This window comes from Numida meleagris, chromosome 14 (genome assembly GCF_002078875.1).
Source record: "Numida meleagris isolate 19003 breed g44 Domestic line chromosome 14, NumMel1.0, whole genome shotgun sequence".
Lineage (NCBI taxonomy): Eukaryota > Metazoa > Chordata > Aves > Galliformes > Numididae > Numida > Numida meleagris.
Window position 1 is genome coordinate 4786261 of NC_034422.1, and position 281394 is coordinate 5067654.

At 51.7% G+C, this 281394-nt stretch overlaps 3 protein-coding genes and 1 long non-coding RNA gene across 20 annotated transcripts in view; 2 read left to right on the forward strand and 2 right to left on the reverse strand.

The window, feature by feature from the left end:
• Positions 12200–180389, forward strand: NCOR2 (nuclear receptor corepressor 2). Of its 17 annotated transcripts, none has more exons than XM_021412549.1 (47): positions 12200–12425; positions 59518–59729; positions 70276–70403; positions 76686–76866; positions 90757–90936; positions 94253–94366; positions 103380–103436; positions 106451–106503; positions 113758–113824; positions 116086–116273; positions 118415–118511; positions 119401–119579; positions 120819–120873; positions 122331–122429; positions 130910–131034; positions 131978–132150; positions 134296–134358; positions 140061–140203; positions 143778–143925; positions 145920–146478; positions 149406–149526; positions 150294–150510; positions 154159–154314; positions 154828–154967; positions 155039–155144; positions 155772–155876; positions 156450–156553; positions 158318–158468; positions 161167–161319; positions 161670–161756; positions 162172–162449; positions 163398–163761; positions 165748–165975; positions 166139–166384; positions 166492–166641; positions 167086–167220; positions 167328–167490; positions 168002–168435; positions 169776–169919; positions 170027–170175; positions 170504–170697; positions 172230–172379; positions 173202–173347; positions 174457–174510; positions 176498–176725; positions 178009–178188; positions 178272–180389. In XM_021412549.1, the coding sequence occupies exons 2-47, from the start codon at positions 59625–59627 to the stop codon at positions 178445–178447; spliced, it is 7473 nt and encodes a 2490-aa protein (XP_021268224.1). In that variant the 5' UTR covers positions 12200–12425; positions 59518–59624; the 3' UTR covers positions 178448–180389. The 17 variants fall into 17 exon arrangements, with proteins under 17 accessions (XP_021268224.1, XP_021268231.1, XP_021268234.1 ...); XM_021412556.1 differs by having other exon boundaries at positions 178012–178188; XM_021412559.1 differs by having other exon boundaries at positions 176498–176584.
• Positions 178641–183356, reverse strand: LOC110406314. The gene is made up of 3 exons (XR_002443413.1): positions 182807–183356; positions 181728–181846; positions 178641–178710 (listed from the first exon to the last, which is right to left on the reverse strand). It is a non-coding gene; the product is annotated as an uncharacterized LOC110406314 (long non-coding RNA).
• Positions 189630–206999, reverse strand: LOC110406304 (refilin-A-like). Its single transcript, XM_021412636.1, has 3 exons — positions 204687–206999; positions 195970–196079; positions 189630–194395 (listed from the first exon to the last, which is right to left on the reverse strand). The coding sequence occupies exons 1-3, from the start codon at positions 204879–204881 to the stop codon at positions 194062–194064; spliced, it is 639 nt and encodes a 212-aa protein (XP_021268311.1). The 5' UTR covers positions 204882–206999; the 3' UTR covers positions 189630–194061.
• The window catches only part of CCDC92 (coiled-coil domain containing 92), a 102105-nt gene continuing 32489 nt past the window's right edge, over positions 211779–281394 (forward strand). The window contains exons 1-11 of the mRNA XM_021412622.1: positions 211779–211941; positions 213198–213329; positions 221833–221913; positions 223165–223369; positions 236712–236874; positions 242825–242929; positions 250392–255337; positions 256707–256911; positions 259305–259430; positions 262606–264999; positions 266805–266868. The gene's annotated coding sequence lies outside the window, so the exon portion shown is untranslated. The remainder of the gene's footprint in view (positions 211942–213197; positions 213330–221832; positions 221914–223164; positions 223370–236711; positions 236875–242824; positions 242930–250391; positions 255338–256706; positions 256912–259304; positions 259431–262605; positions 265000–266804; positions 266869–281394) is intronic.

Sequence of the window (281394 nt, forward strand, 5' to 3'; positions counted from 1 at the left end):
GCACGGCGTGGAGGGATGGTAATTGTATGTTGAGTGCTCTCTGGTTGATTAAGAACATATTTATTGAAGTTTATCTACTGTAATATGTATGAGTCTCTTATTAGATAATTGCCAAACCTCAAACACCTGTTTAACAGATCATATATATAACCCATTACATAGTTGTTAAACCACACTGGTTTTAATTCCTCAAACGCGGATGTGGAATCCATTCCCAATTAAATGCATTTCAAGGTGCTCCTCCACAGGGACCTTCCCCCTTCCCATGTGAGGGGACACGAGCACGGCTGGTGACAGCACTGTCCCCAGGGTGGTCTTTCCCAACCCCAGTGATTTGATGACTCCATTGGTCCGGGGGATGCGGTCGGTGGGCGGGTGGGCATGGCTTCGTGGTTGGACTGGATGACCTCAGAGGTCTTTGCCAGCCTTAACAGTTCTATCGTTCTATGGAGGAAGAGTGGTAAGCTGCTTATTCTCACTCTGGTTCTGCAAAAATCTTGCCCAAATTGTTCTCCGTGTGCTGGAGCAACGCACTGGGGTGTGAAGCACAAATCTGGCAGCTGGCAGCTTGCTCCTTCTGTCTCTCTCTGGTTATTTTCTGTTCATGATAAAACAACGCGGAAAGGAAGCATGAAAGCCAAGGGGAGGGTGAGAAGAAACACGATCTCTTATCTAATGCATGCCTGACCTGCTCAAATGTTCCCGTATCAGCAATTATTTTGCCTGGCTCTGGGTTTTCTAAAGCACTTGAGCCCTGAGAATGTGATCTGAGATCACGCTGGCGAACTGCAGGCCCCAGTTCTTTGCTTCTCTCTGCGATGCGCTCTGCACAGGGCACTGCTCAGCCCAAGGGTTAAGCTTTAAACCTCTTCCTAAGTGGTAAGGAAAGAGAAAGAGTGCCTCACTGTTAATAGGAAAGGAATAATATCTCTTTATCTACGTCTGCAACTGCTCTTGAAGTCATGTGTATATGCTATATTTCAAGCGAAGCAATATGCAGCTCTCAGAAAGGCAATATCCCTAAGCTCTGCTCTCGTTCCCGTGTTGATTTTGATATTTTTAATATCGCATCCAGACAACGGAGCCTGTCAAACGCGATGCGGAGCATTCGTTTAACTAAGCCAATTTCAAATGTGTAACAATTGTAAAGAGATGGGTTCAGATGAGTCAATTTGTCTCGAGTGTTTTCTAGCTGAACTTAATAATATTGGAGAAGTGAGAGAAATTGGAAAAAAAAATCACCCTCTGCTTTCAATCCTTTTGAGAAGCCGAGATACCTAATTCGCTCTGGCAAATGATAAATGTTCCTCCCCTCTCCTAATTACATCTTGCCTTAGTCACAGCGGTGTCTACTAAATCTCCTTTTGTGCCTGCACGCACCGCACAGTGCTCTTCTTTGCAAAGGAGGAAGAGCAGAGTAGTTCTTGATGAGATTTAATTGAAGCGCGATTCATCCCGCGCACGTGGGAGCGGCCGTGGGCTCTGGCTGTGGGTGCGGGACACGCGGGCACTCCTTCCTCTTCGTCCTGCTTCCATTTCCTACGCCTCAGATCTAACTAAAGAGAACAAAGCGGTGCCCAATGGAAGGCGTTGGGCTGGGGACTCTACAGGGAGCTGAGGCTTCCAGAGCAGTGAGGGAAATGAGAGCAAGCGTGCGCCCCGTGCGGCACGGACTGGTGGGGATCTAACCACGGGTTGAATGAGCACGGGGTCCCACCACCATGGCACCGCACACGGAGCCCCAGCAGAGCTCTCCCTCCAGGAGCTGCAGCTCTGTTTGGGCCGTTTGTCTTGCTGGGTCTAATTACACCAAGACAGCAATTATAATGTTACGCTCTTCGGATTATCATTCTTGCTCAGGGCACCGCAATTAGCGTATGGTTTGTAGCTTAATGATTCTGAGTGCAGTTGGTGCAAACTCCCCAGCTGCAGATCAGCCATCTCTGCCCAGTTATGTACTGTGTGCTGGGCTGCCCCGAGCTCGGGGACAGACAGCCGCCGTCGGCCGGTGACATATTGCTCAGGCCAGCTCAGGAGCTCCCAGGAGAGTTTCACAATCTCTTTTCCACTGGAAAATTTCATTAATTCATTACAAAATTGTTAACATCATCAGAGGCTCCAGTTTTAACCAAAGGATATTCTCATGATAAATGCCACGGCGCTCCTTGGGTACGAGTCCAGGAGAAGGTTAAAGAGCAGTGAGCACAAGCCAAAGCCCATAGCCTGCAGCACTGAGCATCTCTCGCTGCTCACAGTCGGTTCCCACCAAGTTTTCCCATTGCAGAGGCTGGCAGCCAACCGCAGAACGCCGGGGCCATTAAATTTTCATGACATTTTTGCAGGGATGTCTTAAAAACAAAGCGCTGTCACAAACAGGGAGGGCAATGCAGGAAGGAGAGGTGGCTTGCTGGGCTGCCAGGGCTCCAGTTCAGGGTTTGCTGGTGGCCCTGGTGGCACTCACACAGCATCTCCTCAAGGCATGTTTTGCTCCCGCAGCTGCCCATGGCTGCAGCAGTTTCCCCCTCCAACTGCATCTTGCTGAAGCTCAGCACCACGCCAAGCGTTGCAGGCACTGCTGTCTTTCATTCCAGCGGTGGCTGCATTTCAGGAAGCTAATGAAGTGATGATTTGCCTTAATTGGCCCCTTGGATCTGCCGATCACTCCTAGGGCTCTCAGGTCGAGCAGAGAGCTGGTGCCTGTTGTTACTGGCAGGACAGGAGGGCTGCGCTTCGTGGCCAGGAGGGTTTGGTGTGTGAGCAGCGCTGGGTGCCGTGGTACCCACTGCCATGGGGTGCCCCTGGGTGTGCCAGTGGCAGATGTGCAGCATGTCCCAGCACCACGGCCTTCTCCATCTTAATCACAAGCTCTTAGGGAGGGACAGATATCCAAAAACAGATTCTGGACATTCTGGACATCCTCCCTGAGAAGCCATAATCTGCATGGGACCTGCCCTGAGCCACGGGGCAATGGTAGGAGGAGGGATGGCACCATGGAATCGCAGGGGGCGGATTTGGGGTGGGATGTCTCAGTTATTGCAATAGGAATAAATATTTTGCAGGAGAGCCAGGTCCACAGCTGATGGCCTGATGTGGGCTAGGCTCCAGCTGTGTGATGAGCAGGGAGGAACCAGCTGAGGCAGCACAGAGAGAGGGGATCTCAGCAGTCTGCATCTTCTTTGGGTGATTTGGGCAGCATCATTGGGGACGCAACAGAACGATGTGCACAGCAAAGTGCTGGGCTGGGTTTCCTGCTCTGCTGGTGTTGTGTTCACAGCCAGAGCCCATCATGGAAAGTGAGATGTGGGAGGAATCTGGGGCTGGTGGGGGAGCGGCGGAGCACTGGCGGCGGGGGAGCAGCTGGAGCCTAGCCGAAGCCACAGCTGCAGGGAGTTGAGTTACTCAGCTTCCAAATTCACATTTTTCTGCGGTTCCCTCATTTGAATGTGGAATAATGCAGGAATTGTGAGCGGGGCCGGGCAGGAACACCCAGCCTGCAGCCGGTGCATGGGGCTGTCTGCAGGGTACCGACCCGAACCCCTCACAGCATCCCCCAGTTATGCAATGGGGAGCACCAGAAGGTGCAATAAAGGCTGCTGATGTGCACTTAGTCTCTGTGCAGCCTCCACTCGTGGCCATGCCAACTCTCTGCACTGTGCTGTGCCCGCAGTTCCCAACCTGCACCCAGCAGCCCCACGTGCTGACAGCGTGAACGCGGCCACGGGAGCTCCAGCCCTGCTGGCATTCCTCAGATGCCTGCAAGGGTTTGGGCCGGCCAAAAGGGAGCCCTGGCAGGGAAGGCAACACACACAAATACTTCTCATTCCAGATCCTAACCCAACCGGGCTTGATTTAACCATTCCACACTTGTTTTCTTCCCCCTCCCTTCCTAGAGCCTCACAGAGGTCCTGGGTTGTGCTCAGTGACATGGAGCAGTGGGGATGTTCCTGTGGGAGCATCCTTTGCTGTCCCATCAGCAGCGGACACAGGGCTCTGTGGGGATTCCTGATGCCTCCTGTCGTCCCAGTGTCTTCTTGTTTAACAGCATATTCACTCCCCCCAGTCTGTGGGTGTTACTCCCAAAGTCTGCACTGATGGGTCGGCGGTTGGACTGGACTCACTGGACTCAGTGGTCTTTTCCAACCTCTATGATTCTACTGAGTGCATTTCCCAAGTGTTTGTGCTTTACTCCGTGCTGCAGCCAATAAACGCGCTCACTAATTGGTGGTAAGTAATGAGGTGAGCCTGGCCCGACCCACGGGACTGGCACTAAGGGGCAAGGCAGCAGGGCTGTGCCATTTGGATACACATACGGCTTCAGTGTCCTCACCAGGCACAGAGACATGGGGAGGGTCTGGTCCCACCGCGGAGCGAGCGCTGCGACTCCAAAATTAAACACAGTTGCCATAGAAATATTAATTGGGAACAAAATCTTAGAGATGACACTTCAGCAGAAGATGGAGCGTTAGGGAGAGATGAGGACAGGGATGAAAATAGAACAGTTAAAAGGGAAAGCCTTCAAAGGAAGCGTGGTGTAGGTGAGCACAGAACGCACCGCAGTGGGTCACCGCGTTGGTGATGGTGGAGTTGTAGGGCTGTGGTGGGGAGGTGCGAGCTGCAGGGCAGAGGGCAGCTGTAGGGTGGGTCTGAGCATGGAACGTGCAGCAGCACCAGGGGGATTTAGATTGGATATAAGGAAGAAGTTCTATAACTGCTCGTGCTTGCTGGGAAGTGAGAGCCAGGTGACCAACGCACAACCCAAAAGCCAAAGAGGTGTCACATTCTGGATTTTCTGCCTTCAGGTAGAGGCTGGAAGGAGGCTCCCAGCACTGGGTCTGTGCTTCTGCCCCAAAGGAACATTTGCATGGAGAGCAGGGAGAAGCACCCAGCCCTGTCAGGCAATGCAGGGGAACCAGCTCTTACAGGTCTCTCTTGCCCTCAAACTACTGCTCAGCCTGGGCTTTTGGGATCAGGGCTGAAAAGGAGGGCTTTTTGAGGTGAAGCGGGGCTGATGCAAGGCAGAGGGGTGTTGAAGTGGTGCAGAAGTCCTGCTGGGGCTGAGGTGTAGATGGGTATGGGTACTGGGGTGAGAATGAGAATAGGGATGAAGATGGAGACAGTGACGGGGTTGGGGGTGAGGATGGAGATGGGGATAGGGTCTGGGAATGGGGATGATGATGGGAATGGGGATGAGAAGGGGGAAGGAAATGGAGACAGGAGACAGAGATGGGGACAGGCATTGGGCAGACAGCCTGGGGGAGGCAAGGGGCTGCGACCTGGCAGAGCGGTGGCTGCCTGGTGCCCCCATCTTCTGCGATCTTTCCACTTAAGAGGCAGAAGGATTACCATGAAGTCATAGTTTTTCCATGAACCACCTCCCACTGTGTTATGCTCTGAAGTTAATTGCAAATGAGGAGATGGAAATAGCTTATTTTGACTTTCCTTAAACAGTGCTTCATTGATTTTTCTTTGCCTTATTTTTTTTCTGTCTCGAGAGGCAGGCCTGTATCTATTGGAAAATAGCAATTATTTCTGTAATTCCCTAGAATTAGTGGAATTAGTTGAATGGGTAAAATCTGAAGCAAAATTCTGGTTAGGAATACACTGAGGTTGGAGGCGCGACGTGGTCGTGCATCACTGGGTGCTCCGCGTGCACCCCTGTGTCAGCTCCAGCAAGTGTCTGTGGCACCGAGGGACGCGGTGGGGATGGGCTGGTGGTTGGGCCAGATGACCCCAGTTGTCGTTTCCAACCTGAATTATTCCATGAGCCCCAGAAAAAGAAAAAGAGGGAAAAAACCCCAGGCTGCTCTTCTGACACAGCCCCAGGCCGGAGAGCACCTGGGCTGCTCGTGCTGCGCGCAGGGCAGTGCCGGCCCATGCTCTGTGCTCCTGGCTGTGCCGAGGGCTGGGAGCTCGTGGTGCTGCATCACAACCCAACACAAAAGCGGTCCTGTGGTATTTCTAATAACCTGCCGGTTTAACTCAATGATGAGAGCGTAATTAACTCGCTGAGATGAAACGCAAGATAAACCTTTGATTTCTTTTTCTCGAAGGATGCTGCAGATAGATTTTGAACTTTGCGTTCAATTACTTAAAAGAGAAAAAAAATTAGCAGGTTTCTGATGAGAAAAGCACACTGCCTCCTTCATAAGGAGAGATTTATGAGGGACAGCGAGCGAGCGCACCTCAGGGCTCGATCACTGCTGGTTTTTTTCAGGGGGTGATTCAATTACTTTAAGATGCGTCGCCTAAAAGAACAGATTGGGCTCTGTTCCTGGGCAGATTAATCAGGTTCCTCGGGTGGTTTCTCGGGGTTAGTAATTTCGGTGAGGCCTTCAGTTCCCAGCCGAGAGAGCACTCTGAGGACAGGGAGCAGGGAGAAGTGGCTGTCTGTGTGCCGGCACCGCGCGGAGCACGATGGGGAGAGCTCCTCCGAAACCCGCTCGCTCGGAGCGGCTGCGAAAGCAGCAACTGGTTGGGAGAGCTGTAAAAGCGACGTGTGAAGGGTAATATTTTCAGTGCGCCAAAAGGCCATTTGGGTTTGTTGTCATCCGTGAAGGGCTGTGGATTTGATTCGTAATTACCGTGAGTGATGTTCGCTGGATAGCGCGAGCGAATCCTGGAAATGTCACCCATTTTTAACACTTTTTTTTTTTTTTTCCTCTCTCTCTTGAATATTCATAGCTCTGCTGTGTGGTGCAGACGGATGGGGAGCAGCACGGGGAGCGACGTGGGCAACGCCTGATCCCAGTGAGGTGGTCTCCACCGCGTTGTGCTGAGTGAATACTTACCCTCCTTATTCTCATGACCAGTGAGTGGCTCTGCGTAGCAGAACAGCGAGGTCAGGATCTGAAGGTGAAAGGGGCTTCTATGCCCTGAGCAGCCCCACAGTGGGAAGATGGCATGAGGCGGTGCTTGGGTGCCATCCTGCCCACATACTGGGTCTCATGGCTACTCTGCTTTTTGGGAACACTCATGGAAACACAGCTGGTGCCCCATTAGCCCTAATGAGGCAGCTTCATTAGGGGTGGATGGGAGCACCTCAATGCCTGCCCAAGGATGCTGAGGCTTCAATGCTGCCCCTTTCTGCACTCCAGCACCATGTTCCCCCATCACTCAGGGCTGGGATGTGGCTGCTGGGGGATTTGTCGCTGGAGCAATGCAGCGCTCGTGCTTAGGAAAGTAGGGCATCTGCTTGGCAGCTCTAGAAATACTGGGAGATTGGTTTAATTATTCTACAGAAACGCTCAGATTGTGCAGATGCCGAACGTAGGTTTAATATAATTAAGACAACTCGTGTCTATAAACATGTCTGGGATGGCCGGGGGTGGCAGAGTGGTGCTCCCTGCCGGTGCTTTCCCTCCCAGCCACAAGCTGGAGCTCCTGGTGCAGCAGCATGGGATGTGGCCGTACCACGGTGCCAGAGCAGTTTGGCACTCTGGCTGAACCCAACATCTTCTCCATGGGATTGCAAGGTGAGCACGCCCCAGGCACTGCACCTCAGGCTTTTCTTAGGCACCCAGTATCCCAAATATTACCTTGTTCTTCTCCATCCCACCCTCTGCTCCTTCCTGCCCCGTGCTCCTCAAAGCCCCTTGTGCAGCACCAGCCCCAGGCACCACCCACCCATCCCACCCCACAGCTGTCCGGGCCATGCTGTTACCCATCCCAACCCCAACTTCACCCCCAGGTAGATGGGAGACCCACACATGGCTGCAGAGTAATTAGAGCGAACACACACACACACACACACTCAGCGGTGCTGATTTATACATTAGCATGATAATGAGTGTTCTCACTAGAACCTTGTAATTATGTTTCCTCTTTTTTTCCCCCTCCCCTTGAAAGTATAATTAATTATGAATAGAGCCAGAGTTTGACGCTAACGCATATATTTTTTTTAAATCCCTTTTGGCTCCATTTCTGCCCTATTAAAAATTTATGAAGGAACCAGAGGTAAAGTCATTTTCCCAGGCAGTTGCTCCTATAAATTCAATGGGAATCATATTAAAAATAATACTAACAGGAGAAGGCAGGAGGGCACTTTGCAGATGGTTTCTCCCTTCTTCGTAGGGCCTTCTCCTGGGCAGGACATGGGGTTCTCCAGTCAAAATAAAAGAGAATCCAGCCTGGGAGAGGGCGGTGGGTGAGGGGTTACAGCCAGGCATGGGCTAGGCACTAAAGCCTGGTGGTGGCATGGCTGCTGAGTGGGTTCATTGTGGGATAGGAGACGCTGGCCCTGCAGGTGCCATCCCTGGAGGTGTCACCCCTGGGGGGTTTGGGACAATGGGGTGACGGTGCCACACACGGAGCAGAGCCTCCCAGCCCTCCTCCTCCGCCAGCTGTCATTCACGCAGCCTTCCCTCGCTGTAGGTGGGAACTGTTTTTCTTCCTAAATTGCATTTATTCTAACAAATGTCTCATGCAAACACAATTGCAGGTTTGCTGGAGGGAGATGCTATTTGCAGGCAGCCTGGCACGGAGGCAGATTTATTCTCCTTCCTTTCATTCATTTGAAGCTAAAGTAATAGCTCTAACTACATCTGACTTCTAATAAGCGCGTTACTGGGAACAAACCTGAGTTCTGCATGTATTTCCCTCTTTGTCAGCTCTATCCAGGCACTTTTTCTCCCTCTCTTTTTACAATAACAGAATCAGAGCCTTGTCAGCTGGCAGTAAATACACCCTATTTATAACACTGCTGCACTCGTGTCCTGGCATTTGGAGCTCCTCACCCTCTGCTCACGGAGCGGAGCTGCGTGTGCCCTGGTTCAAATACCTGAAGCACGCTGTGTGCCACGAGCTTTGCTCGTTAGCAGCAGGTCCTTGAACTCGGGGTTGCTGTAGAGGAATGGGCATTCTGCTGGGCAGCGCCTGCAGGTTTGTTCCTTGCACTGATGAGCTGAAGCCCATCGGTTCTGACTTCTGCGTGAGGGCGGGGCACCAAACCTGGCTGCAATTCGGCACCCACCTGATGGCTTAATTAACGAGCTGCGTTAATTACGGGCTCAGCGCCACTACAATGGAGAGGTGGTACAGTGCAGGGCACACGGCTCTGCCACTGCTGCCTTTCCCACACGGATTTCTGCTTGCTGAAGTCGGCTCTTCTGTTAAATATAGCTGATGAGCTGTTCCTGAATTGCACCTAATTACGGCTCCTCTCCAGCACTTCCTGCCGGCTCGCAGCACCAGCAGCGGGGAGACTCGAGCTCCTCCACTATCCTACACCTTGTGCTCAGAAGGAAGGAAATGAAAAGTGGAATTCTCTGAGAAGAGAGGGGCAAATAATCCTGGTGAGGCTCCTGCTGAGCTCTCTGCCCGTGGAGATGTCAGAAGTCGGGTGCCCTGCACTGAGCAGGGCTGCAGTGGTCACGGTGCGGAGCATCCACAGCTATGCAATGGTTCTGCCTCATTTTCACAGCTCGTCCGTGGGACCTTTGGTGAAGATGTTTTGCACCACATCCCAAAGCGGGGCTCCTGCTGGAGCTGAAGGGCGTTTTCCCAGCTGGCACTGTGGGCCACTGCCCTGTGTGGGTGCACACTGGGCACTGCCTGCCCAGCTCGGCTCAGACACCAGAGTACTTCCATGGAGGAGGAGAGCCAGCAAGACCGAAAATATGCAGATCTGCTTTCTGGTTAGAAGCGGCCCGGCTACCAGTTTCAGTCTCAGGCACTTGGCTTTGCTGTGGGAAGCCCTCATCATTTTCTGCTGTTTTACTCATAGCCAAAATATGATGAAACCAGAACTGAACGTGTTTTTTTTTCCGTTTCATTACAGTAAGCATCATAAATTATTCAGCCATGAGACTCGACCGCATTTCTTACTCCAAAGGAGTTTCCTTTTGTCTCCAGACGCCGGGACCTGGGGCTGGGCAGAGCCCTGCTGGTAGCTTGGCGGTGGCTGGCATGTCCCCTGCCCCTGCCTGGCACAGGGATGGCACCGCCGGCCGTACCCGCTGTCCCTGCAGTGCTGGGGACATATCCCAGGGTAAGGTGGGGGACGGACCCAGGGTTGGGGTCACCACCTCCTCCAGCACCACGTGTCCTAGGACAATGTCAGCCTAATCAGCGCCTTCCTCGTTAGCAGGGCCCTATAATTAGAAGCAGCAGCCAGCCATCTGCTTGTATCTTGTCACATTGCACAGTGCATCCCTGCTGCCCTTTATGACCGGCCATCGCTTTAGATCAACATTTCCGCTCCGAACCCCCCAGCCATGTCTTATCCCACGTTCGTTATTGCTAATGACTGACACCAGTGATGCTCCAGCACGAAGGGCAGCAGGCAGTACTGAAAGCGATCCCGTGTCTGACACCTTCCTGCCTGCTTTCCCCCTGTTCCTGCTCGTTGTCCCTAAGATGTCACATTTTTGGGGTCCCAGCATTGCCACGGACCTTCCTGAAATACGGAAGCATGGAGAAAATGGAGCTGCACTCCCATCTTCTGAGGTTTCTCAACCTGTAAAATGCTTGCTCACGTTTATCCTCGCATCCCACCCTGCACCGAGTGCCATCAGCCAGTGTCAGTGGCCAAGGACAGGCAGGGGTAGGGGGCACAGGCCCCCTGTGATGGAGCTCTGGCAGTGGCACCCGGAGAAAAGCATAAGGCGTATAAATGGATTAACAGCCATGGTTTATTAGCGCTCCTTAATTCACTTCACAGGGCTGAGGGAAAAGTTATTAGCAGATGTATGGCCAGTAATAAGCTAATTATAACCCTGTCAGATCAGAGATTTGAAGAGGTGGGGAGTTTTGCGTGCGAGATAACCACAATTGGGCGCTGAAGCTTAGGAATTAATATTGATGTCATCAGGCAGTGGTGATCCCGTGCTGGGGGTCCTCTCTGTGCAGGCTGCCCCGAGCTGCTCGCCCTCTTGCCCACCCCACAGCCCTCCAGGCCCCACTGGGCCCATCTACCCACTGTCCCCACACAACATCTGCGCTAATGCAATGGCAGCGTTCACCCGAGCAGGGCAGTCCCCACGTGGGACGCTTTGGGGTTGGTTTGGGACCTGCGGGTCACACGTTCGTGGCCCCCCCCCCTCGGTGCGCTTTTCATGCACATCGCTCCCCGCGGGCCGACGTTCCGATGAAGGCAATTACAGGCTGACTTCGCTTCGAGGCCCCGGCTCGCAGCAGACTTAATTACTTTCCCCGAAGCTTTCCATGGGAGGGCGGTTTCAGGGCGCGGGCTGTGCTGCTTTGCATCCCGCTGCTTTTCCTGGAGGAGCTCAGGTGAACCCGAGCGAGAAAACGCCCCGATTTCTGCATTCGGGGACGGGGCGGGGTTACCCCGGCAGCACGCGGCGCGGCTCCGGCTTTCCGCCGAGCTCCGAAATCCCCTTTTTGCCGTCGCGTCTCAGCAGCGCTGCGTCTGCGGAGCGGGAAACCCGCGCGAGCCGGGCCCGCACCGCGCTGAGATCCACGCGGTCCGGCCCCGGCTGTGAGGGGACGCGGCCGGCACCGGGACCGGCCCCGCGTGCCCCGCTGGGATCGGCACAGAGCGCTGTCCCCGTGTCCCCTCCCTGGGGGGCACCCAGACTCAGCCCCGCGTTCCCTGCCGAGCACCTCTTGGCCCACGAGCTCCCGTGTGCTTTCCCTGGAAAAAAAAAAAAAAAAAAAAAAAAAAAAAAAAAAAAAAAAGCCGCTCTCTGCTTCCAGTCACCCGTGGGAAGTTTGGAAATGCCGCTCGGGGAGGGCCGGAACGAGGGCTGTGAGCTAAAGTGTAACGAGGGCCGCGGAGCTCCGGGCAGCCCGGCTGGGGCAGGGGCACGGCGGCGGCCGCGGTTCAGCAGTGCCGCTGCGGTACCAACGTGCTGCCTTCGGGTCTGCGGCCCTCCAGATCTCAGAAATAAGGGCAGAACACCCATCTGCGGGGCACTCGCTTTTGCCGCACAGCGCGTTCAACCCTGAATTTGAATAGATTTGCTTATAACGTTGCCCTAAGGCCCCTGCAACCGAAACCCCTGGCTGCAGGGAAACGAACGCCTGACAGCCCGAGCGCGAAAACTCCCCGAAAGAAGCGAGGCGGGCCGGGTACCCCGCTGTACCTCCCCCTCACCGACACAGCCCCGGCGCACGGCAGCGCCGCAGGAGGGACGCGGCCCCTTTAAGGCGCGCGGGCGGCACAACCCCGCCCCGTCCCGCCCCGCCCGGCCCCGGGCCGCTGTGGGGCGGCCGTGAGGAGCGGCGCCCGCCCCCCCCCCGCCTCCCGCCGGGCACGGGCAGGGCCGGGTCAGCGCGGCGCGGCGGCCTCGGTTGAGCTCGGCGAGCGGCACGGCGCGGCCCCATGGCTCTGGATTTATAACCGCGGCGCGGATGGAGGGGCCGAGCCCCCGCGCCTCTCGCTGCCCCGCCGGGCGCTGAGGCGGCCCCGCGACGGGAGGAGGAGCGCGGCGGCCATGGGGGGCGGCGGTCGGCGGAAGGCGTAGGTAGGGACGGATGGAGGGAGGGCCCCGCGCGGGGCGAGCGGGCGCGGGGGGGGGGGGGGGGAGCCGATGTTACGTAAAGCGGAGCGGGGCCCGTCCGTCCCGCACCGGTCGGAGCGCGCGGCGGGGCCGCCGCTCCGTGCGGGGCTGTGGGGCCGCACCTCCGTGTCCGCGCGGCCCCGAGCTCCCGGCGGAGCCCCGGCTGCGAGCCGAGCCCCGGGCCTGGGGCCGCGCTCCGCCTCCGTGGTTCCGTGGGCGCGCGGCAACAAGTGGCCGCCGCTCCGCGCCCCGCTGCGGCTGTGAGCCCCGCGCTGCCCGCGCCCGGGGGGCGGCGACCCGGACCCTCCGCTCTGCGGCTGGCTGTCGGGGCGGCCCGGCCGTGCTCTGGGGCGGCTCGGATCCCCGCAGCCCGCGCGTGGGGAGTTTCCTCCGCCGCTTTCTGCGGTTCGGGCTCTCGGCGCGACGCCTGGATCCTCGCGAAGCCAAGTGCGTGGCCAGCTCGTCGCGCCGAGTGCGGGGTTTGGGAGGGGGTGTCCCTTGGGTTGGGACGACGCGGTCGGCGCTTCCATCCGTTCTGAAAGCGGCGGCGAAACCGGACGGCTGCGGGGAGGCTGTCCCGGAGCTCTGGGCTTCGCTGCTGACTCACCCCGGGGCAGCGCCGGGCTCGGTGCGGCCGCCCGCAGCCTGCAGGGCCGGGCCTCGTGCTGCGAGCGGAGCCCGGCCGCCATGGCGGGGCAGGGGGGGAAGCCGTGTGTGCGATGGTGATTTATAACGTCAGTGTTAGATGGGACTGAGTTTCGGTATGAGCGATAACTCTTGCAAAATGCATTCCGTGTATTGAAAGCGCTCCAGCTCTGGTTTGTTGTTGCTAAAAGGGAAGAAAAGTAGAAGCTATTTTTGGTGTGAGAGAGGAGATGGGGCATGCATGCGTCTGGGGCAGGAAAACAGTGGTACTTTGTTCTTCGGGCTGTCTGTGGGTGGTGGTTTCTGTTTGTAGCTGCGTACTGCCAGGCTGCATGGCGTACCTGCCTCTGCCAGAACGCTGTGCTGGAACGCCGCCCCCCAGCCCTGCGCTGGGTAGGGACAGTGCTGTGCCCTCGCCCCCCCCTCCGTGGGTGTTTCTTCCCAGCAAGATCTGGACTGAAATCATGAACTTGCTCCCTGCAAGCTGCCGAGCACTGCTGCTTGGCAGTGCCTCCCGTTTGCCAACGGCTGCGGTTGGATCAGACCCAAGTTGCCTGGAGTGGGGGTTGTGCCCATCCCCACGGCCATCCTGCATCAGATCCAAAGTGGGTTTGGTTCAGCTGTGCTCACCTCCTGAAGTTGCAAGCTGGGGAAGGCGGTTGTGCTGTGATTGCTGTGTGTGCAGCTGCGCTGATTGCAGTGCATGGTGAGGGTGGAGCTGCCCTGCTCGTGCCCATGGCAGCTCTGGCTGGGACTGCTCTGAGGAGATACCCCTGTGATTTGTGACATACCCGTGTGGTGTTTGTCCCCCTGGCACCTCCTGCTGGGTTGGCTGTTGTGGACCCGGAGTTGTCCCTATGCTGATACACGTGCTGGGAGGAGCCTGCCCAGAGCTGGCCGTGGTTTGGTGCTGGCTGTCATCTTGCAGCTCTTGGGCTGTGATCTCCCCAGGTTTGGGTGAGCGGGGAGGAAAGCAGGAGTTAATGGGTCACTTTCCAGAAGTGGGTTTCGGGCAGCTAACTGGTGGCAGAGGGATGGTGGAGGGGTTTGGGAAGAGCTGTTCCCTGACACGGTGCCTCACTCTGACCGCATCTCCAGAAACATTGGAACATCGAGGCCAAAGGGGTGATGTGAAGTGCTGTGTGTTGGAGGGCTGCAGCTGAGGGGCTGGGGAAGAGGAGTCACTTCCCCACAGGTTCCTCAGAGCTGATTCGCACCTGGGCTCACTGCCTGCCAGCAGCCGCCTGCAGTTGCAGACCCTGGGCTGTGCGTGTGCGGGTCCATCGGGATGGAAACCCAAAATCCAGGGCAGCGTGTGCCTCAAGGACTGCTGTCATTGCGTGAGCTGCAGCTGGCTTTGGTCTTTGTGGAGAGATTTCAGCAGAAGCAGGGTCAGTGCTGATAGAGCTGGCGGTGAGTGCAGCAGCACCCACAGCCTCTGGTCACTGCTTCTGGGGTTTGGGCGTTGCGAGGGACACAGTTCCATGTCTGCTGGGTGGCACGGTGCTGGTAACAGCACTCGCAAACGCTTTATAGCGCCAGGGCACTGAGTGAACATTAATGAATGTAAAGGATAGCAGCACAGTCTGCTTACAGAGAAGGGAAGTTAACTCCAAATTAACTTTATGATCCGTGAAACTGAAGGTTATTTAAAAAAATAATAACGCAAATGAAAATGCTGAAGTTTCCCAGAGTCACTGAGCGCACTGCTTGTTGTTTAATGCCTCCCATTTTTTTTTTCCACTCTCAGTCTGTGCTTTTGGCTTGGGAACAAATTACAAGCAATATCAGCTTACGCTTGGATTTGAACCCGCATTACTCTTAGTCAGCTGAAATATTGCCCCTTATCGCCGCTCCCATAATGTTTGCTTTAGAGTGGATAGCATCGCCGCCTTTCTGCTGGCTGCGGGGAAGAGCCGGCTCTGACACAGCCCAACAGCTCAGAAAGAAGTGATCTCGAAGCTTGCTTCAATTTCTGAATGAGATAGAGCTTCATTTTCCATGGAGAGCTTTATGCAAGGCTGTGTCCCAGAGCCGTTCTCCGCATTGGAAGCCCAGGAGGCAGCAGATGGATGAATTGCTGACAGATTTAAAATCGCATGACGAACATCAAGTGCTCGGCCTGGAGGCCAAGGCTGGATGGAGGCTGGGGGGGAGGCGGAGGCAGAAGGGTTGAGTAAGTTGTTCTGGGCAGCGGTGCAGAGCCCAGCAGGTCGGGCTGCAGGGGAAGGGAAGGGCCCATCTTCAGGGGAAGGGATGTGGCGAGGAGCGCGTTCTCTCTGGGCAGCGGGCCCTGCGTGTCCTCCTCCTCTGAGGAGGAAAGCTTCAGACCCAGGCTGTGCTGCACAGGGCTCGGGATGGGCGCAGCTCTGGGAGGAGGCGATGCGCTGGGGCCGTGGCCCATCTGCAGCATCACAGTGCGTGTGGTGAGGGAGGAGAGCCGACAGGATTTCCTCTCCGCAGCGCTGGCTCCTGGGTTAATAGCTAACCGGGCAGCTGAGGTTTGTCCTTTCATTGTGGAAGGGAATTGTTTACATAATGGCACTCGGCGTAGCCTTTATTTAGCATTGTTTCTCCAGAGTGACACTGGCGGTGGCGGTGCCCAGAAGTGCCATTCCGGCTAAATGGAAGTTAACCCTTACGCCTGGGGATTGCTCAGGGGTGCTTTGCCCCACGCACGTGGGGTCTGGTGCGGCTGGAGGAGCACTGGGTGATGTGTCCTTCTGCCCTGCACTTGTGGGGACCTTGGTGATTTCTAAGCCCTGCTTTCTGCTGGCTCCGGGCTGGTGCTCTGCCATCCACGTGCGTTTCCCTGGCTCCTGAAGCAAGGCAGCTAAGGTTTATTCTGTGTGTGTTTGGGCAAAAGAGTATTGTGATCGTTCGTTTTGCTGTGTCTTTACATTAAAGAAGGCAAAACGAAGGAAATGTGTCAGCCCGTGGGTGGAGGATGACAGCAACGTTTGGGCTGCTGGTGCAGATCATCCCATCTCCTGCCGTCAGTCCCAAGGACCGGCTTTTCCGGGGCTTTGTCTTCCTCAGGATGCGGCGTTGTCCTGGGAGAGCGCAGTGCAGGGGGCTGGGGGTGGCTGCTGGGGCTGCGATTTTCTGGGCTGGAGGTTGGCATGTGCTGCCCTCTCTGCCAGCCCCGCTGGAGCGGTGCATGTCAGCTCCGTGCTGGCAGTGCAAACGCTACCTGCTCAAGCCTGCAACTTGCTGTGACAGAGCTCATCGTTAACACCTCCTTAAGCCGATTGTAACCGGCAGGGTGAGGTCGTGTAGGATCTGTGCTGGGTGACTGCAGCGTTCCTGCTCTGCTGCTTGCAGCCCTAAAGCTTTGTCTACTGACTCGTCAAGCCCTTGCCATCACCATCATGTGTTTCATGATCTCATGTGGTATGTAAATCCTGGGTGTGTAGCTGTGCTGGAGTTTACTATCAGAGCTGTGTGCTTGGGAAGTTTCTCTGGTTGTTTGCTGGAGATGTTTTTCCTGCACTGGGGCCTTAAATAACAGCATCCCCTTTTCTTTGGCACAAGGCTTCCTTCTGTTTGCAGGGGATGATTTTCCTCTTGGAAAGATCTCCTCAATCAAGTGTTGTCCTTGTTTTGCTTTAGGTCCCATGCCCTACAGTTTCATTCATAAGCTTTTCAAGCTCCATCTTGAAAGCAGCTATGCTGCTTCTTGCCTTTTGCTGCAGAATTTCAGGCTTATGCCAGAGTCTCAGCTTGGTTTCTAGGTCACCCATCTGCCCTTTCATTTCCCCTCGTGCTGGAGCTGGCCGCCTTGTTTTGATTTGGTGAGAGGCGAGGTGGTGTCCGCAGACACAAACAGGCAGGCAGTGGAATTTGTGTTCCCTGCAGCCTTGTTCCTGTTGTGTGCGTGAATAATAATTTCCAAATGCCGGACCAGTGGTGATTAAAAGCCATCAAAGGAATAAAACGCAGCAAAGTCTGCATTATAGTCTGTGTGTCCAGTGTTCTGGGAAAACTCTCTGAACTGGCAGTGAAGAAAAGCCTTCAGTATTCTTTAAGGCTTTTTAATCTTAAATAACTCACTTGGGAAGATGCTGAGGAAGCTGTGTGACTGCACCCAGGCTGGGCAGGGCTGGCTGTGTTGGGGCTCAGCCGTTCTGAGCTGCAGATGCTGTCACACAGCATTTGTTGTTAGCTCTGAGCAGGTATCGCTGGTTGGTTTTTCACTGAGCATCCACTGCCCTGCAGCTCCAGTGTTGGGGCCATGGAGCAGTTGTCAGATGCACTGACCGAGCAGCTAACCACGTCTTCATTTTTGGAGTAAGTAATCCTGCTGACAGCGTGTAGAGGAGGTGTCAGCCAGCCCTGAGCTCTCCCTCCCTTTTCTTTTCCTTCATTTGTAGGTTTTTGTCTTTGCTTTGTTTTGATAGAGTAGCTGCTGAAAATTTGTGTTGTATTTTTCTTGAGTTTTGGTGTCTGCATGACTCAAGATGCCATGCTGAGAGATGTGGTTTGGTCTAGCACCCAGCCAGCTGCCTGCAGCCTTCCCCGGGGCTGTGCACCGCTGGGCTGAAATGCTGCAGGATTTTGGGTCTTCTCCATTGCTATGAAATCAAGCAGAGAGATGTGAGCGCATACCTTAAGGCGTGTGTTTTTGTGGTAGCTCTCCCCGTGGAAAGCTGAGGTTTGCATCCTCTCTGTTGAGACTGGTGTTCACGCAATCTCAACTACTGCTGTGTATGACCTGAAGCTCTGCTGGCAGCAGGGGAAGGCTGAGGAATCATAGAACTGTTTGAGCTGGAGGGGACCTTTAATGGCCATCTGGTCCCACTGCCTGCAGTGCACAGGGACACCCTCAGCTCCATCAGGTGCTCAGAGCCCCATCCTGGCGATGGGTGTCTCTAGGGATGGGCACCACCACCTCCCTGGGTACCCTGTCCAGGGCTCCAGAGCAGTGCTCTTCTGGCCCCAGTTCCCCGCTGTATGCGGAAGCGCCCTGAGCCTGGCGGGGCTGCTTGGGAGCAACGTGCCTGTGCACGAAGCAGCATTGACTCTCCAGGCGTGGGATGTGCCTGGCCCAGGAATGTGGCTAACCTGGGGCCTGATCCTTCCCTCAGTCACTTCAGTTTCCGCATAGATCTGATGAAGATGCCTGTGCTGCCTTGCTTGGAGGACTGGATCACAGCATTCCCCACGGAGCCTCTAGGCCCACGGAAGAAACTTCCAAATAAATACAGCAACCTCGCCTTGCAGCCTTGCCAACTCTGTGCCGTGTGTACACTGGGTAGTCAGAACAATTACTTACGGAGACAAACGGGTCCTCTGCGCTCCATGCTCCCTCACACAGGCTGTGATTAGCATAGCAGTGAGATCTGCATTAAGCAGCCAATTAAGGCATCTGCAAAAGGAGGAGGAAAAAAAAGTAGCAGCTTAACACAAACCTGCTGAGAAAGGTGGCACTGAGTGGTACCTCCTAACGAGTTTGGGGCTGTCTCTCCAACAGGGCTGAGCTCTGGGGCCTTTTGCTGCCTGTAGCTGACTCCAGGCCATACCTGGGATGTGGCAGCCTGGGCTGCAGTGCTGGCTGAAGAAGTTCTCTTCTTCTGGAGAAGCTGTGTTGAATTGCAAATTGCCAATTCTCTCCCACTTCTCTAAATCTGCTATTCCACTCTTCTGGGAGAAGTGGAAGTTAGTGTTGCTCGTGCTCAGTGCGTGGATAGATGTGTGCAGCAAAGGAGAGTCATGAGTGGCTGAAATGTTAATCATAAATGGGCAGAGTGTCAGCAATGACACTCAAAGCATTTGCTTGTTTGGGAAGTGCTGTTGCTCAGTGGTCTTCTTGCAGGCACTGGAGCAGCGTGCCGAGACGTGGCTGTGCTCAGCGCAGTGGGTGGAGAGGCAGACAGCTTTGTGCCGCTTCTGACAGCGGGTTCTGCATTTCTAAGAGAGCACAGCATCTTCTTCCTACATAGACAGGGCTGGGGGCAGATCTCACATGCGTTCTGTTTGTTGCTGTGTGTGAGTGCATCCTCTGGCTGTGCTGTGAAGCTTTTTGCTCCCTTGTGTTGTTCCAGTATGACCTGTGGCTGGGGAGCGCTCCCCATCGCGAGCAGGGAGAGCTCTGTAAGTCCTGCTGCTGTGCTCATGGTAACCGCCTTGCTTACATCAAACTTCACTAATTAACTTAATGAAGAGCAGCTTCCAGGCTGAGTCTCTCCCACTGGATCTCAGGACAGGACTGGTGCTTTCTGATCCACCAGTGCTGGCTATCTCAGCCCGTTTCTGCTTTCCACAGCCCCTGAAGCCTCCAGGCTGGTCAGAACTTTAGGTGAATTACTAAATACTGTCAACCTCTTATCGTCAGAAATCACAAGATTTTTTTTTTTAATGCTGCCTCCGGCATGTTTGAACTTAAAGGATTTGCATACCCACGTCTCTTTAGCTTTAATTGTGAGGGCTGGGAACTTCCTCGCTCGCAGTTTCATCATTCTGTGTTTGTTCCAGCAGAGCCAAAGTTACCTGCCAGCTGATGACCCCTCTGCTCTGTGTGTCTGACCCTGCAAACAAATGTGCTGAGAGAGGAGCACATGAGCCCTGCGCTTGGTCACTCATTGACCAGGACTCTTGTTTGCCTTCCTTTGAAGCTCTGCTCATCGCTGCGAGGGTACCGGGGCTGCTGGCCCTGTGTGACTTGTGAGATAGCACGGGGATGTAGGAGAGCTGCAATCAGTTTGAACTGGGGAGGAGATTGTCACTGATATCCCTGGGCTCTGACGTCTGTATGACTACACGGGCCAAGCTCTATTTCAGTTAGTTCCCCTTGGAATGGGGCATAGAGTATCCCAGGGCTGTGGGTCTTCAGTGGGAGTTCTGTCTGTAGGATGGAAGCTGATGCCAATGAGGGCAAATCTCAGTGTAGCAGCAGCTGAATGGAGATAGGGCCCCCGATGCCACCTGGCTCTGAGGTCTCATTGTTCTGTTTTCCATCCGTACTTCCCTTAATACCTCTGGGTGACCCCACATGCTCAGGAGATGCTGCAGAGCTTGATGCAGCTGAACTTGTGCAGGAGGAGTGAAAATCGCTTATTTTCCTTGGGGAATAGCACCTCATTTCAGATGCTGGCCATCTTTTCAGCTTGTGGTTCGGTGAATGGGAGCAAGCTGCCAGGGAGGGCTGAGAGGCATGCGGAGAAGCGAGGCCCTGCCTGTCTGTGGGCCTTGTGCAATGAACTTGCTTGTCCCTTGGATGTTTGCTGTCGTGCCACTGGAACTGAATTTTATTGGAAAAAATGTGGTTTGAATGGCTATTTGAGTTCACGCTCTCCAGCTTGCATGCATTGGCCCCGGCAAGCAGTGTGTTGCTCAGACAGCAGTGCTTTGGGGCAGCTCTGAAATCATTTTCCGCTGGTAGATAGCTTCCCCCCTGTCCCCCCGCCCCAAAACAAAAGGGCAGATGAAAGGGTTCATTAGGAATTACTCACTCAGCTCTGCCGCCTGTCTGAGGTCTGGCTGCCCGCTTTCATCCCCCAGCTCGGGAGGGGTCAGGGGGCATCTCCCTGGGGAGAGTTTGCTGTTGACTGAATTGCACTCTGTCATTATCCTCTGGGATAACGAATGCAGTGGCCTCATTGGCACCGGCTTCAGAAAAAGAGGGGTCATCTGCTCACGGCCTTGAGGCGAGGGGTGAGAGCGCCGGGAGGGGGACGCAGAAATCCCATCCCATGGGGAAGGCATGGCATGGGGCTGAGCAGCTGCGGGAAGTGGGGGGCACAGCAAGGGTTTGGAGGGCCAGAGCCCTCCTGGTGGGGTGGAGCTGGTTAGGTGTGCTCTTCTTTGCCTTGGTGGAAAACATTGCATGCTTGCGACATGTTTTGAAACCTTTTAATGAGATTTAAAACAGTTCTTTTTTTTGTTTTGCCTTCAAATAGGCCTCCTGAAAGAAAAACCTAGAAATCCCCCAGAGCTAATTGCGATGTGATTTGAATTCAGCTGCTATCTTGGAAGAGTTTTTCCGGCAGCTGATTTAAAAGGCACCCTTTTCACAATATCGTGGGTTGTCAGCCAGCATCCGATGGTCCTGAAAGTGCTGGTGGGGAGGGGAGGCGTTGAGTTTGTGCTGCACCCTTGAGTCAGGTTATACAGCACTTGTGGCAGTGGAGGGATCGTAGAGTCATTAGGATTGGAAGAGACCTCTGAGCTCAAGTCCAGCTGTCAGCTCATCGCTGCTATGTCCTGGCAATGAAGTGTGGCCCAGCAGGGGATGGGCCTGGGGAGTTTTAAATCTTAACATGTGAAGCAGGGTAATAGTTGTTTGAAATCACTGTAATTCTGCTGCCAGCATTAGATGAGCTAAAATTACCCTGTGCTGCAATAAAAAGAAAAATTAAAATACAGAAGCCTGGAAAACTCTTGTTGGTGTCATCCGGAAGAAAATGTGTGGGTCTGGTCGTGAATCGTATTGATTGCTTCTTTGAATCCGATCCTCCAGGTCCTTATTGTTGCAAGAAATCCTGCTCGGAAGGGTGGTTTTCTTTGGACCGTGTCTAACCGCGCGGTGCATGACCAAGCAGCGGCTTGTAGCATTTAGGAACTAGGACAGAAGTAGATGCCTCTATTCAGCAGACTCACATAAGCCTTTCATATTCTATCCTGGGCCCCAATTTGCCTATGTTATAAATAAGTCTGTGGCTGCATGCTTGTGTGTGTTTCTTTTTTAAGCTGAAGGCAACCCCTTAAGCTCTTTTCTGCAGGTCTGTTCAAGCTGGGGCATGGGGAATTCCTAAGAGGATTATCATGGTTTACTTGATACAGAACTTGAACTTGAGCAATGGCTTATCTTATCAGTGATAAAAGACATGGAAATGAAGTTTACGTAACTGAGGAGGCCTTGAACATGGCTTATTTTTTCCCTCCTGGAACGACAGATCTGCCGAGCTCCTTCCCTGCTAGCAGTCGCGGTGCTGTCTGGCACGTACTTCCCAGGTGCTGGGGACTGGTGCAGGTTGTGCCTATCTCTGTGCATTCACTCACAGGATGGCCCTACCCCAGTGCCGTGGCTCACGCAGTGGGTGCTGTGGGGGCTCAGCCTCCTCTCCCTCTCTGCTAGATTTGGGAGGATGTGATTGCTTGGGTGTCCGACTCCTGCCTTGTCTGCAGTGCGTGGGAGGAATTTAATTTTGGAGCTCTTGCTGTTGCAGATGGTGACAGTGGCACTGAGGCCTGGGCAGAGTGGTGCTTCCCACAGCAGGACTCGGCAGCCTGAGGCTGGCAGGCTGACAGCCCTTATTAGAGGTAACCTTCAGGAAATGCCACACACAGCCCTTGCTGAGCTCCCTGGCTCTGGGTGCGTACGGTATTTACACCACGCTGCTTGAGCTTCCCTGAGGCTCAGCCTGCAGCTGCCTCTGCTCTGCCACCTGCCCACGTCCTCGTGGTCCGGTGCCCGGGGTGGGCCTGGTTCCTGCAGCAGCACCCTGCTGGGCTCTGCTCACCCTGGGCTGAGGCCATCTCCTTTGTCCTCCTGGCCCCGGTGCAGTCACAAGTTAAGCTCTTTCTGTGTGGGCATGGGGAGGTTTGTGCTTCCTGTTCTTCAGCTCTCAGGATCCAGGATGAGGTGGTGGGTAGGGGCAGCTGCCTTTGTTCTCGCTTCTGCTGGTGTGAATAAACAGAACATGTCTTCTGAGCTGTTCCTCTGCTGTTTTTGCTGTGGCCAAATTTACTTAACAAAAGGAAAATATTGATCTTCCTTCACTAGATGTCATAAAAACTGACCTTGGTAGGAAGCTTGCAACCCACTGCTCTCGCCTGTGAGTCTCACCAGTGGTGAGTGCTCATACTGGCCCTGGAGCATCAGCTGGCTTGGCGTGCAGCCCACAGCTCCCCAGGACCCAGCTCTCTTGGCTGTGCCATGGGATAACCTTTGCTGCTTGAGCAACACGGATCAAAGGGGCCACTTGCTTTGTGTGCTGTGAATGAAGTTTGGGATCTGGGGTGATGCCTGGGCTCTTGCTCTCATGTCTGGATGCATCAGCACGCTCCCTTCAAAGGTGAAGGAAAGCTGCTGCTGTTTGCTTTACGAAGGGGCCTACAGAGATGGGTTGCCAGGGGCTGCACCTGAGGCTTGTGATGGAGCAGTGCATACACTGCAGAGCCGCAAGCTTTCTGCCCAGCGTATAGAATGAAGGCTGGTATCTGTGGGGCTCTTCTCACCTTGATTTCCAAATGCCTTCCAGGATGGTTGGAGGGACATGGATTCCGCAGCCGAAGCTGTTTGGTCAGGGGTGTGGGTGCGTTTTGTTCCTCGTTTGCAGTGCTATGTCTGTCATTTTGTTGATGCAGAGACCCGCTGCCTCCAGCAGGGTGGAAAGTCCCTGCAGCATGCTGAGAACTCATTTGTCTTTTGTGGCTCAGCCTGTCCAGCTCCTCCTGCAGCCCCCAGCTGCCCTCGGGGCTGTTAATGGCCTGGTGGCCCGTAAACCATCCCGGCACCCGGCAGAGGGACTGCTCTGCGCGTCATGGCTCTGCTGGAGGGCAGCCCGGCCAAGTGCTCTGAGCTCGTGGTGCTGCACGGTGCTGAAATACCCAAGAAATCTGCTATCTCTGCTGTCTTGTGGAATAATTCATGTGTCTCTTGACTCCAAGCTCATACCAATCAATAACTTTCCTTGTTTTTTATTTTCAGTAGCAGCTTGGTTAAACTTTTCCATTCTGCTGGTGTTGGGAGACATTGACTTGCGCAGTACTGATCTCAGCCATGCTTTTGCAGCAGAATTGATCCAGGCTTTCACATGGAGCTTGCTGCCCCTCCCCAGGACCCACAGCTTGGGCTTCTGCAGGCAAGAAGCAGCCTCCTTGTGTCCTTCCCAAGGGTCTTGTATCTGCCCTGTGCTTTCCGGTCTCTGGGCTGGGACTGGTAAAGCTCCTTCTCCGAGGCAGGGCTGGAAGCGTGCTGCTGTGCCATTCCAGCACTGGAAGAGCTGATGGGAGTGAGTGGCAGTAGCAGGAGGCTGGCTCCTGCCAGCAGATGCACAGCCCCTGCAGCCCAGTCACTGGAATATGGATATGTTAATTTATTCCTGCAATTTCTGGGCCTGTCTCCGAGTGCTGAAGTGCTCTGATGATCTTTGCTCCCTGTCAGACTCAGAGATGAAGCCTGAAATGTACCAGTAACAGCTGTGCCCTTTGTGTTGGGTTATTATCCCTTCAGAATTTAATAACGTGACACCCCTTCTCACTGGATAGCTTGTCCTTCCTTCCAGGAACAGATCAATAACAGACCTTGTATCTGTGATTTGGATGTAATTGCAGGTGTCAGCTGATGTCTGGTGCCACGTCTCCAGCCAGCCCTGGAAGCACATGGCTGGGGGCATCCAGGATTTCTTTCCAGCCTCTACACCCCGTCCGCAAGCTGGGAGAGCACGGATCATGTTAGAGGTTTCCCTGCTCCCTTCCCTTGGGCCTTGTGATCTGTGGGCTGCGTGGGAGGGAGAGAAGGAATGAGTAGGCGAGAGGGCTCTCCATTGCAAACAATTATTCCGCTGGAGTCTTTAGGGTAATTGAAGAGGGTAATTGCTGTACTTCCATGCTTGTAATCTACAGGTTGCCTGGAGAGGAAGGAGGAAATGGTTCAAGTGTGGGTGCAGGTAGTGGGAAGAGGAGGGCTGCGGCAGGGCTGCTTGCTCCCTGCTTGCTCTGCTGTCCTCATTGCTCAGGTTTCCATCTAATTGGTAATTAGAGGAATGCAGAACAGTTGGGCTGGAGAGTGATTTGAGGACTGTTGTTCAAGGGAGTATTATGTTTTTAATAAGCGGAGTTGGAGGATTTTGTGCATGAAGACACGGGAATATTGCAACTATAAAAAGTCTGCAGCGTCTAGAACTGAAAAAGTATAAATATTTCCTAGCAGTGAGGCTCGCCTGTGTAATCCCACAAGGGAAGAGAAGTGGTGTGATTAATGGCTGGCTCCATCCTGGTTGATCCCCAGACACAGATTGCTGCACTACACCCAGCTGTCCCTGGTATCGCCGTGCAGGGCAGCACAGCGTTCGGTTACGGTGCGTGTAGCGGTGGGACATGCCGTGACTTTCCTGCCTTGCTCATTCTGAGGCACAGCTCCATAGATGGAGTCAAGGCCGGGCCCTTGCTGTGCATGTTTAATGGCCCTGTCCCCAGAGAGGAGAGCTGCTGGGAAGCACAGGCCTGTTTCATTAAGAATACTCCATGCCCGTCTTCCTCGCTGGAAGCTGTGTGCCATTGTGGGCATGGCTTTGTTTCTTTATAACACCTGCACTTAGAGTGCTGCTGGGGATAGGATGGGCTCCTACAGCCGAGATGGGGGGGGGGGGGGAGGAAATGCAGCACCTGCCCCATGCAGCTGTGTGCTGGGACGGAGCCGTGACCCACTGTGCTGCACCCCTTCCCCTTTTTTGTGTTTTGTCTATTTCCTCTATTTCTGTCCCCAATTAAATAGCGGAGGTGGAGGGGAGGGAGAGCGGAACAAGACAGATGGATATAATGGGGCTAAATCCTGCCCAGCTGTTTTCTCAGCAGCCATCTCCCTTACGATCCCGAGGAAATAAATGCTCCTCTGGAGGGTCCTGATGGTTAATGATGATGTGAAGAGTGCACACAAACATCCCCGCAGATGCAGCCCGCCTGCGCTGTTCCGGCCATGCAGAGAACCCTGGGAGCCCGCTTCTCCCGCAGCCGGCGCAGTGATAAATCATTCATAGCCCAGCAAATGCAGTGCTCCTCCTCGCTCTGCACATCAGCAGCCCCAGACCCTGTGTCTGTGGTCCTCTGAGGCCGTGCGGGCGCTGTGACAGCTGCGAGCGTCTGAAATGGAAGAACGGGGAAGGCTCCGGGTGCGCGGTTGTAGGAACAGCTCTGTATGGTTTTCTTGTTTGTTTTGTAGCGGTCCCAGGGTAGCGAAAGGGGAACAGGGATGTGCTGTTCATGGACTGACAAATCAAAATTATTGCTTGTTTTGTAAAGATCTGGCGCTTCCTTCCGCTTGTGCATGGGCTGGTTGGCGTTCCAGCTCTAATCCCTGCGAGCCCCAGATGGGAGAGGTGCCCTTTGGGATGAGACACTGCCAGGCCCAGCCAGCACGTGTGAGAGAGGAGGGTCACTGGGCTGGAATAATTCACTCTTGCTGTTTCAAGGAGAAATTCAACCCATAGATCTCCCTCCTCTCTGTGACCAAAGTCATTTGGGTTTCGGGTTATGAGTGTCATGCGGTGAGGTACTACAAGGAAAGGGAAAAACACACATGCACCTACACACGCTCTAGAAATACGTCAGAGTCGAGTTGCTGAGAAATTCAGGCCTAAGCCTGACCTACTTTAACACTGTTACAGTCTGCTGGGGAATGCCCTCTGGATCAGGTCAGCAGATCCTATTGATGTGTGCTTTGGGCTGGAGGAAGCAGCAGCTGAGTTGCTTATTTTTCCCCCTTTGCACATGAAGTGAAGAAAGATGCTATTTTTTTTGCTGAAGCTCTCATACCTGAGAGCAGAGGAGGTGTGCTTAGTGAGCAGTGCTGGGATCCCTGTTAGCCTGTGCTGGGTGAGGGTGGGCAGCAGGGCCTGGGCTGTGCTGGAGGTGCCCCTGGGTGCTAGAAGGAGTCTTGGCCCATTTACTCAACACCTGTTTGAGGTTCAGCTCTTTGGGTCTGTTTGCTTGGATTTGTTCTTGTCTGATCTGCTGTACCCCAAGAGACAACTGAACAAAATGTGAGATGCAGGCCTACCCAGTCTCTTTCCCTTCTTTCTTAGTTTGTGGAGGAACTAAGATCTTTCTTTATTTTTTCCCAACTAACCTATTACTTCCTGAGCTCAGTAAGGACATGCATGTCTGTGGTGAGAAGGAAAATCAGGCAGGCTGTATTTCATGTCAGTGTCCCCCAGAAACAGGTGACCTAGCAATTGCCAAGGAAACATTTTTTGGAAGAGAGGTGTGCCGCGCTTGGTTTTTCAGGAGGTTTTCTGAAAGCGAAGAAGCTGGGAAGGAATAAAAGCTTGTTGCGTTGAAGAACTGGGAGTTCAGAGGTGGCTGAGCCTTGGGTGATTCTGGGGGTTTTCAAAGAGGCCTTCCCCTCCAGTACCCGGTAAGAGAAAAGGGGTGCGAGGGATGTTCCATCCACTGGTGTGAATTGTTCTGCCAGACTTGAAAGAGATGTGGAAATACCTCATCTGTCACTTTCAAAGGGAGGAATAAAATATTCTGATAGATTCTAAATGGAATTGCATCAGCGGTGCTTCTTCCACTGCTGCCTTTGAGCTGTTCACTGATCTTTCTGATTGGGGTAATGCGGTGAGGAGGATACGCTATTCCCTCGAGGGGAACAGCTTGTGAACATTACAGCTCAGTCAGCCTGAAAAGCTCCATTACAGGCAGATTGAGACCTGTCTTTGTGCACCGAGAGGCACAGCAGCAGGCTTTGTCTGCAGGACAGGTGCACTCTGGGCCCAATGTTATATGGCCTTTCTGTATCCCGGTGCACCCATTTCAGCTGCCACCTTGGGGGATGCCCCAAGGGGTTAGGGCTGATGGTGCCTGCTGCCTTTGCTCTCTTGTGTATTTCTCTGTCCTAACCCTTGAGTTTCTGTCCCAAGAGCGGGATTGTGGTGTCACGCAGTGGGTGCTGCGCTTGGGAGGAAGTCCAGGAGGTCTTGGTGCCATTGGGAGCTGCTGAAGATGAGCGGAGGAGACGAGTCAGGTGGATAAACCAGCAGGCTCATCCGGCATGCTGTGAGCGTCTGCAAGGTTCTTTCTGTGTTTCCCAAGCTTTGCAATAGCTTGTGCTGATCTAGAGGGGATGTCATGTAGGAGTTTTTTGGAACACCATGAATATGGAAAAGAGAGGATTTCCTGAAAACATAGTACAGCTTGTTCCTGATGTCTCTCAGCCATGCTGGCGCATTGGGGAAATGCGGCTTTTATCTCCTTCGCTGCGCTCTTCGTGTCAGGCCCTGGAGGAGTTTCTGCAGTTTCAGTGAGATCACGCTATCCTCACGGGGGTCGGCCCTTCTTGTTCCCTTTGGGCTGTGTCTCGGGTGTGATTCAGGTATTGTGCCTTCTGACTGTCCTGGGGGGGACACTGGCCCCCTGTCCTTGTGGGAGCATCTCAGCGCCTGGAATGCACGTGTTCCTGTGGCTGCAGCCTGTCCTGTAAGGGCTGCACTGCTGCCCATGGAGGACAGGGGTGGGACCTCATGGATGTGCTTTTCCATCACACCCACTGGGGATGGGGTGGATGCTGACTTGGAGGCAGCTTCCCAGCTGTGGTGAGCCTTGCTCTCACAGCACAGGGAGCACGGGGAGATGTCCAAGCTTGGTCAAGTTGCTGTCCCGGAGCACGGCGTGCAGCTCTGTGCAGCAGCCTGCCAGATCCGGCTTAGCGTGGCCGCAGCTGTCGGCTCAGCTGCCAGCGGGGCGATGCAGGAGGAGCAGAGGAAGGAGAAGCACCCTTTGAAAAATGGCAGCGGCGGCAGGAGAGCAGTGAGGGTGAGGCCTACTGATTACACGCTTATCTCTGCTTCTTTTGTGCCCACGTCCAAAGGCACACTGTGGACAAAGGAGCCCTGTGTGGTGGCTGGGGAGGAGAGGAGTGGAGTCGGGTCTGAGAACAGAAGCAGCAACATTGTTGGACTTAACCAGGCTTCCCAAGTGAGGGTTTCCTGCAGGCAGCAGAATGTCCCAGATGGGACGGGCTTCCTGGAGGAGAGTGCTGGCTCTCACTGTGGTGTCTGAACTATCTAGTGAAGAGAACTAGCATGTGGGCTTGCTGAGTAACTCTGAAATCTTGAGGATATCTTTGTGTGTTGTCCATAGAAGTCCTATTCACGCAGCTGGCATTAGGAAACATAAAGGACCGCTTCTGCAGGGAACTTGTCTAGCCTCCAGAAAGAGCTGGCTCAGCAGCTGCATGCAGCCCATGTGCCTTGCTGCATGGCCTAGGGTTTATCCTGCATTTAAAGCATCTCTCCAGCCCTGAAATGCTTTTCCCAAAGCCACTTGTGCAGTGTTCTGATTTCAGCATGTTCCGTTATGTTTCATCTCTGCTTTCCCGGTGCAGTACAGATCAGCAGCGGAGCACGAGGAGCATGCCCTCCGCCTGCGGACGTGGGGCAGTGCGTGGAGCACGGTGGCTGCCTCTGCCCCTCTCCCGGCACGGCACCTCTCAGAGCTGGCTGTGTCCTTTGCGTGTCGCTGACCGAGTGACACACTTGTTTTGTTGATTTGGAGTGGGAAAACATAGTGGGAGTGCACATGGCAGATGCCTGTTTGCTTTCAGAAAGCCTGGGGATAGTAAAGACCTAATTAACATTCTTGTGAAGGCAAGTCGTAGGGAGACTCCAGCATTTAGTTCTGCAAGGAGGGACTTTGCGTTGGTGAAAACAACAGCTTGCTGGAAATGTGCGAGCAAAGTATTTTGTGCTCTGGTGGAGGAGGGAAGGTGGCACGCAGGGTGCTGGGAACAGGTATGTGCTACAAGGCCACCGATTTCCCTCGACCCCCATGGAGGGTTGGCTGCAGCCAGCACCCTGTTAGTGCCTGGTGCTGCCCATGGGGAGCCCTGTGCTGGTGCGGGGCAGGGAGGAGCTGCCTACAGTTTTCTGTCTCTGGGGAAAGGCCTTGAATGTCACCAGCCCACGGTAGTGCCCGGCTCCTGATGGCTGGCACAGCAGCTAGGGGCTGGTTACTTCATCTCTGCAGTCCCATTTCATTTGCTGTTCTGGAAGGCTTGATTTGGAGGTGATCCAGGGATAAATTCCTTGTGTGAAGCAAATGATTTCCAAAAGTGCATGACTGGTTTTTTTGTTGTTTTTTTTTTCCTTCCCCCCCCCTCCCTGTCCTTTTGTCTCTGGAAGGAGACTGTACATCTGCTTATGTTGGCTGGGAGAAATGCTCTTGGAGAATACAAATTAATGTTTAAGACATTGAACCTCCGGTGTACATCTAATCACAGTATTTCTGCCTTTGCAGTATGTTCAGCGGGCGTCATTTATCATGATGAGGTTTAGCTGTGCACGGCTCTTTGCTGGTCTTCCAGTCCTCTGCCTCAGGCACATATGCTTCCATTAATTTTCTGTTATTATCCACTCAGGTGTCCTGTGTGATCCAACATGCTTAATTTCATTCTACTGAGCACCAGCTCTTCCGATCTGAAGTTAGCGGTGTGATTTGCAAGCATCACACGGAAATGAATCTTTCTTTTCTGGAGATAACTGCTTCCTGAATTTCTGTTCTATTTGTAATGCGCTAATAAGCTCCATCCACCAAATCCTGCTCCACTGGAGATCCTGTTTGTGTCCCTTGGGCTTCTGTTGAACCGGAGCATTCCTCGTTGTGTTGTAGCTGCATTCAGAGCCTGCCAAGGGCTGACTGCACGGGGTGCTGCTGCGAGCAGGAGCTGGTGGTGCTTCGGTACCATGCAAGCTCTCCAAGGCATGGTGCAGTCTGTGGCTGCAGCCTTGAGAAAAGGGCGAATGGCCCCGTTTAATAGGCTGAGCACAGAGACCCAGGGAGCCTGCTGCTGGGCGTGGTGGAAACCTCTCATGCAGAATAAAGATGATTATATGGAAGCTGACTTTAAACGGGCCAGGTTTCAGAGCTGGCCTCTCTACAAAGCATGACCAGGGGCAGAGTCTCCTTGGCTGATGAGGAAGCTCTGAGAGCTGGGCTGTGGCTCCACAGCTGTTGGCTGCATGCAAAGCGTGCCTTCCACGGCAGTGCCTGGGCTCCGTGCCTGAGTGCAGAGCCCGGGGTCCCTCTGGGCTCACACCCGTGGTGCCGTGGAGCATTCCCCGTGGCTGTGCCCATCCTCAGGTGCTGCGGAGGTGCTGGCGGTGCGACATCTCCTCCAGGAGCCTTGCTCTGCTGGGGCTGGGGGCATTTTGGAAACGCCTGGCTCTCAGGCCCTGGAGCTTGACAAAAAATGCAGAAAACCTGTGGGCTGAGCACACATCTCCTGCAGCAGATGGTTTGTGCAGAGGAGTGAGTTTGAAAAACAGAAGGAAACATGCAGTGGCTAACGGAGAGGGCGAGGCAGGGAAAAACGCTGAGACACATTTGTCTGCCCTGGGATCCATTTCTTTCTTGGCTGCTCTCAGGATTTAATGCTGACGCTCCAGAACCTGGCAGCGTTTTGGAGGATGCCGGTTCCAGCCCCCAGCCGGTGCAGTGTGCCTGAGCCCAAGTGGTTGGTGATGGCTTCTGCCTGCGCTGATGCTCAGGGGTCTGCTGGGGGTCTCCACTTCTGGCCGTGCCTTTGGCACACCGGTGTGGGCTCAGAGCCCATGGGCCTGCAAGGCAGCAGCAGGAGGCTTGTGTAAGGACGGACCCGAATATTTCATTAGCGAATGATCTTCAGTAATGTAATTAAAAGAGTCTTAGAATACTTAGGCAACAGGAGGGATCTCTGCTCCCTTCGAGCCTACTGCTGATACATGCTTTGGTTTGCATTCATCCTGTAAGGTGCATTTCTGTCGGGTCTTCAGGGAAGTCTGCTCCCTTTCAAATGGAATGAAGACAACCAGGGACACCTGAGCCCTTCATGGGCGTAATCTGTAATCCTGCACATGAGGGAAGTTCTGTCTGAGGCTCGGTTTAACGTTTCAGTGGTGCAGTACATGGCTGACTGCCCTTAGATTGCCTTGCGTACGTGATGAATTCCCCCCCCCGCGATAGTTTCTGTGTAGTGATAATGCAGTGCTCTGAACACCGCACCGATGTGGCTATGTGTGAGTAAATGTACGAGTCATGGTGTAAATGACAGAGGTGACGATAACGCTGCGCCGAGCACTAACAGCACAGCGCTGCAGAGGGCTCCTGCTCTGAGCAGTTCGTGGCCTGAGCCCCGTGATAACGAGCACAGTGTGTGTTACATGCAGGAAATCTTTCTTACGGGTGTTTTCCATTCGGCCCTTGCAGCGGCGAAGTTTTGTTTGCTGTCTTTTTCATAGCTGGAGAAATTGAGGTTTGGAGATGTGAGTGACGCGTTGCCGTGTGTGTAGGCAGGCGGGGTCAGAGCCAGGAGCGCGGGTGCTGGGTGGCTTTCCACTCGTGCTGCAGGCACAAACACCAGCTCTCCTTCAGGGCACAGAAGTGCCGGCTGCCCCGGGGAGAGCCCGGCTGCGGGCAGGAGGCTTCTTGCAGCAGAGGAGCCCCTCGGTGGAAAGGGCACCGCGTGTAATTGGGCTGAGCTGTGTCAGCTGTTTCCTGCTTGTATGGCATTTGATCTGCAGCGGAGATCAAGCCCTGGTGACACAGCCCATTGATGCCTTTGCTGCTGTTGTTCCAAGGGAAGCCTGCATGACTTATTCATGCGGCTTTCAGAAGTTGTCCCACAAGAATACGTTTGAGGGTCGCCTTGTTTTTGTTGTTCCTTCTGTACATGCTTCCAGCCTTTTAGACGTCCTCTGTGCCCGTCGCTCTCCAGGACCAAATATTTTTGGCGTTCTTGGTAGTTTGTTTAAAGAAGAGCTGAAAACCAACAGAAAGACTTCTGTTTTGCATGTGTTTATTTCTTTGTGTGCAGGGTTTTCATTGCTCAGTTCTAAATGGTTGAATTATTAAACTTGAAAAGCATCTGCTCTTTAGAAAGCATTCACATGTACTGTAAACATGATGGATAACGAGGCAGAGCCTAATCTAATTGACACAGCTCTGTTGATGTTGTAATGCAGGCTTGTGTGAAGCTTTATTTTCAAGCCGTGGCTCTTACTGGTGCTGGGGGTGCTGGTGGCTGGGCTTCTGAAGCTGCTGTGGGTGCCCTGGGCAGCCTGAGCTGGGGGGGGCAGCCAGCCCATGGCAGGGGGTGGGGCTGGGTGGGCTTTTTGTTCCTTCCCACCCAGGCGTTGTACGATGCTGTGATCTCCCTCCCATAGGGCTGTGTGGGGATGCTTGGGATGGCTCCGTTCTGCTGTTGGCTGGCTCTGCTAGCTGCTGTAAGCTGGGCCGTGCTGTGTCCGTAGCCAGCCCAGCTCCTCGACCCCTTGGTGAGGATTTGCACTGTGGTGTTCCCAACGAGAGAGGCCAGGCCGGTGCTGAAAACTTTCCCACATGAAATGCTGTGGCTGTGCCAGCAGAGATGAGGGCAGGAGGAGGTGGCTGTGCTGTGCCAAAGCGCTCTTTCATCTTCTGTCAGCTCTACCCATTAGGGGTCCTGGCTCTCAGCACATTAGATGCCTTGTGCAGATGTCTTGGCTGGGAGAGAAGAAATGGCCCCTTCTCCCTCCCAAGCAGAGAGATATAAGAAAGCTATTGATTTGCTTGTAGTGAAAGTGAGCCAGGCTCCGCAGTGCTTTATTGAGTCTGGGTTAGGGCTTTGTTACTGGGGAGAAGGAGGGGAAAATAAGTGCTCGAGGTTTTGCCTGTGCTGGTAAGCAAATCGCTGGCTGTTCACATTGGGACTGACCAGCAGGTAGGTGAGGATTCGGGATGGACTGAGTGCCAAGCAAAGCCCCCCTTCCTGCCCCATCCCCGGCCCCGCTGCGCCGCGTGGCAGTGCTCCAGCGCTCGGTGGGCAGGTGCCTCCTGCTGCTGGGAACGGCGGCCGGCTGCCTCGCTGTGCCGCAGGGTGCCAGGCAGCAGCTGGGCTGAGCTCCCAGCCCCACGTGCCCGCTGCTCCTGGCCCTTCCCAGCCGCTCCATTTTACTGCTGCTGGAGGAGGAACAGAGCAAGTGGCCGCTGGGCCTCCTAATCTGCTCTTCTTGCTGAACAGTAAATTCCGCCTTGAAGGCATTTCCCTCTGGCAAACAGATACTGTAGAGAAAAATGAATTTTGGGAGCAGCGTGATTTATTTACTTGGTGCTCTGCTGGAGAAGTCCTTCATCTCTGCTGTGGTCGCGGATGCTGCTGGAGCTGCAGGTAGCATGGGTTGGCATTGAGGTCCTGCTGTCTGAGTGTGTTGGGTTGTAGCTGTAATTGTGTGGAGGGCACAAGCAGCCGAGCACACTCAGTGCTTCTGTTGAAACCTCATTTGTGGGGTCTCCTCTGCAGATATTTGGAACCTCCCTGGATGCTTTCCTGTGCATCTTGAGAATGAGCTTCGACAGGAGTGTTGGACTGGGGGGGTCTCAGGGAGCAGTGAGGCCCTGGCACACATTGCCCAATGAAGTTGTGGCTGTGTTTCTGAGGCCGCTGTTGGTGCCCATCCCTGTAGGTGCTCACAGCCAGGTTGGATGGGGCCCTGGGCCCTGATCTGGAGGGAGGGCAAGCAGCCCACGGCCGGGGGTTGGAACTGGATGACCTGGTCCCTTCTAACCTAAGCCATTCTGTGATTCTTTGATTCTGTGATCTCTAGAGGCCCCTTCCAGCGGTTCTGCAGTGCTGTGATTTAGTGCACGTGGCACAGTTGCGTTTGCTTTGCTGCATGATGCGGGGAGGTTGGCCCCATTGGTGTCTCCCCCTTGTGCAAATAGCCCTGCCTAACTCACCCGGTAGTATTTTACTTTGAGGAGCGGGTGGTGTTTCATGGAGCAAGGAGCCCATGAACCTCATGGGGATGCTCTCAGTGTGGGGCTGTCTGCTGCCATAGCACCCTCCCTCTGCTCACGATGGAAAAAACATTCCTTGTACCCAGGAGGGAACAGGGGCTTTGCTGAATGTCATCACTTACTAGAGAGCTGTAGAGATCTTTAATCTCTAGCTGCAAATTGTCGTTGCAGCATTTTCCTGGGGAAAAGCAGCCTGGAGAGGAAATGGAGCTATGTGTGAGCCTGGCTGCGCGCTTGCAGGCAGTGCTGTCCCTGCTGGCGCTGGGCCATGCTCCCCAGGCAGCCTGGCAGAGCTCTGTGCCCCTGGCCGGGGCCCTGGCGGTGCTGCTTGGCAATGCTGTGATGGGTGGGAGTGTGCGCCGGTGTTGTGCAGCTTACCTGCAGGCTTCGAAAATCTAACCTTGTAATTTTAACAGCTGGCTCAGCTCTGCCTCTGAGCTGATAGGCTCGTTAAAATAAATAAACAAGAATACCGGCCTGCGTTTCCTGCACGTGTCAATATTGGAATAATTTTAAATGGTGTGTTTTCCCCTGGTCACTGACCTATAGTTTATTCCATTATTGACTGCTGGGTTAGTGGCTCTTTGTGCGCTGCTGTGGTTAAGTGAACTGTAAGGCTGAAATCATTTGGCGGGGATGGTGTTGCTGGGCAGGAACTTGCGTCTGGCTGACTCAGATTGGGGTGAAAGTGTGCCCTCTGGCAACGTGAGTGCTCCCTTATCTCCCCTCCCCCTGATAAACGGGTTAGGCAGCATAGTGGAGTATTGATCCCACTCTCAGCTGGCGGCCCCAGGCTGCAGCAGCCACCTTTGTGCCGCATTCCTGCTGCTTTCCCAAGGATGAGGTATGCGCTGCCTTCCCCTGGGCTCCCTCCCTCGAGCCTTTGGATGGTGGTGATGAGGGGCTGTTCCTCGGGCTCTGCTCTGGGAGCTGTTGGTGTGAGGTAGGGGAGCTGGGCCTGAAACAGCCCTGCTCTGTTCTCTCGGGGCTGTTACAAAGGCGTGCTGCTGCCCTGCTTCCCACAGCATGCATCCCACATCTTCAGAAGTGGGGAGAGGGATGATCTGTACATCTAGGGGTTTTTGAAGCAACTGGTATTTGGCATCCAAATAAACAGGTGTTCTGGCACAGGAGAAGAGGAATACTTACCTCGGAGCTCTTGTTTCTGATGGCAGCGAGGCTCTCCAGGGAGTTTCTATCAAAGAGCTAGGTTAGTAGTTCTGTAATTTATTTGTTTCTGCCAAGAGATTGGTGTGTCTGTGGCAGAGCAGGCTGGTCCAGGAGGTAAATGCCTCTGGAATGCAGCCACAGATTTCCTTAGATAGTTAAACTCTGGAAGTAAAGCACACATCTGCTCTGCAAACCTGTTGGCTTTGCCACGGAGATGCCTGGGGCTTGGCTGGTCCTGGTGCTGCGTGCTGCACCCCAGGGCCGTGCTTGCTGTTTGGGTGGGATGCTGGGGGTGACCCTTGGGCCTCTGGGGCAGCCAGGTTGGAAAAGTTTTGGAGAGCAGGAATTCTTTGGTGCCCAGCACTTGGACACGTGGGAGGAAATGCTGCCCAAAGAGCGTATTTGCCCATCATGTTGCATTTCATGTGGAGGTCTCTCCAGGGCCTGATGTCCTAGGTTAAGGGCCCAGCCTTGGAACTTTGGTTGCTTAGTGTAGGGCAAGTTGGTATGGATGGTATGCAAAAAGCTTCCAAAGTCAGTCCTTTCTCTCCTGAGCCCCATCAGGTATGCGTGCAAGAAGTGGGCTAAGTCCTCTGCAAAACTCAGGCAGCAAACCCTGTGCTTAAGAGCACTGATCACTCTAAGTTGGTGTCTTGGCTCCCAAGCCCATGCAAACCCTGTGGTGGTGTGATCACGGGCCCTTGCTGCCACCCATGTGTGCCTGTCTGTTACCCTGCCTGGGCTGTGGGTCAGGTTTCTTTGAGCCCAGGCACCAAAAATGCAGAGCCGAAGGGCCAGTGGGGTCACGGCAACCTCTGCCTTGGTGGTTGGGGCAGGGACCAGGGGCAGGCTGCAGGGAGGTCACCCAGGTGGGAGCAAAGGCACAGGGTTGTGCACGGCCCTCTGCCTTGAGCTGCTAATGGGCCTCATAATGCTCATCTCTCTGTACTGGTTTGTTTGTCTGCTTGTCCCCAGGGCACTTTTACATGCTCTGAGGTGCCTCAAAGGCAGGAGGCACCCAGGCGGCTGTGCACAGGGTCATTGCTGCAGCAGGGCATGCTTGGCTTGTTTTGTTCTTAAATAAAGCAGCTCCCGAGCAGATGGAAACATCAGCGTTAGAGAGCTGTGTGCCTTTGTGTTGTAATGCTGTCTGCCCAGCAGCTAGCAGACGCATTAGGAAGCTCTGGCTGCTAGAGCACTTTGCCAGGCACAGCGTCAGGAGAACTGCTTGCCCCTCGGTGCTGCGTGCTGTGGGGGCTGTCTGTGGGATTCACTGCAGCTCCTGGATACAGGAAAATCCAGATGTGAGCTGTGTGAGCACAACAGCATAGCTGGCCGGGAAACGATGCTGCTCGGCTCTAAAGCTCTATGTAGGAAAGAAAGAACCAGAAGTAGCAAACACTGGATTTCCTTGGGAGCAACGTGAGTTTGCTTTTTATCGTAAGCCACCCGCAGTACTTGTCACCCAGTGTGATCTCCGTGCAGACCCCTGCCTGTCCCACGCTCTGCACATAGGGCTCATGAGTGCTCATCTCATCCAGCCCTGTGCGCCTCGGTGCTGTGCTGGCTGTCCTCTTGTCCTCTCTTCCCTGGTGTGTGTGTGTGTGCGTGCTGCTCCCTCGCTGCTTTCTGGCACCAAGGGGAGGTAAAAACAGTGTTTAAAACTTAAAGGATTCCAGATGCGGTCATGCTTTGGACACTGCTGGTGGAGGAGAAATGTGTAACCCACGCAGGTGTTTACATTATGGCACAGCCACATGCTATGTGTGGATAAACACATCCCAGATAAAGTTGCTTGCTTTTGTAGGTTTGTTTCCTCTCCCTTTTAAACTGTAATTTGAAATCCACACCCCGGGGAGCATGCAACTGTATACCTGTTAGCTTCATTCCCTTCTGCCGTGTCCACTTGGTGGCTGGGGCTTCACATGCGTAAATGTGAGTGATTAGGTGCGAGCAGTCCCCCTCTTCCTGCTGGAGGAGGTTGGAAGAGGCCCCTGGGAGCTGTTTGCTGAAGGAAATGGGAATTGCCAGGATCTCCTCCTTCCTACGGAGTCTCCGTGCTCTCTTCACCTCTTGGCGGCTGGAATAATTCTGGCAGTGCCACGCAGCCCCTTGCCTGGCCGGGTGGCCGAGGCAGGTCTCTCTTGTGATGCACTGCTGTGCAAATCACCTGGTGACTTGTGAGGAACAGACAAGTGGTTCGTGTTGCTCCTGGGGTCATCGCTCCTGCTGGGGCTGGTTCTTTTTGGAAGTCTGCAGTGGTCGTTGCTGGTGGCTCTGTGTTGGCGTTGTGCGGTTGTCAGCTCCTGTGGCAGTGTCTGCAGTCCTTCTGTTTACCAGGAAACCTCAAAATAAAGGGCACTGCCTGTGGCTCTGTGTGCTTCTGCTGACGTAGGAGATCCCAGTGCACCCCGGTGGGGAATGGTCTGCTCATAATGGTCTGCTCATAAGGCTGCTCCTCTCGATTCCGATGCTTTGTGCTGTCCAGCTCTTAGTTCTTGGTGCTGGTGGGTGCTCGCAGTGCTTATGGCAGTTTGGTTCAAAGAAGAAATGTTGAACTGAAGATGGAATTAAAAAAAAAATAAAAAATCCCAGCAGAGGATTACCTAATTTCAAGTTAGCGTCTATAGCATTTCACACTTTCCCCTGTCCATCATGCCTCTTTTTATACGCATGAATTTGCTGAGACAGACCTTGCTGCTGAAGCCTGAGGGATCTGACGACCTACTGCAGGCTATTCTGGGGATCTGCTGGAGGTGTGTGCCTGCCTCCTCTCCGCTTCTCAGCCATGGTGCTGCTTCCTTTCTGGTCAGGGAGGAACCAAGGCTTCTGACTTCAGTCCTCCTCCGAGGCTGCTGGATTGGGCTGGGTAACCGCTGTCCTGCTGGAGCACCTGGTGAGTGATAAATCTGTTTGGGTTTTTGGTTGGTTTTGTCTTTTTTTTCCCCCTGTAGAACAACAAAGACATAAAACTTATGATCCGAGAAGTGGTAAATGGCTCTGTCCCAGGGGAGGTGAGCGTGCGGCTGTGGCTCCAGCTTCCCCACTGCACTTCCCACCGAGGTGGGCCTGGAGCGGTGAGCTGAGATTGTAGGAACATAAATTGAATGAGCAGTCCGGTTAAATAAGTAATGAAGTTAGCAGGGTGCCTAATTAAATTAAATTCAAAATTATGTATGGATGATGCCTTTCTAATAATTGCTGTAGGTTTGTCATTGAGGTACTCCACACTGCCCTCTTGGAAGAAGTTCCCACTTTCTCAGATAAACACACATTGGCACCCCAGGGGGATGTATTTTACGCTTCAGTTTGGTTTGGCTCCTTCCTCATTCCCTTGTGAACGTAGCAGTGTTGTTCTGCTTTACTGAGTTGTATGGAGGGGGTTTGTGTGGTTTCAGTCTCTGCTGCTTAAAGTTGCTTGTCTCTTCCTGCAAAGGGTTTCTGCTTTGCTCCTGCTCTCCCAGACCAGCCCTGGGGCTATCAGGATTCAGGCAGCTCCTTTAGAGCCAGGCTGGTGCTTTCCCCGGGTCTCTGTGCCACACTGATGTCTCATGGACTGTCCCTGTCCTAACAGCCCCTCTTCCTGAGACACATTCCTGGGTTGCTCATGCAGCTGGGAGAGCGCATGGCAGCCGTGCTGATGGCTGGGGTCAGGCGTGGGGACGTGGCTGGGCAGGATGACTTAACCCATCACTTCACTTGAAAATAATCACTCGATTTTCATGTTCCCAAGCTTCTTTCAAGCAGCAGCCCTGGGAGGGTGCATGTCAGCCTGTCTCGGTGCAAGCATTAAGCTGAGGTGGAAGGACTATTTTGAAGCGAAAGAAAGCTGCTGAAATTAAAGACACATGAGAAGACACAGCCATTGCAGCTGCCAAAGGAAATTCTCCCCTTGCCAAACAGCACATTAACAGCAGGCTCTCCTGCTATCCTGGGCACAGCCGTGCGGTCAGGCTCTCAGTGCGTCGCGAAGATGGGCTGACAAGGCCAGAGCTGTCTGCGGCTTGCAATTACTGACCTTTGAGGTAATGCGTCCTTAATAGAAGGATGTGAGTACATGGGAGAGAGGGAATTATCATCGTCAGAGCCATCTTTTTCACCTCTTTGGAGGAGGACAATTCTGTTAAAGAATCTTTGCTCTGGCTGAACTGGTTCTGCTCCTCCGGGAAATGGAGGTGAGAGTAGATGCAGGGAGGGGAAGGAGCCCAGGTGGCCGCAGAGCTTTGCTGCTGGCTTCTTAACAATTTTTCCCCTGCTCTGCTGTTAATTTTGCAATAGAGCTTGTGGATAAGGTCTGAGACATGGTCTTCAGCCTTCATCCGAGCTTGTCTGGACCTGAGGATCCCCGTCTGACAGGACGTGTCAGGGAGGGGGAGCTGTTGGGGTGATTCAACATGTTGGTTGCAGAGAGGCCTCTGGGACTGCAGCTCCAGTGATGAATAATGAGCGTGCTCGTCATGTTTGGGCAGTCTGACTCTGATATCTCCCTGGGGAAGGGGGCCTCCAGGTGATGAGCACGAGGCTCTTACACGTGGTTGATTTTCTCCAGGAAAAGCAAATGCTGTGCAGCGAGTTGCTGTGTGCTGCTTTATCAGGGGATCTGAAGGCCCTTTGCAAACCTTTAATTAGTCTTTGATTTGCCTTGGCACCTCGGTGTCTGCTGCCCTGTGACGGAGCGGCAGGACTGGTGAGCCTGGTTACCCCGTGGCTCTGGAGTGGGGATGTGGCAGCAGGAGGTTGTGGCTGGAGCCCTCCCGGAGCTGGTGAAGTTCAGAAAGGCAGAAGGTGACTGACAGCACTGAGTGACTTGCGTGGGTGCAGTGACCGGAGCAGGCTCTGCACATTTCATGCACAGTTGCTTTAAAGGGATGCTGATCGCTTTCAGCATGACCTGCTAATTATTAGAGCAGATGAAAGACTTTTTTTTTCCCTGTAAATCCTCCTCCCACTGCATGTTCTCTTCTCCCTCCTCCTTTCCTAAGCCTTTATCTAAGTTAATCAGCACAATACAAACAGCCTAAAAAGCAGTATTGTTGTAACAGCTATTAACGGGGAAGGAGACAGCAGGCATCTGGAGCCTCTCAGGAAGGACTTGCCCGGTATAACACATTATTTTTAACAGCCAAAGAGAGCTGTAGAGTCAAAACAGAAAAGGTTTAACCTTTCTTTTGAGATTCTAATACTCAGTGACCTGTACCCTATGATGCAGATTTCTTAAGAAGACCAAAGCGTGGAAATTCTGTAGCGATGAGTCTTTCCAAATGTCTGATACATCCACGCTAAAGATAAATATCTTTATCTTTTGCTAGTGAGTGTTGAGACACTCAAGACATAGGGCTGGGTCCTGTGGGGAGAGGCTTTCCATCCCACATAACCACTTAATGTCAATACAGCGACCCTAAGCAGCAGCAGGCAGAACTTGAGAAGTTGATGTTAATTTGCCATCGTCATTTCTGTGGTTGGATCAAGTTGGAGGCACTGATTTGAAGATTTTCATTCTCTAGGGCTATGGGAAGGCTTTTCCAGAATCTTTTGCTCTGTTTTAAATAATCATTTTAAAGTTGTGTTGATGTGATAATGGAGACAGGCTCAGGTAGAGGATGAAGCTGCCTCACAAATGTTAGCTGTGGCAGTGCCTTGGAAGGAAGCTGAGCAAATGGACATCGTGTTTAAATACTGTGTCCTGAATTGCTTTCATTTGGTTCTTGTTTTGTAAGGCATTGGCTGGGTTTTCTGTCCTCTCAGAAATCAGCAGCTTCTTATGAAATATGGAGCTGTTTAAAAACAGACAGCAGCTGCTCCATCCTTGCGTCAGCGAGGGCTCGGCAGAAGGAAGGGGAATGGGAGACGGTGGTTCAGTGTGATATTCTTCCCTTCATTGCCGTTGTCATATTGTGTTAACAGAAGGTCTGATCAAATGTACACCGGGAAAGTAAGACTTAATGTTTCTTTGTTCTCCTGAAACAGTGCTGGGAGGGAAGGGGGGAGCGTTTGAATGAGACTTTTATTTATGTGGTTCAGAGAGCTTGGTGTTGCCTGTGTCGGTAGATGTGTTTTTCTGCTCTTTTTTTTTCTTAGGCTATTCACAGTATTTTTAGCTGGGAAAAGACTTTATTTGTTGTTTGTGGAAAACCTCTGCTGTGTGATACAAAAACCTCTTGGGGGGTAAATATCTAGCGGAGAGAGTATGCTCCATTGGTACGGACTTCCTAACTCGTTTTAAATTCTTTTTAAAAATCTCAGCCAGATTATTTAAGAAAAGAAAAAATGAGGAACGTGGTTGCACAAGAACTGGAAGGAAACCAAATAGTTTGCTTACTGTTACAATTGCGACATGACTGAAAACATTTGGTAAAGAAAAATTAATTGCGTGGTGTATTTGTGGTTTCCTGTTGAATCTCAATTTCCAGTGGAGGCTGAAAAAACCCGTGGATGTTTCCTCAGATTACTAGATAGCACCACACCTTGTGTGCATGATGAAAGACCTTCAGCAAAATGTGCCGGATCACCACGGGTTGGTGTACGTGGGCTCTTCCATCTTGAGCGTGGCTGATTTCTCCTTACAGAGGATGAGCAGAGGTGATGAAACTTAGCCTAGTCCAGTTCCTCTTCACTGAATGGAGTCTGAATGTAGATGTTGGCTTGAGGACCATCCTGCTTGGACTTCAGTGACTGCTAGGGATGTGGTTTCCGAGGAACTCCTTATGCCTCCATCATTCTGGTAGCGACCTGGTGATGGCTTTCGTCCAGTCAAACGTCACCTGAAGAAGAACAATCATGGTTAACACCTAGATTTGTCTTCTCATGGGCTTTAAAGCAATGGACAGGGCTGTTTTTTAAGGGAGGTGGGGGCTGAGCAGTCGATCAGCAGAGAAAGGAACTGGTCCCCAGCCTAGCTGCAGCCCGAGGTGCCAGGCCTGCCCAGTCACGCAGGAGATGTTTGTGTCCAGCCTGGCACGTGGCTTCAGGTCGTGAGATCTTTGAGGCTCTTCTGGGCATTCCTGTGGGAATGGAAGAGGTATCCCTCGCATGGCTTCTGTGTGGAAATCGTTCATCTCATTAAACACCAGGGCTGGTTCTATAAAGCGGAGTCAGGGCTGTGGGGGGAGCGTGGTTAACCGTACAGGCTGGAGACGGGCAAAAACTCGTAAAGGAAGAATGCATGTAGGAGTTTACAGCTGTGTATGAGCGTATTAAAGCTTTAATTGGAGATCATTTACTGAGATCAAAATGAGCTTCCACGCAGCTATGCTGCTTTCAGGGTGCTGGAAGCAGCTTTTGAGAGAGATTAGAGCCCCATAGCTGCGGGCACTGGGTGCTTGGGAACATGCATAGTTGCTTAGTATCTACTGCTCATGACACTAGAAAACTGTGTTTTTTTGGTGTCAGTTTCAATAATGAGAAACGTATTTAAACACTCGTCCAATCCTCTGGCTTTCTGCAAGTTTCCCATCGAGTTTTCAATGTTTGCTCCTGGGACGCTGGGGTTAGATTTTCATCTTGACTCGACAGTGGAAACTGGCTTCATTTATCACATCCCAGTTTAGCTCCTGTATTAAAATTATAGCAAGGCTGGGGTTTATTTTTGTCTTGTGTACGTTTACCTCCTGTGTATCCTTGCGTCTATTATTAGAGCCCTGCTCTGTTGCTAAATGGATTGGCCGAGCTCCTGGGGACAAAATATGGAAGCATATGACTAGTCTGCAATACCCCACGGCCGTCCTGCGTTTGGAGTATTCGCAGTGACCGGGTTTAGCCTGACTTTGTCACAGCTTTCTTAATTTAAACACTGAGGATGAAGTGGGCAGAGTGAGTAGAGGGGAATGGCACATTGGTTTGTGACTGGAAGGAGTTAGAGGTAAACAGAAAGTAGTGGTGTGCTTGGAAAGCGCACAAATGGCATGGCCAGGAACTGCACTGTCCTTGCTTCGATGCTTTCTTTGTTGTTGATGGGATATTTCCCTTTCAGACTGCGAATAAGGCAAGACCGAGTCCCCTGAAAGAGGTTGCAGGCTACGGGCTCGCCATTTCCTGAATTAGGAAATTGTTTGGAAAGTTTCTATGGATTTCAGCCTTGTTTCAAAATCCTTGTGACAACCAGATGTGCTGGTTGGCAGCTGGGCCCGTGTCCTCCAATCTGTACCTAGCCTTACGGCTTGCACAAGAGCGATGTTTGTACTTCTGATCTTACTTGCCTCCTGTTTCCATATCCAGCCTGAGCTAGTGGCGTGATTTTTTTTTTCCTTGGATTTGATGTGTTTTGTAACTGGCTGTTGACCATACAACTGTGTTCTTGCTTTGCTTGCAGGAACTGTTAGGTCATGCTTGTTCAGGTGGCCTCTTGCACCTTCTGCAGCTCTGTCCCAGCTCTTAGGAAGTACATAAGGGTCTGTAGTGGTATGCCACTCAGGGGAGTAGTTCTTGATGCCTTTTCATTATTTTTTAAAATAGCTTGGGCAGTGCCTTTGGCAAGGGCAGAACCCAGAACTTGCTGAAACAACTGAGAAGAGTTTGTGTTGTAGCGCAGCTTTGGATCATATTCATGGTTTTGTTTTTCTTTCCTTCTAATTCACTGCTCTAAAAAGGCATGATGAAATGCTTCCCCTGCTCCCCTCTGTTTTTCCCTTCTCCTTTTAAGCTATCTCACTCGTGGATTTTCTCCCTCTGTGGCACTTTGCCATGTGCCAGCTCTGGGTGTGTGTATGCTCGGTTCCGCTCTGCTGACGCGGGCTCATTAACCACACGTTTTGCTGCGGAGTCTCTTGATCCAGCGAGAGGAAGGCTGCCTGGGAATGCCAACTCTCACATAAATACTGGATGAGTCGTCCTTCCATCTCCTCCCCTCTTTGTGTTCCCCATCCAGCATCTTTCAGTTCCTACGTACTTGTCATGTGCTTCCTTGTTTTGCCCGTGCAAGCAGTGCTTCCTGACGTCAGGATGGGTTCCTGGAGTCGCAGCTTGGCCCATGCCAAGCTTTCTCCCTGCTAGCAGGGGCTGGTCCGCTGGGCTGGGTGTGCTCTGAAGGCTTTGTCTTGTGGAGTGAAGGCTGGTTAGCCCTTTCCCTTCGCCTGTGGCCATGCCTTCGGACTGGTTGCCAAAGGGTTTGCTGCCGTGCCATAGAATGACTTGGCAGGGAGAGGTGATCGACCAGAGCTGCTTCCACTAATTGTCAGGCTTTTGTATTTGTTTTTGTGATTATTTTCTTCTAATAATTTTATGAACTTTAAAGCATGCATGACTGAGCGGTTTAATTAGCTGTGGGAACTGCTTGAAATAACTTCCTGGGGCTTTCTGCTGGCCTTGCTGCCTTTCCATGTCTTCAGCACAGCAGTCGCCATGGGCATCTTCTGCTTCTGAAACTGCACTCCGGTTTGTTAAGCTTTGGGTCTTCTCTTCCACCTGCCACCCCAAGGTGTGTGTGGGGCTGTGGAACTGCTGACAGGAGGAATACCAGCAGCGTCGTTGAAGCTATACGGGCTTCGTGGAAACGTGAGGCTTGTCAGCAGGGCCGTGCCTGCCAGCACATGTTAGAAGCTGCTAACAAGTAATGTTGTTGGAGACCAGCATTGGAGCCTTGCTCACTGGCACTGGGTTTGCATGTGGTCCTGGCCAAAGGGACCTAGAGAAACAGCGACCTGCCTTGCTTAGGTGGTGCTAATCATAACAAGGTTCTGCCTTGTGGTTCTGTACTGCTGTTAGCAATGACCAGAGCTGGCTTTTTGATATATTTTTCTTGTGCTCATGGTGATTTTCTGTGGTCAGATCTGCTTGTTTCTTGTGTTCTCCCTAAGCATGAATAGATTGTATTTGGGGCTGGCCTCCATGCTACGAAGCCTGCTTTGTCCTGCTACATTCAACCTGCACCTGGGCGCATCCTGGTCCTGCAGAATGTCTAGAAGCTGTACATGATGAGTGTTTTCAGTTAGTTTTGTATTGTTAAAGGTCATGGATATTATGGCAGAAGGTTCCTTTGGAGAAAAAAATGCATCCTGTAAAAGGTGCTGTTGGTCATTTTCCTTATATCCTTAGATTTGGGGTTTGAGAGGAAAAATCATTAAATGGTGTCTTAAAGCCGAGTAAAGAAGTCAGTGCTGAATGTTTTAATGTCTTACAGATGCAGTGGGCTTGCAGGATTTTATTTTAAATTTAACAATGGGAGTTGGAGTGGCTCCAGCACTGTAAAGAATAGCCTCTTTAATTAGGGCCTGAGCGGAGCAGCATGTGCTGGGGTGCCATTTTGAAGTTGAAGCAGGGTTTGCAGTTGTTCCTGATTTTGGATCACACATCTGAGTGCCTGGGGTTGATGTGAGGATGCTCCCTGCCCGGAGCAGGAGGGCCGGGCTGTTCGAGAGCAGCGAGGTTTCTCCTGAGTTATTCCTTATTAGCTCTGAGCTCACTTCTCCCTTTCCTGTGGCCTGCTGCAGCTGCAGGCACGTGCGTGGGATACGTCAGAGCCAGGAGGAAACATCGCCTTTGTTTTTCAGCTTCAGCTCACCCCAGCGCACAGCACGGCACCGTTCCCCATGTGTGGCTTCCCCGGCACTGCGTGCCTCCCGTTACCCGAGCAGTGACCGCTGCTGCTGGCCGGCACGGGGGTTCGCTGTGAGAAAACCATTCTGCCAGGGTTTGCAGGTCCTGGTTTGTGCCCAGAGGTAGAAAAGAACTGCTGGACTTCCCCCCCCCCCCCCCCCCCCTTCTGTTAGTTTCTGTGCAAACAACTTTTCTTTGGCATAGGGAAATGCAGCTTTGTAGCAAGGAGTGAGCCTGCCAGGCCGGGTACCGAGGAACCTTTGTGTTCTGCATTAGTGTGTCCCAGCGTGTTTATCCCTGTCAAATGATCAGTGCAACCAAAGCTCCAAGCAATGTTATCACCTTGGCACCTGAGAAAAATCAGTTTTAAATCAGGTTTTAAATCTCCTGTTTAACGAGACTTAGAAAGCCGTGTTGCTTTTTGTTTGCCTTCTGGTGTCCGGGTGCTGCCGGCTCCCAAAGGCTGTGTGCCCAGCCCTTCCCATGCGAGCGCTGCCTGCTTTTGGGGCCTGCCCGTGCCATCACCTGCACCCCCAGGGCCCTTGGGGCTTCCAGGGCCGCGTTGTGAGCACTGTGACGCCGTGCTGAGCGCACCCGAGAGCTCGCTGTATTTTTGTGGTGGCCTTGGCTCTGCTATTTTTTAATTTTCTCTTTAGTTTCTCTTGTTTTCCTTGCTTATTTGCTAACTTGCAAAATTCAGCAGAGGATCCCCCAGCCCTGGGGTGAGCATTCTGGGGAGGCGCAGCAAGGAGTTCCCGCCCCGGGTGGGTCTGTGCTGCCCTTGGGGCGGCTGGGGTCTGTGCACTGGGGCTGTTTTTGAAGACAGACATCGCCATGCCACTGCCATGAGGCACGGGGAGGTTCTCCAGCTCTTCCCACAGCTCCAGGAAGGTGGAGGAGCTCCGCGGGACGTGGGAAGCATCGTGCTTCCCTGCAGCCCTCAGCCCGCGAGCCCCAGCCCCGCTCCCATGAGACAGCACTGCACGCACAAGTGTTGTTTTGCTGTCTGGCTGCTCTCTCTCCAGCTCAGCAAACTCGAGAGGAGTGCCTCATGCGCAGCTCGCCCGGCGGCGTAGCGTACCTGCTGAGCGGCGGGCTCAGCTACGGGAGCAAAGACGCAGCCCTCGCTCAGCCCGCGGCGCTGACTGCAGATGCTGTGCTGCAGTCCCTCCTGGCTGGGATTTCGGCGCGTGGTGAGAAGTCAACAAACCCATTAAATCGGAAACGTTGCCGATGTGTGAAAGCAGCGCCGTGGCTGGGGGGGAGCAGCCCCTTCGCGCCGCCCGCCTCCGCGCCGTGGGGAGGAGATGGTTAACGCGGGGCTGTCGGGCCGGGTTGGCCAGGAGATAGCTAATATTTTAGAGGGTTTCAGAGCGAAGCTATAAAAAGGCCTCGCAGTATTTCAGCTCCCCCATTGTCTGCTGGAAGCCAGCCAGCGTCACCATGGCTACGAGGAATTATTACTGGCTGCCAGAGCTGGAGGAAAAGCTCATACTTTTGGCTTCAAAACAGGAGGGGTGGACTTATGTAATCCACTGTGTTTATAGGCTGAGACTGGCAGGAGCATTGAGAAATAATTACAGGCTTTCCATTTCATTTCCAGCTCGGTTCTAAGGCTGTGTGGCCTCTCTTATTTATTTATTTTGCAGCCGCGACGCTGGCCGCTCAGGATGCGGGAGGGCTGCGGGGATGCTGCTGGGTGAGTGCCCCGGGCCGCTCTCCTTTCGGAGGCGTTTTGTCTGCAGCGAGCCGAAGTAGGCCACGGCAGAAAGAAGTTCCTTTGAGAAACTGGGACTTGGCCCTGCGACACAGGAGCACTGCTGGGGCCGCAGGCCGGGAGCAGCCTCTTGCTGGAGGGGATGAGCTGCGTGTCCCTGTGCCGGGCTGCTTCCTGTGGGGATCCCATCCCCATGGATTTTTGGGGAGGTGGGGGATGAGGGGAAAGTTTGTATGTTTTCTTCTCTTGCTTTCTCTCCTCTGGACGTCTTGGTCTCACTCATTGCCGTGCCGGCTGGAGACAGATTTGTCAGTGCAATCAAAGCAGTTGTGCTGATGTTTGGTGCTCTGGAGAGGTGAATTGCGAAGTTAGCCTGTAATTAATGTGGGTTTGTTCGTCCCTGGAACAGTCAGCAGACGACGCTGTAATTTGGGTTTGCCTGAAAAGCAGCACACCGTGTGTTTTGACTTCGGTCAGGCCAGTGGGAGTTTGCAGCTGCTGTTTTTGTGCTGGCTGTTGCATAAAGGCAGGGATTGCTGGCCAACTGCGCTCGCAGAACTCTGAGGTCGGGCTCCCTGAGGGCGGGGGCACTGGGGAGGTGCTCCTGGTGCTGGTGTCCCCTGCCCTGTCCCGCAGGGATCGCGGGATCCTGCTGGAGAGCCGTGGCTTGGTGTGGGGTGGTGGGGCTGGGAGGCGTGGGCTGAGCTGTTCCTCGTGTCCTTCCGCTCATTTCTCCTTCAGTACGTGAGCATAACGTTCCAACTGTGTCTTGTTAAATCCCACTGACGCCGGGTATAAAACTAAGCAGCCTGTTTGTGGAGGGATACGGAGAAGAATGCTTTGATACGCCACAGACTCGCTGTAGCGGTTAAAAAGCGTATCAAAGCTGTGGATTGCTGTGATTCTGACATCTTCCTTCCCTGCGTGGGGACCTGCTGCGGAGTTACGCTCTTGGTGTGGGGCTGTCATTGCCGTCGGGGTGCGGTGTGAAGGTGGGATGTCTCCTCACAGCAGCGCACAGCTCTGCGCTGTTTGGGTGCAATCCCGGCCCATGCTGCTGTGTTGGGCCCCGGCTTGAAGCACACGGAAGGTGTGGGACTGTTGTCGGCGAGGCTTTGTCCAGTGAGCTCCACAGAGATAAACGGTGTTTGGTGGTGGTTCCTGTGGCTGCTGTGTGTGTTCAGGATGGCAGAAGCTTGGGAGCCTGGGGCAGCACTGCGGGGGCAATGGAAGCCAAAGCCCCTTGGAGGAGCAGGCACGGCTCGTGTTGGTGGGGACACGTGGTGTTGGACCAAATAATTCAGTAACTTAATGATCCTTAATGCTGTTTTAACTCCTACCGCAGATGCTGTTGGACTCGATTTGAGTTAGATTTGTTACTGCAAGGTTTTTGTGTTTTTTTTTTCTCCTTCCTCCGGGCTTCGTGCCAGGATGAACTGTATGTTCTGTTCTTAACAGTTATGAGTAATGTATGCGTGAATCTGTAACATAAGTAATACGAGGATATAAAATGTGTGAGTGTGCAGAATTCATGTGTCCCATGTCTGCACACATGCTGTGTGTGTGTTCGGCACGGCGGAGCACCGCACGCCTGGGCAGAGCCATTGGCATGCCTGGAGCCGCGCTCGGCGCAGCGCTGCCCGAGGGTTGTGGCTGCAGGGACTTGCAGGCTCTGCTCACCCGCTCTGGGTGCTGCACTCCAGCTTGTTCCAAGAGGAATGTGTTTTTTTTTTTCTTTTTTTAGCCTGGTAAAATGGGCTTTCTCCCGTGAATTATTATTTGTTTTTAATGTGAAAAACGAGGAGATGGCACGTCGCCAGCTCCCCCGCCTCCCTCTTCCCAGCTCCGATGAGGTCATTGCCTCTTAAAGTTTGTGCCGTGCATTGTGAGCCGTGGCAGGAGGGGCGAGAAGGCAGCCGGCGTCCCTCCGCCGTGCCAAGAGCCCCGGGGCACGGCTGGGCAGTAAGCAGCACCTGAAGGAGGGGCTGTGTGGGCTGGGACTGTGTGAGACGCAGCTCTGGGGGGGGGGGAGAATGGGGCCGTGGGTGCCAGGGCCGCGTGCGTGGGGCTCGGCGTGTCTGTAGGCCCTCGGCACGGTTCTGGCACTCCTCAGCTGAGCTCGCTCTTGCGTTGATGTACTTTTCTTTGGGAATTTCCTCAGCGCTGTTTTTGAAGCAGGCTGCTCAGCAGGGTGCAAGAGTTCATGACCCCGCGGAGGATCTCTCCGGAACCTTTGTGTCCCCGGCCGAGCGGCTGCTGCGGGGAGAAATTGTTTATTTTCTTGAAGACCATGTGGAGCTGCTCGCGAATTCCTGAGCTGTTGTTTTCTCCCTGGCTGCCCCTGGCCCTCTACCCGCTGCCCCGAGTTCTTGGCTTGGTGCTGTGAGCACTGCGGGAACACCCAGCCCATGGAGACTCCCTGGCTGCGGGGTTGGGGACCTGCTTCTTGGTGCTGGGCTGCGTGTGGTGTAGTTTTAATAGGGATGTGGATAAATTGGCATAGGTCTGGAAGCTCGGTTACATAGGCGTTGTATGAATGGCTCCTCTCTCGGAGCATACTTACTGTCTCGTGCTTTTGCTGTGGGTCTCAGTTGGGCTGGTTTGCGATGTGGTGCGCAGCACGAGGATCCTGGGTGCACCTCTGGCTCTTACTGTCCTGCCCCACTGCTGCTCTTGGGAGTGCAGTGGGCTGCGTCAGTTCTGTGTGATGGCACAGGTGCTGCCCAGAAATCAAAGCTCTGCTGCCTCAGAAGGAGGAGCGGTGGGTGACGGAAGGTGTGCGAGTAGTTGAAGGCGTGAGAAGTAGAGTCGCTTCTGGGAAAGTAGCTGTGTGATGCCCCTGGGAGCAAGCAAGCGGTGGTTTGCTCCTCCAGGTTCATTCCCTGGGGCTGCACGGCACAGCTGCTTCTACCTGGGTTGCACCAGGGGAATGCAGAGAGGGCGGGAGGAGGATGGGAAGAGGCAGTTGGGTCATCTGCAGCTTTGGAGGCTTTTTGATAAGAGAGTAAATACCAAGGCCAGTGGATCAGCCGGCATCTGCAGTGCTTTGGGAAGGCCTGGAAGGAAGGCCTGGGGAGGCACTTCCATTTGCTGACACCAAGAAATAAAGCTGTTTTTAGAAGGCAAACCAGTAGGTAGCTGCTCTGAGCGTGCCAGACTGGGAGCTGGGGCTGGGTGGTCTTTGAGGTGCCCTCCAGCCCGAGCCATTCTATGACCAGAGAGGCCCAGCTGTGGGCTCCATATCCTGGTACCGTGTCGCAGAGGTGCAGTGCTGCTCATCCACAGCAAAGTGCTGTGGGAGATAGCAAGGGGGGTCCAGCACGCTGATGTGCTTCTGGGCAGGGAAAGCATGCTGTTCCATCACAGCCACTCTATTTTCTGGAAACCATGTAAGCATCCCACAGCTGCTCCTGTGCGGCTGCACCCCAGCACCATCCCTGTTCAGTTCCTCTTTGTCTCTGCGCTGCTGCTTTGCAGCCTCGTTGATTTTTTCCTGGCCACACGACACAGTGGCTCCTTGTTAGCCCGTCCTGCTCTTTCCTCTTTCAAGGAAGGGAAGGAGCAGGGGAACCAGATCTGATAATTCCAGCGAGTAGAACTGTTCCCCTGAGCCCTTTATGAAGAAATAAAAGGCTCTCCTTCTCTCCGCTTCTCTTTGAGCACGAGCACTTTACCCTCTTGGATTCCCTGCAGGCTCCTCACACTGCTAAAATTGAAACATCAAGATGTCTGAGGCAGCAGGAATTACCATCAGTGTTTTGACACCTGGAGGTACAATTTCTATTAGCTTTTATATGAAAACAACACCGGTTTTGCCAACGGAGTTCTTGTTAAATAATGCACGAAGACCCTGCTTCTGACGGTGGGTATTTCTCTTTCACCTTCTCGGACTCTCGGCTAATGGCTTAATTTTTGTGACCACTCAGGAAAAATACGCATAGGCTCGCAGACAGCAATAGGGTTGTGGGCACACACATGCTGAACTCCCAGGCGCACTGTCAATTATCCTGTTTGCTAATTAGTGTGGAGAAGGGGGGAAAGCAGTTTAAGGTTGGTCTGTTGGATTATTGGTTTGGGTTTTTTTCAGAAGCAGGAGAATGCCATCTTCCTGAGATGTCTGATGGTCATACGGCTTCACCTGTGTGTGGCGTGGGGTGGAGATGAGCGCTGGGTCAATGGGGACGGAAAGCAGATGACTTGTTCTGGTGTCGATGGTGCTCAGCATCGAGCATATGCTCTGTGCCCGCGTTTGGGGGAAGCGAAGGGAAACAGAAGGGCGCAGCATGTGGATGTGACTGCTAATAGTTAGAATCAAAGTGCAGTTTTGACATTTCTAACCTAATAAGTGGTGCTGCGTGTGAGCGCCTGCTTATTTTCCTTTTTCACCATGAGATGCTTTGACAGAGGAGTAAAGTCCCATTTTGACGTTTCTGTCGTTTTAACTAGAGAGAGATTACAGTAAATTGGATTAAGTGAAAATCTTCTTCGGATGTTTGTGGTTTGGGCTGATCTATGGATAGATGTCATTTGAACGTCATTCTGCATTCTTTAAGCATCTGCTTGATGGCTGCTCCAACGCTGCTGCTGCCAAGGGTCCCCGCAGCGGAGGTGGCAGTGGGGACTCTCCCCATCCAATTTGCCAGCGATGTCATGGACGAAGGAGTCGGCTGCTGGGGTGCTCGGCTGAGCTGCAGTCTTTGTGTGAGTGGGCATGGGAAGCCCGCGTCTCTAAGCTGTGTCATTTGCACGTATAGCTCTTGATTTCCAGCACAGTTTTGAGAAATACTTCTGATCCAACCGCAAAACCATGAGGTTTGAGTCCAGGCGTAGAGGCGTGTGGATTTCAGTTGTGGTCTCTGGAAGCTAATTGGCAAGTTTCGTGCTGGTTTAAAGCATTGTACCTGCCCCGTGAGTTCGAACGATCGTGTTCTGCCCGCTTAACTCCTTGAGCCACTGCTGCTCTATGCCAGGTAGAGAACAGGAGTGTAAAATCCCTTCTCCCCTCTGAAGGTACTGGATGCCTTATGCTGTGGCCGCATCAGTTCTGAAGGTGCTGCCAGGAGCCGGAGCACGGCCCGGCCCAGCTCCCTGCTGGGCATCCCCCGTTGCTGCGTGGCACCCAGCCTGCCCTCGTGCCTCCTGTTGGCACTGCGCTTGTTCTGCTTGCTTCGTGCACCTGTGCTCCCCGTGCCAAAACTGACGGGGGAGCACACGTGTTGCCCTCATGTTTAGAAGAAGAGATTTTGATTTCTGTCGTGTAGGTGCTTTGTCCTTTCCTGGCAATTTGAAGTCCGGTTCTTTAAAAACATTCTGCGTTATTTCCCATGATATGATTATTTGTGGAAGATCACACTACTGTGGGAAGATAAATTTGTAATCCTGCTTAGCGGCCGATCTTATCCCCCTGAGTGGCTGCGGTTGCATAAGGCACAGTGACCTGAACTCCACTTCATAGGGCTGCGGGCAGGAGATGCTGTTCCCTTCTCCCACTGGGGCCGCACGGTGGAACCCCCGCTGCCCCTGCAGCTCCCCCAGGCCCGTGGGGCTGCCTGAGGCCCCAGCTGCTCCCACAGATGGGCTGTTCTCCTCTCTGCCATGGGTGAATTGGAGCTGTCTGTGATGGATCCTCACTGCGACAGGCTCTAAGTGGGAACTCTCGGGGGAAATTAGCCTGCAGCTTTTGGCTTTATTAAATATTCTCCAGTGCCATCCCAAAGGACTGCTTTTTAGTGCTCGGCGATGTTTCGTCTGTATTTTTAACATCACCTGCAGGAAATGTGACCGTGAATAGCCTGTATTGACATTAAAGTCTACGTAGAAGTGGTGGAGAGCTGGCAGACAGCACGCTTGGTTCTGCAGGGCTGCGTGCTGGGGTGTCCCACGGCAGAGGGAAGGACCCGGCTGGAGGTGCTGCAGGTGATTCTGGAGCCAGTAGCTCCCTTAGAGCTGCAGCCCACAGCAGTTGATGGGCCTTTTATTAAAACAACCACCTATCTAATGGTTGGTTGAGTGTTTATAAGCTATTTGTAACTTTTAAAATGTGACTGAATGCATGGTAGCTCTGTTAGCATCTAGCTCATAAAATACACCGAGGGCCTGCAATGCCTGTTAGGTTGATGGAAACTGTATTTTCTACCTTTGTGTATGAAAGCATTTTTTCCACGAGCTGTTCAGCTTTCCATCTGCCCAAGCTGCACGGAGCTGGCCGTGGGGATCAGCTGTGTAATGGGATATCTGAGTTGGAGGAGGAACCCGCTCTGGCTCCAGCAGTCCTGATTTGAAAGCACATTCAGCCAAAGCAGCGCAGACCCGCGCAAGGAGAAATGAGAATTGCTCTGTCTGATGGGTGCTGAGGTCGGGAGCTGCTGCCAAGGGATGCTCAAGTGGGCAAAGAGCAAAAGCTGCCAAGTGCAGCTGGTGGCTGCCCCTGCTCCTGGGACGCACTGGAGCTGGAGGAGGCAGGGTGGTTTCATTTGTTTGATGCAGTGAAGGAAGTGAAGGTTGGTTTGCCTTTTCTGACTGCTTGAGTATTATTTTCTTGACTTTATGCCTGCAGAGCATATAAGCCCGGCCTCAGAGTTAAATCATGGGAGACGCTGATTAATTGTGAGGGGGGAAGAGCAGCGAATTCCCCGTTGGGTAAGAGTTTACCAGTGGAGCTGTGACCTTGTTAAAACACGTTAACTCAATAAAAGCCTAAGTGTTTAAAGACAAGTGACTTCTTCCTACCTCGAGGGGCATAATTAAGCCATTCCACACCCCTGAAAGCAGAAATGTGGGAGGACTGAGGAACTCCCATCCTGCGCACATAAGTCACAACCCATGGGGTTAGGTCAGCTCTGCGAGCAGCACCCATGGAGCTGGGGTTTTTGCTAGTGATAATTATTAATAATTATGAGATGAGAGATCACAAAGCAGGGTGGGCTGAAAGAGAGTGCCCAGGGAGGAGGTGGAGGCTCGGTCCCTGGAGGCCTTTAAGAAAAGGGTAGATGTGGTGTTGAGGGACGCGGCTCTGTGGGCATGGCGGGGATGGGTTGGTGATCCTGCTGCACGCTGCCCATCCTGCGAGCTGCTGTGTGTTGGGTGCAAATGTTGAAAGTGTTCTGGTGCCTCTGGAGAGGCTTTGACCTTCTGTTCAGAAGCTGTTAATTACCCAGAGCAGGGAAGCAGAACGTGCCCAATTAATGGCTCCCACCTCAGCCTTGGCTCTGCCATGAACTAACGAGCTGCTCCTTGCTCTGGGCCACTGGAGCTGGAACTCTTTGCTTTTGTGGGGGGGGGGAAGAAAGCAGCAGATGTGTGCAGGAGCAAATGGCTGGGTTCAGTCTTTAACCAGCGTGAGGATTGACTCATGGCCCTGTAATCGCTCTGGGATGTTAGCAGCAGGGCCCTGTGCAGGGTTCAGAGCTGGCATGAGCCCCGCTGGGTTGGCATGAGGGTGATGTGGGATGTGCTGGGTGAGGGCTGGTCTGAGAGCCCCAACAGCTCTGCCAGTTACCAATTCATGGCACAGCCGCGCAGCGTCGTCATACGGTCCTGAGTACCTTAGTTTACAGGTCATTTAATTTATTTGCAGGCTTTGTTTCAGTTCCCCAGGGTAATTTTGCTCCTTTGCACATCTTCCTGTGGAGGCATTAAATAGTGCAGTTTGTCACAACAGTTCAGCTTTTATGCTGGCAGCCAGAGCTCTTCAAAGATGCTCGTGTGAAGTCGAGACTCCTGAATCATTAGAGGATCATGAAAGAAAAAGAATAATTTAGAACACGGAGATGTTTTGTCATCTTTGAAATTGGGAACGTGTGAAAGGAGAAAATGTTTAGCAGCACGATCCGCCTCAAAGAACTTATCTTAGGGAATCCAGAAAATGAATTTCCCCTCTTTATGCAGGATGTAAATAATCAAAAGTGTCACTCCTGAGCCGAGTAATTTGTTCAACAAAAGGATGCGGAGGAGATGACTCCCGAGCGCTCACAGCGCCCCAGACATCAGAGGCCCCGTCTTGGCAGCGGTGGAAGTGAAGTGTTTGAAACCCAAATGAGCAGCGCGTGCTGCGCCGTGGATGCAGGAGGCTGGCAGGTGCGCTGTGCTGGCTCCTGGGAGCCCTGACGACCGCGGTGCTGCTGTGTTGTTCCAGCCGTGGTTGTTAATGTGCTGTTTAGTGTACTTGGGAGCGTGGCTGAAGTAGTCATCGTTATCGCACGATGGTGAGGAGCTGCTTTTTTTTTTTACCTCCCCTCTTGATTTTAAGTTGCGTGTGCGTGTTTATGAGGCTGCGACCCGCGGCGTGGACGTGCCGTGCTGTGCGAGCACACATTGCTGGGGCAGCAGAGCTGTGTCCATCCCCGCTGTGCTGCCCTGCGCTTTGCTCCTTGCTGGCCCTGCTCTGCTGCTCAGCCATCGCTGCCTTCCTCCCTCTCCTCCTCCAGTCCCGTTTCCCTTCGCAGTCCCAGTGCCTGAGTGGTTGTGTATGTTTGTTTTGTTGGTTTTTTTAAATTTCCTTTTCGGGCATTTCCATTTGTCTTTGCAGATCATCTTCAACAAAGGCCTCACGTGGTCCGTTTGTTTTCTGTTTCCAGCCTACACTTAAAAATAACTCCTTTGTTTCATGAATGGCCTGTGCCTGGATGCAGATCCCCCTTTCTCCGCGGGTTTCTTTCTCTTTGCTGTTGGCTGTCAGTACCTTTACTGGGAGCGTCCCATCAAGGCAGCTTGCCCAGACCTGCCCTGCGGAGCCGTGAGCCCTGTGTACCAGCTCTGCTTGCGAGCGCTGGCAGAGGTCACCTCAGGGCAGAGCTGAACGCGGTCCCAAGCCCAAAATAGCTTGGGAAGATTGGGAACACAAGTCCCGAATCCTGCTTTATGGCTCTTGGTGCTGGCAGGGGTGGAGCAGAGTCCCCTGGTGCTGGGCTCAGTGCTGGGGCTGCGTGAAGCCGCAGTGGGAGTTAGCAGCTCCCAGCAAGGAAGACCTGTTGTGGTTGTACCCACACCTGCACGGAGAGGAGAGAGGAGGGTTGCTGTGAGCAGCCCAACCTGCAGCAGCTGCAGGAAGGAGCCGGGAGCAGGGCAGTGCTGGGCCCTTGCGCTCATTGAGCTGCGCCGGCCAACCCTGCGAGTTGTGGTTCTCCAAAGCCAGCACATCCTGTGCAGGTGAGGGCTTTGAGCCCAGGGCTGGAGTAACCTCTCGTCCACACCGTGCAGCTCAGGGTGTGCCTGATCTTTCCTGTTGACCCTGTGCTGCTATTTTAATTTAAAAACCTCTGTACCCTGCTGCGATTGAATGCTACTGTGGATTGCTAAGCTGCAGACACTGACGTTGTTTGCTTTGTTATTCTGAATAGAGCCCTAAATTTATGGCAGGCAGCCGGCTTGCCTATTGAAAGGCCTTAACAGATACAGCACATACAAATATTTGTGTCTAATGTCAGCTGTCTTCCAAGAAAATTTCATGCACGTACTGGTTAGACAAACCCATTATCATTGCACGGTGGTGCGTTTCTTAGGAATGTCCCTCAAATAATTTTCATTACATCTTAATGATTTTTTTTGCTTCCACCTGTCCTTTAAGGAACACGTGGGTAAGGCTCTGAGTGCTGTGCCCGTGCCTGGGCCGGGGGTGCTTGTGTGATCATAGCCTTGTTAACAGGGCTTTTTGCAGTCATGCTGTGGGCTACCTTCTAACGTCTTCTGCAGACCATCCGTGATCCGTAGACCACAAGTTGAGTAACATTAATTTGGGCTTAAGAAACAGAAAATTCTGTTAAGCTTATTTCAGCATGTCCTTGCTTTTTTTTTTTAATGTTTATTTTAAATTCCAGAAGTCTTCTCTCATTGGGATCTTTATGGCTTCTATAAGGATGGATAAAGGGATACTTTCTGTGAACTGGGAGTGCCTTGTCCTCACCTTCAGGCAGAGGAACCAAGGCAGGGGGAACTGCAGCCCCTCACCCACATTGCACTGTGTCAGTGGCAAGCCAAGGATTCAGCTCAGGAATCCTGCCCTGCTTTGGAGCGGGTCCTTGGGGTGTTCCTTGGCAGGGACAGGCGCGGAGGTGTCGGGTGTGGATCCAGGAGTCTCCTAGGTGGGAGGAAGCAGGTGAGCTTGGAAGCCCACAGCTCTGCATTGCCGTCCTGGGGCCAGGTTGGCCAGCAACCTCTTGCTTTCTCCTGTTTCTAATCAGATTGTAAATCTCATACCTAGCACTGTAATGGCTAATGCAGGTCTGTGGATAAAACATTCCCCCATCAAGACTGCAACCAGGGGGGAGAAATACTTTTCCGGTGAGACAACGTCTGTTCCTCATCAAAATCAGTTGAGAAGAGCAGTAACCAAACAGTCCAGATCTGAAGAGCCTGGCTGGGCTATTTCTGTTTTCTTTTCTTTTCTATTAATCTGTTCCTATTGTTTGCATTCCTCTCCTACAAACAGTTCATTAACAATGGGTCCCCAGGGCAAGGAGCGCTCCTGGAGCGGCTGCACGCTGCGGTCCTGGTGTGCCCCGTAAACACCAACGGGACGAGTGCTGTGGCACTTGCGGAGCTGGCCTGCTGCTGTGCTGGGCTCCCTGGGCACGCTTCCGTAGGAGCGTCGAGATACCTCCGTGTTTCTGCTGTCCATGTTTCTGTAGCCTTGGTGGGAATTGGCTGTTGGTATATTTTTAAGCTTGGCCCCTCTGTGAGCGATCTCCTCGTGCCGCGTGTCGCTGCTGGGGCCGTTGTTGTGTTGTGATTCGGTTTCTGGCTGCGTGGACGTGGGCAAACCAACGAGGCAGCCCCGTGCCTGCCTGGCACAGATAGCGAGCGCTCCATCAGTGAGGGCTGATCTGTGGTCTCGCAGGGAAATAAAGTCTTCCTCTTTTTTTCCCTTTCCGACCCATTGTTGGTTTTTGCACACGCCAACTGCTGTTTCGGTTGAACTGCACTGGCTTGGGTTCGCTGCGTTCCCTGTGGAGCGGAGCTGGGCGGTTGCAGCCCCGTTGGCTCCCTGCAGCTCCCTCCAGGCCGAGAGGAGTTCTCCCACTGGTTTCCCAACTGTGCCGCAGCTGCAGAAGGAATTGCAACACGTGATAAGCCACCACGCGTGTGGGCGACAAGTTTGTGAGAATATCCCCTGGGCCGTGGTGTCTTCTGTGGCACTTGATCCTAATCAGAGGGGCTGATTCAGTATTGATGTGGCACTGGAGACGTGTGACACGCTTCAGTCCCGAGTTATGGTGCGGCCCCGTGTGGGGCTGCTGGGCAGCACAGTGCCCGGCTCCTGCTGGCAATGGAGGCTGCCTCGTGTGGGTGCAGGACCTGCTGGGATTGGGAAGGAGAGCACCGTGCTATGGGCGCAGGGAGGTGTGAGCAGGAAGGGGGGGGCTGGAGGAGGGACCTCGGGGTGTGGTGTGGGGGGAGCGTGCAGGAAGCAGGGCTGGTGGAGAACTATGAGAGCGGTCAGGTTTTGGGGGTCATCCAAGCCTCAGTGCTGGTTGTTTTGTGGTTGACTGAGTTTTAACCTGCTGCTTTCCTCTTTGCTCGCAGTTGTTGCACGACGAGGAAAGCATGCTCACGATGAAGAGGAGCTCTTGGTTCTCCTAATCCTCCGTTGGTGATTTGGAAGCAGCCACCGCCACGTCTGCTCTTCCGACATGTCTGGATCTACTCAGCCCGTGACGCAGAGCTGGCGTGCCGCTGAGCCGCGCTACCCCCCGCACGCCATGTCCTACCCGGTGCAGATCGCCCGGCCGCACGCGGTAAGACGGGAGTCCCCTTCCCTTGGTGCCCTTGGCGCTGGGCAGTGGTTCCTGTGCTGGTCTCAGTCCGATTTTTGTGCAACAGCCACCTCTGTTTCCGTGCCCGTGATATGGGATTTCACCCTTCTTTTCTCATGTCATTGTCTACATGGTGCTTTCAGCTCTTCCCCTCTCTAGCCCTTACTCTGGTGCTGTTCGCGCACACTGGCTCACCACCTGTGAGTGCTGAGGGCTATTTGTCCTCCCGAGAGTGCAGCTGGTTTGGTGGGGAGAGGGGAATGTGGTTCAGCCCCAGTGGGAGCCAGAGCACAGTGCAGTGATGTCCTAGGGGCACGGGTGAACCTGCTGCTGCCTTTGGGTCAGGAGAGCAGCCCTGCTCTGCGTGCCTGGTGGCAGTCCTGTGGGGTAAGGAGGAAAGCTCCTGCTGATTTTTAACATTTTGTCTTTCCCCATGTTTTTCCCCTCCCTCCTCTTTGACCTGTGGACTTGTCTCCTGTAGGACCAAGCCATGCATTGAGATGAGGGCTGGCTGCGTTTTGCTGAATGCACTGGGTTAATTCACCCAGATCCAGCCTCTCCCTGTGCCCTGTCACTCACATCCCTGCTTGCTCATCCTGGATGTTTGAATGCTTTAGGTTTAAGCCCTTAACAGAAAAAAACCTCTCCTTAGTGGAGCAGCTTTAGTCAGCTCAGGCTGCTTAAATGAATCTTATTAGGTGCTGGAGTGTGGTGTGTGCTCTCCTTGGTGAGCTGCAGCATGGTGACTGCAGCCGGTGTGGTGGATGTAATGCAAGTTAGCGAGGTGACCTTGTCTCAGGGTTACATTGCTGATGGTGAAGGCTATTGAACTGTGAAACTCCTGCCGTGATGCATTCAGGATTTGACTTGAAAGCCTGGAAATCCAAGAAATGTCAACGAAGAGGTGAAATTTCCTTGTCTGCCCTCTTTGTTGGACTTCAACAGAGCAGCATGTATTGCAGAAATGGAGTTTGGAATGGCTTTGAAATAGGAACATACAGAGGGTGCAGGACAAGCTTTTGGCTGAGTTAACTGGCTCGTCTAGCTTGCTTGGGGTCTGCATGCTTCTGCACAAAGAGGCTTTTCATCCAGGCTATGAGACAGGCTGACCTGGTTTGATCTAGGGGAGTTTTGCTCCACTGGTATGAGCGTGTTTATTTGGGCGGTGGGTGGAATGAGAATGTTTGTCTCAACAAGAAAATCCCTGTTCTGTTTTTATCAGAAATTTGAGCAGGAGGATGTGACCAGGTGAGCAGGGTCTGCTGTTGTTGCGAAGCTTTGACTTAAAAACAACCCCCTAAACCTCAGAGCTCAGGGTGGAGGGAGATTTTAGTTGAGGGCAGATGGTTTCTGGCTTTGGGGTTGAGGTCTCCTCCCTTGCCAACCCGCATTGCTCCCTTAGTGTCGCATCAGCAGAATGACCCGAATGGGGCAGTTGTTTGCAAGGCAGGCTGAGCTTTGGGTTTCTCTGACCTGTCCTGCTCTCTGGCTAGAGTGAATACTGTTTTTATTCTATCCTATTAATGTTGGAAGAAGTTGCTGGCTTTTGCTTTTAGAAGCTATTTTTACAGCCGCGTGTAATCTTCCGAAGTTACGCGATACCTTGTAGGCGTCTGGGTGCAGGAGAGGTTGAGGTTTTCAGCTGGAAGGCCAAGCAGATCCTCTCACCCCTGGGTGGAAGCGTGCCAGCCCCACGCACGCTGAGCACACCTTGCTGTGCTATGGGGGGCAGGCAGCCCCCGTGCCATCGCCGTGCTGGGAGCTGGCCGGGCCGTGGCTCTGGGGATGGGGGCTGCTCTCCGCTGGGGTTACTCGGGAGAGCTCCGTTGCTTTGAAGCAGCTGTGCCGCTTAACATTAAAAGTCAGTGGTATTTGCTTGCATGTCTTGGCCGGGTCGGTTTTGTCATGGGGTGTGTTTGCACAGTGAGAGCTTGTTTGGAAGAAAGCAATGGAGGCCAAAACCAACCCGGCGCTGGCGTGCCTCACATCTCATTAGGTCTCGGTTCTGGGTTGCTGCATTCCACGACATCCTTTCATGCGAGCTGGGAACTTGTCGGCCCTGGGCTCCTTCCCCGGCTGCGGAAGCGGCCTGGTCACCTCCTCCCGGGCACGTGGGGCTGCGCACAGCGGGACTGCAAATGCCATGAGAACAGAAATAAATAATTGCAGTCCAACTGTGACAGGCACACCCAGGGAAACACGGTGCGGCAGGAATACCGAGCTCTGAAATGAGCCGTGACATTATTTTAGGCTTGGAGACACTTTATGAAAAGTGATTTAAAGGATTGCAGCTGTTGGATTTCACAGATGAGGCAAGTGGGAGTGGGCGTTGTGAAGGGGCAGGAGGCAGGGGAAGCAGGCGGGGCGTTTTTCTGCTCCCTGCTCACAAAACCTGAGGGAACATCCAACAAATCGGGGGAAAAAAGATGCATTTCAAATCAACTCACAGAAATGTGCTTGGTGCGTATGGGCACCGGCTCCCAGCAGCGAGATCCAGGAGCTGCTGCTGAGCCAGGGGCTGGTGGAGGAGATGCAGTACTGGGTGAGCAGGGGCTTTGTGTGCTGGCTTCACCTGCAGGTGCCAGCCCTGGGGAGGGCGGGGGGCCCGTGGGGCTGGCCCTGAGCCCGGCGTGGTGCAGCCAGCAGCCTTCTGCAGGGTGGGCTGCTCCCACTGCCCTGGGCCTCCCTCTGTTTCCTCCTCTTCCTCTCTGATTCAGTGGCAGCTGCTGCCCAGGAGGCAGGACAAGTGTGGTGTCTTATAACGACCTGAGATTTAATTCCATCTTATTAAAAAATTACTTACAAAACAACTTTGTTAAGTGTGCATGCTTTTAGAAGGAAGAAGTTTTGGTAGAAAGGTTCTGTTCTGTTTAACTTCTACTTGAAAAAATAATCACCAGTAATGAACAGTTTTTCTTTTTTCTTAGGAGAATTACGGGGTTCTTGGCCAAACTATAGGGAAGCATGTTAGTTTTCTGTATTAATTAGCTGTAATACTGGGGTGTTCAGCTATCTTGTTCTTCTTGGGAACAGAAGAATTGTTTGAATGCTTTGTGACCTTTAGCTAAAGGTGAAAAAACACATTACTTACACTGTTAACCTTCTAATGTGTCCGAAGTTCATGCTCTCTGAAAGCAAACCTTGGCATGACAGATATTCCTTTTCAAGCAACCTGCAGATATTTTCTGTCAACAGATCGATGTCCCCACGTAGTGCACGTCCCCTTTCCTCCTGGAGCCCCTCCGTGCTCGCTGTTCCCTGGGGCAGCAGGATTCCTCGCTGCATGCCTAGCGAGGGCCATGCTGTGCCATGTCAGCTGGGCGCAGGCTGCCATTGCCAGGAGCTGGCTGTCCCCACGCTGGAGCAGCCTCTGTTTTGGGAGTGCTTGCAGTACTTCGTTACTTACTGGAGGTATTACTCAGGATTGGAGAACGGTTGGGATGTATACACGTGCTCCATCGTCTTTGGAATGGCGGTCGTGGTGCGGTGTCCCCTTCTGACAAAGCCCCGTTCCCCACACAGTGGGATGGAAACATGAGCTTCCTCCTTAACCCCTGAGCTCCAGCTCCTGTAGGCCTTTGTGCTTTCTCCCTCCTGTCTGGGAGCAGCTCCTGGTAAGCTGCTGTAGTTCCTTCACTAACACCTTACAAAGCAGCTCCTGTGCAGGAGCAACTGCTCACTTTTTGGCCAGCTACTTCCTCATCGGCCTGAACCAGAGGCACGAGGTTGCTGCAGAGTGGTGTGCTGATGTGATGTCCTGGCCAGGTGATGGCCTGGGTGGGAGCGTGGCCTTCCCTGCGTGGGCTCCTCCCAGCAGCTGCAGCAGAGCAGGTTGCCATGCACGGACGGACAGGAGCTGGAGCGTCTCTGCGACGAGGCGATGAGCGGCAGCGTGACGGCGGGTAAGTGTGGGGAGGGATGGAGTGCCCTGCGTTACAAGCACAAGGTGCCTCTGCTGCCGTGGTGGGTTTTTTTTTCAGAATGGTTATTCACACTTTTATCTCCAGCAAGCAAAATGCCAGTCTGTGTCAGCGCTCCAGGAGCTTGCAGAACGGAAGGGCTTACGGTGCCAAATGCTAAAATCCCCCAGGCTGCAGAGAGCCTCCTCCAACCACCTCCAGGAGCGAGAAGAAGCTGCCTGCTCCCAGCTGTGCAGCCGGGGGGGGGAGATCGCTGCCAGCTCTGCAGCCTCCAGCAAACAGCCCAGGGAAAGGCTTGAGCAGCAAAAGCCTACCTTGGAATTTACCCACTGTGGCTGGTTCTGTCGTGAGAACTCAGAATGATTCCTCTTGAATTAACTTGAGATTTGCAGCACAATATTACATGAGATCGGTGCAGCTGAGTGGTGGTTTTTGGGAAATTGGCTGTGTGATTTAGGATCAGGAGAGATGCAAGTGAAGGAACAGAACACCTAATTCCCTGCCCTGGGGTCTCTCTCTCCGTGCCAGGAACAAGGAGCTGGCTAACAGTAGCTGCTGTGAGCAGGGCTCATTTTCCCTAGGATACAGCACTTATACAGAACAGCTCTTTTTCTTCAAGTAGAATTTTACGGCTGTTTCCTAATCTACTTTTTGGACGTGAGTTAATGCAGAGGAGACTTCTTTGCTTTTTGTTGATTTCAGAGTTGTAAATCCACAGGGGAAGAAAAAACTTGCTGCATATGTGGTTTGGCAAAGGTAGAGCTCCACTAATGCCGCTTTTGGGGATGTAAAGCGGTCGCCTGTGCTGCCAGCATGACTCTGTCCGCGATGCTCCACCAACCCCTGCGGTGGAAATGCCTTCTGCAGGATGGGGGTTCTGCTACTTGTCACTGATAGTCAGTTATACAAAACTGTGAGTGGGTCAGGCCCCTTGGCCTGAAGAGTTTGCTGTGGAGTTGTGAGGAAGTGTAGCTGAATGGGGACGTGGGAAAGCAGCAGGTAGGTGATGTACGGTGGTGGGGGACTGCTGCGGAAGAGATGCAATGATGAACAAAGTGACATGGTGCTTTAAACGTGGATGTTTGGGATTTGGCATGTTGCTCACCCCCCGCAAGGCTGGTAGCCAGGAGCGGCTGCAGGAAGCAGAGTGCCCGGCGTGGGGACCGGGGGAAGGGCTCCCTGCTGGCTCAGCGGTGCCTGGACGTGACTGGGACAAAAGAAGGAGCCAAAAGTCTTGTGATGGAGAGAAATTCAAATGCATCCCTGTGATGAATGTGCTGCTGTTCTGCGTGCAGCCCTGGCTGCGGGGACAGGGCTGGCTGCTGGCCTGGCACCAGGCGCTGGTCAGATGACTGGGAAGCCAGAGGAGCTGCCCCCACCACGCCGTCACTTCTTGTCCGTGAATGGCACATTCAGACGGGACAGCTACACATCGCTGACAGCCATGGTTTGTGCGGGGGGAGGGGGACGAGGCGTCAGGAAGGATGCATTACTGTGCAGCTGCTCCAGACGCTGATGGTGCTGGCAGCAGCCGTGGCCTCCGTGCAGGGACGGCAGCAGCAATCGATGCCTTCCAAGAAGAGGCCACGGGCGGCATGGTCACCTCCTGAAACAAAAGGCCAAGTCAGCAGCGTCTGTGAGGTGGATGGCAAAGAGGCTGTGCCAGAACAATGAGGGCACTTGTCTTTTCAGCACATGTTGCATCCCTTTAGGCAAGACAAAAATGCGTGCATTCAGCCAGGTTTTTATTACCGACCTTATCTCCAACAGTATAGCTAATTGTGAAGCAGTGGGTATTTGTTTTTATTTTTTTGAATCCTCAAAGAGCTTGAGCCAGGCTTTTGGGAAGGATGTGGGACAGACAGCAAAGTGCCTGGGGACAGCCTGCTTCGATCAATAAGAGCGGTGATGCTCTGCGGAGGTTTTCTCTTGCTTCCTGGGTTGATGCTGCTCCGTTGTGGCTCTGTCACCATGCAGCTTCCTCCCAAACCACCTCCTACCTGAGTCGGCTTTGGGCAAAAAATTTCTCCAGGCAGTGGCTCAAAAGTGCATTTCTCGGTCTGATGAGCAACTGCTGCCAGAGCCAAGGGGTGTCCAGGCACCAGAGAGCTTTTCCTTTTGTTGCTGAAATAGGTCGCTCTTGTTGCTGGCAGTCTGAGATTTAAAGCAACTTCTTTTTTTGCTAAGTTCAGGGTGTACTGAGTGGAGTGGAGATGTCTCTCGTCCGTTGGCGAGGTGCTGGAGGATGGGTATTAGGAGCAGGTTCTGCAGGGTGGGCATGGAACAGGCTGCCTGGGGCAGTGGGCACAGCACAGAGCTGCTGGAGCTCAAGGAGCATCTGGGCAGTGCTCTCAGAAGCAGGGTTTGGGTTCGGGTGGTTCTGTGTGGAACCAGGAGTTGGACTCAGTGGTCCTTGTGGGTCTCCTCCTGCTCGGGATGTTCTGTCATTCTGTGAGAAGTCAGCCCAGCTGGTGGATGGCATGGGGGATCCCTGGTCCACTCCTGCTGGGTGTCAATGCAAAAGGAGAATGGTGGTTTTAAACGAACTGGTCTTATTTTGCATTGAAAGTCGGTAGGAGCTCATGGTTACTTTCTCGAGCGGAGATGTGAGCAGCAGGGTCAGGCCTCGTGCAGGCAGCTCGAGCTGAGCTGCAGGTGCTCTCCTCAACGTGCTGGCCATCCTGCGGGCTCATTCCAGCTACAAGCCCTGGGTGTTTACACTTGTTTTTCTGCTGGTAGGAGGAAGAGAGGAGCAGCAGCTCGCTTATTTTACTGCAAGAGCAGCTCCGGGCTTCCTCTCCCTGGGGCCTCACCCTCAGGGCCCGACTGGGACGGGTGGAGCAGGCAGCGGTGCCGTGGCTGCGCTCGCGGTCAGGCTGCAGCACTGCCTGGTCCTTGTGCCGCACAGAGCCCAGCTTCGCCCCCAGCCTCCCCTGGCTCAGCTCAGGCAGCTGCGAGCCGGGGGGAAGAACGAAGCGCAGCGGCGAGCACACGCGTTCAAAACAGAAAGTGAGAGAGGCAGGCAGCCTGCGAGCTGCACGCGGCCATTGGTTCGGTGCCTGGGTCGTCCCGAGGTCAGAGGGCGCAGGGAGGATTTCGCTGGAGGTGTTGCAGTAGGTAAGGCAGCGCACAGAGCTCTCACCGGGCAGCTTTCTATTTTCATGAGGCTGCCTGCGTTTCTGTGCCGCTGAAAGCTTTTCTGCAGCGCTGCATTCGGTCTCCTGGCTTTAGACAGTTTGATTATGGTATCTAAATGAGCCCGATAGAGCAGGGTTATGTAGGGTGAAAGGATCTACCAGGAAGAGGAGGGAGACGGCGCTCTGAGCACTGCGGCGTTGGGGAAGAACACAACCAAGTCCTTGAGGCTGAGCGCCATCAGCTCCCCTCCCAGCAGCCCCGGGCAGGGGAGGTGCAGCGCATCACGCTCCCCCCTGGCAGTGAAGGCCGGCTTGCTGGGAGCCTGCCGGGGCACCTTCTCCGTCTGCCGCATGAAGAAGTGTATTTTAATGAGGCTGCTTTTGGCTTGTTAGCGTTTTATTTATCTAAACGTTGGCCTTGCTCTGTATTGCTCTGTCGTGGTGATTTATGGCACCATAGGCACGCCGTGTCTGTCCGGTTCGGGCCATGCTGCTGTTCTTGCTGGCTCAGCCCAGCCAGCTGTTCCAGGAGCTGTGCAGAGGGACCTGCTGCAGCCAGCCTGCACTGGGGCAGGTTCCTGCCTGTAAGGGAGTGAATCCGAGCGCTCCGTAGAGGCCAAGGGGTTTGCAGCATCTGTTTCTGACATTGCATGGGATGCTGAAGGCTGCCCGTGGCTCCAGCTGGATGCTGAATTGCTGTGTAGGCTATGCTGTGGGCTCAAGCCCGCTGTGAGGTGCTGCGGTGCTGGTGGTGGTTGCGGCGCTGTCCCTGTGCTCTGTGCCCCACAGCCCCGCACTGCTCCTTGTCCTTGGGGAAAGATGCCACGCTGCTGCAGCGTGAGCCGAGCCCTGGGCTGCTCTCTGCTGGGTTTCTTCGAGGTGGTTTGTTCCGGTGCTGCTGCAGGTGCACGGTTTGAAAGTGGATAACATTGGTTTTCCTTGTCGTTTTTTCTAATTTTACTTAGCTGGCTTTGCCCTAAGCTTTGGAGATACGGCGTGCTGCTTTTCATGCGTCTGTTCCTTGCACACAAGATGAATTGGCCTGGGCCAGGGCAGCGCTCCAGCACGGCGCAGTGCCAGGTGGCTGGTGAAGGACGAAGAGCAGTGCGTTTCTGGGCCTGGGAGGCACAGACAGCTTGGCCTTTTGCTGCATTTCGGTGTCACGCTGTTCCCAGCGCAGGGATCCGACCTTCCTCTCCTGCCTGGTGACTCCTGTAGGTTTCCAGGTCTGCTCCCGGCCTGGGAGCTGTCTCCCAGTGGGTCTCCAAAACACTGCTGAGCAGCACCGAGGTCTCTTCTGGAGGCAGCTCATAAACCTTTGTGGCGTTTGTGTCTGAAAAGCACGCTCCTAGCTCACAGTGTAACATACTGTAGTAACTTTCTGAGCAATTAATCCACCTACGTCCTGCCAGGTCTCCCTCGGTTCCTTTGACAGTTCATCACAGGGCACAGAAACCTGTCAGTTTTAATTCCCCTCGCTCATTTCTCAGGTTATGTTTTCTTCCGCTAGCACTGAGCGCCGATGTGAGTGAAGCAGAGCGGTCAGACAGCGGTGCCCGGCGTGGGGATGCAGGATGCAGTCCTGACCCCAGCATCGAGCCTCACCTGCTGCCTCTGGCTGTGCCGGGAGCCTCTGAGCTCCAGGAGCTGTTTTCTGGAGGGTGTCAGAGGAGGAGAAGGCAAGGCTGTATGTGGGTAGGGGGAGGGGGAGGACAGATGGCTGTTGGGACAAACAGGAGCCCTTTTTTCCTCTCAAGGGCACAGCCTTCCAGTCTCCCAGCCAGGTAATTCTTGTTTGTATGTCCACTGCAGGTGAGTGCCCTGGCTGTAGGCCTGCTGGTGTGCCTTCCCAGCTGGCATGTGTTTGTTGTGTACATTGACGGTAGGAGCTGCATCGCTCAGGTGTTGGTTTTCTTCTAAAAACAGGACGAGTACAGACAGGAGAAGCTTGTTATAGGCAGCAGCTCTGCCCTGGCCAGGCTGTGAGGTCTCACTGCTCCTGTACCTCGGTGTCTGAGCTTCTCCCACTGGTGTGGGATCATGGTGTGCTCTGACCCACAGTTCCACAAGGCCTCGTGGGTGGGGGCCTTCTTCCTGTAGGGCTTGTATGTACAGCAGGGCTGGAACGTCCCTGCTAGATGGGTAGATGGAGCCCTGCCTGAAGTGCAGGTGTTCCAGAGGTGCCAGGGGCTGCAGGTGCCCTAGGCTTCTGGTTTTGCTTTCCTTGGTTCCCGCCCTTTCCATGATCTGTCAGAGCAGAAGAACAGCAGCAACACACTATTGCTAGATGCTGGGAAAAGATGAACCTGCTCCCCAGCATTCACCTCCTGGTGTGCCTTACAGAACCGCCATTCTCCTTCCTCCTCCGTTTGTGTTTGACCTTCGCAGCTGCTGTGAGAGAGGGGCAGAACTGGAGCAGGGGTCTGGTTTTCTTGGCTCCCCCCTACTAAGTGTTTAGAACTGGTTTTTCTCCCTGGATTTCCACTAAGGGAAGGTGCAGGCTGGTGCAGCGTAAGCTCCAAAATCTGCTCTGTGCCCGCCCCTCACCGTGCTGAGGCTCTTTGCTGTGCACTGGGGTTTATCAGCCCTCGTTACATCTGATCAAATAACGCCTGTGCAGCTGTTTGGGCTGAGAGGTTTTCCCCTCCCAACTGCAAGTACTTGGCGTTATATTTGGTGGGTGGTGGTTTGCTTTGTTTTTTTTTGTTGCTGTTGTTTTTGACCCTGACATTTCTTCTTCTGTGTGAGGCAATCGGAGCTTTTGTTTGGTGTCATTCTGGGTGAGGGCTGTTTGAAATAGACTCCCAGGTGGGATTGGTTCTAATGTAAATAAGCGTCGGTGTTAGCACGGATATTCTGTGGCAGGGTTTTCTGTGCCATTGCTGAAGGTCTCCGTTAATTAGATGATTAGTCTTCTTTTCTGGTCAAGTATCTCTCTGCAAATAAAAAATAGTGATTGAAATGTAGGTGCTGAAATGCTGTTGCTGGAATCAGTCTGTGGCACAGAGCAGGAGGGCTTCTTATTTAATTAAAATCGGGAACATACTGTACTGTACTCTCCGAGGGTCAAGGAACAAAAGGGACGTGCACATAATAAGTAGCAAACTATCCTTTCGAGCCCCTTCAGCTCTGCCCAGGGGAGCTGCGTTTAAAGGAACAACGTTTGTGATCCTTCCTCTCTTCTTTATTTCTCTCTCCACGCCACAGTGTGGGTTACTGAAGCTGAAAGCATCCTGTGACGTTTCGTGTTCTCTCACCTGGCTCTGAAGCCATCACCAGAACAGTGTGGGTGCCAGAAGCCCCCGTGCGCCCCACGAGCGGCCTGGGCCGGGGGGCTGTGCTCCTGCAGGGCTGGGGGAGGCACCCTGTGCTTCAGAGGAAGAGCGCTGACACAGTCTGCTCTGAGCTGTCGGGGCTCGCTGCGTTCCTGAAAGCTGCCGTCAGCCTAACGAGCTCTGTCTGTTTCCGCAGGACGTCGCGCTGCTGGAGTACCAGCACCATTCCAGGGACTACGCTTCGCACCTCCCGCCCGGGTCTATCATGCAGCCGCAGCGGAGGAGGCCGTCCCTGCTGTCCGAGTTCCAGCCGGGCAATGAAAGGTACCTCGGGCTGCTCCCGGGGCTGGGGGGCATCCAACTATGGCAGCAAGTGTTTGCGCAGCGCTGGGCTGCACGGTGGGGCTCTGCACAACCCGCATTGCGTGGGGTTGGGTATTGCTACCGACTGTACCTTAGCTAATGCAAGCAGCGCCTTCTGGTTTCTTCTGTCATGCTGTCATGCGCTTCGTAGACGTGCTAAAAAAGCAAACACTGTGCACACTCCATCTATGAAGCTGCATTGCTGGTTTTGGCGTGTGGCTGCCCGTGCTGAAGGGAGGAGCGCAAATAGCTCGCTGCCACTATTCTTCCCCACTTCCTCTTGGGTTGCTCTTCCTCCACGCTCTCGCTGTTATTGTTTCTCTTTCTGTGCTCCTCTCACAACTTTCCCCGAGGTGCTGTGCTCCCTCCTGCTGCCCTTGTGGCTCTCCCAGTGTCACCAGTGATGGCTTTCATTGCCTCTCACCTGAGGTCGTGGTGTTCGGGTGCCACTCGGGCGGGCGCCGTGGGGCTGCAGCTGCACGAACCGCAGGAGCTGCTCTGTTGTAAAGGCCATCGCTCTGGCTCTCTGTTTCATCACAAAATGCTGCTCCCTCACAGTTTCTCTTCTGCATTTGATGCTTTAGTGGTTCTGCAAAAAAAAAAAAAAGTTGCCTGGAAGTGAAATAACCTTGTAGCAGTAGATGTATGCAAAGTGGGTTTTTTTGATGCTTGTTCCTTAGGCTAAGAATACAAGTAGTGCAGAGTCACTGAGCCGCTGCTTGTGGCCAGCCAGAAATGAGTCTGCTTCTCTAAAACCGTAATTGTTAGGGGAGAGGAGAAAGAGCTCAGGGTGGTGGTTGCTGAAGGGCACAGAGCAACTGGAGCACTGGGTATTTGGCTAGAAATGCAGCCAGGACTCTCTTTCTGGTTGGCTGAATTTGGCTTGGTGCTCAGCAGGAGGAAAAAAAAAAAGCCCTGTGGTAACCTGGAGGCAAAGCACAACCTCTAAAGCTCTGCCCTCCTGGATGGGCTCTGCTGGTTGTGCCCAGCACAACTCTCCAGACTTACTTGTGAGCTGATAATCAAGTGAATGTGGGTAAATGAGTAGAACTCATGGACTCGGACTAAGTGGAGCTGAGGTCGGAGAGGTGCTCATCCCTTTGGCAAAGCCGTCTCCTGTTTCTCTGCATCTTTAAGCGCTCCACGTTAAAAGCTCTCCCACAGACTTTGCTTTTCCGTCTTTGTGGCGTGAGGACCTGCCCCAAACCAGAGCCTGCTGTGCTGTAAATGGGCCCTTTGGGTGTGTGGTTGCTCACTCGAGAGCTCCAAGGCCCCGCAGCTCCCGGAGCGGGGCAGATTGGGTGTTGGCATTCACCCCTAAACCCAGCGCTGATTCTGGCCCAGGGAGGCGGTGGAAGCAGCTGAGTCCCCTTGGCAGGCTGATGCCAGGAGCATCTGTAAGCACTTTGGCTCTGTTCCTGCACTGGGGTTGCTGGGTTTGAGCTGAGGCAGCTGGCTCTCAGCACGAGGGCTGGGAGGAGGGAGCAATGGGAAACAAATAACGTCTGCAGAGTGGGCATGGGGGGATGAATGCAGAGGGGCACGGGGCGTGCTGTCTGCAAGCAGGAGTCTCATCTCGCTCCAGCCCTGCGCTCCCTGCCTGGCACCAGCCAGCGGGCATCAGGTTACGGATTTCCAGACTGCTTTTCTGCCTTCCTCCTAATGTTGAAGCAAATGTGAACTGGGGGGAACTCTTCCAACCTGCTGGAAGGAAAGGGGCTGAGGTGGTCCCAGGTTTGGGTAAATCCCAAATGAATCAGCCTTGAGCTGTCATCTCTCCTCAGTGGATGGGCAGAACTCCATCTGTAGCAATTCTGGCTTGAGAGAAGGAAGGAAAACTTGAAGCATTCCGAACATGTTGCTATAGGGAAAGTTGGCCCCGCCTTTCCCTGCAGGGACGTGCTGTTTTCTTTGATGGCTTTTTGGTAGCAGCCTTTTTCTTGGAAGGACCCACGGTCTTCCCCTCATCTTGTTCAGCCGGCGCTGCCAGCAGGGCTGTGGGAGCGAGGAGAAGTGCTTCGGGGTCTGCTGCTGGTACACATCGTACCGGCAATGCCTGCAGGGAATGTGCTGGCAGGGCGACAGGGGTTAGGGTTTTTCTCTTCTGCATGTATCTCAATCTGCAAAGGAAATGAGAAGAGCTGAGGTGAGCACTAAATGGCAGGTGCCAGTGGGTGAGGGAGCTGGAAGATCCAAGAACCAGACTTCTCTGGAGCAGAATTCCGTATTAACGCAGGAATGCTGGGGTGGATGATGGCTTCACCAGCAAAAGATGTGGCTGTAAATAAGTGATATGCATATTAACGCAGATATTCTGCCTTCATCCAGAACGAGATGAGTCACTGTTTTCATAGGAGATTGCTTTACCAGTTCATGAGACCGTGCCCTTTATTCGGAGCCGTTCTGCTTAGCAGTCGTAAGCACTTTGCAGAGTTTCCCAGCGTTCCTCTGAAGTGTGATATTTTGGATACGTTGAGCAGCTGCCACGTCTCTGCAGCCATCCGAGATAGCTGTGTGCAGTACAGCATGAGAGCAGGCCTAATTACTGCGCTCGTTGGACGTGATTAATCCTCCGGCTGGGGAGCGCGGGGCCGCTGGAAATAATGGGCACTTCTCAGCCCTCATCTGTGCCGGGCCAAATGGCACCAACTGTTCCAGAGCGAGCTGCGCGACCAATCGCCTCTTATTTATGGTCTTTAATTAAAGTTTCCCTCTTTAAAGGTGACCCTTTTCTCAGCAGTGCGGCTGCAATCCCCTGCAACCCCGGAGCTTCGTGTCTTTTCCCACTCAACGCCGAACCAGGAGGTGGATTTTTTTTTCTGTCCTCCTTAAATGAACGTGGGAAAATAGAGGCTGCAGAGGGCGGTTCTGGCGCGTGGGCACACGGGGCCATGGCGAGCCTGCTCCTGAGCACCCACTGCTCTGTGGATGAGCAAGGAGATGTGGAAGCAGCAGGTGGAACAGGTCAGTGTGCCCTGTGGGGCACCTGGGCTCTGCATTCCTGCCGATGGAGGGATAACAGTGAATGGAGCAACTTTCCCACGCCCGGTCCCGAACTGGAGTTATTTCTAGGGAGAGCAGGTGATCTCGTGATGCATGCTGCAGCCTGGCCAGCACGGGCCATCCCTGGAGCCATTGGGCAGGGAGTGCTCTGGTGACTCGGTGCTGCTGGGAGGGTTCTCCTGCGAGGCTCCGGGTCTGGGGAGCGAGGAGCACGTCGGGAGCTTGTGGAGATGCTGGGACCTGGCTGGCACAGCCCAGCTGCTGCAGGATGAGGGCACCCAGCTTCCCCACCCAGACAGACGGGCTGCTTCTCCCCTCCCTCTCCAGCTGTGTGATGAGGGAATGTATGGGCCGGCCCAATGTGTGTTTTTCTAGCTGCCTGGTGGCAGTTTGCCCCCACAAACCCTCTGCTTTCTCTCTTTAACAGGTCTCAATTTGCCCGGTCTCATGCTCTGGATAACATTGGCTATAAAGAGGTTGCTGAAACCTCTTGCAAATCTTAGCGTTGGCTATAAATAATTCACGTCAGCACTGGTAGTTTTCTGTGGTACTCACTATTTTCTTGTCTGTCTATACCTGTGGGGGCTGGAGATATTTTTTCGGCTTATTTTTGGAGACCGTTTCCCACCGAAGCGTCTCAGCCGGAGGAAATAAACAGCTGCACCGAGGCTGTCGCTTACCTTGCTTCTCCTTCCAACAGTCGGCTCGAGCCAGCTCCCCACCTGCCCGTGTTTGTCCCCATGGTACGGGGAGCGATATGCATGGATGGAAGCAAAGCTCCAAGCGTCTCCTTGCTGGGAGCTGCCTGGGCAGCTGGTGGGGCTGCAGAATTGCTGCTTCTCTGCTGCTGCTCAGCTCAGCTGGTGGGGTAAGGAAGGGGTATGCTGCTCTGGAGCGCTCCTCTGTTGGGATGGGGGCTGGGAAGCTCCTCTTTGACCTCAGGAGGAGTTTGTACTTGCCCATTTCCCTGTGATTTCACTTCTGCCGAGTTAGGAAGATAAAGGTAAGATCCATTTAGATCTAATCAAGGCTGCTCCTACAAACTCCCTGAGGGTGGCTCGAGGTGTCTGGTTGGAGCCTCTCTCCCAGGAGGTGGCTGTTCTCAGCTTCCCTTATACCCGGCTACCAGCCAGCCCCTTTTTAACCCGTTTTGTGCTCAGGTGGTTCTGGTTTGGGTATTAGGTAGCAGGCAGTGTTGCATCAGGTCTCAATGCCCAGCAAGTAGAGGAGCTTCCGGCCACATGTTCCATGAGTTTGCTGGGGAAAGGGCTGTGGTGTGTGAGTAATTGCAGCTGGCAGTGTGCAATTAATCATTTAGCTCAGCAGCAAACCAAAGGTCCAATCTTAGGTCATCTTGGTCTTCCAGCCTCGGACCTACCCCAGATGAAGCTGCTGTGTGCAGCACTGTGCTTGTGACAAGGGGCTCCGGGGGGGGGTTCCCGTGCCATTAGTAACACTCTTACCCTTCAGCAGAGTCAGATCTCTGGAATAAAGCAGCCAGGTGAGAACCGTTTGGAAAGTGCAGCAAAACCCCATGCTCGGTGTAACAGGAGGGTTTTCGGGGAGGGCTCTTCTTACGCCGGTGGCAAAGTCAGGGCTGTATAAAAGGCTGTTGTGAGGAGCTGGCTGCAGGTGTGGGTGCACGGGGGAGGTGTGAAGCTGCGAGCGGAGCGTTTCTGTTGGCGCCGGGCGGTGCTGGGCACAGTCATCCCGGGAGCGGCTGGAAATTCCAGGGCTCGGAGTCAACGGCAGTTCCCGTGGATGTGGAAATGGAAATAGAATAGCACCCTGTAACATCGCAGCTGCTTTCCCCAGCACGGCCCCTGCCTCTCTGTAAGTAACTGCCTCGGCAAAGCTGCGTGCTGCTCTTATGTTACAAGCGGCGCTTTCTGAGCGCGGTCCTGACCACCGCAGCGCTCTGCGGCAATTAGCAGCTTCTGGGTAACGCAGCCTTAAAAAAAAAAAAAGAAAAGAAAAAAAGGAAGAAGTGAGAATAAACACATCAGATTTTTAATTGCTGTGCTACGGCAAAGCCACGGGTGTTGGAATATTTTAACACCTGCCCAGCTCAACAGTTGCCGATTGTGGCTGGGTATGTAGCAGAGCTGGAACGTCGGCGTGCAGCTGCGGGCTGGCTGTGCAGCAGGGGCTGGGGCAGGCTGCTGGGAAACGTGAGGAGTGCCCGGGTGCTGCTGTGCGTGGCTCAGTGCGAAGTGTGGACGGGTGAGCTGTGCTTCAGGCCAAACAAAAGGGCTGTCCTGCTCCAAACAGCTCGCTGCCCTGGCCTGCGCGTGCTTTGGGACTGGTGCTGGAGAAAGAAAAAAGAAAGGGGGGGGGGGGGGAGGGAGAAGCTGTGGTTCACTTGCACAGAGCTGGGCTTGGGTCGCACTGCAGGGAAGGTGATTTCCACCTGGCACCTCCCTCCTCTGGATCAGGTCCAGAGCTGTTACAGCCGTTGGAAGGGCTCCCACTGCCTCCAGAGGGCTCTGGGCCCGTCCCTTCCTGCCCTGCTCCCAGAAGCTGAGTTAGCAAGGTGAGCCCGGCCACCAGCAGCCCCAGGTTGGAGGGGCACGCCGTACAGCCCCCTGCCCTTGGAGCTTGCTCTTGACATCCCTGTGATGTGCTTGCTTTGCCCCATCTCCATGGGCAGATTCCAGCCTGCTCCCTTTGTTGCTGCTGGGGGTGCACTGGCACTGCGCCGCACGGCTCAGGAGAACTCAAACAGTCTCGCTTAAAGGAGAAAGGAAAAATATAAGCTGTGTTTCTTCCAAGTTTTGAATCCCTTGTGTTTTGTTGTAATTTTTAAGAGGCACATCTGCCTGAAGTGTTAAAAACACCTTTAGAGCTGCTGCAACAAAGCTGATCTTTGGGTGTAGTAAAAGGTTCAGTGTTTTTTTTTTTTGTAGGAACCCTTTACAATTCCCACAGGAGAATCCCACTAGGAAAAATAGAGCTGCAAAAAGTTTTTATACTGGCTTAAACAAAAGCAAAACTAAAGCCAATTTCCAGGTATTACCAACTGCTGCGTATGTAACAGGTGAAGAGATCTCAGGCTGATGTGCAGGAGAGGCAGGGTGCCATGGGTCTGTGCAGGCTGAGATGTTTGAGCTGGAGCCGTGTTTTCTCCCTTGGTCCATCCTTGGGAACAGCGGGGCAGGGAGCCCTGTGTCCTGCCTGCAGTCTCGGAGCAGAGGGAGCAGAGCCGACTCGTTTTCTGAAATCTCCTTTCTTTGTCTCCAGATCTCAGGAGCTGCACCTGAGGACCGAGGCGCATTCCTATCTCTCTGACCTGACCAAGCCATCAGATTTGGAGTTCATCGAAACGAAGCGGCCACGCCTGGACCTGCTGCAGGACCCGCTGCTGCGGCACTCGCCCCTCCTGAGCCAGGGCCAGCAGGCGGGCAGCGAGGAGCTGCCCAAGGTGAGGGCTGCAGCCGGGTCCCCTTGGCTTGTGCAGAGCTCCCTGTGGGGCTCTGTGCCCCCACTGCGTCACACAGAGCTTGGTGCTCTTGGATGGCACGCACTGAGATGGGGTGACTTCTTCAGAGAAAGAAAAGGGTGTAGGGTTCTCTCCTAAACTGTTCTGGTTGTGGGCTTGTATTTATGGACTTGTATTTACTGGCTGTTTGCTGCACTAGAGCATTTGGGAAGTTCCTGTAGGCTGGGCTAGGGTTGGTCGTGTCTGGCTTTTCTGGATACTGTGCCTTAATTTGATTTTTACTTGACCTTTCTTATTTATCACATCTCCTTATTTAATATCGGTGTTTGAAGGGCTGGAATTGGCTGCTGGTGGTTCCTTAATGTAATCTTCCCCAGGAAAGCCTCCCTTGTCTTAGTCTCCTGGAACAGAGCAGATTGTTTACTTGCAATTACCTCCTCTGCCTGCGTGATAAATGTTACAAAGAACAACCCCTTGCTTGTGTGCCTGTTCAGATTGAGCCGCGTGCTCTATTGGGATGGACAGCGTTTGACTTCAGCGTGAGCTTGGATTTATTCCTGGTGGGGCTCACACGAGATCCCGCTGGCTGTCCTTGGGGAGAGGAACATATAACTTGGAATGGGGCAAACGAGGGCAGTTCAGGTGGTTGGGGCTCCAGGAGAGGCCTGGCCAGAGCTGGAGGTTGGGAGGTGCTGCCAGGAGCAGTGGGGACCCTGCAGTGTGGGGGCTCTGGCCACAGCAGTGATCCCTGTGTGCGCTGGCCCGGGTGGCTGTGGGGAAAAGAAGCTGTTAGCCACGAAACCAAAGATGTCCTCTCTCCATAGACATTAGGAAACCAGGACAGTTTTCTGCCTGCACATTGTTTCCATCAGCCGTTCTGTTCTGCTTCTCGCCGGAAAACCACACATTGTCTCAGCTATTTGTTTCTAATAGGCAAAGCCACTCTTGAGGCGTTAGTTGCTGAGATAGGGGCTGCATTTGCTTCTTGGTCTGTGACACATCTCCAAGAATTACATGCATTTTATGGGGCTTAAAACATTTCTTAATGAAAGAGAGAGAGAAAGCTGAGATGCATAGCATTCAGCAGGACAAGATTATGCTTTTAGTGGAGCCATTTGTAATTTTGCAGTCTGGAAAGAGAGAAAAATGTCTGGGGAGCACCTGAGTGGGCTGGGTTGGCTGCTGTGAGCTGCAGGGCTGCTCCCAGAGCAGGGCTGGCTGAGGTGCTGCGGGTGCTGCTCTTCCTGACGGCTTTACAGATTGTGGCAAGTCCTGGTAACAGGCTCTGAAGCTTTTCCTGTTAACACCCCCAGGAAAAAAGTGACTCTTGGATGGCTTTTATCCATCTTTCCCAAGTAGGGGATGAGCTGGGCCCCTTTCCCCGTTCTGGATCACAGCAGCCTCGCTTCAAGTGAGTATGAGCATGCAACACAAGGGCAACAGCTCTTACTGGCTCAGTTTATTGTGGCTGCAGAATACAGACTTGTGTTGGGGCAGTGTTCCTTACAAAAGCAGCAGCTTTACAGCCATGTCTCAGTCCATCCAGCAATAGGAGATTACCTTTTTGCATGAACCTTGCGTTACTCATACCCTTCAGCACCAGTACGTCTCTTCAAGCTGGGGAACAGAAGGCTGTTTCCCTGCCTGTTCTCCCTACTTGAGCATGGACCTTCAGTGTGTGACAGTGGATCAGAGCAATGCAGAGCGGGCCAGTCGTGTGCCTGCATGATCCCTGTCCCCCCGCAGCTGTGGGTGCTGGTGCCGCATGCTGTGCCCGGCCACCCGGCACCTGCCGCAGAGCTGGAGCTCGGTCCTCCTGCTCCCCTTCCCTTCCAGCTCTACTTATTCCTCTTGTGCTTCCACTTGTTCCCATTTCTGAGGCCGCTTTTCCACCACATATGTGGTTCGCTGCTCTCCCTATAGGATGTGAGTCAGTCGTGATCTGCATTTAGTCCCCCCGCCGGGGCTGGCTGCTGCAGTCGCAGCCTTTTGCTCCAGCAGGATCACACTGCGGGAGCCCCACAACCCTGCTGTGGGGCTGGGGCAGGCTCAGGAAACCTGAACCTCGCTGCCATCTGCCCCAGCAGGCCGCTGGCCGCCGGTAAGTCTCTTCCCCTTTCTGTGTCTCAGATTTCCCCGTCGGTAACAGGGACAATGCCACTTCCCTCTTTTGTAAAGGAGTTAGCAGCTTTTGATGGAAAAGGGCTATTAAAAAGCAATGCGTTGTGAGTGCATGGACTCTGCTTTGCATTGTTGAAGGGTTTAATTTCTTCCCTTTCTGCGTGAATGTTTTTGTTGTGCTATGAACAAAAAACTGCGGTATGAAAGGAGAAGGTGGGACTCTGGGGAAAGGCAGCGCTAAGGCCAGGATATATATGTGGCAAAGCAGAAATTAGGGCAAAGGGCACAATGCTTTGATGCACACTAATGCAGCTTTAAAAGCCATTAATTGAAAAAGGATGAATTAACATGTTTAAAATGCATTTTTAATGACGCATTGAAGCCAGCACCACGCGTGCCAAATTTCACACCAGCTGCCCATTCCAGAGCCCAACATTGACCAAACTCCTGCAAAACAGACGGGGCGGTGGGAGGGCTCCTGGCCAGCCCTGAGCTCCTGCCCAGCTGCAGCCTGGCAGCACCCCGAGGAGCTGGAGGGTCTTGGGGAGCCCCGTCCCTGCTGGCAAGGGCTGGCCCGGGGAGGGGGCATTGCTGGCTGGGACCCTGCTTGTGAGCAAGGGAAGCGCCCCAATCCCAGCACAGTGCTGGTAAATCACCAGCCTGCTCTCTGCTCCGTGGTTTTCTGCATGGCTTTGTTATGGGAACATTGATCTGTTGCTGGGATTAACCTCTCAGAGTTTCCAGTGGGCTGGTCTCACAGTTATTAATGAAACTGGCTGGAACTCGTGTTGACCTTGGCAGAGGCCCCAGTTGGCTACGAGGGAACTGGCAAACGCATAATCTCTAATTGAGTAATCCAGCGCAGGGGGAAGGGAGCGAGGGGGTGGAAGCAGCAGCGCTTTGAACTCGGAGAGCCGCGGTGCTCCGGCAGGATGCGTGGGAGCAGCTCCGAAACCTGCTGAGCACGGCACAGGGCCCCCTCGGATGGACCGGTGCTGGGTCCCGGTGCCTCCCCACACTTATGGCCAGGTACCAGGTGATTGGGTGATAAAGTGACGCTGCAAGCCCCAGGCATGTGTCCCCTGCTCTGTGTTTCCAGGGCTGGTGGCTGGGGGCCCAGCAGCAGCACGTGGAGCAGCAAAGGGTCCCACCGTGATGCGTTCCCTCCCACCTCTCCCTCCACCACGCTGTTGCTCTCGTTGTTGGCTGATAGAAATCCGACTGCAGGAACGATCCCATGGGGTGGGGGAGGACTCTGCGTTAGGACAGCAGAGATTCAAGGCTATTTCTGGGAAGATGAGGGAGATGTTGGCGTTCTCTGTTATTCCAAACATAATTAAAAGCTGAAATATTTGCATTGTTCCCACTGTCACACTGCAAACGTTTCTGGCTGGGTTCCTCTCTGCCCTCCTTTCCCCTTGTTCCCCAGAAGATCATCTGACCATCTTCCACCAGGGCAGCACGTGGCAGCCCCTGCTCGCTGTGCTGCCTCGTGCACAGCCTGGTGCTGCTCTGCATCGAAGGGCAGAGCTGCCAGGCCGCGGGGCAGGGTGCTGCAGGCAGGGAGCTCTGACCCAACAGCTGATGGTGTTTGATTTTGTCAGTTCTGATGGCTGGAGAACCACAGCCAGCACTGTGCTTGCAGCAGGGCAGCGCTGCCTGGCTCTGCAGCAGTCCTCCTTTTCTGTCTTTGAAGTGTTTGTGCATCTGTTACAGAGTAAAATGCTTTTGAAGGCCATTCTTTCTTTAGCAGCAAGAATTGCTACGCGTCCTGCTGTTACTTCCTGGAAAGGAGAGGCAGGGCTTCTGTGCTGCCCAGCTCTGATTGGGGATCCTGCACTTGTGGCCCTCTGGCAGGGAGTTAGTTGCTGTTAGACCTGGAGCATTGCTGCGGGATGGGGTGTGCGGTGCTTCCCATTTCTGTGTGTTCTGCACAGTGTGTGCAGACAGCAAGATGCAGGAGGTTACTGCCAGCTCACCAACGTGCACAGCTATTGCAGAACAGCCTGGGCTCCCTCCATCCCCCTCTGTGGGGGCCTGGGGGGTCACTGGCACAGGGCGAAGGGTTCAGGAGGCACCTGGGGCAGCCTCCATGAGTGTACAGCTCGGTGCATCCACGCTGCTGTACTTTTCCATCATTATGAAATGCTGTAAATCCACAGCAGTGACTCACGCACCAAAAGCTGCGAGTTGTGACACCAATCAGCTGAGTGCTGTGTGTGAGGAGGAGGGCATGCTCATCCTCGCGCCGTGCGGGTGCTGCGCAGTGTTGTCGACGGGGCTGGGGGTGTGGGAGTGACTCCGGGGCTGGGTTTGGCAGAGGAGCTGCTGCTCTTGGCTGTGGTGTGGGAGCTGTCATAGCACTGAACGTGGCAGCAGTCCTCGCTGGAGCTCAGGAGCTTCACCTCCATGCATTGTGGAGCCTCATCTCCCAACAACACCCTCAGCGTCAGTGGGTGCCAAGGGGCCCTGCTGTAATCACGCTCTGAGAACCTCCTCTCTTTTTGGACCCAAACCTGCTGTTCAAATGTAACACTTTCTCTGTGTTTTGGCAGAGCACGTCGGAGGGTTTCTGGCTCGCTGCATGACAAAGCGCGCTGCAGCTCCGTGCTGATGGACACTTGCGTGCAGCAGGAATGCTGGCTGCGCGCAGAGGGGTTGTTCTAGGACAAGCTGACAGGCCCTTGGCTTGTTCTGCCGCTCTCAAAAAATGTAATTCTAATTCTTGGCACCTTCCTTGAAGAGGATAAAGAGTGGGAACGCGGTGGAACCTGTTCTCTCTGCCCTTGGAAGCGTGCTGTTACCCACAGCGAGCTGTCGTGGGGCAGGACACTGTGCTCCATCCTCCCCCAGGATCTGGTGAGGGTATGGCAGAAATTTACACGGGAAACGGTCCAAGGCACCTCCTGTATTGCATTGGTGTTTTCTTTGGTCAGTGCTGCGTGAACATCCTCTGCCTACGTGAGCATGCAGCCCCACTTCCGTGTGCCTGCGTCCTGGGGGAGCTGCCAGCTGCTCTCTGGGCAGCGCCAGGTCCGCGCTTCGTGGGGCGGCATCCACCAGGGCAGCCCAAGAAAGAGCCCGTGCAGAGCAGCCGCCCCACAGGGTTACGGAGCAGGGCGAGCACGGGCTTTGATTTCAGCCTGTTTTTCAGGTCTGCGCTGTTTTATCTCCTGCCAGCAATGCGGGCGTGACGTGGGGCACACAGCCCCCGGCAGCCGATGGCTCCTGTCCCAGCAGCAGGGCCAGCAGAGATGCGTGCAGGGCTCTGAGCCTTTCCGACACTAAAAGCTACCAAAGAATATGCAGGTTTGTGGACGTAAATATATCGTGTATTCTCTTAATGGCTTTCAGTGTCTTTGGAGGGGGGTGTATCGGTTATACATCCATAAACATTTCATGCATATATGCTTTCCACAGTTTAATTGAAAAACCTGCATTTTTATGTATGTCATATATGCATACGCACATACATGCTGCCTTACACTTGTAAGCTGTGTTTTCAAAGGCTTCTTAGAGCTGTGCTATCAGTGATCCGGGCAAAGCAAGGCTCACAGTCACGAGCAAAGCTAAATATTGATTTGAGCTGATCTGGGCGCACTTGGAGACATCACTAGTGTGCATGAATACAGCATAATCTCTGATTGGAGTGGGGAAATTTCATCATAAAGCCCCAAAAGGGAGGTTTGTTATTGCTTTCTTCCAAATGCCTGAATTTTATTAGCTTCAGTCATTCTTGGCAGGGCGCTGGAATGGGATTTTATAGTTAGCAAAGGAAAAGTAAACACAGTAATCATTTCATAGGCCGGTGCCTGCCAAACCGAGATGGAAATTCCAGCCTTGGTGGGAAGCTGGTGCTTTGCTAACAGATAATAACAAATTCACTGTGGGCTCATTCTTGCTATGGGAGCTGAGATATTGGGTTTTTTCTTTAACATCCTGGCCTGGAAGGGCAGGGGTGCTTCATGCTGTTCTGCAGACAGGGCCTAGGCAGGAGTTTGCAGTTTGGGCAGCTTGTGCAGCAGCTGCAGCTGGAAGTGGTTCTGCTCTCCGAGTCCTCCAGAGCAGTTTGGTCCTGCGTTTGCTCTTCCTCTGGTTGGTCTTGTTGTGATCACGGTGCTCTGATACTTGAGACCTGATGGTTCTTAAACCCTGAGACCATCTCTACCTGCAAAAAAAAAAAAAATTCCTCCAAATAGGTCCAGAAGTGTCTTTGACATATTTTCTTGGCATGTTTTTCTGGACACGTTGGGCTGGTGGGGCTGGCACGGCACCCGAGCACGCTCCCGCTGCCCCACTGCTGGTGTCACACTGGGGGCTGCGGTTCTGCAACCCCAGCCGGGCTCAGGCTGTGGCCTCCCAATGGAAAGCAGGCAGGAAATGGCTGCTCAGACAAGCAGGCAGTGTCGAGGCAGCCCTTCCACGTGTCAGCACAATTGTTAGAACAACATGGCACTGGATGCAGGCGGTGACCGCCCGTGATGGATTGGGCAGCTGCCGGCTGCCCTGTACCACCCACACGTGCTGGGGACACGCAGTGCTGGGCTGGCAGTGCTGCAGCTCCAAATGCAGCGCTGGGGACCCACGAGGCTGCTCAGAGCTCCATTAAAAAGCCCCGAGAAGCTGTCTGAAGGGAAGGGCTTTTTTTCCCCCCTCCGAGCCTATTTGTGTTGGTTATTTCTTTTTCTTTTCCAAAGCCTCCAAGTAACTGTGAGCCTGTTTCACACTTACACAAGTTTCCCAGCACAGCCACCTCTGAGTGGAAGCCAGCCCAGCTTGGATTCCTGATCAGAAAGTTCCTTGTTTTTTCACTTGTTATCTCAGCTGGGGAAGTTCAGAGGTCACATCCAGCAGCGACCCGTGTCTGTGCCCGGGCTGTCCAGTTTGGGCCTCTTGTTGTGCGTGCTTGCGTGCGTGTGCTCCACGCTGTTCTGATGGGAGTGACAGGGTCTTGCTTTTGAGATATAGCTAGATTTTGGGGAAAACAGGGCCTTGGAGTACTGCCTTTAAGTCCGATTTTCTTGCAGTGTTGGAACTGCGGATTTTTACAGATATGGGGTGCGGGCTCAGCTTGCCACTTGGTGAACGGGCAGTAGGATCAGAAACCCCTGGGGCGTTGTCCTGGCACGTGGTGGGAGAGCATCCATTAAATGACCCTGCAGATGCTAGAGCAAGGAAGGGCAGCGTGTGGTTTGCGAGGGGAGCTCGGGGCAGCTGTGGGAGCAGCAGCTCCTGGTGTTCCCCAGAGCCCGCATGGTTTGAGGAGCAGCTGCCAGAAGTGAGGGCCCCAGTGCTGCAGCCCCCAGCCCATTCCTGGTCACCTCCAGGGGCATCGCTGTTGGGCCTGGCTCGGTGCTATGGCAGACAGGAGGAGAACAGGGCTGGTCTACAGCACGCCTCAGGTGCTGCGGGTACCATCAGAGGTCTCTCTTGAGTATCCTTCTCCATCTTAAGTGGAGTGGTTGGGTTGGAAGGGACCTTAAAAATCACCCAACCCAAGCCCTGTGGTGGGCCGGGTGCCCCCAGCTCAGGCTGCCCAGGGCCCATCCATGGCCTCGGGCACCTCCAGGGACGGGGCGGTGCAGCTCCTCTGCACGAGCTTCCAAGCTCCTCAGCAGCGTGGTCTCCTGCATTTGGGGAAAGACAGCTTGGGCGGTCGGTGCGCTGGAAAGAGCGGAGGAAAGGAGCGCGAGCCGGGCAGCCTTGAAGTGTATCTCACTTGCGGTGATTAAATAGAGCTGTCTTCATTCGCTCGTTCCCGTCTCTCTAAATCGGGTGCCCTTCAGGGCAGCCTCCCGACGGCAGCGCCGTGTGCCGCCCCGATGAACTCCCCGACAAATCCCTGCACCGCCGCCTGCTGCTGCCTGAATGGACCCCGCAGGAATTTGCATGGCTGAGGAGTCCCTGCTCGCTCTTCTGCGTCCTTCCTCCTCCCCGGCAATAGGAGGAAATTTAAATGTTTCTGAAGAGCGACATTTCCATTTCAAAAGCTGTTCTCTCAAGTGCGTCTGGAGTGGGATTTCTCTCCCCCCCACTCCTCTCTGAATGGGAGCTTTAGAAGTCTCATTTCCTCTGCTTGATAACACCAGGCTGAGAAGGGCTTTTGTCTTCTCATTTCCCCTCGATTTTTTATTTTTCAATAAGCGATGTTTCCAGAAGCTGGCACCGTGGGTTTGCCATCCCTGGGCTGGAGGCTGCACCTGGTGGGCCCGCTGCCCTCGGAGCCGGGCGGGAGGAGGAAGAGCGGAGCCGTGCCCACGGCCCTTAGCGTCCCAGCTCCTGCAGGCAGTGTGGGCACACTGAGCCTGGCCCAGGATCCGGCCCCGTGCTGCGGCACACGGCCCCACGCGGCCTTCAGCGTGTTGCCTGCCTGCTCTGTGGCTGGAGCCGCCGTGCCCGGTGGCACGAGGTGTGTGTGTTCTGTTCAGTGCCTTCTGGAGGACAGTTTTAAGGGAATGCGGTTGCCTGGCAGGAGTGGTGCTCAGCAATACACTTGTGGGAAGGCATCCATGGTGAGCGGAGGATTGTAATAGCAGGGAATTTAGCAGAACCCTTCTTATAAGAGGCGAGCTCTGGTGTGGCGTGTGGGGCTTGAGGGCTTCTCTTAGCATCCTGAGGACAGGGCAGGCTGCCAGGGGGCTATACCAGCACCCCCAAAGCTGCGTCAGGGGGAACGCGCCCGCAGGGATTGAAGCTGACCCCAGTGGCTGCGTGCTGGGTGCTCAGCCCCGGCTGTGTGTGCTGTGCTGCTTGTGGCGGTGCGGTGAGGATGGCTGCTGCTGCAAAAACGAGCAGGAGGTGCGTCTTCCCCTGCCTTGTCCTCCGGGTGACGGTCACACGGGGCTGTGTCACCGCGTCCCGCTTCCGAGGAAGTCTGTGGCAGGCGTGTGCCGAGCGGTTCCTGTGAAGCCGGTTCCGTGGAAGCGGGGCGGCGGTGAGCCCAGCTGCGGGTGCTGGGCGCGATGGGAGGCGGTTTCACAGCTCGCGGTGCTGCAGGAGCCGCCCAGGGCACACGCATCCCCTCGTGTTTCCGTTCGCAGCCGCTGCCATGCCTCGGTGTGCTGGGGCTGCCGCTCCTTTGCCCTCACAACCTGACGCGTGCTCGCCAGGCCCAGGCTCTGTGTATGCAGGAGGGGGGGGTTGCTCTGGATTTCCACAGCGGGTTTTCTATTGCCGCGAGGCTTCGTCCATGGGACGTTTCCTGCATGGGTTTGCATTGGTGCTGGATGTTGGAAAGCGAGGAGCAAAACCCTGCCTTGTCCCCCTGACTGGGCAGGCTCCGCTTCTTGAAATCATCCCCAACATTTCTTCTCGGCGTTCCTCGGCCCATGCTTTTTGTTTCGCTCCCCTGTTGGGTGCCCGGCTCAGTCCAGCCCCTCGAGCTGCGCGTGTTCCGCTGCGTTACTTCGCCGTCCTCTTGGCAGTGAGAGGTGCGGCTGGCACGGTGCTGCTTGCAGCCACGCTGCACGGTGCTGCACTGGTGGAGCTGCTCAGACAAGGGGCTTCCAGAAGTTTTCTCAGTGTTGCCGAGAGGCATGTTTTCCTCTGAACTTGTTCTAGGAAAAGGCAGAGTTGTTTTGGCTGAAATTTACTGTCGGGGGGGGGGGGGGGGGGGAAGCCTGAAGAGAATATTCAGCATGGAAAATTTCAGTCCAGACAGCAAATGTCTTAACAAACTTATCACCCATTGAAAACCAGCGTCTTCAAATGGGAGGCATTAGGCAGTCCTGAATGAGAGGCAGATGAACATCCGAGTTCAGTGCAGTTATTATCCACTGATGGGGACATGGCAGGCGGCGATGGAAGGCGCAGCATCCATCTGTCGGTGTAACGCCTCACGCTTCGGTTGGACCTGGCGGAGTGAGGCTTGCCAGATCTGCCCCGTTCCTCACAGCCTCTCCATAGCCTCTCCATGCACAAGGTGCACTTGCTGCTGCTTCTGTCATGTCCTGTGATCCTGCAGACTGGAGGTGGTATCTGTTGCGTGTCCTGCTGCAGAATGACTTTTTTTAAGCTCCAGCAAGTTTTGCAAGACCAGATACTGTGCTTTGGTTAGTGCATGTAACTGTAACACCCACTGGAGAGGTTTTACGCCCTCCAAAATCTGCTGGAGGGGCGGGGAGGGAGGGCCAGCATTTGTTCTTGCTTTTGCAACTCAATTGCTTCAAGCTGTTGAAACACTGGGGAAGTTTTTTGACCTACTTTCGTGAGAGCTACAAAATCGCTGGGATATTTTCTGCCCTGGCTCGGTGGAATTCAGCTGGGTTACAGGCGAAAGGAATTCTGTACGCCTTCTCATAAAGTCACTTTTATTGAAAAAGAAAAAAACCAAAACAGATCATTAAAAAAAAAAAATAGACGGACTTTGTCTTCAGACAGCTCCTTCGTCTCCAGCACCCTGAATTCCCATGAGCACGTGCTGGGCTGCAGCCAGGGAAGGCCGTTCTTTCTTTGGGAGTCTGCCCCGCTGCGTCGGAACAGGGGGAGCCGAGCCCGCTCCCTGGCTTGGGGCGCTGCTGGTGCCAGGGTGGGCTGGGACGGAGCCGGGAGCCGCATGCCCATCCCCATCGTGCCTCGCCGTGGGGCAGCCCCGCGAGCTGGAAGCCAGAAGTGTTTGGGAAGGAGAACTCCCCTGAAGGGGTTGGGCTGCGGAAGGAGCTGTTGAGTGCAGCAGATGGCTGCAAACAAGAGGGTTGTGGTAACACAATGTGCTTTTTGCTGCTTGGGCTCTCTGGCACCGTACTGGTGCTTCTCCTTGGGATGATGGGCTGTTAGGTTTTAACCCCTCTGATGCTGTTTGACCTGCAGCCTGTGAGGATGCGAGCTATGCAAGCGGGCAGCAATCAGAGGAAACGTGTGCAGGGGGGAGGAACTGCTGCCAGGTGCTCGTTTGGAGTTGAACATCCCACACTGCTGTGCTGTGCTTCTGGGAGCACTGGCAATGGGCTGGTTTGGAAAGGCAGAGACACCAGCACTGAAAGGGACACTCAGAGCAAACACGGCCATGCTGTGCTGGGGACCTGGGGTGCCACCTTCCTTCCCTGTTTTGGGAGGCGGCATTTGGGCTGGTTAGAACCACGGAATTGTTACAGTTGGAGAAGGCGGCTAAGCCGTGCCTACTGACTGTGTCCCTCAGTGCCACATTCCCTCGGTTATTGACCGTCTCCGGGTACAGTGACCACACCACCTCCCTGGGCAGCCTGTGCCAGTGCTGAGCGCTCTTCCTGAGTGTCTGAGTTTAGGCTCTCAGCTCCACACCAGCTGCATGTCTCCAACCTTCTGCACGGAGCGGGCCAGGAGTAAAAGTGTGCAGCCTGGCACTGCTGCCTGGGAGCCTCTTAGTGATGGTTTTTTTCAGTGCTAGATCTCCTCCTGCAGCGGTGCCTGCCCCCCGCTCGCCCACCCTTGTTATCATACAAATCACATAATAATAAGGCCAGGGATAAACAGGAACTACAGTAGCTGTTAGCCATGTATAAAAACAAATCACGTGGAAACAGTATAATTACTGAGAAAATATCAACGTGAGTAATGCAGTAATTGCTTTCTTCCCTCCAGCAGATCTATTCCAGCTCTCGCGGCTCGTGCTGGTTTCGAAGTCTGTGACTTCATGTTAATAAGAAGAATTTTATGTTTCACACTGCGCATGTTTAGAGCGTGGGTGCGATGCTGTCTGAAGCGCTGGCATTAGCTGAAAACAGAGCTCCAGCAGCAGTGCGAGCACAGCCAGCCCTGTCCACTGTCCTGGCTTGTCCCAGAATCTGTGTCACTGTGCCCTGGGGGAGAGGTACCCTCCTTGGGAGGAGCCCCACATGGTGCCACGTGCTGGGACCTGGCCTGCTCTCAGAGCCTGGTGCAGGGCTGGGCTAGACCCTGCTCCTCGCAAACCTCTCCTCTGACAGTTCTGTGATGCAGAAGCAGGGCTTCTCCAGGCCATGTGCGAGTCACAGCTCTGCGCTTTGGGCTCTGCAATTGTATGGGTGAGTTCTTTTTCCTGCAGTTTTGTGTTTTCCTTTCTCTTGCTGCTCCTCGCTTCCTTTATTTGGAGAGGTGCTTGTGAAGTGACGGTGACCAGTTCCTTGAGGCCTGGGGACATTGCCTCTGTTTACTGCTGTCGTCATCTCATAATGAGTGATGATGATGGGTTCTGTGCTGTAACTTGGAGCACAGAAAGCAGGTTTCTGAGAGGGTTATGCCAAGCAGCAGTGCGAAGATGCCCTCTCTTGCACATTGGCAGAGATGAGAGAGCACCTTTTGTTTGCTGTGCACAGTGAGAAGCCTTTCTCTCTGTTTTTGGCAGACAGCCTTCTGTCCTTTAGAAAAATGCATCCAGTTCCAAGCCACGGCTGCTTTCTGTTCCTATTCCCCAATTTGAACTAAATTATACAAGCAGCTCATTTGTCTTTTGCTTCTTGTGGTTGTCTTTCTGGTGTTGACTTAAAATGGAACAGAACAACCGACAACCCACCTGTGGAAAAGGCCCTGAGCTTCACCTTCCTGCTGCAGCAGAGTGACCAAGTTTGCTGTCTGATCCTAGGGAACAAACAGAATCTGCTCTGTAGGGCTCCAGCGAGTCAGCTGGAGAGCACGCAGGGGTCTGTGCCGTCCTGGTGTCACCGAGGGCATTGTGACACCTGGCTGCACAAGAGCGGGCCGGGCCGGGTGCGCAGCCTGCAGCCGTGGTCAGGAGGTGCAGAACAATGTGGGCTTTGTCCCTGTGCTGGGACTGAGGTAGTGAGGCTGCGCAAACTTCTTCACTTGTTTGCTTTCCCCATCCCTCCCCTCGGAGCAGCTGCAGGGTGCTGTGTGCAGCCTGATCGCGGTTTAAGGTTACGGACCCAACTGCAGCTCCTTTTCCCCACTTCCTGCCTCCCAGGGGAAAAAATCCCTCTGCTCACTAAGCAAATGAACAGATAAACCTCTAATTGAGGCACTGGGCAGCTGCCAGCTGGGAGCGCGGTGCCGTGGGTCAGGGTGTGCCAGGGTCCCCTTGGGCCTTGCGTTCATCAGTGCTGCGTGAGCCCGTCTGAGCATGCAGCTTGTGTTTGCAGGAGCTGGGCTTCTGGATAACTGGGAGTTTGAGGAATGAAGGGTGATGCGCAGGGAAGGCATTGTGGCTCTGGGATGCTCATAGGGCGCTGGTACGGTGGTGTCAGCAAGGGTGTCACTTTGCTGGAGCGGGGGCTGAATGCTCCTGTGTTTGCTATGAGCTGGGAGCAAAGGGAAATGAGAGCTGCCCCCTGCGATGGCCACAGGTTTTGCCGATCCATCTGCTCTTATTGAGCTGAGAGCTTCTTTACTCAGAATCTGTAAAAAGCCGTTTTCCATCAGTTCTATTTATCTGAGCTGACCTCACCTATCCCCGTGGTCTCCATCTCGCATGGAAGGCTGCATTTGTCACCTGCCACTTAAGGCTCCCCCGCTCTGCCAAGCGTTTAACGGTGTGCAGGAGGAGCTGAAGGGGTCCCTGGTTTGGTTCTGTGGGGATGTGGGCTCCCTGAAGGTGCCGTGAGTGGGACATGCTGCTGCAGGGTCTTCAGGAGAGTAATCTGGTGCTCCCTTGGGATGCCGAAGGTCACAGCACAGGGCACTGGTGTCATCTGGTAGCCGGTGCTGCTTAGCCCTGCAGGTTCTCTGGGGGCTGCGTGCGTCTTAGAGGGCTGGGAATGGGCCAGGGAGCTCACATGGGAGGCTGAGAGGAGGATCCCGAGCCTCCTGGCACAGCTGACCTGCAGCTTTTGTGCTCCCCAGGACCGCGGCCTGCCTGGCAAGCTGGAGCCCGTATCTCCCGTCAGCCCCGCGCACCCCGAGGCCGAGCTGGACCTGCTGCCGGCCCGGCTGTCCAAGGAGGAGCTCATCCAGAACATGGACCGCGTGGACCGCGAGATCACCATGGTGGAGCAGCAGATCTCCAAGCTGAAGAAGAAGCAGGTATGAGGCTGGGCTCTGCAGGGCAGTTCGTGTCTGTGCTTCTGTTTGCTGGCTGGCGCCCTGTCCTTTCTCACGCGTGTCTGCAGAGGGGAAGTGGCCGTGCCTGTGCCACCAGCGTGGGCTGCAGCCGTGCTCCTTGTCCTGGTGTGGGGACACGGCTGCTGTGCTGGCAGTCTTGTGCGGTCGGCCTTCCCCTGTGTGAGAGCATGCCCCAGCTGAAGGATCACCTGCCTTATTGGAGCTGCGTATACAATTACCATAAACCCATTAAGAGATTAATATGACAAAACCTTGGGGGATGCCTGTGAAAAACCCATGGACTTAAAAGCTTTCACTTTCTAAAGCAGATCACTTCTGTGTCTCTCTTGCCAGTGGTTTTTCCCTTTGCTTGTGGCAAATTTCTGATCTCCTGATGGCTGCTAATCCCGAACTGCCTCTCCAGAGGTGCGCGTGTCAAGAATTTGTGAATGGAGCAAATGTGTGCTCGAGCTGTCACTCTGTGTGGGAAATGGGGACGAGTCCAGCGTTTCTTGAGGCTGTGCATGCAGTTGACCTTCCTCCCTATCTGCACTGCTGGAGCAGGAAAGGGAAAAATGAGCACAGCGTGATGGCCTGAGAGGCTCCGTGTGCTTCCCGCACTTGTAAACCTGGGGCAGTGGGAGCAGAGGGGACAGTGGTGTGTGTTTTCAAGTCACATTGAGGAAGGAGGTGCAAATCAGTCATTTCCCATTGCTGGTGACACGAGGCGCTTCCAGGCAGGGGAGCATGCCCGGTGTGGTGGCAGCCCGAGGGCAGGGAGCTGGAGGTCCTCAGCTGGCTTCTTTTGGAGATGCTGAGGAGCTGCTGTTGATGTTGACGGGAGCAGCGTATGCTCCTTCCCATTAAAATCAAACTGTCCTTCCGTAAGGAAATAGATTTTTTTTATTGTTGGCTGCTTGCTTGGTTGATTTCTTCCCTCTGAACGAGTTTTACGATTCTTTCTCCCCACAAAAACGCTCTGATGAGTGGGGAAGAAGGTGAAAGTGGTTGCTGGCAGTCATCCCCTCCACTTTTTTTATTTTGGCACGTGGTAGCAAACCCATTTGGTACACCCATTGCAAATGCCTGCTCAGTGTGGCTGCTGTCCACTCCCCAGGATTGCACGGTGCCAGGTGGGGGGAGGCGTCTGCGGGGCAGGGGGGTCCTGCCTGAGGTTCTGCAGGATCGCTTTGTCCGTCTGCACGTCTGAGCTGTCAGCGCTGGAGGAAGGCGAGGGAGGGGAAGCGATCAGCCCGTAACAGATCCCGCTCCTCCCGGAGCAAGCGGCGGAGCAGGGAAGAAATTGTGCACAGCCGTAATTTCCTAATGCGTTTCCCCTCTGTCTTTGGGAGGCCTTCTCAGGGTAATTAAATGCACTTGTAAGGAAAGGCAGCGCAGAAAAAAAAATACAGCACTGCACCATTCCTCTCTGCTCGGTTGTTCCAAAAATGGCAGGGAAGGCTCTGCCCGGCGTTGCTAGCAGGAGGGGTTTTGAGAAGGACAAGGCCTGAGCAAGCTGAGAAACCTTCCCCAAATCCTGTGCACCCCCAGCAGAAGGCTGCTCTGCTCAGCCATCCCCTGCTCATTCATGTGCCATATGTGCTTCAATCTCTCATTGAGTTTGTTCTCCCCTTCTTTCTGACAGGGAAGGATAATCTCTATGCATTTATTCCTGGCAGCGGTACTGGGGATCTTAACGAGAAATAAACTGCTGGGCTTTTCTTCGCAGCGGTGCCTGCAGCTCCCTGGTGCCGAGCTCGGCAGAGGGCTCCTGGAGTACAACACTCCCACCTGGTGATGGAGGTGCAGCCGAGCCCTGCAGCCCCGCTGGGTCGGGGAGCTCAGGGGCTTCTGTGCCCTGCGGGGTTCCCACCAGTTCTCCCCTGGGCTCTTTGGAAGTAGTTTGCAGTAACGTGGTGGCTGGAAGCCCTCTCCTCTCTGCTGGGCTAGGGAAGTATCACAGTGCCCACCTCTGCTCGCCATGCTGGGCGCACGTTTGTGCTCGACTCATGATGACGTTTTGTGTCCCTTTGTTATCGCTGCTCTGGCTTTTGGGGAGAGGAGACGACTTCGGGGCAGGGGAGGCAGAGAGTGTGGAGCCGTCAGGTCTCATCTCGCTTCTCTCCCTGTAAAGGTCACAGTCCCAGCCTAGCTTTTGTGGCAGACCTTTAAGAAATCCATTTTGTTCGTGTCTGAGAACCTTGACCTATTTCGCTTTGCCATTTCCCACAGCTCCCAGGGGTAGCTGTCATGGGCTGGACCTGCTGAGGTCAGGTTTGCCATTGCAGTGGGCGCTGGTGCCCGCAGACTGCCCACATCCATAGCCTCCAGCATCTGGCCCTTTAATAACTGTACCATGTTACACCGCGGAGAGCAGTCTAATTCTCTACTGTATTTCAGCTATAATTAGATTTGTATTTTTTCCCTTAACGAGCTGCTTTTAATGAGCCTCCACTTACTGGCAAACTTTCATTTCCTGATACGCCATCAAATCCTCTTGTCTGAAATCAATTACAGCAGACCCAACCACTTTGCAGGATTTTTGTGGGTTTCCAGAACAATGCAGCCAAGTTTTGGGCACTTTTTACCCAAATATTTTCCCCCAGAGGAGCGGAGGATTGATGGATGCCTCTTTGGAATCCCTTCCGAGTGCTCTGAGCTCCCGGTTTGGGAGCGTGGTGTGGTGGGATGCCCTCACCAACCTGAGAGCGCTGTGGTGCAGGAGGAGCAAAGGCGCAGGGGCTGCCTGGGGGGCTGATGCTGTTGGCAGCGTTGAGCTGCAGCTCAAGTGTTTGCTTGGACTGTGTCCTACGGCCCAAGCGTTGCTCTGAGCTGGGGCAAAGCTCTGGATGGGTAGTCTATAGGGACCGGTCATCCCGGGGCATCTCCTCCAGGCACAGCACCAGAAGATAAAACTGGTGGTGGAGAGCAGCCTTGCTACCTCCCTCGCTCTTCCGCTGCTCCCGGTGCAGGCGGCAGCTCCAAAGGCAGGCAGGAGCTGTGGTTCCCCCCTAGGGTTTCTAAGAAAGCCATTATTCCTAGCTACAAGGCTCTCCAGGAGGCCTGCTCAAGGCTGGTCATATTGTCCATGGTCGGGGACAGGCTGCTTGGGGTGGGACAGCGTTGTGCTTCTGTTGGCAGCTCTCCTCCCTCTCCCTGCCTCCGTGGCCTAAAGCTGCCTATGGTGGCTCCCAGGAAGCTTTCTGCATTGGTCACGGCACCGCAGAGAATCTCGTGTGGACGGGGATGGCAGCGTTTCTTGCTGTGACTCACTCTCCTCCCCCCTATCCTTCCACAGCAACAGTTGGAGGAAGAAGCAGCCAAACCACCAGAGCCTGAAAAACCCATCTCCCCCCCTCCTATCGAATCCAAACATCGCAGCTTGGTGCAGATCATCTACGACGAGAACAGGGTGAGTCTGGAAACGATGGAAATTCAAATGTGCGGTTGTGCTGTGTCATCCTGACCTGGGCTGGGAGGGTCTGGTGTGGGGCGAATGGGGATTGCCCTGGATGAGTTTCTCGGTGAAGGCTGTGGGCAGATGTGACGGATGGAGCTCCGTCGGGAGCAGTGACGATGGAGGGCTGAGCCCTGGGGTGCTCTCTGCGCTGTGTGGATTAAGTGCAAATGTCTTGTGAGCCATGTGAGAACCTGCTTTTGTAGGGTTTCCTGCGATAAGTGTTAGATTGGAAGCACTGGAGCCCTGCCTGTTAAACAGCTTGCTTTATCCTCTCCCCTGGAGTGAACCTGGTGGAAAATTGCCTTTAACAATGGGCTTTGGCTTGGTGGGCTGCACAGGTGGAGAGGGATGTCTGTGCTGCGCCAGTACTGGCAGCCAGCTGTGAACCCTCCTGGCTGCCCCCGGGCCATGGGGCTGGCACAGAAAGGATGTGCGTTTGTGGGTATTTGGTGCTGTAAATGGCATTAGTAAAGGTCATGCTGGCATCGCTGCCTTTGGATCTCTGCCTTGACCGCTCGTTTGTTGCACTCAGCCGTCGCCTGCAATAGCAGCCTGAGGAGATGGGAATTTTGCTGTGTGCTTTGGAGAGATGCTGGAAAATTGGGCCCTTTGGAAGATAATCAAGCACATTCATTTTCATTTAGGTGTTGGATAAAAAGGATGATTTTGCATAAAAGGAAAACTACCAGTCGCTAATTATTTTGAATTGCGAAGCCTGAGATTTCACTGGGAGCTGCAGAAACCCAGGTGCCTGATGCTAAAAGAAAAAAATAAATCACATACTCTGTGCTCACAGGCAGTGCCATTTCCCTGGTTGTACTTTTCCCATCTGCCTCTCTCCCTTAGCAGTAGGAAGCGGGTGAAGGCTGAGGGCAGCACGATTGAGGTGTGAGCACACAGCAGATGAGGGAGGCCCTGCAGAGCCGGGGCTCGGAGCCCTTCTGCCCCACAGCGTGGCCAGGTGACCTGCCCAGCAGCCTTGGGCTAGGTGGCTTCTGCCTGCCGTGCAAGGGTTGGGTTCACAAAAGGAGACCTGAGATGTTTTCATCTCATTCCGTTGACCCCATCCTCCCTGGATGCTGTCAAGGACCTGGTCCACATGATGTGGGGAAGCAACGGGTGATGTCTGGCTCAGGGCGCGGTCCCGCTGGGCCCTTGTCTTAGTGTGTCCCCTCTGCCAGGTCCTGCCCAGCAGCAGGGCTGCATTTGCCCTCTTGTCTCCCTGAATCCCCTCCACCTCCCCGTGTGGTCTCTGGGTGAAGATTCCTCCCACTGAGAGCAGCGTGTCAGCAAGCTGTTTGCGGGCAGCGGGCTCAGGCCAAGCAGCCCTTCCCTTCTGCATGGCAGAAACCGCAGCGGGCAGCAACGGAGTTCCTCCTTTGGGGAAGACCCAGTCTGTTCACGGGCTGCAGAGCAGGCAGAGGCCCCACTGTATCCTTGTCCTGCCTGCGGCTCACAGTGCGGGCTGGAGGGCGGCTGTGCCGAGCGGTGTGGGCAGCACGGCTCATGGCAACGCCGCAGGACTCGGGTATTGCTGTGCTCCCCAGGGCAGCCTCAGCTCTCAGCCGGGCAGCTCTCTTCTTGGTCAGAGCAGCAGAAGGGCCCTGGCTCCCCACCTTTGGAGCAGCGGTGCTGCCCGGTGCGGGGTGCCGGCCCGTTCCCAGCCCTGTGCTGAGCACAGCGTGAAGGAGGGAGCGAGAGCCGTGCACGGGGGAGACGAGGTTATGTGAGGACAGAGCAGCTAGGAATGCCGGAAAATCGAGTTAGCCAGCCGTTCTGTGACCTACTTTCCTTTTGGCGATAGCTGTGGCTTTTCAGGGGTGAATGGTTTCTAATTTTAGCCCTGGTTCATCGGGGAGGTCTGTACGTTTCCTCCCCGCCGTGCTGGGACGGCTGAGCGCTGGGCCACAGCCTGGCACTGCCCTGTGCTGCTGCTGTCCCGGTGAGAACCGCACCGTGCTGCCTGTCCCGCCTGCCACCCGCTGACTGTGTGACTGCAGATATTCCCCAGCATCGGAGAGCGTCACTGGAGAGCCTGACCTGCAGTCCCCTCTTGCTGCACTCTGCTGGGCAAGTAGTTGATTTCCAGAAAATAGTAAGTTGACTGTACAGATTGTGCTAGGGAGGGAGAGAGAAAAGCTTTGGTGACCGCGATGGAGCACTGCGTTGTGAGGATGGTGCTGAGCTCCTGGAGGCCCCGGATTGAGCTGGGCGTCCCAGGTGCTGCCGGGGGCTGGCAGCAGCGCACAGTGAAATTAAACTGTGCTGGCGACCTTTAGAGCCATCCGTGTGGGAGAGGAGCTGATTCCTGCAGGGTCTGCCACCTCTGTGCTGCTAGCTGTGGTACAGGCACTTCATGGGCTTTAATTTGCTCCCCCGGGATGCATGATGATATCGAGAGAATTTATCTTCCTTCCATGTCAAATCCGCGTGACCAGGGCACGTCCTCTGTCTATATTTTTAGCTGTGGTTTTATCCTGTGGAGTTGTTGATGGGATTCCTCACATCTCTCTTCCCTTGAAATTGATTTAGCGTACCTGGCCTTGGAGGCGTTTCTGCGCCCGGGGTTCCAATTAGCAGGTCCCTCGTTAGGCGTGCAGGAGGGCTGCGATGCTCCAAGCTGTACCAGCGTGACTGGAGCAGCCTTTGTGTTGATCTGCCCTAACGGCCCCTGGGTACCCTGGCTCCCCATGAGCTCCCCGGCACGCAGAGTGCTTTCTGCCACTCTGTTCTCACGGAGAGGGGAGGTCACCTGAGGACACGGTGTGACTTGTCCCCACGTCGGCACGGGGACGCTGGGCGCTGCGACCCACAGCAGCGCTGCACCTGCGTGCTGTGGGGCTGCACTGCCCTTCCCTGCTCTGCTGTCAGCTCTGTGAAATACCAGGTTTGATGCAGTGCAGGCAGGGGAAGCAGGCAGCACTGTCTGTCTCGCTCTGGGGATTGAGTTGGTGGAAATCAATAAGATTAAATTTTAATTCGTTTTCTGTCTCGGTGCATGTTCCTTCAAAAGGGCACAGCTATCTATCTATAAATTCAGCATTATGCTGTAAAATTGGAATTCAAAGGGTTGGTTTGAACTTTTTCCACCCCCTGCTGCTGTTGTGTCTGTGCGGAGCGTATTCCTGGCTATCCGCTTACCCTCATCGGCGCGCTCATAAAGCATTAATGCCCCATCTATAAATAAGGGAATAAATAAATGAGCGCTTTCAGCATTGCAAAGTACAATCTAGCCACTGACTGCTCGGAGGCACGGAGCGTGACTCAGATCCCATGGCGATTTTGTGTCAGTATAACTGATTTTCTATGAACTCCTGATTTACATGAGAAAGGGAAGAGTCGGGCCTGCATCGTCAGCACCGAGCTGGTGCAGTGCACGGAGCCTTATCAGTGAAACGCCTTTGGAACATTAAATCTGCGGTTTTTTCTTCCAGTCCTGGTTGACGTGGGTAGGCAGGGCAGGGCAGGCTGTGTTTGGCTGCTGGAAGAGCCTTGTTTGTTTTGCTTTTGTTCCTGCTGATAGTTAGCCTGGCATTGCCTCACCGCAGCTCGGTGGTGCACGAGGAGCTTCCCAGGAGTCCCAGGGAAAACGGAGAGGTCAGAGGTCGGGTGCTGTTAACACTCCTGCATCACAGCAAGGTTGCCAAAAAGCTGAGGTTCAAACCCTCAGCCTGGAGCCGTTCAGAATCCTTCCACTTCTCCTCACACGTCAAAGAAAATAGCCTGATCCAAGCTAGACACCGTGGTGGCCTGCATCTTCGGGTCCTGGAAATACAGCCCAGGAGCGCACGGAACTTGGGTACAACGTGGGAGAGGAGCGTAAGCCCCGTGGCACGGTGCCTGCTCCTCAGATGGGGTGACCAGACTTCTCCCAGCACAGCCTCGGTCCCTTTGAACCTCTCCTGCCTGGGCATGGCACCTTGGCCCTGTGGATGGCAGCGTGGTGCCGTGCTTGTGTGCGACGGCGTGCAAACCCAGCCCGTGGGTTCTGCCCTCAGCGGTGGGCAGAGTGTTGGAGCAGCGCCCACAGAACAGCGGCAGCCCCAGGCGGAGGTGGGGGCAGGGCCGCTGCACCGCGGCTTGTCACGCTGTGCACAGGATGCCGGCCCCGCTGCTAGCACGTGGACCCTTCCCTCGGTTGTCGTGTTAGTTGTGATGAGTCATTTGTCACCTCCGTGGCACGCAGCTGTGGTGGGGAGTCCCTGGAGGTGGCACTGCGACCGCTCTACAGTGGGAGGGACGGGGAGGGGCACAAGGGGAGAGCTCGGGAGCAGGATCATCCCACGTGGGGCAGCACACTGCTGGGGATTGGCTCTGGGAGGGGGGAAAGAGCTTGGTACCCCTGGTCCTAGGAAGGAAATCCTTCTCCATGGAATCATTAAGGTTGGAAAAGACCACTAAGAGCATCTAGTCCAACCACTGGCCCGCTGCCCCATGCTCACTGACCGTGTCCCTCAGTGCCACATCCCCACGGCTCTGGAACACCTCCATGGACAGTGAGCTCCCCAGCTCCCTGGGCAACCCGTGCAGTGCTGACAGCTCTTCCTGAGAAGAAATGCTTTTCAGTATCCAGCCTGAACCTCCCCATGGCCATCACCTCTCTACTACGAAGCCAGCACTGTGAGGTCGCACTCTGCTCCCAGCAGGTCAGCACATGAATTTTCCTTTTAAATCCTCCAGACCGTTTGCCTTTCCGCACCCTGCAGAGCACCGGGGGCGTGGTGTCTCGCCTGAGGTTTTTCTGCTGGTTTCAGTGACACCACTTCTGAATCCTGTCCCAAACCAGCTCCATCCCAGCCTGCCTGCTTGCCACGCCAGCCTGGCCGCTCCCCAGGACGTGGTGCAGAGCTGCTGGCCGACTCGGTGCTGCTCCCCGCACTGCTGCCCGTGGTGCAGGGTGCGCGGGATCCCCAATAGGAGCGCTCACGTCCCCCAGCACGCCGGCTGGCTGCATCCCACGGGGTGCTATAAATAACGCTGGGAGCACGGTTCAGCGGCGCAGAGCGCTATGGAATGATGGCTGGAACAATTCCAAGAAAGTGCCGCCTCCTAATTTCAGATCCGCTTTCTCAAAATAACCCCGTGTTTCCTTAGCTTCCATTTTTAAACTTCGCTTTAAGAAGAGCCCCCGTGAGATCCCGGCCCCTCCCTGGATCTGGGTGCTGCAGTGCACTGCGGGCCGGGGGGCTGCTCTCCTGTGCGCTTCCCACTCCTCGTTCTGTTCTGCTGGAGCAGAGGGCCTGGCCTTTCCTTACAAGGAAGCCGAACGCTTCTGAGGCTGATGGACGTTTGTGGTTCAGCTGCACTTCTTGTGACACCTCCATCCCTCTGAACAGCACGCAGAATTGCGGTGCCGGCGGCTTCACCTGTGAGCGCAGATGTGCCCCAGAGGCTGTGCCTGTGCCCGGGACATGCGTGTGCCACTGTTGTGCTGCTGGAGAGGAGCCACTCCTCCGATGTAAATGGGAGCAAAATTCAGCCCTGGGGCTTTGGTTGTGCTGCGAGCACTCTGTGCCGAGTGCTGTAGCAGTATTTCAGGACTCCACACCATATCTGGAAAAGGGGTCATTAGCTGCTTGCTGGGGAGCAGCAGAGGGGCTATAAAACCGGTGGGGATCTTCTTGCACCTCACCGGAATAATGGCTACGTTTGCTTCCCGCTCCTTTCCCTTCTGTTAAATGACAGGGCTTGCAGGTACGGCTGGCCGGCCGCGTTGTTCAGCTGCTGTAGGGTGAACCCTCCGGTTCCCTTCCGTGGTGTCACCCAGTAAGCACACTGCTCATGGCAGGGCAGCAGAACCGAGCCGTGCTGGCCGTGCCTGCGGGGAAGGGTCCAGCAGGGATCGTGGTACAGGAGGAGCAGGGCTGTGCTGGCACCGCCTGCCGTCAGGTTGGGCTGAGCGCCCCGAGCCGGGCCGTGGGGCAGCATGTTTTCCATCTGTCTGTCCTCGGGCACAGGGGGACCCTCCTCCAGGTGATGTCTGTCACTCTGGCTCTGCCACCAGCTCCTGCTGGCTCGGGGTGGCCGCTCCGTGCGGTTCTCTGCTGATCGGATAAAGGCAGCGAGGAGCATCAGCGATTACCGCGTGTGTCAAGTGCTAATTGGGCAGCCTTCATGGCAGAGGCGTTTCTTTGTGTACATACAGAGATGCGACGTGCTCAGAATAGCTTTCCCTCCTGATCTTTCGTTCTGGAGACGTGTACATTACAGTCAGTTAACGCAAGACAAATTATGTCATTCTTCTTGATTCGCCACATGTTCTGCCTATGGTGATTTGCCTCTGGCTTGTCTCATTAAGTTGTCTAAACGTGGCAAACTCAGCAGCTGAATCTATGCAGGTTTTTCTTGCAGTTAATCACGTTGCACACACAGACCTCCAGCACCATCGACTCGTGGCTGCGGTTCTAATGCCCTCGTCCTTCCCTGCCTCAAATTTTAGCCTGGTTGTAATGGTGTGAGGCTTCCTGGTGCCTCTGTGCAGGTGTTCTCCGAGGTCGGCAGGTGTTATTGCTCTTAGACACCAAAATACTGAGCTCTGGCTGCGAGCACCCTGTGGCATGATGAGAGGGTTGATGGCTGGACTCAATGATCTTAGTGGTCCGTTTCAACCTGAATAATTCTACGGAGCTTTGAGTGTTTCAGGCTGGCAGCTCCCAGAGCAGACTTCACTTCTTCCTGCTAATGAAGTCCGAAGTGCTGCAGGGCAAACATTCAGTGTTCTGCAGCGCCTTCTGGGGAGCATTGGATGGGTTCTCTGGGTTTCTTACCTGAGCTGGGTTCGATAGTATTGATACTTTCTATTTCCCTTTATTTCTCCACGTGAGGTCGAGCAGAGCAGCTCACTGAATAGCTGAGGCACGAGTGAGTGTTGAAGCCTGTGCACAAGTCTGCTTGATTTGGTCTCCCCAGGAGGAGAATTCAGGATTCAAGCTGGAGCTATGCATGAACCTGTGACTGCTTGGAGCTCCCTTGGTGACAGCGGAGCTGGAACCTGTGCGAGCTGGGATCTGTTTGAATGTGTCCTGCGTGCTTGGGGGAGTTTGAGGTAGCTTATTACCCCGTGGAAAATAAAGCAGCTCTAAATCCAGGGCTGCAGGGAAAGCCAGCCAGCGAGCCATGTGTTTTCCAGTGCTCATCTCTGCTTTTTCCCTAGCCTGGCTCCTGGATTTTGCCTGGGGATGTCCCATGTTCTCCCTGCTTTCTGCCACCAGGCCGGCCCCACTGTCCCCATGTGTACCCTGGCAGCCAGCACGGGGCTGCATGCAGGCAATGCAGGCTGAGGCCGCTGGGTGGCTGCGCCGCGTTGCAGCCCGGGCTCTGTGCTGCATAGCGCGCCCTGGGCTGGCTGCTCCGGTGTCGAGCCCAAAGTTGCTCACTGCTGGGAGGACGGCAGCAAGGAGTGGGGCAGAACATGGGGCTGAGCCGTGCTCCTGGCTCTGCTGCTGTGTGCATGCGTGGTCCCATCAGGGAGCTGCTCACAGCGCTGGTGACATCTGGGAGTCTCTGTGAGCTGCACAAGAGCCCCGCAACTGGGCAAAGGGCACTGATAACAGCGCTGCTGTGCAGCGGGTGGGTGCATGGGGGAAGTGCCGAACTCGTGGTTACGTCTCCTGCAGCATCCTTGAAGTCACTTCAGGATTGCAGAAAGCGCTGCGTCCTGCCGGGCGTGCAGTAAGGGAGGAGCTGGCGGCTCGTCCCAGCGCCACCTGGGCTCTGCAGCCGCCGGGGACCTGCAGTTGGCTGCGGGCACAGTGACTCATCCCTCTGGTCCCGTGGCCAGGTTTGCAAAAGTACATGCTTGCAGCTCAGACTGTGTGGGTGCGCAAAGCCCCAGCAAGGAGCTCGCAGTGCCGCCGGCTGCAGCAGTGCGGGGTTGGTGGGGCATCTCCTGGCACCCTGCAGGATGGAGTGGCCGTGAGCTGGGGCTGGTGTGCCAGAGAGCAGCGCGAGTGACAGCCCGTCCCCTGCTCGCTGCAGCCCCTGTCAGGAGCCAGGCTGCACCTCGTGCCAGCTGAAATCCCAGCTCTCAGAGCCTGCAGAGCTGTAGTGCTGACTGGGTTAAAGCTCTGAATGCGCTTCAAAAAAGGTTGGTTTTTTTTTTTTATCCTCTTCCCTCTCCCCTCCCCGCGGGTGAATCCTGCGAAGCTCAGCTGCCCACGCTGCTCCTGCAGCCTCTTGGAGGCAGCCTGGATTTCCTCTCCCCCTACCCCACGTGAAAAAGAAGCTATGTGGTGGAACAAATGCCTCTGAAAATCCATCTCCTCGGCCCCTTGCCGCCAGGTATCCGGCCGTACTGCATCGGCCCCAAAGCGTTGTGGATTTATCGGACTGTTAGTAACAGCAATTGAAAAGCCTGGCTTCATGAGGAAGTGCTGTTTACTGAAAACGTCACCTTTTATTTAGCCTCCCGCCGCGGAGAACCCACGTCTCTTTTCAGGCCTGTTTAATTAGGAAGCGCCGCACAGCCCACCACGTGTTGCTGTTCTCTCTAATACATGTGGGGGTGGGGGGGGAGCAGGGATGGGGCAGAGCAGAGCTCTGCAGGGGGGGAGTGGCAGTGATGAGGAGCCCAGGGCAGCTCCAACATAATGATCACATGCTCGCCGAGCGGTGGATCCTAGAAAGGGCATCTCTGTGTGCGTGCCGTCTCGCTCGTGCTGCGACTGTGCCAAGGTAACCTGCACGGTGCTGCGACTCCGGAGCCGGGCTGGGAGAGAACGGGGGTTTCTCCTGCGGCTCCCGGGGGTTGCAGTTGGGGTGGCTTTCCCAGCGCCAGGAGGGGCTCAGGAGCTGTGCATTGGATGTGCGATACCTTGCTGCCCGCAGGGCTTTCCTGCGGTCCCCTCGTGCTTTCAGGTGCGGGTGGGTTTGGTTGGGAAGGGGTTTGGGCTCTGGGGCAGAGGGCTGTAGGTCAGCGGTAGAAATAACTTCTCTTCTTTCTCCTTCTTCCCTTTCTTCCATGCAGAAGAAGGCAGAAGCTGCCCACCGCATCCTGGAAGGGCTGGGTCCGCAGGTGGAGCTGGTGAGTGTTCCCCGCGGCCGTGGGCGTTGCGGAGGTCCCCGGGAGTGTGGGGCTGAGCCGCGAGGAGGAAGCGCTGCGGGCCAGGACATCTTGCTGTCACGGCACCAGGACAGGAAGCGAAGTGGCTGAGCTGAGCGCTGAAACACACACACAGCCTCCTCGGAGAGCATTAACCCTTCAGCTCCTCTGCCTTGCGCTGCAGTGGGGCAGAGCGATGCTCCAGCACAGCCTGCAGCAGGATGCTGCACCTGGGGCGAGTGCAGGAGGCGCTGGGGAAGGGGCTCGGGGAGCGCGCACCAATCATAGCCTGCGGGTATCGGGATCTGCACGGATTCTATTTCTGTCTCTCGTGCACAAGGAAAATGAGAAAAACGCGTTCAATAAATTGTCATTGTGGGGCTACTCCCTCATCCAGCAAATTGCAGCTGTAAGTCAAGCAGTTGGATGCTGGAGGATGGCTGCAACTAGCCCCCGAGGGGCTGTGAACTGAAGAAAGGTGCTGGAAAAATAAGCATCAGTGGTGATGCTGTAGGAGGAAAGCAGCTGGAAAGGTCAGAGAGGGCCAGGCTTGGGTCCAGCAGCATCTCTTGCATTGGCTGTGGGGTGCAGCAGAGGGAGCCCTGGCTGCTGGGTGAGCACGCAGCACGACTGTGCTCATCAGCTGTAATTAGGACTGGCCTTGCGGAGGTGGTACGAATCACTGTCCTCCCCAAGTGCGGAAGGGAGAGGTCACAGAGGAATTAGTGGTCAGCACTGCGTGCTGGAGCCACTTCCTTGCCCGGGGAGGTAGGGTGCATTATTCTTCCTTTGAGTCACCGGGGTCAAACCCTTTGGCTTCTTTCTGCTCTGAAGGCAGTGCCTGCAATGGTGCTTCCTCATCTAAACCGCGTTGCGTTTCCTTTGATTCCTCCACACACCTTTTTTTTTTCCCCCTTTTCTTTTGATTTGTCAATGCTTTGCCTTTGGGTGCTGTTGCTCCAGAGCCAGCCTTGTGCGGTGGAGAAAGAAATCTTCCAGCACTCCTGCTCGCCTGCAGCGTCAGATGGAAGAAGTTTTGACAGGGATCCAGTGTAGCTCGAGTGGGGACTTACCCAGCAGTTTGGGTCTGTGTCATGGGTTTCCCCTCAAGTTGGAAACTGCTGGCTGATGGCCCAGCTCTAGTAGGAAACTCAGACTTCAGTCTTTCCAGCAGCCCGTGGGCTCACCAGCACCGCGTTGTGGGAGCTGAGCGTCTCAAGGAAGCAGCTCCTTCTCTGTTCCCAGCTTCCTGCTGCTTTGACCTCACACGATCTGGCCCTGTGTTTTTTACCTGAAGGGTTTTGCTCTGTGCCTGAATCTCTCTGGAGAAGCCCCGTTCCTGTGCTCCTGAGAACTGGAACATGTGGATTTGTACCCCAGTCCCTCGGCCCATTACTGCTGTCTTTCTCACCTGTCTGGGGGCAGCCCTGATGTGTGGGCCCTTTGCCTCGTGTTAAAGCCCAGCTGTGCCTTTGGCAGGAGTTCTCTTGTTCCGCTGCAAAGAGCAGTTTGCTGGGTTATCCCTGCAGCGTATTTGGGACCCTTTAAACTGACCCCGTGTATTCCCCAGGGAGAAATTTCATGGGGATTTGTGCTCTGAGCATAGCAGTGACCAGAAAGCAGTTGATGGCTTTCATTGTGTTTAATTTTTAAAGACCTTTCAGTAAATCCAAGGTTTTTCCAGTAATGGCTTGCATTGCAGTTTTGTTTTTCTTAAATGTCATCCCCTAGAGGAATGCATTACACGTCCCTTACGAGGAGAGATGCTGTGAATGCTGCCAGCACGTCCCTGGCCATCTGACCTGTCAGGTTTACTCATTTAGCTCGTCGTTGTTCTGTGCAGGCTGTGGACAGCTCTGAGGAAGGACAGTGGTTCTCAGCCCCTGCCCCGGTGAGAATGAAGTTTTAGTGTTTGGCTGTGGGGTAGGTGAGCGTCTCTCCTGGGCTGGCAGTGCTGCCTGGGCTGAGCTGAGTGACAGGGCTGTCTGCACAGTCCCCTCCAGATGCTTTGTTGTCGTGGTTTTGGTTTGGGTCCCTGAGTTTTGTAGTTCAGAACGCTCGGGCTTTTCTCTGTCAGCGATGCTCGCAGCGGTTGTCCGTTAGCACTTAGGTTTGCTAACTAAGAATGTAAGTGGGCACTTCTATCACAGATCAGTAAGAGTGGAAATGAATCAGCAGCCCTCGGTGAGCTGAGCAGCATCAGGGCGTCTGTGACGATGAGAAGCCTCTAACCTAGGCACAAAGCGTTCCTCCCGCCCCCTCCTCTGAGAGGAAGACACTTGTGCCTCGTCACATGCCAGCTTGTTTGCTTTGGTTTTTATGAGCACGGAGGGAAGGAAGGCGCTTCTATTTACCAGCATTTCCAATTCCTGCAGTCCTTTCCCAAGAAGCAGCTGGGCAGTGCAGCGTTGTGGATGCTGTGAGCATTCCCAGCTTACCTCCTCTTGAGCTTCACCCAGGCCGGGCACCAGCTAACGTGCAACCCCTGCCGTGCCCCAGCCCGGGGGGGTCCTTGTGCCCAGGGGCAGCCCCTTTATGCTGCCGGGCGCCGCCAGGGCGAAGGCTCCTCCTGCACTTGGCTCCTCGCAGAGCTGCGGCGGCTTTCGTAGCGTAGACATAACAATTTGCAGCACGCGGGCTGTCTCTTCCCGCTCCCCGAGCCCCCCTTTCCCCTCGCCTCCCCCGTGTCGTATGTTCCAAAGCGCGCTGCGTTTGCAAGAAGCGCATAACAACCACGTACTCTGCCGCGCCGCGTCGGTGGGGATTGCGTAGCAAAGGAGTCGCTGCGAGCAGCTCGCTGCCTGCCTCCCCCGGGCAGCACAGCGCCGGCAGCCAGCGCCCTGCAGTACGTGCGGGGACGCGGGGACCGGGCTGCGCGCTGCTGCGGGAGCGTGGCTGGAGGGGGACGGGAGCCTGCAGCGGCGCTTCTGACAGGTTGAAGTTTCTAAATGTCAGACCGTACCCATTTATGCCTTCATTTTTCTTATTTATTTCAGCCGTTATACAACCAGCCTTCAGACACCAGGCAATACCATGAAAACATTAAAATGTAAGTATGTGGCAATAAAGGCTATTTGAAATGTCAGATTGCGCATTAGGCTGCGGCACGGGATGCTGGCTTGCTCCCGGTCCCCGTTTCCTAGCGCGGTTCCCCACCGGAGCTGTGGGGCCGGGGCTCTGTGTGCTGCTGCTGGGCTGCTCCGCTTCCCTGGGGGGCCGCCAGCACCCGGGGGTGCGTGGGCGTGCGGGGCTTTGTTGGGTGCGTTTCACACGTGCCCACGTACAAAACCAGCTGTCAGCGTGTGTGTTTGCATGCAGGGAGCAGGAGGGAAGTGGAAAGTCACAATTACCATTAGATTTTTGTGAAGCACCTCTTGAATGTCTGACAGCAATTGGTTGTTTCAGAGATACTTACGAGTCTCATTAATCATCTCGTTTATGGCTTATCACCTCGATCCATGATTTAATCATCAGCTTGCATTTAATAAGCACAGTGACTTCCTGAACGTAGGAGAAATAAAATAGGCAGTGAGAACAGTGGTAACTGTGATCATTGTTGGAAATGGGAATGGTCAGACCTGATCTGAAACTCCTGTCTGGCCGGAGGGAGCCAATGGCGGCTCGAGTCTGTTTTGATACGGGCTCGGTCAGCTGCTGATAATCATCTTTAATAATCTATTAACCGAAGTTAATAATCTTTTGCTTTTCAGCAGTCTGTTAATTGATGCCGGGGGAATTAGAGGGGAAGAGTTAACGGGCTCCTGCTGTTCTGCATGTTGCCGGGGCCGCGTGCGGGGGCTGCGGGGTCCCCAGTGCCCCTCTGCGTGCTGCTGGTGGGCTGGGGGGGGCCCTTCTGAGCAGATGGGAGCTTTGTCCTTGAGAGCACGAGTTAAAGGAGCTCCTGGTACTTCACCCGCTCGCTCTTCCCCTGCCAGTATTTGTAGTTGGGCGATCACGTTTTCCTGTGATTGGAGTCATTTCCTGTGCTTTGTTCCTGCGTGGGAGATGGGTGCACAGGAGGGCGCTGGGAAGGAGCCGCGGGGACCGGAGCTGAGCCCCAGGGTGAGGGGTCTGCCCCGACCCCCCCAGAGGTAATCCAAGGGGAGGCTGAGGCAGGCGGTCCTGCTGATTAATGCTGCAAAATATGGGAAGGAAACCACATATTTTCATGAAAAGCCGCCATCTCCTCCTGGCAGAACCCTTGCAATTAGCTGTGCTCAGCTCGTTATCGATGCCAGCTGGGTGCATTTACCGATGTAGGTCAGGGAAAGGCCCTGCAGCTCTCTGGGCTCCAGATGCTGCTGCTTCTGCCTGAGAGCCTGTCCCAGGGGTCCTGGGTCCATGCAGTGTTGTGCCACCTGTGGGGACGCATAGTTACAGTGCCTTCTGTTCTCCTGCCTCGTGTCCATGCTGTGTAGGAGCCTTGTACCTGGGTACAGAAAGGTGGTCGGGCTCTTTCTATTCACAGATGCCTTTTTTCTTTTTTTTTTTTTCCCAACTTTTCCTATGTTGGATTTTTTTTTTCTCAGTTTGCACATCGGTGGGAGGGCATTTGAATATCACAGTGCCAGGATTCCTCGATTTCTCTGCGGTGACACTCTGCCTTGCAACACTGCTTTAATCCCTCCTGCTTGTTTGCTTTGCCTTCAGCTGGAATGAGTCACTTGTGCTGATAGAGCTGACTGGGGAGTTACGGGAAGATTTCCTGCTCTTCCGAAAATGTTCCCACTCTCTTATTTTCATGGAGCTTTATGGCCTGTCTCCTATTCAGTACAGTTAGAATTAATTTCATGCCCCAGTTCATTCTAGTGTTTGCAGTTTCCAAAGGCTTTTAAGTCCCATTTAACGGCCTCGCTGTGCTCTGCTGCCCGGCTGCTCGGGTCCCCTCGGTTCACCTAGGAGCGCAGGCTCCAAGCAGACGTGGTTAATGTTGTATGCCACAGCTGCTGCGGGATGGAAGGCACGGCCAAGCAGTTTGTGGCAAGGAGCTGACCTCCCTGGGGCGGGCTGTCCTGCGTGTGCTGCTGGGGAAGGGCTCTGCTGCTCCATCAGCACCAGGCAGGGAGCTTCCACTGATGGGGACAGGTGAGTTTGTGCCCAGAGCGAGCTTGGCCCTGGGCAGCCTGAGCTGGTGGTGGGCAGCCAGCCCACGGCAGGGGGTGAGACTGGGCGATCTTTAAGGTCCCTTCCAACTTAAGCCATCCTATGATTCTCTGAAATGCAGCAACAAATACAGAGGGCACCAAATCCTGCCCTAGTTGAGCAGGATCTGTTCTGTCTCTATTGCGGTGCTGTACCAGGTGAGAGCTGCGCTCCCCACCTCAGCGGGGATCCTGCACGTTCTCCTGCCACCGAAGGCATTAACCATCTCTCTGCGAGGTGTTTGAGCAGTGACACGATGCTGCTCGCAGAGCAGGATCCATTACCTGCTGCCTACCTGGACAGGATTCTCGGAGGGGGCCTTTGCTTCAGCTGCGGCAGATTCCTGCCCGCTCAGCCGTGAAGAACGGCCCCAGAGGACTCTCCTCCCCTCCATAAAGCAGTCGTGTTGAAATCTGTCTTTGGGATTTGGGTTTGAAAGCAAAATAGGAACTTCTCAGCCTTGAAAAAGCACGCTTTTCTGGGGAAGGAAAGCCTGCCTATGCAGACCTAAATCTTTGGGTTTTCAGAGAGGTTTAGGGGCTTCTGAACCCATTTTTGTGTTGAATTGCCTCTCCCCCTTTTCCCAAAAGAGCAGAACAGCTTTCTTCTGAAAATCTGCTGCTAACTACAGCTTTCCAAATCACTGTCACTTTGGCAAATTTTAGTCCTCTTTTCATTACTGACTGTTTAGGGGGTTTAGTAGCATTGGATTGCCTCTGAATTCATAGTAGAAGCCTGACATGTAGCACAAATGCTCCTCCAAACCCTGTCATTACTAATGCATTCTCTTTCAGGTCTTTTTATTAGAGCTTGTAGACATTTTCCTCATTAGAAATTCACCTAGCAGCTCCCTGCTCATCCCATTCAAGGTTCCTCATCTCTTTTATTCTCTATTTGCACACGCTAGGGCAGAAGTAATGCCTTGTGATGAATTCCTAAGCGATGGAGACACACCGCAACCTTCTGCTTGTTTCTCTAACCAGGACCAGAGGCTGGTTTTGCTGGGATGGCGGTGAGGTGCTTGGGCTCGCAGCATCAGCTGCAGCCCCCAGGGGATTCAGAGGCTGTAGCCCGACCGACGGCCAGAAGTGCTTCTGCACTTAATGTATTTGTCTCGCGGTGCTCCTAAGCTTATAGGTGATGAAGAGGATGGGTACCCATTCCCAACCCAATGTTACAAACCCTGGTTGTGGGTGTAGCTGCTGCCAGGAGGCAGGGAGCACCTCAGTGGCAGGCGGATGGGCACGCTGTGCTCCAGCCCCACCGGCAGCCCCGTGTTTGGTTCCAGCTGCCAGGAGGCTCCTCCATTCCATTCCCTTCCCTACGCTATAAATCTCACCCTACAATGGGTTTGCCAGCTGCTGGTGGCCTCCTCCCCAGCGCTCTTTGCAGGCTTGATCCCTGCTTTGTTTGCTCTGGCTGTTTGATGAAAGACGTTCCTGTGTAATTAAATACCCGTGATTAGTTGTGATCAAACAGCAAACTTCCTTTCATCTCGTCCTGCGCTGGCCCGAGGTCTCCGCGGGCGAGCGGGGCCAGGTGTGCTGCAGAGCATTGGCCCTTTGTGTCCTCGGGAGCCTTATCCCAGCCCTTGGCAGCGCCCGCACCTACGTACGCACCGCACCGGCACGCATGCATGCATCCTTACTGCAGGAGGCTCGCAGCCAAGCAATTCATGGGGAGCACAGCCAAGTATCTCAAAAGTCAAAGTTACAGCTTCTCTCCTTGACCGGCTGCATTGTGAAAGGCAACAACCAGCGGCAGCCTTGCGCCAAGGAGGTTAAGGTGGAAGCGGTGGCGGCCCTTCGCTTTGCTCAGGGTGGGAGGTGATTTTGCTTTGGTGCTCGGTGGTTTGGAGATGGCGCTGAGAGCCGTGCTCAGGTGTGGGACCTACGAGCAAGGTCAGTGGGGTGAGGATGAGGTATGCGAGGACGTGCAGTCCTTGCAGTCACACCCTAAATTACAGATACTTGGATCCTGCTTCCTGCTGGCAGGTGACGCTCAGACCTCTGGGTTGGTTTAACTTGTTGAGCTTCTGCTTGCTTCTGCCTGTTGCTGCTCATGGGGCAGCGCTGGGGGGGCTACCCCAGGGACCCCCTTGGTACCCCCTGAGGTTGGGCTCGCCCAATTCCAGGTCAGGGTGCTGGGGACCAGCTGCACTCATCCTCGCAGCCCCGAAGTGGGCGATGCACCTCCAGAGAGCTGCTGCCACCCTGGGTACCCAAAGACACGGGCCCCAGGATAAAGAACCCCCCACCCCACCCCTAGCTTCCAGCAGCCACATGTCCATCCATCCCAGCTCTGCTTATCCCACGTGTGGCACTGCCAATAACCAGGACCTGATGCTGCAGCCCGACCCGTGTGTGACGTGAGCGTCTCCTGCAGCACAGCAGTACTTGAAACTGCCCCCGAGAGTCACTGTTGCTTTATGTAAGGAGCCTCCTTCCTCTGCCTGCGGGTCGCTTGGCTTCTCCGAGCCAGCCAGGTCTCCAGATGGGATGCTTTTCTGTGTGCCCAGGTGGGGAGATGAAGGAAGCAGGCAGCTGGATCAGCTCCCGATAGGCTGCTGGAGGACGGCTGGCACCTTGCCGCAGCGACCTTTCCATCACGCTGCTCCGCGCTGGGTGCCCGTGCAGGACAGCAGCAGGCAGCCCCTGCCTTCCCAGCGGCACCGCAGGAATTCCATGTCACCGCTTGATGTGCCCGGGGAGCACAGCGTGTGCTTCTGAGACAGCAGCCCGAATTAACCTCTCTGCAAATGGTTTCTAAGTAACAGCAGCACATGGAGCAAGATAAACTGTGAAGCCTATTTATGTTTACCAGGATTTTCTTAACCTTTGAAAGGTTGACCTTATGCAAAAAAAACAACAAGATAGTGGGAAAAACATTGAGGGTACTTAGCAGGGGGTTGTTGTTGTTTGTAATCCTTTCACTCTTTGATTACTTCAGCCTTCGCAGTGGTAAACACACACAGGCTTTCAAGGCGTTCCTGATACTTGCAGCTGCAGAGCCATTAAATCTTTGCCTGTGTTTGCGCTTTCAAGGTCAGCCATGATGCAGAACTCAAGGCAATGCATCAGCTGTGTAAGGGCTTCTTGTTTTCTTCCCTTGCTCTCCCCTCTGCTGATGAGTTTTGTGCCAAAGCCCCGCATCACTCCTGGGTGGACAGGTATTGATTGAGCTGAGCTGCCCCTTGCAGGGCCAAATCCTTCTGCAGGAGTGCTCCCACTGATGGATTCCGGCTGAACCACGTCAGCCAAAGTGCACCCATCTGGGCTGTGCTGGAGTTACCACTGTTAGCGTTGCTCCAGCAGAGTTTCCATCTGAACTGGGGTAAACAAGCAGACAGTGGGAACGTGTCTTTTGGGCACAGCCGTCTGTTGGAGTTCATTTGCACAGAACCAAAGCCCTGGAATGCAATCCTTGGGATGGAAGGAGGGCTGCTTGCTGCAGCATCCTGCAGCGCTGGAGCTGGAGAGCGCTCACCGGGCACAGTGGGTCACGAGGACCCAGGGCTAAGCCTGGAGCAGAGCCCTCAGGTGGGCTCAGGAGTGGGCAATGGGTGCTGCTGGGCCGTCCATGGGTGCTGGGGGCGCGCTGGGCACAGCACCCAGCCCCGCTTCCCCTGCCCTCCCTCACAGGCTGCAGCTCCTGCCTCAGTGCCCCTGGTTGTCATGGGCTGTTTGCTCGGAGCTGAGCGGTGAAGTCGGCTCAGCCTGCCAAGCTGCTCTGCGGCTCCTCGGTGGATGTGCCACACGGACAGAGACGAAAGAGCAGCATTGTGTGATCCAGCAGGGAGAGAAGCCTTTGGCAGTGATATTTGTTAATGAGACAGCTTCTGATCTTTGCAGTGCAGCCCAGAACAACAGTGGGTCCTTTGTAAACACACCGACAAAAAAAAGAGCAAAGGCTGCATGTGCCCCACGCATGGATTTATTCGTTCCCCTGCGATGATCAGTGCCCCTTTGATTTCTGAAATGGAATCAAAGGACAAGGTCTGATCTCCAAGCCCTTGCTCAGAGCCTCATTGTGGATCCCGGTGTCTGATCTGCAGGGCCCAGGAGCACACCTGTGGGGTCTGCAATGCTGTTGCTGCTGGTAACCTGGAGAGCCTGGGGTGCTGCGTGCCCCCACCCTTGAGCTGGGCAGCCCAGAGCCTGTTCCAGCCACGAATGGGTGTTCTCCATTGCAGGAGGAAACCTGAACCCACTTACTAGCCCTACCTGGCAAACAAGGTCTGCTTGTGCATCAGAGTCAAAGGGAATGGAGGTGCAGCGCAGTGTGCAGAGACTCCACGTGTGATTGATACCTCTGGTGGCTAAGGGGGAAGTAGAAGGTTTTCAGGTCTGAGCAACGTTACCAGGACAGAGAATTGAAGCGAAAAGGTTGAATGCTTCCTGTGACGTTCTGCATTCCTGTATTAAGCTGGCAGCTCTGCCAGGGGAGCTGCACCCACTGCCCCGTTTGGGGCCGCGTGGGGCTGGGGGCCTGTGGGGGAGGAGGCTGTATTTGCAGGGGATGTGAAGCAGCGGATCTGAGGATGCAGTGAGGGAATGTTTCCATTTTGCTAAATCCCGCAGAAGGTGCCTGCACGGTACTGCCCTGCAGGACACCGCTGAGCGGCTGGTCGGTAATTACACTCTGCGGCTCGGTCGCTAATCAGGATAAAGGGCTTAAGGAAACTCCCTCGTCCCTGGCCTCTACCTTTCACCTAGAAACTTGCTTGCTGTAACAGGAACGCCCGCAGCCATCAGGCTCTCGGGCTCACGCAGAGCTGCGCAGCCTTCCCAGCATCCTGCTGCTTTCTCTTCTGAAAGGTTATGTCGTGCTTTCTTGAAAAAGTCGAAAGAAGAAGAAGCTGAGTGGCCGGGCAGGGCGTGCTGGCTGTGGTTCTGGGGCTGGTTTCTCTCCTCGGGACCCGTTCTGCACGCGGCTGTGCTTTCCCGGCTGGTTCCCTTGCAGCTCTGGTAGGCGCAGGGGTCAGGAGATGGAGCCCTGCCGCAGCCCTGCTGCTGCTCAGCGCCCACAGCCGAGGTGCTGGGGTTGCTGCGGCTCCAGGTTAAGGCGGCAGCTGCTCTGCAAACCCCTCTGTGCTCCGGGGCAGCCAAGCGCTGAGTTTTAGCTGGCTCCTTAATGGGATCTCGTCTTTTTTCTTTTACAGAAACCAGGCAATGCGGAAGAAGTTAATTTTGTACTTCAAGAGGAGAAATCATGCTCGCAAGCAGTGGGTAAGTGATTCCCCTGTACCTTATTCTGAAAATATAAAGCAGCCTAATTTATTATGTCAGAAAGAAAAGGAAGTTGTCCCGCAGAGACCTGCCCAGTGCTTTGCCTGGTGCACTGCCTTTCCCTTTCCGTATCTCCCCTGGATGTAAAGCAGAGATCTCTGGTCCTGCTGCCTGCACTGATCTCAACATCCTGTGGTTTGTAGGAGCCAGAAGGGATCCAAAGGGGAACTGTTTTCTGCTGGAAGCGACCGGTTACTGTGCTAAACCCAGGATGAGTTGCTCTGTTGCGCATATCAAGGAGCTGGGGGAAAAGGTTCAACTAGGCTGCAAGGGCACGGGTCCTAAAATATGGCTCGCAGTAAAGTTGCCTGTCATGCAAAATAGGTGAATTTCTGCCAGCTACTTGATTCAGTGCCCTTGAAAGGGGATTTTTCAGTTTAGGGAAGCGTTTTGCCTGTTCTACAAAATAGGCGACAGAAGGTTGCTGATTTTGCAAAGTGAATGCATTTGCTGATTCTGTTTGCAAAATGGGTCTGCTTAGCTATTTTTCTGCCTGTTTTGTAGCAGCCCCTATTTTTAGCAGAGCCTGTCTCCGTGCCAGCCCTCCTTCCTGGCTCCTGCCCTCTGTGCCCTGGGCAGGGCTGGGGCAGCCCCACAAGTTCCGCTCCCCCCGAGGAGCCTGCAGGAATCCCTCGTGCTGCACCAGCCTGCCCGGCAGCAGCTTCCATTTGCCGTCAAAGGGGTGACACCGCAGGGAGAGGAGAGTACCAAGGGAGCGGTTCTGGCTGTGAAAGGTTTATCTCCATCAAGCAGGGGAACAGAACAGTGGGGTTGCACAAGGGTTGGACTGGCTCCTACTGTTGCCATCTCCTCCCCACCAAGCTGCTGCTCTGTTCCCAGAGCTGCGGGAGCGTGGGCTGTGGGAGGGCCGGGGCTCAGCACCGCCTGCGAGCTGCTTCAGCGCTACGGCGGCGTTACTACTGCGCTGCTTTTAGCTGCACATGTAAGCTCCCATTCGGCTCGTCGTAAGTTCTGGTGTGATGGAGGGGCTGGTGGCAGAAGGAGCCAAGCTGGGAAGTCACCATCCTGCTGCGGTGGCTGACACGCCAGCGGAGAGCTGCCCGCTGCCGAAACCAACCCAGCCTCAGAGCAGCACTGCGAGGTGCGTGGGGCAGCCCGGGGTTTGCCACTGATTGTTTTGCAGGGCGCCATCTGCTTTCACTTCCTGCTTTGGGGCCTGGAAGGCATTGGCTTCACTCAGAGTGAAACCTTAAAATCCCCTCTTGTTGCCGGCTGTATTTGCGCGAAGGCTGAGCGGGATCTCTCGTGTCACTGAGCTGTGCTGTGTCTCTGTGTGCAGCGACACCAGGGATTTAGCATTAATCTGTTTTGGAAGCGCTTAATTACTTTCCTCAACCTCATTCCCCAAAGAACTGAGGGTCCCATGCAGGTGGGATCTGTCCCTCGCCGCTCCTTGCCCTGCACCGCAGCGCCTTGGATGTTTTGAGGGCTCCAGCCCACCTGCAGTGTTTTGTTTTAAGTGTTCGGAAGTGATGCTAACGTGGAAAGCATCCTGAGAGCTCTGATAATGGCAATAATGATAGGGCCGTGCGGAGCACGTGCTGCATCCCAGCAACGCTGTTGGTAATAGCATGAAACCGCACATTAGCATCTGAGAGCTAATCCTTCAGGGCCGTGGAATCTCATTGTCTCCCTGCCTGCGGCAGGCGGGTTCTGCACTCATTTGAAAGCTTTTCCTTCCTAAAGCTCCATTCCGTGGGGTTGAGCCTGAGTGCAGTGTCCCTGGGAGTGAATCCCCGCGTGTGGCTGCGCTCAGGGCTTTGGTAACAGCAGGCTGCGGTGTGTCCGAGCTCCCCGTGCACCTGCTGAGGTGTGCTTGGAGCTCTGCTCCTGTTACTGGGGCAGCAACCCGTGGTTGTAGCTGCAGAGAAGTTTCTCTGGTCCTTTGGATGTTGGAGGATGGCAGAAGGGAGGAGGGTGGGCACTGCTATGCTGGGCGGCAGTCCTTGTTGTACTTGTGGTGTTGGGTTGGAAGAGAAAAGCCCAAGGGCACCCAGTGGGTTGTACTGAGTATTTACCCTTGGGTTGGTCTCAGACCCCGCAGCGTGCCCGTGCCCTAACAAACCGTGTTTCTGGAAGGGCTGTGACTCACGCTCGGCGCAGCCAGCCGTCGGGAAGGGCTTCGGGGAGCTGCCCTGCCCAGGCACAGCGCTGAGCTCCCTCTCGCTCTGCCCTTCCAGGAACAGAAGTTCTGCCAGCGCTATGACCAGCTGATGGAGGCCTGGGAGAAGAAAGTGGAGCGCATCGAAAATAACCCCCGGCGCCGTGCCAAGGAGAGCAAAGTGCGGGAGTACTATGAGAAGCAATTCCCTGAGATCCGGAAGCAGAGGGAACTGCAAGAGCGCATGCAGAGGTTAGAGGAGAAGCGGTAGGACGGGGCTGAGCCGGTAGCGGACAGCCTTTCTCTTTTGTTTGTTGGTGGGCGTGGGGTTGGTCGGGGGGAGGAACGGGCCGGGACGGCCATCAGTCCCATCTCTCCCCTTCGGGTTGGATAACCAGCAGGCGCACCGAGTGCAGGAGCCAGCAGTTCCTGGCTGCTTTCCGCTCTGGGCGGCCCAGCTCAGCTCCATCAGAGGAGGAAAAATGTCAGGAATGTGGCTGCCTGCTCCTCTGCTGCTGAATTCCTGGGGCAGCTCCCTCGTTCTGGCCACCTGAGTGGGAGGGCACTAATTGGCTCCTCATTGCTGGGCTCGAGTGGAGACGTACAAGGTGTGCGGATGGATTTTGTCATGTCAGTGACTTAAAACACACCCGTGCTCTGATGGAGCATGGGCAGAGGGAAGGAACATCTGCAGAGGTTGTAGGACGGGCTGCAGGCACCGAAAGGAGCAGTGTCTCGCTGACAGGGGTGTCTCCTATCTGCCACCCCCATCTGCTTTCTGCTTTGTATTTAAAGCACATCGGAGGTCACGTCGTTTCCTGCCAGGAGGAGATGCGATGTTGTGATCCTGATATGGGCTGGTTTAGCAGTAGGGATCAGTATATCAGTTGAAGGACTCAAAAGGAATCAACGAGCGCTAGTTCTAAAACTTTCTGGTTTACCTTTCCTCCATGTGTGAACAGCCTTGTTTTTCTCAGCAATCCTGCTTCACAGGAGCACTGGAGTCACAGTAGACTACTTTTATCTTTGCATCCACCAGGTGCAAGGAGTTTTTCCTCGGATTTCACATATATTGTTTTGGGTTATGGTGCACTTAGAAAGAAAGTTGCTCATTATGGCGTAACAAGCAATGGAAATCTGTCAAATAGGGTAAAAACAGCCAAAGGTCTGCCAAAAGTCACTGTGATGAAGCTGATGATGGAAAAATCAGGAGAAAGTTAAGTGGTCTAAGACCACCAAAGGCTCCTACCATGCATGCCCAGAAGGATATTAGCATGTATTAATGAGATCTTGGAAAAAAAAAAGAATATGTTTGCCAGTGTGTTGCATGTGTATGTCTTAACCATTTAAGTGTAGAACTTGAACTGTGAGGGCCCACGCTTGATTTGTCCAGTCGCCCAGTACGTATCACGAGGAATAAAGGAGTGCCACTTTCTAACACCACACTGGGGTTAGAGAGTTGTCTTCCCAGATTTTGGATGACAATTCCCACCCTTCTTGCTGAAAATTCACCATCCTTCTCATCTCAGCCCAGGGACACTCGGTGTGCGCGGAATCATAGAGCTGTTTGAGTTGGAAGGGACTCCCAAAGGCCACTTGGTCCCACTGCCTGCAGCACACAGGGACACCCACAGCTCCATCAGTGCTCACAGCCCCGTGCCCTGACCTTGGGTGTCTGCAGGGATGGGGCACCACCACCTCTCTGGGCACCCTGTGCCAGTGCCTCACTGCCCTCAATGTAAAAACTTCTTCCTTATATCCAATCTAAATCTCCCCTCTTTAGTTTGTAACCATTTCCCCTTGTCCTATCACAACAGACTCTGCTGAAGAGTCTGTCCCCTTCTTTCCTAAAGGGGGGTATAGAGAAGGGAGCAGACTCACAGCAATCTCTGTCCTGTCTTGTGTCTGTCATCCCTGACTAGTGCCCTGCAAGCAGCTGGATGTGTGAAATGTTCCTCTTGGGTGGCTTTATTTTACCATGAAGAGAAGGGGAGAAATGGAACTGACAAATGTTTTAAACTTGTACCTGCTCAATAAGGAAAGTTTGAAGTCCCTGGGATGTGTGGCTGTGATGTGGGATGATGCTGGAGGGAGGGATAGATGCCCATGGGTGATTTTTATTTAAGTGTTCCTAGAGCACTTGCACGCCAGATGCGATGGCACAGCACTGACTGCTCAGTGCTGACACAGACACGTTCATGCCGTTGCCATTGTGTGATGAAGTGAGCATGAGAAAGTATGGTGGGAGGGGATGGTTGGGTGTGAAGTGTCCTTGTGTTGCAGCGACGCAGAGGTGGCTGCCACCGCAGGTAAGGAGCGAGGGACAGTGAGAGCTAGCGGTCACAAACGTGCTTTTAGTCATGGAGTGTGGAGCATCAGTTTCTGAGTGTCCCATTGCCCTTTCCCAGCAGGGTAGGACAGAGGGGCAGCGGAGGGCTCTCCATGTCGGCTGCACGCAGTGAGCACGAGGTGTCAGAGATCATCGACGGGCTCTCAGAGCAAGAGGTGAGACCAGGTTCTCCTTCCTCCTCCTCTTCACCCCTCGTTCTGCTCCAAAGAAGCCAAGAGAGTGGGAAGCGAAGAGGGCTGGTGCCCTGGCTGGCGTGTGGAGAGGTTTTTCTGTTTCACTTTGTTTTGAATGGGCTGTGCAGCCTGACACTGGGGAATCCTATGGAATGAATGGTTTGTACGTGAGCCAGTTGGCCCACATCTTCTGGGAGTGCTCCATTCATCTTGAAACATCCCCATGACCTTGGCTTCAGTTGGATCTGGTTTCACAAGGGTTCCACTCTCTTGGCACGGAGGCGAGCTGCAGTGAATGGCTTTGCTTGGGAGGGGAGAGCCGCCGTCACCCAGCCGTGGCCGAGAACATCAGCTTTCAGCCAGGGCTTTCTGCGTTCGTCAGAGTCAATGCCTTGGCCCTGAGCTGTGCCTCTGTCCTCCCACGACGAGATAACTCCCCCCAGGGCATCCAGAGCAGCCAGGTGCTACATGGGAGGTGTCCTTGTCCCCCTTCCAGAAGGCTTTCAGCACTGACCCTGGCAGTTAGAGGGGACCGGGCCTCCACGTGGCCCTGGGTTGGAGGGCTGCTCCCCATGCCTCCGCTGCTTTGACTCCTCTCCCATTGTGGGCAGGAGCTATTTTCCTGAAGTCAGGCATTTCCACGCAGTATCTTAAAGCCTTTTATTTCAAAATGTAAGATTAATTGCTTCCTGGCTGATGGCGATAGCCTCTTTCAGCGTTTCATTTACAATTACCCTAGCAATAAAGCTGCCTAGTGCTTGCTTTTCAATTCTCCTGTTCCTCCACCTGTCCTTTCCTCTCGAACATCTGTCCCTGTGGGTCCCCATGGGCCCGTGCTGCTGACCAACTGTTCTCTCTGCTTTCCCTGCAGAACATAGAGAAGCAGATGCGCCAGCTCGCCGTCATCCCGCCCATGCTCTACGATGCTGACCAGCAGCGCATTAAATTCATCAACATGAACGGCCTCATGGACGACCCCATGAAGGTCTACAAGGACCGGCAGGTGATGAACATGTGGAGCGAGCAGGAGAAGGAGACCTTCCGGGAAAAGTGAGTGCAGCCCACAAACGTCTCTCAGTAGAGCCCCTGGGAGCTGTGAGATATGACCCGTGTGATGCAGCTTGCTGAGCTGAGGCTCCGTGTGATGGTTGCAGAAAGCTGAGATCCCGAGGTCTCAGTGCTGGGGTGTAGTTCAGGTGCTCACCTGCACGGCTCCCAGAGGAGCCCAGGGAGCCCTCCAGGTGAACAAGGGCAGTGCTCACACTCAGGATCTCCCCTTCCCTCTCCTGCTCACAGCAGCTCCTGCTTGCAGCTGATTGCCAAGACGGACCAAAAAAGAACATATAAACAAACCAACTCCAAGCCTATTGTAGAGGAGAGCCCTTATTGCTAATTAGCCTTAAAATGCGGCACTCCAAACAGCCCAGGCTTGCACACAAATGACGCAAAGGCTAATTACTTGGTCTTTAATGGAGGGGCCATGCCTGGCTAATGGGGCTGGGAGAACCCACGCCCAGCTCGTGCATCCTGCTGTGCACAGTGGTTTCTCTGTCATTACTGTGGGTGATGCGGAGCTCAGGGCATAAATAGAGAAGAATTTCACACAGGACTAATTGAAGGAGATGGGTACCCAGGAGCTGCAGGCAAAGCCAAAGGGTTGCAGCCCTGGTGCTCTCCCTGCTCCCACGTGGCTCAGAGCCGTTGATAATGTGGTCTTGAAAACCCCCTGCTTTGATCAGCCCCCGGTTCCTGCCATGTACAGCACAGCACATAAGATCTCTGGTGTGATCCCACAGCCCAGCTGCTTGTAAAAAAAAAAAAAAATTATTGCAATTTTTGGGCTTAGCATTACTGATTTCTTCTTTGTTATCCTCTTATTTATTCAGTCACATGTCTTGGGAGATCTCCCTTGGGTGTCTGTGTTATGTTTGGATAAGTTTTGCCCTTCAAAACACTTGATGGAAGAGAGGCTACAGCCTTTCTTGTGGTAGAGACTGGACTCGGTTAAGTGCCCGAGCATCACGCTCCCATTGCTGTCCTCCACAGCCCTGGTACCCCCACCCCCACACTACCACCCACAACCTCCCATTCCGTGCTGCCATCAGTTCAGCTTGGTGCTGCAGTGGTGACTTTGGTTGAGCTGCTCACCACGTCCAGCCCGTGTTCCATCCCTCTGCTCCCACTCAGGGCCCATCCTGCCACTGGGACACGTTTTGGTGGCCATGGGGTCAAGCTGGCAGCTGAGTCAGGGCTGGTGCCTGCCCTCACCCTGTCCCTCTGCTCCCACAGGTTCATGCAGCACCCGAAGAACTTCGGCCTGATCGCGTCCTTTCTGGACAGGAAGGTAAGCTCTCCGCGTGGCCCCAGCCTGCCTCGTGCTCTCTTTCCTTGATTTCACGTTCTGGTCATGAGGCCATGTACCTTCTATGAGACAGGCCATATGGGCAAGTCCTGGGTGGACCCAGCCTGGAAGGGTGGAGGTGGACCAGGTGCTCTCCTGAGCAAGAAATACCCTTAGCTCCTCTGGTCCTCGTCACCTCCTTTGCCCATCCCATGCCACATTTCATCCACATGGTGTCTGTTCAGGCAGGGAAACCCTTTGCTTTCAGAGCGTTGGGCTCAGAGGTCCCTTCCAGCTTAAATCACTCTGACCTTGTGTGTCTCAGGCTGGGGAGAACGTTTGTAAGACCTCAACTTTCCTGTCCAAAGCAGCACTGCGGCAGCAGCCTCGTGGTGCTGGGTGTGCTGTAAGGCACCAGGCTCTTTTCAGCCTTTCTCACTTGTTAACGCTGAAAGTGGTGGGACTTGGATGATGCTCGCAATCCAGCCTGTGTTCCAAGCTGTAAAATGTCTTCTAATTTTATTTGTACTCGTTTGTAAATCAGGCTGTAATTATGATACAGAACACATCTATTATCCAGTTGGAGAGAGATGCAAAGTATGGCTCAATGTAATGAATTAATAGATTTTTAAATTGCATTAAAAAAAAAAAATAGTGATCTTAGCCCTTGGAACAGATGACTGTAAGTTTTTGTGTTCGTGTGTGTGTGTATAATCAGGGCTAGATTAGAAAGGCATCCAATTAACACTTTAAAAGTTACAATCTGTTGCTGCAAATGGTTCTGCTCTGCGTAAGGGTGGGGAGAGCGCAGCCCTGTGCCCGGGCACTGGGGGACGTGGGGGTCTGTGGGTTGGTCCTTTTCACGCAACTGCCGAGCCCCTCCGCGGGGGCATAGTTCAGGGGCCCACGCTGTAAGGGGAAGGGCTCGTGGGCAGGAGCAGAGCTGCATCCCAGCTGTAGTGGGTGCCCAGCCCAGGCCAGCGCTCAGCGAGAGCCGCGGGAGCCGGAGCTCGATGGGGCTCGGAGCGCGCTCAGGCAGCGAGCTCAGCGGCTGGAAGTAACGCCTGCTGACAGCCGCGTGGCAGGTTGTGCGTAGCACCGCCACAACAGAGGGTGACAGGCAGCTCTCCTTGTTCTGCTTTTACTTGCCACAGTCATCTGGGGTCAGCCCTGCCCCCTGCCCCGGGCTGGCCCCACGCTCCGCTCCAAGCACAGGGCGCTCGTTGTTCTGCATCCCCGTCTCTGCCTCGGCACACTTGTGGGAAAGGCCCTGTTTTGTCCCTTGGAAGTGCAGGGCGATGTCCCTCGTCCCCCTCAGCCGGCGGGCAGAGCTCTGCTGGTGACGCAGAGAAGCTGCTCTGGCTGCGGCCCTTCAGAATCATTGGATCTGATGGCGGCAGGCTCTGAATGCTGCTGCTGCCGAAAGCCTTCCACTCCCTGACCTGCCCGTGTCGTTGCAGACGGTGGCAGACTGCGTCCTGTACTACTACCTGACCAAGAAGAATGAGAACTACAAGAACCTCGTGAGGAGGAATTACCGGCGGCGTGGGAAAAGCCAGGTAAGGGCCAGAGGGGTGCGTGGAAACTTTGTCCCTCGGGAGATGAGGTGACACGTGTTCTTAGTGCCAGCTTAGGGCAGAGCATTCCCAGTGCTCCTTCCCCTCTGCCAGTGGAAATGCTGATTGTGAGCTGCAGTGGGCCGTGATTGTTTGCTCTGTGTGGCCTTTCAGAACGTGCTGTCTTCTGGCAGTTGTTTGTGCTCTGGCAGTTGATGTTTGTCTGTCCTCATGCCAAGGTCACGGTGGCTTGAAAAAGCAAACCCGAGATGCTGGAAAAAGGGGTTGGAGCGAACAGTGACCACACGTCAGGAGTTGCACAGGGCTGACTGAATGAACCTGTGCTGTCCCATGGCCAAGATGTGAAACTCAGCAAGGCCATGTCACCCCAGTTGGGTGAAGTGAGCCATTATCCACATAGTGAGGGAATGGCACGGGGCATCTCTTTGGATAACGTGGGAATAGGATTGGAAAAAGTGGCCTGTCCCATACCACCATGACATAAACGGCTCCTCGTGCTGCATGGCCATAAAAAGCAGCACTTGGGTCTAGATCCTGATTGGGAGGCAGATAGGTAGCCTTGCTCCAGTTTGATTTCTGCAGCATTAAGACATCAGAATAGTTAGCACATGACGAATGTCATGGACGAGGCCCAATTTTCCCTTCTTTTTTTCGGAGACATTAGAGATGGATAAAACCCTATTAGATTATCCAGTCCCTCTCCCAGCAAACAGAGGGTGGTTCCCTCCAGTACATTTTTATAGTGTTTACCAGGGTCTGTTTTGTTAGATCACAGCAACTAGAACATGAGGCCACATTTGTTTCTTGTTAGCAGTGGAGACGTTTAGCACAGCTCCTTCTGCTTTCAATGCTAAGCTGAGCAAGGAACAAGTGCGGAGGGGGAGAGGCGATCTGCTGGATCTGAGTCCCGCGGCCACCAGCCTGCTGTGCTACCCCAGCACGTACTATTCCTGCTTTGGTGTTTGAAACCAGCCCAGGTGTCCCTGGCTGCGGGGACGATTGCCCATCATCACGAGTCTGATCAGCACAGGGAGCGGGGACGCTGGGCTGATGGAGGTCAGGAGGGCTCAGGAGCATGAGCGTGGTGGGACAGCGTGGGGACAGGTGGCCGGCAGGAAGGGCGGTGGGGCAATGGGGCCACTGACCCCGTCCTGCGCCTAAAGGAGACATCGTGCCGTGTTCCCAGCGCCACGCGTGCTTTGTGGTCACTCCTGCTGGTGAGGATATGAGGAGAATTAGGTAAAGTGTCTTCTCTGAAAGAGTGGTGAGGGAGTGGTACAATCTGCCCAGGGAGGCGGCGGGGTCACCGTCCCCCGTGGTGTTGAAGAACCATGGGGATGTGGCAGTGAGGGACGTGGTCAGCGGGCATGGGGGGGGTGAGCTGATGGTTGGACCTGGGGATCTTAGAGGTCTTTTGCAACCTTTGTGATTCTTTGGGGGCTGAAGTGGTTAAATGCCAGAGGTGAGATTTAATTGACTTATTGCCGGGGAGAGGAGATGAGCATTTCATCAGATGAGAGGAGCGAGGAGGTCGGATACAGTCGCGTTTCGAGTGGCCTCGTGCTGTTTCTCATGGAGAGGCTGGTGGTCTTATTTGCTTTTGGAGGCTGTGGGGAGCTTGAGAGAAAAGGGGAGATAATTACCAGTAGAAATAAAGCTCCGCTAGTGTCAAGATTATCATTGTGGCCTACTTATTAAAAGTACATTTAAAAAAAAACAAGAATCCCTTTGTTCCCTGGCTGGTGGTCCCCTGGCAGAGGATATTCCTCATAAAGCTGCTCCTTGCTGCTAAAAACCTCCCGCCAAGAGTGGGGACTTCACACGGCTCTGCTTCCAGTTTGTCACCAAACACGCGGGCTGCCGGTGCGCAGGCACTGAATGGAAGGGGCACACGTCCAAGGCATCGCTGTGCGCAGCGTTCAGCTTCCCGAGATGCAAACGTTTCCAAAAATAATCCTCATTTAACCCTGACAGGAGGGAATCAGTGCGAAAAGGAGTAACTTCCGAGTGGGTAATGTCTCACTGGGGGGAAAAAAAAAAAAAGGTTTGAATTGTGGTGTAACGCTCTGATGTGGTGCTCGGTGTATGGTAATCCGCCTAAAATTTGGTGAGGCTGTCACAAAAGCAGCACTCTGTGCAGATGTGTTTCCAGGGGCTCTGCAGTTGCTCTTCAGGGGTTTCTGAGCACATCCCCCTGCTGATGCCCCCGGTTCAGTACCGGCACACCGGGCCTGAAGGTGGCAATTACCACCGTGAGCTGGGCTGCTGGGCAAGCTGTTCAGCCCGGCTGTAGCAATGTGAGCGCTGTGCTGAAACCATGCTGGAGGAAAAGGGGCTTTATGTGTATGTAATTATCCCTTGTGGGGAGCACCAGTCCTATTCCGGAACAAATCAGCAGCAGGCATGGCCAAAACCAGCATTGGGCCGTGCTGCGCTCTCCCAGCTCTTCGGGAATGATATCTGTCCTAAAACAATAACTCCCCAGATCTTCCTGATTTGGGGTTTTTGGAAGGGATGAGTTTGGCTCAGTTTTCCAGGCAGGTTTGCAGTCTGACAGCACCGCTGGTGGCTGAGGCAGCTGGAGGAGTCCCCAGGGGCTGCTGGGGAAGGACCCATGAGACATTGAACCTGTGCGGGCACCACGTCCTGATGCTGGTCCTGGACGAGTGAGTTTGGAGGTGGCTGGAGCCCTGCTGTTTCCTCTCGGGGATGTCACAGAATCATTGAGGTTGCAAAAGACCTCTAAGATCACCAAGTCCAACCCCAGCTCACCCCCACTATGGCCACCAACCACGTCCCTCCGTGCCACATCCCTGTGATTCCTGAACATCTGCACGGACGGTGACCCCACCACCTCACTGGGCAGCCCATGCCAATGCATTACCACTCTTTCTGAAAATAAATTTTTCCTAATATCCGACCAGAACCTCTCCTGGCACATGAGCTGCAGTCGGTCTGCTGCTGGGCTGCCCCAGGGGCAGTGGTACAGACTCTTACTGTCCATGTTCCCTTTGCTCCCAAACCCCATCCCTGGTGATGCCCCATGAGGTGCATTGTGCACCCGGCGTGACCCCATCACGGCCTTCCCTGAGCCCTGCTGCCCTCCAGGCAGCTCAATGGGCAAACACAGTGGAAACTTGCATTCCTGAAATCCCAGCTGCAGTTTTGGGGGTGATTACATGAGAACTCTCTTGGCCATATTTGGGAAAACCGAAGGATGCATTGCTGTGGGAAGATTGCTGCTCAGGTCCCCTCAGCTGCCGCACAAGGACAGCAGTGAGAATGTGGGGATGGCACCGGCCGGTGGGACGTGGCCGCTCTGCTTTGTGGTGGCACCAGCATGAGCTCCCAGTGGACCAGCTGCTGATCTTAATTGCATCTCAGTGATAATTTAAGTTGTGTAACGGTGACGTGACCCCCTGGCTCACCCCGTGCTCGAACCAGTGTTCCTGTGGCAGCAGGTCGATGCGGCTCTAGGGCAAGCGTGCTGTGCCCATGTGAGTAGGGATGGGGTCGGGGCCACTGCTCTGCAGGGGGATGGCATCCTGCTGGTGGGACTCAGGTAGGAACGGATTTGGGATGAGTTGTTTTACTGGCAGTTTTTGACTGAGAGCTGTGAGCCCCATCCCCTGTTTTAGGGCGCTGGGAGGGGGTTACCACGCAGCCAGGAAGTGGAGCCGGCAGTGGGGCAGAGCGTGGCACGCAGGGCGCAGAGAGGAGGAAACACGTGTTCCCCGCCTGGGAGCGAGTGGGGCTCGTCTCCGCCACTTCCAAGTGCTGTGCATTCATCCCCTCGGGTCATTTTCCCTTTGCAAGCAGTCGAATCGCTTCTCAAAAAACTCAGCAGTGACCCAGAAAAGAAACATTTCCACTTATGGAAAAGCCCTCGGTGATTTTAAGGAGGGATTGCGCGAGCAGGATCCTGTACAATTGCTTCCGTGCTCGGGTGAGATCATTGTGCTGTAGGAGGGCCTCCACCAGACCCTGCACGTCAGTGCCCACTGGGCTTGGTTGTGCCAAGAGGCTCCCAGCTGTAGAACCGTGGAATCATTAAGGTTGGAAGAGACCTCTAAGGTCTCTGCGTCCAGCCATCAGCCCTTCACCATGGTGCCGCGGTGCCGGGGGCCTGCCAGCTGCCGTCCTCCATCATCACCGTGCCCCAGTGCCGTCCTGTGATTACCCAGTGGAGAAGCAGCCTGGCCCTGGGGCAGCCCTGAGCTCCCATTGAGCTCCCTACCATTTCCCTAATCACATCTGAGCCTGCCCCTCTGATTTTTGGTTCACGCCCGCAGCCAACAGCATCCAACCCAAAGCTGGGCTGCGAGCGATCAAAGCGGCGCAGCCAGCAGACATTCCTCTTCCCCTCCTTGTTTTGGCAGCGGCTTGTTTGGATTTGTGGTTTCTCCCAGGAGCAGAGGGTGCTGCGCGGGGCTGTGAGAAGCCAGGCTCCATGGCGGTGGGTGGCAGCAGGGGCTGAGGCGTTCCAGACCGTCACATCAGAGGCTTTGGGCTCTGGGAGCCGCTTACGTGATGCGTATATGTATTCATAACCCGTCCTGCCCGTGCTCTGCATCCAGCGTTAAAGCGGGTGGAAGGATGCACGCGGTAAGCCAGCCCCAGGCATTCCTGGGCCTTCTGCCTTCAGCTTATCTCGAGCTGGTTTTAATTTGCAGCTCTGATTGCGTGCAGTGACCTCGGCCCCGGCTTCCCTGGAGAACGTCATAAATGCCACGAATCTGAAGTCACCCATGGGAGAAAGGAGCCAGCGGTGCCCCGAGCATGGGAGAGGCACAGCCAAGGGTCTGCAGTGGGGAGGGGGCTGGGGTAGCTCTACCCAAAGTGTCCGTAGTGGCATGGTTGGAGAGAGCCCATGGCCATGGCTGGGAACACACGGAGTAAAAAGCGTGAAGCTCGTGGCTGCGGTGCCTGGGGTATGGCTGTGGGTAAGGGACCGGCATGCCCAGCTGTGTGTGCCGGGCAGTGCGGGGTGGGGGCTCGCTCCATTCAGCTGGAGGAGCAAATGGCAGTTGGTGATCTTTCATAGAATCATTGAGGTTGGTAAAGATCCCCAAGTCCAAGCCCAGCCCACCCCCACTGAGCACGTCCCTCAGTGCCACATCTCCACGGTTCTGGAACACCTCCAGGGACAGTGACCCCACCACCTCCCTGGGCAGCCTGTGCCTGTTGTTGCCTTCTGTAGGAGCCCAGGGCATGGTGGTGGTGGTGATGGAGGTGAGGTGATCCAGCTGCCAAGTGGCATTCCATGGTCAGCAAATCCAGCCCCAAAGCCTGGGCTGAGCACGAGCTGCTGTGTAGTGCAGGGCTTCCAGTGCCATCTCACAGTCCCAGTAGGGATGGGACTCAGGGGAATGGCTTTAAACTACAAGAGTGGGAATTTAGGTTAGCTGGGATGAAATTCTTTCTTCTCAGAGTGCTGAGGCACTGGAACAAGTTGCCCAAAGAAGTTGTGGATGCCCCATCGTTGGGGGTGTGTTCATGGCCATGGATGGGGCTCTGGGCAGCCTGAGCTGGGGGTGGGGGCAGCCGGCCGTGGCAGGGAGTGGGGCTGGGTGGCCTTTAAGGTCCCTTCCAACCCCCGTTCTGTGATCTTCATCACTCTGGGCAGGTCCCCACCAGCAAACAGTGGGGCTGGAGCCGACGTTCCTGGGGCAAGAATTCCTCTGAAAGCTCTCCCATCCCTGTCCCCTTCCCAGCAGGATGGGGCTGGGAACCAGCTCGGGGTGGATGTCCCCAAGCACCCCCATGGCTTTGGAAGAGAGCGGCGCCCTGGGCGCGGGGCCGGGCCCAGTGGAGAGGGCAGCGAGGTGTCCGCACGGCTCCGCTCGCCTGCTGCAGCCCGGTGTGTGTGTGTCACCACAGAGGGGACGGGGAAGGCAGCAGCAGTGGTTCTCTGGAGGTTTGAGAGTTTGGAAAATAAATAGCCCTGCACCGTAGGTTAAAGCTTGGCATCCTCACGGATTAATCACGCCGGCTGCAGCCAGCGCTGTGAGCCCTGGTGACGAGAGCTGTGGTTTATAGATGATGATTCATCGACTCGACTTAGAGCGACCACGTTATTCCAGCAGATTGCAAAATCGTAAGAGGAATGTTGTGGTTAGTTTACGGCTTAACTATGCAAATCGTCAGGAAGCCTTCGGAGCTGGAGAACGTAAGGCGCAGCGAGCCCGGATGGCTGGGTGCTGAGCGGGGGCCCGCGGCCGGCGGTGGGGCTGGCGGGGAGCGGCCACGAGCGTGAGCCCGGAACTGGGGAGGTGAGTGCCGGGGGGGGCCGGGGCGCGATGGGACGGATGTCGGCGCGGCGGTCCTGGCCGGATCCCCAGGGCTCCGTCACGGTGCTGTGGGGCTGGGGAGCGTGAAGGTGCGGAGCGGCGTCCCACCTCCTCCCACCGCCAGCGTCTGAGCAGAGGGAGGAAGCAGAATGGGAGGAGCCGCACCTCTTCTTCGCTGCTGCTCGTTCCCAGCCAGAGCCAGGGCGCTGCAGCCTGGGGGGCGATGAGCAGTGCTGTGAGTTGGTCTGTTCTCAGCTTCGGTGTCTGGGACCTACCTGGAAGCGGGTGTCCCTCGGATGTGATGTGCCAGGCAGGGCAGGGCGAGACGATGTGGGCGAGCCATCCTCGTGTCGCTGTGTGGGGCGGGTCGGTGGGGCTGCGTGGGGGCTCTCGGCGGGGCTGGCACTGCTCTGCTCCTCCCACTGCTGTGGGGTCGGGGCGGAGGTGAGCAGATGTTTGGGATTATGGAGCGGCGGTGAAGGAGGCCGTGCGGCTCTGTGGGTTCGGAGCGGGATTGGGCTCCCGCACGTACCGCATGTGATTTGTCCCAGGGCCTTTTTAAATAAACAGGATGTGTTGGCAGCAAAGCCAAACAGCGCGATGCTGGGGAGGAAGGGCGGGCGGCAGCTAGAGTGCTTGGCCTGGGAGGGAGGGATGGGAGGGATGGCCCTACTCGCTGCCACAGGCTCCTTCCCTGGCCTTGAGTGCGTCCCTCTGCCCCCCAGATGCCTCTGCCTGGGGCTGTGGGGCTGTGCTTGAAGGAGAGGCTCCATCGAGCAGTTTTGGTGCTGGCCTGCAGCTCATCCCATAGCCAACCCACCTGCCGGCCCACCTCAAAGTGGGGCAGTGTGAATCAGAAGGCAGCATGGGCTGGTAATTGGGGAAGCATTTCCTGGCCCGTCACGCTTCGGGATGGCGTCCCATCCCTTGAATCATCCCGAGCTGGGCCGTGGCCAGGGCTAAGAATAGGCTCTGCGCACCATGGTGAGGACGGCCGCTTTGGGGCTGGGGACCAGCTCCCAGCTGTCACCTCCCCATGCCCAGTGTCGGCCCTGGTGGCTCTGGGGCTGAGGTTTGCGCGTGCAGCACTGGGGCTGGGTGGCCACTGGTGTTTCTGTCCCTGCACAGTCCTGGCATCGGGCACCGTGCCCCGGCTGGAGCAGGGCAAGCACTAGAGGGCATCCTTGGATTAAGATGCTCTCTGCAGTGGGAGAAGCACTGGTTATAGGAGCAAGCCTGGAGCCTGCTGGCCCTCCTCTCCAAAACAACACACTCATGCAGAAGGGGTGTAAGCACTACAGGACAAACCTGGGCACCCCTCCCCTGCTGCAGCACACAGGGAAGGGCAGGAGCGTGGGAGGTGACAGCCAGGGCACAGCCCGCTCCCCATGCTCCCATGCAGCCCGGCCCGGGGCAGGTCCACGCCATCACCTGCAGCTCATCCTGGGGCTGAACCCCTGCGGGGTTCACTGCTGCCTGCAGTGTGACTCAAGGGGTCAGGGAGTTCAGGGCATTGTGTGCCTGGCCATGCCCCTTGCTCCTCCGCAGCCGGCCTCCAACTCACAGCCGGGCTCCCTGAGTGCCACTGCTTCTCTGCGTAGTTTGGGGCTGGCACACCGGGTCCAATGCTGGTGCTGGGCCATGTGCCAGGTTCAATCCTTCAGTGCCCCAGTCCCAGTCCAATCCTGGCGTTGCTGGCTGCGTTAGCCAGGGAGCAGGATGGCTGAATAAATCATTTCCGCCTCTAATTTTTCCTTTTCTCTGAAATTCCTCTCGTTTGCCGGTCACCAGGGGGAAGGGAGGTCAGGGGAACCGGGCCTCCCCAGCATCCTCCTTCCTGCAGCTGTGGAAACAAAATCCAGAAACACCACAACCACCGCGTCCCTCCCTGGTGTCACCATGCGCTCAGCCCCTGGGCTTTACCCAGACCTCCTCAAAGGGCACGGCGGGGCTGCTGCACTGCCTTCCACGGGAGCTGGAGCGTGGCACGGCCCCTTGATGCCCCCGTAATGCTTTCAGCCCTGCTGCAGACGGGCTGCCCACCACACGTTTTCCCCCTGCCCGCTGCCCCCCGCTGTAGTTTGGCCGCGGTTGTTTGGCTTGGCCCAGGTGCTGCCGTGTGTCTGGCCCCGCGCTGAGGGTTTGTTTTGTTTTATGTGCCTTGTTTTGCAGCAGCAGCAGCAAATGCCCCGGAGCAGCCAAGAAGAGAAAGATGAAAAAGAGAAAGAAAAGGAGAAGGAGGGAGACAAGGAGGAAGACAAACAGGAAACAGAAAATGACAAAGAAGAACTGACAAAGTAAGCGAAGCCCTCCCCAGGTCCCCGCTGCCCACAGCGAGGGCTGTGCAGGACCCCGGGGTGTGGGAGCTCCCGGTTCCGCCCCGGCGGGGATGGGATGTGGGATGGAGTGTGGGATGGGATGCGACGACGGGACGTGAGATGGGGCATGGGACGGGATGCAGCAATAGGATGCAGGACGGGATGTGGTCCAGGGCTGCCTGACGCCATATGGGACTGCGTGTGCTCACCTCCTCCTCTGCAGGGAGGGAAGGAAGGGGAGCGCCTGCCCTCCTGTTCGTTCTCGTCCCTGCTGCTCCCAAACATCTCTCTGATGTACTTTTATTTTTAAACCTGCTCAACCCGCAAAGCCGCCCTGTTCCTCGGGCTTGTTTTGCTGTTGCGAGAGCCTCCCCGCGCCGCAGGAGCTGGCTGAGCACAGCGCTTCACCTTTAGCGTTACTGATGTCAGCGTGAGAGCTTCCAGAGTGAGGGATGGGAGCGGTTTTATGGCTGCGCCCGCCCCGCAGTCTGACACAGCCATAACTAACAGGGAGCGCCGGAGCTGCGGCGGGGAGAGGCTGGCACGCGGGCTGCTAGCGCTCCGTAATGGGCTTAATGCTTGCTTTAAAGGAACATCTGGCTTCATTATATCCAGGCTGCTGAGACATTTACCAGCAGGTCCTTTTCAGGAAGATAAATGAGGAGGAGGCAGTGATGAATTTGAATGGCCTGGTATTAAACCTGTCTCTGTCAGGTCCCTGCGTGCGCGCGGCGGTGGAGCTGCAGCCAGCTGCAGAACGACCCCCCCACCAATAACCCCAGATTAGGCAGGAAGAGGGTCTGTGTGTGCAAAAAATGCCGCCCCGCCCCTCCGAAAGCACCCCAGACACCTGCGGGGAAACTTGTTAGACCTAAAAACGGTGCCAACCCAACGATGATTTCCTCGCTCCCCGGTTTGGCAGGGACAAGAACGACGACACGTCCGGGGAAGACAACGATGAGAAGGAAACCGTCACCTCCAAAGGCCGCAAAACCGCCAACAGCCAGGGCCGGCGCAAGGGCCGCATCACCCGCTCCATGGCCAACGAAGCCAACAGCGAGGAGGCGGCCACGCCGCAGCAGAGCGCCGAGCTGGGTGCGTAGCTGAGGGCACGGGGATGGGGAGCACGCGGTGCTCTGCGCTGAGCGGTGTTGGTGTGTGTTAGGAGCCAGGAGCAGAATTTCCCCGCTCGTTTCCCTGATCTCCCGTGCTCGTCCCCAGTGCTCATCTGCCCCATCCGAGGGCTGCTTGGGGTAGGCAGGAATTCACAGTAGCATCCGCAGCCCCACTCGCGTGCGTCTGCCTGTGGCGTTTGCAGCCCTGATAGTGGTTACCCATGGAAACTGACTTAGAGCAGCAAAATAAATCAAGGAATTTGGCTGATTTTCCAGTGTTTTGTACTCCGTCAAGTACAAAATGATGACCGCACCACCTAAGGCAAGTGAAAATAAAGCAGGGTGACTCCTCTCGGTTTCCTTTCCCCGCAGTTCCTTGCCGCTCTGTTCCATGTGCTATAAATCACCCGGAGGTGTTTCGCTCCCTGTTCTGTGCTGACAACTGGCTGAAGCCTGATGGCGGGCGCTGCTCTCGTACCGCCGATATAAATAGTTCCCGGCACAGCGGAGCCCTGTGCTCCGACTCGAACTTGTTCAGCAGCGCTGCAGAGAAGCAGCAGATAACGCCGCTAACTCAGATGAGATTTTTCATCCCGGTATCTCGGAGCTGGGCGAGCAGGGAGAAAAGGCTTCAGACCGTGTTAGATTGGGAGAAGGAAATGGACAGATTCCAGCGGCAAATCTGAGCGAGTGGTTACTCTTTTTTGTCTCCAATCGTGCTTTAATTTAGGTTGGCAAAGGAAGTTATTGCGTTTTAAATACCGATTGAACATTAAAAAACAACACAAAACCATATTGTGGTTTAACTGCAGCGTGCCGGAGCTCCCAGTAGGCATCTGTTACATAACTGCAGAGCCTCAGTAAATATCGTTAATCAAAGCAAACAGGCCATCGCTCTGAGGCTCCTTGCCGTGCACTAACAGTCATCTCAGAGCTGAGCCTTGTGACACCCAGCTTCAGGCAAATGAGAGCAGAGTGCACTGGGGACACCCAGCTTCAGGGAAATGAGAGCCGCAGCCCCGCCTGTGCCCGGGGCGGGGATGGCCGTGAGGTCTCCATTTCCCTGTGCTGTGGGGCTGGAGGAAGTGCCCTGCTCGGGTTGCACCTGCAGCTGTGCCCCATAGCCTGGGGAGGGGATCCCTCTGTGTCAGGCAGCGATGCATCCTCCTGCCGGGTTCAGCCCCTGGAAGGTGCTCTCTTCCTTGTCGGTATTCTCCAGCCTAACCTACCGGCCTGTTTTCCATTCTAAAAGGACACTGTCAAAACATCTCTCATCCCTGCTGAAATAATGCTTCGCCTGTTGTTTAGAGTAATAACCCATTGGCAGCCCGAACCGGAAATCTGTTTCCTTACCGCGTTGTTTTTTTGCCTCTGACTCACAGCCCGGTTTGTTATTGTAGGGTTTGCTCTAGTGCCAGGCTGCCAGCGGGATGGGTGCACGGTGCTGCACGCAGGACCCCGGGGTCCCTGCACCAGGTGTGGGGTGGTGACAGCCACCCCTCCTCTCCCCATCGCCCTGTGCTGCTGCACGTCCCCGGGTTGGTCCCCCGGAGATGGGGCTCTGGGATGTCCCGGAGCGTGGTGACAAGCAGGCTATCCCCAGCAGCCCCTGTCAGCAGGGCCGGCTCCCTTGGCAGATACGGTTGGTGTGCCCGAGTCACCAGGGTGACGCTGTTTCTCCGTCTCTGCTGAGGGTGACGGTCCCACCCTGTGTCTGCCACCTCCAAAGCACGCAGCCGGTGTCGGCTCCGGCTTAGGTACCTGTTGTTGGCGGGCCAGAGAGCGTGGCACCCGTTCAGCAGGAAATATGGTGCCTCCCTCGAGCCATCTGGCTGCGCTTCCAGCCCCAAAGAAACCAGCGCGGAGCTCTGCGTCACCGCCACGCATCCCGGGAGGGTGCTGCACGCGGGCTGTGGTGCGCCTCCAGCCAGCGGGCCGGGGGCACGGTGTCTGCGGGTGGGTTTGGGATGTGGCACCCACCGCCTCGGTTTGGGATGAGACGTTGGTGTGGTTTGGTTTAGGAGGGGGTGTCCATGGGGTGGATTTGGGATGCTGAGCTGACGGTGTCGGTTCGGGCTCGCTCAGCCCATCCTGCTGACCGCTCTCTTCTCCTTCCTCCTCCCAGCCTCTCTGGAGATGAATGAAAGCTCTCGCTGGACTGAAGAGGAGATGGAAACGGCAAAGAAGGGTAAGAAACCACTTCTTTTCTTCCTTGCGTGGTGCTGAGGGGTCGGGGGAAGCGAGAGGGGTGTCAGGTGGTGCCATGTGGGGCTCCGGGAGCTGCGCTGATCCCCAGGACGGCAGTGTGGGGAGTGAGGAGGCCGCTCCACTGGATGTTCCAGGTGTGCGTGGCACGGGGCACAGCTCCGCACCGCTCTCCAAAGCTCCGTCCCTGTGGGTGGTGAGCCCCGGCGCTCGGCATCCTGAGCTGATTCAGAGCCTCTGCTGAGGCTGTCTCTAGAAGTGCTGAGCGTGGCACTGTGCTGCCTGCACTTCCCCTCGCAGCACCGGTGCCAGCACTCGCCGCTCTCCGTTTGCCCCAAGTCCGTTTGCTGCCGAGTTGCCGGCTGTGCGTCCTGCCTGCCTCGCTGCTGCTCCTCCTGGCCCGGGGGGGCTGTAAGCGCAAAATTAAAATGGAAATGAGTGCTGTGTGGGGACAGCCCTGTTTGGGAAATGCACCTGCTGCAGAGATGCTGGTGGCACGTTCCAGTGCTCCCAGGTGCCAGTGGAGCCGCGCACTCGGATTCCTTTGCCTGTGAATGTCCCAAAACGCTTGGCTCGCTTGCCTTAAACCATTCCAGCCCTCTTTGCAGCCCAGTGCCAGTCCTGTGTGTTGCTGCGCGCTGCTCTCCATAGACACAGACTTAATGGATAGACGTTAATCAGGCAGCGTGGCCCGGTGCCAGGCACGGGTGAGCAGGTGCCGGGAGGGGAGCGCTGCCGCGGAGACCTTTGTTTTGGAGATCGCATCTGGTTGCAAGAAAAGTGCCTCTCGCTGTTTGATGCTGGATGTGCACTGAAGGAGTCCTAAAAGCAGTGAAAGATGAAGTGTGTGAGCACGTTCCTGCTCCTGTAAGCTGAGCCTGGGGACCAGGATGGGGCAGGGGTTTGCTGCGTGCCGATGGCTGGTGATGTTCTGGCGTCTGCCCTGCGCTGGGGAGCCGGCAGCAGAGCCAGCAGCCTCGCAGGGAGAGAGCAGGGCTGCACGGAGCGCTTCCAAGTAGGAGAGGGCAGGAGTGTGTCTGTAGGGAGAGACAATAAAGGGGAGTACCGTGTTATTAAAGTTAACTAGGGGAACGAAAACCCAGCGAGAGGAAAGTTCTTGCTTAATGACACTTTTATTATGCAATAAACTTTGATTCACTCGTCTGTCAAAATGTGCTGAGATGGGTATAATTACGGGGTAGCGTGTTTTTCTGATGCTGCCTTGTTGCACAGGGGCCGTGATTACAGGTAAAAGCAGGAGGTTTTGGCTATCCAAGCAACTTGGTCCCCGTTGCATTTTGGGCCTGGCAAAGCCAGGTACTGCTCCATACAAGGCAATGTCAGGGCATGGGGGGAATCCAAGCAGGAGCTGGAGGCGGGCTGGGAGGACTGCTCGATGCCCCAGCGGGGCTGAGCCGCGCAGCAGCGGAGGAGCTGAACTCAATGAACCGGGAGGTTTCCGCGTGACCTTCGTTACTCTTTAAGCCCGCTATCTGTTCTCGCCCCGGCTCTGGGTTTTCCCCCACTGCCAGCATCTCACAAGTGGTTTTGCGCTCCCAAAGGAGGTCACGTGCCCATGGCAGCTTCTTGCTCACCTGAGTTCCCCCCAGGCCGTGCCGAGGCTGTATGCTCCTGGCGCATAGGACAGAGCCAATACGGTGCTCCCTGTGCCTTTCCTCCTTCTGCTGGGACAGAGGGGCAGGACTGGGCGGCCTGGTGCTGCCGGCGATGCCGTGTGGGCTCGTGCTGAGCAGGCAGGGCAGTGTGGAAGGTGCTGCGGCTTTGCTTTCCGTCATCGTGAATGTGGAAGTGCAGAGGAAAGGGCTTTTGGAAGGGCTGGGGCTCGTGGTGACGTGGGGCCGGTGTGCGTGCTCTCGTGTGAGCCTTTCGGTGTTTAATTCAGAGCGCGAGAAGCCAATGTCAATGAGTTAAATAACCCATGAAAACTCCTCAATAGTTCATTTTGGGCGGATGCACGATATTTCCTTGGATACAGGAGGTGGTTTTTTTTTTTTTGTTTTTTTTTTTGAGGGCTGATTTCTAAACCAGCACAGAACATAAGATGAATTTTGGACCAGCCTGAACCATTATTCTTTTTTTTTCCCCGGTCCCATTTTGCCCAGGAATCTAAAAAAAAAAAAGAAAAAAAATGTTTTTTTTTTTTTAAAGCCATTCATCTCTTCCCATTCCGGCACTGCCAAACCACATCAAGCGTGGCCCCGCGTAACGCTGCCGCTGTGCCCCCCCCGGCGCATCTGGGGGAACGCTTCTGCCGCGTGCAGGAGAGAGCTGCGAGGATTTGCTCAGTGAGTGTCAGCGAATGGCACACAAAAGGCCTGTCAGGGGGAAACGCTGGGTAATGACTATAATTTACAGCCCACGTTTTAATTTTGAGCGTTATTTTTTCAACAAAGAGGGAGCGGGAGCAATATCCGAACGAGGTGAAGAGAGAGCGCGAGGATCGCGCTGGGCTGCGGGACGGAGCCGGCCCTGCGGGACGGGGCAGCAGAGGGGGCAGGTAGGAGAGGGGCTGGGGGGGCTCGGCGCTCCGGGCACGGGGCTGGATGCACACAGGGCCAGGAGTGCATGCTGGGGCTGAGGGCTTCCCGAGGGTGGGGTGTGCGCCCTGCCCGCCCCGTGGGGACCCGTGTGCACTGCTGGGTGCCGGCTTCGCGGCGTCACTCACCTCTTTGTGCCACGGTCTCCCACGCGCGGCAGCAGGGGCTCTGCTGCGTGGAGCTGCTGTCAGCGCTGCCGACCACGCGTTGACGGCACCGCGGGCTGCGTGGTGCCAGCAGTTCTCCAGGGCTGGGTTATGGCACGTCTCGGCTGTGCCAACAGCACCTCCGTCCCTGCGCTCTGCGAGAGAGGCCGGGTACTGCTCTGGGTACCGTCAGGCGCAGGGAATGTGCTCGCTTCTTTTTTCCCTTCTAACCTTGACCCGTTGATCCACGTGAGCTCCCATTACAGGGTGCTTTACGGGCTCCCTCCGCCCTTGTGCGGAGCTGGGTGGAGCAGGGCTGCCCCGCAGAGCATCGCACCCAAACCCACTCCCGCGGCTCCCAACCTCGCACTGCGCTGCGCTCTTCCATCCATCCATCCATCCATCCATCCATCCATCCATCCATCCATCCATCCATCCGTCGGGGCAGGGGCTGTGCCCGCCCTGCGTGGTGCCGCCGATGCCCACGTGCTCCCAGTGCTCATCCCCAGCCACTCGGCGGGTCCCGGGGCACCGCACCGTGCCGGGATCGCGCCTCAGCAAAGAAACGTGCCGTTGATTCACTTCGGAGCGGAGGAAACTATGAGCCCAGCTTTGTTTTCCTGGATCCCTCCCCCTGCGCCGACATTCAGATGAGAGCGAGGGAGACAGAAAGTGAGAGAGGGAGGGAGGGAGCCGGTGCCAAGCGGCCGCACCCCTTGTCAGCTTGGGTCAGCGCCACGTTCGTTATTAATGCTCTGTCTAGAGGTCACATTCAGATGCAATGAGCCCTGGGTCAGCCAGAGGAACAGATTAGAGCTCGCTGCTCCGCACACAGCGCGGCACCGGCTCCGTCCGTAGGCTGCCAGGAGCGGGGCTGCGGCTGCTCCCTCCCCTTCGCCTTTCTGCTGCTTTTTCTTTTTTTCTTTATTTATTATTATTTCTTGGCAACGTCGGGCACCTCCTGAAAACTGCACAGCTCCCCCCCTGGAGCCCGGGGCTGTGGAGCGAGGAGCCGGGGAGCGCACACCGCTCGTGCTTCCAACGCCCGCGGAGCATTGCAGGGCCGGGCCATGCGTCCCCCTCGGCTCCGGGCAGCGGGGTCAGCAGCCCCCTCCCGCCCCTGACCTGCTTTCAAGCCCCAGCAGCTGCTCCAGCCGCCCATGGCTCTGCGATCCTCTCGCCCCCAGGATTTAAGGAACCGGCTTTGCTTTCTTCTCTTTCTCCGCCCGCTGCGAGGGAACGAAAGCAAAATGAACGGGGAGGGCGCGAGCGCAGCGCTCGTAGCGCTTGGCAGCGGGCAGCCGTGCCTGGGGGGGCTTTGAGGAGCGCCCGCCGCCCGGCCCGCTGCATGCTGCGGGTGTGCTCCCTGCCCGGCGCAGCGCGACCTGCGGCACGTAAGTACGGCAGCGGGGTCAGCGTGGGGGGGGTGCTTGGAGCAGCGCCGTGCCGAGCCCCCGCTGCGCCCGTAACTCCGCCGGTTGGAGCTATGGTTGCGCTGCCGGGGGCTGCCGAGCCGGGGTGTGCGGTGTGCCTGCGTGCGTGGCGTGTCCCCGCTCCCTCCCCGTGCAGAGGCAGCAGGTGTCGGGGTTTTGCGTCGGGGTTTTGTGCGTGGCACCGTGCGCCGGTGAAGATTGCGCTGCAGCGGGGACCGCGGGTTCCATCTGTCCCCATTTGTAGGGCTCGGTCCCACTGCTGGTCCCAGCGGAGCCCGGCTGCTGGTAAACCTTTGCCCTGGGCACAGCAAACCACCCCGGCCCCCAGCATTGCGCTCGGTGCCGCGCTGAGCCCAGGGGCACTGAGCCAAGGGGACGATGAGCCAAGGGGCCGGTGGCTTGTTTGCTTTGGGGCTGCAGCCTGGCTTGTGGCACAGGGGGAGGGCTGCCCCGAGCAGTTGGTTACCGGATGTCCCCTTTTTTTTTTTTTTCTTTCTTTTTTTTTTTTTTTTCCCCTTTATAAGCAGCGTGGTGATGGAGGTCGCGAGTTTTGCAGGCTGGGAGCTGCAGAGTTAAAGCTCCAACTTGCTTCTTGGCTTGCCCCGGCCTTTTGTGGTGCTCAGCGCTGTGTGATGCCTGTGCGCTGCGTGCAATTCGATAAGCCCCGGTGCTGGGACAGGGCAGGATACAGCACAGCTGCGGCTTAACCCTTGCTGTGCCGGGTCGCAGGAGTGGCTGTCGGGCTGTCATTGGGGCATAGCTCCCAGGTGCATGCAGGGCCACCACGGGAGCCCTAACGTGGGACGTGCTGAGCTCTGCAGCTCCGGGGCTGGCGGCAGCCTGGAGACAGAGGGCGGAGGCACACGGGCAGTCCCTGCTCCCATGCTCTGTGCGCTGTGGCCTCCGCGCTGGAAAACCCCTTACAAAAGAGGAAAGTGCTTTTCGCAGGTTCATTCCCCGCAGGTTTTCAGCTCTTGAAGTCATCGTTTGCGGCAGCACCATGCTCAGTCTGCCTGTCTTGAGTGCACGGCGCTGGGCAGGAGCTGGGGAGCTGCGCCTGCAGCACCGCACCAAGCAGGACGGCTCCGTGCCCGGGGCATCCATCGGTGCGCCCACACCCCACACTGCTCGCTGCTCCAACCCGCCGTGTCCGCATGACCCTGTACAGTCCTGGGGCTACAGGAAGGAGACAGCACCTGGGGGTGCCCACGTGGGGATGCTTCCTCCTCCACCCTGCCCCATCCCACGCTGGCAGGGTTCTGGGCATGGCGGTGCTGTCCCGAGGGGCAGGGAACACCTCCTGCCCCCGTGCTGTGGCTGCGGGATGTTCTGTTCCTGAGGCACTCAGCTCAGGGCCTTTTTCCCCATGGAAAGACAAACAGGCCATCCGAAGTCATCCTGGGAAGCCCTGCAGACGGGTGCTGTGACCATATTGTTCCTGCAGAGCTTGGCGCGCGCTGCGGGTGTTTCCCATCCTGTGTGGATAATGCTGTCCTTGTGCGAGCCCATCTGGCTCTAAACCCTTCTCCTTCCCTCCCGCTACCGCAGGTCTCCTCGAGCATGGGCGGAACTGGTCGGCCATTGCCAGGATGGTGGGCTCCAAGACCGTGTCGCAGTGCAAGAACTTCTACTTCAACTACAAGAAGAGGCAGAACCTGGATGAGATCCTACAGCAGCACAAACTGAAAATGGTGAGCACCCTGTCCCAGGAGCCTGCCGCGTCCCACAGCCGCAGGGGAACCCGGGTGTTTTGGAGAACGTGTTGGGGTGGGAGCACGGGGACCAGGCAGCGCAAATGGTGTGGATGGGGCTGCCCACCAGGCTCTAGGAGCTCTGCAGGAGGGCAGCTGCCAAAGGGATGCAGGGGTTTGGGACAATGCATGGGAAGGAGGGGCTGAGCCCAAAGCTGCGGCGGCGGGACAGGTGTTGTGCAGACAGGGCTGATCCTGGAGGTTGTCTCTGTGGCATGCGTGCATCTCTGTGCCTCGGTTTCCCAGTGAGAATGGGCTGACGCTGCTTTTCTGCCGTACGGTCCAGGGTATGAATGAAGTGGGGCTCATTGAGTGTTCTGGAGATAGCACAGACTGCTAAGAGCAGCCGAGGATTATAATTATTTCATCTGTAGAGTATCCTGGGGTTCCCGGTTTCTGGCTAATAGAATTCACATGGCTGAACCCCCAAGGGGTGCTTTGAAAATGCAAAGGACAATGTTCAATGCAGGAATCTCTCCAAGCAAGCTATTACAGCAAGAGTAAAAAGAAAGACAGGAAAACATTCAATGACTCACCCAGGAATTTAATATCCTAGTCAGTCTATAGGAATGAGAGAGAGAGAAGACACTGGCGATTCTTTTCTTATTAATTCTCTACGCACACAGACACTCCTGTGTTCCTGTGTTTCACCAAATTGTGTTTAGAAACAGAGCAAACGATACAAAAGGCAAAAAATATAAAGCCTGGAGTGAAATGTGCATAAAGCCCTCCGAATGTAAAACGTTATAAAGATATCTTTGTTCGTTACGGGGGAGCATCTGAAATAAGATCATGCTGCTTAGCTGGCAGTGGACTCGGTGTTTATTAATTTACTCCGCTTCCTAATGTTTCAGAAATTATATCACAGAAGGGTTTTTCTGCAGAGCCACATTTCTCCCTGCCTCCGTCCCTCCAAGGCAGCGCTGCGCTGCTCCTGTCTAATTGCTCACTCTCACTTGCAGTTGATATCAGCATCATCATTTTATTTTCTGAGCATTCGAGGCTATGGGATTCGGTTTTGTCGAAGAACAATGAGCGTTCAGCTGTTATTTATTGTACTCTATTGTTTTGTGGCAACAGCAGATGCCAGAAAGCTGAAAAAAATGAAAGAACAACCGAGATTAAATTGCCATAGACCTTCCTTCCTGACTCCTAAATATATTCACGAGCAAACCGAGCCTCCTAATCCCCTCCTGTAGCCAGCACTCGGCCTTGGCCTCCGCAGAGCGCGCATGTGGCCGTGGTGTCGTCGCGTGGGTTTGCGTGACATCCCCAGATTGCTCCCTGCCCTCACGACAGTTATCATGGATGGCGTGCGAGGAAACCACTTGGCACTGCCTTCCTTCCTTTCGCTTCATGAGAGCAAACTCAATTAGCAGCTCTCAATAGTTTCCCAAATGGGGCTCGTCTTGTAGGTGCGACGTGGGGCCGGAGGGCTCGCTCCGGCCCGGCTGGGGTTGAGGAGCTGTGGGGATGAGTGGTGGCCGTCACCCGCTGAGGATGGGCAAGCAGAGCTGGAGGTGTCCCCGTGCCTTGGAATGCATCGGAGCGTCCTGCAGCGCCTCGAGGCCTCGCTGTGTCTGCACGGCGTGTTTTGGCTCGGGCTCGCTGCTGGGTGGCTCGGACAGTCCCGGCTCGGCATCTCGTCGCCTTGACCTTCTGCGTGCCGTGCTCGCTAATCTCTGGGGAAAGCGGGGCGCATGGATACGTGGTGTCCTCCCACTCTTCTTGTCAGCGGTTGGAGATAAGGCGCTGTCTTCACCACCACCTCCTCACTGGGTGCTTGCTTTGGTCTAGGAGTTGGTCTCGATGATCTTTATGGGTCCCTTCCAACTCTGGATGTTCTGTGATTCTAGAGGCTGCCTGGGCTTGTTGTGGTGTGTGCAGCTGCGATGGGTGAGGGATCCCCAGGCTGCTGCCAGTGCTGCTTGGTTGCTGCCAGCAGCGTTTCTGTGATTCCCTGCTCTTCAGGGGGTGCCGGGTGCAGACCTAGCAGGACAGCCTGGTGGCCTCTTGGGCAGATCCAACGTGGTTTGTGCCGCGTGCCAGAGCTTGAGGTGGGAGGCTGAGGCTGTCCCCAGCGTGGTGGGCAGAGGGGTGCTGGGATCAGCACTCTGTCCTGTCACCCCAGACTGCATCTCACCCATCTGCGCTGCCCTTCGTTGTGGCTTTTTTGAAGCTGCAGTTGAATGGGATATCTCCCATTTTGCTACTGCGAGGTCTCACCCAGAGCCTGTTCAAGTGGCACCGCATCCCAAAGTGCCAAGAAACACCTGGTAGGCAGAGAGCAGAGGCTGGAATAACACAAAAGGAGCCAGGCAAATGGCCCAGGCAGCTTCTTGCAGGCTCAGTGGTGGTCGCTCAGATTAAGCGGAGCACACTGTGATGGTGGGGTTGCCTGGCTGCAGGCATGGCTCATGGAGCCTCTGGACTGCTGGAGGCATGGAGGATCCCTGGGTGCAGCTGGGATCTGGATGCTGCTGCCCCAGGGCCGCTCGTGCTCAGCTCATTCCCCAGCGAGGAGCCCGCTTGCGGCTTGCACTGAGTCACAGACCCGTGAGTAAGAGGCAGAGAGAAGTCTTTGCCATAGTAACGTAGGGGCTTTGTCATCGCATTAGCATGATGGGGAACTGCTGCTTCAGACCAAAACCTGCTGTTACCACAGTGCTGCTCAGCCAAGGTGTGAGCGCAGGGCACGGTGACCGGGCACAGGGGCGGGACGGGGCGGGAGCTTGCAGCACACAGTGCTTTCTCAAGTGCCTTTTTTTCCTCTCTCCTGCCCGGTTTGATAAAAATAGCCTTTGAGCAAGCAGCGTTTCCAAGCAAAAAGCGGCTGTATTTGTTTGTTTTATCTGGAAGTTTTTTAAAGGATTGAAAAGTCGGGGGGAGGGCAGGGACCAGCTCTTCCCAGCGCACAGATCCAGCAGCAGAGTTAACGTTTCCGCCGTGGCTTTATCTTCTCATCCATGTAAATAAACGTCCTACACACGTCATCCGTGTGGGGCTTACAGGGAGAGCCGGAGATGATGGGCCTGTTCCTACTGGTAATATTTACTTAAGCAACAAGAGCAGGAAACAATAGCAAAAGCGAGACTTTTCCTTGGGGTGGGCTGCAGGCAGCAGCATGTGAGCCCTTGCGGCTGTGGCACGTGGCCCCCGGGGCGCACTGCGCTCGGACAGCACCGAGTGGAAGGCAAAATCCTGCACCCCGTGCAACGCTGTGCCCGCCCCATGCACGGGGTGCAGCATCCACAGGGCTCCCCCGGTGTTGTGCTCCCCAGGAAGGGGCAACTCCAAGCACGGCTGCGTACCAGTCCTTCTCTGCTCTTGGCTGAGACTGTGCCGTTGGGCTTCTGGATGGTGAGTGCGGCCCTGGAGACCCCTTTTTGGAGGGTCTGTGCACGTTAGGGCTCAGGACTGGGGTCACAGTGGTGCTGGTGGCCCTGCTGTCCCTGCCGTGGCAGCTGCCGTCCTGCTCTGCTTTCCGTCTCACCTTCCTCTTCCTCTTCCCCAGGAGAAAGAAAGAAATGCGAAGAGGAAGAAGAAAAAAGGCACCGCTGCTCAGAACGAGGAAGCCGCCTTCCCTCCTGTGGCCGAGGACGAGGAGATGGAGGTGTCGGGGACGAGCGGCAACGAGGAGGAGATGGCCGAGGAGGCCGAAGGTGAGGTGCCCGGGGGCTGCAGTGGGGGGCACAGTGTCAGCATTCCGAGGGCCGTTCCAACACTTTTGGGTTTCAGGCCTCTCAAGGGTTTCAGTCTGCCCTGGGTCACTGCCCTCCTCCCGCGTCTGTCTAGGGGATGGTTATTTTGGGGAGGTCATGCAAAGGAAGAGCTGCCATTGTGGCCATCCCCATCCCGTTGGGTGGGTGAGCTCTGGGGGCTGCCGCAGGTTGGGAGCAGTGAGGCTGGAGGGCTCATCCAGTCATTTCCTCCTTGTTCCCTTTTTAAGGGAGCGTTTTCCTCTCTCTCAGCCGTACCAAAGAAAGGAAACAACTTGAAAGTGACAATTTTCAGCTATTTATCGCTTAGAAAGCGCTGCAGCGAGTTTGGAGAAAATGTGCATAATTTTCCAACAATAGCCCCATTTGACTTTTGTCAAAGTAATTTAATAACTTAACCAGCAGTGCTGGCACCCTGCTGCTTCCTGGCCTTAGCACCCAGGCTAATGGGACTTGAAATGGGAAATCTTTTCAAATCATTGTTGAAAGTGACTCATTACAAGGCAGATTCCAGGTAAATCTTTGTGCGAGGTGATACGTGACTCAGAGGCGCAGAGCAGAAGGTGGTTATTGCTCTTTGTAAGAGTGGTTGAGAGGAAACAATGTCGTTTTGAGATTAAAGACAGATCTGACATGCTCGGAGGCTTTCCCTTCCCAGTCCCCAGTTCCAATTGCTCCTGTTGGACGGAGGGGACTGGTGCTGGAGCAGCACACTGTGCTCTCTTGGCTGAGCCCTCGGATATCTCTGCAGCCCCTGTGTGCAGAGCAGCATTGAGCAGGAGGGTCTGACCCCACTCACTGCAAATCCCATTTCTGTGTCCCTGAGTGGCTGCATTTCACTCATTCATTTCATTCTTTAACGCTAAGAAATAAATGCTGGAAAATGGTGAGATTCCCGATATGCTCCTGGCACATTTTGCTGCCGAGCAGAGGACTTTGGATGTGCTCAGATGTACAGCTCTCAGGACACAGCGTGTCTCCGTGTCACTCATTTCCCTGCAAATTGTGCTGCTGAAAAGAGACAAAAGGGAGAGCTGTGGGAAAGCCCCTGTGTCCATTTGGAGATGAGTGTAAGAGCTATGCCCACGGGACATTATTGCGGGCATTGTGTGGTCTCCTGCCCCTCTGTAGGGTGAATATAGGTCATAGACCCAACCTCTCAGCAGTTCCTTCATCTGCCATGATGTGTGGGCATTTGTATTTCCAACCCATTTCAAGCTGTTAGGTTTGCAGATGATCCTTTACATTTACTCTGGTACGGGCTGCCCAGAGAGCTTGTGGGTGCTCTGTCCCTGGAAGTGTCCAAGCCAAGGTTGGATGGGCCCTGGGCAACCTGATCGGTGGGGGGCAATCAGCGCATGGCAGGGGCTGGGGCTGGATGATCTTTAAGGTCCCTTCCAACCCAACCGTTCTGTGATTCTGTGATTTAATAATTAACCTGTCCTGCAGCACTGGCAGAGCTTTGCTTTCTCCGACCCTGACCTCCTTTCCTTTGTCACTGGCAGCTTAAGCAGCAACAAACAGGCGCGGTGTTTTGGGCCGGCCCCAGCTGCCCCGAGGCTGGCAGAGCTGGGGACATGGGCACCCTAAGTCACATGCCGTGCCAGCAGCAGCTCCGGGAACGGGGCCGAGCTGCGGGGCCATGGGTGAGGGAGGCCACCAGGGAGTGGGGCCAAATGGTGGATCCAGGCAGGGTGTTCCATCTGCACCCCACTCCAGTCGCTTGGTCTCTGGGCTGGCTGGGTTTAGTGGGCTTTGAGGGGTGAGACCCTGGGCGCATCCCCGCTGCCGGGGATCCCAGCACCACGCTCCGAGTGCCGGGATCGTCTCCTCTTCGGAGCGCAGGCGTTCTCCTCCCTTGGGAGGGGGCGGAGGCAGCGGTATGGGAAGTGAGAATCTCAGCCCGATCCTTATTTTTATTTCTTCCCTTTTCTCAGCTGCAGTAAATAACAGCTCCGACACCGAGAGCATTCCCTCGCCAAGGCCCGAAGCCAAAGAGGGAGGCGAAAGCGGGGCCAAGGCACCACCCGGGCCAGGAGGTGACTCCGGCGCGGAACCGCCGCTCAAGTTGGAAGAGGCTCCCACACCCCCCGACGCCGCTGCGGCCCCCGCCACCCCCGCCACCAACCCCGCTCCTGCCACCAGCCCTCCGGAGGAGGACCCCAAGGCGCCCGGCGGCGAGGAGAAGGCGCAGGAGGAGCTGGTGGTGGACGTGGTGAAAACGGAGGAGCCGGAGGAGAAGGCGAGCGAGGAGCCCTGCAAGAGCGAGGTGAAGGAGGAGGGCGAGGACGGCCAGGAGAAGGACAAGGGGAATGACAAGAAGGCGGAAAGCGGTGTCGGCAGCGTGGGGACGGCGGAGGCTGAGGGGACGCCCAAAGCTGAGAAGAAGGAGAGCCATAAAGGCAGTAAAGGCCAAGGGGTGAACCCCGACAGCGACTCGAGCGCGACCTGCAGCGCCGATGAGATGGACGAGCAGGATGCTGTGGACAAGAGCAGGTAGGAGCGGGGGGGCGTGGGTGAGATATCACTTCCCCAGGTGCAGGAACGTTCCCGGCTGTGTCCTCACATGGCAGTGGCCCTTTGGCAATTGCTTACGCAGGGCCCGTGGCAATGTCCCTGAGCAGTGGCCACAGGCAGGTGCTGGGCGCAGAACCGCTGTGTCCGCCGCTCTCAGCCCATGCGGGTGACGCAACAGAGCGGGACGTGCCCTTGGGGACAGCTGAGTTATGCAGAGGCGTAGACTGGGCCGCCTGCGATCAGGGCTGGGAACAGATTTTCTGTCTGAGTCGATGCTGGCAGGGGAGCAGTCATGTTCCCAGCGCCAGGAGGGGAGAGCTGCTGCCCCGAAGGAGATGCTACTGGGATCTGTAGAAGTGAAATACCCATGCTGGTCATAAGGCAGCAGAGTGGTGAGGACTGTGCGGGGAACTGCAGGAACAGCGATAGGGCCTGAGACCCACAGCCCCCCAGCATCTGACCACCCTGCATTGCTCCTGGGACAGGGAGGGGAAGCACTGCGCTCTTGAGAGGAGAGATGTCCTGTTCCCCTCCCGTCCCTTCCCAACACGGCCACAGAGCCCTCCCACCCAAGAGCCTCACAAATGGGACAGGGTTTCCTGTTGCTTTTTTTTTTTAATAGAATATACATAAATACATGTGTCTTGTAGTATTGCTTTCTCTGGTGGCTCGTACTTCTATCCACGTGGCTGTTGGGCCAAGAGGGACCTCCTGAATCCACCCTGCATGGTATGGAGGGACGGAAGCCTCTCTGTGCTCTTGTCCCAGTGCTGGGACCAAAGCTGGTGTCCTGCATCCAGTGTCCTCTGTCCCTCCCAAGAGGGGGTGGTGCCCCAAGGCCGGTCGGGCTGTACTCCGCGCTATGCATCGGGCTATTTACAATGCAACCAAGTGTAGCAGTGGCACAAGATGATAGGGAGCTGTCATGCATCTGTACCACCTGTAACCCAGGAGGGTACTGGCCCTGATGCAGTGAGGGCGAATTGCAGGAGCATCCATCAATTGTGTGCCCGTGGGAGCAGCCCCACACTGGCAGCAATGCAGGCAGGGATGGGGATGCTGTGGATGCAGCTGGCTGTGACCCTGCTGCGAGGCCAGGGCCTCTTGGCTGGGTGCTGCTCTCCGGCAGTGGAAGGAGGCCAGCACCACCCCTCCCCGCCCTCTCCTCCTTCCCAGACAGGAGAAGCCTCCCTGTGAGAGGGAGCGAGGCCAGCAGCAGGGCTCCGCGCCTCCCGTCCAACATTAACCCAGCCCAAATGGGACAGCAGCACATTTGCCAGCTCCCAGCTGCAAAGGAACCGTGTCTTCTTGGGAACAGCTATTTCATCCTGGGCTCCTTCCTGAGTCAGTGCCTGTCTGCTCACCAAACGATTACCGATTTCTAGCACTGTTTAGCATAACAGGCATCCATCTGCTGCCCGGTCACTCGTACCGCTCTGCTGGGAAGGTGCAGGTGACAGCAGGGCTGCCGGGGTGCCATGCCTGCAGAGCCCAGCGAGGCACGGAGCTTCAGCTGCCGCGCATCCTCGCAGGCGGTTACTGCAGCGCCGCGTGACTCACGAGCACGCAGGCAGAGGCGAGGAGCGGGATGGGGATGCCGCGTGGGCCACCCCGTCTGGGACAGCGCTGGGCACGTGGGTGATGCTCACCCACCCATCCCGTGGTGCCGGGCTGGGTACCCAGCCTGTGCCGGGGACGGCATCTCCCAGCAGGGGATGGGGGGCGGCCGAAGGATGTAGCGGTCGCTGGCCACCTTGGGTCCTCCTGTGGTTTGTGCTGGGATAGAGTCACAGCCTGAGCTCGTCAGGGCTGGAGGAGGCAGCGGGTTGTCTGTGGTTACATGCAGCATGTGCTGTAGGAGGGCTGCCGCTAGCACTGCCAGTACTGCAGTTCAGTGGGAGGTCACGCCAGATGGGAACGCGTGTGTGAGGCCACGCGCATCTCCCCGGTGCGGACCTGCAGTGTGGGGAGGCAAGGAGATGCTCGCTGCACCAAGGCTGTGTCACCTTTGCACAGTGGTTGCGCATGCAAGGAATAGAGTTTGGGGCACCTGGGATGGGCCGTGGAATGGTGCGTTGGGTCATCTGGCAGTTCAGCCAGCCCCTTGTGGAAGCTGAAGGAGTTTGGAGGATCCGGTGCCCTGCTCATCCCAAAGCTTCATCCCAAAGTTTCCGTCACCTCTTGGAGCAGTGCATCCATCCACCAGTGCTGTGCTGCAGGGAGAGCTCGCTCCTCTCCTGCTGCTGGAAGGAGGTCAGGCTCCAAGAGAGCAGTTGCCGTCTTCAGCGTTGGGTGCCTAAACCCAGTCCTGCGGGAGCTCCCATCTCGGGAGAACCCGTTCCTCCTCCAGTCCAGGCACCGCACACCATGGGGCTGGGGCAGTCCCAGCACAGCAATGTATTTATTCGCCGCACATGGCCCAGCCACGCTTGTTTATTCATCCGAGGGTGAGCGTGGAATGACCTTGAAATTTATAGGCTGAAAAGAGCAGTGAAATAACAGCTAAAATAAACAAATCAAGCTGTAAAACTTAGAAACGATGAACTGGCTTCAACAAATCAGAGTCAGGAGGGAGAGAAAGTGGAGATGTCCTGGAGTGACGTGGCCCCGGGGTCTGAGTGAGGGCCTGGGAGCTGGGCACATCTCAGCCCATGGGCTTTGCCTGTTTCCATCCCCATCCCATTGGGTGGGACCTTGGAGATATTTACCTGCCTTGGGTTTGGGAGCAGGCAGCAGCTCGCAGGCCAGGAGCCCAGCTGTGCTCATGAGTCCCACAGTGGCCCAGCTGGCCACAGTGTTGGCAGGGATGTCCTGCCAGCTCAGCAGAGGGATGCAGGGCGTGGAGGAGCACCCAGACACGGAGCTCATCCGCAGTGTTCCCCATATAACCCATGTTTTGTGCTCAGGTTGCTGTCCCCCCGGCCCAGCCTGCTCAATGCCGCCAGCGAGGCCAGGCTGAACTCCTCGCCGCAGAAACCGCTGGACCTGAAGCAGCTGAAGCAGCGCGCTGCTGCCATCCCTCCCATCGTAAGTGCTGGCACCGGCAGTGCTGTGCAGCGGGCTGAGCTCCTGTGTTGGGTGGTGGGAGCCCTGTGCAGGCAAGGTGCTCCATGCTGCAGGGTTCCCAGATGCTGGAGGCTGCCAGCAGTGTTCGGGTGTCCCTCGAGATCTTGTATCAGAAAGTGGTGGGAGGTCCGGAGAGAACAAGCTGCTCATTGCCATGTGACTGCTGCCTCCTTTTGCTTTAAAAAGCAACCAAGCGCCCTCCCAGCCTGTGCTTCCCTTGGTCTCATGTGCTTGAAGATACCGTGTAAAACGCATTTATGCTCTTCTCCATCTGAAAGTTCTTCTCGGTGTCCCCTTTTTGGCTGTCCAGCAGCCATGTGCTGAAAACACTGATTGTTCCTCCAGAGTCCTCCAGGGTCAGCACCAGAGCAGCAGCATTTGCAGGGTGGGGAGAGGAGATCCCTGCTCTCGTGTGCTGGGTTTGAGTCCTCGGGGAGGACCCATTGCTGATGCTCTCTCAGTTACAGCATAGATGTGGCTGTTGTAGTGTAACTTCTTGCAAAAGCCACGGGCACTTAGCTATGGATTAGAGGTTTTAAACAAGGGCAGCCTGAGGCCCAGAGCAGAGCTGATGCTCTTCACCGTGGGACTTTTCAGTCTCCTGTGCCTGGTGAGCTCTGGAGCATGCTTTGGGACAGACCATGGGGCAGCTGCCTCTCCCTGTCCCCACGGCTGTTGGGGATGCTGACAGCACATGGCTAGCATCAATTCTTACTCTCCTGTTGCAGATCTCTGAAGGTTTCTCGGAGGGAATACTGCAGAGTGGAAGCGTGAAGCCCCCGGTGCCTCCCCACGCCCTGGCCCTCTACCAGCAGCAGATCACAAAGGCCCACGAGTCCTCCCGTGAAGATGTGCCCCCCAGCAAGCAGCAGGAGAAGGAGCAGCAGCAGCCGAGCAGCAGCCCGAGGGGGAAGAGCAGGAGCCCCACTGCTGGGGACAAGGAAGGTAGGGCAGCGTGCTGGCGGTGTGCATTTATCTGTGAGGAAACGTGCCGTGCGTGGCCAGCAGCTCTCCTTCTCTTAGCTCAGCGTTTGTTTCAGCCCTTGAAAGCTCTTTAATAGCACCTTGAAGCAGGAGCGGGGAGGCATGGCTGATTTCCCATGTTCGTTAGACAGTACATCATGTCTCGCTGAGCCTACGGCAAACACCGCGCTGGTGTCGAGCTCTGAAGAGGTGAAGATTGCCTTTATTAGCCTCTCTGCCATTCACTTGAGAGCAAAGGGGCCTGGAGGCATGCCAGGGCTTTGGGCACAATGGCTCTTTTCTACCTTGCTGGCTTTTTATAAAGAATGCTTTTAACGCTCAGCAGGGACCATTATTTCATTTAAAATCAATGCTAATACTGTGACTCGGAGTCCGAAGGTTCCTGTAAAGATTCCCAGCGCTTTCTCCCTGGAACAGCTCTGATATGATTTGGCCGTCTAATAAGCAATTCAGAGTTTCCCAGCGTTGAGCATCTCAAGTGTTATTAGCTTGAGCACCTGGGGATCGAGGTTAAGGAGATCGGGAAGTCCTGATGAGCCCATCCTCTAAATGTGTTTTTAATCTCAGTGTCAGTCTGCTCCAGTTCAACATCTGCGTCCCTGCCCCTCGTAGCCTGCGCTGCAGATGTGCACTGGGGATGTTGTCACCCATGGTGCGATGGGGGAGCGGCGAGCTGGGCTTTGTGGGTGCTGCCCCCCAGTCCTGGGATAGAAGTGCAGGGAGATGGGGCTGGAGGAGATTTGCCCTGGTCCTGGGCTGTGGTCTTTGCTGGAAAATTGGTGCCCAAGTTCAGCTCTGGCAGCGGGGAACTCAGCACCCTGCTGTGTGTTCCAGCCCAAGGGTTCTTCCAGCAGCCACGTCCCATTGGACAGAAGGACATGCTTGCAGAAGGAGTTGGTTGCTGGACCTTCACCAAATTTTCTTTCTTTACTCCAACAATAAATAGCACTGTGTGTGGATCAGCCCTCCAGAATGTTTTGCATAGAAGCCAGGAAGGGGACTGCTCACCTTGAAAGCAGGGAGTTTCCTATGAGTCACAGTGTTGCCACCCATGAGGTGCCATCTCCAGCTGATCCCATCGCGCTGTGCTGGTGCCTGCTGCCTGGGAAGAGCACTTCCCTCAGCTGAGTTTGATCTCTTTCTGCACTGCAGTCCTGTGCAGATCTGGTCTTAAGCAGCTCAGCTGCCCGGTGGGCTGTGTGGCACAGGAGCACTGCTCTGTTCTCCGACTGAGCAAACACCTCACGGTCTCCAAACCCTTCATACCCATGAATCAGAGTCATGAAGGTTGGAAAAGACCACTAAGGTCCCCAGCCCACCCCTGCCATGCCTACTGACCACGTCCCTCTATGCCATATCCCCGCTGCTCGTGACCACCTCCCTGGGCAGCCTGTGCCAGTGCCTCACCACTCTCAGAGATTTTTCTTTGTAACCAGTCTGAACTTCTCCTGGTCCAACTTAAGGCTGTTACTTCTCATCCTTGCTTGTGTGCTTGTACCACCGTGGGTCTGGGTTGGACCCTTGGGAACCTTCTGTGTTTGGGGCATGAATGCATCTCCATGTGAAAATGAGCAGTTTTGTGCTGAGAGACACCTCGAGGGGAGAGAGAAAGAGCCCAGATCCCCCTTTCAGTATGGGCATGGATTTAGGCGGTGGCTCAGTGCTGTCCTGCCACTGGGATCCGGGGCTGGCGGACAGAGAGGCAGATAGCGCTGGGAGATCTGTGCACCAAGGGAGCCCCTTCCTTCCCCTGCATCCAGGTGGAGCTCCAAGTGTCCACGCTCGGGCTATTGTGCTGCCACATCACCCTGGAGTTGGACTCAGCGATCCTTTACGGGATCCCTTCCAGTTCAGGGCATTCCGTGATTTTATGGTGGTGCCGCACGGGAGGGTCCAGTCCCGCAGACCTCCACCGGGGCAGCTGCAGCGAGGAGCAGCAGCACGTCCTCCCGCTGCCCCCGGCTTGCTGAGGCCCCGCTCGATAAGAGCTTGAACTCTCACAGCCGCTCCGGGGATCAGCGTCCTTCGCACCGTTCTGGCTCCGCTTCAAAGCAAAGTCTTGCACACATCCTGGCTGAGGCGTTGGCTGCCTCGCGGCCCCTGGCTGGGACCGTATCGCCTTGGAGGGCGGCCAGGCCCCCGCCGTGCCTCCCCGACCCCAGCCAGGACGTGCACCGCAGCTCTCGCCGTCGGGCAGACGGATCTCTCCCCCCGTTGCCTTCGGGCATATCTTCGGTTATCGCGCGGCGGTTGGAAAGCGAGCGGTTTGTTTTGTGTTGATTTAGTTGGGTTTCAGTTGGCCTTTGTAGGAGACGGAGAGCCAAGAGCATTAATTTGGATGACGGATCATATAAACTCTGACTCCTTCGCTTCGATTCCAGGGGCTTGATAAACGGTAATAGGAACTCTCTCTTCCCCGTGTAAGTGCTATTTTATCAAAGCCGGCTGAGTTATAGCCGCCCTCTAATGCGGGGGCAATTAGGAACTGGCCGCATTTCACAGCCCCAGAGGCGCGGAGGGGAGGGAACGGCACCGTGGGGCCGGGGAGGACGTGGCTCAGCCGGGGTGCGTGGGGCCGTGGCTGGGAGAGCACCTCCAGCCCCAGTGCCCCAGCGCCTTCCAGCCCCCGGGAGCTGGGAGAAAATCAGGGAATGCTCTGGGACCCAGCGTGGGATCTGAAGGAGGGAAGATGCTCAGACACCTCTGTGTACCGAGGATGGATTTCTTGCCTCACCGAAGAGGACAAGAATAATCTCCCAGCTTCTGAGTACACTGAGCATTAATAATGATAATGCAGTAAAGCCTCATTAAATTGGGCCTCTGATAATCTGCTTGCCCTATTATTAGGCTTAGCAGGATTCAGGCATCTATTTTTATCAGAAATTGATGGTTAAAGGCTGGGTGCGCTTGTGACTGCCATTGTTTACTGCCCAGTTTCTAATTTCTGGTCGATGCAGACGATACGCCGGTGGGTCTGGCAAAGAAGGGCAGTGCAAAATTAAGTGTTTATTGATTAAAAGCAGATCATACCAAACCTGCCTGGGATCTGTTCCAAAAAGGCTGCCTCATCTGTCTGCTTAGCACAGCATCCTCCATGAGGATGCACCTGGGATGGAGCTGGCACAGATAAGGCTCTTTTCTTGCACCCCACAGGGTGCTCAGGTCAAGAGGGAACGGCTCCTCCATCACCAGGCGCCTCTTGGCCTTGGATCAACCTTCTTATAGTCGGGGTGAACCCAGCCTGGCATCAGACAGCTGAGCTGGAGAACTTGAGGAAGCTGCCCTGCCTCCAGCCCAGCTGCCTGGCAGCAAGGAGGCATCCAGCCATCCCGCAGAGCCTGTCCTGATCTTCATTTGCCTTTGACACTCTAGTAAAGCACGCTTGTCCCAGGTGCTGGGAGAACATCTGCACATTATTCCCTTGCCATCCAACAAGCTGACGCCTTTCTTTCTGGCCCCTGGTGGTGCCAGTTAGGAGTGTGAGCCTGGGGAAGGCAGTTTCACCTCCACATGGATGGCTGTGGCTTCACCTGCTTGCTGAGACTTCTCCGTCCATCAGGCTGTGGGTTGCCACTGAGCAAAGTGTTTGTTTTTCTGTTTTCTTTGCAGAAAAGTCTGTGCATTTCCCATCCATCGCAGAGGCTCAGAAGCTCAGCACGGAGCCACCGCCCACCTCGTGCTGGCCCCCGGTTCTGTCCTACTCCCGAGATGTGATAAAAACCTCTCCCCAGGCAGAGCCCCACCTGTTCCAGTATAACCCACCAGGCACGTGAGATCACATGGTGCCCCGACCCAGGGCTGGGGGCAGAGCTGTGGTTGCAGCCGGCATCGTGCACCACTTCCTTAAGCCAGTGCAGCTCTTTTCTATTTGAGTAGGAGAGGGCTCGGCAGCAAGCTGCTGCCTCTTGCTTTGCTCCAGCACAGAGCAGCCTCCCGGCTGCTGCTGGGGCTGGCCGAGGGCAGCGGGCAGGGCTCCTGACTCCAGCCAGGGTGGGTTAGGGACGTGGTTTGTCCCAGGATATCGTGAGTGTTCCCTGAACCATCCTTGGTGCTGTCATGGGGGTTTCAGCCCTCGCTCCGCTGTGCCTCTCTGGCTGGAGAGCACACAGCTTGGATGCAGAACCAAAGGGGAAGAGGCAGTAATTCAAATGATAACGGTAGTTTTCAAAGTGATTGTGCTGCTTGGATCCTGGAGCAGGGTCACCCTGTTCCTGCCCTGCTCTCTCACTTGCCCGTTGTTTTCCCTTGGTCGTGCTTATGCTCGTGTTTCCCGCACAGGACACCCCATCCCTCTCAACCTGCACGAGAGCTCCCGCTCGGGGCTGCAGAGGCTGGCGAGCATCTCCAACCCTCCTCCCCTCATCTCCTCCACCAAGCACCCTTCCGTGCTGGAGAGACCCGTCGGCTCCATCTCCCAGGTACGGGGTTGGGTGTGGGCAGTGGGGACACCTCGCCGGGACGCCCGCTGACCTCCCCTCTCACACTGCAGGGAATGCCCATCCAGCTCCACACGCCCTACAGCTCTGAGCACGCAAAAGTTCCCGTCGGCTCCATCACCATGGGCCTGCCACTGACAATGGATCCCAAGAAACTGGGTAAGGAGTGAGGGGGTGAGGGATGCTGTCATGCGGGACGTGGCAGTGAAGTGTGGAACGAACAGGCCTGATTCAAGGATGGAAGGAATATTCTTCTGGGAGAGCAAAGCCCGGCATTGGCACGGGCTGCCCAGGGAAGTGGTGGAGTCACCGTCCCTAGTGGTTTAGGAACCATGGTGATGTGGCACTGAGGGACATGGTCAGTGGGCATGGTGGGAGTGGGTTGGTGGTTGGACTGGATGACCTTAGTTGTCTTTTCCAACCTTAAAGATTCTGCGATTCCTTATGCGCGGTGTAGGAAAGCACAACTTGGTCAGGAATGCTTCCCAGGCTGTAAATATCACCTGGCTCACACTGGGATTGAAGGAAGGAAATCTGCTGCCACTCCTCAGGTTGGTAGGATAGAGTGAATGGCCTGAAGGGAACAAAGAAAGTGCTTAGTCTGCGTATTTGGAAGCATTTCTTAACAGCAAGAGATGGGCAAGGAGCCAGGTCTGGAGGGGATCACTCATGCCAGCCCCACGCTGCGACCCCTGGAAGGGACATCAGTGGCCATGAGCACAGGACGTGCCAGCAGGAGACTGGGGAAGATGAAAGGCTCACTGATCTGTGCTTCATGTTTTCCAGTGCCTTTTCCTGGAGTAAAGCAGGAACAACTCTCTCCCAGAAGCCAAGCCAGCCAGCCCGAAAGCCTGGTGATGCAGCCAGCCCCAGAGGGCTCAGTTCTGCGGGGTGAGCATGCAGCTGTGCCCTGGTGTGGGAAGGAGGGGGATGCTCCACTGCCAAACTGCCCGTGGCTGCCGTGGGGCTTCTGGAGGGATTTCTGGGTTTCCCTTTATTCTTCCCCCATAACAACGCAGGGTGAAGTATATAGAAAGGTGTTGCTTTTACATGATTTAAGTAATTCTGGTTTGTGAGCTCTCCCACGTTCATGCAGCCATATGCAGGGTGCACAGCGCCTTGGCTCCAGCCCAGCACAAATAACGCACAAACGAACTCAAACCACCCTGAGATACATCTCTCTGGAGATCGCTGATCGCATCAGGAGGAGCTGAGACATGCTGTGCTTTCTCCTAGGCCCATCAATCTGCCCTGCCCCACTGTGAATGCAGCAGGGAGATGGGAGCTTGGAAATAACGGCTCCTTGCGCCTCCCAGCTCCATGGTTGCATCCCCTGGGGGACAGGGTGGGGAGGGCTCTGCAAGGTGACACCTCCTGGCAGGCTTCCCACAGGCACCCTTGGCCCCACACTTGTTTTGCTGACCTCAAATCCAGCCTCCAGTTCACCACCTTTGTGTCCTGCAGGTGCATCCCTCGGCTCTGCCTCGGGAGGGAGCATCACCAAGGGGACACCTACATCCAGACCCCCTCCAGAGTCGCCCATCACGTACCGAGGCTCCATCACACATGTAGGTCCCTTGTCTTTGCTGGCCTTTACTTACCTGGGTGCTGCTCATTTGGGCACGCGGCACGGGACTGAGCAGCACAGGAGAGCATCACTGATCCCCTGCAGACAGCCTCAGCCTGGCGTGGCACCAGCCCTGTGCTGTGAGAAGGGCAGAGCTCAGCGAGCAGCAATGCACGTCTGAGCTCCCCCGTTGCATTTAGTAGCTGTCAGGAGCACAGGCAAAAGCAGCTTTAAATGGCTCTGGGAAAGTAATCCTGCCAGGGCAAGAAGTGGTGAGGAGGAGGAGACGGGTGGAAGGCTCTGCCCAGGCAGAGGGAGGGGGAGGCTGTGGGGTGCATGTCAGGTAACAAGCTTTGCTGCCAGCGCTGTGCTGCGCTGTGGGTCCTGCCCAAGGGCTCTCTTGAGCAGAATGATGCTTTGGCCTTAATCTCCACCATCCATCTTTAGAAGAGCAGCTGGCAAGCGGGCGATAGTTTTTTCAGCGTGAGTTATTGCTCATCTGGTTACGGAGCGGAGAGCATAAAAAAAAAAGTCATCTGTTTCCCTTGGGGATTTTATCTGGCCATCATTCAGCTATTTAAAGCCACTCGTGCTCAGATTTTTGCCTGCTTCTTTCAAGCAGGGTGACCGTGTCCCTTTTGGCCCTGGGGACCTCCACCTAAATCCTGGCTCAGAGCAAAAGCTTCTCCTGCCTAGTGCCCCACATCCAGCAGCTGCCAGGACTGTGAGTGGCATAGCAGAGCAATGCATCCACCTGTGTGCCCCTGCAGCAACAATGGGCGGGCATGGAGGGCCTAGAGCACTAGTTCAGACAATGAGCAGAGTTTAAGATGCTGTGTTACATCCAGCTATTTAATCCCTCTGCATTCCTTTGTTTGGCTTGGGAATGAAGGTACCAAACCAAGAGCAAGAGGGCATTGCCATCCCCTGTGTGCAGACAGAGCCCCCAGCCCTGCAGCAGCCCCCTGTGCTGTCGCTGATATTTGATCTCCCATTACTCATCCAGTTTGCAGGAGGCAGATCTTGAATAGACGGTCTCTGCTCTGAAGCCATCTGTCATCACTTGCTCTCAAATCCCCTCTGAGCACGTCCGCGGAAGGAAGACGACTTTACCTGGGGCTGGGAACGCCAGCACCGGGTGAACCCTGCACGCCAGCAGTCGGAGCACTGAGCCTGGCAGTGGCAGCGGGGTTTTGTGGGACCGGTGGTGCTCAGATGGCTTTGTGCAGAGCAGGGGTGTCTCCACGTTTGGGTAGGGGAACAGGCTCAAAACACCAACAAAGATGGTTATTGCTTCTCTAAGGCCAGTTAGGCTCAGAATGGGTGGGTGTCAGTCATCACGGGTGTTCCCTGCCCTGGAGCAGGGGGACTGCTGCTCCCACAGTGCCTGTTCCCACTTGGCACTGAGCAGCTTGTGCTGGCAGAGGGGTGTTAATCAGCCACGACATCTCCAAGGACACCCAGCTCTGGGTATTGTGAAGGGGAGCCCCCTGCAGCACAGTGGCTGCCATCCCCGCGCTGTCCTCACCCCTGCCTCTTCCCAGCAGCCTTCTCCAGCTCACGTACCTCCTTACCGCTCCTCGTTATTGTCCTCATCAATAATTAAGCCGCAGGTTTCTCGCTGATGGCTGTCAGGAAGCGGAGGCCGGGCGCGCTCTCCTCCGCTCAGCTTCCCCGGTGGAACAGAGTGTTCCTGTGTGCGAGCGCGCTTGCTTGCTTAATTGCTTGTGACACTGTTAAATATGGATCTTGGTGGCTTTCCAAGGGCACCCCGGCAGAAGTGCTGTACAAAGGAACCATTACCAGGATAATCGGAGAAGACAGCCCCAGCAGAGCAGAGAAAGTGAGAGAGGATGCCATGCCAAAAGGACATGTCATTTACGAGGGGAAGAAAGGCCACGTGCTGTCGTATGACAGTAAGTCACAACCCTCTGCCTTTTTGGGGTGGGCGCTGCAGGGCTGTGCAGCGGTGCTGGGAGTCAGCAGCTGTATGGGGAAAGGCCACGAAGTGCGGTGGGATGACCTCGCGTGTTTGCTTCCAGCATGATCGCTCTCCCACTCCACCACACCTCCCTGCAGCTGGGTTTCCCTCTGTCTCATGCTGTCCTCTCGCCTCGGTCATGGTGTTACTGGCCCCATCCTGGCGTGCTGTGCCATAAGAGGGTCCCCAAGGTCTTAGGCCGAGGTGGAGGCCAGAGAACCTACGAGATGGAGGCAAGTCAGATAGCTTCCTCCTTGGAATGTCTTGGGCACAGTGGCACCGTGGCTCTGTTTCCCCATGGCATATGGGAGCTGGTGGCTCACTGTCCATCAAGAGCTTGGCCCTGTGTCCTTCCCACGTGGCCCGTGTGACAGCCAGGAGCGGAGCAGCACGGCATGCTCAGCAGCACAGATGGATGCAGCCTCTCTCACAGAGCCGTCTGCATGCGAGGCTGGGGCTCCTGTGCCTCCGGCTGCTGGCACCCGGTCCCGTGTGTTGGGAAGGACAGCACCAGCATGGTAGGACACGGATTGAACTGCATTAGGGATTGGCAGTGAGTCAGCCCCCAGCTCCCCTGGCTCCAGGGCAGGATGGAGGTGCCACTTGCTAGTGGGCCGACCCCTGGCTGCCCAGAAGAGCAGTGAGTTGCAGAACTGCCAAAGCAAATGTTAGCCAGTAGCTGCACTGAGGATGGTGCTGCTCTCAGGAGGGCTGGGCGTGCCCCACAGATGCAGCACTCAGACCCCCTGCACAGGAACACTGCCACGGGATGCGCTGGAACTGTGTTAGCAGCATCAGCACGCAGCCAGCAGCTGCTCTGTGCCTCTGTGCCCGCTCAGCAGGCAGCAGCGTTGCCCGTAAGGACTCGTCTGCAGGCCACGGTGGCTTCCCTGGGAAATAAGCAGATGTTCATCTCCAGTGAAGCCAGGAATGCCTGCTGTGCTCACTTTGGGCTGGGATAAAAGCAGCCAGAACTGGGCTCTGGCTTTGGTGTGGCATGGCCATCCGCAGGGCTGCATCACTTCTCTTCTGAGTCAGAGATACAGAGATGAGTAAGGACTAGATCCTGCTCTCGGTCACCTCAGCGCTGTCCTTGCACACCTGCAGCCCTAGGAGGGCAGGAGCTGCTTTCACCCTGCTGGGTCAGCCCAGGCTGTGGGGGAAGCTGGCTGGCTCCGGCTGTGCCAGCTCCCTGCGGGCGATTGCAGGGGCTCTGAGGGCAGGGCTGTGCCACGTGGAAGCTGCCTCATCCCACACCCACCCGTGTTTGCTGTCAACTCTGTCCCAGATAAGAGGTGTCACCGCAGAGCCCTGTGTCTGTGCGCCCTTTGGGACAGTTGGCAGCACTGGTGCCAGGCAGGCCGCAGGAAGCGCTTTGGGACTTGTTGTGCAAGCAGCTATTTCCATCTCCTTCACCAGGGCTGGGAGTCCCCGGCGCAGCCATCGCCTGTCTTCCTGCCCCGTGGGGTATGCAGGAATTAATGCCTTCTCTCCACACAGCCTTCTACATGCTCAGTAGCATCCATCGCACCCTGAGCCATCTCTGCCCCTGCAGTCCAGCCCCAGCCCCGCTGCCTGGCTCCTTCCTGCAGCCAAAGAGTTAAAAAACGAACAAACAAACAAACAAAAAAAAAAAAGAAGTGAGAAAAATGAAATTGTTGTTGATGATGAATTTTGGCAAGCCGAAAAAAAATTGCAAATTCTTTAGTGTCATGAGGGTGCTTAAAATAAAAGAGCCGTAATGAGGCGAGATCCTGCAGCATGTGCGGGCTGAATTGTGCTAGATTGGTTATTCTCATTCTGCATATGATTGCGGATGGCTGCTGCGAGGCAGGGACGTGGCTTTGGAGTGGTTTTCTTTCTGTTCAGTCTCTCTCCTTCCCCGGTACAAAGGGGACCGCGTCCCCTCTGCGGGGCACAGATGTGCTGTGCCGGGGGGGTGGCTGCGCGCGGTGCCGGCTGCTTTCTGAGCAGCATCCCCAGATCTTTGCCCTTGATTGAAGCCGGTGTGAAGGCTCAGGGGTGAACCACCTCTTGTTTCCCTGTACACAGCCCCAAACCCTGTCTGCATCCCAGCTCCTGTTGGCAGAAAAATTCGCTCCAGGTTTGGCTGAGCACGCGGTTCGTGCTCTGCAGTCACTGCAGTGCTGCCCCATCGCTCCGGCGCTGACGTGTGGGATTTTCGCTGCCTGTCCCAGTCCTCATATGCACTCATTGCTGTTTCAAAGGAACTCTCTGCTTTGCCTCTCCCCTCTCCTGTTTTTCTCACCCAGGGAGTGTCTCGGCAAATGTTAAGACTGGAGAGGATCCCAAACAGTAGGTGTCTAATAAAAATGAAAACAAACAGCAAAACTCCCCGGAACCACGGGGCTGAGCTCAGTGGAAGTGCAGCTGCTGACACGAGGGCTGGCCCCGAGCTGTCCCCTGCCTGCACTGGGGAGGGAGCAGGACGCGGTGGGGCGGATGCTCTACCCACACAGGAGGCACAGATCTGGGATCTAAGCGGGCAGGGAGGGGAGAGGCCAGCAGCTGGATTTCTTGGAAGCCAACCCCATGCAGTGTTTCTTGTGTTGCCAAGCAGTGGCTGTTGCTCAGATGGGGTCTGACGTTGCTTCTCTGTGTTCCCATCCCAGGTGGGGTTGCTGCTTCTCAGTGTCCCAAAGAAGACAGCAGGAGCTCAGGAGCTTCACACGAGCCCACGGGAACCAAGCGGACCTACGATATGATGGAGGGGAGGATCAGCCGTGGCTTGTCGTCCCGGGATCCGCTGTCTGCCAGCATTGAAGGTAGGTGTGGGGGAAGCCTTTCACTAATACTGTGTCTGCAGAGACCCCATTTTGTCTCTTGCCTATGTAACACACCTTCCTGTGCCTGGCAGTGCTTTGCTGGGACCCTGTTGCACGTCCCAGCAGGACAGCATGGCAGAACAGGGGGCACAAACCAGCCTGTGTGCCTCTGGCTTCTGTCCTGGGGTACCAATTTCAGGACTACAAAAAAGGAAGCACGTGTAAAAAAGAGAAATCAAGTCATTTAGAAACTGTTGGTATTTTTCCTCCCCAGCGCCCTGGCAACGCTGTCATTATACATTGGTTTTATATGAACTTCTGTTCATCTTTCTCCGTGTCATCTATTCTAGGTCTCATGGGTCGAGCCATCCCTCCAGACCGACACAGTCCCCATAACCTAAAGGAGCAGCACCACATCCGGGGCTCCATCACACAAGGTGAGGCTGCAGCAGGGCAGGGCCATGGCCAGCGGTAATGTGGGGAAGTCTCGCACACACAGTGCCTTGTTCCTGTGGTCAAGTTAGGGTAGGAGGAACCCACAGTGCACACACTGGGGTCCAGCTGCAAGTCTGAGAGATTTTCAGTTGTGCTCAGTTTCTACCAGCCTAAACTTTTAGCCACGTCAAGTGTAACATTCCCACTGACTGGCACAAAGGCAGGCTGAAAGTGGTTCTAAATGAGCCCAGAAAGTGGTGGTGGAGAGTCCTGTTGTATTGGTGATGTAGCTCCGTGTTTGGTTGAGTACCACTCCTTGAGTTACGTGTGTTAACTGGAGGCCCCTTGGACTGAGCATCCCCATGGGGACGGTGCATGGCTGGGACTCACCCTCTCTTTGTCTGCTTGGGGCTGCAGGAATACCTCGGTCCTACGTGGAGGCCCATGAGGACTACCTCAGAAGGGAAGCCAAACAGCTCAAGAGGGAAAACACTCCACCACGGGACTTATCCGATGCGTACAAGGTCAGGTCTCACGAGGGCCTTACTCCCCTGAAAATGAAGCCAGCCCACGAAGGCCTGGTGGCCACGGTGAAGGAAGCGGGGAGGTCAATCCATGAGATCCCCCGAGAGGAGCTGAGGCGGACACCGGACATCTCTCTGGCGAGGCCTCTGAAGGAAGGCTCCATCACACAGGTGAGCACATGGGCGAGCAGCAGGTGGGCTCGGACCTACTCAGCCTGCTGTGCTTGTAGGGGACTGCTTCCAAAGCAAAAGGGGAGAAGAGGGGGCTTCGGGGCTCAGTCAGTGGTCAGTACATGGCTCTGCCTGGTTATAGATTCCCCTTTCCCATTCTCCAGTGGATAAACACAATATCTCAGAGCTCCCTGGCATGCTGAGAAGGCGATGCCCTGTCCACGCACGCTGGAGCAGACGCATTTGGCTCATGTTCAAGGCCAAAGTCAACATGGTGCCCTCAGCAGCTGCGAGTCTGGGTGTGCACAGCCTTGGTCTCCTCCCTGTATGGGCAAGTGTCGATTCAGCAAGGCCAGTATTTAGGATGAAGTGTGGCATGCTGTCTCCTGTTGGGCTGCAAATATTTGGAAGGTTCCCATGGCACCTCGCAGTCCTACCTCATTTCACGGCGTGTGTAGGAGAGGCGTGATGGGCACAGCCAGCCTTCTGCAGTGACTCATCTCCGTCTTGTTGGAGCACAACAAGACATGCAGAACAGGCACTCTGCCCTGCCCATTTTGATGAGGTGCTGCTGTCTCTGCTTTGCAGATGGCTCTTGCCATTTGACCAACTAAACTGATGTCTCTGGTGTATTGACCTACTGGGCCGGGAAGCACAACTCCTGCCGAAGCTTGGTGGGATGTTAGATATTAGGAAAATCTTTTTCTCTGAAAGAGTGGTCAGGCACAGGCTGCCCAGGGAGGTGGTGGGGTCACCATACCTGGAGGTGGTCAAGAACCGTGGGGATGTGGCACTGAGGGATGTGGCTAGTGGGCATGGTGGGGAAGGGCTGGGGCTGCACTTGGGGATCTTAGTGATCTTTTCCAACCTCAGTGATTCTGTGATGCGATCACTGCACCCCGTTCTGCTCTATGCCCCTTTGACACCCCATCTGCCTTGTGTTCCCAGGGTACCCCACTGAAGTATGACAGCGGCTCTTCCTCATCGAGTACCAAAAAGCATGACGTGCGGTCCATCATTGGCAGTCCTGGGAGGACTTTTCACTCTGTGCACTCACTGGACGTCATACAAGACCCAAGGAATCTGGAGAGAGCTTACGAAGAAAGCCTGAAAACCAGGCCGAGCCCGGTGACCAACTCGGGTGGCTCAATCGCCAGAGGGGCTCCTGTGATTGTGCCTGAGCCGGGAAAGCCCCACCAAAGTGCCCTTGCCTACGAGGACCACCAGGCCGGGCACAGCACAGCGTTCAGCAGCCACTTGCACAGAGGGTCTCCAGTCTCCACAAGGGAATCCACGCCACGGCAGCATGAAGGTAACTGCCAACTTTGTGTTTGGTGCTGGGATTTACAGCAGGGCACGTGGGAAGTCGCTGCTGACCTCACCTGTTCCCAGCAAGTGCTTGTCTGACCTGTTCTGTTCCAGCACCCACTCCTGCCTGCAGCCAAGGCTGACTCATGGGAGCGGGGGCCGCTGCCCTCCCAAGAGTCTTCCTCATCCCAGAGTTGGCCCTGGGCACCCCTATTTCTGAAGGTGGTCAGGAGAGCAGTGCTCTGGCGGAGGGAATTTCCACCATTTTTCGCCAGTCTGGTGAAATGAGATGGGAACGTGGTGTGTTTATCCATCACCTCTGCTCCCAAGCACCTCACCCCTCACATGTGGGCCTCTGCACCTGTAGAGCAAGCAGCGATCTGCAGGGATGCACTCAGACACAGAGCACTGAAGGTCCCTGGCATTACGGCGTGGTGAGGGGCAGAGCAGATTCTGTTCCATAGGACACTGCCCATTGGGCCTGCTAGCTACATGTAACTGCAGCAGCCTGGGGGCACTGCTTTCCTCCAGCTCTGCAGCAGTGTTTGGGGGACGTTTGCATCTCCCACCTGCAAATCCTTGTCCTACACCAACAGTCTTATGATTTGGGGGTGTGCGGCACAAGACACTGCAGTCTGCCAAAAACCAGTGCCAGGATGCTGCTCCCCTGAAGGACCATAAATTAGGGCTTCTCAGTGTAGAGCTCTCCAAAAACTCTCCAGCATCCCTCATGGCCAAATAGTGAGGCTCTGGGCACGCTTGGGGTCTCCATGGTCAGCACATCCCCTTGCTCTGCTGTCTTTCCAGTGAGGTCCATCACTTTGGGAGAGCTTTCAGCTGCTTTGCAGCTGATGAGATTTGCACATATGGTGAGGATGGCACGGGGGAGGCAGCACCCAGGCTGTGGGGAGGGATCCCAGGAGGAAAATAAGCGTTCCTGCAGAATGCCAGCAGGGAAGCAAGCAGATTCCTGCATGCACTGGGCTCATGGGAAGGGATGGGCTGGCTCTGTCTTTTTCTGAATGGTTCTGGGCTCATTTCTGTGCAATTCGGTGCAAGAGAAGTGTGCTCACGCTGCTTTGGGGTGGCTCTGTCAGCTGCTGTCCACACTGTTGTTACAGCTGTGAACTGATGACCCTTGTCCCGGGTGGGGTGAGAAGTGCTACCAATGTCCAGCACAGGTTGGGAGAGCCGAGAGAAGGCCCTGACATTCCTCCAACCTCGCTGTGAGCATTGGGCAAGAGCTGACAGGGCAGCTGGTGCCTGAACCCTCTGAACTGTGTTTCGTCACCACGGCCAGGAGTTTCTGGGGCTGCTGGCTTCCACTGCTGTGTGCACATATAGCAAACATCCCCAAGACACTGCCTACAACATGCAGGTTGCAAGAGGTGGAGGAATAGGAAAGCTCTGTCCTACTGCTCCTGGCATCTGTGGCTCCATTCCCCACTGTGCATGGCCTCCCTTTGGGGATGGAGGACAAGGCCATCTGTCTGTCCCTCCCTGTGCAGATGCTGCACTGAACCATGCCCAGGGGGTGTCTGTCCCTGCCTATGGCACAGGGCTGGTACGGGTCCTGCAGGACCATTCTCAGTGCTGTTGTAGCAAAGCTCAGCATGCTGCAGCTGGTACCTGTGCCCTGTCCCACTCCTCTGCTCGTGGGACAGTTTGAATGCTAGAAGGCAAGAGCATCATGCCAAAGGGAGAGGTCCAGGCTGAGTGTGACGCAGGCAGTGGAGGGTGGGAGCCCCTCTCCATGTCTCATGGGGCGCAGATGGGTTGGGACAGGCTTCTCCTGTGTGCGACCGGGGCTTGGCTGCCTTGGTGTTAGTGGTGTAATGTGGCACGGCAGCACAGCAAAGAGGAAAGGTTCCTCGAGTTCAGGGAGAGCTGTGGGCGTCCCCTGAGGACACACTTGGCTCAAGGCACCCCTCAGAGACATGGCTTGGCCGCGGTGCTTGGTCTCTGACTCATTTCCTTCTGCTCACTGCAGGGAGCATCACTGCTGGGAAGCCAGTGTCCCAGGACAGAAAGATCACCCCCACGTCGAGAGAGCTCACCAACTCCAAGTCTCCACATGCCCCTGTGCCCGACCACCACCACCCCATCTCCCCCTACGAGCACCTGCTGCGCGGTGTGAGCGGGGTCGACCTGTACCGAGGACACATCCCGCTGGCTTTTGACCCTGCTGCCATCCCGAGGGGAATCCAACTGGAAGCAGGTACCTTTGGCGGGGGGCATAGTCATCTTGGGATTGTGCTCCAAAACCTAAGGTTATGCCAAGCAAAGGCACTGCTTTTGGTTTGGTCATGGTGGATGAGATACCTCCCAGAAACCATTCCCTGGGGAGCACCACATCATTTCTCCATCCTTCTCTCTCCCAGCCGCTGCTTACTACCTGCCAAGACATCTGGCTCCAAGCCCCACGTACCCCCACCTCTACCCCCCGTACCTCATCCGGGGGTACACGGACACGGCCGCCATGGAGAACCGACAGACCATCATCAACGACTACATCACCTCGCAGCAGATGCACCACAACGCCGCAGCCACGGCCATGGCGCAGCGGGCAGACATGCTGCGTGGCTTGTCGCCCCGAGAGCCCTCGCTCGCCCTCAACTATGCAGCAGGTCCTCCCTGTCCGGGAGGGTTTGGGGGTGTTCCCACGTTTTGGGAGCTGGGGCCAAGTAACAGTGGCTCACTGTCACCCTGACAGTGCTCTCGCTTCTCTCTCCAGGAATCATTGACCTGTCCCAAGTGCCACACCTGCCCGTGCTCGTGCCCCCCACCCCTGGCACCTCTGCGACCACCATGGACCGCATCACCTACATTCCCGGCCCCCCCCAGACCTTCAGCAGCCGGCACAGCAGCTCCCCACTCTCCCCAGGTAATGCTGCAGGTTGCTTTTCCCAGGGGAAAGCGGTTGGGCAGGACTCCTTCAAACAGTTCATGGCCATGAGCATGAGCTCGGCATGCTGGGAGACACTGGGGATCCCAAATCCTTTCCCACCCAGCGACCAGCACTCTCTCACACCAGCTCCTTCAGTTCTGACTGTGGGGAGCTTCATTGCTTTTCCTCCCCTTCCCCAGAGTGGCAGCTAGCAAACAGCTTTATGAAAGGTCAGACCCAGGAGATGGCACCAGGACAAGTACTGCATGATTTTCCTGGGCTGTGTCACACTGGTCACCCCAGATGTCCTGCTCCAGGTGACCTTGGATGGAGCTGTCTCTTATCTTCTGTGCAGACGCAGCCATGTGAAGGGCAGGCAGCATTCCCTGTGGGGAGTGACTCTGTTTGCAGCCCTTTCACTGCCTTTCTGTTGGGTTTCAGGAGGTCCCACACACTTGACCAAACAGTCAGGATCATCAGAGCGGGAACGAGATCGGGAGCGTGAACGTGAGAGGGAGCGTGAAAAATCCATCCTAGTATCCACCACGGTGGAGCATGCGCCCATCTGGAGACCTGGTAGGCTGGAGGGGGAGCTGGCAGCACACCTCGGGGCCTTGCTGGGTGGAGGTGGGGTCGGGACTACAAAACGAAGGGCTGAAGTCCTTGGCTGTGTTTGCCCCCAGGTACAGAGCAGTCCAGTAGCCGTTCCTCCTCGCACTCTCACAGCCACCAGCACTCTCCCGTCTCGCCCCGCACCCATGAGACCATTCAGCAGCGCCCCAGCGTGCTCCACAACACGAGCATGAAGATCATCTCCTCAGAGACCCCCACTCCTTCCGTCCTGCGGTACGTCCCCACGCGCCGTCCCTGCCTCTTGCCTCGGGATGGATGCGGTGGCTCATTAATAAGCACCTCATGGGCACCTTGGAGATGCACAGGGGTACAAGGGTTGTTTTGGCCTTGTCCCAGCAGGAGCACGCTGGGACTCATACGAAAGTTGCGATGGGGAGAGGGGATTATGAAGGTCTCTGGGCTTGTCCCATGGGCTTTGTTCTCTCTGGTCGATTCATCCAGGCCACATCAAGTATCCCATGGCCAGCTATTCTGGCAGGCACCTGGTTGGCAGAGGCTTCATCTGAGCTCCCTCACGTGCTCCAGCATGTGCCACCTCTGCAACCCACGTCAGGCAGTTGGAGCTCGATGATCCTTAATGTCCCTTCCAACCTAAAGCCATTCTATGATTCTGTGCTCAGAGCCCACTGAGGATCACAGCCAGACAGTGCCAGTCCTTGGCCAAGCACTCCCCTTTACCACATTCTTTTCTCTGACCTTTGCTCCATCACCTTTTGCCTTGCAGATCCTCCTCCACCACTACCACGTCGCCGATCCGCTCTGCGGCCTTCCCCTCGGCCTCCACCCTGCGCTCCTCCATCGGTGCTGCAGACGGCTACGCAGCCATGCTGGACCCGGCTGCCCTGCAGAAAGAGGCCTCGAGGGCACGGGAGGCAAAGGCAGAGCGAGCCCAGACCGACAGCAACGTCTTCACCTCAAAGCTGCCCAGCGGGGCTAGCCTCGAACAGTCACCTTCGCCTATTAAAGCCATGGAGTCAAGGCCTTTACCTGCCTCCGGACCTGGTTCTTCTCATCACTATAGCAGAGGACAGGGGAAAAGCCAGCAGCACCACCACCCTCTGGACCAGCAGCACACAGCCTCGGGCCCTGAGCAGCACAGTAGAGAAAAGAGTCAAAGTAAAGCCTTTTCCGTGCAGGAACAGGAACTCCGAGCACTCGGTAAGAGCACCACGACAATGGCCAACTTCATAGATGTGATTATGATGCACCAAATTTCTTGCAATAAGGGGCAGCGAGAAAGAGGCTTGCTGAGTAGCAACTCCACTAGCAATGGTAAGCCATCAGAGGGGAGGGGCCAGAGAGCTGTGGCCTGAAACCAGTTTTATTTCTTATTTTGTGTTGTACATTTTGGCTGTTGGCTTTGTCGGCTCCTGAAGTGTGCTTGTCCCTCTCCTCCCTGATTGTTACGTTAGTGCAGTCATTATCTGTGCATGTTTTAGGGATCTTCCCTTCTCCCACACTTCCCAGCCAAGCCCTGTTTTGCAAATGTCATGCAGTTCCTGGTATTGCTTTTCACAGACAATAGCAATTTGCTAATTCTGATTTCCCCACCATTAGAAGTTCCCAGGCAGTCTGTAAGAAACAGTTGTGGGCAATAAATCGAAGGAGCAAAGGGGCAAAGCAACCATGCGAGCATGACGTGGCCGGTGGCCACCCAGCACACACATCCTCACTCATGCCGTGCCATCGGGATCTCTGTGGGCTGCAGCATTTTGAGGCTCTGTCTGGGTCTCCTCGCTACAGCCTTGAGAGGTGGGAGCTGCCAGCACCCTCTGGCCCAAAGAAGACATAGGGAGGGCCGCTCTGGTGAGGATGGCTCATTCCACACCTGTGCTCTTCCTGGAGCAGGACAACACGAGGCGTCCCGCTGGGGCTGGGGCAGTGTGTCAGTGGGGCAGGGTGCGCCTGGGCACCGCTCAGCGCTGCGGGTCGCTGGCCAGCTCCGCCTGGAAGGGGCGGTTTCTAGGAATGGAGCACAAGGAGGGTGAAGGTCTGTAGGGCAGAAGTAGTGAGCATTGCCCAACCCGCCGAGCTGGCTGGAGGAACAGGGACCTTCTCCAGGTCCTTAGCCCCACTCCGTGGAATTCTGACCCATCTTGCCTCGGTTTCCTCTCCCTGTTGAGAAGTAATGTTGATTCACTGCAGATTGGCACATTTTGAACCTTGAGTCTCTTCAAAATGTTTAAAAGGCAGAGAGAGGTCAAAAAGTACATTTCTGTATTTCAGGAGGTGGGCTCAGGGGGAAGAGCAGGAGTCAAACCTGCAGGGGCTGAATCTGGGTCCTGAGTCTTGTGCTGTCACTGAGAGCTGCATGTCCAGCTCTGCAGGAATGAGATGTGGCTGCAGACCCCACTGGAACAGGAGGCCAGGGTTCAGCCAGACCTGGTCCACCTTTTTCTTCCCTCTTTGCTGAATGCACGACTGCCCACCAGTGACCACGCAGTGCTAGGGAACAGCTAAGTGACTCCAGTTTTAACACCTTTCTCACCTTTGTCCAGGCTTTCATGGTGGATACAGCCCTGACCGGATCGAAGCCGTGAGTCCTGTCAGCTCGCCCAGCCTGTCCCACGAGAAAGGGGCCAAGCTGCTGCAGGACGTGGAGAAAGGGCACGGGGAGCACGACCCAAGGCAGAAACAGCAAGGTGAGTGCAGGGGCCCGGTGCCGTGCTGGGATGGTGTTCAGCCATCAGGGAAGGGGACACAAGTGTCAGTCACCTCACTCCAGCTCTGCTCTTTGTGCCTCCTCCAGCCTCTCTGAAGGCCTCGGGCCCTGAAGCAGCCCACCTGCAGCACCTCCGGCAGCCCGACGGCCCGCAGCCCCAGTGCCAGCCCCTGCAGTCCAGCCAGAGCGTCAAGGGCATGAACCAGCGGGTGGTCACGCTGGCCCAGCACATCAGTGTAATTAAACTCATTTTCTCCTTCCCCTGGAGGGAGGAGGGAAGAGCCGCATCCGAAGCTTATACGAAATATATCTGGTGGGAAGAGCTGGGAGTGATTCTAGAGACTTGGTGTAGGGCCGGAGAGAGCAGAGTGCATTGGGTGCATTCATCCCAGGTCCTTGTGTCCCAGGCTAGCCCACTGCAAGAGCTACTGCTGGTAGGAGGCAGAAGTTACATCCCTGCAAGGCCATACCAGCCTAATTTCCTCCTGCTAGCCCTTAGCTGACTCCTGCAAAGCAAGAAGTAAAAAACAACTCTGCTTCTGACTCAAGGATTTCTCATTCTAGGAGGTCATCACCCAGGACTACACACGCCATCACCCTCAGCAGCTCAACTCCCACATCCAGACCCCGGTGTATTCCTTCCCTGGCGCTGCATGCCCTGTGCTGGACCTGCGCCGCACCCCCAGCGAGGCGTACCTGCAGCAGCAGGAGCATGCAGTGGCCTCCAGGATCTCCCCACAGAACGAAGGAGGCAAAAGGTGAGATCAGAGAGTTGAACCACAGCAGGCACAGACGGGTTCTGCCAAGCAGTGGCTCAAACCAGGGCTGCCCTTGGTTTCATGGCACTCCGGTAAGGGTAGGTGTAGGGCAGGTGTCGGGCAGGTGTCATTTGGCACTGTTGGATTTATATTCCCCTGTTGGGGCTCACATGGATCACTTCCTTCTGAACTGGACATTTTTCCCAGGCGGTGCCCCTCCGGCCATCCATGTAGTCCTAGAGATGCTCTTGGAGTCTGTCCGTGATCCCCTTCCCAGATGGCTTTTAAGTGGGAATGGACCTCTTAAGATGACACCCTGCCCGGGCAGGGATGGCTGGAGCAGGTTGGCCGTGGCCATGGTTGGTTGAGTTTTGAGTATCTCCATTGATGGAGTCTTCACAACCTCCCTGGGTGTCCTGTCCCAGTGTTCAAGCATCCTCACAGTCAAAAAAGTGTTTTGTGTTCGAGTTTCACACATTTGGGTTTGTGCCCACTGCTTCTTTCTGCTGTCTTTGTCCTCAGTCCCTGGCACTGAGCAGTGACCTTTGAGACCACAAATGTTTCCAAAAAAGCCCACAAAGAAACATGCTTTCCATTGGTTCAGAGTAAATTTTACCTTCATCATTCTTAGTGATTCTGGTTGCTTCAGGCAACACTTATTTCTTTTAAAGTCACTGCCAAATCATGCAGATAGCAGCACTAGAAAGTCTGATGAAACTGGAAAAAGTGAGAAATGTGAGGATAGCGTCTGTCCTCCCACCCTAGCGTCAGAGTTCAGTGAAACCCAGGTGTGTCCAGGAAGCAGAGAGGTCTCCAAATCTACAGTTCCCTGTCAGTAAACGTCATTATTTCCCTCAGCTCTGCGTGGTCTTAGAGTTGGATTTGTAACATTAGGGGAGAGAGCCCAGCCCTGGCCAGCCAGAGATGAAAAAAACTGAGAAAAAGAAACCGCAGAAAGAACAAAGACGTAAATTCCCAGAACTGCCCATGAGGAATTCCTCATGGGCTTAACCCCGGCCACCTCCCAGGCTGCACTTGGAGGGCTGCGTCCCCCCGCTGCCCCACACGGCCCCACCACAACCCTGCAGCGAAGCGGACAGAGATGGTGGGTGCTGCCCTCCTGTGCATTAGCAAATATGGTGGAGGATCACAAGCTGTGTCCCCAGAGCATTGATGTCCCACCCAGAGGATTGTGTCCCTGCAAACGCAGGAGCAGACAGATGCTGGGGTTGAGCCCCGGGGCTGCTCCCTCGCATCTCCTGGGATGCTGGGGGCATTGCTGCCTGGCGTGCTGCCTGGAAATCTGGGCCACATCTCCGCTCAGCACTGCTCAGCACGTCTGCGGTTCGGAAAAACGCCCAAGCTGCACTGCTCCGAGGGCTTGTGTTAAACGGTGCCGTGAGCCCACGAGGGTGGGGAGCTTGGCTTCATTCCTGCTGTACTGCGAGCTATTTTAGTCCTTCCCCATCACCCCATGCGGAGACTGAGCGTGTTGCAGTGCACTGATTGCGTCTCCCCATTGCCATCCTCAGGTCCCCGGAGCAGAGCAAAGCCTCGGCCGGCGGCGGGTCGGACAACTGTATCGAGCCCGTGTCTCCACCAGACGGCGTGGGAGAAGCGGAGCACGCCAAGAGCGCCACGTACCCGATCCTGTACCGCGAGGGCGAGCAGCTGGACCAGAGGTACTGCGCAGCCAGGGGTGCGCTCATCCCCATGCTCACCTCCACCCAGAGCACGGCCCCGTCCCTGGGCCCCATCCCTGCTGAGCTGGAAGCTGTCTCCTGTTTGCAGCTCTGATAATCATACAGCGGGGCCAGCTGGCTCCCACAACCCATCCGCAGAGCTGGCCTCTGCGCTGCTCCTCCTAGGACATGGCCACGCTCCTGCACGCTGCTCAGCACCGCAGCCTGGCTGTGTCCCCCTCCTGTCTGCTGCTGCATCCCAGGGGCTCTCTTCAGTCCCACCTGAAGCATCTTTCTGTAGAAACCGACTCCCTGAATGTTTGGCTGAGCAGCAGATCTGCTCTTCGGGAACTGATTTTTTGGTCTGAAGAAGGACGTGAATTGGGCTTGTTTGTTGCAGGCTGGGAAGAATTAGGGCAGAGATTTTTTCTTGCAGACAGAATCAATGTCACATCCCAGATCATCGTAGAAAGGTATAAGGAAAAGGGGATTTTTGGATATGAGGAGAAAGTTTTTTACAGTAAAGGCAGTGAGACACTGGCACAAGTTGCCCATGGAGGTGGTGGGTGCCCTGTCCCTGGAGACATCCAAGGTCAGGGCATGGGGCTCTGAGCACTGATGGAGCTGTGGGTGTCCCTGTGCACTGCAGGGAGTGGGACCAGATGGCCTTTGGGGGTCTCTTCCAACTGGAATGGTTCTATGATAGGTTGGGTATCCCAAATATCTCAGGAGCCCTGGACTGATGAGGAGGAGTGGCACTAAGGGGAGAGGCTGCTCTAGGTAGGATATTGCAGAGGTTTCTGATGGCCTTTTGCTTTGCAGGATGGGGTCCAAGTCCCCAGGAAACAACACTCAGCCTCCAGCTTTCTTCAGTAAGCTGACAGAGAGCAACTCTGCAATGGTGAAGTCCAAGAAACAGGAGATCATCAAGAAGCTCAGCACGACCAACAAAAATGAGACGGAGTACAGTAAGGACATGGGGATCCTTATGTTGGGGCATGAGGGGAAAAGCCTGGAGGACACATGAAGCAAAGGAGGTTTGGGGAGGAGTGCTGCTGTGTTGCAGGCTGTGAGTTCCCAGCCAGCTCTCTGCATCATGCTGTGGTTTCTTGCGAAGTGCAAGTGCCGAATGCTTTTCAGTGCATCTGGGGAGGTGATGAGAGCCTTCCCAGCTGCACATCTCCATGCTGTGGGGCTATCAATCCCACCCTGTGGCAGCGCCAGATAACCTCAAGAGGAAGGAAATAACGAGCTGAGCATGGAGGAGACGCAATTGATATGTTAATGAATGGGCAGCCAAGCTGAATCCTTCCTCCTTGAGATGCATCTCCCCCAAACGTTACTTTAATCCTTACGTCAATATTGGTATAGCTCTGTAAAACTAACCAGGCTGGCTTGTATTAAAAATCCAGCCCATTCATTAACCACTAATAGAGTAGATAGGATCATAATTTAATTTAGCCCCGCATTATACAGTCAATACTAATTCAATTTGAATCCATCTTACAACAGCTGCTCTGGATAAAAGTGACTGAGCTGTCTCGTCTCCTGGATGATGTTACCATGAGCCAACAGTTTTGTTATGCCCCTTTGGGGACGCGTGGCTGAACCCCATGACCTTCCACACTTTTCCTTATCAAGGGAAAATATACAGAAATAGGAAACGCCTCTTATTTGATGAGAATTTCTGTTATTTTAAGGAAAGCATTATCCAAGTCAAATAGCTCAGCTAAGAGGGAAAATATTGATGTAACGTTTCTTCTCCTCCTCCTCGCCCTCCCCACTGCCCAGACGCACTCTCTGGGTATGGAGGATTGGAGCCTGTGGGAATCCCATAGGCAGGAGAGGGTTTAACTTCATAGAGCTCTCAATCCTAAGGGCTGGAGGGAGGGAGTGCAGTGCTGGGTCTGCTTCTCTGCCCATTCCCACGATGTGGCTGCTGGCCTTCAGACAGAGCTGCCCCAGGGCTGGGAGCTGCTGTCAGCCCGGGTGCTGCTGTGGGACACGAGCTCTGGCCGGCTTCATGGTGCCAGCGCAGCACTGCTCCATTCTGAAGAGCTTCTTTGTTTCTCCCCAGATGTTGGGCAGCCTGGGACAGAGATTTTCAATATGCCAGCGATTACTGGAGCAGGTAACTCTCACACTATGTCTGTACCGTGCCTCATTCCATATTGAGCTCACAGCAGTCCAGAGCAGGAAGACAGGGAGACTGGAGCATCTCTGTTTTTCCTTCTGCAATAATGCCAAGCGTGGCATTGCTGAGGCTGCAGCCTTGCTGCCCTCCATTGCTCCCTGCTGTTGTGTGCAGTGTGACTCCTCCGAGAGCTTTGCAGAGGGTGAGGAAGAGTCAGAGCCGTGCAGGGTTGAAGGGCAGTGCAGGAGCTAGACTGGAGGTCTGTGAGCTAACCAGGGGTACTGCATCCTTCCCAGATCTGCACCTGTGGCTTCTGTCCTGGCCAGGAGAGGAAGAGAGAGGGACTGAAGGCAGTCCTATAGGGTCAGGCAGTGGGGGCTTCCCGCACGTGGGATGGGCCAGCCCGAAGGAGGAAGGTGGCATGAAACCTCGGCCACCTGCTTCTGGCATAGCTGCAGAGAGGTCCGTGTGGGCACAGAATGCCAACAGGAGAATCCTCTGCGTGGCAGCACCCAGCCCTCGCTGTCTCACCTGCCCAAAGGCAGAGGTGGCTGCACTCCCCCAGCAGCACTGCAAGGAGATAGGGCTCCTTGCTGCAGTCCTGTGACACAGCCGTGGGGCCGGGCTGCTCTCCCAGGGCTGTGATGTACTGCTGGGGCAGGAGGCACATCCCATAGGTGCTGTGTACCTGCCCCTGTCCCGTGGGGATCCAGCCCTGCCAGCAGAGCAGCTTTCTCACAGGAATCCCCACTGAGGAGTATTAAGTAATACTTAATAAACGACTGACATCTCCTACAGTAGAGGATGCCTCCAGGTTGTTCTGTTTAATTATGAGGAGGAATGACCAAATTTCTCCCTGCCAAGGGAAGGAGCAGGGGGTGCCACGCTTGCTTCTGTGCTGCCCTGCCACAGTGCCACATCCCAAGCCCAGGGCTGCGGGCATGGACTGTGGTGCAGGAGGGCAGTGCAGTGTGGGACCACTCTCATGTGGGACCTGATGGTCTGCAGCAGGCAGAATTCATGGGGTGAAGCCCAGCGTCCCGAGAGCGTCCCCTGGTTCCAGCTGCTCATAAGCATAGGGGGGTCTGGAGGGGGGCCATGGGAACACCCTGCTCCTTTCCAGGGGTATGAACCCCCTGGGTCAGGGCGAGCTCGGGGCTGTCAGGGGGTTCCCTTGCCGACCTGCTGTTCTTGTGTCTGTATTTTGCCCTTGCTTGTTCCCTGTAACCACCGCGTTGGGAATGACGGTCGCGTGGCTGAGCCTAGTGCCCTCTGGTCCCTGCGCTGCACTATAACTGCATGGCTTCTGACACTCACTGCCACTCGGACACACACCTTGCCTCTGCAGCCTGTCCCGCAGCCATGGCCAAGCTCGGGGCGGGGCCTGTGGGGAGGGTTGGGGCGAGGAGGGACAGAAGGACCCCCCCCCCCGCCCTGCGGGCTACGTGCCCCTCTCCCACCTCCAACACTGATGCCAAATCTGGGCAGTTCTTTCCAATCCAGTTTTCATGTTTTTTTCCAAGTGCCCCCTCTTCCTTCCCATCTCTCTCTCCTTGGGAAGCCCCAGCCTCCAGTTTCTCCTCACAACCATATTGTATCCATACGTGCATCTGTGCGGACTCCCCGCCGCCAGGCACTGAGCCAGGTGGGAGCGCAGCCCCCTCCTGCTGCACCCCGTGGCTCAGCACAGACCCTTCCCCGCTTCCTCTGAGCCCTCAGCCCCATCCCAGCCCCTTCCCCTGCCAGGCCCTGGGGCGGGACGGAGTGGGGAGGAGGAGGAGGAGGAGGAGGGGGGCCAACACGCGTTGCAGAGCTTTACAGAACAAGATGACAACATTTGTTGCTTTGCGAGAATGTGCTGACTGTTTGTTTCTTCCCTCCTCCCTTGTCTCCTTTCTCCCCTTTCCCCGTCCCCCCATCTTTCTTCTCATTTGGCTCCCCCCACCTCCCGTCCCCTCTTTCCTCCCCCTCCCGTATCTCCCAGGGCTAATCAGTTGTAGGAGCCAGTCGGTCCAAGAGAATTCCAGTACCAACATGGGGTTGGAGGCAATAATTAGGAAAGCCCTAATGGGTAAATATGACGAGCAGTGGGAAGAGCGCTCACCTCTCAGTGCCAATGCTTTTAACTCTCTGAATGCCAGTGCAAGCCTGCCCGCTGCTATGCCCATAACTCCTGCTGATGGACGAAACGAGGACGTGCGCTCCTTGCCAGGTCTGCAGCCCTCTCCACCTTCACTCTCTCTGTATTATTAATTCTCAGCATTTCTGTTTCCCCTTTTGTGGGTGGATTTGTTTCCCCCCCCGTTTTTGTTCATTTTGGTTTTCTATTCTCCCCGCCCTGGCTTCAAGCTTTGTGAATTCGCTGATTAATCCCGGTCTTGTTTGATGTTCATTTAATAGTCTCGGAAGGTGCTGATGCTTTCTCTAAACCACTGACTGTGCTCCTTTCCCCGTTCGTTTTTTTTTTTTTTAATACCTCCTTTTTTTTTTTTTAATCATGTAAAGGAGGTTTATGGGGTGGGAAAGCCAACACCCAAAAGACCAAAGCAGTCAACAAAGAGCCACCCCAAACTGTCCATAAAAGCCCATCCTATGCCCATGCAGCAGGAGGGAGTGCTCAGATCCAGCACTGCCTTCCTGGAGCTGGGCTCCAGAGCTGCTGCAAGCCATGGGTGGGTGCAGGGGGACACAGGGCAGCGCCACAATTCCCTCCTCACCATGGGCTCAGGGTGTCAGTGCTGAGATGGGCAGTGTCTGGAGCAAGAGAGCGAGCTCACACACAGAGCCAGAAGGGACATATGGGGATGCCATCTGAGAGCAGGGCTGGGGCACACTGAGCCTTAGTGCCTTGGGGGGTGTGCTCGGTCTGCACACCGTCAGCTTGGGAAGGGAGCCCCAGTTGGTTTGGGGCGTGTGTTTGTGCCCTGCACACACAGGGGCTCAGTGGTTGCTGGGGCAGCCTCCAGCCCAGCAGTGCGAGGGGGCTGTGCCCTGCCCAGCTGGCAGCAGGCGCTCCGCAGCTTACTGCAGGCATGCTCTCTGGCTGCTGCATGAGCCCAGCAGCTTCTCCCACCTATGCTTCCCTGCGCCCACTGAGGTCTGCCCGGGGCAGGTGGGGTGGGACAAGAGCCCATCCGTCCCCCTCTGGGAGCTCTGTCCTGCTTAGCTGGGCTAACATCCCCAGCACAGAATATCCTGTCCTCTAAACCTTTAAAGTCTGGCTGGAACATGGCCAGAGATTGTGCTGTAAGGATGGATTAAGGACCACAGGAATGAGGGACTGCAGCACTATGTAGCTATGGTGTCCCTGGAGCTCCCATTCCCCGGCACAGGGTGAGCTTGCCTCCTGCCACCAGCACCTTGCAGGCTTCAAACAGCGCGCGGGGCTGGGGAAGCGCAGGGGGGTGCACGCACTCTATGCCCAGTTCCCCCCCAGAATCCATCGCGGCCACATCCTAGCAGGGCCAGCTGATGAGCAGGCACTTCTCTTTGCAGCAGGAGGGGGGAAGCCAAAGATCGCCGCCAGACCCAACAGCCGCAAGGCCAAGTCCCCGGCGCCCGGCCTGTCCTCTGGCGAGCGGCCGCCGTCCGTCTCCTCGGTGCACTCAGAGGGGGACTGCAACCGGAGGACGCCCCTCACCAACCGCGTCTGGGAGGACCGGCCATCATCCGCAGGTAGAGCATGAGGCGAGGGACATGTCCCCGAGGTATCCCCATCGTCCCACAGCGCTGACCCTCTGCTCTCTGCTCCCACGCAGGCTCGACGCCGTTCCCTTACAACCCGCTCACCATGCGGCTCCCCAGTGGGGTGGTGACGGCGGCCCCGGCTGTGCCACTGCCACAGGGAACACCTGGCGGGCAGCACCACGCCTGGGACGAGGAGCCCAAGCCCCTGCTCTGCTCCCAGTACGAGACCCTTTCGGACAGTGAATGAAGCGAGCCAGGGGCAGGGAGACGGCGACCAAACCGAAGGCGCGGGGAGCGAGCGAGGTGCCCAGGGCCCAGCCCCGCTGGCTCTCATGAGCAAAGACGCAGGAGCAGAGCTTTCTTTTGGTTTTTAATTTTCCTTTCATTTCCTTCCTCTCCTAACCAGCCAGTTTGGTGGGGATGATTTTTCTTTTTTTTCTCCTTCTGTTTTTTTTTTTGTTGTTCTTGTTGTTGTTCTCAACATCTGGAAACATCTGCATCCTCTTCAGTCTAAGAAAGAAAAAAAAGAAGCCTTAACGAGACAAAACCCAAGGATCCCATCTTCGTCCTCGCCAGCATTGCTGGGCAGTGACCCCGCACCCCGTGTCCCGGGGCTGCGCACACACAGACGCTCTGCTCCATGGCGCCAGGCGAGGGGCTCCGTGGGGCCATGCCACGGAAACACAAAACCCTGAAACGGTTTAACAACAGGAAAAAAAAAAAAAAAAAAGGATTTAAGATGCTTCATAGGATTGAACCCGGTTTGGTTTCCCTCGGCAGATCGGAGGGTGGGAGCTGCCATCCCCACCGCGCAGGACGCGTCAGCTCGATGCGCTTTGCACGCAGCTAGGGGAGCAGGGAGGGCGTGAAGAGCCATTTCTGAGAAAATTGCTGGTCCCTTCAGTGGCAGAGGGCCCGGGCTCCATCGGAGTGGGAAGGGATTCTCTGTGCTGCCCACAGATGGGCTCGGTTGCTTTAAGTGCATTGTTTTCTGAATGGTGAGAAAAGGCAATTGTAAATTGTATTGGTCTACAGGGTATATTTTTGATACCTTTGGTGAATTATGTCGATATTTTACGCAAGGAAGGACTTAAACAAAACACAGTATTACATGCTGTAAAAGAGGTTCTGTTCTTACACGCAGGCTTTGATGTGTTTGTCCATTGTATGGAAATGTTTTAAAAAAAAAAAAAAAGAGATGGTAACAGTGATCCATCAAAGTCATCTGTAAGTCAGGAGAATGTATAAACTTAGTTTAAAAAATACTCTTGCCATGGTTGCAGGGCCCCCATGACACACACCACTGCTGACTCAGCAGAAAGCCTTTGCTGGTTGCAGGCATTGGTTCTCCAGAGCCCTCCAGAGCTGCCGGGTGCAGGGCAGCACAGCAGGAGGCCAGCGGGGCAGGGAGCTCGCAGGAGACTTTAAAAAAGAAAAGGAAAAAAAAAATTTTTATTGTATTTTTGTGATACACACGAATGCTCTACTTTACATTATTTTTTTCATTCCATGATGTTGGATCATATCTGCAGTTACATGGTTAAAGAACAAAAATATTAGACTTTTTTTCATTCACTTCTGCTTTCTCGCTCTGGGGGAAAAAATGGCAAAAAAAAAAAAAAAAGTATTAAATGCTTTGCATTCTATACGCTAGAGGAAACAAGAGCACGGCACAGACTTCCCGCAGCCCGCAGCAGCTCTGACCCGCCAGGCAGCGAGCATCGCCCGGTCACCTCTCCATGGTTCTTTCTTTTCCCCCTGCAATGATTCTGATTTCAAAGCAAGAGAATGACAGTGTTTGTTGTTTGTTTGGGACATGGGTTTTTTTTTTTTCCCGTTTTGTTTCTTTTTTGTTGTTGTTTTTGTTTTTTACAATGTACAGGTTTTTAATGTTCATCGATGTTTGTGTCTTTTCTGTTGTGCTTTTTTTTTTTAAAGAAAAACAAGACAATGCACAACGATGTGGAAGTGTTTCCGTTCCCAGGTTATTGCTGCTGGTATCTCCCCGGCTCTGAGACGTAGAGCTGACAGAGCTGATGTCTGGGCATAACGCTATTAAAGTGTCACAGATTTTTCTGGGAAAAGTCCAAATTCAACCCATTTTCAAAACCGCCTCTTTAACCTTTTCAGAGAGAAAAAGAAAAAAAAAAAAAACACAACAAAGAATAAAGTTACCACTTGGCACAGTAGTGCTGCTTTGGTGTCTTGAAGAGAGGCTGAGAGAGGCGCAGGCCACTGCAGGTTTTGTGGTGCTGGTGGATGGTGGGCAGCCCTGGGCCTTGCTGGCTGTGGCTCCAGTGCTGGTGTTGGCACTGGGAGCAGAGAGGGATGCAGTGTGGAGCTGAGGTTCTTCCTCGCCTCAGTGTTTGTGCGGGCGGCAGCAGGCAGCCTTTGGGTTGCTGTCATGGTGCTGCCATCCTGCTAGAGCACATTCTGTCACATCCCCTCCTGCCTTTTACCCAAACTGTGGCTGTGGCCGGCCCTGCTGCCACCAGGGCTGGCTCCATGGGACATCCCATGCCCACCCAAGGAGAGCTGGGGCCTGGGCCTGAGGCACACCGCCTCAGCTATGTCATGTCACCCCACCTCCCGAGGAGGCCCTGCAGCCTGGTTGTTCTCATTTTCCCTTTGTGTGCCCAAAGCAAAGGTGCTGGTGGGGCTCCCTGAGAGCCCACAGCAAGGGTCTGTGGTGCTGCGGAGGGCCGTGAGGCGTTGGTGAGGTGGCGTCCGCCATTTTGGGGCTGTTGGTTTGCTGGGCTGAGAGTGTCCCCAGCTCCAGGCAGGGGACAGGAGCAGCAGCCCTGGGGCAGTGTGTGTGGGGTTGGCTTCACTCAGGGAAGCTCTCCTCCCTGCCTGCTGCTGTCTAGGTGCTTTCTGTCCCATCCCTGTTGTCCCTCCACAGGCCCCATCTGGCAGCGCATGGGGACACATGGGGCAGCAGCAGCCCTGAGCTGCTTTTGGTGGAATAGGGAGCACCCAGCTGGAAATTAATTAATTTGGGCAAATTCAGTGAGTTTACCACATGCTGGGAAGGAGGTGCATGGCCATGCAGAGGGACAGGCCATGGGGCTGTGTTTTTGGAAAGTGAGGAGCTGCCCAGGCCATGAGCACTGCTGCCCTGCCCTGCTGGCCATAGGCTCTGCTGTCCCCCACTTTTCCCCCAAATTGCCCACGCAGCGTGGCTGCAGCCCCTACCACCTCCTATTCCCCCAAACTCCATGGCAGGTTCTTGCTGATGTGTCCTTGTGCTGCTAACCACCGTGCATCCCCATCCTGCAGTCAAGGAGGAGGAAGGTGTGTTAAACCATCAAAAAAACCCCAAACAACCCAAGTTTAAAGGTAACGTTAACCCACTTTGCAATTTGTACAAACAAATTATTGAGCAATTTGTTATTTGAACTGTACCGGGGGAGGGAAGGAGGGAAGGATATCTATTTTTTGTGCGACCAAACTGTGCATAGCTGTTTTGAAGTACGCTGTATGATAGACAGGGCTGTATATAGAAACCACGAGGTGTAAATATTTACCCAGCTTGCTCTGAAGGGGAGATGTTCTGCTGCTGAAGGTGAAGGGCTTGTTCACTGTTACTTTGCTCAGCACGCCCACCAGCAAGCAGTGTGGGCAGCAGTGGCCGAACACTGCCTGACTGTTGAAATAATAAAAAAGCAAACAAACAAACCAAAAAAAAAAAAAAAAAAAAAAAAAGCTTATTTGCCAGCAAAATACAGCTCTCCTGCTTCTTTTGCATGCGTTAGGCCAGGAAGAGCGAGTTGGTGGCATGGCATGGGTGATAGTGGGGCGGGTGGGGGACCCTGCAGCATTGCAGTGCAGCTGGAGGTGCCAAAAGCAAAATGGGCTGAAAAGGAGGGAAAAGGATATTGGTGACTGTGCAGCATCACCAGCCCCATCTGCCCCCTTGGGACACACATGCCTCTCCCTCCAAAACAATCAGCCTGAAATATCTTGCTCAGCCCTAAGAAGAGGGGTTCTCCTCTTGCTCTACTTTCATTTTGTTTTAATAAGCTACTGTCTGCAGCTCCCCAGAAATCAGCCCGTTATTTACTGGATACACCCTACCACAGAGGCTTCTTCCCTCTACCTTTCATGCCACAGACTTGTTTTTGTTGGGTTTTTGCAGGGGAAATGGAAAACCAGCCCAAAACAGCCCCCTGGAGCTTTGTTTGGGAGTGGGGAGGGGGCCAGGGTCCCAGGGATGGCTCTGGCACTTAAATAAATGCCACAAAATGGACACCTTGTCTTTGATGGTCTTTGGATAGCAGCCAAGGAAAATACTGTCCCACTGTAATTGGGAAAAAAAATAAAATAGATGTGATGGATAAACCCTCACAAGCCCTGTAGGGAATTATTGGGGAAGCTAATTAGCTGCTACCTAATTAACAACTGTAACAGAAGCACTGGTAGCTGTTTGCTGGTCTGGATTACTTTACCCCTGATATCAATCCTCTGGGTTTTGGTTGACTTTAACTGAGGCTGCAGCCATCAGCCTCCCTCCCATGTCTACACCTATGGGTTTGGTTTTTGGCATGAGTGGTTTGGGATTTGGGGGTATTGCGGCTGTTTGGAGCTCGCAGTTTTGCGTTTATACCTCAGAAATGGCCCAAGGAGCAAAGAGCCCTTGGGCTGTGCTGCTAAGGGGCCTGGAGGAGGTGTTATGTCATAGTGAATGGGGACAGGCTTCTCACTGTGATGGCAGGGCAGAGCAGTATGTCCATGTATGGTTATATGGAACTTATTTCATTGGAGGAATATTACTTGGCTGTGCACCTGGGGACCTTCAGCTGCCTTTTCTGGGACTCACAAATTGTTTTACAAAAAATGATCCCATTTTCCTCCTGAAAGGAGCAACAGCCTTCTCTGCTTACAGGCATAACGCACAGCATTTTTGGTGCTTAAGCTCTGTAGTGGAAATGCTAAGTCACAGCTTGAAGCAGTGATTGAGCACCTGGTGGGAAGGCAGGGCTAACCCAGGAGGGCTCAGGTGTGTGCAATGCAGCAATGCACATGAGTGACCAGAAGGGGGTGGAGCCAGGATCCACCCCTTCCCAGACCTCATTTAAGGGCTGGCAGTGGAGGTAAGGGGATTTTGCTGGAGATAAGGGGATTTTGCTGGAGATTGCTGTGTACTTGAGGCCTTCTGAAAGTAAGTAGATTCTTTCCTTTGTTTCTGTGCCCTGGGCTGTTTCATTTGAGCAAGTGCTTACTTGCTATAGCTTAGGACCTTGCTATTCTTGTGCTGTTGCTGTGCTTTCCATTGCATTACAAACCTGAAGAGGCTGTTAGGCTGCTCCAAGCTACAGATTGCTCCTGGGCTGTGTGTGGTCCTTGTTGTTTCATATGCGTGCCTGGGGCTGTGTGGTATCCTAAAGGCTCCTGTCCCTGTGCTGGGGAAGGGCACTCAGGTGTCCAGAATCCCAGCCCACACCCTGAGCCACTTCCACCAGTTCCATGCACGTGCCTTTAGCAAACTGAGTGATGCTTATGGGAGAGCTTATGCTGGCTCCTTTGGTATAGGGATCCCTAAGCCCAATAATGGTGTTTTGTTGAAGTTCTGGGAAAGCTTTGCTCTGAAGGCCATTGGAGTAAGTTAATAAATAGCGCAAATTGAAGCAGTGCTGCTCAGCTTCTCAAATCAGGTTTCTGGCGGTGATGAGGTCTGACAACCGTTGCCCTCATCAATAACTCACACTGATGTCGACAAAACAGAAGGTGAGAAATCTCTGAATTCAAGGCCAAAAACTTATGATTTAATGGTGGAAAACTTTAGGCCTACTTGAAAAGCTCTCACATATGGAGAGGAAAATGAAATGGGACGAAAGCAGATGGCTTTGAAAACCAGCAAAAAAAAAAAAAAAGTCAGAAATCCAGACTTGGATTTTGCTTTGGTGGCAGATAGGGATTTTGGAGGGGGCGAGGGAAGATAGAAGATGGGCCCTGGTGGCTTTGCCCTGGACAGGGCTGTGAAGGGGCACAGAAGCATTGCGACCTTCTGCTGATGATGAATTGATGTTGCGTTATGATTGAGGGGTTGGTGATATTTTTTCTTTTGGAAAGAATTAAGAGGAAGATATTTTTAGCAAGGCCAGGCTGAGTTAGAAGAACAGGGAGGAAATGAAGCGAGACAGACGGAGTCCTTGCTGCATCTCTGCACTATGCTCCTGCTTCTCCGCTGCCCTGCTGTGACAGGGAGGGATGTGGCACCCAGCCATGAGTACAGCAAGGTAAATAAGGAACAGGTGAAAACACACCATTATATGATATAAAAGTGGTGTTAACACAAATCCCAGCGCTCCAAGGAAGGCATGGGCTGGGCATGCTGTTGGCCAGAAAAGTCATCAGCCACCCCTAGGATCCCTGCAGGAAGCATTTTGTGCTGTCCTGACAATTGCAATCTAAGTTGTTATTCATCAGCTCTTATGATTTGCCACAGAATTATGTTCTCAGATGCAGAGAGCTAAAGAGCTGGCTCGGCAGCTGATGAGATGTAGGCTGGGAAGTGGCTTGGAGGGAGATAGAGCAGCTCTGGGTGTGGTGTGTGGCTCAAATTGGGGCAGGGGGAGTTCAGGCTGATCCTGTCTGGGCCACGTCTGTCTGGGGAGGAACTGTACTTGTAACAAACTTGGGAACGGATGATGGACCTGTGCTGTGCTAGGCTGAGCACTGAAAGGTGAGGCTTTCCCCTTGTTAACCCTTGTGAGCGGTGAACAGGCAGAAAGAACCGCCCCCAAAGCTCCTGCAGCCCGGGGATGGATCCCACCACCCGCATCGCGGACAGGAGCAGTGGCCATGTGTCACTCCCACTCAGTGCCTCCCTCTGTTGGGACTGCTGTGATGTCTCTGGCTGTAAGTGCACAACCTGTGGTGGTGCAGAGTGCTGGAATGGGGGTGAGCTCCATCTGGAGAGTGCCCTGCTTTGAAGTTGGCACCGTGCGAAGCTTGGCGGGGCACTTAGAGGAAGTAGGAGCTGTCAGGGAACACTGATCTTTGGCCAGAGATTTCTGCTGGCCTTTCCCAACTTCTCGTATTTATTAGTCATTTGCAGTCTCTCTGACTGGACACATGCTCAGTTCAGAGCAAACCCTGTTGTGGTATTTACTGAGGAGATGCCAGGGATCAGGAAGCACCGACTGCACTTGCTGCAGCCGTGCTAATGATAGCGTATTTTCAGCTGTCATGAGCTGCTCTGTGAAAGGCAGGGGATAGATGCACAAGGCTTGGCCTGGCTCTGCCCGTCATCCAGGCAGCGTTTGCTGCTGCTCATTTGTCCTGAGCTGTACAGAAAGCAGAGCGTCTGCCAGAGGTCAGAGCAAGGAGGCTGGCCTGTGCCTGGAGCTGGGCACCAGCTGGACCCAGTCAGGTCTTTTCTCCACAGGGTGTTAATCCTGGGCCTTGGGTTAGGGCCATCTCCAGTTTTTGTGGTTTTGGAACAGAAAAAGAGCTCTATTCTGTTCCACAAACCCTCATGCCCTGTCTCTGTACCCAGATGACAAGGCACAGCCATTTCAAGTGATGCTGGCTCCTTCGATGAGAAACACATCCAGCTTCCCCATCTCATCTCATTTTTAACTTACCAGGATACATTCAGTCCCCACGGGCTGCCAGAGCATCCTGCTGCCTGTCAGACTGGAGCTGCCTCCTGCACCCACTGGGGAAGGAGAAACCAAGCAGCAGAAGTTGCTCCTTTGTGGAGGGGAACAGCATTTTTATTAGGTCCAGATGTTCCTTTTTGCCCCAGGCCATGCTGGGAAGTAAAGCAACGTGTTAATGTTGGCTGGGAGAGCTTCGTTTGAAACAGGCTTGAAGGAAGTGGGGTTTCTCCTGCACCCCCATTTTCTGGGCGCCACGGGGAGCTGGGGCCAGCACAGGAGGCACAGGCACCAGCAATGGGGTTGATGTGAGCAACCCCACTCCCTTCAGTGACCAAAAATCTCCCAGCAGCAAGCGTGGCTTTTGCCAGCCACCCACTCCCCAGGGCCCTCTGGTACCCTCTGCAAGCGGCACTGGCCCAGAAGCACTGTGGCACAGCACTGGTGGAGAGGGCTCAGCTGGGCTCATGCAGGATGCAGTGCCAAGCCTGGAGACTGCTGAAACACATGGCTCGTTAACAGCGTGCTCCAGCCATGGCTGGGGCTTGTGCCGAGGGCTGGCGCTGCCAGATGCTTACAAGAGCTGGGGGACTTGTGAAGGTGAAGGGCCTGGGCTGCGAAGTTCAAGGGCAGAGCAGTGCTGTGCTAAACCAAGGGCCTCCAGCCTGGAGTGCTGCCCTGCTGCTCTAGCCTCTGGTTCCATCTACGTCAGTAAATCTATATGGCCGAGGGTGCTCTAGGCAGCTGCTGCCATCCCATAATCATAGAATCATAGAATGACTTGTGTTGGAAAGGACCTCAGAAATCCTAATGCCACACTGGAAGCTGGACCTGAAGCTGACCCCCACCTTGTGCAGCCCCGCATGCAGCAGGTCGGTAGCTCTGTAGCACAGTGTGGCCAGGCTCCAGGGTGTCCCTGTGATGCCCTGCAGCAGGTGGCCGAGCAGCACTCTCTGAGCAGCCATAGCCGATGGCTGGGAAGTGCAGGCACAAAAAAAATCCCTGTCAGAAGCATGGCAAAAACCCGTCTGTGATTGGAAGGAGAAGAATACAAAGGCTTTTATTTCCTGAGGCATTTGTCAGTAAGACAAATGTGTTTTCTGAAACGTGCTGCCTTTTCCTTGCTGGCCTCCCACATGAACGCTGGCCGGGCTGGCATGGCACAAAGCAGGCTGCTGGTGTTTGTCCCCAGTAACCCAACGCTCGTGGCCTCAGATGAAGAATCGGTTGGATCGCTGTTTATTATCAGTAAGCGGGGCGTATTGAAAGGAAGTGGCAGATTTCAACGCTACATCCACAACTGGTTTGTTGCTGGTGCACTCCTCTTGCCCTTATTATTTATGTTGAAAATGATAAATGAGGGATTGATGATTCTAGCTGGTTTATGAATAATCAGGTCGTTTTGCTGGAGTGCCCCAAGGGAGGGTAATGTTTCTACAATCGTCCATCAAAGGGAATGCAGCTTGCACTCATGTGTGCATGCATGCTTGTGCTGTGTTGCATTGCACTCAGTCCCCTTCATATTTCAAGGAGCAAATAGCCACTGGGCTCAGCATCTGATGGGAGAGAGGAGCCCCTGGGAGGTGATTTGAATGCTTTTGTATATAGAAATGTGTGATCACCGGGCTGAGAATGGGCTCGGGAAGGGAATGTGGAGGTGGTTAACTGAAAGGAGTATATTTTTACACCAGAAACATGCTGTCCGCCTGTTTGCAGGGTAGGAAGGATGCAGCGAGCACCAAAAGCTTGGCAGGACGAGCGTGTTCATCCTTGTGGATGTGAACTCCCCATCTGTCCGAGGGTGGAACTGTTTGAATCCAGCATCATTATTAGAAGCAGAAAATAGAGTTCATAAAACTCCTTCCTTATGCCCCAAGAAAAGCAATTTGAGGAAACCTACTTGAGAACAAACTATTCCTGCACTGATTTCTCCCCCGTGGCTGAGGACATTGGCAAGGGAAGGGGACATGATGCTTGGCAGAAGCTGTGCAGAGCTGGGGCAGGTCCTTGCTCCTCCCCTGTGTAATGACTGCAGGGCACTGAGGAACAGGAGCACAGCTGGGTGCCAGCACTTATCAGCCAGAGGAGCTGAGAGCTTCCCCCTGGGCTGTGGCCTCACAGGTCTGCATCATGGGACCAGGGGAGGCCACACAGCTGCAGCTGGAGCATCTCAGGGCCAGGCTGTGACATTGCCATCTGCTGAGCATAAGGAGCTGAGATGGTCACACACAGTGCTGTGGAGCTGGTGGATTGGCAGCGGGGAGGAGCTTTTACTGCTCCAGGATCAGGTAAGGTTTGTTTTTTTTTTTTCCTGGCAAGTTGCTCCATTGTTCGGTGACTGTACACAGCTGTGGAACTGAATTTGATAAAGGCATTTGTTGTTGTGCTCTGCTTTGTTGAGCAGAATTGGGATTCCCAACATGTGGGTTTTACTATTATTTAATCTGTATTTGCCCATTATCAGTAACTTATTTAGGTGAGGCTTTTGGCACTTCACATGAAGCATTCACGCTGTCTGTAAATCCATCCTAAACCTTTCCTTCTGTTCATAAAGGTGTCTAGTCCAAATTCCAAGTCCATCCATTATAACTTCAGCAACTTGTAATCTCCCAGAGATATGTGCAATTACTCTCTGAAATATCCCAGGAGCAAAACTAATACCAAGCATCATCTGCTCAAATTTACAGCATCCAAATGGCACAGTAAAAGCCGCTAGCTTAGGAGTTAGCTCATCTGAGAGCACTTGCCAAAACACATATCCTGCATCTAATGCTGCTTTTGCTTCTGAGGATTTAGCTGCCACCTCAGGAATCTTCATTGGACGGCATTCACGTTTTACGGTTTTATTTAAATAACAGGAGTGGATGCACATGTCCTTCATCTGGCACTTGGGTTTCAACCATCAAACTCACGCAGGCCATGCCTCCCCTACCTTCTCGGTGTTGTTGGCATTCCACAGGAGCTTGAGCATGTGTCTTCCATCCTTCACCTAGGAGCAGTTGAGCCATAATTTGTGTCAAAAAAATTTAGGATGAGGACATGAGCATTTCCCGTGCACCTGAAGCAAGCCTCTTGCATAACATGGCTTTCCTTCTCCTTTCCATTCCTTAGTGTTTAACAGCTGTTTTCATCCAAGCCTATTGACTTCATCCCTATAAATCCAATATGCTTTTTCCATAAGGATTAGTGTCAGATTCTCCCTGCAGACATCTTAGGTCTTGGAATACAGCTGAGAGCTCTACTAATAGCTGGCTGGTGAGCCTGAGGCATTTACAGCAATGGCTTTAAAATGATTGTACTTCATGGCTAGGCAGGGTTTTAGCCCTGATGCAACCCATCTGCCTCTGTGATTTGGAAAGCCAGGAAGTAGCAGGGGTCCTGACAGCGTGCTAGCATGTGGATACCTGGACGTTAAATCAGCATTACGTTGGTTCTGCCTGCCCTTTAGGGCATGGAAAAGCTGGGGGTGGAATTAATCTAGCCTGAACACCAGGGCTTCATAGCTGGGTAGAAAAAGATTGAGCAGGGAGAAGGAAACTCAGAGTGAATAAATGGTAAAATCACTCAAATCCAGAATGGCAAAACTGCCTCTGCAGAAAGCATGAGTTCAGTGCCCTCTGCTTGAGTCATTTAAAGTTCCATGGGGCCCACCTGACAGAGCAGGTTTAACTAATCAGGGCACTGCCCTAGGAGCCCGCAGCTGGGCCAAATCCCACTGGCAAGGGGGAGGAAGACACCAGAACATTCCCTCTGGATGGGAAAGAAGCACGAGGCACAAAGGCAGTGAGTGGATAAGGAAAAGGAAAAAGAACTTGGACGCATAAGCCTGATGGTTTGGGCATTTTATTATGATATATAAATTTTGTCTTCTTAAATTACTTTCTATGAGTTGAACAGGAAGGGATTATTGTGGAAGGGGAATATACAAAAATAAAAGGATATTGAAAACTACTGCATCACCACATATACAACAGTAAAGTACTTTACAAGCACTTAGAGAATCAGACTTACAAAAATAAAAATATGACATATCCTTATGCATTTCTACCAGTAATATGTTCTCTTCTCCCTTCTCTAACCTTCAAACACCTTTCAACCCCATCTCCAGGTCACAATTCACATGGTAGGATACTCTGCTCATTTTGATGGCCATCACAGTATCTGAAAAGGAATGTGTGCCTCCCAAGACATCAAATACAATGGTTACTGGTGAGCTCCAGGGGAGATGTTCAGAATGGAGTGATTTGTGAGAGATGGGGTAATCCTCAGGGAGCAGTTTACCTGCCAGTAGGAATGTGAATCTCCCACACCAAGATCCATCATTTCCTCTGAAGTGTTCCCCTGTCTCCACAGAGGCACAGCTCTGTGTGCGTGGGCTTGGTATGCAGAGACCCTTACAAGCCTGGGGAATGGTGAGGTCTGCAGACTTCAGTGGAACTGAATGACTGTGATGGAGAATGGATCTGATTTTGTTTCAGCTCTGAAGAAGGGAAGGATGCCTTTCCTTGCAGGAAAAAAAGGCACATTAAAACCACAATGGCTAAATATCCTAGCTCACAGTGCTCACTCACAGATCAGTTCGCCTCTACATCAGACTCACGCAGCCTTCAGTTCTCAGTTTGCCCTGCAAAGTCTTTCTTCATCAACCCTCTAGTGACCTTTCCCATTTTTTGTAAAGCTCACTCAACATAAATAGTAAATAGCATTCACTTCTCTGACCAGCAGCTCACTCAAACACTGCTATCAACACTCAAACCCCATTTAATCATTCCCAAGAAGTCTGCATCTCGGGTGTGAATCTCTCTCTATTTCACATTGAGAAAAGTAGAGCTTGTTTAGGATTAAAAAAAAAAAAAAGGAAAGAAAGAAGCAGTAAACTCTTTTGGTCAAAGTTTTCCTCTGCATTTTGTGCAAAGTATTTTCTAAATTCTGAATGGACATTAATAAGCTAGGGTTCCCATTTTCAGCCCCAAATGCAATTACAGCAGTGTAGGTTGACCAGACACGTGCATGCTCTGCTGCATTTTAGGGGTAAAATAATCACAGGGATGAAGGGCAAACCCCTCACCTTTGAGCCCCCTCCCCCTCCCAAAAAAAAAACCTACAAAGACAACATAAAACCAGAAGCCTTCTGTGAAAGCTTCTGATTCCAAAATAACTACTGATGGAAAATAATTCCTACAGGCAGAGTCAGACTTAACCCATCAGGCGTGCAGGACTGTGGGCAACCAGCGTTAGGATGCTTGGGAGAAATCACGGAGCCACAGTCTCAGCTGCTCAAGGGAACTCACCTTTCTAAGCAGCATTTTCTATGGTCTAGGTTTATCATTTGTATCTTTGAGAAAACAGATGAACAAAGATAGGTTGGTTGAGATAAATAATGTTCCATTTAAAAGAAAAACATCTTTCTAGTGGAACTAATCGTTCCTTTTAGATGCAGAAAACATACTACAAATAAGGCACTTCTTGGCTCCTGGGAGCAATTCTTAATTGGCAACACGCACACAAAATTCAAATTCTGCTCTTTGAGCAAAACAACAACAACAACAAAATCAGCACTTTTGCAAATGGTGAGCAAGATGACTTTGGTCTCTTCCCACTGCCTCACCCAGCCACGGGGCTGGCAGCAAGAGGGACAGAGGGTGGGCAAGGAGGTGGAATCTGTGCCCGCCCCGGGGCAAGGACTGACCCGCTGCGGTTTTGCACAGGAAGAACAAAGTCTCCTTCCAACGCCAGCTTTTACTGACAAGAAAAGCAACCTGTGATGGGCCCAAGGGAGTCACCATCTAAGAAGGTATTTTTCAAAAGTTCCTACAGATCTCGGGCACGCACTTGGCAGTATCACAGTTTTGGATGTGGCCCAGCGTGGTAGCCCACCACAGCCTGTCCATGGTTATACAGCTCCGTGTGCTGGCAGCCTAGGAAGCCAAGCTGCCTGCTGGCTTTTTTTTCCTGACGTGGCAAGATGAAAAAAGCTGCCTAAGCTCGAAGGAGCAGGAGCATGTTAGGTCATTTCTAGTCTATTTGCAGAGAAAACAAAACATAAAGCTTCAAAACAGCCCGGTCAGGGAGGGTGGGGACCCTGCACCTGTGAGACTTTGCCTTAGCGGCCCCTTCCCCGTGTGATCCAAGACCAAGCTGTGGGTTAGGTCTATTTGCACACTTGTTTTTTGAGTTGTTTTTCTGTTGTAGCCAATGCTGAGAAAGCAGAACAGCAGACAAAGCAGGCAGAAGCCTGCAGTTAGCCAGGATAAAAAAGCTCATGAGATTAACCTGGTACACTGGTTCTATCATGCACATGACAGAGAGAACTTGCTGAAAAGCTGAAGCCAGGTCTGTCATGAAAAATAAACACGTGGCAGGATTCCTAGAAAAACAGGGAGCCTGTGATGGACTCGTCTGCTTGGGAAGGCCCACATGGCTGGGCAGGTCTCTACCCATGAACCAAGAAGTCAGGTCTTGGAAATCCAGTAAGACATTGCTCCCTACGAAAGCCCAACTCCCAGATGAAAGAGGCAGAGTTCACCACTGCCACAGCTTACATCTTTCAGTACTAATGATGCTTCAGTTGTCAGGATTTAAGTCTGTGTATAAAAATCTTTTATTTATCTCCGGTAGATAAATTTTGCTTCATTTTAAACAAGAAAACTCTGTTTCATAAAGGTCACGGTTTTGGTCACACCTACCAATTGCCTTTTGAAACTGATGGAAAAAGTATCTTTGCAGGTCACTATTAAATTTTTCTTAAAGTTTTTCAGACTGTGCGTGATTTTTTTTAAATCACTGTGGGTTTGTGCGTCAACAGTTCTGGGCAATCAGCTATGTCTTGTTGACATTGTTAATAGGTTTTCTGACTTGGCTGCTTGGCTGTGTTCTGAAATAACTTGATCAGACTTGCATCAAGTCAGAAACAAAATGGAAAGTTTAGAAGAACGAAAGCTGGAAATTAATTTCCAGAACGATGTGGTTATTTTTTAAGTCTGGTCTCTTCCAAGCAGAATGCAAAAATTCTTGGTAAGATTTCTGGAGACAATTCTGTATCATTTTCAGAAGTTTGTAGTAGGCTTTTGCAGTTTTTCAGCAAGCAACCAAAACGAAAAAATACTGGGAGATGTGATTCATCACTGGGAATGGTTTACCTTAGGATGGTTGTAGTGACTACTGTTCTCTCTATGCTTCTAGGTCCTGTTGCAGAGACAGCTCAGCTATCCGAGAAGTACCTGTGAACTTGCTGATTAAGAAAATCCTGCTCTGCAGTTAACCCTGCACCAGCTTCTTTAAAGCCAGGTAACATCTTTCTGTGCTGCACTCCTCTCTGCAATACCCTGAAACTCAAAAGGGTTGTTAAGTGTGTAAAGATCCCTGCAAATTGAATATCAGATACAACAAACAACATGGCACACTTCAGCTACCAGTTATTTCAGTAAAAGGGTGCTGGGCTCCTGAACTCCTTGGGCACTTTTAGAAAATAGCCCCACAGCCTTTCCCTTTCCTCAGTCTCCCCTGCACCCTCTTGCTTAGGCTGGGCTCACAGAAGAGCTGGCCGTGGGTCAGGGCAGGCCTTTCTCCAACCACCTGCTTGTGGCATGCCCTGTCATAGTACGTAAACATCTAGCTGCTGGCAGGAGCACTGTGCACCTGCTTTCCTTCTCTTTTCTCAGAGACAGCCCCCCTCCAACAAGCAAGTTAGGCCTGATAGTACTGCACTGGTATAATATTGCAGCTATCTCTCAGATGAATCGTTGGATGCAGGGCATGAAGTACTGACACAGTTAACATCATCTGCATTTAAACTCCAGGAGATTTGGTTTCGTGTGTGCTGGGCAGGTTGGTCTTCACAGCTTTGCAGGTGGTCTTCTCTTGGCAGAGACCAAAATATCTCTGAAGGCTACAGTGAGTCTCACCTACGTGCTAGACAAGGTGTACAGAGCTCACGAGGCAGCACTCTGCTACGGGTGATGGGGTCCTCTGTCATCTTGATTTCATCTAAAACACAAGTCAAAAGTAGATATACTTGGAAAAAAATAAAATGAAATCCAGATCACGAACATCAGGAACTTCGCAAAATGTAAGCCAGCCTTTCACTGATCAAAACCATCCCATGCCCTGCAAGCCTCCTCCCAGCCAGTTCAGCCTCACCCAAGATGACATTTTCTCCAGCCATTAATATTCAGTCGTCATCAATGAGGGCCCAGCCAGAGACCCAGTAAAGGCTACAGCCTCCTTGAGGTCACAAGGTTGCCAGCAGCGGGGCAGATCAGAGGGTCTCACTGTAGATGACGCATGGGCTGGTTTCCTCACAGACTTCCAGCTGCACGCTGGAAGAAAACCAGCGCTTGGCACAGCCCAAGCTGTAGTTGAGGGTGGTCCGGTAAATGTTCTTGGCACGCTTAGGAAAAATGATGGTCGTGCTCTGAAACCTCAGTGGCTTCTGGCGGGGCTCGAAGATCAGCTGGGACTTGTAGTTCCGCCAGGTGCAATTGGGCGCAGCAATGACTGTCTCACTGTAGGTGGTGACGGTGGGGATGGGGCCATAGAAGATGTCATCCCTGTAATGCTTCTCAGAGTCATACTTCACCTCGGAATTACACCTACAGAGGACAACAAGGTATCAAAAACAGCCCAGGCAGCAAAGGAGAGAGGACAAACAGAACTCTTCTCAACCCTTTGGTGCTGGGAACATCTGTGCTCTCTCTCTTCATGCACAGACACTAGAACAGATGCAAACCTTACAACTCAAAGCAGCGGGCCAAGAGGACTCCTTCCTGCTGGGTGCATCTTGGCAGAATGCCACCTTTGAAGCCACCTCAGCATTTCTGCACTCGACCTAGCCTGCCTGTTCATGCCAGGACAGAAAGGACCTTGCTGCACTGGCTCCAAGCAACCTGCTTCTTCCTCCGTCTTCCTCTTTTTATTTTACACTGCCTTGCCATAAGAGCACAAAGGTAGTCAAAATCACCTTTACACTGGGAGATGAGGGGTGAGGCTGCTCACTGGGGCCTACAGAAAATACAAGCAATGGCCAAATAGCTGGTAAAGCAAAGAGATGCTGTGGGCTATGGCTGTCAAAGATCCAAGCCACTGGGCACAAAGGAAATGGCCATGTTAACAGCTCTTAAATGAAGAACCCACAAAACACAGGATGTCACTGCGCTGCATCTACAGAAGGGATGGGTGGAAACCAGGCCATGCAGACTGCTTTCCCTAGAATCCTTGGCCACTGCGAGCTCTAGGACTTTCAGTTGTTTTCCCCACTCCCCAAATGCTCCTCGGGCATTCAGCAGCCAAGGAATGTGCAGCTCCATGTAAAAAAAAAAAAAAAAAAAAAAAAAAAAAAAGATTAAAAGCTGGGTGTGTGCTTGTCATTACCTCTACCCAGAGGGGGTTTGACTGATTGTGCACCGTATGTAATCTGAGCTGCTGTAATGCATTTTGCACAGCTAGGGTGTAAGTAAGTCATTCAGTGCACATAAAACAAGACTCCGATGTAATCACCATAAAAACATGCCCGCCGGCAGTTCCTCAGCAAGCAGAGATTTACTGGGGTACATTTCCAGAGAGACGTTCGCATAGGTTGGGGGGGGGTGGGAATTGGGTTTAGTCCTCCCACTATCCCTGCCCTAAGCTGTGTATAACTGTGCTCCATGCTGTTTGCAGAGCACATTCCACACCAGCAAAAGAAGAGCAGAACAATGTTTATCCACAGGCCATTGCCTCCAGTTCCACAGGAGGCCAGAATACTCTATCACTGGCTGGAGGGACCATCCCATCATGAGGAGGAGATGGTTCTGTATCTGTGAACTCATCTAGTGTTGGTTTCTCTGCTGCAAGGGCTAACAAAAACAGGTACCAATTACAATGGTGTAGCTGAGGACACAAGTCAGCAGGGCACACTGCAGGCCAGCAAGCCTAAAGAAGGTCGGTTATCTCTTATAGCCTTGGAAATGAGCTGGCCTTGGAAGGAAAGTTGTCTTCTCTTAAAACCTCCACCTCTCCTGCTGTCAATGCCATTTTAATTCAGGCACTACCTTCCTACCTGTCCCCCTCTCCCTTCCCATCCAAATAACCACAACTCTCACTTGTAATCACATTATTTTTTTGCAGAAGAAAAAGCACCAAGAAAAGGACAGACATCCCCACTCACCCAACCCAATCCCATCTGTACCTAATTTCCTGTACGGGCTCAGGGTTGACTTCAATGCTTTCTCCAAAAAACACAGGGTACATTCGAGGTCTTATCTCCGACACGGACGGGTTCAGGAGCAGGTAAGGCATCTGCAGGGAGGAACAGTGCTGTGAGTGATGGGACACAAGAGATGAGGCTGGCACAGTTCATAAGGTGCTGTGGCTGGGAGCTGGGCAGCCATCAAGAGTACATTCAGCATTGACAGGAGACAGCAATGCTTACAGCCTTTCTGAACTTGGTGTCTTCAGAGTCCCATGGGAGACAATGCAGGTGACAGACTCTTTAGCAACGAGAACAGGTGACTGCAACAGTATCAGGACTAATTTCACAGCACACAAGCCAAGCTCACCTTGCTGGTGCTCGCATCATCAAGTTTCCCCTCATAATCCCTTTTTCTAGGTTTGCAGCAAGGCACTCCTCCCTACGCAGAAAGCTCAAAGGGGAGGACCACTGTCAAGTTGGAAAAAAAAAAGCCTAAAGATGGTTGGCATAGGCAAGCCTTGCATTTAAGTTACCTTGATTCTGATCTGCCACCTGTGCTGCCTCTATTTACAGCTTCCTTCCAGCTCTCAGGACTGATGTGACACAGCGGGCTGCCCTCCAGGTCCCACTGCTATCTCCGTCCCCACCTCACTCTGCCCAGCCTCACCACCCCAGGTATGGGACTGCCCAGATCTCTGGCACTCCATGCTGCAGTATCTGGTCTTTTAAAGTTAGCTCTTCCTTTCCTTCTTCCTTTCTTGTTTCTTGTAAGAATTGCAATTCTTTAACGCTTTTCTTTAACTAATGGTCAGTTTTAAATTACCAAAAAAATGATAACCAAACAGCTTCTCTAGCTGCAAGCTCTTACAAAGACTCAAAGCATGAAGAAGGGTTCTGATGTAACACAGAGATAGGGCCCACATTGCCAACTTAAAGGATGTGGTACTACTTGAGTAGGGCATGTATACATATTCTTATACATACACATAAATACATATGTGCTGCAAATAACGTAACTCTTAGAACAACCTCTTGGTAGGTTAGCAGTTGCTGAAGTCTCCATGCCAAGAGCAGCTGGCTTGCTCCTGGGGATGTTCTAGTTAACCATGCACAAGTGAGCATGGGGTGAGACGCTGGGGCACCCTGTGGCCTCTGCAGTGTGGGAAACAAGCTTCAAGTTAGGACTTTGTAATGAATAGAGCTTCTCCAAATCATGGATTCTAAAGACTAATTTCATCCTGAAGTTAATTACTCTGATAAATTGTCACAGTCCAGCCTAGGCTCCCCTGCCCAGCACAAAAATGAATAATCCTACTTCTCGATAGTGGAGTGCTGTTAGATATCAGTTCTCACATATAGAGATCCTGTGTCTAGACCCAGCCCAGAAACTAATTAAGCCTAATCCTGGAAAAATGTCACTGTGGGTTTTGGTCCCTGCCACTTTTCTGTCAGCAGCAATTTATGATGCACAGGGACACAGAGTGTCTTTAAAGGACATGGTTGGCAGCCACTGGCCAGGGCTGAAAGGTTTCTAGGTGACTGAAAAGCTCACAGAGTTTTTCCACTTTCCACCATGCATAAGCCATGTGTGCTGGAATCAGACATTTTTCATCAGTCTCTTGGTCAGTAAGATAATCTTGGGACTCATGGTAACACTGAAAGTAGCTGAGGATACAGGGAAACTGGCTTGCTCTTCCCATGCCACTTCCCTCTGCCCTCCCCAGCACCTTCCAGCTGGCAGGTACAAGAGGCAACACTGGAGCTGTGACTCAGTCCCTGCTTCCAGTGCTGGGCAAGGTACCCCAGCTTATGCCCTGTCCTGTACCCCATGCAGATCCCCGCAGTGCTCCCCAGCTCATCCCTCAGCTGGTATCAACTGGAGAACTCCCCTGAGTCTGCTCAATAGCATCAGCTCACACTGTCTGAGGTCTGGTTTTCTCTGGTGGCTTGGGCTTTCTGCCTGAGGCTAAAGCAAAAAATGTCATTGCTTCATCTGAATTCTCCAAGCCCTTCAATTCTGTGTCCCAAAGCCACAAAGCTATTTACTCTTTCCATACTGAAACATCCCCGCACTCTATTGCAGTGTTCAACTGTAACATTAAATGGCTAACCCTTCTTTCCAGCTATTTCTGTTCCACTGTCAAAAAAGACAATGTTTGTATGAGTGTGGGGTAAAAGGAGCATCCTTGCTAGATTAGCACAAGAGAAATCCTGGTATCGTTTAACAGTTCTGCAAAGTGCTGTATTAAAGAAACAACTTGAAAGAAGCAATTTCAGTGCTCCCGGAGAAATAAACTTTCACACTTCTTGCTAACATATGCTGACACTAAGCATGCTCTGAATGTCCCTGGAGACAAGGATGCAGGAGGCAAAGTCCTTCCCTTGGTTTGGTCAGAATATTCCCAAGGTATCTGAGCCCCAGCGTTTTGCTGCTCAGTCAGAACAAGGGCAGAGAGGCCAACGCTGTCTGTTGAAATCCCAAGTCCCACAGCAGGGAACAGGAAACAAGAACATGCTGCAGAAACAAGAACATGCTGCAGAAACAATACCCGTCTGCGTGGAGGAACGGAGGCTCTGTCATGCATGACTGAAACCAGAGTCCAAAAGTTGCCAATGAATTTGGTGACAGTTAGATTCACTTCTCTCCATGTCAGCTCTGAATGGAGAGGTGATGAGACTATTTGCACTGTAGGTTTGCTCACCTAGACCTAGGCAGGGACGGGTAAAAAAGGGAATAATGCATTTTATCCAACTAGCATTAACTTCAGATCTGCAGATGAGGCTTGATTAGTTCAGAAATCAGGGATGACTGCAGACCAGAGATTTCTACCACCCACCAGAGACCATTCCAAACTCACACTTATCTACCACAAGCAGTGCCATGAGCTGCTGCAAGTGGGAAACCTTGAAAGTCACCTAGAATTCAGCACATAGAAGACTTAAATAATTTAAAAAGCGTGCTCTAAAAACAGAGGTCATCCGTAACATCCTGCAGTCTGCTCACCAAGCAGCTGAATCACTTGCACAGAGTGGAACGGTCACTAAACAGTGAGCACAGATTTTACAGAGCAGCAACTGAAAGGAACTTCAGGTGACTTCTTGTTTTGCCTCCGGAGATGCTCTGAAATACCTGCTCCTGAATCTCACATGGAGTTTGGAAGCAAGTAACAGGGCACCCAAGCTTTCCAAAAGATTTGTCTTTGGGGCTGAAATGCTATATGCTTGACACGTGCCAAAAGCTGGCTTTTTGGCAACAGTTTGACACCATCTCCTTCCAATCTATTTTAAGGTAGAAACAAAGCAAAAATGTTCTGCTTGTCAAAAAAAAGAAAAAAGCAGTACTGACTCAATTCTTTTTCCTTCTGCACAGGGATGGCTGAAAGAACAGAAACGCTGGACTTCTGACCTCCCTAGAGAAAATGATGATCTTTGGCTCATTTCTATCGATCACTCAGCAATCTCAAGACACTTCAGAAATAAGGTGAGTTTCTTTCCCGCCCTGCACCACAGATGGGCTGAATTGAGCAGAGCATGTTGATGGTGGAGAGGAGAAACCCATGTCTTTACAGTAGGCTGCCCACAAGCGATCCACAAGTCAGGGTCTGTCTATCCAAAGAAACCCTAGGATTGCTTAGCTGGAAGACTACAGATAGGACCTAATTAATCTGTCTTAATCAGCAAAGGGTTAAAGTATTATTAAAATGCTGAAGTGGTTTCTTGTTTGGCTGCATTTTTCCCTCTGCCTTACCTCTGGTGCTTTTCAGGCGTGTAAAGGCCTGGGCAGCTAAGTTCTTTTTTCAAGCAGTATGTAAATAAATACACTCCCAAAAAATCATTTACTGAAGGGAATTCAATCTACTGCTAATCAAGTGCACTTCTTCTATGCTAACGTAAGTATTGTGGGGGACTTCTTGCTCTAGGACTGATGCATGCCCTTTAGTTCCATGTCACTGCTTCATACCCGCCAGAAGTGACAGATCAGTGTGTGGATCCTGGGGGTATTTAGACCTCAGAGTCCCTAAACAACAGCAAAAAGAATGCTGTGGGCAGAATAATCTTATTTTACACCTAATAATTAATTTGAGTTAGTGGGTTCTGTTAAAGCGCTTTTCACTTGGGTATTTTAAAGGAATAGAAGCAGAGTTACGGTAAATAAAGTGCCATGAAATTGGCCCTGACCGTTCCTGTAGCTTCTAGACTTCAGGCAGCAACGCAACAAGGAAGGAAGGAAATTAATGTGACTTGAAAAACAGAAACCGTCCAAAAAACGTTTCCCCAGAAAGCAAGACAGATCAGAACAGACTGACTCCTTTAGCTATGGTCATTATGTGGAAGGCACTAGGATTTGGCATTAGCTCCGTAGGGACTGTAAGAGGAACAGTTTTCCAAGCACCAAAGCTATAAACAGGATACAGCTTTCCAAATTCCCAGCTCCTAACTTAGCTAGGGCATAAGCAAATCTCTCACCACATTTTCCCACTATGGCAACATATCAGGTCCATGAAAATGTCACTTTACTCAGCTGTTATTTACAGCTGTAATGAAAGGTCTAGCTGAATTATTTGACATACATCTACGTTCTCCGCTCTAGCTGATAAGCAGTATTTGTTTAACAGACCATTTATTTTCCCAATATCTTCATGTATTGCATATTACAAGTAATTTATACTAGAGCCGGATGAGATTTTATTTGAAAGTGATAACAGTAAATGCAAACCTCAGGTATAAAGCAGGGCTTTATTACTTCAAAGAATTAATCCTTCCTGCCTGTCTCCTCTTCTATTTCAAGTGGGAAATGTATTACTTTACTTATTGCCAAGTGTTACATACGGATGCAATAGAAATTAAACAGCTAGAAGACACCACCCTAGATATAGCCACATTTTTAGGATAGATGATGTGACTCCTATGACTTTTTCCCTGCTTTCCTTTATCACAAACTGCCTGAATCGAGATCACATGCGTGCCCATCCCCATGACTGTCACAGAGGTGAGCACACTAACTTGTGTGTACTACACAACTTTTTCTCTGCTAATTCCACTGACAATGCAGACTCATGCCTGCTGAAAGATTTGCCCAGTCCCCACCTCATTTCCTCAGCATTCAGAGACCCTTTGCAGCAGAAGGCACTGTGCCAACAGTGGATGTTATTACATATATTTGCACACCAGTCCCTGGAGAAACCCTTCTTCTGGGTGCTAGCAATGCATGTTGCACCCTGCTGACACCCTTCCTCCATTTGGGAAGACTCAGCCATTAACTGCTGCATAGCAGCTCCGTCAGAACAGGCAGGAGCCAGGACCAGGTGAGTCTCAGAGGAACCGGACCTTGATCTGCCCAGAAGGGACATCTGTCACAGCCTGCGGATTAGATGAGGCCCACTGCCATTCCTCTCTTCCCTCTCCTTCACTGCTGGTCTTGAACCAAGGAGGAAGAGAAGCGGGAGCACGTTCAGAACCAGATAGGCCAAGGTGCAGAGAAAAGCCAGCTGTGGTTACACTCTACCAGGCTGCAGACATGGTGACCAGCAGGCAAGAGCTGAAACCACCACCAACCTCTGCCAGGCGAATTCCTGCAGGATCCCACCCCCTGGGAGTGGCTCAGAAGTGGGTCAGGATGCCAGGCAGCAAGCACCAAACCCAGAGGCAAGCCACGCTGCTGTGCCAGATGAGTGCCTTGCTCTCCGCAAAAGTCTGGAGCTTTCTCAGTTGCTGGAACCCATGTGGACTTGGAAAGACGTCACCTGCTTTGCGTGCAGGCTGCGAGCTGGCTCAGGTTGGGGTGTTTCTCAGATGTGCTTTCACTGAAGGTGTCGGCAGGTCTGCAAGTCACGTATTGCATGGAAACATTTTGATGGCTGCATTCCCCACCCAGTCCCCAGAAGACAGCCCCCTTTCCTGAAGTTCTTTCAGTGTAGAACAAAATGCAGGCTCTGTGGCCCCAAGGGTTCTTCAGTATGTGGCAATTCAGGAAGAAGGCACGCATGCTGACCTGGACTCCAGTGATGGAACCATGCCCACGAAGTCTACACTAAGGCGCAAAGAACACTTCTCCACAGTGCTAAAGACTGCACCGCTGTCAAAAATCTAAGTGGGAATTCCCTACATGGGGGCATTCATCTGACAGCTGATCCACTGGGATAGTCCCATGGAAGTCAGCGCTCAGTGAAGCAAGTTAAATTTGTCAATGTTTAGTTTTACAAATAAAACTGAACTTGTTGCAGAGGCAACAGCAGTGGGAGAGGACAAGAAGTACGCTGCTTCAAGAAGTCACAGTGGATGGTTCAGCAGAAGAACATGGTCCTGATGTTCTCTGATATCTTTGAGGAGCGATGCTATTGGATGCTAAGCTCTTATTTCAGCGCAGCATTAGCAAGAGTTCACAATCACTTCTGGCCTAAAACTATACCCAAGAGCACCAACAACAGGGAAATCTCTAAGCAGATCTGGCTACCTTGATGTCATTTCACTCCCTGGCCTTCCAGCAACTGCTTCTTTGTGTGCTTTATTAGAGATTTATTTCATTGTATGTATGTTCCTTTTGGCCCAGCATTAGAAGCAAAACCTAGGGAATTCAGTCCTAAGAAGCAATTTAATCAGATTCAAAGGGCAGAACTAGGGAAAAATCACCTTCTATTTTCTTTAGGATATTTGCATTTCAGCAGAAAACAATTAAGAAATTCCCTACGTGGGTTTTATTTGAACAAGTAAAAGCCAATTTCTCCTGCACTGCAAGTAAAATGCAAGGAGAAAACAAAACAACAAAAAAAGGTCCCTAAATGGTGTTGAACTTGTGGTATTTATGACTCTGGCCCCAAATTGCCTTTCATATTTTCTTGGATCCCAAAGCTGTAGCCAAATTGGCTGGTTAAATGGGAATAAATGGTGCATTGTCTTTGAAACAAAGTCATGCTTATTAAAGAGAAAAGAGTTTACTTTTTCAGAGTCACAGTTAATGACACAAAGCAGGGAGAGCACGGATCTTACACACAAGGAAGTCTTCGATAAGGGCATGCAATCTCATTTTAGTCTGCATGAGAAGAGCTCTCCTAGAGCAGAAAAACCCTTCAACATATTTGTGAAGCTGGAGCAAAATAGCTGACTGCAAAAGAACGCAACTGGGTTCAGCCTGGTGGTTTTGATAGGTCTGCAGCAAGGAGCAGTCTGAAATCCTTCCCACAGATCTGGAATGTTGTTTTCTTCACCTGACAGCAATTTATTGTAACTGTACATACTAGAATGTTGGCCATTAGTAACTGAGCTTATATATGGTTTTATAGTATTATACCACAAAGAATGCAGACTGCATTCCTGGTTCTGTCACGTTTATAAGCAAAACGAACACTAATATAATAAGTGATTAAAAAAACATGTGTTGGTGTGCAAATAGCTGCAATTATTGACTTGCCAACTCTGCATGCTCTGATGAACAGCAGAGTAGTGGAGTTAAACACATTCATGGATTGTGTAATTGCTTATAGATCTGAAAGTCCTTGCTAAATGGTAAGATTAAAGCTAATTAGACACTGAAATGCTCCCCGTATTTCTCCTGTTTTCTTAACAGCTGCAAGAAGTGTTGGAAATAAGAAGTGAAACTGTGCAGTTGAGTGAAAATTCCTGCCAGTTCCATATACCAAACAGGCAGAGTTAGAGAGTACAGTCCTGCACCACTCCAATTCAAGCAGTCAAATCAGTTTCGGTATCAGTATCTTTGCAGTCTTCTGTACCTACTAAATGCATGGAAATATCTGCAGTATATGGCACCCATCCCCTAACAGCAGGAGCCCAGGGCTACCCATGCTGCTGAAGTACGATATAAAAATCAGAAAAAAAAAATCTAAGCTGTTCCTCTGAATTGTTTAAAACATTCGATTGCATTCAAAGTAAGAAAAATAACTTGAAAATGTAATTTTGCTTTACGGAGATCATAGGAATAACTATTTTTCCCCCCTGTAGGAGCACTAAGACTCTCAGTCCTATCAGACCAAGAGCCAGAATAGTTTTTCCTCACCCTCTCTCATCTCCAGTATCTAAGGGCTTTCTTCAGAGCAGCGGTGGCTGGCTGTCATGATCATTGGAATGGAGGCCATCACACCCCTGTTACTGACCTCTGCAGACACCTCCACTCCAGCTGTTTTCTGATCCAGCAAGCGTTCATTCATTTTCCTCCCACATTTTATTTTACAGACATGTAGCAACAGCCTGATCCCACCAAACCAGAGGAATGTGGGTAACTCTTGGAGCGTACGGTCCCATCAGACAGCACGCACCCAGGCGCCTGCAGGTAAGGCTGTGTAGTGGTGAGAGGTTGTTAGCGGGCTTCGGATTTGATTTCCCTATTTAACATGTCACACCCTCCCCACCGTACTCTGCTGAGACATTGCTCCTGGGGATGGATCTGGCATACCTGACAGCAGAAGGCAGTTTTGATTAATATGCAAAAACAGCCTTAGAACTTGAGAAAGAAATGAGGGCACGGTAAGTCACTGCAAAGCGTCTCTGCTTTGAAGAAGTGTGAACTGTAGACGGACTTTCCCCACGGAAAGCTCAGGGCTGCGGACAGCTTTTATTCTGCATGGAAGCCAATTAACTGCGTGCAATACACCTCCGAAACGTCTTTGATACGTTAAAGAAACCCGAAAGAGCCCTGGGGTGAAGTTCCACCACCCTTTAAAACCCTCTTCCCCCTCTCCCACCACCGCTTCTGCTCTTACCCCTCTGCCGTCCTTGGCCTCGCGCCGCTGCCCCGGGGCCGGGGGGTCCGCGCCGCCGCCGCCCCCGGGCGAGAGGGAGTAGAAAGGAGGACTGGGGCTGGGGGGCAGCCCCGAGTCCGGGCTGTCCAGCAAGCCTTCCCGGCTCTTCTCCTTCAGGCTCTCGTCCATCCCTTGCAGCTGGAGGTGCCCTACCATGTCTGGGGGGCAGCGAGGCGGCCGCAGCGGGAGAAAACCCTCCGGCCGAGGAGGGACGGGAGGGGAAGGGCGCCCGGGGGGGCCCCGATTCCCGATGGCCGCCACCAGCCTGCCGCAGCCTGCGCCGAGCCGCGCGCGGCGGGGACAGCCGGCATCGGCCGCGCCGGGCCGCTTGCCCCTCGCCCGGCCCCGCGCCCGTAGGAAGGGAGGGGAAACAGAGAAAGCGCGGCGGCCCCGCGCGGCGATGCGGGCGGAGAGCGAGCGGCCCCGCCGGCAGGGAGCGCTGGGCGGGGAGCAGGAGCGCGAGCCCCGCGCTGCTCCACGCGCTGCTGCCGTACGCCCGCCGCCTCCCGGCGGCACATTTATCCGGAGAGGGTGGGAGGGAGCCGGGGAGCGCCCTCCCCTTTCCCCGGCCCCCGGCTCTGCCCGGTTGTACGTTTTCAGGCTCTTCTCAAGCCGGGAGTGCTTCTGCCAGCGCCCTGCCGCCCTCTCCCACCGGGCTTCGCCCCCCCCGGAGACACGAGGGCCCACAGCTGCCCTGCCGCCATGGCGGTGCTGTGCTCCGCCCGCGCTGATCTCCCTCACCCGGAGTCACGTCTGGATTTTCCTTCACTTGTGTCAGATTGTTACCTCGCTCCTGTCAGGTTTTTACCTCACTAATTTCCCCCTCTCCCGCCGCCCTCCTCGGCAGTTTTTCCCCTCAGCGTGAAGGCGTGTGGGCACGAGGGAGGAGCTGTTCCCAGCAGCCACCATTGCTCTTCGTTTTGGGGCGACTTTGGCCAAGCAGCAAGTGGCCGTGGCAGCACATCAGGGTATACGCACTTGCCGTAGCTCCCTCTCTGGTTGCACAGCCCAAAACACGAGCGTCTCTTTTCTTTGACCATCTCCACAGCTGCAGGTTCACAACCACAGAGGAAGTGGCTTCACCATCCTGGCCATCATGCGCTTGAACCACTGTAAGTGTGGCCAGAGGGCATCCCAAAGCCCAGTGCACTGTTACCCGGGAGGAGCAGGGTGCCAGCGCTGAGGTGGATGGGGCGGCCATGTAAACCCTCACAGTTTGGAGAAGTAAGCGGTGGTTAAACAGGTCGGGCTCGCAGAAGCTGAGATGGATGTCTGTTGCACAATAACTGGCTGACGTTAACGGTACCTTGTCCACAGCCCTGGTTATGTTTTTCTCATCATGTTTTCTTTCTACATAGAATCCAGACTGTGAGAAATTTGGGGCAGGCCCACTCGTAGTTCTCAGCCTGGTGGAGCATTATTTGCAGCATGTAGGTTTCCCTGGGAAGCTGTTGACATCTAACTGGCCCAGCACCGAGCAGAACAGGACCACGGCTGTTTGTGCTACTCTAATAACAGAGTTCGTGAGCACAACATTTGTTATGGCAGCTGACAAAAGTGTGGGGTGTCTGGTATGGCATCTAGTGATGAGGACTTTTGTGATCAAGCCCTGAGGATGGCACAAAGTCCTCGGAGGTATGTTTGATGCTAAAAGAGCCCTCGTTCCATCTCCAACAACAGGTCACGCATAGGATGGTAGGTGACCTTGCCAGCTGATTAAGCTGGATTTGTTTAGGCATATTCTGCTCATCTCAGAAGGAAAGGCCATGGATGCCCAAATCCACCCTTGACTGAGATGAGGGGCCCTCCTCATAGAGACTGAAGTGATTTGTATGTACTGAGCTGTGCAGAGGAATGTCACTGATTTATAAATGTCAAACAGGCTCCGAGCAGCCCACACACGAACCTCAGTGAATTCTTACCTCTGACCCACTCGTTGGCTCCAGCAGCCACACAAGCTGATTTAGGGCCCCTTACTGTAAGAGCTTTAACATCTCACACAGGCTATGGCAGATTCGAAAATGTCAAAGGGGACCAAAGGTCAAAATTTCCATAAATTAGGCCCTGGCTTGCTACCTATCACGTAATAGGATTCTCTAGCCAGTTAATGCTGGCTACACTACAGGCATTCAGCACAGCAGTTCCCTTGCAGCCTTGTTCCCCTGCCCCTCTCCTGAACTGGTGAGACTGAATGTGCGAGGAGAAGGGGTATCTTCAAAGCTGCTTTCCTCCGAGGAGAAAAAAGGAGCAGGACAAAGGACTCAGCAACGGGCAGGAGTGAGTACCCTATCCTTTACTTCTGTATAGATATATTGTAGCTTGGGTAGCAACGGGAGGAGAGACTTTTTTTTCCACTTCTTGTTTTGAGAAACTATAATCCAGTATTTCCTGGATCTAAGTAGCGTATATTTTTTAAATTAAATTTCAGCATAATACACATTTTCAGCACAGTAGTGGATGTTCACAGTTTAGAGTTTTCCAAGTTCCATATTGTTGAAGTGCTAGGCAATGTTGAGCAGCCTCAAACACACATAGAGGTACAGACTTCACTTATAACTGGCTAAACTGCTGCTGGCTTCTGCGGGGCATGTGTAGGCACGTATTATGGTGTTATTATTATTATTAATCTGTTTAAAGTAGTGCTGTGTAGCTCAAACTAGATGGAGTGCTCTCGTGTAAATCACAGGGTGGCAGATAGTAAGAAATGCCTCCTGTCTTGACAGCTGCGATGGAAATGAGTTGTTTGTTGCTCAAAAGCCCTCCTCAAGCAACAGGGTCTGGTTCTTGGCAAGTGAAAATCTGGCTGAATAGAAATTCATTGTGGGTATAGCGTGCAGACACAGGTATGTATATCATAGAATTGTTTGAGTTGGAAGGGACCCTCAAACATCACCTAGTACAACTCCCCTGCAATGAACAGGGACATATACAGCTCAGTTAGGTGCTCAGAGCCCTGTCCAGCCTGACCTTGAATGTCTCCAAGGACAGGGCTTATGCCATCTCTCTGGGCAACCTGTGCCAGTGCCTCACCGCCCGTATTGTAAAAAGCTTCTTCCTTCTATCCAGTCTAAATCTCCCCTCTTTAGTTTGAAACCCCTTCTCATATCACAACAGACTCTGCTAAAGAGTCCATCCCCTTCTTTCTAATAGTCCCCCTTTAGATACTGAAAGGTTGCTCTCAGGTCTCTCTGGCACCCTCTCTTCTCCAGGCTGCACGGCCCCAGCTCTGTCAGCCTGTCCTTGTAGAGGAAGTGTTCCATCCCTTGGATCATTCTTGTAATGACGTGCTCCAACAGGTCTATGTCTCTCCTGTACTGAGGACTCCACATCTGGATGCAATACTCCAGGTGAGGTCTCACCAGCACAGAGTAAAGGGATAGGATCACCTCCCCCGACCTGCTGGCCATGCCACTTTTGATGCAGCCCAGGATATGGTTGGCTTTCTGGCTGCAGTGGCACATTGTGTCCAGCTTGCCATCCACCAGCATCCTCAAATCCTTCTTGGCAAGGCTGTACTCCAAACTTTTTTCCCCCACCTTGAATTGATAGGGGGGGTTGCCATGACCCAGGTGCAGACCTTGCACTTGGCTTTGTTGAACCTCATGAGGTTCACCTGGGTCCACTTCTTGAGCCTTCCTAGGTCTTTCTGAATGGCATAGTGTCCCTTGGGCATGTTGGCTGCACCACACAGCATGGTAGCATCCACAAACTTGCTGAGGGTGCCCTCAGTCCAAATGTTGATGTCACACTAGCACAAAATGATGTAGCACAGGTGGGAAGTCATGAGGGACGGATGCAGAGAGCCTTCCTGATGTGAGCAGCCCAGCTTCTGAATAAAAGCCCACGCCCTTCCTTGAATCCACTGGGATTTGAACCTCTGCATGTTTGGGTAGGTCCACTGCCTCCCGTTTCCCTAGCTATTCTCTTAGCTAGATTTGAGAACTTTAAGAATCTGCCATCCCACAGACATGGCAGAATGTCAGCATCACGTGCTAAGTTTCCTTCCACTGCTGCCAGGCTTGAAAGACAAATACTGTGAGAGAAGAAATAGACAGGATACAAACACCTACATCAGGACTTTTTCTGAAACAGGCCGGGTGGCAAAATTGGAAGAATGCTAGGAATGTCCATTCTGGTTCACTGTCAAACCTGATCCTTCAGAACACCCACAGCACAGCTAGCCCCAGTAAGAACAGCTCAGGCCACAATTGGATGTAACTATGCTCTCTGGTTCCCTCCAAAGTGGTTCAGCCTTTCCTCTCCTCATAAGAATGGTGCTGAAGGGCACCGAGGCAGCAGCATCACTCCAGGCAAGGGAAAGGTAATCACAGTGCAGGACTGATGTATATCAAGCCCAGATCTCCCTTACCTGGCACCTCCTGGAGTGTTTTTTTCCTCAGCAAAAAATGATCCACAGCACGAGGATGCCATACAGCCATTCACTGCACGGATACAGATGATGTTACAAACAGCAGGAGGCACATCCGTAGTGCTGTACCTGGAAACCACACACCAATTTGTGCAGAACAGGCTGGATAAGTTCAAATCAAAGGAGCCTTTTGCCTGACAAGCAGAAGCCATTTATCAGGAGATAAAACCACCTCTCTCATGAAAAGGCCTGTTCGTTCATTGTCAGGCAGCCCCCACATCAAATTCTTGCAACCTGGACTCTGAGTCTTGGCTATTTGGTCAAGTGAAGGCCACAGCCCAGAAGGAACCAATCTGACACAGGGACTTGCTTCTGAGAGCTCTCTCAGGATATGGCTGGCCTCCTTGGAGCATCCTCAGGTACAGCTTTGCCAGGCCACCACAGGGGCTTGCAGCTTGTTCCTGTCTGCCTTAAGTACTCTGCTGTGTCAGTACTGCACTGTGGGAGAAACTAGAACACTGTGCAGTTCTTTCAGGTCTTGGCTGCACCTGCTGTGGCCCTGTTACCAGATAAACACTCCCTCATAGCAGTGACCTGGAAGAAACTGTCTAGCAAGAAATGGAAGCCAAAGCCACAAAAATTTTGGTTGGGGGCAGGAGTGGCTGTTCTTGGCAATAAATCAAAGACAGAAAACTTCCTTTGAATATTTTGGGCTTGACATAAAGGTGGTGTATCTCCTACTGCAGTCAAGAAGGATGATCTCCAAAGAATATGTTCATGCAGCAAGTGTTACTTTCAGTTTGTACTGCACCAAGTGAAGTGCAGTCGTTACCACGGTCAAGGCAAAGTAACTGAATGTTGTATTACAGAATGAGCAAAGGGTCCAAAGCTCAGAAAAATTATCATAAAAGCTTCTGCTGACTCTGCTGGCCTTGGAGAAGGGTGCTACATGCAGTGTGTTCAATTGCCTGCTGAGTCCAGTCAGCATTTGCTGATGTTGTTACACACTTGAGTCAAAACTCTCTTCCCTGCCTCACTGCCCTGGCAAAGGACCTGCCCGTTATCCTGTAAAATTTCCTCTGCTTGTCTGTCAGGGCTGCTGTGCTGTAATCTTGGGAGATAATCAACAGCGAAACCATTCATAAATCACAGCTAACAGAAGAGATGCTGATAGCGTCTTAAATTTCAAGCCTGTGAAGCCGTCATTTCAACAGTGACAGTCAAAAGGGAGATTAGGAATTCCTTTACATGGAAAAGTTTTTCTTGGAAGAGCAATCCTCTCTTTGGTTGCCTATAAACACAGTCATGTGGATTTGATTTTTACATGGCCCTTCTGCCCGCTTGTGGGGAGCACTCTGCAACCCCAGTGGGCCTGTTCTAGCACTGAACATGCGTTTGGAGAACTGCGGTGGGATATGAACAAGTGAAGCATCAAAAGCAAAGAACTGAAGCTTTGCTGGGTGCCAGTAGAGGCCAAATGGGCCGTCTGGGAGGCCATAGCAGGATGTCCCACAGAACCAGACACCTCTTGGCTCAAGTAATCTGTACCTCTGGATCTGATTGCAGAGTAGGAGCAAGACTGTGTCATTTCATGGTGCAAAGTGAAGCATTCTGATTTTATCTGCACTTGGTGCTTAAGGCTGGAAGGGTATGGTGAAATCTGTAGCCAAAAAGTGAATGCAGGGCTCAACTGACATCCCAGCTGGCGGAGAGGTGCTTCTGATCCAAACTGTGTCTTATCTTGCACTGTTCATTTGAAGAAACCACTTCGCAGAGGAAGAAAGGGAAGGGGAACGCCTCTGTGCAGTTCTTGCCCTCCCAGCCTTGGATGACCAGCAGTGTGCACAGAAGCTGTCTCCTGGTTGAGAAGAGCTAGTGTTAGATAAGCTCGAAAGTCACACTTATGGCTGTCCCCCATACCCGGCCTGTTCAAGGGCAAGTCTGGGATAACATCTGCTTACGGCATGGTTTGCTGCTAACTATAACCAGGTCTATATGAGTAATTACTAAGAGTATTGTCCTACTCTAGCTGTCTCCATTTCCATCCATAGAGCAGAGTAGGAGACCTAATAATGACTGGTCCAACAAGAAAGCCAGAGAAGAGAGGTCACATGGAGGAATATAAGCTGCTAAGATGTCTAATGTGTTTTCCTTCAGTTACTCTTCCATTCAGCACAGGAACTGGGTGGCACTCTGCTGGTATGTTTACACTCCCCGATTTATAGACGTACCCTGTGTTCCTATCCTGCTTAGTTTTGTGACTTGTAAGGGAAAAATATTGTTCTAGGTAGGACACCTTTGTTCTAAGCATCATTAGAGAAATGTACCCTAGTGAAATTTAAAAAAAAAAAGTCAAAAAGCAAATATTGCTTTTGATTTTCTGGCATTCTTTTTTTTTTTAAATAAAGAAGCCTGGATAACAGTGAGGATAACATCCCCCAGATATTCCTCAGATTTTTTTAAAATGTTTGCTTAGAATGCAGGACCAGAGGGGAGATGTAAATCCTCACTGAGCAACTTACAGATTAAATTCTTGACTCAACAAAAGTTACTGTAAGAATTCCTGTAGTTCATATTCTTGGCTAGCCTATTGGAGTAGTGTTGTGTCTCTTTGATTTATGACATATTATCCCTCTTCTAATGTCTTACAGTCAGTGGCACATTTCTTCTCCAGGTATCCACCCCATCTGGCATGTTTATAAAGCTTGGAAGGACAGCCACAGCTCTCAAGTTGCCTTTTGAGACATGACATGTTGAAAACAGGTCATTGCACAGTGGCATGTGATGGGCAGTAGGAGAGATGGCCTCATTCGTCTCTTACCTCTATTTCCTACAGCTCTAAATAAGGTATGACATAAAAGAAATGATTTGTGGACCATATGGTGGCCTGAGGATTGGAAGGCCATCTTCTTCCAAGAACGGTAGCTGTCAACTTGTCACTTGTGGAAGGAAACCAAGAAAAGCAAATCTATAGTCAGCTTAAATTCACTGTACAGAAGCTACATCACTGCTGAGAATACACAAATGGAAAAGAAAAAAAAGTCAGAATTCACTGTCCTAGGGAACTTTTCAACTTAAAAGTCTTTGGTTCCCATGTCTAAGCTAATGTACTACTGAAAACGAGTTGCTTCAGGATCTCAGCATCTCTCCTAATAAAAGAATGGAAGCTGTGAACTGAGCCTTCTTGGAGGATATCAGTCCATAGATCCTGCAACTCAGTAACTTCCAGGATCATTCTTACAAGTCATTGAGATGAAAATCTACTTTCCCTCTTTTTTTATCCTTATCAGCAGGCTCTTAGCATATCCCTCAAACACATACCTCCTTCATGGCTATCCAGCAATAACCCTGTGCCAGTGGGAATCTAATCAGCCTCTTTTGATTTCTGTAATAATCAGGGACAGATTTACTGCTCTGTGGTGCTTGGAGGGGCTGACTTTAGTACTACTAGTTAGTGTCTGACCATGTATCCAGCTTCTTAGCAGTCTGAAACACCCCCACACATGATACAAGCTGGGGCTAGGCTGGTTAGCCAAAGTCCTCTGAACTGCCTTCAAGAATTTAGCAATGCTTGATGACCAAGTGTGGTCACCTGTCCACCAGCAGCTGGGCTGAGACCACTGGAGTCATCAGCTAAATTACCCTGAATTGATGACCTGTAGATTAAAAGCACTACAACCCAGTCCCCATGATGCACAAAGTCCCCATTTCCTTTTGTATTTCTTTAATAGAAAAATAACAGGAAAAGTAATTACTGGCCGTATGAAATTTAAGTTCATACAGTATTTCCTATAAGGCTTCAAGCAACTCCTTGTTAAAGCAGATAAGTTAATCTATCTTTTGGTTCAGGTCACAGTAGGTTTTCAGCTTTAAATCACCACGGCACAGTAACTAATGGCATTTACCATAGAAATGATGTTGAAAAAACAAGGAACCTGAGCAATTATTAGGTGTATATTTCCAGTGAAAACAACCCACATACAGACAGTGTCAGTAAAAAAGGATGATTGATCATCTGGACTTTGTTCCCTTCCATTTTCCTGCCCTCTTTTTCTACAATGTAGTATTAACTCTAGGGCAATTATTGTAATGAAATCTGCCAGCAGACTTCAGCACGAGGAGGAGTTCTGGCACCACCGGGAGGGGCTCAGCAGGGCATTTTACCCCTGGAGGCTGAAACTGCACAGGAAGAGGAGCATGGGCCCTCCCGTCTTTCAGCTTTCAGAAAGGCCAAGGTAAGAGTTTTACCTGAGGTGGGGCTTTTTTCCACTTTGACTTCTTGGTAAAATGCTGTATGTTCCAGTCTTGACTCAGAGCTCATTAAAGTCACTGCAAAGACTCTTGCTGACTTTAATGAACAGTGGTTTAAACCCTAAAGCTATTATGTGATCAAAACTCCCACTAAACTGTAAATATGGAGGTGTTTTGTTTGCATTGCAGATATAATATTTGGCTACAAGGCAAAGATGCTTGAGATTGTTTTCTGTAGTGGTTTCTGTGCTTCCTTCAGATGCTCGGTATTTTTACTGCCCTGTTTATAATTAGAATTTTGTTTATTAGGTTAAATAAATTGGCCAGATTCAATCTCAGTGTAAAAGAGAAGCGACCAAAAGCTACTGAAGTCAGTGGCTTATCTTACAGTATGCATGCTGAACTGTTCGCTGCTGGTGTGAGAGAGCTTGTTCTCATGTACAATACGCAACACAGATATTTTCTGGTCAGAAAAAAAGTCAAGGAGAAAACGAAAGCTTAGAACTCAGAGCTTCTCACTGAGTGGTATCATTCTGAACAGCCTTTGGAAAGGTGTGTCACTTGTTCTCTAGACTGCCACAACACCCTGGGATGCTGTAAAAATAGCTGGTAGTGCCTGCTTGACAGGCAGGAGACGTGTGACCCTAAATTATGATGTTTTCCTTTTCATGATGAAATGAATGCTGCCTTAGACAGAGGCTGAAACACATCTGTTTGCGGTGGGAATGCCATTTTAGGCCCATTTCTTTTGAAACTAGGGTTGGAATTGCCAGGGATCAGCAGAGCTCCGGGCTCACAAAGAGGGCACTGTCTTTGAGGAGTCTTTACATAAACCCTGCACAACCGAGGCAACAGGAGTTTGCACAGCTGCTGCTGGAAGCAAACATGTACTTTTAGCTGACCTGGGCTGGTGACTTTGGGCGTTAAATCTGACGCTTTCCAGATGTAAAGCCCTCTCCTTCCACAGTCCCCAAACATTCAGTCCCCAGGTAAGAAGGAAAATAATAACAATAATAATAACAATAATAAAAGGGTGCCGTAAATGCCACACTGTAGTGTGTATTTCAGAGCTGACTTTTATAAATTGCATGGTCCAGTTTGAAGGTGTGTGGCATTATCCTCTCCCAGGAGCTGTGTTTTGAACCGCATTTGATTCAGAGCTAATTAGTGTTGCACGTACATTCAATCTCAACTCTGGCTGAGCATGTTCTTCAGACCAGGTGGCTAAATATTAAGAGTTCTTTTTACCTGCTGGATTTGGTGAATACGGGTCTTTGAGTATAAAACCTCCAGGGAATAGTCCTGTGCTGAGCACCAGGAGCATTCACAAGGACAAAGGCATCTCGCCAGATCATCACTAAATTAAGCTTTGTGCTTCATGGCAAAACAGCCTTGCACATCAGGAGACAGATCTACTGGAGAGGATGTGTTGGGATCCTTGTGAAGTATTCACTGCAGGACAAGCTACAGGGGAGGGGCTGGCTGCTCCCAGGTCCCGTGTCCTGACTGCAGGTTACAAGCTAAGCTGCAGAAGTTGCTGATGACTGCACAGCAGGCTCTGGGATGACATTTTTCACTTGATTCTCAGTAGGAGATGGAACCTCATCCTTGCCTCAGGTCCAGCATAAATTGTTTTCCTGCCCAGACGGGTAATTTTTAACAGTAATTCCCTTTGCATCTCTCTGCAGCCCTTGGATGGTGAGAAGTTCTTAGGGAGGGTGATGGAAGGGTGTGGGGTTCCTGAAGAGGATCATTTATTTTATTCCATTTTATGTAGGTGTGGTATTTATAAAGGCTCCAAAATTGGCAGCAAGAGAAAGACAAATATTCTGTTAAACAGCAGACTGCCCCTGCACAGACGGCTGCAGCCCAGCCTCTCCTCGGTCTCCATGCCAGTTCTCTCAAGCATGACCTGGTTTGAGGACCACCTTCAATGAGATCAAAAGGTGATTTTCCCAGTGCTTGCTCCACATACTGTTTACTGCCTGTCAGCTGGGTGGTGACTGTATGTGATTCTGGCCTCTCTTATTTGAAGTACAGATAACTCCAGGGAAGACAATTGTTCAGTGAAGGTCAAATTAACTTCTCGAGAGCTTTCAAAGCCCTAGAGATGTGTCCCAGGACATCCAGGGAAGTGGCTTCTCACAACTATCTGCTCTCTGATCAGCTGGCAACTCTTGAATCCCTCCAGCTTGAGGGACTGCCTGTTATCCTGGGAAAGAACCCTTGAAATATGGGCTAGACAGCTGCTGAGAGAGGGTGGATGTTTGGAGCTCATTTGTGCAGGGCTTTTCTGCGGCAGAGCAGTTAGTTACTCACATCTTCTTTCTCACCTTTCTTGCTTTCTTGATATTGCAATGCCATGAAAGGGAGATTTACTTCCCCATAGCATTACTGAAGGCAAAAAATAAAAAATAAAAGGCAGAATTTCTGTCTTGGGAATTTTTAACCTTTTTTCTCTCTTTGGTGAAGTGAAGAAACACTGACGTTTCCAAATCTTTCATGTAATAAAATTTCTAAGCTTCTTGTTCTTCAGAGGTCAGTAAGTTTTACTTTCACATTTCTTGATGAAAACTAAATGTTTTGCCATGCTCCAAACTGACATGCTTTGCTTCAGTTTGTTCAGTTAACCCAAAAGGCTTTACTTCAACTACATTCATCTCTGAGCATCACCCTTGAATCTGTATTTCCTCCTGGCCACTCTCATACAGGAATTCATTTTCTCAGTATTTCTCAGGGGACAGTATGTAGCTGCTATCATGTCTCACAGACTTGATAGAGTCCACTTTGTATTGTGGAGGAAGGAGTCCTCAAAGAAACAGCCTGTAGGAAATATGAGACATCTAAACCACAACCCCTGTCAGGCGGGATTGGGGATACTTGTAGGGAAATGAGGTTTTAATGGTTTATTGAACACATTCAAACTAAAACATACTTTTCTGATTTTGTTCCAACTGGCCCTGAAGAAAATATTGCTTCTTGACTTTCCTTAGCTGAAAAAAAAAGTGTCTTTTTATGTCTTTATTCTGAAAGGGAAAAGGGTTCAAAATCAGGATGTTTTTCTCCTTGAAAATTTCAATTTTGTGAAAACCACCTCTTTACTGGGCAGCCTTCCCAAAGGGAATCCCCAGCCAGCCCCTCTGCTAATATCAGTGCACACTCTTTGGAGCCGATCCAAAGGTCATTCACGCCATTAGACATTTTTATCATGGACTTGAATAAACTTTGGACCAGGCTCTTTTGGCAGGAATATACACAGTCTGGAAACCTAAAAATAAATTCTGATTTCAAGCCATCCACAGCTTTTCAGCCACCACGATGGTTTGAAGGTATGAGCTTGTCAGAGAGAAGGTGATGAAGTGATTTGGCCATCTCTCTGGCCGGTTATCTTTTTCTGTTTGCTGTAATAAACAAGGAGAGAGAGAGCATTCTACAGCCTCAGTGTTTAGAGTTCTTTATTAATTATTTCCCTTTGAAGCATCAGCCACAGATGGAAGATGTCTCAGGAGATTATCTAGTTTTCTGATCAGAAGGTTTTGCACAGTTGTAGCTCTTGGAATATGTAATGCTGTCATCCTCAGGTATAGGGAATGGAGAAGTCCCTCCACAGTGCAGTTTGACCACAACAGTAGTTTTAGGAACCAGTGAAAGGTATTGTCCCACAAGAGAAGAACTGCTCAGAGCAGTGCTTTTCATTATTTCTATCCTCTCCAGGGTCTGAGAGGTTGACAGGAATCAGAATGTGAAAAAAAACCCTTGGCTGCAGTGAATCATTATTATCTCAGTCACTCTGCCCATTCCTCTTGCTACACACCATGAAGGGATTGCTCTACAAATACTGACAGTGAGTCTTATCTCGTAATTATTATGCCTAAGCTCCTTCATCTGGAGCCTGCTCCAGCTGTCTGTTACGGCCTGAGTCCAACCTTGGTGCAGAAAAAACAAAATGTTTCCAGCATTTGAGTTCATTTCTCCTGCTACAAGTGTTTAATAGACTGTCACTGCTTGCTGGCTGATGAATCTCCAAAGCTGAACTCAAGTAACTGGTCACTTACTGTTGCTGAGCTTCATTTTCTCTAGCATTTCTGGGATTCAAAACAAACAGTCCTCATTTACATGACGTATATAGTAGTCTAATTGTAATGGATGTAGTTTAATTTATGCAAATTGTTATGGTCTAGTGCATCTTTGGCTCAATGGGAAAACTAAGTGTGGAGAAAATTACAGAGTTTTTGGTTCTAAGGACCCTTCCCAGGACCAGTAGGTCTCTGTGGGGCAGTTCTTCTGAAAAAGGCGATTGCTAAGGAGAAGGAGCTTGTTTGACATATGAAATTAGGGAGAATGGAGTGAAGAACGGGTGGTTGTACAATGTCAGGATATGAAGGCAGTGAGAAACAAGATGCTGAGGAGAGATGGAGAAAATTAGAGGCCCTCAGTCAGAAGAGCAGTGGGCTTGCTAACACTGGCAGTGTGGTGAATGGTCACAGTGCTGGTGATAGGATCCTGCTGGACCAATGTACAGTCACAGCAGCTGTTGGCTCAACCAGCATGGTTGGTCCATCCATCCGAGTACTGGATGTTTTGTTTTTTACCCATAACAGGAAAGAAAGTGTTTGCTTCATCCACAAGTTTTAAAGCAGCCATTCTTCTGTTTCCTCCATCAACTGGTTGCTGCAGTTGTCCTGAGTCCCAAGGCAGCTCTCACAGCTGCGGCAGTCTCTGTTTCAGGGTGTTAAGTTGTGGCAGTAATAATGCTGGCTCTAGTGAGAATGCAAACGTGTAGTTTGTTGATCCTGGACTGCAGAGCAGTACTACTGCCTGGCAACTACACCACAAGAGCTGGCAGGCAGACCTGTTTGCAGCACACTCCTCTGAAAGAGGAAAGGGTGTTTTCAAATTTCTTCTTTCCCTCCCTTTCCTCCAAGTTAGAGCCTGCCAGGAAGCTTTGGAGAGAAGCTCTGGTGCTCCAAGCTAACTCCAGATGTCTGGGCTCTTGCTCCAGGATGTGGACCCCCAGCAAACTTTGCTGTGTCTCTGCAGTAGGTGTGCATCACTGAAGGCTGAGGATGGCACTGGACCCGTCCCCTTTACAAGGAAGTCTGAAAACCCTTTTTAGAATCAGTGTAGTGTCCTAAGCATCATAATGTGTTCAGTGCATAGAGGATTTAAATGTGTGCATTAGGTGCCAACTTTTCATTGAAACCTGGTCCCATTTCAATCTCTCCTGAATGTTCAGCGTTCAGAGACTGGGCTGAATCTGAGTGAAAATGTACCAGGGAACTTTGCTGGAGTTATTCACAAGCAAATTAGGGGGAAAACAAGCACTGCTTGATCTGTTCTTGCCCAGCAGCAACCTTAACTCATGCATCTTGTTTGCTCTGTTTTACACGGGTACACATACGTTACTCCGAACAGCTACAAAAAATGACGTGGACAGAAGCTGTGGTGGACTAGCAGCCCAAACACAAAGAGGTAACAGGACACGGATGGACAAGTTGGTGACCTGGTACCTTTGTGTTTTTGCATGCAGCAGTCCTGCAGGTGTTTCACCTCAAAGGTGTTGTCCATAAGAGAGCAAAATACCAATCCAACGTAGTTAAGGTGACACTGCTTCCTACACAGCCAGGGGCCAGTTTTTAAGTGTGTCTTCGTGGTCTTTGAATTTTAGGCAGTTTCTTCATTAATCTACACCTTACAGCAATAATTCTTTCCTCTTGGTTCTAGAGTGCTTTTGCAGTTTGAAGTATCAGACTTACCTGTCAGTGCTCTTGTGAAGGTGGAAAAGCCTTTGGGTGCAGAGGGACTGGGGCAAGTTCACTCCTTAGAACAGCAGCATGGCTTTGATGCGGAACTGAGTTAGGATGTCAGATTTTGCCTGTCAGAGTTTGCATGAGATATAACCAGGAATCAACCACCTGCCCCCAAGGTACAGCTGCCTCAGAGAGAAAGGCAGCAGCTGTTTCATCATTCACATAAATAATTATATGGCTGAAAATTCGGAGGGACATCCGTGTTGACAGAAGTTAGTTGTCCTGTTTGAAAATGGTCTAGAGAAAGAGGTTAATGTGCGGGGATTGTGCAGCCACAACCTCGATTATTCATCTGCTTTGATGTCTCAATTCACAGAAGTTGGAGCAAGGGCAGGGGTGCAACTTCATGGTTGCTTCCAGCTTTTTTAGGGGGAAAAGAGGTTTATTTATTAGAATAGGCAGGTCACAATTTAACTGAGAGATTGCTAAAGGAATTCAGAGCCAGTGGGATTTATGACAAGGTGATGAAAGAGGAATTCTGATAGTTACCCAATAAGCTTCTTTTTCCAAGAACATAAAATTAAAAAAAAAAAAGATTATTTATTTATTTATTATTTATTTTTTTATGAATGGGTTCTTGTAGCGTGCAGGCTGCTAACACTATCAGCATTGTTTCTGGGGAACTCCAGACATCTAATCAATCTTCATTCTGTAAGAAAATGTTCCAAATTATACGAAAACCACATGGCTTCTCCTGTTTGTAGGGAAAAACCTGACCTGACCCCATCTGTGCTCCAGGATGGTTCAGTCCCCATCTTAGGATTAATTCCAGCAAGTCTTGTGATCCATTTTCATTGTCCTAGCACTCAGCAGAAAGCGCTTTGTGTAAGGATGCAGCTTTCCTTAAGTAAAGAGGGAAGCGTTCCAGGGAACACATGGAAAGGAAGATGGCATTAGCAGCACTGCATTACACATCCAAGCCATTCCCAAACTGTTCATGTTCTTTAGCATGTAGGGGCCACAGCAGATGAATGCATGATCTTGCCTGCTGTAGAAAATGCACTATTTGCCTCATATCAACTGCATCATTTGCTCCCACCTCTGACAGTTGTGCCAGGTTTATTGGTGGGGGCGGGATTCAGTGTGTGTTGGCTCAGGACAGTACCAGCCACTGCTTCCAAGGCAGTTTGCTGCCCCAGAAGCCTTGCTATAGGAAGGAGGGAGACATGTGAAGGTGGATACTGCGTCCAGCAGGGCAGAGCCCTAACTACAGTCCTGCTTTTCTAATTGCTTGGGCTTGTTTTCCCCGAGGACTCCTTGCTGCCAGAATTCCCCACAGGTTTCGTTTCTGTCAGATGCCAGCATGCTGCTTGCTCCTGCTCCCCTAGATGGGAGAAGCCAGCCCCTGCTGATTGCTCCCATAGGGCTTGTTACAATCCCTCTTTAGGTTGTGGAGAGGTTGGGAGTAGTTCTCTTCAGACAATACCTCTTCCAAAACGTTGAGGGCTTTCATTTGGCCTTTATACATACACATATCATGCTGTAGACGTGGTGAGTATAAAATAAATAGTAGTTTTATTTTATATATATAAATGCAAGTTCACAAGGCAAAGGCAATTTTTCCTTTGAAGAAAAAGGACTTCTGCTGAAAAGATGTTCTTTGAAGACTGATCGCTTCTCTCATAAATTACCCTGCTGTTTCCTCAATATCTTGTGCAGAAGCATGGTGCATCCTATCCTAGTTACTATTTCAAAGCCTAGTTCAAACCAAAGCAAATTGCAGGCATTTAGTTGCTTTCTGAGGGGAGCAGAAACTGTCTGGGGTTGTCTGGCAGAGCTGGTGCTTCATAGGACTGTTAGCAATATGCTTCTCTGTTTGTTAAACCTGAGTTAAATGCAGCAGTCTAACGGTCTTTCTCAGCCCATTAGGGGCTAGAGGGCTGACAACTAGTCTCTCAGAGTTGCTTATTTATTTTTAAACAAATATACAAATGGCTACAACAGTTTGAAAACGCTTCTTGAGTGCGTAGCCAAGTTACATCTGGATTGCCAGGCGTGGTATCTACGGATCTCACCCTCCCACCTCACACTGCTGGTGCCAAGCACTGGTGCCTCCCTAGAACTGGCTGTGCTGCTGTCGTCCGTCAGTACTGTGGCCGTGCAGCCCAAGTCTCACCTCTCACATGGTCTCACTTGCAGACAGTGTTAGCTAGTGAGCAGCTCCAGGGTCTGGTGCAAGGCACTCTCCTCCCACAAAAGAGGGAGAAAGAAAACAAGTCCCTTGACGTCAACCTGCCTGCAGAAATGTTTTCCTACTGAATGAATGTTTTTCTAAATATAAAATACCTGCCATCTGGCTAAATATACCTCAAGGAGAAAGAGGTAGTGTTTGGGGCAGGTAAGCCTGCCTGGGCTTTCTTTAACATGTTTGGAAAAAAATAGTCAAGTGGAATTTACTAAATATTGGTGCTTTTGCACTGCTATACTGGTTTCTGTTGCCCTGAAAGCTTTGTCACCAAACTGATCGCCTGGTGTATTTATTGCTGTGTATTGGCTCAAACATCTTTCAGAGGATCCGTCTGGCTCACTAGCAACCAAAGTGATGTCTGCCAAGGCAGTTATCTGAACGCTGTGCTGGAAGTAACATGGCCTAAATGAGGGACTTCACTCCATCCTGATAGCCTCGCACCATGTTCCCCTTTCTCAACAATCAACTCTTTTTTTTTTTAATTTTCAGGCGTTCCAGGATCAGATATCATTAAAGGTCCCGGCATTCAGTGTGCTACGCACCAACTCTCTCATAGCATTTGAGGCAAAGGTAGGTCAGGGAAGATACTGAGGGTATTCTAGTTCAGACAGCTACAAAAACGTGTCCCCTCCTGACTGATGGTGAGCCACACAAGCAAGTTGTTTGTCCTTGGGGCAGAGTGAGGCCTAGATTGCCTAAATCCTGGTTCTTTCCTTTCTACTCTGTGCCCTAGTAGAAAACGACAACTGTATCCATCCAGGAAACTAAGGCTGATCTGAGGGAGTCAAACTGCTCCCCTCAATGAGGAGGAAAAAACACATCTTTTGAACTCTTCATGTATAATACATGTTTGCACACCCTTTCTTAACTAATATCAAGGAAAACTGAGAAACTTCAGCGAGAAATCTGTCCTGCCCTTTCTTTGTCTACATCCAGTGTGGTTTTGTTTCTTTCCAAAACAGTTAGATTTCCGGACAAAGAGAATTGGAGCTTTGCTTTGAGTTTTTTGGCTCTTCTCAGTTCATGTCTCTCTGGCTATTCCTTTATTCAAACAGAGTCTTTTGTATGAAGTATATGAGGTTGAACCGAGGGCAAATATTTTTACAGTCTCATATTCTGAATTGACACCAGCCAACCCACCCTTCTACAGCGCTCTAGCAGGATTTCATGTCAAGTTGTTCCCCTTCTTCAAAGGTCCGACTGTGCCCTTCAGCAAAGTCATAGGAGTCCCTTGGCTCCACAGGGCAGGACGAGACAAAAGCTTTGCCTTGCCGTCACTCTGCCCTCACCAGGACTGGGCAGTGCAGCCAAGGTCCAGGTTCATTGTCTGGGTGAGGTAGGTGCTGAGATTTTGAGTTGCCTTCTCAGGCAAAAGAGAGAAAACAACAATGAACTCTGGCCCTGTTTGTGAATTGGAAGAAGCAGAGAGTTCAGAAATGAAATAGGGTTGAAGGAAAGCAGCTCTTCTAGGGACAGGCTTGGGAAAAGGAAAAACCTGCTAATAACTGGAGGAGAACATCTAAGACCAGCTTTGAAGCTGATAACAGATTGCTCATTCTCTCTTATTTCTCTCTACTTCTTTCATCTGTTTGTTGGTTTGCTTTTGTTTTGTTTTGCGTTTTTGTTTTGGTTTTTTTTTGGGGGGGGGCGTGGGGTTTTTTTGTTGTTTGTTTGTTTTACCATGTTGCCTTTTCTCAATACCTTCTTTCAGCTGTTCCACAAATTACTTCCTTGCTGTAACTTTCAAGCCCTTGATGTCTGTTATTTATTTTTCTTCCAGCTAGTTAATTGTTTTCATCCTTTTCTTTTCTTTTTTTGCAGAAACGAAGGAGGTGACAGGCATGAGAAAGTCTAGATGGAGGAGATCAAACCAGCAGTGAAGTCTGTCCCGTTCTTTTATGAAGAGACATCCTGAAGAGACTTGCTGTAGTCAAACATTCCTGCACTGGCAAGTGCTGTATATCTGAGGAGACTTGTGGTATGCTGTTGTCCCTGTGCTGGAGTATTTCGCTGGGAGAAGCTTTTGGTGAGTGGATTGTTGTTTTTGGTTTTTTTGGGGGGTGGGATATTTTTTCAGTTTTTCAGGGACGTTATCCCACCCTCGTCTTTGGTAGCACATGAACTGGGATTTGATAGGAGTATAGGCACTAGTAAAGCCCTAATTGATGCAGAAACTTGACACTGGAGGTGGAGAGGGAAATTGCTATGGCTGCCTCTGGGCTTTAAGCAAAAGGCACTTTTCAGTGGAGTCCATTGGAATTTGAAGGCAGTCACTGCAGTATCCACATAACTGCTCATCCCCTGCTTTCTTCTCTGTCTCCATCAGGTTCCATTGATGCACCTACTGACCCATCTCTTCCCTTGCATTGCAGTTTGTAGTTCAAATGCAGCCTTTGTCGTGCCTGTCTTGTGGAAGCCTGGGTGCCAATGCAGTTAGGCATGGGTCTAAGAGTTTAGATGCAGTTAGGCGTGGGTCCGGCCATCCCTGGGAGATGGTCCTCCTTTAGTGTGACTCCTGCGGGATTTTTGTTAGAGCTTTACTAATCTTGTGCACTTTGGAAAGTTTCCAGACTCTTTCTGCCCCTTGCAAACTCGTAGGCTAATGTGCACATTGCTTTAATTTGTTCTTCTAATGAAACCCAATTATGCCTGTAGGTGCCTGGCTGTTAAGTCAGTAATTTACTTCACGGTAGCTTAGCATGTTTCTTAAATGCCTGTTTTGCTGTGAGGTTTCTGTTCATTGAAGGAATGTGCAAACCTGTAAAATAGCACTGGAAAGAATTTATTTGGGAAAAAGAGACCCAAGGTGAACCATACTTTTTTTTTTTTTTTCCCTGTTCACCTGTAGGGCCATAAAAGAACTAACTAAAGAACTCAAGGGTCGGTGCTGCTTTAACAAGCTTTCTTAACTTGTCAATTCTGCCATAGTTGGTCTGGATACAGATCTAGAGTGAAAGAGATGGGGCAGAGGCTGTGATACAGGTCTTCTTCCCGTGTTCTCAAAATGGTATCATCATAGTTTGTGTGGGGTGGGATGAGCTTCAAGTGTGAAAGCACTTCTAATCTCAAAATATCTCCCCAGCCCTGCTAGAGGACCTAGAATCTCTCTCCATGTGTGAGCCACCTTATTTTTTAAAGGGGTGTTAGTGAAAGTGCATTTTTCAATGGCCTGTGACCCCCCCGTGCCCTTGATTTGAACTGTCCTTGCCCACATGAAGCAAGTTTTCTGGTAGAGGCAGTACACACTTCCTCAGAGAATTTTCATGGCCTGTTTTGCCACAGCTGTAGAGACTTGCTGCACAGATTGGACCTGTACTGGACCCTTTGATTCTGGGGTAAACAGGGAGCAGCCTCAGGGAAAAACTGAGATAGGGAAAGAGTGGGAGCAGTGGGCCAAAGAAGGGAGCTGGGCTGAGAGGTGCCAGGGAAACTGTGTGGTTCATTCTGCTCCATGCCAGCAGTGCTCTGGAACCCTCAGCAGAGCTGCGTGGAGTAAGTGCACTTGGAGGAATCAGAGCAGCAGCTGCTGGCAGCTGCACCACCAGTTGTGCTGAAGTGGAGGAAGCAGTCCTGCACAGCCTATGAGGACTGCATGAGCAGTAGTAGGTTTATGCTGCAGCAGCCAAAACTTAGTTTAAACAAACGAAAAGCTGTCTAACCTCAAAGCTGCAGGCATTCATCAGCCTCCACAGAGGCAATGTGTCCTGGGGCCAACTAGGACTTTTGCTTGAGGATTTATCCCGGCAGGAGCCCTTGGTTCCCAAGTGGGTTAAAACTCTAGGCAGTCTCCTGCACAAAGCCTCACTGATCTGAAAGGATCTGCTTCTGAGGCTGTTTGATGCAGGACCAAGGATCTTTGTGGAACAATTCTGTATACCCAGCATGGATACAGCAGTACCAATCCTTCTATAGTGGCTAAATTGGAGTCCTTTCTAACCCATGTGCTTTTACTTGGTTCTTTCAGGACTTGTGGTCCCCAAATGTAATAACTCTCCTTCTCATTCAGCTCTCATTTGCACGCGCATCTTTAAAACAGAAAAACAAAGTATTTCAAAGCTTTCTCTGTGTTAGGACTGTTTGGGTGGTGTGGCTTAGACTGGGTTGCTGTATTCCGTATTACTCTGTTCATTAATAAATGGTATTTACTTCATTGGCAGTATTCCCTTCTTCGCTGGCTACACTCTCACAAAGTTATCAGTGACACTTAGCTTTAATAGGAGGCTCAAGATATCTGATAGGAACAGGCATTTCTCAGATGGGATGAAATGTGAAGAGAATCAAAGGACGTTGCTGCTTTGCTGGGAACAGGACAAAGTCACCTCTCGATAACGGGATGTTCTTTAGGACTTTCTAAGAAACAAGGCTACATTTTCAGCTCTGAAATCTTAGTAGCCTCAGGCTTTTGGAAAGCTCTATTTCATTTAGATCCTGGCATTTACTTTTGTTTGCGTGGACTGTAAAGACCCTTTTTATTCTGATTCTCAAGAGCTGTTTACCATTCAGCACATGTGGTCTGCATCGCTCACACTAAAATCTTTTGAGGACTTGGCGCAACCCTTTTTAGTTCTCTGATCAATGCTGGCTAAGGAACAATGGGAAAAGCCCATGAAAGTCTGTTGCTCAAAATCTGCTACCCCTATTCTCTTTAACTAGCAACCTCAACTGAGGTAGGGGTTGCTGGCGTGATTTTTTCAGTGGTGCTGGTGCAAATCAGGAGTCACTATGCTGATCTGAAAGGAGGCGTGTCAATGTAAAACCAGAGGACGACTTCACCAGCTGCTTGTGTGTCTGCATTGAGAGCAGAGCTTTGCCCTCTGCCTTGATTTACAATTTAGTGCTTCTGCACACTGTTGGTGCTTTCATTTGATCAGTTACATGGGCAGCTGTCTTCTAATGATGCACTAAGCTGTCACCAAGGTTTGGATCCTGTAGGATCCGACTGGAGTATAAGCTGGACTGAGTTTAACTGAAATCTTTTCTGCACGAAAAGCAAAGCCTGGACCTTGCAGTAGCTTTCCTCAGGGATCTTGACACTCAGGGTATCCAAGGATCAAGATTTGGTTTCAACCTCTTTGCATAGTTGAGTGTAAGAATGTTAATCCAATGGGAGTAAAATATTGCCTTCCTGCAGCAATTTTAGGTTAGCAGCCTGGAAACTTGTTAGTCACAGAATTAACATAACACCTCATTGCTGAGTATTCCACTTCAAATGGCTAGGAAAGGTGTTTGTGAAAGCAGGGAGGTAATTGGCCACACTGGTTTTCGAAGAGCAAGAAGACAAGGGGAAGTGAGTGAAAGACTTGCAGTGACTGCTGAGAATGCAATAGCAACAGGGTCCTAAAGGGACCATTTTGCTTGTGCCTTGGATCAGCGTGTGCTCCTATAGAAGCAACTGTTGGCTGAATTTGTAAGATGTGGTTCAGTCTTTGAGCTGACACGCTCTGCTGAGAAGGTGCTGTACTGTGAAGTTGAATCCATGTGTGCACAGAGAGGTCATATGTCTTCTTTTTGTTTTTTAGCAGTTAAATCCCTATGGCGGCACCAGCACATCTACATGAGGCTTTGGAATCCAGATCTCTCCACTCTGAACTGCAGGATTTGTGGGTCAGGTGTAGGGCTTGTCACCTTCTCCATTAAGGGTCATATGAAGTTTTTGAGATCTCCAAATTTGGGTGGAGGAAGCAAGAATCAGATCTCTTAGTGGCAATAGGCAGTGGCCAAGTTATAAGAAGTTATCCTTAGCTTGAAGGCTCACATCTCCCCTGGTGTGAGGACTGCTTATACTGGGATGATGTGTTCACTGTTCGTGGCAATGGAGGACAGAGGCCAAGCCCTTAGCACAGCCCTGGTAGGACCATGCTACTGGAGAAGTGGAGGGCACGGAGTCGTCCTCACTGTGCCCTGAGCTCTAAAATGAGAGAACATAAAACCATCCACAGCCAGATGGCTTCCAGTTGCAAGAGCACTGCACTGAAGCACAGTCATAAAATAACTAGATGGCATTTAATTGCACTGATGCTTTTGCGTGGGTTTGTAGAGGCCACAGCTTAGTGAAGCACCTGCCTGAAATTAAGCACAGGATATTCCCTGCTTTCCTTTACTGAACTGGCATTAAAAATGTCTGGTTCTCTTCCCATCATCGATTGAGCAAAGCTAAATAACTGTCCACTGTGCTTGCTTGCTGTTCTTTGCTTACACCTCTCAGACTGTGTGCCTAAAGAAAAAAAATAAAAACTGAGGGGTGTGAGACTTGAGGGGGGTGGAGAGGGAAAAGTCCGTCACTTCCTCAGGAAACACCTATAACAACAGTGCTTGGAAAAAGTATTTGAGAAAGCCTCCCTGGTTTTTTTTTCTTCTTTGAAAACCACTGCTCTAACTCCACAGCATTCTCCTTTTATTTATTTATTTTTTGAGACATGGTCCAGTTTTTTTTATTTTCGAGTTAAATGAGCAATAAGTAGTATTCAGATGTTGACATAAATTTATGTGTACACCTGCTGACTGCCTCGTAAAGAATGAAAATGCTTTTAGTTAAGAAATGGCAAGTAAACTAAAATACTGCAATGACGTTCACTCATAAGAAGCTCAAGCAGCTAAATTATATATGTATTTATTAAATCGCACAAGACTTCTGAATGACCTTTTTCATTTGATGGTGCTTGATAAAAGCAGCACTGATTTCAGTTCTTACTCAAAAATCTGTCATTCTTCAAGGGTTTATCAGTCACAGTGTGTACTTAAAGGAGCTTTCAGATCAAAGGGAGAGGAACTGGGTGGCTGCGCATCAGTGTAAATTCTTATGTCCCCAAGACTGACTATGTTCCAGGTGGATGTGTGTCTACTGGACTATTGATACCTCCTCAAATTCTTAATTTACAAAATTATGACTTAAAGCAGAATGGATGTGCAAAGCAGCTAAAGAGTAAAATGGAGAAGGTAAGTTTCTTAATGTGAGCATCGATTCCTTTCTAGTTGTAGAGAGCTTCTGAAAGGTTCTTCAGATGGCTTTCAAGAATGGTGATTTAGAGAAAAGAAGTTAATGATGATGGGCTGGGCAGCTGCTGCTGGAATTTGACTGTTTCCTTGAAAGCATAAGGCCAAGCAAAGATGAGCTTTGGAATGCTGAAAACAGAACACTTAGTGTGAAGCCAGAGCAGCAGCGAGATGGGGAAGAAGGGAGGCAGTAGGAATACAATCTTCTTGACCGGCTGCTATTGGAGGCTCTTGCTACTGAGCTGGGAAGATGCAAAGGCATCTGAATTCTCCTTGGTTACATTGCAGGATATGATAATAACAGACTAATGGAGACTGTCGTACACAGTTCCCATAATATCAGGATCAAACTGAGGGTCTGCTCAAACAGGTAGCCTAGTCTCCCATTTGCTGTGTCCAGGTATGAAGCCTTCTATTTTGTAGATCATGTTTTCATTACATGCTCTGCTTTTATTCTGAACGTGGTCTTTGAGTGCTCTCAGGAGATGTTTTTATTTGGACTAATGCAGTCTTCCCAGTTTTAACGTCTGACTTACTAAAATTTTGGTGTTTTTTAGTCAGGCAGTCTACTTTGGACTTATTTTGGGCAGTGTAAATATGGGGCTGCTTTTCAACAAGACTAGACTGAGTTCAGAGCTGTGACATGTCTGTGAACAGCATATTGGTTTTTAATGGTTTTCCAGTTAAAAAAAGTCACAGCAAAGGGTGAATTTAATCTCCTCACCATGGGATGAATGGGAAGCAGAGAGGTGGTCTTGAATTTCAGGCATGAGGCTTGGGTGTCTTTGAACTGAACCTCTGGGCCAAAAACAATATCTCAGTAATAGGATATGTGATGTGAATTTTACAGCCTATAACTGCTTCCCAGTTAGGACAGATACTGATAAACTATATTCATGAGGTGCACTGTAAGCTCTGAAGACATTTTTGGTAACGTCTCAGTGGTCCCTTTGAAATGCAATGAATATCACTTGGCTCATTTACAATCTATTAGTGCCTGGGGAGTCTGGGAATTCATGGCTTTTGGTTAATGTGCATAAATCCAGGGGAAAAAACACAGGGTTTTGGTCATGAGGGTGACACAGCCTGTTGTGGTAAAACATGCAAGTATCTGTGATAGTGAATCTTGGGGGCTCTGTATATGTGAAATGCTATAAAACTGCAAGGCTGGAATCTGAAGGACAGCTGTTCAAGCAGTGAAGGGTCAGGGGCTGATCTGCTGTCACTCTGAGCAGTCCTCCCAAAGAGGACTTCAGTATTGAGGGCAGTAAGAGTCCGTGGCTGGAATTCATACTCGGCCAGCATTTCTGTGTTGAGCAAGCCTGGCATATCAAAAGGCTGTTTGACCTGCCTGTGTCCCTTCTGCTCCTCTCTCCACCATGGAACTTGCTTGTACAGCATTTAATGGGGGTGCTGGGACAGAGCCTTGCTTGTTCAAATTTCAAAGCGCATTGCAAGGAATGTGAGAGGCAATGGGCAGGTTAATCAAAGAAGTCTCATATTCGGGAGTTTGATTTATACCTGAGCACCTGACACAGATCGTGTAGGCTGGTGGCCTGACACGCAGGCTGCAGGTTGTAAAACCCCTCACAAAGCTCTTGCCCTCCACCCCTTCCAGCCACACCAGGCTGGAAGCAGCTCATATCTGTGTCCCACATGCCTCACATGAGAGTTGCTCTCAGCCTGTTGATAGGCAGTTGTAAACTCAGAGCCACTCCATGTCTTCTTTCCGTCCCCTCCAGCCCAAGTCTGTTCACTTAATAAGGACTTGGACACCAAAGAACCCTGTACAGGATCAGACCATGTCACACCCAGAACAGGCTGCAGTCCTTAAACGAAAGTCACGCTCATTTAAAAAAAAAGTATTTTTGCTTCTCTGCCACATCTGTAGGCTCTAGCTGGGATCTAAAAAGCTGAGCTAAGATTTTTGTCACTAGTGCCTTTGTTGAAGGTCTGGATTTCATGTAGGAAATCCTGTGCTAGAATTACTTGCAGAATGTATCCTTCATGCTGGAAAACAGATAAGGAACACAGTGTTGCATGATGCTGTAGCCTGCCCTCAGTCTGCAGCTCATGGCATGTCTAACATCAAGCAGACAAGGAATGGCCACCAGATTGCCTGCAGTGTGCTTGTGGCACTGTTGTGGTGATTAGGAGCCAATCTCGAATTCTGAGCTTCCATTACCAGGCCAGTTCATTCACGAGGCTTCAGAAAATGCTGGTACTTTGATCATTTCAAGTCCTAGCATATAACTGGGGGTGCCAAGCTCAGACTTCAAAGTCCATCAGTCCCCAGATCCATAAAAGGATCAACAGTGTCATCATGCAGAAGGTCTGACAGGGGGCGGAGGGGTGAGAGCACATTCCTTCTTTCCCCACCAGAACTCAAAACTCCTGGGCCATGCCTGGAGGAGGCTGAATGCTTTGGTGTGATTGCTTCTGGTCTTTTCTTTCCTTCTTCACATTGTAAATTATTTAAGTGACAGCATCAAGATCAGAGAGAAGCACAAGAAAAAATTTCAAGTAAATGCTTTATACTCGGGATCATCTGTCCAAAGAGCTCTGCTTGCTTTGTGGGTATGAGGTTGCATTCAGCCACAAAACATCCCTGTAATAGCTTACAGCTGGGGAAACTGAGGCATGAGGCTGTTAAAACGTGACTTGGCTAAAACATCTGCAAAGTGTCTGCCAAAACTAGGAGGAGCGTCCTGTCCCCTGACAGCTCCTCTGCATCTGCAGGAGCATGCTTCCTCCCTCCAGCAGCTTGCCAAAGGCTGCAGAGGAATCCCCTGCTCCTACACATCTTGCCTTTGCTTTATTACATGGCAATTCTGCTTCCATGGCAACTTGCAGAGCGGCCCAGCAGACCTGCTGTACAGCAGCACCCAGCCTGCTGGCCGGTTACTCAAGCCCCACATCTCCAGTATATTGCATATACTTGTAGCTCTTTCTACACTCCCATCCTGAAGCATTATCAGCCTTCTTTTGCAAAACCTTGGCCAGCATACAGTCATTTTAAGGGAATTCTGATCCTCCTAAATGATGGTTCCTTCACTTGTTTCTTCTCTTTGGAACAGGAATTGTTTTGTTTCTCTACATGTGCAGAGTAACACAGTAGGTTTAGCCAGCCGTGGTGTTCAAGGTTGCTATAAATACTTTTCTGCCTTGTATGAGAGTTATGTATTTGTTATAGTTCTCTTCCTTGTCAACAGCCTTTCTCAAAGTTGGCTATAGGAAAAGGTCTGGGATGCTGTGACCACACAGCTCCCTTTGAAAATGCCCAGAGCACCTGATCCAGCTCCCTGAGTGGAGCAGAGATGTCCGGGATCCTGAAAAGCCATAGCTGCTCCAACCATCCAGTTTTAGTTGTGTAATTTAATAGCATGGTCTGTACCTTGTTCAGTGGTGCCCTTCTGCTTGAATTGATTTTCTAGTATCCTTCTGCAATTTCCTTCTCTTTCACCTCGGAAAAAAAATGAGGGGAAAATTATTTTTAAATGCAGAACAAGAACAGGAGACTTTCTGCACAGCTGCACAAAACTCCTTCAGGAAATGCATGAGGGTATGCCTCCTTTCCTAGCCTCCATCCCCCAGTCCTGCTTTAAATCAGTGATATGCAGTCACTTTAGGGCTGAAACATGGTATCCACTGAGCAGCATGTGATAAAACCACCGGAATGGTTTTAAGGGCAGAGCAGCAAATGATTTTGTTCCTCTTGGAAGTTAGAGAGAATACCGGGAAGCAGTTTGGAGGGAAGTGCCTGGCCATGGCTCTTAGCTCAGACAAAGATTGCTTGTGCTGAGAAAGGTGATTACAGGTGAGCTGAGGTTTCTCACAGCCCCAAGCCAGTAGGTAACCCTTGTCTGGAGTCTGGTTGTTGTTGGCTCTGGGTAGGCTGCTGGGTGCTGGAGGAGGCAGGTGTCCAGTGAGAGGTGATGATGTTTGTGCTGTTGGCAGCAGGCAATCTCCCCAGCATGCCCGTCCACCAGAAAGGTTTCTGTATTCCTGAGTGGGATACAAGCCTTTCATCAGGAGCCAAGAAAGGCTTACCTGCAAATTCAGCCTCCAGCAGTGGAAGGGCAGAGATCTCAAAGTTCACCCTATCATTAGTGAAGTAGGATAGGTAGTTATGGCTAGGACAACAACATTAGGTGTTTGGAGCCTGCCATCGAGTATTTTCTGGCTTGGCCAAATCACATTTATCTTTACAAAGTGTCCCAATTTCCCCACCTCTAAAATAAGAATGAGTCCTTCCCCACAGCTGCAGAAGAAAAACTTGATAGATACTGGCTTAGATTGTGCAAATCTTAAGTTTTCCCTCCTGGAAGCAACAGATGGCACCCCATCTGGGGCAGGGCTTTCACCTCTAGCACTGTGGATCTGCAATGCCTTAAGTTTGGGATTCTTAAAATCAGAGAGTGCCTCGATTTGCTGACCGAGTTATGGCCTCAGTGATGGTTTTACTTACTCTAACGAGGTGTTGCAGGCTGGAAATAAAGTCTCTCCGAAAATACAGAAAGATAACTTTTAAGAGGTAGATTTTTAATTGTGACTTGAACAAACAGATTTTAGTTTCCATATGAGTCTGTTCTTTTCTATTTCTTCTGCAATCTGAAATTTCACCAAACTTGTCTTGGTAATAGTCTTATGGGCCTATAACCCTGTCTTATGGTCTGTAACCCTGCTTTCCATGGGCTGCTGGCATTACTGGTAAGATCCTGCAATAGCACCCAGAGTGCCTCTTCAAACAGGCATATCTGCAGTCAGGCAAAGGGGAATGCAGAACAAACTGAGGAAATTGCTTTCCTCCCTCTTTGGGGTATAAAACGTTCTCTTCTTTCAAGTTAATTCGTTCTGTGAAAGTTCCCCTTGAAATCATTTTCCAACTACTTTGAAAGATCAAATAGATTATATTGAACGCTACTGTAAGATGGAGTGCCCATTTGGATTTAATAAATGCTGGTTTATGGAGCTAGCCTCATTATTTCTTTGGGATAAACCTATAGAGAATGGAGAGGAGGAAAGATTTTTATGTTTCTGAAAAATTTATCCCACGAACAGTAAAAACATACCATAGAAATATACCAGCCACAAAAATGACATCTTAAACACAGTATTTATGACTTTCTATATTTGTTTTGCATAAACTTTTCTGGTTTCTATTACTTAGATTGATTTATAGAGTTTATTTGGAATAAATGTAATGCATATTTAAAACAAACAAAGCCCCGATCTGCTAAGCACCCAGGAGCTATAAAAGCTCCGTACGGTTCAAACTGGGACCCTCCAAGTCCTTTTTATTGGAATACCTTTTTCCATTTAAAAAAAAATGCAGGAAAGTGGTATGAAAGGAGATGAAGAAAAACAGTTTGGGAAAATACATGTAGCCAGCATTTGGGCTAGAATTGGACTGAACACTTTATTCAGCGTCATGTTCTGTTCCTTAATGAAATGTTCTTTATCCAAATGGAAATTTTACCACGAATATCCCTTTTCACCAATTTGTCTTGGAGGTGTGGGGAGCTGATGGGTTGGAGGGAATTGAAAATTTCTCAGAAAATGTTTTGGTTTTACTGAAATTCATGTAACTTTGGAAGACACACCAAGCTAGAAACTTGTTAGTAATTTTTCCATGGGAGCATTAATTTCACCCTTCAGAAGTTATGGAAAGCAAACAAGAACTTGAAGCAATTTGTCTATAAGCCATTGGTGCTTGATTTGTAAGTGAGCTAATTGCATACTTTAGCAAGTTGGGGGAAAAACAGTAAAACAAGGGTTGTATTTATTGATTTATTTTTACATAAGTTGCCTTTATCTTCTCTTTCCTCCTGTTCCTCTAACAGGCTTGGCGTCTGCCCTGTTCTTTCCTGTAACTGAATTATTTGTGTATTCTTAGTGCATTTCTAGATTAGCTAAAATAATACCTTTCTGTATATCTTAGGGTAGGTTTGCAAGTCATCGTAGCACAAAGACTCTCTCAGAATCCTAACTGATGTTTTCACATGCCAACAGCAAAGCACCTGGGTCTTGAATATCCAAACTCAATGGTATTGAGTGAATAAAATTTAGGATTATCCTGAGTTCGTTATTCAAAAAATGCTGGCAGATTAAAACTGAAGCTCATCTGCTTTTAAATAACTTAGAATTATAATTTCATCTGTATTTGCTGAAAACATGCCTGCTGCCATGGCATCTAAGTTGATGCACACAGGAAGACGGTATGCTTGTATTCTGTTGACAGCTAACCAGTGGGTCATATTCCTAAGTGTGCCATTTTTTCAAAAAATCATCATTCCAAGCTATCTCCCACTTACTGACCTGACAGTATGTCCTTTATGGTTGCTCCCTAACCAGTCTGATCCTAGGGAAGACTTCCTTCAGATTAGTCCCAAGTCAGCGAACGACAGGTGCAAGTGGAACAGTTCAGGTAAAGTCCTGCCTTTGGAGTTGTTCTTCCACACCTCTGAGATGGCAGTAAATGGCAGAAAAATGGGATATTCTTAATCTAACCTAAGATGGCACACTGGCCTTGGCTTGTCATGGGCCTGTCTGGATTAAACCATACTGCTTTGGAAGCCAGGGTACACTGAACGGTGCACTCACGTGCTGCTGGTCTCACAGACCGTGTTTGGTGGATTATCTGCTTGTGTTTGTTGGGCTGCTGTTAAACTTTTGCCATCCCCTCATGACTCCAGTGTATTGTCTGTGACACCTCCCGGTGACTCCACATTGCTTGGGCACAGACAGCACTGAGAGCCCTGATGCAAAATGTGCCTCCCACCTTGCCAAGCAAGAGGGCTTCTGCACTAAAATAAGTGATTGCCAATAATGAGGCACTATTTGACAGAGAAATAATTGGCTGTGGCACATAAGTACTGATGTAACTGGGTTTAAAAAGCATCTTTTTTCAAGTTGGTTGAGCACAGAGCTGTAGGGGATGGAGAGCAGCACTATGAAACATAAATCATCTCCTGTGACCTTTGTGCACAAAGAGCTTTCATCTCCTACTACTAATTGCTAAAAGGACATGCGTATTCTTCTAGTAAGACCTTCTACTCTTCTTTAATTGTCTGATGCTGCACTCAACAGGAGTTAACTTCAGCATCAACAAGGACAGCAAAGGCTGGGACCATTGTCCTCCTCTGTCAACATGGCTACAGCAAAATATATGGCCACTATGGGGGGAGAATGGATCCATTAACGGGGGACAGACTCACTTGTTTGTGTGGGCACTGACTAGCAAGACAAGAGGTCTGTTTTGAATTTGGGAAGGAATAAACAACAATTGGGTGACTACACAGGTTCACCACACAATAGTCAGTATATATCATTCCTCTTATTTTTCTCCCTTTACATCTCCAAATTTCCCACCCCTTTTCACAGATCATCTTTTTCCCCCTTCCTATTCAGAGGCTCTACACCTCCACACGCTGCCCTGATGTCTTTCAGACAAACACAGAAAATGGAGCTGTTGAAAGAAAAACCCCAAAATGCAAACAAAAATGTCTTCAGATTAGGCAGATGATACCAAATCTCACCTGCCTGTACGCACGTAGAGCAGATGTGCCCTCTGGCACCAGGGAGTTATTTAGAGAACTGTGAACTGAAAGGCATCAAATGGCCCTTGTGGGGCTCTGCAGCAAAGCTATGTCTGCCAATGACAGAATGGCTCTGATTAGTAGCAGTGATCATGTGTATTTGGTCCAAGCAACCATGCTTCACTGTGCCTTGATAGCAGGGAGAGGGATTGGGAAAAGACTGTAAAGCTTTACTAGTGAAACTGATGGTCTTAAGGATGCCACGACAATAGAATGGGTAGGTTCCCAGGAAAGAATTTGATGGGACACAAGAAATTACTGGGACAAAACCCCGGAGACTGGACACTTACTCCCTCTCCAGCTGCTGATTGTCCCCTAGAAACTTGTTTTGTTCTCCTGGATAGAAATAACTGTGATGTAGTGTAGCATGTGTCTTGTTTGTGATGGCCTCCATCCAAAGCCTACTGATATCAGTGGAATGCTTTGCAGGAACTCAGAAGGATTTTAGATCAGACCCCAACCTTTGCAGCTACTTTTGTGTTGCTTTCCTGCCAGGACTCACTGACCAACCACCCAATGCCTAAGAAAATCTGCAAGAAGTGTCAGTCAGGGTTCAGTTCAAGTGACAGCTAAATATGCCTCTCTGGAGATGAACGAGAGCTGGTGGGCTTGAAATGCAAACAACCTCAAACAAAGCCAGCCAGTGTCCACACCGGCTAGTTTTTAAATCACACAGTAGCCTTCAACCATTAACACTTCAAACACCATCCAAACCTTTGAAAACTCAGCTCATTTATTAATGTTCCTATTAATGCCCCTTCCATATTCTCTTCACAGGTTTGCCTCCTAGATTGGTCAGAATGTGGCTGCTCTATCCTACATGGCCAAGGGGAAAGAATAGCCATGAGATACTTCAGAAGAGACAGCACGATCTGGTGGTGGGATGCAGAGGTCTGAAGTCTCTTTCTTGCTCTGTCAAGCATGTGCTCTTCAGGTTTGGGTAAGTCATGGTTCCTTCCACTGTATATTGAGGTTGAAACACTGCTCAGAGGCTCCAAGTTGGCTGCAGATGCCGCTGGCAAGGTGTGGTTCTGGGAAGAGCAAAGAGTTGAAGTTCAGTGCTCTACTGCAAACTCCCATATACAGGCACATGCCTGAGATGGTGTGTACAGGTTTAAACTTTATGACAGGCTTATCTAGATAGCGTGACACAGTGAAAGGGAGACAGTTCAGAGTAGATACTTTCAAATCTCAACATCAAGAGCAAGGCACTCTCTAGAGATAGCCCCAAACTTGGCAAAGATCTACGTAGGAACTGTATCACGTGAGACAGATGAACATCTCTGAACAGAAACAGTGCTCTTGGGAGTAGACATCTATTGTACTGGTTCCATCTTGGCTGAGGGTCTCCCTACCAGTTTGTGCCACTCTCCTCCTTTTGTGCAGAGAAAGAAACAAGCCAGTAAAGGTCTTAGAACTGCCATGATCTGAGGTATTACCCTGGCTGACAGGAAACATTCTCTATGCAGAGCTGCACAGAGATCTTTCCAAAAGTCTCTGGGTTCTCTGTACATCATAGCATGCAGCGCCTATGTCTTCTGGGGTTCCCCACACAACAACTGACTTGTACATTCTCCTTGCTGGGTTTGGAGCTCTCCTGCTTTCTGGATATAAAAATGTTCTTTAGAGCAAAAGAACTTAACTGTGTTGTTTTTTTTCCTGCTCTGTGGACAGACACAGTGCAAGCAGAGTGAGCATGAATTGCACCACACTTGCTGCTCACCAGCTGGCCACGGGAAAACAGTGCTTGCTTCTGTCTGGGCTTTGGGGCTGGAAAGGTGAGGCCAGCAGCAGGAGTCAAGACAAATAGGAGCCTGTTTTTGATTTGTCATCTGACCCCTGCCAGCTCAGAGCACCCTGTCTGTAATGGTGACCTAAATTAAGCCCAAATGCCATCAGCAAGGCTTTCTCTCACAATGCAAGTGTTTCCAGGTACCTCGCCAAAGATTTATAATCCACCTCTAATTACATTCTTGTTTGCGTCTGCTGTCATGCTGGCTTGGTCTTTCTGTGGTTCGTTAAGCTGAAGAGCGTGCCTGGCCCTTTGTGCTCCCAGCCTGTGTTCACAGACAGCAAGGGACGCCCATGGCTGACAGTTTAGCTGCTGGAGGAAACCTGCTGTGCTGGGCTGTGTGTCTTTAGTAGCCCAAATATCATGGGAAACATTCTGGCTTGTTAAATCCTTGACTGCACAGTCTGCTGTCCACGGTGGGTTCATTTGATAGAAATAGCTCTGGCAGCAGCCCAAAAGCAAGAATACTGCTTTTCTCTTAAATGTGAAAGGAGACAAAGTCTTGGTGTTCCCTGCCCAGCCAGCTCTTGCCTTTTGCATGGCAGATGACCAGCGTCTTTTCCAAGCTGTATTTTTGCTATAAAACTGAAGATTAGATCCTTAGAAAGGCAATCTGTATTTGATTACCGGTAATTAGCATAGTTTCTTCAGTCAGGGTGCTGGAAGGACCAAGATGGAATAACATGCCTTGTGACACCGCACGTGGTTACAGTGTTAGTTATTACAGGCCTTGCCCTCCTAGGGAGCATGCTGGGCAAGGAAAGTTTTTATTCTGAATTACAAAGGCTCTCTGCTCCCCAGAAATACAGGAACAGTTTCTGAAGAAACCTAGCTGGGTATATGGAAAACCAAGCATAATCTGTGCTATCTCCTGCCCCTTCTTTGTCTGCTGTATTTTCCCCATTGGTGCCAGTAGTTCAAGTCTGTGTGTTAGGATTGTGACATCAGGGCAGAAAAGCCAGGCAAATACTTCATATTCACACAGGCACGCGCACGCTGAGCAAACCAGACATCCGGCATTTAGAAATAAACAGTGTAAAGAGATTTGGAAAAGTCAGCATTCATGCCGAGGCATTTAAGAGGCATATTGGTTCAAGTAAAAGCCTCAACTCATTTCCATTTTATTTTTTTTCACTTTGTTTTAAACTGTTGAGTTAATCTCTTCAAATCAAAATGGATCATTTCTGTTTCCAGTTCATCAAAACAAAGGTACTTTGTCTCCTACTTAGATTTCAACGTGCTAATTACATTGAAATATTTTCTGTCTATAAACAAGCATATTACTGATATCAAAATGTTTTGTTAAAGAATTTCTACCTCGGAAACTCTTCATCTTTAACCATGAGGTGCAATTGCTGAGGAAGAAAGACTCCCCTCTGCGACCCAGTGCCTGGGTTAGCGGTGTTGGAGGGACCCTTCAAGAGAGGTGTCTGATTCCGCTGCTGTCTCCTGTCTGCATCACCAAGTGGCACTCAGAGAGCTAACATCTGCAGACACTGTAGTCTGTGAAGTGGAAACTATTGGTCTGCAGTTCAGTAACTTTGAATTCAATCAAGTTTTTGCTTGCTGATTTTCTTTGGGTTCAGCAGTCATTAAAGGTGATGAGAATCTTGGATGAGATCCAGTTAGCTATCACTAAACACAGAAGTACAAAACTGATGAAATTATTTCTTCTTAGAGGCAAAAGAAATTATAGTTACATGGTGCATCTGTCCTGAAATGTGTGCTCGGTTGTGGGATTGCGGTTTGTCTTTGGTCATGCTGTATATTTTTGAAGAAGAATTTAGACCAATGGTATATGCATTGCCCCATGTGTATTCTAGATTTATGTGTAGTGGATTTGAGTAAACACGACAGATTGGAAATGGATGTTTTTTCCATGCAGGTTGGCAGTACTTTAACCTGTTAGCAGCTTAAAGAGTGGAGCCTGGGTGAGGACCAGACATTAACACGTTCTGCTGCTCTGAGTGTGCTATACAAGAAGGGAGCAATTGCTCTTAGTAGTCAGGCTAGTATTCAGGACATCAGGAATCTAACTCCTAATTCAGATCAGTTTGTGTCACCCATTGTCACCCTGCATACCCTGCAAACAGCTCACTGCCTGTCAGGACCAAGTAGTCCAAGATGACACAAATATATTTTTTTTCCTGTTGCCATGTTGAGATCTCCTGCCCTCTTCAGCCTCCCTGTAGGCCCCTGTGATGCTGGTGAGACAGTTCTGGGAAGCAGAGGAAGAAAATTGTTTCGTTTCTGGAAACCTGGCACCTGTTTTCTTGTGGTTTTTTTTTTAAGGAGAAGAGAGAAGTTGAAGGGTAATGCTAGGACCCTCCAGTGGCGCAACGTGGGGTTTTTGTTGCAATCAGGACAGGTTTCTTCGAATCCTTTACCTGGAGGAGACTGGGGGGACACCATGGGAGCATCCTTGTTTGCTTTTTGTCTTGGCAGCTCTACCTAAAGATTCAGGCACCTCGCTGTCCTGGAAATCTCATACAATGCCAGTCTCTGGAGGGAGAAGTGCTCTAAGGCCATGTTCCACGATACTGTTTGCACAGCTGCAAATGGCACATACAGAGCAGATGGCTTACTGCTTATTGAGCAATATTAATTTTATTGATTGGGTACACGATACACTGGGAAACATCTCCAAAAAAAGAGTAACGTAGGAGAGAAGTATAAAGTGGAGGTTGTATGAGTCCTGGATTTGTACCTTTGTTGCATGCGTGTCATACTGCAGGAGATGATGCTCATGTCTCCACTTCCCTGCATGCTTCCAAGATATCTGAGCTGAATCCTACCACACAGGACTTTTCATCCTGAAAGCTTGGGCTCTTCTGTGGGTCTGTTGGCAGTTATTAAAACACAAAACCCTTCTTGCCTACAAATCTGTGCGCTTGATCTTCCCAGCCCAAATCCTACGAGTAACATGCACTTGTCCCCAGGGCAGCTTGCTCAAATAACCACAGCTCTGCCGGAAAAAGGGCTGTTTGAGCCTCAGGGAATTAGGAGGAGAGGTTGAATTATTCCCAGCATCCAAAGACCAAGAGGTTCCTTCTTCTTCAGCAAATGTTTTCAGTTCCCACTTGGTGAATTATTGCTATGGATTTTTTTCCCTTCAGTGTTTCCATGAATGTGGTTGAGGCTCTGATCCAGGAAATGGGGGGGGGGGGGGGAAACCTCTGAAAAATGTATCGCACCATTTCAAAACTCAAGTGGAATTAATTAAATCCAAATTTCAACAGTGTGTCCAAAGTTGAGCTAGGCTCAAGATACACTTCATAAGGTTCGATTTCAAAACAATCCCTTTGCGCACATGCACATAATTTAGGGAGATTTCTGTGTATCCAGTACAAAGCAGGAGCTGCTTGGGTACCTGAGCTTAGAGGGGAAAGGTAGTATTTGTAGGCCAGCCTAGAGAAAACCTTTTTCTGTCTGATTCAGTTTCTCCTAATCCTCTGCTCAGCAAGCAACAGATTGGAAAAAGAGTCAGGAAATAGTGTTGTGGAAAGGAAAGCCAAACCATTTGAAATGGAGATGCTGTGGCTGGTACGCTCACAGCTCTGCTTGCTGGGGAAGTAAATAGAAGTAAAAGGAGCTAAGGGACAGTAGAGGAAGCATTTGTGATGTCAGGCATGAGCTGAAACAAAAGAGTTTGATGATAAAAACTTTTCTAAACTGTGATTTCACCAGTGAGATGAGGTTACGTTGTGGCTCTCCGTCCTTCCATCAGTTAAATTAAGACAATGGAACTTTCTGCATCATGGAAGACAGAATGGATTTAAAAAATAATGCTAGCAGGGTGGAGCTTTCTCAGATGTTTTTCAAAGTCCAAATGCCAAATTCTTTCCTTTTTTTCTTGTGTGTGTCCCAGCTAGCTGTAAGGAGGTTACACATGGGTCAGTGAGGAGCAGGACTTGCTCTCTAGTGTTGTATTTGACAAATTATTTCTGTCATGTCTGTTCTTTTTATTTATTTTATTTCTTTCCTTGGGGAGGAAACTAGCGTCTCTCATTTGCTTTTGCCTTGCAGTGGTGGCCTGGGGGAAAGTTGAGGGGGTTGACTCGTACATGAAAGATCAGTTTTGCCTCTTTAGTCTAAGTAGGGAGATTTTGATTTTAGAGCCTGGGAAGGGGGGAGATTCCACTTCACTTCTGTGAAGCAGCACCACGTGTTCCCAGCAAATTCTTTGCCTTGGCAGGGATATTGTGGGTGAAGATCCTGGGACAGGAATGTCTTGTTTCTGTGGAATTTCGGGTGCATTGTGAGTTGGCAAACTCAGTTTCAGATGAGAGCGAAAGCATTCCTACCAGCCTTTATCTGAAGCAAGAGAAAGGAAGCAGTTGATCTGTGCCATTCAAGAAGATTTACAAACTAACTTCACACTGTAAATGTGAGTCATCACTACTTGTACTGTACAGCAGTAGCTGTACCTTGTGGAAATACTGTGAGGCTTATTTGATGGAGTCTGCACATTGCCGGATCAGGCTGAGAATCCCAGAGTCATGCTCAAATTCTAGAATTGAAGCAGCTGAATTCATTCACACTGATAGGGCTGGGAATCTATCCTGTTGAACTTAAGAGCAGCCAGAATTGTCAGTACAATGGTTGATGAGTTGAATGCATTTGTTCTAAAGATCTCTGAGCCAGGTGCTACTCCTGCTATATTTCACATGGGGGCAGAGAGTTAACACCAAAACCAGAACCAACTGATAACAGAAGCAGGTAGGAGCTAGCTGGCTCTGTGGCATTACATACCTGCGTTTTCCTAGTGGCTCCAACATTGGAAATACATTGAAAATGTGATTCAGTAGAAGTTCAGGAGCTGAACTAATGCTAGCACCATGCAAGCATTACTCCCTGTGAAACAGCTACTGGCAGCTTGTTTGATGCTCCAAGCCTTTGGTGGGTAATTGGTACTTCCTTCTGCATTGCATCAACAGTGTTGCAATTCATGTTGTCTGATGCCACATGGCAGCAACATGACCTGAAACAGTACAATAAAGTTGCTTAGACAATGTTTTTAAGCTGAAGAAAATCCCCTTCTCCCATTTTTTTCCCTCTTATCAACTGTTCAGTGAGCTTTGATGCTTTATTTTTGTAGTGCAGACTTGTCTGCTGGAGCTGGACCCTGCAGCTCCCCTGACAGCGTCTGGACCCAAACTGCTCAAGCAGCTAGTCTCCCAGTTCAGCCAGCACCACCAGCCAGGTAAGAGGCAACAGAGTGCTTTGCAATGGTGAGGAGCAGGAAGGGCTGTGCAGATTGCTGCCAGGGCCAAGGGCATGGAGCTCGCTCAGCTTTTGTCTCCCTTTTCTATGCATCTCACCAGTTTCAAAAGGGCTGGAAGTTTCCTAGAAAATCTTGAGCCTCTTGTCCGTAGCTCCTTCACAGCTGTGTTTGCTAAGGGTCCCTTGTTCAGCCCCTTGTCCTTTCAGACTACACTCCTCTTTTCACCTTCTCTTGTTTTCTTCTCATGTCTGTCGCTTTCTTTCTCACCTCTGGAGGAGAGCATGTGCTGGTATTCCTTCACAGGCAGATGCAGTATCAGCCACTGTTTTCCCCTCTGAGCCACATCAAGAGGTTTACATGTCCCCTGGTACCCCCCCAAACCCTGCATTCTGCTGCTGCATGCTGATGCTGAGGTCTCTCCTGTTTGTCTTCTGTTGCTCTACTCAAGTAACCTGCGCCTTGTTTCCTTGCACATTTTAATGTCTTTTGGAGGTTAAAAAAAAAAAAAAGCAATTATAGCAATACAAGAATAGTGGTTTTGTATTCCTGTTTGACTGCTCCTGGGATGCTTTCACATGTGGCAGGCATACTCAGACAATCAATCATGTGCATCCACAAAGCGTAGCTGTAAAATAGTGCCTGACAGATGAAGATGTCTCTTCCTTCTCTTCTGTGCTGTGTTTAGGAGACTTTCAGAACTCCTGCTTTTGTTGTGCCAGCTCGCTTCCCCTTCCCGACCCCCAGGCATGTTCTATTGGATAGGATAAAAGCAGATACGGTGCATCTTGTGAAAATTAAACATTAGCGTCTTCTTTTTCACTGCTGTTCCTCTTTGGAGCTAGGAGGTAGACAAGGTCAACGGATGCTCATAAACATGAAATAAAATTGGGAGAGAGATGGTTTACAGTACACTTGGTCTAGCAGAGTATAATTTCAAATGGTTCAGTTCATGGGGCACAGTGTGAACAAGTGGGCAATAACCAGCCTATTGTTCTCTGCAGCAAGACTGCTGAAAAGGTACTGCTTCCAGTGAGCGTGCTGAAAGGGAACACTCTGGAAAACTCATATAGCAAGAGCACGTGCTGCAGCTGTGAAACTGCATATGAAACTGCCAAGTACAGGAGCAGTGACTTGCCTGTTTGTGTCTCTCTTCTGTCTGACTAGAAGACTTCATACCACTACTCTATGCAGTTCTCACTGTCCAGCCCAGATACTTCAAGTCCCCTCTGACATTCTTTGTGCTTCTCACATCTTTCTGCATTTTCAGTATCCTCTATTTCTCTGCATTATGAGCACGTGTTCTTCTATCCAAGGCTTACTACATGCTTAGGTGGGATTCATTCTCTATACAAAAGGCCTTATGAACAGTAAGCCTTAGAGCACTTTAAGAGGATATGTGAGACAGTCACTCCAATATGAAACTGAGCTTGCTGGCTGTGACAGCCCACTTCTGTTTAATCTACCTTATGCAGATTTTAGACTGTTCATCGCTTGTGTCCCATAGGTGTGTACAAGCTGGGCAAGAGGCATGATGGACTGGGTTTTGTGTTACATGTCTCTCCATATTATAATTAAGCTAGGGCCCAGTGCCCCTAGGGCCCATTCATGATCTTCCCCAGAATTAGTATCTGATCTGGGGTCTTTTCAACCCAACTCCCTAGGATACAGCCAGCCTGAGAGAAAGGACCTCAGGAAGCAGCGAGGATCCAGGCAACAGACATTTGTGCTTTATGCAGTAGGCAAACATTGAAGTAAATAACATGTGTAGCTTTGTTATTAAACTTGCTCTTGTTAGGGGGCAGTAAATGTTCTCTGTGATCATTTTTCTTGTGGGATATCAACAGGGGATAAAATTGTGGCTCTGGCTTTGCTCTTCCTGTTCATTAGGGCTTCATGCTCCTTTATGCCATGCCCTCAATCTGTTGCTGTTTGCCACTACAGCTGCATGTCCCCCATTTCCTTCAGAGTAATTTTGCACGATAGATGCTGGCAGCTCTTGGGTTTTATATGTCCCTTCCCTTTTGCTCCCTTCTCGCTTTTACAAACTAACTTTGCAGCAAATTGTGTCTAATTTAAATGGGATGGTTTGGGCAAGATACCTGTTTGCTGGAATGCAAAATCAGGCACATCTGGCATTCATTGACTTTTAAAGGCAGAGAAATGACACAACTAAAATGCAGATACAGAGGATTTCCAACTACTGCTAGGGGAATGTTATTTTAGTAAATTAAACTCAGATAGATTCGTTCTAATTGCTCCTAGCCATAGCTCAGAATATAGTATGGACTAGGCTACTTATTTAATTATATACCGTGAACAAACTAGCTTTGTTTCTTCAGACCCATTTTTTTCATCTCTGCTCATCTGCCTTTGTCTTCTCGGTTACAAGATGGCTGCTTTAAGGCCTGAAAACACTACTGGAGCTCTCCCCGCGTCTTTAGTCTCCATGTTTCTTCTGAAAAAAGCTGCCGTATCACAGCCGGAGTCAGGTATTTATGCAGTGTCTAGGGCAACTTGAGCTGGGGACAGAAAAAGCATTTGCCTCACCCCCTGCTTCTAGGCTGATTTCCAACGGAGGATCCAGTGAATCGCTTAGTCTGGTTATCTGGGCATGCAGGTGGGAGTGAGACAGATGCTTCCTCTGTCCAGCCAGAGGCAGCTGGCCTGGCAGCGTGGTGCAGAGGAGCTGAGTGGTGGCCTGATGGCCTAGAGCTGCAAGGCTCTGATCAGTCTTTAAAGAACAAAAGCCAGCCCTTTATAACACTTCAAAACAGTAGAGCTTTATTTAAACTTGAAGAGAAGAAATGAGTCTTTGGCATTATGTGGGGAGAGGAGACTGTGCTTCTAGCTGCCAGTAGTGCATACTTTCTAATTCAAGAAGGAGCAGTAAGGCAGATCCCAAAGACAGCAGCAGGCGCAAACCCAAAAAAATCCTGGCTTTGCCCATGGAGAGACTGAGAAGTTGGATCCTCTAAAACAGAGGCTACTTTATGAGTAGTCAGAAACTGGGCCACACACAAAACGGGTGTATGAGGGTAGCAGGGCATGACTTTATTTCTTTTGCAGGGGGATCTCCAGGCAGGTCAGTAAGTAATAGAGCGCTCTATGTCTCCCTTATCTGTGCACAACAGGTCTTAAACTCCCCACATCCCTTCCGCTGGCAGTGGCAGGGTGCAGATGAATGTGAACACACAGTTTTCTGCAGGACAGATGTATGTGAGGAGATATCTCCCCTCACAACCTTCCCCATGTTTCTCCCACTCCCCTCTTTGCCATTCCTGGCTGGATTCTCTACTCTTAGATCTTCCCCTGGTAACTGAACTGATTGAAAGAGCTTTAATAGTTTAATCCAAGTTGCCCCTCAGTTCCACAGCCCTCTCAGTTGTGGGCTATTGCAGTTACACTTCAGGACTTTTTTCCTCCATCCCTGAAGCTTGCAGTAGGAACCTTAAACACTTTTTCCTCAAAGTAACTCATGCAAAAAACATTATGTCTGATAAAACTGAAATAACTATAAGGAGTCAAAGCGTGAGCTGAGAGCTGGGTGAACTAAGAAGAACAGTGTGAGCTTGGGTATCTCTGCCTGCTCATTTATTTGACAGATGAGTGAGGGGAGGACAAAGGTTGGAGTGCTGTAGGGCTCTGATACCTACTACCTGTCAGAATTAGTTGTAAACAGGATAGAGAGAGGTTGTAAAGATTTGGTCCTGTTGCCCTAAGTTCTGACCAGCAGTGTCCTCCTGCCCACGCAATCTGTCGTGGTGAGAGCAGACTGTGGCAGACACTTTGCGATGGACTCTGAGCCAAGGCCGTACGCCCCAGTTTGGCTGGTCTTCCTCACAAAAGGGAAGCATGTTTTGTTTTTCCTGGGCTGTTTTTGCAGCACCACTCACTCCAGTCTGGGAGAGATGCCAAGCCCTTCCAACGCTTTTCCCCAGTGAGTGGAATAAATCTTCTTTCAACCTGTCTTGAGCTCTCAGAATAGCATCCTCAGGTATGACATGACGTTCTGTTGCCGGGTTGTCTGCTGCAGGCAGTCTCCTCTTTCTTTCTACTTAGCCCTCTCCAATGTATACATAGCCATTGGGACTGGCATGTTTTGTCCTATTAGAGATGCCGCAGAGACTTGAGGCAAGAGGAGGCAAGTCTTGCTAAGGGCACTGGAGTCTGCTATGGAGTGCTAATTCCCATAGCACTAGGATGTGTCTTGGAAGGCTCCTAGGCACATCCTGGAATGGCTTCATTTCACTTATCTCCCAAGCTTTTCTTGATATTAGAGCACAACACATCCCATAGCTGTTTTGTCAGCAGTGGGAAACCTCATCTTTTCCGATCCTTGAAAATGGTGAATTTTTGCAGACTATAAAGCAAATACGATCACAAAGCTTTCATCTTCATTTAGCTGCTGACTCTGAGTAATGCCAACCCCAAGCATGAGTGCATCAGCACATGGGAGCAGCGCTTTCTTGGCTCACGACTCCCCTCCAAGATGCAGGCAGCCAGACATCATCTCTCTTGCCAAACTAAACCTTGCCATGCTTTGTGATGGGACAGGCTGCTCAGCACCCAACCAGAGGTGAACCACTTCTCACTCAGCTATTGAACATCCCTGCAGATGCTCTGGTTATGCCAGCCTTCATCCTACACGGCCTTCCATACAGGCTCATGTTTCCCTTCTAGAACTGCCTCAGTGTAGAACCACCTTCTCCTTAAAAAAACAAACCCCACTGTTTGCCCCATCCTTTCCTTCTAAGAAGCTGCATCTGGACTGCTGCTGCCCTACAGAGAAAACTGAATGACCCCTTGACGAGACTGGCTCGTAGGCTAATAACCTGTCCCAGCTGGTTTGGCATCTTGCAGATTCTCTAAAAGACATCTCCTTCTCCCTCCTTCATGTTCCTGCCAAGTGAGCACTGCTGCACTGCATCCCTGATCTTTTCTGACATTAATTACCTTTTCCTGTCTTGGATTGCCCTGTTTGTGGCCAGGAAACTGAACTCACTTGAACCTGGGATCAAAGAAACCTCTGGAGTTAGAGGGAAGAGAGTATGTGTAGACACACTCCTTGGACGGCTGACTGGAATAAGCAGGTGTCTCAGAGTCCTTCCTGTCCCAGAGAGGAGGGCTTCTTTGCCTGTTGCAGCCTCGACTGGATCGAGACAACTGCTGCATCCCAGCTCTGTCTGCTAGAGTGGCTGAGAGTGAGGGTAATTGGCCAGCTTTGAGTCAGTGCCCAGCATCTTTCGAAATGCACTGAGCAGACCCAGCACAAGCTTAGTTAGAAACAGCAGTAGGAGTAAATGCCGGAGGTAGCTAGAGGCTAAGTCGCAGAAGAGCAGACATGGGCACACAGCGTATTTCCTGACACTCTTTCCATAGTGCCCTGAAGTTCCTTTCACCCACTCAAAGGAAACCAACAGCACCTGGAGATTTTACTGGCCACTCAACAGCTGTGAAATCAATCCATGTTAAATCCTATGCTATAAAACAGCAAACAAAATCCATACTTTCCTTGAGAGAGCAGCAACATGTCTTGAAATAAGTGTTTGTGTGTGTGTTTGCTGAATCTTTGAGCCCTCATCCAATATAAAAGGACCCACAAGGCTATGATATTTCTAAAATACAGCACCATCTAGTGCTGCATTGCAGCACCTCATTGCAGGCAGCCTGCCTGTCCCCACCTTGGCACCCCACAGCACTGGGGGTCCACTGCTTGCTTTCCCTCCCCAGTGCAAGACTGTGCCTTTCAGAGTAGGTTTTGATTTGGTTCATGTGTTAGATGGCAGTGTGTTGTCTGAGTGCTGCCTGAGCAAGTCCCTCTGTGCCTCTGTGTACTCGCAGCGTTCCAGCAGCCTCTTGCATAATTCATGGAGAACTTCTGTCAAAACTTCATCCAAACCCCAAATCATATGTGAAATGCAGCTGGAACCCATCTTTGCAGATTAGAGCCATTGCAAACATTCCTTCCCCCTGCTCCACCACACCTTATATTCCTGAGCATTAAAATAAAGGCAGGCAAAATTTCTAGTTGCGCAGAAGTGCTGGTGCTGAGTGACGCAAATTGGGCCAGTTATGTGAGCAGCAGCTGTGACCTGGTGCTCCACAGAAACACAAAGGGCAGTGGACTATTGCTGAAGCTCTGTGGTGGGTTAGAGAGGTAGTATCAGCAAGTTAAAGTACACCATTTAAAGCTGTGCATTTGTCCTGGGGAAAAAAAATCCTTGAGAGGACTGAAAACTGCTGATCTGAAGTATCTCTTAAAGAGGGATTAGAGCTGCTGCAAACACCACTTATTAGGTGTAGAAATTGTTTGGCCAAGAGCAAGGCTAGCTAATGATAATGGAGTTAATTTCACTTAACTTCTCACCACTTCATCATATAAAGCAACCTGAACGTGCTTTTTTTTTTCTTACACAAAATTCAGAGTTTCAAATTAAAAACAAATTCTCTTCAAGTTATCTCTAGAATTTATGTAACTCAATTCATGTAACAATTCAGGGCAATAATAGCTCCTGTTAATCAGAGCAACCTTTAAAACCCAGCAACTTCACGCCCTCCCCTTTCAAACTCAGGCACTAGGAGGTGAAACCCTGGAGCTGTGGGAGCAAGGAGGGGGCAACTCATAAAGCAGTAAATGCTTGTAGTAGTGCTGTATGATTGACTTGCTGTACAGGCAGGTTTCCTCCTGCTTTTCCAAGGTAAAGGAATGTTGTGTGAAGACAACATAGTCAGGAGGTAGTTTTGTATGACGTCTCTCTTTGTTGTATTTGGGATAGAAAAGGTTTGTTCTCTGATAACCAATACTACAATGGGAGATGATGCTGTAGAAAACTGTTCTTTTCACAAGCAAGTGCACAGTACGTTTTCTCACATCTATTTGACTACTTAACCTGAAGGATAACGTGTTATTTCTTTGCACCAGACGTCATTATTTCCAATTTTCAAGAGGATAAAACCAACATCACCATGAAGGTGAGAAAATTTGGAAGCAGAACTGCTGTGTACAAAAGGGAACAGTTTCCTCATGACACTGACAAAAACAAAACTACAGAGTGTGTAGTTTGGAGCTAACCACAATGGCAGTAAGAATTAAATTGTCCGTTTAAATTCCTTTGTTTATTAAAACACAAAAGCCAGCAGCACAGGAACTTGCTTTCCACGGCTCACAGCAAAGGCAGGGTTGAGGGACTGGTATGAACTGGTTCTCAGACACAGCTGCACCAGAGACCCCAGGAGGTTCTCCTTTCAGAGACCCAGGCCACAGTCATGAGTGGTGCAGACCCATAAATCCAGCTGGCCAAAGCATTCTGCCACCCAGCCATCAGGAAGCACATTCTGTAGGTGCCGTGCCATGTGCATATCTCTTTGCTCTCACCTCCACATGGCAAATGAGTCTCTCACTGATTTTTTTTTTTTCTTTACTCTGTTCTCTCATAAACAGTGTCTGCCCAGCTATACCCTGAAGAATTGAAGCTCCCAGGATCTGCCAAGTATCAAACAAGGTAAATGTTTCCCTGGCAGACCAGGCTACACAGCAGCTTCCATGTGTGGGCACTCCCTCCAACTCCTGCTTTCTGGTAGACTGAATTCAGCCGTTCACAGACACAAAGTTGTGGTAAGCTTATATCCAAATAAAAATTGTCGGTAAGGCATACCTCTGCATACCTTCCCTTAGCACTGTCTTGGCCTTTCTTGGGTCAGTGTTCCCTACATTTGCTTCTAGAGTTTTTATTTCCACTCCTGCCAGACTAATTGTAAATGTCTTAGCTGAGACAGCTTTCAGTTTCTGTCATTTCCTAAGCAACCAAATGTCCATACGTTTCCACAGGGGTCTGTAAATATCCCACGGTATGTTCTCCTAATTAGAAAACAATGTCTATAGCTGTGTTTATATTCCTACGCTTATTAGGAAGATAAAAGGCAAGGCTGGTTTTGTGTGCAACCTGAGATTATTCATTTCTGTGCTGTTTGGAGGGGGTTTTTAATTGGTTTTTAAGAAATGTATCTTGGGGGTTCCTTGGTTACTGAATCAACACAAACAGAGGGTTTACAGCGAGCTATTGTATGAAATTACAGATCATATGTTACCTGTGAACTTTCGGAGTTTGTTCAACTCCAAAAATGCAGGTTGAGTTAGATAGGAAAAAAAATGCAAGGCTTCAGCAATGAGCCAACTTCTTGGGAGACATAACTTGTGGTGGAGCTGTATGTTTCACATCAGTTGGGCAGATCTGGTAAAATGTGTCTCAAAGTCAATACATGTTTGTATAAAGGGGACTCAGAGGTTTCCCAAATTTCTAGGGAGATTCCTAGTTTTCTAGAAACATAAGGAGAGAATCTAATATGTCATCGGTTCTACTCTTCCATATAACGCAGACTGTAGTAATAAAAATCAATTCCAGATCAATGTATTTTGAACTGAATATGTGTTTGAGAAAGGAGTCCAGTCTTGCTTCAGAGGTAGTCAGTAGTGAAGAGTTGATTACCTTAGTAAATTGCTCCAGTTGTTAGAAATTTTCACATCAGGCCACAGCCACCAAATCTCATAATATCGCTTGTCTGCCAGAATGAAAATCCTAAAATCAGTTTTATTCCCAGTATTTCTGCTTCAATAGAATATAAGAACACTCTGTAACAGGAAGAGTAAGTTGCAGTCTTGGATACTTCTCCCTGAAAGCTATTTTGCAACCTTTTAAGTCAACTCATGGCTCTTTGAATCTTTTCCAGTCTATCAACATACTCTGAATGGTGGGCCCAGAAGTTGCACACCTCCAAATGCACCATTACCAAATGCAAAGGTGGTGGGATCACTCGGTGTCACTGATGAAATCACACCATAGAATCACAGAACCGTTGACTGGAGGATCCGTTTTTGGACACATGCTAACCATTGGTTGCCCTACAGGGTAAGGCAGGCCTTGAGTTCCTCTCTCAGTCCTGCCCTGGCCCCTGCCACCCTCACAAAAGGCTGAAGGCAGTAGCATGGAGGATGCATGCACAGGACTGTGGTGTCTGTATGAGTCCTCATTTTCTTTAGTCATGAAGGGCACAGACACACAGCGCCGTGCCTCTCTGCTGGGCTGCAACAGGAAGAGCTTGATTCAATGCTAACACTTAAACAAATAGTGTGCTGACCTACCAATTAATAGAGCAGCCCTTCTTGCTTATTTTTTTCCCGGCATTTAAACAGCAGCACATTCCACTTGTGTAAAAAGACTGCTGTTTGGAGTGTGCTGGAATCAGGTGGTGAGCATACCAACAGCCAGACAGGATACTGTGCTTCCTGTGAGAGTAAACACTGAAAGTCATGCAAAGCATCTTTCATTCTGGCTTGGCTGCAACCGCCAGTACAGCCGCTGGAAAGGAAGGGACTTCACAGAGACAGAGAGATTATTCTCTTCTGGCTTGGAGACTACCTGGCCTTTTAATCATAGTTGAAAGCCTGTATTTTTAAAGGTTGCTCACTTTGTTGGCAGAGTGCACACCTACAAGCCTCCATTTTCTGGGAGCTTGCAGTCTCGCTCAGAGGTCTGCCACATAGGAACACAACCAGTGTGTAGATGCTCAGCAGCTCTTAAGTTTGTGGGTAAGACTGCAGCTTGGGAGGACTGAAGGAGCAAGTTTCATACACAGCAGAGGTAAAGTTCCTGTGCCAGAAACTCTCTGACCTATTAAGTTGTCTTCAGGATTTACAGGAACTAACCTGAAAAGCCAGATTCCTCCCCAAAACTATATGGAAACCATTTGCTAGGCGTTCAGGACACCTTCCCACGTGACGTGCTTGTTGACATATGAACAGGCTGGAACAGATACCAGTGGTGTCCTTACTGCTGCATTTTACAAGCTGCATTGTTCACAGTCCTGAGGACAGAGTGATTTGCAGCCATTCCATGTGGTTTGCTGGCATTTCCAGCCAACTACAGTGAGGATGAGCACAGGAAAGCCATTGGGATCACAGTAGCCGGCATGTTCTGCAACAGGTCATTCTGACCTTCCATCATAATGTTCGGGTGTTGTATTTTACACTATTTAGAAGGCTTCCATTGAAGTGGGCTGGAAGGAAATCAAGCGCCCTGCATGGGCATGTGTGAGCTGCGTTTCAACAAACTTTAATTTCCATAAACAAGGGCAGTTGGAAATCTGGCCCACTACTTCTGTCTGCCTTTGCTCCCCACCTGTAGGGTAGACATGGCAGCACAGTCTGACTCACAGAGGTGTCTGGGGAGAGAAATATAACCACCGTGGAGGAGCAGCTCAGTTAAAACAAGTCAGAAGAGTAAAACAATCCCAGTGTCCACAGCCAGGTCCCTACAGGATTTCTCCATCACTTTGTGCAAGGAGCTTTTCAGTTTTCTAACGATCAATAAAAATGAGATTATACTATAAAAAAGCTTGCCTTTCATACTGATATCCACATGGTCATCGAACAAATTTTCCCTAGCTGGTCTATTATTTGTGTTTTCCTCGTGGAAAATTCAGTATTTTCATTTTAACTTGCAAAACTGTATTTCTATCAAACTTTGTTCAGATTTTTATAGTGTCTAACACTACTTCTAGGGTGCTCTGTTATTCATTGAGGCTTAATGCTCTTGGAGTCATTTTGGTAAACCAGACATATGGCTATTTTCATGAAATCCAGTGTAACATCAGTCCAGGCTTTTGGAGAGAAATGGTTTTCAGGGCTGCCAGTTAATTTGTGAAAAGATACTACAAGGATATTCTCTCTCCATTGCGTATTTCTTCCCCAGTAAAACTACAGAGTGTTCTAATAATTTCATGTCTGAAAATGTTTTAATATCTGTTCCCTCTTGTCTAGCAATGTTTTAGGTGAAGAACAAACACGATACCTTTTTAGCAGAAAAGGCAATGGCTTAAAAACACTGATATTTTTGGAGTATTTCCAGCTGATCTGTTGATCTGTACTTTGACAGTTGGCTTTATTTATTCTCTGTGCAGTATGTTTAAAGTATTTTATTGCTTCCACAGTGTTAGCAAAGATCTTTGGAGAAAAGAAGGCTTGATGAGGATATTTTGAGGTCTGTGTCCTGCAACGTGCTCTGCTTACCAAAGTTTTCATCATAAATCTTGATGATATAACCCCATTCCCTAGAAATGCAGATTCCAAAGTTCTTTATCACCATCACCTGTCTTCTGTATTTCAGTGAGAAGCGTATTAGCACTGAACATTCCTGTCTCACCCCATGTGAATGGCAAGGGGTGCTTCTGGCTTTGATCTTTTTGTCTGTTGCAATAGTAATCTCTTCAGTGCAGGTACTCTGTGGAGGACAGAGGCAGGACATGGACAAGCCCCAGTTGTGTTTGTGATTGGTATTGCCCTAACAGATCACGAAAACACGGTAAGAAATCTGACTCTTAAAAAATCACAAACTATACTTTACAACTCTGTTCCCTTGGTAAGGGGCAAACCAAGGAATGTAATCAAGTATTTGATAAAAACAGTAATAAACACGTGTTCAACAACTTGTGAATCTTACTCGTTTGACACCGTATTGAAAAAAAACATTTTAAGTACTACAAAAACTCACGGGCTGGAAGGTTTAAAACTTTTCCTATAAATTACAGCTCCGTTTTAATCTGGATTTATATTAATGTTGTCTTAGTGCTTTAAAAAACTACCTGTCCTGAAATGAAACATGTGAAATTAATCTACTCCAATTCCTTTTGCATTATTCTCTTTACAAGCTGGAAATCTAACTTATCTGTATCTGATCAAGTGCCAGTAATGACAGTCTTTAAGCAAAAACTTACCCGAATTCCTGACATGGTTTAGTTTCAAGATAACCAAGTACAGATTTCCAGGGTATTTCTGTAATTGATTTTGTATTCGGTGTCTATTTATAAGAGATTTTTGTCATATGAGAGTGGCCAAGGTCATTCAGAGTTTGGCTTTGCACCCAAATTACTGGTGTTAGTATTTACTTCCTAGTCATTTTTGTTCAGCTATGGGAAGATTATTGACAGCCAATTAACAAGAAGTGGGATATGGCAAGCCTGGGTACAAGGACATTCCGATATCTTTGTTCTGGTGAAGCGAGGAGCCTGGAATTAAACTGCACGTAGTACACACCAGGGCATAGGACAGCATTCAGTCTTGTGGGTTTGTGGTTATTGCACCTTGCCAGTTCAAGGATCTTTGTACTCAGCCCTGTAGAAAGACTCCCGCATCAGCCCTGCTGGGCAGACATTTATTTCCTTTCCAGAAGGTATGGAGGTGACATGTCCATGTTAAGGCCAAAAATGCAAGTCCTGCTCAGAGACTGGAACTGTTCGGATTGCTGGATGAGGATTTTGCTGCGCCATTCAGCCCTACCCGCGGTGGCCCGCATTCCGCAGTCTGGCTGGGTGCTACGTTCAGCATGTCTTCGGGTGAGTGATTCACTAACTCCTTGAAGTCTCCAGCTAACCCCGCAGGAGCACAGCTGTTTGTACTTAATATCTGTTGTTTTCTTTTTCTTTGGGGTCAACCTTTGAAACGAAATTTGCCTTGAGAAGCAGAGGGTAACATGGGAGCCTTTCTGGTTCTGCACTTACTGGAATGGGTACAATCGTTCGTATTTTGTCCAAAACTCAGTGAAATAGCTGAATATTTTCTAGACAGCTGCCATGTCTAATCACAATTATTTGTGTTTAAGTTTTGATGGCTGATTTCCATTTCTGGGACGCTTTCATGCCATCTAATGGACACAGCATTATTGTAAAATTGTGAACACGGACAGGAATACTGCTTGAAATGAGACTGATTCTGAAACAAGGTAGCCCTATTTAGCGTTAATTATGACCCCTTGAGGGGACTTGGCATAAGAAGCCCTGAGAATATTTACAGAAGTGGGATGTTAGCCCAAGGAACATTTATTGGGCTTGAAATAAGCCCATATCTTTTTCCTTTTTCTGTTTCTTGTCCCTTTTTTTTCATTTGTTTTTGGTTTGAGAGAAACAAGTATAATTGAATTGGCAAAGTGTCCTCTCTGACATTGATTTTTACAACATCTTTACCTTTTAGACAAAGTTTCATATGTTATTGATTTGAAAATTCATAGCGAGTGTTTAAAGATCTGGTTTCTCTCTGCTCTGGGGAAGAGAAAGAACTATGTGCAACATAGTAGAGTGTAAAGAACAGGTCAGGAGCAGAATGGTACATATGCCATTTTCAGGCTTTTAAACCCAACATCTGTGTATGTTTGTTTCCAGAATTTGTTGCTGCTGACCTGTTTCTCTCTGCAGCTATGACAGTTACGACACGGACACAAGTTACCTCTGGCCTGATTTAAGTGTTTGCCCTATGCCTGCACAGAGCTCCACTCTTTAAATTGTCAAACAACTCAGGGGGGAAAAACAGCAAGTAATCTTTGGAAAACATTCTCTTACTTTTGGTTTTAATTAGCACCGCTCAGTGATGCAAAGGCATTATCATTGTGTCAGCAGAAAAACCCCCACTGACTCTTGTGAGGTCTGATGTATCACCTTGCATCAGAGAAAACCACCTCACATCTATATGGCAGCAGTCTTTCCCCTAGAGCTTGGGTCACCCTGTATTTTTCTTGACTATTTATTTGATGCCTATGATGCCATATTCTCCCTCTGTATTTTTTTCCAAAGAAGTGTTATAATGGCACAGAACTGGACATACATTGGGCATACTACTTACATAGACATTGGGATTTGGCTTGCTTAAGTGCTGTTCAGTAGTTCCTGAATTTTAATTATTCATTTTCTAAAATAACGCTTCCCTTTGCAGTGTATCACTTGTGACTCTTCCCCTGTGGCTGGATCTCAGGATGAACAACCTCAGAGACTCTGCAGCCCACCTAGGCCTTCCTAATTAACACATTCTCAAGTTCTCATTGCCTCCCTACTCATGATATTTGTGGTATTTCATCGCTACATCTTGTGGCAGCAGTCAAGGGACGTTGCAATTGGAAATGAGTCTGTGCATTGGAGAGGTAATGACAATATGAGATAATTCCTCCAATACATTGAAATAATTGACCAGCATATGTGGACACTGAAGTTGAAAGTGACACCTGGCCTTCAGGCTGTATGTGTACAAAGGCATTGCCATGTATTCTCCAGGCCTCTGAGGGCCCGTGTTGTGTGCTGTTTTATACATACATCCCAAGTTTATTCATATTCTGGAAATCTGTGCCAGGAATGTCTACAATCTGGCATGTAGCACATTACAGCTGCGCTGCTTAAAGCAGTCTGCAGCCAGCAAATTCCACTCTGTTCCTGTACAAAGACTCCCCTTTGTAGCTGCAGGTTTAGATGGGGCATAGGGATCCTTCCCTTCCTCTGCTCCTCAGACTTGCTTAGGAGGTAGGTGACCTGGAGACCTGGTAGCCAGTACTCAAAGCTGAGAAGAAGCCAGGCCACATTTCCTATGTGACTCCCTCTAAAGGGGAACTGCCTCTGGTGGCAGTGTCTATAAGAAGTACATCAGAAAACAAGAGAACATGTTCTGAGAAGAGATAAAAACTGAGCACTGCTGCCCCCCTAATTCACACATCTACCCAGATGCCCAGAAGCTAACCCAAGCTCGAAGGGCTGCACTGTTTTTTTAAGCTGAATAGTTCATCTCACTGGGGACCAAGGTAATTAATTGCCTCAGCAAATAATGACATGTACTGCACACATTGCTTGCAGAAGTTGCTGATGCCCAGAAGCAAAGATAATACCACATTCCCTTTATTCTCCAGTGTCTCCCTTGAGAATTCAAATCAGTAACAACCTATTAGATCTCAATGCTGTTTCCAAGAAATGTGGCTACAACAGCATTTCTTTGGAGGTAACAAAAATAAATGGGACTCAAAAGAAAAGCAGTTTACCAAGGAAACTCCGAGAGCTCCAAACATCAGCATATCTCAGCTTTCTTGGGATTTTTTTATTTTTATTATGCATTTTCTAAATGGCATTGATTCAGTCCCTGTAGATGGGCCGTGACGGCACACATCTGGTTTTATGGTGAGAGAAATAGCTGATTGAATCGATACGCTCAACACAGCTGACTGGAGTAAACAAAAAGGGATTTGAAGGAAGCTTTGTGTTCCCCCAGATGGACAAACCCACCTTCAGTGCTGCTGCAGTTGCCTCAAATTCACTGAAGTGACATGAAGAGGGAAGAGTGGCCATGTGATTTCTGCACAAAGCAAGCTTCCTTGCTCTCTGTCTGTCATAACCTCGGTAAAGCCAGTGGTCTGGATTCTGCAGTGAGACCATTACCCAGTGGGAAAATGATTTCCCTTGCTGGACTCCATGCTCACACCTAGTTGTTCTGCATGGAGCAGTTGTCAAATATGAGCTGCTTTGTTCTCGCAAGGCCACAGGAACAGAAAGTGGTTTGTCCAGCAGGGAGACCATTAGGGTGTAGCAGTAAGAAGTCCTGGGGCTTCAAACCTGGCAGCAAATCCTGCCTCAGAGTAAACAAACTGCAGAACTCCTGTGGAGCCCCAGGGTTTCAGCTGTGGAGGTCACGGGTTCATGTTTCTCTGCTCCAACCTTTGGAGCGCAGTGCGACTGTAAAAATTCTCTGTGGAGGCGTTTAAAAAAAAGTCCACGTCACCTTTGGCAGTGATGGGGCAGCCAAAGAGTGGCACCTGAACAGTTTCTGGAAACCCACAAGGAACTTGACCTGCCAGGATGATCCCTTGGGTGGGCAGAACACTACGAGCACCAGCTCACTGCTCCTTGTGCTTGCCAGGTGCATATCAGATTCCCACAGAGCAACTGGATGCCTGTAAGCATTCCAGCAACTTACCCTTAAGCTGATAATTGAAAGTAAGGAATAGACCTTAAAAAAAATACCTGTTTTATTTCGATGTCTTTGTTCTCCTTATCCAGACAATACACAGAGTCTTTCAGACCCCTGCTTTCTTTCAAAGCCTGTATCAATCACAGCTATAAAGTTATTGTCCTAGGAGTGTTTTTCCCAGGCAGCAGGGAAGTTATTTTCTTAGGCACCTCGTTCTCACTTCATATTCTTGGGAGCTACTTAAGAGCAGGATCTGTTAGCTTTATGACAATTCCCTTTATTTACGTGGAGGGATGGCAGTTTTCAGTTTATCCCCTTAAAATGTTGTGCACAGTGTTTCAGGAATGGGCCTGCAAACATAAATGCTAGTGCAAGGTTTGCTCCAAGCCATCCCCAGGGCTGTTCATCTCCCAGCTTTCCCTCCTGCAGCCTGGATCCCTTTCTACAGATGCAACCTGCCCCTTGCACCTTGGGGTTTATCTTCTGCCCCTGCTGCACTGTCTCCCTGTAAAGCCCACTTGCTGTATGATATCTGAGAGAACACACAAACGAGTTGATATAGTTTAGTAATACCTGTTTCTCCCCTAGAAAATACTTGGCTCTGGGAAGAGACATGGAGGAAATGTGTGACAGAGAGCAGCGCTCCCTTGGTAAGGGGAACTTACCATGAAGTAGTAGTGATGGACATCCTCATTGTGGCCAATTTTGGTTAAGGTTAGTCTCTACTTGCTTCATATAGCTTTTTTGCTACTGATTTTGTACTCTGCATCTCTGTTTGGAGCATTTGGCTCAGCATTCAGATAATTTCCATAATTAAATTATGGAAATTTTATTTCTGTGTGACTACTAAGAAGGGGTAAGGAAAGAGGTTTCCAAACTCTGGTAGTATTTCAGTATGTGATCTGGAGCAAAACAGGCTGCCTCTCCACACTTCAATTGATCACTCTTGAATAAAGTGGACTCTTAATGCCTACTTGCCCACAGGGACGTTAAAAAATGTAAAAAGTATTTGTAAATTAAAATGCTGGAATGGAAGTCTCTGGTATGTGTAATTGTAGAGTATCATATTAAGTAGGAAGGAAAACTGTCTGGGGAGTTCCTGGTGTACATGAAGCTTAGCTTGTCTAACTTAAATAGATTTAATAAGCTCTGCTAGTATTAAAGAAAGGTTGCATTTAGGCATATTTATTTGAATTTACATAAGCATGTATCAAAGAAAAAAGAATCCAAGCTCTCAGTTTTTTCAGTCTAGTTTTTGATGCTTCATCCCTTTCAGCATATCATAAAGTTCCTTTTCATAGCCTCAGAAGAACACGTGGAACTGAGTGAAAGGAGCTCAGCTTGTTACTCTGTGTGACTGTCTGGAGGCTCAAAGTAGAGCTCTGTCTGTATTTAACTGATTTTTCCATGTTCATGTTGTGTCTGACACTCCAATACTGTTAGAAAGATGAATGGCAAAACCTGACAGAACAGGACGCTTAACTTGGCCTTAGTTCTCAAGATGAAGCAGTGACTTTGATGCAGGCAGAGGAGACTGCCGCTTTGGGAACAGGTGACCATGCAGTGGTTGATGTGATTGAGGAACGATTTTGCACCTTTGAGCTTCATTTAAGCTCTTTATATGAATGAGAGCAAAAAAATGCATGCTATGAACTGAGGGAGCAGGAAGTAAAGTCCATCAGCCCTGCCCTAGTTGTAATTAAACTTCTGGTGAATGGTGCATAGGTAAGACTTGCATGTTGGCCTGCCTGAATTATGGCATGCCCCCGAGAAAGAAAGATATCACTTTCTTTCTCTCAATGGGGGGAGGCCAATAATTCATTCTTCTCTCTTAGTTTCCCACTTGGTAAAATGGGGCTGCTCATCTTGCTCCCCTCTGCTTTTGCTTTATCTGTCCTGACAGCAACTGTTATGCTCCGAGAGTCAACCTTTAACACAGCCAGCTACATCTTGGATGATACAGCCTCATCCTAAAAGCTATGAAGAGCCCTTGGCAATTGCAGTCAGAATCTAAAGGGCAGTCTGTGATCAGAAACAAGAACTTTTTTTGTTAATACAAGCTACAGTCAACCCTGCCAGCTGTTTCCAGACTTTAGCAAGTGTTTCCTACTCAAATGGAGAGAATAGTTGATGGGAACTGGACAAGATACAGCCATTCTATCAAATAGTCCAAAGTTAAAGCCACAGAGAAGTTGAAAAAGATGCTAGATGTCTCCAATGCAGTATGTACCAAACTGCCAGATGTTTAGGATCCCTTAAGTCATCTTACAGGCCTTCTTGAGGCAACAGTACTCTTGAGTATCACGGTTCTCCTGTAAATGCATTAAAGTGAGCTAATTTTAGCTTTGAATTATGAGATTTTCTCCAACAGAAGGTGTCCCTGAGGACACCAGGGTAGATTTTATTTCCAAAACGTTGCCTTTGTATATTTTAAACAGAGCATCTGGATGAAGTTCTAATGGCCAGTTCAGACTGTCTGATTTACAGCAACAGCTGTTCACCTTTGTAGATGGGGAGATTCACAGAGATACCGAACACATTTATGAACCTGATACTCTGTGCCAAGGGGCAGGTTTTTTGCCTCATTTTTGTGCAGGTGTAAATCTAGATAGGCTCCTGTGAAGTCGGTGAAATTGCTCCATGAAAGGCATGGAAACTGGAGTTACAGGAAATAGCAGATCAGTTATTTCTTTCTCCAGCAGACTGAATCTTAGAACCCACAGCAAGTGGAAAGTGATTAGGGTTGAAAAACGTACCAAAGTAGTGATAGGCTGTACCTGCTGAGTGATGGGGAAAAATGTTAATTCTTTCATCAGGAGCAACTTCACATGCCTGTAAGAGATGGCAGTCAGAAAGCCCAAAATTAGGAACTAGAAAAATGAAAGAATAATAACAGGGAAGATATCTTGGATGCCCTATTGTACCTTTGTAGTATTTTAATTCCTGTTTCAAAAGGTAAAACTTCATGCAAGCATTTCTTTAATAGTTGACCATTCTAAATTTAAAAGGGTGTGGGGGAGAACACCTGCTTTCAGACAAGTGTATCAGCACTTTTTTCATCTTTGTAGCTTTTTATTATTTTATTTGCTTTTCTTTTCCCCAAGAAAAAAATAATGCTTCAGATTTCTCCATGACACTTTCTTGTTTGGGTTGAGCAGATACTTTCTGCTCTCAAAATAATAAGTGTTTTGACAGGAATGAAGTAAGTTAAGTGCGTCCAGATCCTATACAAGCTCCAACCCAAACTTATCTTTGGGGACTTGGTTATGCTTTCCTAAGATAAAGTGTTATTGGAGCATTAGAAGCCAAGTGAAGAATCAAGGCCGTATAACTTTATTATTACCAAATCTGCTGTATTTCACACATTCTCACTCTCTTCTCTTTCAGCTACTCGATCCACCTCTATGTTTTCCATAAAATACTCTCAGAGCTGAGCTGTTGATGCCAGCTCTGATCTAAAAAGCTGTGACGATTAAGTGTCCTCCGTACTCCACCAAATGGAATAAATATCATTATTAATTCAGTATGCAATTGACTGGCTTACTACACTAAGCTTAATAGTTAGTATAATGTAATGGAGCCTCATTTCCAGCTACTGGATGCCTTCCCTTAAATTGCCTCTTCAGTCATCAGGCTGCGATAGCTTTGTTTAAAGTATTGTTCCACCTGAAGTACAGAGAGGAAATTCCCCTCTAAAGCTGAGATATGAGAAACTATTTTGCATTCCCAGGTGGAGGCTTCCAGGGCTCCAGACCATGTCAGGAGCACAGGTGTGGGTGTTGTTTTTTGTTTTTTTTTGCCTTGCTGACATCATGTCCTAACTGTGATAACTCAAGCTTGCTCCTGAACATATATGAAGTGTTGTTGCTCATTTGGTTTATGCTGGCAGCACAGTCCTGAGTGGATGAACAAGGACAGAAGGTGCCTGAATGCCACTGACATTAATGTAAACTCCTGGAGGATCTGCTAGAGGTAATGCCGTTGCTTTGGATGAATATTTGTCTGACACAGCAGTAATGTGCAATCAAGACGTGGAGCTAAGTCAGAGACCTGAGATTCTGCCCAAATGAAAACCAAGGGGATGAATTCACCCTGGTACCTTTTAAGCAGGCTGAATACAAAGCAAATTGTTCAGAGCCAGCTACTGCATTTCAAAACCTGCAGTTTTATTCATCTAAAATATTCCAGCATAAGAAAAAGCAATTTAGGACTATTCTCTGCTTTGTCTGGTTTAGATCTTAAACTCCTGAGGATAGGGGCTGCCTTGCAATGCCTGACACTGAGGCCTTAATGTTGATCCAGCCCATTCAGTGCAGAGATAATGAAAAAAGAGCTCTGCCATAGCTTTGTATTGCTCTGTAGGCCTGGGCAACAGGAGGTCATCTTGTGTAAGGTTTCAGAGATTTGGCTGACAAAATACCTGATGATGCGGTTTTTTAGCCAGTGTTACTGCTGGTGAGTTGCTATTAGCAGAGACCTAATCTGAATACAAATATCTGTGGAAACACAGTTTACAGCATCTGGCAAATTTATGCTGGAACTTCCCATGCGATCCAGGGATCGAAGCAGGATGATTTATGTGATCTTTCTAGCCAATCATCGGTATCTTACTGGAAAGGTTTGAAATTCCACCTAAAATCACAGTGTGAAAGGTTTTTAAAAATGCCAGGAAGTTATTTTCAGGGTTGTCCTGGATTTGCACAAAACTGGTAGCACAAAGGCGAGAACAGCTGGAGGCGTAAGTGGGAAGAGAACAGCATCTGAAGGATTCTCAAGGGGATTTTTTCATAAAAAAGGGAGGTGAATGAGATGTTGTTGCCTCAAATATCTGACAAACAGAGGAGTAAGGCATGAAACTAGTAGCTGGCAAGACAGCCAGGTCCAGTGTCTGCTGGCATAAGTGGGGTTCAAACCACTGGGCCTACTGCAGAAAAGGATTTTGCCACTGGTTATCCTGGGATGAGGCTGTGACATGAACTCTCGTGTCAAAACGTGACTGAACTGCTTATCTCTGCTGGACGCCCATGTCTTCGCTGTCAATGCAAATATTGTTCCTAACATGGATCTGCCAGAACTTCGTGCTTTGACAAGGGTATTTTAAATGTCGTAGGCAAGATTCTTCATGCAGAGAAAGAAGATTTGAGAGGTGTGGCCACCAGCAATACCGAAATCCATCAGAATTTCAATTCAGGGCATACCTGGGAAGCGTAAGCATGATGCAGTGTTCTCTGTGCGTGGCTCGTTCCTAGATTGGGCTCTGGAAAAAGCAGCATCCATCATTACTGCCAGCTTTCCACTACAGTCCCTCTTATGTCCCCCTTTCCTGTGCTGTCTGCATTTATAGCCCCAAAATGCAGCCAGGGCCAGAATTGTTCCAGAAGTACAATGTGTTCGTGTATTGCTTTGGATTAGAGATGGTAGAATGGTGCCACATTTTTCCCAAATATTGAGAGTTTTCCAGCTAGTTCTGGCTGGTCGCTCTGCTGAAGTCAAAACATTGGCTGAGACAAATTTGAAGATGTTTTGTGCCATTTCTCAGTGAGTGTGGTTGGTTGTTTATCTTTCGAACATCAGCACTTCCTGCATCAGCACCAGATTTTCTCTAGGAAACATAAAAACGCCTTTTCATTTTGGCCTTTGGGAAACCTTTTGAAGTCTTCCAGCTGAAAAATAGCAAGGTCCCCAGGCTTGAGTATGAGTATTTGTGGACACTTTACAACTGCTGAGGGCTGAGAAGCAAATGAAAGTGCTGGGATCTGTGCTAGGAGGGTGCAACAAGAGATAAACATGCAACAGCATATTGCTTTGAGCCCTCCCCTACTGTTTTCCAGAAGAATCTTCATGGAAAATTGTCTTCTCAGCCACAAGTGTAAAAAAGCACTGCTTTGTGTTGCCTTTACTTTTAGTAACTTTAGTGTCATTGGTTATACATTTGACCCATTTTTAGTGCTCCCCGGTATATATTCTTCCCAAAGGAAAAACAACCTGGAGCATCAGCTATGTCTTTCTTCTCTCTCCAAGAGCAAAGCAAAGACCCAAGGGGCATCCTGCATCCCTGTAAGAAAGCAGCTTTGCCTTCTGAGATCAGCTACCTAACGACACGTCTGTTTTTCCATCTGTTCTGACTGGATCCCATTTCTTTCTGCAGACCTTGCCTGGGGTTGCTGTCCATTTCAGGAGATGCTGTCCTGTCTACTTTGCCTGTTTAAGGCGCCAATATCCAGCTTCTACCTTTGGTTGCTTCCATAGGTGCTTTGAATCCAGCCTGGTGCTCTCTTAAATGGTATGTAGCACAGAATCTGTTTGAAGGTCATGGAGAAGTTTGATCAGCATCAGAACTCAGGTGCCTTTTCCCTTGGTTTAGCACACTTGCCAGTGTACAGCAGCCAAACATGATGTCTCCCTGCACATACACACTCACAGGCCATTAGTAAATTAGACATTTTAGTAAATCTTTCTTTGCTCAGTATTTCAATAATGTCCTTAAAGCTAAGGGAATCTGGCTTTGTATGTGTCCAAAAGGGGATAGTTCAGGCTTGGTCACCCATTCAGCCCTTACCTTTACTCATTGGAGCTGTCTCTTGGCAGACAAGCTAGCTGAGCTGCCCAGTTGCCGCTCCCCAAGTGCCCTTCTCTTGGGCTGGGGGAACTGAGGGGTGCAGAGAGACTGCCTCTTTGAGGGGCCCTGAACTGGAAGGTAACATGAGCAGAGCACACTCTCCCAGCCAGCAGCGCAGTGTTGGGGAGGACTTCTCTCTCTGCAGGGGCTGGTCTGCTCTCTTCATCCAGTCCCTGACATGATCCTATATCCAGGCTCTTTAGAAGAGGAAAAAAAGAAACAAAACTGAAAGCTGCTATTTTTAAACCTTGCCTTTGGCTGTCTTTGCAGCACTCTCCTTTCCTCCCCGCGTTTCAAACAGTGTTCTTTTGAGAACTAGGCACCAGGGCCCTGCGGTTTCCTGGTACTTGGAACATAAAATCTCCTAATTCTTCTCTCACAGCAAGCTTCAGAGGCCAAGGAGTGATTGATATTTTCTATCGCTTCATTAATAGTCACAGCACAGTAGTTTTCTAATCTGTTTTTGCACCGCTTTTTATTTTGAATAATTTGTCTTTGAGATTTTCTCAGCCCTCTGTGTCACACAAAGCAAATGCTGTTTGCTCCCCTCCTGCCATTTAACCGCTGGGTTGGGACCTTCAGGAGCTGCTGAGGCAAAGCTGTCCAAGAGATGGGAAGCTGGGGACCTTCCTCATCGAGCTTCCTCGCATGTGCTTATAGCACAGCTTGGCAAATATACTTGGGATATGTCCCAGAATTTGATAAATTGGGAGTAACTACTACAAGGGGAGTCTCCCCTTATCTCTTTGCTGACTGATAGCAGGACCCATGGTGCAAGTCTTGCAATGCTGTCGCAGAAGATAAAAGATAAGCCATACAACCTGCAGTCTATTCAGGCAAAGGGGAAGAAATGTGAAGGCTGAAGTTATTCAGAGTCTGAGACCTATTTCTGGTGGTAAAGGAGGTGCTCAGGACACAGGGACAAATCAAATCCCTGACGAAAGCAATCCAGGGAAAACCTGGGACATCTGCTGCTGGTCATGCCCTTCCCAGCACGTCCCCAGGAACAAAGCTCTCCAGCATAAAGATAGGAAACTGCAGTGGGATCCATTTGCGAAGAGGCTGGGGCATTATCTCATGAGGTGTAGAAAAAAGCCAAACAAGGGCTAGCTGTTGTGAAGTTGTGAGCCAGCTCATTGCTACCACACTGTTCGAGCTACATCTCCTCATTGCCCTTTGAACACCTGGAACATTTACCTGTAGATGAGCTGTCTTTCTGGGTTAAACAGCTCGCTGTGCTCTGGTGTGTCTGCATTATTCCTGAACGCCCTGTACACTGTTTTTTCATTCAAGCCAACTTGGAAAAAGGCAGACAGGCAGTAGTCTAAACACCCCTAGAGTCTGTATTTGCTTTGTTCTTTATGTGTTCCAGCACGATCTGCTCCCCTGTGATTTAAAACAATGTGTCTTTGTGCTTATCTTCTGGGCTTGGCAAGGTGATTTTTACCTCTTCGTTTTTGTCCCAACAGGAGAAATTGCTGCCTAACTGATCCTTTGTGGACTTCTGACCAAAACCATCCAGTGCAACATATGGTAAGTCATTCAACTTTTTTTAAACTCCAAGCCTCAACTGCAGCTATTTGTGGGTGGAAATTGGCATATCAGTAGTTTCTTTTTGGTTACAAAAATAATGAATTCTGGATTATGTTATTATGACAACTCAGTTTGGGTTTCTCTAGGCTTTCCTTACATTACAATGGCTTTGACTTTACATTTGTTGCTTCTGGTGCCTGCCATAGCAGCTTAGCTGTGCGACATGTTAGCAAGGGAAGAATTTCAGCCATGCTCCCCTTGCTCCAAAATACACAGGGCCTTATTACTTATGCTTAAGAAGGTTTGCACCCTGATGTTACCCATGGCAACAGCTTGTGAGGAGGTAGCTTTGGATCATCCTATGTGTCACTGGATTGTTGGAGCCATTCTTACTCATGTCATCCTCTGAAGAAAAGAGGTGTGAGACAGTAGATAAAGGAGTATAATTCATTTGGGATCACTTTATGTTCTCTTGACTTAGGCCATCCACAGCTGACTGCCTGCAGGAGATAACAGTTGGGATGTATTACAACCTCAGCCAGTGTGAGAGGTACAGCATAGAACGGTGGAGACAAAATGGAGTGAAATTGTGCTGGCAATCTCTGTGCTAGTGCAGACAGGAAAACTGGTATTGCTACACCAGCAGATTCATATCAGTGCAGTGACACAGCTTTCAGACCCAGCCTGTGGCACTGCTGTGTGATAGGTTGTTGCACCACCACTTAGGGCACTGCGTGCTGTACTTTCAGCACAGGTTTAGGATGTAAAACATTTCATATTTGTTTGAATCATGTAAATTTTCTCTGTGTATCTATTTCTGGAATCATGAGAACATTTGCTGCATGCTGCAGAGGTTACACGGAAGCTGAGTATACCCTCTGGAAGGTGAAATGGTGTCTGTGCCTGAAAGATAGAGCCACCTTCTTCCCTCTTAAGAGCTTTCAGGCCACTTTTGGAAGGAGATTTCTGGTTTTGCACTCCCATTGACGAATGAGGTCTCCAGGCTTTTGGGTTGTTCGTGCAGCACCTCCTGCTAGCACTGAATGCACCATGTACATTATGCAAATGTTTTTTATTACTTCCAGATATAAGCTCTTCTTGTGTTTCCTTTGTGGTTAATGCAGCCCATCTGTAGTTAAAAAAAAATACTAATGTTCGACTCTTCCTCTTGGTATTTTGTGTAGTGCTGCACTTGGGTTAACACTATAAATGCGTTCCTCTTGCTTTCCACCTGCTTTCCCCCAAAGTTTGGAGCTGTGGAGTTTATTAGTTGTTCCAGGACGCACCTACTGTCTCAAGGATTTTTATTTTGGCTGTGAGAGGAAGGAGTGAATACAAGGGGCTTCAGGAGAATGAGAAAGATGGAGTAGAGCAGTCCTTACTACTAGCAGCAGGGTGGCTTGGAGCTCTCTGGACTTCAAGGGCCACCTGCTGCAAGGAGACACAAGGAATTCTGGATCAACTGAAGTGAGGAATGCTCAGTTCCAAGGAAGCCTGCTGTGTTATACTGCACTAAAACGCATCCAAGTGTCTGTACAACAGTCATCTCTCCAAATTCTTCCTTGCAGCAGCCAAGGAAGAGGGAGGTGTTCAAATGCAGCTGTTCTGCCTGACAGTTTTCCTGGTTTTGACACAGCCTTTTGCAAGAATAACTGTGAGGAATGGATTGTTCTTTAACCTAGGCTTATACAATAAGGAGCTATAAGGAACAACTGTAGTTCCTTACGCTGCAATTTCACCTTGCAATGGACTGGAGAGCTGAGAGCAAGCCTAGCAGCCCAGAGAACGGATGGCAGGCTAGAAGCAAGAATGATGGACCCTTGCTCCTACACCAGCTTTCAAACTTTCTTTCCAGTGCAGTGTTCTGGGGGCGCCTCTTTGAAATATGATGGCAAAAGCCACATGGCTCAAAGTGTGCAACCCAAACACTGGTAGAGAGGATGTCCTGTGCCTTCGTTCCTTAGTGGTGCTGAACTGGGTTAAGCACAACATGATTCTATGGTAGTTCATGCACATGGCTTCTTGTGTTCATTCTAGAGTCGCAGCAAAGGAAATGTGTGGGGCTTTTCGCTTTGGAGGAGTAGAAGTTTGCATCAGTAAGGATTAAAGCCAGCAGAGTTTAAGGATGGAGAGGATTAATTCCTCGTTATGTGGCATTTATTGTTGGTATATGTAGAGTTGCCACTGCAGGAAATGAATGGTATTGTTTCAGTTGTTGTCACTGTTATCCTAATTCTCACAAATGACTCTTGGTCTTGCAGTTGGCAAGGGCTAAGAATAGGGAACAGAACGGGGAAACCTGAACTGAAAAAGTGCAGACACTGAGTATCTGCAGCAAAAACATGTGTCCCATAGCAAACCATGAGAGAGAGAGTCTGGAGACTGCTTCTGCTGAAATCAATGCCTGAATGCATGAAATCAATGTGTTTCTTGCAGGCACCACTTTGGCCCTGGATGCTGATACAGGCCATATTTTGGCATCATTCATAGCAAAGAATGGTTGATTTGGAGATCCTTCAGGTTTTTGCATATCAAAACACAGCCAAGATATTTTAGAGAAACTTTTTTCTCCTTGAGTAAGAGAAATAATTTGTCTAGAGGTTTGAAAAACATAGTAATCAGTCGTGGTGCTTACGTATTGTCTTCAGTAAGTTCATCAGTAAAAAAAATTCCCCTGCCACACATTTTTTTTAAAGGTTCATAATATGCCAGGACAGCATTTAGCCTAGTATATTGAACCTACTAACAACAAACATGAGCTGTCTCTTAAAAGCAGAATGTGGAATTATCAGAGACAAAACAAGACTCGGACATTGGCAAGGAAGAGCACTCCATGCCTGACTGAGCTAACGTTTCCTAATTGCAACCAGAGAGCTGACTCTGTGTAACAGTTTAAAGGCTTTACGTTTTTTTTTCCAAATCCTATTAGTTTGCCCCTATGAAAAACTATTTCCCTCGTTGTTTGTTCTTCGGGGTAATTAAGTTACCAAATAGCAGCCTTCAAAATTTCACTTCCTTATTTTCTTTCTTTTTTCTTTTTTTTTTCACCTGCCACTATTTCAGTTTTGTAGCCACTCTGCTTTGGAGCTATTCCAGCAGAGGCGGTCATGACTCTGCAATGCTCAGAGTTAGGTTAGCAAAGGAAGATTAACCTGGCAGGGAGCTGCCTTTAACCCGTGGCCTACGTCCTTCTCTCTTGGCCCCCAGGGTTTAACTCCCACACCCAAGGCAATGCGTACTCGAGTCCAGACTGTTCTGCACTTGGGACTAAACCTTTCCCTCTAACTTTCACATTCCTGCATTTCTGAGCTCTGCCTAGCAGCAGAATTAGAATGAGCAAAATACCACAGGAAAGATGATGCTGAAAGAAGTATTTATTAACTGTCTTACCAGATGCAGAGTGGTATAAAGCATACCCACTGCAGATATATCTAAGCACATTTAACAGGAGGTCATGAATCTGCAGTTTCAGCAGAGCTTCTCTGACTACGTGCTCAAGAGACATGCCCTTCCTTAAGCATATCCTATCTCTAATGTAGGAGTTATCCTACTGAAATCAGTATTTTTCCCTTCCAATTGCCCTAACTGAAATTCAAAAAGGTGTTAAGAATCTAAGAGCTTAAGTTTTCAAAGAGGATTAATAGTCTGAAAAGTTTCAAGCTGGAGGGGAAGCCTGAACCCTTAGAGACCGAGTACATCCTACCTGAAAGTTTGCTCTTTCTCGCGGTGCGTGGGGCTGGTTCTGGCAAGCTGCTGGTCACTCACACACACAGTAGTGAGGTCTCCAGCCCAAAGCCAGGCACTCTTTGAAGTCTTTGGCAATTTGCCTAATAACAGAGACGGGCAGTTCATCAGGCCTTGATTTCAAAAGGCAGAATAAACATCATGCCCTGTTCAAGAATATGTCAAGTCCCACTGGTCAGTATGCGTGCTTATCTTTGATGATGTGCTTTCAAAGGATCTTGGAAAAGAACCAAAAAGGACAGCTTTGAAAATTCACTCGTACAGAATAATTGTGTTTATCTTGTCAGTTCTCACTGTATCATCTTAAAGAATAATGAATAAGCAGCTGAAATTCTTACGGTAACCTTTCACTATTCAGTACCAGGGGGTGAGGGGACATGTGCCTCCACAGACATCAGGTACGTCTTGATGGTGGTGGGAGTACTTTGTTTTGTTTTTAAGCTTGACGGTAGCAGGGGGGGATGAAGTTAAAATGCAGTCATTCTAAGTCAGATGGTAAGGCCTAGAAAAACAGATGTGGGGTGTGTGCCATGAGCCAAGATCAACTCCACAAAACTTAACAGATTAGTTCTACAAAAACTGGAAGGGGGAAAAAATGAGCCAGTCAATGGTGTGATGAATGGGAGCAAGGAAATAGCTCAGAACCGTCAAGCAACAGAATCTGCAGCACAAAAATGTTAACTTTCTGGTGCCGTTATTTTGCTGCGGGTAGGAAATTCTTTTAATGCTATTTGAAAAATATTTAAATGCCATCTTCCTCTGACATAAGGGCTGCCCTGTGGGTGCTGCTCTGCATCCTGTGACACCTCCTCAAAAATCAGGGCCAGCCGAGGAGCTAAGAGCTGTTTCCCCAGAGTAGGTATAGATTTTGAGACATTTTAAGTGCGTTCACCAAATGCTCACCATCTTCTGAAAGTGAACCAGCTTAGTGCATTGATTTGAAGTCCTTTGATGGCTGGTTTCATCATGGTCTTGTTCTGCTGAGCTCAGGAGAGCTATCTGGAATAGAGTTTTTATAACACCTATTCTAAGGATCCAATATTCTCTATTGTATGCCTCCACTGTGTCTGGGAGTCAGCATAAATGGAGCACAACTGTAATAAGCTTCCTTCCTCACTGACACAAAACACAGTGGGATTGGCGTAAGGCAGCTTCTCATGTTCAGTACACCCCAGAACCTGTCTTATTCATGTTTTTTTGAGTCCTAAAGCTGTGCCCTGTTGGAGAGGGAGACCTACTTCTGTCCCCAGTGTCTCGTATGGTTCTCATCATATAGCCACTGTGCACACAGAGGCCTTGTTGAGAACATCATGTGTGCCAGTCTTTTCCTGCATGCTGTATTTTGAGGGCTTTGGTTTTTGGCTGTGGATCAGCAGTGTTCCCATGCCACAGGGCTCTTCTCAGCATGCAAAAGGTCATGCTCTGTCCTTTTCTCTGGCTTCTGCTTCAGGTTTCCTCCTGTGCTCTGGGACACTACACCAACTTCAAGCCCTAGCCAGCCAAGCTGCCCATATCCAAGCAAGCACTGCTTCTCCTGGCATTTTCTTGTTACTATCAGTGTGAATCTGGCCACATTCTAGAACCACTTCCCACAGCAAATTATCCATCATTGGACATCTCCTTCTTCAGACTAGCCAGGTCCATTGCTTTCAAAACCTCATGCTACAACACAATCTCCTTCCAGAGGACTCTTTCAGCTGTTGCTGAACAGCATCCAGGAATATCACACGGTCCCTCAAAGAAGAAAATGTGAGTTCTCTATGAAAGTGACCAATGGCAACTTAAGCTGCTGCATTAAAAGTCTTTGTGTTTTGCATCCAGACCTTTGGTTGTCATTGTTGACACTGACAGAAACCCTCCACTGCTGCTTGTGAGGAGAAGCCCCTGTCTGAGCACCACATGTTCCTGGAATCTACACAGGTCTTGCAAATGTCATTTCTGTTTATCTCCCTAACACATCCACTGGAAGCTCACAGCCATTTTTCAAGGCTTCCCACAACCTAAACCAAGCCAAAGGTTCACTGGCCAACAATTGTCAATAAGGAGCCTCTACTTAAACTCTGCTGTCCTTAGATGAATTGACAGCCCATTCCCTCCAAGGGAAGACAACATCCTTGCTCTTAAAATGAGATGCCTGTTGTTTGGTCTACCATTTTTGAAGATTTTCAGAGAAGCAATAGAAGATGTTGTATTCTCCTATTCCTTTCATGTTTCTTTTTCATTAGTAGTAACCACCAAAGAAGTAACCACCAAAACTGAAGCAAATTCCTAGCCAGGGGAAACCTACCTCCAGGTGTCTATCTGTTGTTCTTTCCCTTTGGACACTGATGCTTTTCTGAGAAGGGTTGGCTGCAGCAGGCCTGTTATCTTTGTGTAGGGACTCCCAAGAGCCACTGTGGCCTGAGCTTGTTCTAATTTCTTCAGAGGATGGAGATGCTGAAGAGGAAATTTACAGACACCATGGAGACAGATCACTTAGCCTCAGACATAAGTGCAATCTTGGTTGCTGCATCTTCTTCTGCTAGTTTGGAGGAAGAGAGATCCCTGTGAATCATTTAAGGAAATAGCTCCCAGGGCTCCAGGCTGGAGGCTTAGAACGAGTCTTACTTGCTCTCTGTGAGCTTTTACCCCATAGGGAGCAGTAGCTAAACTTTGCAACCTAGAAATCCTTTGGGCTTTGTTGTAGTCTGTAAAACAGGCCTTTAATTGTTGGTCTCCAGACATTAAGTAGTGTTCATGAGGTCCTAACCTCCAGTTTTCAGGATTAGATTTCTTTTCCACACCAGAAAACCATCAGCTCCAAACTATGGGAAGCTCATTTGCCATGCTTGTGCTGTGGGCTTATTTTCCTCCACAGTAGCATCCAGCATCTGGCTGAAAAGCATGGCAGATGAGGCTCAGCAGGCTCAGTAAAACCTCTCTGTCCCTCACCAGAACGCAAGACAAAAGAACTGCATCTCTAATGAATGGCTCAGACTCGTATCTCCCTCTGAGGAGAACCATTACAAAAATATTTCCCAGATATTTGGCTGGGCATCTCATAAAACTATCCAGTTTCATGATGCTAATTTTTCCATTGTCTAGACAGTTGCAAATCCAGACAGCACTATCACTATGAACTTACTGCACACACACATACACACAAAAGCCCATTTTTCTGCCCATGGTATTTACAGGTATGCTGTTACTCATGGGATGCCAAATGGTAAAATTTGAATTTGCTCCAAAGTGCCTGTATAAGCCTCTTGGGGATCTCAGTCCCACAGCAGAGCTGGCATTTGATTCAAGCAGCGCTGAGCTATGAAAATGCTCTGAAGGTTGAAGAGGAGGATCTAGCCCCTCACTGCCTACCTTCTGCACCCAGAGGAAAAACAAAGAGTGCTCAGGGTTGGCGAGTGCTGTGAGCCAAGGCTGGACATCCCTCCTGGGGTGAGAGTCTCCTGCCACAGTGCCGTTTAAAGGATAGAAATTTTCTTTAGCAGTATGCATGCTGGAAATGTTCATGGAAAGACATTCTGGAGCTGCAGGCATGTAGATGAGGTCCTGCTAGTGTCTGCTGATGATAAAGTGGTCTATGGTCTTGTTCCCTCTGTCTGCCTTGAAATGTTAAGACCTGCATAGAAAACAGCACATATTTGTTCTGCACATCATGGGTGCCAGCCCACATTCTGAGGCAGGCTGTAGCACCTTCCCCAGATTTTGGCATCATCTATACCTGTATTTATAGCTCCTCTGTGATGCCAAGGGGCAAAAACATAGTAGGAGCAAGAGTTGTATTTACAAAGTAATCGCTTCTGAATGAAGATATTTAGCCAGCATCAGCATTTCCACTCCTTTTTCTTCTCTATTCTGCAGAGTTCTCTTTCTTCCCAGGGCCATGTGTGCATGTCATTCTGAATCACTGATGCGGGGATACCATTGCCACTTGCTGGGCTGTACCAGCAGCCCCGATTCCGTGCCCCTTTATCTGGGAGGCAGACCCTGCTGGAACACCAGGGGCTTGGCTGCAGCTCCTTTCCAGCTTTTTCAGAGGGTTTAGGGAGTCCCTGTGCTCGTTATGTGAATCCTGCTGAGTAGCTCTTGATTGTGCATGGGATTAGCAGAGTGAATCCCTACAATTGAAGCAACAATGTTGCACTACTAATGAGAGTTCAGGACTTGTAGAGGCTGAACAGCAATGACTTTGGTCTTTCCGTGGTGAGGACTTCAGCCAAGCTGGGTGATCTGTGTCCTAATGGCTCCGGAAAGCAGACAAAAGGGAAAAAAACTGAAATAGCCACAATGTGATAGGTCCATCTCATGCCTCAGAGCCATCCGTTACCAGAGCCTGGGAGCTGCAGGCAGGGAGAACCTAGTGGGACCTGAGCAGAGCTGAGCTAATGTCCCAGACAGCCAGTCCGTGTGGGAGCGGAGGAGGAGGAAGAGGGCAGTTCTAGTTCAAAATGTGTGAGCTTTTGCAGTGAAAGTGCAGGGAAAGGAGGGCTGGAAAAGTTCTTTCTTCCTCCAAGATAGCTGTGGTCTGTTTCCCAGCTGCACTCTTCTCTGTCTGCTCTAATCCACATCTTCCCTCCACCAGCTGGATTTGTTTTGCAAACTCAAATCTGATCTCCTTAGTTTGTCCTGCATGTCTTGCTCAATTTTCAGGACTCCATCATTCCACCATGTAAACTTTCCAGCAAATCATCTTATTTGCCCTTCTGCAGCTGAAAAGGGGAGTATTGCACTTGAAGCCCATGCTTAAATCTGCCTGAAGCCACACTAGCATCCCGCTGTAGGCCAGAAACAGTATCAGGCCTTGTGATTTGAGGGGGTTGTCCTGCTCCAGTCTCGATCTTCCTGCGTGCTCCAGAAGAGCCAGAATGGAGTGGGAAGGAGTTAGTTAACCAAGACCAGCTGTGTTGGAAGGATGTGAACCTGAACAGTGTTTGACTAACGGGTGCCCAACAAAGGTTATCAGAAAGACAGGTCCAGTGAAAACAAATTCAGGGCTCTTTTAGCAGGTGTGTAGAACCACTGCTGAAAGACTTTGTAATAACCATTTCTACAACTGTGTTTGCCCCCAAGGAGAACCCGTCTTGGCAGCAACCTGGCCTTCTGTTTCCCATCAATTGTAGCTTTGTCTCTTTTGAAGCACCCTGCTGCAAATGAGCAAACACCTGGCTGAGAAAAGATGAATGGAAAACATTGCCTGTGGTAGAAAGGTAACGGCAAACCTCGTGCCAGGAGGAATAATAAACAGGAGATTATTGATATAACTGTGCTAGTCTCCAATAGGTTTTTCACTAGGCACGTAGAAGCACCTACAACAGTGGCATTGTCTCCATTGTCACTGCAAGGGAAGTGGGAGAAATGAGTTGTGCCTTGCCCCAAGTCCAATGCAGGGAAGGTGGATTTGCGTCTGCAAAACTGATAAGAATCTGCAGAACGGGGAAGGAGGAGATGAGCTGTCGCTGGGCTGTGAACTCTGGGGTTTAAAAGCTGGCGTACTATAGATGTCCAACAGGCTGCTGTTAATTAGCCAGGCCCCTCTCTGCGTCCTCGGGGATGTACTGGGAATTGAGCTCTAGCTTTGGGTCTCGTGGCTTCAGGGCATGTCGTGCAGAGCCATAGAGCATGCGTGCTGACTACCCATTTTACATCTGTGACAACGTGTAGATTTATTGGTGTGCTGGAATCCGTGTTGTGGTGTTACCACAACCCACACATGTGGAGATTTTAGGAGCAATGATTGAATGAATTTATTTCTAGCAGGAATTAGGCCTATAGTCGAGTACCGTTGCAAGTGTCCAACTCTACAAGTGACGTAATGCAGAGACTACTTGAGGGCAGATCACTGTGCTTGCTCTCTGAGATCTGTCTGTGACATCGCTCTACCAGAGAAGGCAGGGAAACTTCCATGGATGTAAACATCCTGTCTCTGGGGGCTTCACAAAAACCTCGTCTGAGACCTCAGCCACTTTCTCCACTCAGTCATAAGGAATAGGGAAGGGTGAATCTCACAAGCACATACACCCTAATGTTTTGAGTATTTGCATACCAGGGGTATTTCTTCTCCAGCCTCTCTCCCTGTTCTCCTGTGGCTGCAGATAGCAAAGTGCCTTGTTTCCAGTTTGACCGTCTGGTTCTTGGAAACCTCCAGCAGACAGCAGACGGCTCTTCCAGTGTGCTGTAGAAATGAGTGGGGTGGGAGGGAGGAGAAGAACTATTTCCTGCGGTGAAACTCAATCCTGTACAACTTAAAAATAGCCGGAAAACAGAATCCTCAGGGACCTGCTGTAAAAGGGTTTGATGGTTGCCTACTCTCCATCCCACCTCCCAGAGCTCCCCATTTGGTAAGAGCCTCTTGAGCACACACACAGATCTGTCGCCTGCAGTCCTGGTGCTGGGCAGAGGAGCTGTGCTCCATGCTGGGGGTCAGCTGTGGGGAGATGTAATGCACTGTGACAGGTAGCAAAGCCCAGGATTAACTATTATTTGTATAGGGACTCCTTGCAGGTTTTTCTGGGCCCTTTATTCTTGCTGGAGATTTTGTTCGTACCATTATAAAGGAGACGGAGACTTCTGGGCATTTTTGCATGACCAGGTTATCTTGAAGCTCCTGTTCCTCTCTAGGGAGGGAAGAATGAAGCTTCAGGAGGCAGAAGAGATAGCAAGGAAGACTGTCTAAGTGATGAGCCAACAATGCTGGCAGTGGCAGCCCCAGCAGTGCTGCTGCCTGCGTTTCTCCTGCCCTGGGGATGCTATCAGCCCTGACGTGGCCTGGCCACATTTCAGGCGTTGATGAGTGTTGTGCCATCCTCTGTCTGTTTCCCACCAGCAGCCAAAGCAATCAGGAGTCACTTCAGCTCTTGGCTACAGTCACTGCTGAAAGAGGGAACGGCTCCCAGCAGGAGTGAACCACCGTGCTACCCGGCCTGCTTTAACCTGCTTCCAGCCAGGTCACCTCAGGGTGGGATGCTGCAGCAGAGCAGCTCCAGTGCTTCCTCGTGGCTGTGCTGCAGAGCTGCCATCCATCCCAGTGATCTCCTTTAGACCTCCCAGGTTCAGGCCGTTAATGATTCACCACATTTTTACAGTTCCTCCCTCCTGAGTCAGTAATAAATGGCTTCTGGTGCAGATCTAGGGGCTGTGCTGTCGATGCAGGTTCAGAGCTTGGCTGAAACAGGACCGCACATCTCTAAGTCAGCAGCCGGCCTTGGTCCTCATGTGAGCTTGGGGATCACTGCGCTTCTGGAGCCAGATTAGTTGTTAAACCCACCGTGCTGGAGCCAATTAACATTACTAGGTACTTTTCCAAAAGCAACCAGGGTTTAGCCTATGGGTTCAGGCCAGCTTCTGCTCTGGGTAATCACATTTATGCCTCGCTGCTTGAAATCAGCCTTGAGCTAATGCACTGTACTTTGTGCCTTCAGCAGGCAGGGTCAGTTACCGCAGCTCAGCTGATGAGCAGTAATTCATTAAGCCTCTGTAACTCAATCACTGCACTCATCTTTCCAATCTTAGCAGGGCCAAATATATTCCCACTGTGATGTCACAAGAGTACAAAATTCCTCTGTAAGAAAAAGTGTGTCTGGTGTTGCTCAGCCCTGATGAACCTCCAGCACTCTGTTGCCTACCCAGCCTGCATTTCCTCAGGCTGGTTCCACCTGTGTAGCCAGAGCAGTGTGTACTAAGGGAAACAGGTGACTTAGATGAATGCATATCTCTTTCTTGTATGGGCTTGTGATCAAATGCAATTCATTAGAGTTGCTTAACAAGTAACTGCCTTTCAACTGAAGCAACATCACTGTATACATGCTGATGCCTGCTGAACTAATCTAAACCAGCTAGGGCTCCTGAGCCTCTGCTTGGGCAATTGGAAGTGCTACTTGTGCTGCCGCTTCTTTCCTCCTCTCTGTCTGAAAGTCAGTTTAATTCTTCTCCTGCAGACTCTTTTAGCTGTAATCTTCAGACAGCATTCATTTTATCCTTTTAACCTTTTAATCTTTTCTCATCAGCAGTCCTTTCTTTAGCAAACATATACTTGCACCACTGGCATCAACTTTGTATACTGGTTGAACTAAGTAACCAGTGGCTTTCAAACTAACTTTCACTAAACTGCTGCAGTATTGCGCGTAGAATAACTTGTATAGATAGGTTGCAAGAAGCCCTGCAGAATGCAAGCAGTCCATGCTTCTAGTAGAGGAAGCATGCATGCATTATGGTAGGCCATGCCTCATCTGCATGGAAGGCTTTATAGAGAATTGTGTTGGTTTTCTTGGATTTTTTTCCTTTTCTTTTTAGCTGGGGTAGAAGAAAAAAAAAAGAGGATAGTTTCCAGTAGGGAGGATAAAACAGTACAAATTAAATCCATTCTCTGGCCAGTGTAACAATTGCAATTTCCTGCTATTCCTTGGAAGCTGTACAGCCCAAGAGGGAGATATTTCAAGACCGGTGTGTCAGGGATAGAAATGCATGCATCTGGTTATTTTTAATGGCAGCTCTGTCCCTAATTTTCAGTGCTGGCCTTGATGAAATGCCAGCTGTTTCATTAACCTTCATCAGTGTGGCAAAGAATAAAAGGTGGCTCACGATGTCTGCACCTGAGACAAAGCTCCTTTTCCCAGCAAGTTGTTGAAGGTTCTTGGCTATACCAGGCAGCATTTTGAGTAGAGAAGGGAGAGAAGAAGGGAAAAAGAAAACCCTGTGCCTCCATGAAGGTTTGTGTAACAGAGTCTGTACAAGTCTCGTATCTGCAGTCTCCATTACCGTCTGATATGTGTGTTAGAACCAAGTTTCAGTCGAGGTAACCATTCTCCTCTGCAAGCCAAGAAAAATATTAGGTTTATTTTCAGACCATTAAGAATAGTCTCTCTGAACAGCCCTGCTTTCCTTGCTTCATATGGGCTGCTTAAACAGAAAGAAAAAGCACAATTTCGCAACCATGGCGGCTGTGAGCTGCCACATGGGTTAGACCCCGACAAACAAAATCCTCGCTGTGCCTTGGGAGAGCTTTCTCAGGGCCTGAGATTTAATCCACCGCCACAGCCAAAGGATTAGTGCTCTGGTGGTAGAGCTGGGCAAAAGGCAGGATTTTTGTTCTGTGAGAAATGTGGTGGGCTGGGGATGGGAAGGGGGAGAAAACACAAAGTCAAATTTCTTCCAAGCTCTGGTTTGTAGCGGTGTCAGCACTAAGGAAGCAGCACTGCTGCTCCGGCCCCCTCCTCCCTGCGTCTCCTGCCTTGCAGCTACGACCGGTTCCTACCAACCGCAGTCACTGTCACAGTTGCTACCTCCTCCCTCCGCTTTTTACGGAAACACAATCCATCACTGTAAGCCCTGCTCCTGAGACGGCAGTCTGAACAATGTGTTGAGTCCGGCTGGTGGCTGCTGGTTATGGGAAGGCTCCTGGTGATGCTGGAGATGTTGTGTCGTTTGGCACAGCCCTCGCGCACCCAGAAGGCTGCTTCCAGCCCTGGTTTCCAAGTGGTGAAAGACAGAGCTGTTTGCTTGCTGGGCTGCAGCCTCAGGAGGTTTGGATTTAGCTTATCGTTGAGATCAGACTCGCTGATCTTAAAATGTCAGCAGTGAGCTATGGAGCAAGAAGAGAGGAAAAAAGAAATCCTTGCCCAAAATTCAGGCAGTGCTAGTAAATGTCAGGGATTTGCACAGAAGGAAGTCTCAGGGCTGGGAAGCGTGCTGACGTGTGGGCTTTTGGTGAAAGCATCTCCCCCAGGTCCTCATCATCTTGTCTCATGGACACCAAGGCCTCCCGCTGGGAACAGCCCAAGGCAGTGCTGAGCTGGCCCAGGGGCTGCCACAGCATCGTGACCCACTGCAGAGCCAGGCGTCTTGAGTGAAGCAGAGCTCTGCCAGGCTCCTCAGCTCCTAGTTCTGCTCATCAGGACAGGCATCAGATTCTGAAAAGAAAGGGCTTTTCTTTTCCAGGCAGCAATCGTGACTGCCTTTACAGGGGACAAACCTCATTTGCCCCGGGCACTTCCAGCGTGTACAGAGAATCATAGAAACATAGAATGGTTAGGGCTGGAAGGGACCTTTAAGATCATCTAGTTCTAACCTGCAGCTGCAGATGGCAGAATTTTTTTGGCACAGGGCTCTGGTTTAGTCCTGCCAGGCCACCAGCTGTGTGCCACTTGCAGGGAGAATCCCAGGGGTGAGCACAGCACAGCAGAGAGCTGAGGGAGGGCCCTGGGCCGGAGCTGTTTCCACCGCTAGGCAGAGGGCCTATAAGAAATAAGCCAAGTGTTCTTGCAAAGGAAGCAATCCAAGACAGGGGAAAGTTAATGACATTAAGACCGGAGATGCTGGAAATACTGATTCTCCAAGCAGTGGTACAACCCTTGCTTCAGTTTCTGGCATGTTTAACAACTAAATACTCCCAGTCTAGCCGCAAACAGCAGCAGGACTCTACTTCATGATCAGGTCAGGGTAGACTGAAGGAGATGTCTTCCATTTAAATGCAGTCACCTGCAGAAGAGAATCTGGGCTGCCTTGTACTTGGCATAGACAGAGGTAAACAGCCTGGCGTCTGATGTGCCAGATCTGGAAGGGAGCCTGCTGAGATCATTGGAGTCCCACCTGTTTGCACTGTAGATCGGTGCATCCAAGTCGTATGATTTGCCTTGTCATACTGAAATGGGGACGAGTGCAGAGACAGGTAGTGAGTTATTAGAAAATCCACTGAGAATAGCAATTGCCTAGAAGCTTGCTTTCCTGCAACCCAGCACTTTTCTTGACCACAGCATTTAGCACATTCAAAGGCACTGCCAACACACAAAAGCC

What these genes read in the sequence shown, in the direction of transcription:
- NCOR2 (XM_021412549.1), top strand. Translation starts at nt 59,625, where the DNA reads ATGTCTGGATCTACTCAGCCCGTGACGCAGAGCTGGCGTGCCGCTGAG. An exon ending in ACGGGCTCTCAGAGCAAGAG is followed by an intron (nt 118,512 to 119,400) that starts GTGAGACCAGGT and finishes CTTTCCCTGCAG; the next exon opens with AACATAGAGAAGCAGATGCG. An exon ending in CCGGGGCTCCATCACACAAG is followed by an intron (nt 161,757 to 162,171) that starts GTGAGGCTGCAG and finishes TTGGGGCTGCAG; the next exon opens with GAATACCTCGGTCCTACGTG.
- LOC110406304 (XM_021412636.1), bottom strand. Translation starts at nt 204,881, where the DNA reads ATGGTAGGGCACCTCCAGCTGCAAGGGATGGACGAGAGCCTGAAGGAG. An exon ending in AGGCCAAGGACGGCAGAGGG is followed by an intron (nt 196,080 to 204,686) that starts GTAAGAGCAGAA and finishes TCCTCCCTGCAG; the next exon opens with ATGCCTTACCTGCTCCTGAA. An exon ending in GAGCCCGTACAGGAAATTAG is followed by an intron (nt 194,396 to 195,969) that starts GTACAGATGGGA and finishes TGTCCTCTGTAG; the next exon opens with GTGTAATTCCGAGGTGAAGT.